Source organism: Squalius cephalus (assembly GCF_949319135.1).
Source record: "Squalius cephalus genome assembly, chromosome: 7".
Taxonomy (NCBI): domain Eukaryota; kingdom Metazoa; phylum Chordata; class Actinopteri; order Cypriniformes; family Leuciscidae; genus Squalius; species Squalius cephalus.
The window spans coordinates 26,296,174-26,569,481 of record NC_137128.1 but is presented as its reverse complement, the minus strand read 5'-3'; the positions used below and the strand labels follow the sequence as shown (position 1 = coordinate 26,569,481).

The 273,308-nt window shown below is 37.9% G+C and overlaps 18 protein-coding genes across 43 annotated transcripts; 11 read left to right on the top strand and 7 right to left on the bottom strand.

Moving 5' to 3' along the window:
- The first annotated feature begins 824 nt into the window (after positions 1–824).
- Positions 825–6,360, top strand: cnn2 (calponin 2). The gene is made up of 7 exons (XM_079875894.1): positions 825–1,033; positions 1,727–1,848; positions 1,955–2,021; positions 2,826–2,963; positions 3,055–3,171; positions 3,325–3,471; positions 4,841–6,360. Exons 1-7 carry the CDS (start codon positions 974–976, stop codon positions 5,114–5,116), a joined length of 927 nt encoding a protein of 308 aa, XP_079732020.1. The 5' UTR covers positions 825–973; the 3' UTR covers positions 5,117–6,360.
- Positions 6,361–8,385: 2,025 nt separating this feature from the next.
- angptl4 (angiopoietin-like 4) lies at positions 8,386–14,277 on the bottom strand. The gene is made up of 7 exons (XM_079875973.1): positions 13,680–14,277; positions 12,969–13,079; positions 12,770–12,860; positions 10,710–10,823; positions 10,475–10,570; positions 9,909–10,187; positions 8,386–9,820 (listed from the first exon to the last, which is right to left on the bottom strand). The coding sequence occupies exons 1-7, from the start codon at positions 14,187–14,189 to the stop codon at positions 9,636–9,638; spliced, it is 1,386 nt and encodes a 461-aa protein (XP_079732099.1). The 5' UTR covers positions 14,190–14,277; the 3' UTR covers positions 8,386–9,635.
- Positions 14,278–31,396: 17,119 nt separating this feature from the next.
- Positions 31,397–33,002, bottom strand: rps28 (ribosomal protein S28). Of its 2 annotated transcripts, none has more exons than XM_079877151.1 (4): positions 32,756–33,002; positions 32,434–32,481; positions 31,908–32,030; positions 31,397–31,517 (listed from the first exon to the last, which is right to left on the bottom strand). In XM_079877151.1, exons 1-3 carry the CDS (start codon positions 32,792–32,794, stop codon positions 31,908–31,910), a joined length of 210 nt encoding a protein of 69 aa, XP_079733277.1. In that variant the 5' UTR covers positions 32,795–33,002; the 3' UTR covers positions 31,397–31,517. The 2 variants fall into 2 exon arrangements, with proteins under 2 accessions (XP_079733277.1, XP_079733278.1); XM_079877152.1 differs by having other exon boundaries at positions 31,397–31,520; positions 32,756–32,861.
- Positions 33,003–34,015: 1,013 nt separating this feature from the next.
- Positions 34,016–38,910, top strand: LOC307162259 (potassium voltage-gated channel subfamily V member 2). The gene is made up of 2 exons (XM_079877471.1): positions 34,016–35,605; positions 36,994–38,910. The coding sequence occupies exons 1-2, from the start codon at positions 34,286–34,288 to the stop codon at positions 37,291–37,293; spliced, it is 1,620 nt and encodes a 539-aa protein (XP_079733597.1). The 5' UTR covers positions 34,016–34,285; the 3' UTR covers positions 37,294–38,910.
- A 952-nt stretch (positions 38,911–39,862) lies between these two features.
- Positions 39,863–40,402, top strand: insl3 (insulin-like 3 (Leydig cell); the record flags this gene model as incomplete). The annotated part of the gene is made up of 2 exons (XM_079877602.1): positions 39,863–40,049; positions 40,143–40,402. 2 exons carry the CDS (start codon positions 39,863–39,865, stop codon positions 40,400–40,402), a joined length of 447 nt encoding a protein of 148 aa, XP_079733728.1.
- A 13,066-nt stretch (positions 40,403–53,468) lies between these two features.
- Positions 53,469–79,913, top strand: kcnn1a (potassium intermediate/small conductance calcium-activated channel, subfamily N, member 1a). Of its 3 annotated transcripts, none has more exons than XM_079876167.1 (9): positions 53,469–54,625; positions 62,242–62,691; positions 64,647–64,742; positions 66,897–67,315; positions 73,606–73,747; positions 73,891–74,001; positions 74,165–74,292; positions 76,091–76,160; positions 76,674–79,913. In XM_079876167.1, the coding sequence occupies exons 1-9, from the start codon at positions 53,654–53,656 to the stop codon at positions 76,956–76,958; spliced, it is 2,673 nt and encodes an 890-aa protein (XP_079732293.1). In that variant the 5' UTR covers positions 53,469–53,653; the 3' UTR covers positions 76,959–79,913. The 3 variants fall into 3 exon arrangements, 2 of the variants coding, with proteins under 2 accessions (XP_079732293.1, XP_079732292.1); XR_013821731.1 differs by having other exon boundaries at positions 53,568–54,625; positions 75,921–76,160; positions 76,674–76,739; XM_079876166.1 differs by lacking the exons at positions 76,091–76,160; positions 76,674–79,913 and adding an exon at positions 74,861–75,679 and having other exon boundaries at positions 53,568–54,625.
- A 1,291-nt stretch (positions 79,914–81,204) lies between these two features.
- On the top strand, positions 81,205–84,766 carry LOC307161188 (MARVEL domain-containing protein 2-like). Of its 3 annotated transcripts, none has more exons than XM_079875779.1 (6): positions 81,205–81,568; positions 81,998–83,072; positions 83,475–83,686; positions 83,997–84,168; positions 84,246–84,296; positions 84,397–84,766. In XM_079875779.1, exons 2-6 carry the CDS (start codon positions 82,008–82,010, stop codon positions 84,514–84,516), a joined length of 1,620 nt encoding a protein of 539 aa, XP_079731905.1. In that variant the 5' UTR covers positions 81,205–81,568; positions 81,998–82,007; the 3' UTR covers positions 84,517–84,766. The 3 variants fall into 3 exon arrangements, with proteins under 3 accessions (XP_079731905.1, XP_079731906.1, XP_079731904.1); XM_079875780.1 differs by having other exon boundaries at positions 81,979–83,072; XM_079875778.1 differs by having other exon boundaries at positions 81,945–83,072.
- A 140-nt stretch (positions 84,767–84,906) lies between these two features.
- LOC307161189 (occludin) lies at positions 84,907–92,332 on the top strand. Of its 3 annotated transcripts, XM_079875782.1 has the most exons (9): positions 84,924–84,952; positions 85,658–85,750; positions 86,780–87,538; positions 88,405–88,569; positions 89,698–89,831; positions 90,961–91,167; positions 91,303–91,474; positions 91,604–91,645; positions 91,879–92,163. In XM_079875782.1, the coding sequence occupies exons 3-9, from the start codon at positions 86,792–86,794 to the stop codon at positions 92,023–92,025; spliced, it is 1,614 nt and encodes a 537-aa protein (XP_079731908.1). In that variant the 5' UTR covers positions 84,924–84,952; positions 85,658–85,750; positions 86,780–86,791; the 3' UTR covers positions 92,026–92,163. The 3 variants fall into 3 exon arrangements, with proteins under 3 accessions (XP_079731909.1, XP_079731908.1, XP_079731907.1); XM_079875783.1 differs by lacking the exon at positions 85,658–85,750 and having other exon boundaries at positions 84,907–84,952; XM_079875781.1 differs by lacking the exons at positions 84,924–84,952; positions 85,658–85,750 and adding an exon at positions 85,000–85,068 and having other exon boundaries at positions 91,879–92,332.
- On the bottom strand, positions 92,247–100,607 carry nr2f6a (nuclear receptor subfamily 2, group F, member 6a). Of its 5 annotated transcripts, XM_079875787.1 has the most exons (6): positions 100,483–100,594; positions 98,919–99,517; positions 98,725–98,819; positions 97,123–97,686; positions 94,426–94,741; positions 92,247–92,800 (listed from the first exon to the last, which is right to left on the bottom strand). In XM_079875787.1, exons 2-5 carry the CDS (start codon positions 99,188–99,190, stop codon positions 94,467–94,469), a joined length of 1,206 nt encoding a protein of 401 aa, XP_079731913.1. In that variant the 5' UTR covers positions 99,191–99,517; positions 100,483–100,594; the 3' UTR covers positions 92,247–92,800; positions 94,426–94,466. The 5 variants fall into 5 exon arrangements, with proteins under 5 accessions (XP_079731913.1, XP_079731912.1, XP_079731915.1 ...); XM_079875786.1 differs by having other exon boundaries at positions 92,247–94,741; positions 100,487–100,607; XM_079875789.1 differs by having other exon boundaries at positions 92,247–94,741; positions 97,123–97,683; positions 100,487–100,607.
- Positions 100,608–104,348: 3,741 nt separating this feature from the next.
- Positions 104,349–107,733, top strand: plvapa (plasmalemma vesicle associated protein a). Its single transcript, XM_079875459.1, has 5 exons — positions 104,349–104,978; positions 105,331–105,403; positions 105,607–106,319; positions 106,497–107,001; positions 107,134–107,733. Exons 1-5 carry the CDS (start codon positions 104,592–104,594, stop codon positions 107,184–107,186), a joined length of 1,731 nt encoding a protein of 576 aa, XP_079731585.1. The 5' UTR covers positions 104,349–104,591; the 3' UTR covers positions 107,187–107,733.
- A 20,258-nt stretch (positions 107,734–127,991) lies between these two features.
- On the top strand, positions 127,992–136,265 carry ano8a (anoctamin 8a). The gene is made up of 17 exons (XM_079875455.1): positions 127,992–128,358; positions 129,741–129,851; positions 130,092–130,224; positions 130,354–130,492; positions 130,617–130,713; positions 130,806–130,922; positions 131,404–131,531; positions 131,660–131,821; positions 132,102–132,254; positions 132,385–132,511; positions 132,712–132,767; positions 132,854–132,928; positions 133,025–133,666; positions 133,826–134,017; positions 134,134–134,265; positions 134,813–134,923; positions 135,109–136,265. Exons 1-17 carry the CDS (start codon positions 128,340–128,342, stop codon positions 135,724–135,726), a joined length of 3,012 nt encoding a protein of 1,003 aa, XP_079731581.1. The 5' UTR covers positions 127,992–128,339; the 3' UTR covers positions 135,727–136,265.
- A 1,786-nt stretch (positions 136,266–138,051) lies between these two features.
- On the bottom strand, positions 138,052–139,100 carry mrpl34 (mitochondrial ribosomal protein L34). Its single transcript, XM_079875458.1, has 2 exons — positions 138,971–139,100; positions 138,052–138,500 (listed from the first exon to the last, which is right to left on the bottom strand). Exons 1-2 carry the CDS (start codon positions 139,027–139,029, stop codon positions 138,182–138,184), a joined length of 378 nt encoding a protein of 125 aa, XP_079731584.1. The 5' UTR covers positions 139,030–139,100; the 3' UTR covers positions 138,052–138,181.
- Positions 139,101–139,349: 249 nt separating this feature from the next.
- Positions 139,350–147,209, top strand: trnau1apb (tRNA selenocysteine 1 associated protein 1b). Its single transcript, XM_079875456.1, has 9 exons — positions 139,350–139,525; positions 140,078–140,175; positions 141,374–141,473; positions 141,900–141,952; positions 144,877–145,008; positions 145,433–145,552; positions 145,915–146,152; positions 146,257–146,299; positions 146,393–147,209. The coding sequence occupies exons 1-9, from the start codon at positions 139,490–139,492 to the stop codon at positions 146,533–146,535; spliced, it is 963 nt and encodes a 320-aa protein (XP_079731582.1). The 5' UTR covers positions 139,350–139,489; the 3' UTR covers positions 146,536–147,209.
- Positions 147,210–147,339: 130 nt separating this feature from the next.
- On the bottom strand, positions 147,340–154,376 carry fitm1l (fat storage inducing transmembrane protein 1, like). The gene is made up of 3 exons (XM_079875457.1): positions 154,253–154,376; positions 149,055–149,687; positions 147,340–148,364 (listed from the first exon to the last, which is right to left on the bottom strand). The coding sequence occupies exons 2-3, from the start codon at positions 149,231–149,233 to the stop codon at positions 147,665–147,667; spliced, it is 879 nt and encodes a 292-aa protein (XP_079731583.1). The 5' UTR covers positions 149,234–149,687; positions 154,253–154,376; the 3' UTR covers positions 147,340–147,664.
- A 1,286-nt stretch (positions 154,377–155,662) lies between these two features.
- On the top strand, positions 155,663–168,939 carry LOC307161467 (myosin-7-like). Its single transcript, XM_079876189.1, has 39 exons — positions 155,663–156,077; positions 156,179–156,231; positions 156,341–156,548; positions 157,030–157,173; positions 157,270–157,426; positions 157,537–157,564; positions 157,864–157,969; positions 158,064–158,156; positions 158,246–158,309; positions 158,506–158,604; positions 158,710–158,813; positions 158,905–159,043; positions 159,149–159,267; positions 159,346–159,495; positions 159,607–159,777; positions 159,875–160,184; positions 160,384–160,454; positions 160,533–160,738; positions 160,833–160,956; positions 161,045–161,181; positions 161,294–161,549; positions 161,640–161,882; positions 161,968–162,144; positions 162,263–162,408; positions 162,499–162,589; positions 162,680–163,069; positions 163,244–163,370; positions 163,456–163,574; positions 163,677–163,873; positions 164,163–164,346; positions 164,745–164,910; positions 165,027–165,151; positions 165,228–165,536; positions 165,618–165,821; positions 165,905–166,201; positions 166,297–166,401; positions 166,501–166,596; positions 166,697–166,831; positions 167,135–168,939. Exons 3-39 carry the CDS (start codon positions 156,348–156,350, stop codon positions 167,153–167,155), a joined length of 5,811 nt encoding a protein of 1,936 aa, XP_079732315.1. The 5' UTR covers positions 155,663–156,077; positions 156,179–156,231; positions 156,341–156,347; the 3' UTR covers positions 167,156–168,939.
- A 1,359-nt stretch (positions 168,940–170,298) lies between these two features.
- LOC307161466 (myosin-7-like) lies at positions 170,299–183,747 on the top strand. Of its 2 annotated transcripts, XM_079876188.1 has the most exons (39): positions 170,299–170,324; positions 170,553–170,587; positions 170,759–170,970; positions 171,265–171,408; positions 171,492–171,648; positions 171,840–171,867; positions 171,955–172,060; positions 172,163–172,255; positions 172,686–172,749; positions 172,850–172,948; positions 173,040–173,143; positions 173,225–173,363; positions 173,472–173,590; positions 173,667–173,816; positions 173,921–174,091; positions 174,199–174,508; positions 174,615–174,691; positions 174,848–175,053; positions 175,140–175,263; positions 175,386–175,522; positions 175,618–175,873; positions 175,968–176,210; positions 176,302–176,478; positions 176,588–176,733; positions 176,817–176,907; positions 176,996–177,385; positions 177,469–177,595; positions 177,679–177,797; positions 177,890–178,086; positions 178,327–178,510; positions 178,595–178,760; positions 178,987–179,111; positions 179,267–179,575; positions 179,688–179,891; positions 180,334–180,630; positions 180,715–180,819; positions 180,934–181,029; positions 181,121–181,255; positions 183,567–183,747. In XM_079876188.1, the coding sequence occupies exons 3-39, from the start codon at positions 170,770–170,772 to the stop codon at positions 183,585–183,587; spliced, it is 5,817 nt and encodes a 1,938-aa protein (XP_079732314.1). In that variant the 5' UTR covers positions 170,299–170,324; positions 170,553–170,587; positions 170,759–170,769; the 3' UTR covers positions 183,588–183,747. The 2 variants fall into 2 exon arrangements, with proteins under 2 accessions (XP_079732314.1, XP_079732313.1); XM_079876187.1 differs by having other exon boundaries at positions 170,311–170,324; positions 171,955–172,255.
- Positions 183,748–189,799: 6,052 nt separating this feature from the next.
- map4l (microtubule associated protein 4 like) lies at positions 189,800–225,926 on the bottom strand. 14 transcript variants are annotated; one of them, XM_079876667.1, is made up of 17 exons: positions 225,831–225,926; positions 218,495–218,679; positions 213,305–213,415; positions 213,122–213,211; positions 212,813–213,007; positions 209,146–210,234; positions 201,596–202,029; positions 201,178–201,369; positions 199,700–199,814; positions 198,467–198,511; positions 197,162–197,418; positions 195,897–195,950; positions 193,991–194,083; positions 193,705–193,786; positions 193,495–193,601; positions 191,457–191,637; positions 189,800–190,783 (listed from the first exon to the last, which is right to left on the bottom strand). In XM_079876667.1, exons 2-17 carry the CDS (start codon positions 218,673–218,675, stop codon positions 190,779–190,781), a joined length of 3,231 nt encoding a protein of 1,076 aa, XP_079732793.1. In that variant the 5' UTR covers positions 218,676–218,679; positions 225,831–225,926; the 3' UTR covers positions 189,800–190,778. The 14 variants fall into 14 exon arrangements, with proteins under 14 accessions (XP_079732793.1, XP_079732798.1, XP_079732800.1 ...); XM_079876672.1 differs by having other exon boundaries at positions 193,501–193,601; positions 225,831–225,919; XM_079876674.1 differs by having other exon boundaries at positions 193,528–193,601; positions 225,831–225,919.
- A 1,054-nt stretch (positions 225,927–226,980) lies between these two features.
- Positions 226,981–271,988, bottom strand: kcnh2a (potassium voltage-gated channel, subfamily H (eag-related), member 2a). Its single transcript, XM_079875831.1, has 15 exons — positions 271,751–271,988; positions 270,977–271,207; positions 256,242–256,409; positions 254,962–255,396; positions 254,556–254,764; positions 233,794–234,216; positions 233,153–233,549; positions 232,481–232,680; positions 232,095–232,347; positions 231,225–231,418; positions 231,007–231,127; positions 230,666–230,920; positions 228,760–228,955; positions 228,473–228,665; positions 226,981–228,371 (listed from the first exon to the last, which is right to left on the bottom strand). Exons 1-15 carry the CDS (start codon positions 271,824–271,826, stop codon positions 227,970–227,972), a joined length of 3,753 nt encoding a protein of 1,250 aa, XP_079731957.1. The 5' UTR covers positions 271,827–271,988; the 3' UTR covers positions 226,981–227,969.
- Positions 271,989–273,308: the final 1,320 nt, after the last annotated feature.

Here is a 273,308-nt window from a genome sequence, read left to right as displayed (position 1 = left end):
TGGACACCAAAATAATTATTGGTATAGTTACCGTTATAGTTGTAATTCTTAGTGTAAACAGGCCTTTAGTCACCCGAGAACATAGAAACAACATTAAGTAAATAATGGAATATTCATTTTTGCCTGAGCCATCCTTTTAATAAGCTGTCTACTCTATAAAGTCACATTTATCATGATCACTATCTCTCTTTCTTAGAAAATTGTGCCTACATATTTCATTATTTTTACTCAGCGGAAATTAGTACATTTATGGCCGGTTTCACAGACAAGGTTTAAGCTAGTCCCAGACTAAAATGCATGTTTGAGCTGTTTTAAATAAAAGCAACTTGCACTGGCATATCTTAAAACATGTCACTGCCATTATTTTGTCTCAAGATGCACACCAGTAATGTTTTTTTTCTGAGGGATGTTTAAAAAAGCTACTGAAATGTCCTATTTTAACTAAGGCCTAATCCTGGCTTAATCTAAACCTTGTCTGTGAAACCAGGCCTTAATGTTTTCCACTGGATTGCTTTAAAGTGAATCAGTACCTGTTCAAAATCATGTGACTGATTACATTAATGACTTATTAGCATGACATCCTATCTTGCCTTGCTTCCTCAGCATTACAAAGATATTTCATGAGTGTTAGTGACATCATTCAGTAGCCTGCCGTATTCCCAGAGGTGACTCAATCCTCAGCTACCGCGAGTCTGGAATACCAGGATGGACACGGATACTCCCATTATAAAGGAATTTGGTACTTTAGTGCCATATATGGAGTTTTTGATATCAATCACGGCCAAGAAGGGGGAAAAGGGGCGTGGCCCGCATTGAGCGCCTGTTCTCATTGGTTGCGAGGTAAACAAGGGGAAGTTCTGGATATGCATACGCTAAAATAGGAAAAGAAGACAAAACTACCAAACTTTACCGAAGTCTTTCTTTCAGTTCTCGACAATCTGTTTTGAAACTTATTCTACTCTTGTTGCTGACAATGTCTTCGCAGTTCAACAGAGGCCCAGCATACGGGTTTTCAGCGGAAGTGAAGAGCAAGGTAACTTACGTGGAATAATTTATTAACTATTTCAAAACCTTCGTTAAAACACAGACATATTTTGTTTGGCATATTGTATCTTATATGTAACGGAAGTCTCATTCTGATGAATCCAAAGTGTTTCAACAAATGTTTCGCAAACTTCCTGGTGTGTTAACATGTAACACGTGTAACGATACAAAGTTAGATAACAATTGTGCTCCATGTAATGCATATTGAATTATATTATTTACTGGCAAGTAGCTGTAAAGTGAAAGTAAGTAAAACGCAAAAGAAGTTACGGAAACGGTAAAGAAAGTTCTCAAGAAACTCTTGGGGCGTTGCCTCCAGTCCTCAAATATGTCATTGTGATCTGGCCTGAAAGAAAACGCACAGTTTGTGCTACAAAAAAAAAACAAACAAACAAAAAAACACCTACAAACCCTGCCGTAAGTTCACATTCCTCCTCCTCAAAGGTGTTGATGTGTTTGTAGAACACTTAGTGTCGGTTAGCAGCCCTGACATTACCCTGACAGCCAGATTTATGGTGATTGAAAGGTCTTTAATTTCCTATATGCCATTAACTGACTCACCTACATGTTTATTTATCCAATGTAGGGCATTGGGTGATCATGTAGAGCTTATTGAAATAATGAGCATGTAGCCTGATTATAGTATGATTATTGACCAGTGTCACATTAATCTTTCCTCTAGATTGCACAGAAGTATGACCCCCAAAAAGAAGAAGAATTACGAATTTGGATTGAGGGCATCACTGGGCGGTCAATTGGAGATGACTTCCAGAAAGGGTTGAAAAATGGTGTAATACTCTGCGAGTAAGTTTGCATTTATGAATGTTTATGTAACTCCCATTAATTATTTTCAAAGACTATTTTACAATATAACTTTGCATAACCGTGCGGTCTTGATCTTTCCTTAAAGGCTTGTAAACAAACTTCAGCCAGGGTCTGTGAAGAAGATTAACCAATCGTCCCAAAACTGGCATCAGGTGAGCTGACGTTTTACGCTCCTCTAAAATGTTTATTCCCAAATGTTTTTTGGAAAGCTGGAGATAAAATGTTCTGACATTGAACTTTTCTTTCTTTTTTTTCTTTCTGAGAACATAGTTGTCTAATGTGTTCACTTAAAGGTTTAGGTCACCCAAAAATGAAAATTCTGTCAGGAATTACTCACCCTCATGTTGTTCCAACCCCGTAAGATTTTCGGTCATCTTCGGAAAACAAATTAAGATATTTTTATGAAATCTGAGAGCTGGCTCACTCCTCCATAGGCTGCAAGGTAATTGATATCTGCTGTTCCAGAAAAGTCCAAGTGACTCAGTGGCTCAACCTTAAGTTTATCAAGTGACGAGAATACTTTTTGTGCGCAAAAACAAAACAAAAATAACGACTTTATTCAACTATTCATTTTCTTCTGTGTGGGCCTGAATGAATTCACAGAGTGTAACAGCGCAGCGCTTCTGGGTTGTACGTCAGAACGTAGGCTCACTATTGACCGACGCTGGTCATGCTGGCCAATAGTGAGCCTACGTTCTGACGTACAACCCAGAAGTGCTGAAGAAGTGAGCCAGCTCTCAGATTTCATCAAAAATATGTTAATTTGTGTTCCGAAGATGAACGAAAGTCTTACGGGGTTGGAACAACATGAGGGTGAGTAATTACTGACAGAATTTATTTTTGGGTGAACTAACCCTTTAAATTCCGGATAAGATTATCTTTTGTAGTTGAAATGAACGTCCAGCATGAAGGTTATGTTTCGTCTGTTCTCATTCAGCTATTTCATTTTGTTGCAGCTAGAGAATCTGACCAACTTCATTAAAGCAATCACCACCTATGGACTCAAACCTCACGATACTTTTGAGGCCAATGATCTGTTTGAGAATGGAAACATGACACAGGTTCAGACCACACTTCTGGCTCTTGCTGGCATGGTAGGCCCCGTTTAATGACATAATTCCACAGGAGAACAGCCTAACTGATTTTATTTCAGTCTGTAATTATAGATTCTCTCTCTGTTTACAGGCTAAAACCAAGGGCATCCACTCAAGTGTAGACATTGGAGTGAAGTATGCAGAGAGACAGGAGAGGGCTTTCGATGAAGAGAAAATGAAAGCTGGGCAATGTGTCATTGGACTACAGGTATGGCTGAACTTTGTACAAGTTTCTGTCATTCTCTTAAACTATCTGAATATAATTTATTCACAATCTTTAATCCAAAACTAATATGGCTTTATCTGGAAAGTGCCATGAAAATAGCTCATGTATGTAGCTTGTGTGCGTGTCTCTTTATAGATGGGAACAAATAAATGTGCAAGTCAAGCTGGAATGAATGCCTACGGTACCAGAAGACACCTGTATGATCCCAAGTCACATATTCTACCACCAATGGACCATTCAACCATCAGTCTTCAGATGGGCACTAACAAGGGTGCTAGCCAAGTGAGTACCACCTCCCATGATATTGCTCATTTTCTCATATTACTATCTCATTCTGATCAGTGTTATTATTGTTAACTAAAACTGTTAAAAGTTTTTGGCTACTTGAAATAACGCTTAAAAAAAATAATATAATAATAATAATGTGTGTGTGTATATATATATATATATATGTGTATATGTGTGTACACAACCATATTTACAAAAATGAAAATGTTTTGACAAAATAACTGAATGTTTTTACTTAGTTTGAAGGACTAAAATGACTTAAACTAAAATGAAAATAAAGCTAAATAGAAATTAAACTAAAACTAATAAAAATGGCAAAAACATAAAATTACTAATACTTAGTGCCCCTATTGTGCTTTTTTGTTTTTTTAATATTACATTTCATGCAGTGTGTAATACAGCTGTTTGTGATTGTAAAAGGTCTGCAAAGTTTTAAAGATCAAAGTGCACCACAAATACAGTTATTGTCTCCTAAAATGGGGTTCTTGCAGGACATTAAAAAGTATTAAGTCTGAAATTATTATCTCCTGATTCTAAGTCCATTTAAAAATATTGGTATTTTTTTTCTGCTAGGCATTCAATTTTAAGACAAGGTCTTACATCTGATTGAAAAATATATGCTTTTAGACTGTGTAGCGCCAGTTGCATAAACTTAGCCACTGTGTTAAGACCACAGTCTTAACACAGTGGCCAACTAGAAATTAGTCAAGTGGTAATCAGTCTTACTTTCTGATTCAAATTAGACCGATCTACCTCAGTTACATCTGACTTTAAAAAGTTAGCACTAACTTAAGACTGGTCTAAGCAGTTTATGCAACCGGCCCCAGGTCTTTGGAAGTTACCTACCCATTTTGCAACTTCGTGTTACATATGTCTTTTTACGTAGTGCGTCAGTGCACACTTCACCAGAGATGAGTCAGTGAGGGTGAGTCGCTTGGAAGAAGAGAGCGGGAAAATTCGAGCATAATAAATGCAAATTTAACTCTCAATAGCTCGAAGATTACCGGTTTTGGAGATGGTTGGCAACAACTAATGACAGCAATGAAGCCAACCAATTTATGCCTCAAGCAGGCTAGGCTCACGGAAAGGAGGGGTTTGGTTTTCAGACTCTTTGAAAAATTAGGTGATGTCCCATGTACAGTATGAGAAAATTAGGTGATGTCCCATTTACAGTATGAGAAAATTAAAGTTTTATTTCCATATTTTACCTTTGATGCATATAAACCTATTGTAGGAGACCTCCAAAACAAAATGAGAAACCTTTAAAATGGCATAATAGGGGCACTTTAAACTAAAGTTAAAATGAAAACTGAAAATAAAAATATAATAAAATGTGGTTCTGAATCTGATCTGTTCCTTGTAGTCTGGTATGACAGCTCCAGGGACCCGCCGTGCCATCTACGACCAGAAAAGTGGCACCGACAAATGCGACAACTCCACAATGTCTCTACAAATGGGCTACACTCAAGGCGCCAACCAGAGCGGGCAAAATTTTGGGCTTGGCCGTCAGATCTACGATGCCAAATACTGCCCCAAAAGTGCACCCGATGCGACTGGAGAAGGAGCTGATGCTGTTGGCTACACGGATTACCAAGACGAGGGCTACCAGGGTTATCAGGATGACGGTCAAGATTACTGAATTGACCAATCGCAGGCTATGAGTCTGAATAAGAAGCTAAAGGGAAGTTGATACTTCCTTGTAAACAAAAGACCCAAAACATGAAAGTGACCCATATGAAACATATCACTTATTTTTTAACTATATCAATGTTCTTTTTTATAAACAGTATGTTTGGTTCATTTGAAACGAGAGCCCAACAAAATATGTTAAGTGTTATGCGTGTTGATATTTCTTGTATTTTATATGGTTCATTTGACAGTCATTTAATTGAACAACCTCTATGATAATATTTAGTATTTGCTTAATTGTAGGTTTAGTTTATTGTACATTTTATTTGATTTTTTTTTATTTGTTCAAAACGCTGATCTTAAATGCAAGTGTGACTGGGGTTATTGTAAAGTTACATTTACATAATCCCAAATAATGATTTTTCTTCTTTTCTAATCAAGCCTTCTTGTGAGGAAATTTGATATTAAGTATGGACGAGAAAGAGCATTACGTGAGTCTGATTCATTTATTGAATATAGAACATGCTCCGGGGTTTAAAACCACTCTGCAAAATGCTTTTTCTTGTCAGTTGAGCATGTGAAGGAGAATTTTTGCTGTTACAGTTGAAAGATGCAAAGTTAAAACAGTGAGGGTTTCAATATGGTGAACCTTTACTGCAGTTATGTGGTCCATTTTGTTAATTTAAGAGCTTATTTTCCCAGTAATATTTTTGTTATTGTGTTTTTAGGCTGGAAATTTAGAGCACATTCTTGACATGCACAAAAAGGAAGGGGTTATCTATCATTTCAGCAACATTTTTGAGTCATTTCTGCTTTTGACATTCTAAACATTCGACTTCCTCAGTTGATGCGAGGAGATGAATGTGCTCTTATAATACACTTAACTGTCTCACATACAATCTGTAATGTGTTTTAAATAGTTCATCTTTGTATTAGTGTTTCATTTTCTCATCAAATATTTTACTGTTTGTAGAGCCAGACCAACTGGAGCATGTCTTGTTTTCTTTGGATTATAGTATTGTAAATGGAAATTGAAGTATAACATTGTGAGCCTTGAACATTCCAAATTAGGAACTGGATTCACTACTTTTATTCCACAGTATTTGTTCTCATTCCAAATGGCTAAACCTTTTGTACTAGACATTGGAACATTTTAGGTCTGCTTTTTTAAACCTTTCTCGTGGAATATCATGGTTAAATGAATGTAGTAAATACTGGGTTTATAATAAAAGATGATGAACAAGAGGTACTGTTGTCAGGATTCACTTAATTTGATAGCCTTTTGCTCTCTGAAACAATTAGTATATAACAAAGCTAGTATTTAATTTTCAGTCCTATACAAGAGGAAGATAACATTTGAAATCACTTGCTTAGGCCTACTTCCTAATGGAAATCCTGGATCCATTAATCAATGATCCGATAAGAAAAATGATCAAGCAAGCAGTGTTGAGTCAGATAATGAAGCTGATGTACTACATCCTCAGACACTGGAGCAGGGCCCACTAATATCCTTAATGGACTGGTGCATAATAAATCTGAAGAGGGGACTTGCCTTCAGAAATTGTTAAATTACTCAACACTGCCATCATCTGGCATTGAGTGAAAAGGACAGCATGGTATTATTAGCTACACATTAAGAATAGTCTAAATTATAAAGCTCCTAACGAAAAGAAATGCTATTTAATTTTTAACAAAGGGTAAGTGAAAGGATGTACTTAACGCTGTGAAAATGCTGATTGTAAAACTGGAGGTCAAACTAAATATTTTATTATTTAGTTCATATTTTCAAGTTGACCCTGATTTATGTAATTTGGTAATTGTTAGTTAATGCATTAAACGATGCTAACTAATGGAACGTTTTAGTGTTACCAATACATTCAATAAAGATATTTTTACTGCAAGTCTCAATCGAAATTACGTTTTTGTCGCTTGCACCAGGTGGCGCTGCTTAACAAGGTCTCACCAGTTTCTCCGGTTCTCGCCAGTTTTTGCTGCCTGAGGTTGAGATTTTTTTACAACTTCACTTTGTCGACACATGTGCAGATTTTTGCTTTTAAGGCCTTACTTGTGCCTCTTCTCAAACAGCCCTGCTGTAAGCTTGTCAAAAAGGCTCTCTTCTTGTTAATGAAATGCCACATTCCATGTTGACACGCCGCTCACCTCCCCACGCTTCAGACTGATTTACCTTCATGACTCCTGTTGAAGCAGGTAACCTGTCACACAGACGGCATTGTGCAAACATTATATTACACAGGTAATCTATGCATTTTTCTCGGGAGAGCTCACCCGAAAATGGAAATTCTGTCAACAATAATCCCCTCATGTCGTTCCATTTTTTTAAACGGCAAAAATATCTCACATTAAAATTAGTTTTAACCATTCAAACAAATCTGCTTTTCTTATTAGTTAAAAATTAATAAATGTATTTGCACTGTATTAGTTTTTGCCTTCAGGTTGGGGGTTGCAAAAAGTATTTTAGTGAAATCCAAAACAGATAAGATAGGCTAAAATGAAATACAGTTATAAAACAACTAAAAGGGGATACTGAGGGGTCCTCATCATGATTAATGACAATCAAATGTTATATAACGGAATAATATTTGTTCTTTGGTACTGTTCTGCTTCAGTGGCTCTAAACAAAGTAACAATACATTAGGCAGGATGACTGTTGAATGAAGCTTTAAAAATCATAATGGCTAAACATAATGGCTGTTATATGACGAAACATGTCTTTATGTTTGTGCAATGGCCTCATTTTCTGCTGGTTCTGTAATGCTCTTAATAACTCCATGTAGGCCTATACTGTACTTATAACTATGTGCAGTGTCCTTTTCTTATATCACTCAGTTCCACTTGACCCCTGGCAATTCATAAGCTTTTGTCAATATGAAGTGCATAATCTTGTTGCCTTTAAACCTGCATCTTATTTATTGTAAACCAGGATTTCAAATGTAGCACATTACAATGTTTCTATTTATCACAGCTAAAAAGATAACTTTATTTCAAAGGTGATAAGACAGTTGTTCTTTTTCTAAACCGTAAAGCACTTGAGTGTTAAATACAGTAAACTCATCTAGAAGTAACTGAAAGCACATTAGTGACGACTTCTTTCAGGTGTGAAACATTGAGTGTGACACTCAGAAGCCAACACAACTTAGTTACTTATAGGTAAGTCAGAAGAATAAGCTGATTTCCGCTAAGTAAGGTTCACGTGTGTTTAAGACCATATGGCAGCACTCCTTGGAACATTCAAGGACATAGTATTTTTTACTTTTTTTTCTATGATAAAAGTTTATTTTTGGTTTAACAGAAATCACAGCATTTCAACTGTACGGATTTCTTACAGGTATATTTGCAGCCATCTGCTCAATTATATTTGTTGCCATGTTTCTTGTCTCTGGGGCACTGTGCAAGCTCGAGCACCACCAGGACATTCCAGCATCACCTGCCGTGTAGATAAACGTAACCCTCGGGTCTGATGAGAGCTGCGTACATCTGCTTAGCACTTCATCCTTTATACTGTTTGTGTGTAGTGCAAGAACTTCAATGACACGGAGTTTGTTTGTTTTTTAAATAAAATCAATTTTTATTGGTCTCTTCAAGACCAAACATTTTTTCATAAAAACAGTAACAAAAAGTAACATAAATTATAAGCAAAAAGATAAAGAAATACATAATGATTTTTTGTACAACACTTAAATATTATGGAAATCAGAGCATGACCGTTTTGAAGTTGGCAAGAATACAGCTGTAATGCTATGAAGAAAATGTACATTTCTCTTATTTACAGAGAAGTGACAGCTCTAGACATTTAAAGGCAGTCAATGTGACTGAGAAAATAAATCTCCACAGGAACTCCTCATTTGATTTCAAAACAGGAAAATACACAAGTAGTCTCAGGTCATTTAAGCTTTTGAAAGACAGCGTGTGTACCAGAAAATAACTTCCACGTTTGGATACTTGAAATGACTTGACGGGCAACAAATCTTTCAATGTTCTGCAGATCTACTAATGCATGTCTTTGTCTGTGGATAATGCCTTAAGATAAATAGTGCCTTTACAATAAGCGTTCTCAAAAGTACTGGCTCAAGCTTATGTAGCTTATTTGGTCCGTATTTTAGTGGTAAGGTTATTTAATTTCTTCCCCAAGCCTTTTAGTTATGGGAAGCACTCGCAATGGTGCCTAACCATCAGGTCTTTTGACGTCACTCTGCCAGATTTGTCTAAACATGTAGCAGATCCTTACAGTGGCCTGCACCATATAACACATGCTGCTGCTTGCAGAGTTCCAGGCACATTTAGTTCTTTCCATTCTGATTAAATAAAAGAGCCTATTTTTGCACAGACTGGGATTTGAGTGTCCACCACATACATGATTCAGACATTGTCTGTTATAACAAACACTCCTAAAAGTGCTTTAGACCTTTTCAGCACCAGTATGTTATTTTGGCAGGTTACGAATGGTGGTTTCTCCTCCCACGTCATTGGTTAAGGTCTTGTGTGTGATTGATTTAGACAGCGGACATCCTCTAGGACTTGTTCTCGATCTCGGCGGGCGCAATCATCATGGTGGTGGTTTTCAGCGGGTAGTAGCGGCCACGCCAGGTTTTCCAGAACACTCCTTGTTTTCTCTGGTGCCTTTGCTTTGGCGCAGGAGTAACGAAATACCTGCCGTTTAGGTTAGAGCGACCACAGTTGCTAAACCACCAACCACCTGGAAAGCCAAAAAGGAAACCTATTAAAATGACAACATAACCCACATAGAAAGATTAAATTTATGGGCAACGGCATCATGATGTTACCTGATAGCTGTTTGGCACAGTTGAGGTCATTTTTCTGGTCATTGTCTTTGTCGCGGGTGGAGAAGGGCACTCCGGATGCTTCGGTGGACAGAGAGCTCTCCAGGTTCCCAGCGCGCCTCTCCAGAATGCGAAGGGAATAGTTGTTCTCCTCACCGTTCAGATGGAAAGGGTAGTTGATGCTCTGAATCTCATCCCGCCAATCAGAGAACTGCACTTTGAGGATGTAGTTGCCGCCTTTGGACACAGAATGAATCTTCTCCAGGCCGAGCCAGAACTCACCTGAAAGCAACATTTAAGAAGGATATTTAAGAGACTGGTCTAGGAATAGGCCAGGAGATTTAGTCACTCTGCAGTTAAATCATTTAAAGGCATTAGGGATACAGGATTTGACAATGTTTCCTCTCCAGCCAGGATTGATCTGATCCTCTATCCTTAATCTGCCACTCTACATCCATTATTAGTAGGTAATCACTTTGCCTTAATCAAAGTCTACTGACAGAAGTGGCTGTTTGCTCAGAGCCTGTTGCTCACATGAAAAACAGAGTTGGTTCACATTGGATTCTTACCATTCAGGCTCCCAAAGCCAGCTTGATATGCCTGCCATAGTTGATCGAAGTCTACAGATCCATCCTGTCGTCTCTGGATGACTGTCCATCCTCCTTCTGTGGATTCAAGCACAAAACAAAAGGATTAAAAGCTGTTCTCCTGAGTGATATTTTTTGGGGGTGGGGAAGCAATATGCAATATGCTTTACCAACAAAGAAGCCTTAGAGGCTCAAAACACATAAAAGTACCACCTACCGGGTGTCATTTCGCAGAAGACCTCAAAAGGCTGGGAGTCAGTGGGTTGGATGGTGTACAGCCCGCTTGAGGTCTCACCCCTCAGGAACAGCACATGACAGTCAGAAGCCATAGCTGAAAGACACAAAAACACCACAAATATAATTCACATGTCTACAAATGACCTTTATCCAAGCCTGTATCCAAACAGGGATTTTAAAGTTGGCACACGATGGATATTGCTCACACGTACAGGATAAGTGTTTATCACATTGTTTAATGGTGAACTAAACCCTTATCTCAAACACTGAACCTTGAACGTGTCAACCCAAGCACACAGAAGACAACATGGAGTTTGTTTTGAACTCCAGGGCAATAGTCCAAAAATGTCGTATTGGTACAAAAGAGCGTTCAATGCTATACGCATTGGCATATATTTCTCAGACACTGACGCTTAAAAGGTGCACTATGTGGCTCACTTTACAAACATCTGCCAAACAAAGGCAGTTTCACAAGAGAATTCTGACCTGGCTGGAACAATTGAGGGTGTAAACATGACCTTTCCCCCAGTTCCCAAGCAGAGACTTCCCTCAGTTGCCTCAGACCTCTACAAGCATTCCCTATTCCCTGCCCCCCTTTAGTCCAGCCCTTCATGCGTTCTTCACGTGCACAGCACCCCTCCTCTGACATCACAATGCATGGACAGCGAGTGATCCGGGAATGCCGAGGCTGCTGCTGCTATTTGAGAAGCAACTGCAAAGGCCCTCAAGGCGCTATACGTGAGAGGAGTCAGATACCCCCCCCAAAAAAGGGGGTATCTTGGTGCTGTCTATCCTGAAAAAATTGGATGCTGTACTTTAAATGACTATATATATATATATATATATATATATATATATATATATATGTACACAACTATATATAATATAACGTAATATAAGTCATATAGTCATATATATGCGTAGTTTTCTAAAACACAGTGTAATAAATATATATATATATAAATATATATGTATGTATGTAAGGCTCGGCTCAAAGCATATGGCATTAAGTGAAGTGGTCTTCTCTAGTCCGGCACACTTCTCATTCACTACAATAAAAGGGGTTGTCTGTATGGAGGCAGGGGGGTCTGAGGGGGATAGTCTGGCTCTGACAGATCTAGGGTAAAGGTTACATGTTTTCTGAGAGAAATGACGTGGTTTTGGAGTGCTGCACACAACAGGGAAAGTCTGTACAAAGTTCACGGTCCAAAAATATGCACTCTGTATTTTATAGTTTTCACTGGATTAAAGCCAGGAAATCTAATCTAAGGTACAGGATATAATCTGAAAAAAAATAAGCACTCCCTTTGGTCTTTGGCCCCTTGGCCAGATTTGTAACAAATCTCTGCGTGCTTGTGACCCTGATTTAACACAGTCCGAGACTGATGAACTTGCACACAATTGGAAGGAGTCCAGGGAAACTGTTTCTTTTAAAGCATTCTTTGGATCCCACTGATGTCAGAACTCGCCATTAAAGGCTTTATTGTGTTGGTTTGGATGACTGTTCTGGCCCATGTGTTTCTGCTAGGTTCACCTTTCACCTACTTAGAGGCAGCCATTGCTCTGAAATGGAGTTTCTTATAAATGTACCATTTCCTACCATCACACACCTACAGAATTAAAAACATAATTATAATATTCAAGGTTAAATGTTTGAGATATTGCCTAATTTCCATGCGGAATTTTCTAAATGTTTTCAAGATAATTATCCTATTTGGACATGTTAATCAACATTATGCAGTTCATTACATCACTATCTATGTGCAAAACAAGTCCCAGCCTGCCGTTGGCAAGGGCAAAACTTCATGTTTTACTTCAGTATTGATGCAATTATAATATAGGGTGTTAGAGACTGTTTTGGCAGAGATGGTCCACTTAAATGTGAATGGGAGAATTTGTAACGACTTCTATAAGCAAGCATTTACATTTAGAGCACTCTTACTAACTTATAATGTATTTTTTTGTGTGTGTGTTTACTGAAACACTGTTTTTTTTTAAACACAATTATATGTAAAAAAAAAAAAAAAAAAAAAAACTTACCATCAGGTGAATCTCGCTGTTCAGAGCTCGCGTTCAGATGAACTTCATCCTCCTTCCGTTTGAGAGAAGATCGTTCGTTTTTCATTTGAATCTAGTGCACATCACATGAATATTTTGAATAAGTTTGTAGTCTTAGATTTCATATTAATAACCACACTATTTTGTACGTATATTTTGTATCATAGTATTTTTTTATTACCTGGTTTTGGAGAGTTCGAATTCGAATATTTTGTTTATCCATTTTTTCTTGCTGTTGCTTGATGCGCTCGACTAGGTCATCAATGCGTTTATTTTGCGCCTCCAGCATCCACTGAAATAAGAAATGGTTTGAGATCAGTCTTTAATCAAACTCAAAACGGGGGCTTTTCCAAACCTCAGCAGACTGAAACGATAGTTACAGTGTTGACAATTAAATTCCTGAATAACCGGTCCTGTATAATCTTTTCAAACGACACAGCTTTTCTTCTGCATCGTAATGAAGTTCGCGCAGACAATGAAGATCTAAACAGCTTGTTTATTGCTGAAACATGAATCAAGGGGCGAAGGTAAACTTTCCAGGAGGTCAGTGCCTCGGACATTTTTCTTTGTCCGGACATTGATAACTGCTACCTTGCACGTACAGCACGGCATTGAGTTCATGCCATGAAGCGGTGTTCACGCCCACAAACTTTTCTGTTATGCGCTTGTGTGCGGGTCAGTAGTATAATGGAAATGCAGGCTTTTCAAATCACTTAAACCAATCCAATTAATTCTTGTTTATTTAATTTAAGTTAACAAATATATGCAAATACACATCAAAGCAAACATTACAATGCATGTCAGGCAGAAATGTGGTTAGCCTTTGACTAAAACAAAGACAAAATGCTTCACTTTCTTTTAGCCCTGAAATAAGGTTTTTCACATAGCCTACCTGAATGATCCGCGCATCACTGTAGTTGCCGTTGGCAGCTTCCGAACCCTCTCCTTGCATCAAGCCATCTACTTTTTCTTCCATCTTATTCATTCTCTCATGGTCCTTCTGCCTGTCTTTGAGCAGCTCCTTAGTCTTCTCCCGCAGATCCGTGGACACGTTTAGGACCAGCCTCTCACTTTCTTCCAAACTCTGGGCTTTTGCTTTCAGCGCCATGCTGTCTTCTTGAAGCCGTTGAGTCAGCTTGCCAAGCTCGGATACGGTGACGTTGAACACCTTCATCTTTATGGTGATGTCTCTCACCTGGCCTTTGGTCTTGTCCACATGTTCTTTAAGACCCTGACCTAGCTGCAGCAACCCATGTGCAAGCACATTAACATCATCCCATGCTGCATACTGAACTCTCTTCTCTTTTCCAGCAGCAGCAGCTCCTCTCCTCTCCAGCGGGAAGCTTGACCCGGAGGTTGCCAAGACTGTGATGCATAGCAGATTTGCCAGTGGTACCTTCATCTTGCTTGTTTTGTCTTTGGTTGTCTGGTTATTCTAACTTGTAGTAGAGACCGGTTAGCTGTCGCAGTATTCTGAAGAGCACAAGCTCATGCTGTTGAAGGGCTAACTTGTTTTTATACCCGTCTAGCATGATCTGATTGGCTGGCTATGTGGAGGGAGTGTGTCTGCTCAGGTTTCAGCCTCCTCCCCCTTAAATGTATTTGCTTCTAATGTGGACCATGATGTAAGAATGGACACGGTTGCAACCAGAAAGCCTATCGATTTCTCATTATTTTTAAGATTTTGAAAATTGAGTGTAGGCGTACAACAATAATGAATATTGAGCAATTTATGTGATTCATATGTTTGTATGTGTAATCAGTTTGACTTTTGGTCAGCGGTTTCATTGATTATATTATGTTTAATTTAAGTGTTTCTTTTTTTGCACATTGTTTCACACAAACAATCCTATACTGAGACAGTGAAGTACAATCATACAAACCAGTATTGATTTCAGTTGGGTACATCCTACCCACTGTTAATTTTCAATTAGCTGACATTGATAAAAAATACATTATATAGAAAACTACATAGTTTAGAGAGAAAATATTTCGTTTCTTTGGTCTGAATGGAAATCAGGGTTTTCCCAGTGTGAAGTCATTATTGTGGCAGAGGCTTTGTGTGGAGCGACGAGGTGAACGTGCCGTAGTTGAGCGCTGTGGTCTGTTCCTCTGTGAGCACAGAGCAGTGTGAGAATTAGGGGAAAGTTCATGCTCACAGAAAGCCAGCATTCACTAGAGCCTTCTGAAGACTACACTCGGTTACCTCTTCAAGTGATGCCTTAGATTTTGCCACACCCATAGAAAAGCAATACTCCTATTTAGTTATTATTGTTGTTGTTGTTGTTATTTTGTCTTGTGATACAAAGGATTAGGTGTGTATTCCAGTTAGGTGATATAAGAATACAAGTGTTACAGGGTTTATCCTTTAGTATTCGAAAGCTTTTCAGGTTTTCAGAGAAAGATTTCCTTGTTTTTACAGTGTACTTCGCTGACATGGTCAAAACAGGATTTGAAGTTCTGGTAAGTGGAGCAGAAGCCAGGACTTGACTGTTGATGAAATTGAACTCGGTCACGACTGGAATTATATCTCTAATATAAATATAGGTCTTTTATGAATGACACTATTGCTCAAAAGTTTAGGGTCATATATATATATATATATATATATATATATATATATTTTAAAGAAAGTAATACTTTTAATTATTTTGATCAAAAGTGACAGTAAATAATTGCAAATTGTTATAAAAATATATTTCAAATAAATACTGTTCTTTTGACCTTTCTAACATCAAAGATTTCTGTGGGGAAAATAATCACTATTTACAGAAAAATACTTTCAACATTTATAATAGTAAGAAATGTTTTCTGAGAAGCAAATCAGCATATTAGAAGGATTTCTGAAGTATCATGTGACTAAAGATTGGAGTAAAGATGCCATTACAGGAACAAATTATATTTTAAAATATATTACAACTGTCTTTTTGTATTATAATAATATTTCACAGTATTACCTTTTTTTATCAAATGATTAGGATTAGAGACTTCTTTCAAAAACTTTATACCGACCCCAAACTTTTGAAAGGCACTGTATGACTCGGGCATTAATCAAATGCAGAAAACCATGCCTTTAAATGCCTGTGTAATCTTTAATTTGATGCATCTAGGTAAATATTTCACTTGAATTTCAAGCCTGAAGGGTGCTTCATGGTTAATGCTGGATTGACAAAGCATTTTCTACTTGTTCCAGTGCTTGTAAACCAACTCTCAGGGTGTGTTTGCTTCTCAATGCCAATGACGTGAAGCAAGCAATAAAACAAACACTTATTGAGTTGTTTCATATGCACGCCTTTTGGTGGATCACTCTAATTGAATCACATAACATGCCATTGTTTTAACACTCTTTAACACTGTTTTGTTTGGTACTTGGATAGCTACAAGACGGGTGACATCTTAAATCAGCTGACCTACCGCTCTTTATAATGACGGGTCAGAAAATTTGGTATGGGATTTTAATGTACGCATCATCTGCGAAGCACAGTGTGTATCCATCTCTTCTAGCCAAAGTCTTTTCAGATGCTGAGTAGCCCTGAAGTCAACAATTAGCATATGAATGACAGGGATATTCAGTATCTGCCCTGTCTACGAGTTTCCCAGAAACACTGATGACAGCAGTTAGTCATCTGCCCGAATCACATGCCGGAACAAAGAAACAGCTGCATTTTTGACTCTAATATGCTCCCGGCAAGACAACCTTTTACCCACATTCTAAATACGTAACATCTGCATCACACTAGATAGAACATCAAGATTTATGTGAAAGAGGCACTATAGGTGAATAAGCAATGGATGTCCAAGGAAATGATAACAGAATCATTGTCGAAAAAAAATCATAGTTTAAACAAACTTAAGAAGTCTTGAAGAAGTTTTGTTAATACAATTATGTTTTGGTAACCAGTTATTAACAAAAGCATTACAGAGGTCACGTGACAACACATAAATCATGCCCTTGTTAGCTGTCACATGATTAGCATAGGACTCTATTGCATTTATTCTCTTTGATATCCCCTGTTAAAAGATATTTGCCTTCATTTTCATTCAATCATACATCAGAAACATTTTGATTTGCCATATGTGATGCTGAACTGTATTGACAGTACAGTATATTTACAGTAAGAGATCTTAAGAAGATGTGATTGTATTTTGGGTGATTGCATAATAACAGTTACCTCCCGTCCATATACTACACGTATGACTCAGTTTTAACACTACCTGTTTTTAATTGTTTTATTAAGAGCAATGTAAAACAAGAAATTCCTCTGTATATTATTCACATGTCATATCCAGAGTGAGATGAACACTGGCATATGAGCACGTCTCTTATATGCTCACCAAAGCTGTGTTTAAATTTTTTTTTAAATAAAAATACAGTAATATTGTGAAATATTATTAAATTATTTAAAATAACTGTTTTCTATTTTATTTAAAAAATCATTCATTCCTGTGATGACATAGCTGAATTTCCAGCATGATTACAGTCTTCAGTGTCACATGATCCTTCAGAAATCATTCTAATATGCTGATTATCAGTTGAAAACAATTGTGTTGCTTAATATATTATTTTTTCAGGATTCCTTGATGAATATAAAGTGAAGGTAGAAGGTAGTGTATACTGGAACCATGCTGAGGTATGATTAAATGTGAATTTAAATGTCCTGAGCATGACTTCAGTCATAAGATTTGTGTCATAGTATGGTTGTCCTCTTCTGGATGTAGGGATTGTAGTATTTCTGTGATTGTGATGTTGAGGACTGTGTAAAACCATGTCCGACGTGTAACTACACCTGTTGGAAGGCAATCTTTTGAGACATCTTTCAGACTTTTCCAGAACAAGGGCCAATTTGTTGTGGTCTATCAAACATAGATCACTACATGTTGCAAGCTTGATAATAATGAAATGAAAGATTAAGAAACAATGAAAAGATAACTGTTGCTGAAACTTCTTTGCTCAGACTCAGAGCAGAACTCAACTTCTCCAGAACAGTTTGTTCTGAGTGTACACTAAACCACATCTGGGCATGCATTCAACCGCATACGTGCTTGAAAGGAGTGCATTTTGGGACCGTCCAGAGAAAGTTCTTCTGCCTCCTTGTGGTCAAATATAGTGGTTATCTCCCCTCTGCCCACAGATCAGCTCATGGCCTTCATCACCACCTCAAGGTCTGTTACTAAAGCACTGGAAATAACACATTTCCTCACTAGAACACATACAGGGTGAAAATGGCCTGCTGTGCTTTCTGTATATGAAGAGTTCAGATGCAAAAGCCTCCAAGTGCCATTTGAAATTTTCTTCTAGAATGATCATTTTTATCAAGCTCGTATATTTAAGTTCAGTAATTTCACTTAAATGGCAGTGAAACTTACCTATTAATTGTCATTTAAGTGAAATTACTGAACTTAAATATACGAGCTTGATAAAAATGACCATTGTAGAAGTAAATTTCAGATGGCACTTAGAGGCTTTTGCATCTGAACTCTTCATATGGACAAAAATGATTGTATTTATAGAACAATTGTGTTGTTTCCTCCTCATTGTGTCTATATACATTCTTTTTCTTTTTTTTTTTTTTTACTTTTTACTGTTTTTTTCTAGTGTGACTGTGCGACTTCTTTTCGACCCAATCCTAGGCCCATAATTAATATTTAGCTTCAGGTTTTTCAGTCCTAAAATTTGTAGCTTACATCTTAATGTTATGATTTATTTTTCACAAAACAACCTTGCAAAATATAGTCACTCAGAGCATGACAATAAAGTAATTTATTGCTCAAGATTCCATAAAGCATATAATAAAAAGAAATCATAATAAATGTGGGTTTACATGATCAGTTCACATAAAAAAAAAAAAATTCAGTTATGATCATAACTTTGGAATTCCCGTTTTGTAGAGGATCATCAAAACTTTTAAACAGGATAATTTGGATATTTGAGATTATTTTATTTTGTGGTATATGTCAAATTGCTTCTTTAGGGTAGCACTAAATAAAGAAATCGGAGTGACTGTGCAAAGCTTTATCTCAATCAACAGTTAAAGACTGAATAATCAGCAGAGGACAGCAGCTTGTCACCATCAGGTTCATTTAATATGACACTCTGATATGACAATACAGCAGCTGTTGCTTATTTACATTCTGAACTCTTGCAGGCATCTGATATTCTCTGTGTTTTTAGTGGTGCATGCATGGCACTAATTTGGTTGAGCATTCATTCAGATCCTGCAAAGATGAAAGACAAACTGACTTAAAATTCAGTCTTATGAGCATTCAGGCTGAAATATGCACAGTGCATAGCTGAATCTGTTAGTGTGTAACTCATGAGACTGGGAAAGGACAGGATACATACTTTGCAGATGCATAAATGTCTAAACAGCTGCAGCTATGTTCAGTCATACTGAAGACAAGTTTAAACACCGGACTTTCAAACAAAAAAAAACTTATTTTTTTTAACAACAAAGAAAATATTGGCAGTATTGGGGGGGAAAAAAATCATATACTCATCATAATATCATAATTTACACATTTGATGCATTTAGCTCATTATTTATTTTCTCATTCGGATGCTGGTGGCACAATTGGGTTTGATTGATGTTGATGTTCATTCATTCGCCCCAGACAAGCTTCACTTCTCTTTTCTTTTAAAATAAACCATTTTCCTTTGTAATTTCCTGAGACACTTAAATGATTACTTTTAAGGAGTTTCGTGTTCAAAGAACCAGTTTTAACTAGCCATTTCTACAGAAAGGACTTGTGCAACACATAATACTTCTGCGTAAAGGGAAACGTATATTGTGTTAACTATAAATCGTTTGCTTTTTAGATGTAATGAGCCAAAGTTTAATAGTCCCATTCATTTAGCCATAGAATATATGCTTTGAGTATCTGTAAACAATATTATTTTTCTTGCATATTCACCTCCAGATGCCCTGTAAGTTCTAGAATCAGGTTGCATCCCGTCATGTAACATTTCTGTCAGTTAAGTTTGGTCGGATTCCAACATGTTATAAAACACGTTTCTAGTTGGGACCTATTTAACTTTCAGAACATCTGCTATAGGCAACCCCCTGTGACTTTAAAAATAAACAACATTAGGGAACTGTTAACCTTTCATCCCCTAAGACAGCAAAACAACTGGAGAACTGGGAGCGTGCAGGCAGTGCATTTTTCCATGATCTGCAAAGATGATATGCCACATGTCTATACATATTCCAGAAGCGGAAAGATATTTAACTCTGGGAGTTAACTCTGGGAGTGGGAACTGTTTCTAAGAGAATAATGACATGGGATATACAAAAAAATGTAGTCTACATCAGCCTATATCCTCACACATTAGCGCCTTTTTTAGACAACTATAAGATTTAGCCCAGCGTGACATTATCTCTCTCTTTTTGTTTAGTGCTATAACGTTCACTACATTTAGATGCTATGTTTATATATCTATATTTCTTTATACCCTACACTGTGTACTTTCAAATTTTGTTCTGCAAACCATAAATGTTCCAAACAAATCCAAAGCAGAATCAACCATCACGCCTCTGAGCAATGCACATTAGTAGAGTTTCGTTCCTGAATGAATCAGTAAATCAACTGATTCAATGACTCACTGACATAAGCCGTCACAGTAGAGGTATTGTTTGATTCCGAAATGAATCAGCGTTTTGAATTAAACTTGTTGCCACCTACTGGCGTAACAATGTAACCTGCAGAAAGAGTCACTGAAAAATCTCCACTGCTAATGACTTTCTGAAACCTGCAAACATAGACAAGGGGAATAATACACACAGTACACTTTTAAACATTCTTTATTTCCATCTATGGCTCCATGAAGAACCTTTAACATTAATGGAACCTTTTCAATGCACATAATGTTTTTTGTAGTGAAAAAAGGCTCTTCTGATTATTAAAATGTTATTCACACTAAGAAGAAATGGTTCTTCTTATAACTGTCCACTGAAAGTTTTTTGGGTAACCAAAAATGTCTATTCTATTGCAACGCTGCAAACAAAACCTTTTTGGAACCTTTATTTCTAAGAGTGTATCGGAAATAACTGCTGAATAAAACGTGATAAAATACGATAAAGTACACAAAAAAGTGCAAATTTCATACTTTAAGCATTAACTTGTACAGTCAAAATCATTGATGTCACTTTCAAGAAACACCACAATGAAAAATAAGAAAAAAGGGGAAGCAACAATTGATTCATGCATGAGTTCATGCTGTCTGCTTTGTCTGACATGACAGACAGTTATTGAAATACTGTGGTTTTTGTTTCCAGTCATATGTTCCTTTTTGTGCCTACTGCCTAGTAACCTGTACTTGAAATCAAAACAAAGAGCGCCAGCAAGCTAATGTGTCAAATAATAAAAGAGCTTGTGATTGTCGTAGAGATTTATGACATTATATTATGTGCAGACACTGTTAAATAACTAAATTACAGCAACACTTTATTATTAAACTCACACATTATTATTATCATTATCATTCATTCCTTTATAACACACATAGCAGAGTTGTGCCTGAAGTTATAAACTGTGATCTAAAGCAATAACAGTAAAGTCTAGATAACAGACTTGTTTTCCAGAGATAAAACATGCATTGTCGATTATACTTTTTCTTTTTTGTAAGGCCATGTATTGTCTAATCGGGCTTGTTTTGTACTTCTCAACATTAGAATGTTCACCATAACACCAGAAGTGGCCTTGAACCTTGCCTTGTTTCAATTCTATGGCTTAGCTTGGTGAAAAACATTTTGTTGTCATTTTAAGAAAAAACAAGAACTTCAAATCAGTGCATTTGGTTTCTCATTACAGTGAAAACAATACAATTCTAAGATTAAATAAATATTTTGCTGAAGTAACATGTTAATGTCCACTACTGCTCAAAAGTTTGGGTTTTTTTATATGTTTTTGAAATAAATCTCTTATGCTCACCAAGGCTGCATTCATTTGATCACAAATACAGTAAAAACAGTAATATTGTAAAATATTAGTACAATTTAAAATTGTTTTCTATTTTAATATATTTTAAAATGAAATTTAGGACAATTTCTGTGATGGCAAAGCTGAATTTTCAGCATAATTACTCCAATCTCCAGTGTCACATGATCCTGATTTGTTGTTCAATGATTTTTTGATAAATAGAAACTTCAAAAGAACAGCATTTCTTTGAAATAGAATTTCTTTGTAACAGTGTAAAAATCTGCGGTTGTCAGGTGCTGCATGTCATGTAAATCCTAACGATGATGCGAGACGCAGATTAAATTATGATAATAGACTTTAACACAAAGAACACTACACAAGAACTATAAACATTAACATAAACCTGAACCAAGACAAGAGTTCAAATTGAAGAGGGAGGGAGGGGGCTTTTGGAGGAGGATGAAGAACAGGCAGAAAGAGTCATTAAGAAGAAGATGACCGGAGGAACCAGGGAGGAGCCAGAACGGAGATGGGAGAAACCAGAGGATGACCCAGAGCCATGACAAGATGAAGGCTCACGGTGGAGCCATGGTGGAGCCTTGGTGGAGAGGCCGAGTGGAACCAGGGAGATGATAGACTGAGAAGGAACCCATGGAGGTTGAGACCTAGGCAGAGCCGAACAGCCGACGACCCAGCGTAACACTGACGGCCTGGAGGCCCACGGTGGAGCTGAAGGCAGGCATGGCCAAGGTGGAGGCATTGGCTTGCCAGACCAGGGCGGACAAGTGAGGACAATGATGGAACCAGAGGGAAGGAGAAGCCCGGCAGAGCCAGAGGGGTAGAGGGTCGAGGTGCAGCTGCTGGCTCGGAAGTCCAACGTGGAGCCAGAGCGACGATAGACCAAGGTGGAGCCAGAGGGACGAGGTAGCCTGGTGGAGCCTGAGGGATGGCAATCCAAGTTTGGAGGGCCAAGGTGGAGTCCGGGGATTGGAAGCTTGTGGAGGAGTTAAGGGATCCACAGGCCAAGACAGAGCTGATGACTGGGAAGCTGACCCAGGTGGACTTGTGCAGCAGAGTGGAACGACTGGAGGAACCCAGGGGCTGAAAGGAGACAGCAGAGGCAGAGGAACTGGATGGCTTTGGCAGCAGAGATGGGAGAGGGAGTTGGGCGGGACCATCCGCAACAAAGGAGACATAGGGCAGGACAAGGACGAATTGGTGCTGGATGATGAAGACTTGTTGCTGGGCTGAACCATCGGAGACCAAAATGACTTGGAACTTGGCATGTCCAGCGATGACTGAGACTACTTGGAACTGGGCTTGCAATGTCCTGCAGGCAGATGGTAAATGGTGAGTCATTTCGCACCAGCACCCACTCCACATAGTCAGCGAAGCTCCCTCGAGGACCATCCATGTGCAGGCCATCCCTTGTGTGATCCTTGAGGGAGCGATCCACCTGCTTCAGCTAGAGGAAGTTAACTGCTGGAATATCCATAGCAAAAAGCACAGTATTAATCTTGTCTTTTGGGTTCTGCGTTGTTTTAGGGGGTGCGTGTAGTTTAAATCCCAAGGATGATGGGAGGATGATGACACAGAATTAACAATGATAATAGACATTAATTGACACAAAGAGCAAAAAACACTACACAAGGACCATAAATGTTAACGCAGAACACTGAACAGAAGAAACAGAGGGCTTAAATCCACAGGGCTAGATGATTAACGGAACAGGGGACAGTTGTGAACTAATCAGAAACCATGACAACTAATGATAAACTCGAACACAGGGAAAACAAAGACAAAGAAAACCATGACTAGAAACTGAACAAGAAAAAACAATGAAACTAAACATGGCATGACTGTGACAAATGTCACTTTTTATCAATTCTTTCCAAAAAATTGTACTGTGCCCAAACTTTTACGGTAGTGTACTTGGAAAGATCAGGGCCCAATAGACATATTATTATATTATATTTTTTTTTGCAAAAAGTTTTATTAAGGTTGCTCCACATGTCCTACAGTAACCTCGGTCCTCTGTGAAAATGATTAAAACTGTCCTTGGGGCCTTCGCTACTCAAAATGAACATCATAAACATGGGTCAGTCACAGAACCAGCAGCAGTAAATCAGGGTCAACTGTCTCCTCTCTGACCCAAGTGAAACTCAATGCTCCAGTGACACAGTGTTGTTATTCAACGGATGTGGAGGCACAGCTGCTCTACTTATATTGAACAAAGGTTATGCGTCTATGATGCAACAGGTCAGGGTCGATTCTCACATTAACAATGTAAGTTTGTTTAAAAGAAAGCACAGTAATGCAAAAAATAAATTAAAACTTCACATTTTCTTCATCATTGGAAAAAATATATATTACATGAGCCTATTTAATAATCAGGAATAACAGTGCAAAATATTTTAATCTGTAAATATAATATAAGCACTAAATAATACAACATCAATTGCTTCCTGGACTTATTCATTATACACCATGAGGGTGTTTATTGCAAATGACAAACAGGGGTTTGTCCGACAGTCACCCCTGTTTTTTCCACCTGAGAGAAAGATGAGACCTCAGGGACATCAAGGCGGGGGGATTTGTATCCGGGTAAACATGTATGCTATGCCATGCACGTGTCTGCTGTGAAGACACTCTTTATATGTCAGTTTGTAAAATATAAAATGTGAATGTCAGCAAACATTGCTGTGCCAAACAAATCCTATAGTGTCTTCTTAAAGTCCCCGTGAACCGGAAGTTGCAAACGACTTTTCTCCAGTGTTGTGACGTATTTCCCAGTGAAAAGGAATATTGAACAGAGGTCAGGGTTTTACTCTAGCACTCCTCCTTTCCATCTCTGCTTATAACAGACTAACGGTTTGAGGGGAGTGGTTAGGCGTTTCCCAACCCAAGCCGTCAAACCTACATCATCAGAGAAGGAACGCCATTTCAGACCGGAAGTAACTTTTCAGACTTTGATTAAAGATTACGACGGCAAACAATTTTTTTTCTGTGTATTAACTTGCACGGATTAATTTTTCACCACAAGACTAGTAATATGCGCTAACAAAGTAAATAGGGTCAATTTTGATTTCAGTTGGACTTTAAATCTGCAAATTAGGGTGAAATTACCTACTTTGGTCTAGTTAAACCACTATTGCCTTTGTGTAAATATTAGCAAAGACTTGTATTTGATTTACCCTTGTATGTCATGAATTAACCCAATATTTGCAATTCAAAGAAAGAAAGAAAAATTGAAAGAAAGAAAGAAAGAATGCTGTTGATGAGTAAAGTGCAAACCTTCTTTTGGTGTTAAAAAACTACTGTCAGGATTTACTAAAGACATGCAGTGAAAAATTATGCTGATAAGGCGTGTGCACAGTTATTTTTGCGGCTGACCTTATTGCATTAGTTGGAGTTTCCCTTTCAGATGCAAAATTTATAGGAGGTGAGTATTTAAATGAATAAGGCAAGGTGATTTACTAAGGTTTGCGCTAGTCAATTTACTGGTATTTGTGCCATTATTTACCTCCCCAAAAAACATTTCTTAAACCAGACACTAATTTGCGTTGCTCTTGGTAGATTGCGTTGGTCATTATGGAAATGATCCAGCTGTGTCTGTGTTCTTTAATTTGTGCGTCATCAGTAGATCACGTGCAAACTTTCCACTCCCATCGGTGCTTTTTTGGAAATGCGCTCTCACGCGCCCTGTTTCGTAAATCTGACCCAAAGTGTTCTAACACAGTTGTTAAAAAAAATCAAAGATGACAGACAAAAGATCAAGAGACCAAGGTAAAAAAACAAACAAATAATTTCCTTCACTACATTTCCTTCACGGCCGACCGTCGGCTTGGTGTGTCCCGGGCTTAAGGCAGTCATTCAAGACCCCAAAGAAGATCTACGCTCCCAAATTGACGTAAGCCATAGGATCGGGTGGAGAGAGGATGGCAAATCTCGACCTGTGATAACAAGATTAATATCCAGATCAACCAAAGAAATGGTATGGAAATGTGGCAAGAATTTGTAATTCCTCAAAACAAAGAAGTTAAAGTTTGATGAAGACTCAGTGAAGAACTACAAAAGATAAAAAGACACGCACCAAATTGTGGCCATAGATTGAAGAGGCACGAAAGCAAGGGAAAAAATCTTTCTTCGTCAGAACCAAAGCCACTATTGAGGGTAAAGAAATAAAAATGTAATGAAAGCCCTGACGTAACATTAAAGGGAGGTATGCATTCTAAAATCAATCTAAAGTCAATTTACTCTAGCTATGTTATACATCTTAAAAGTTCAGAGATTTATAAACCCATGTTTGTTTGTTCTACATAAAACTTTTTGAAGCATTTTGAGGTTTTTTGAGTCAACTTCTTGTTCTACTTTTCACTTTGTCTTTGTCATTTTATTCACTTAATGTGAGGGGTATATGAGAACAGATTAAGAGGAAAGCTGTATTTTTATTTTGTAAAACCTTCAAGGCATATTTTTATTTTTTACAAGAAACACATTGTGGCAAGCAGGTCGGGGTCGAGAGCCGTGGGAACAGAGCGAATGCTGATTCTGGGAGCCCCAAACACCTCTGATCCTTCAGAAAAGAAAACATTGATGTCATTGTCCAGCTCAGTTCAGTTCAGTTAACATTTAATGCTGTCAATGCAGGCAGATCAATAATATTGTTGTATATTAAGTGTCCCCAACTAAGCAAGCCAAAGGCGACAAAGGCAACAGTGGCAAGGAACCAAAACTCCATCAGGTGACAGAATGGAGAAAAAAAAACTTGGGACCACACTTAGCACCACAGCTAGGTGTAGTGCTTCAGCAATCTGAAAAGAGCAGTTTTATTCTAAAAGAGCAAAACGTTGGTGAAGAGCTTCTTTTTAAAGATGCCTTTCCACCTGTGTATTTCTGGTTGCAGTCGATACCTGTCCACCTTGGACGGCCACGATCGCTGTCTGGGTCATTCAAACACTGAGAAAGCTTTTGTGGATGGCTCATGTTCTCACTGTGAGAACATGACCATAGCGACGTTGCGATCGTGACTCTCCTTTCTGATTTGAGAGGGAGTCACCTCAGCTGCTCCCCGCGCTGATCCTTCTGGAATCCACAAGGCTGCGATGGCTAGCGCTGAGGTCAATATGAGGTCAACAACGAGAGTTTTTCGGCCTGGTCAATCCCCACGGGCCTTCCGTTTCTTGCCACACACTTTGCGCTTCCAGATGAGTTTGACGTTGCGTCACATGATGCACCTGATTTCTCATTTGGGGCTCTGGATGAGGAGGAGCTGTTGACAGCAGCTTCGGAGGGCGGGCCAGTGCCTTCCGACACGGAGGACTCGACTGGGCTCCCACCCTAAGGTGCAGTGGCCCTGAGTATGGCCTGAGTGGTCTGAGTAGGACGCAGAGTTGGCAGCCATGCTTGCCCTGGCTGACTGAGAGCATTGGGCTGGAATGGAATCCTCCTCCCTTTCCCAAGTGCTCTCCATTGGATGATTGTTATCTGGGGCTCGGAGCATGACTTACAGCTGCACCTGCACCAGTGCCCTTCTTACTGGAAGTGCATGAGGAGCTCACAAAGTTGTAAAAGGCAACTTTTAGTTCCAGATCACGCTTCCCAGGCTCTTCCACCCTCACTACTCTCAGCGTTGGGGTGGCCAGGGGGTATATGAAGGTTCCTCAGATGGACCTTGCAGTTGTGGTGCATTTATGCCTGCAAAACGCCACCACCTTGTAGAATTGTCCTAGGCTCCCATCCAGGACCTGTAAGTTCACTTTGTCTCTGACGGCAAAGGCTTACAGTGCCGCTGGACACCTCCGCCCTGCATGCCATGGCTGTTCAGCAGGTCCATCAGGCCAAAACACTCATAGAACTGCATGAGGGTAGTTCTGAGCCGGGATTGATACAGGAACTGTTCGGCGACTGACGTCACGGCGCGGGCTCTTGGCCAGACGATGTCCACACTAGTGGTCCAGGAACACCATCTCTGGCTGAACCTTGCTAAAATTAGGGATGTTGACAAAGTGAACTTTCTTGTCAACCTCATCTCGCAAGGTGGCCTTTTCGGCAACACTGCCGAAGACTTAGCCCAGCAGTTCTCGGCAGTAAATAAGCAGACCGAGGCGATTAAACACATCTTGGCTGCCACCCGAACCCACAGCCAGGCTGCAGTGTCGAGCTGCCCACTGGAAAGTGGCGCAGCCCGCTCGTCAGGCGACCACTAAGAACCCAAAGAAGGTGTGAAGTGCCCCTGAGACCGGTGAACCAGGGATGACAAGAGCTGCTCTTATCTATGAGATGGTGAGCACACTGCTCCTTCCCCTGGTGGAGGGCCGGGTGGAGAGTTTCCTTTTTTTTTTGTCCTGCCGCTCACTCAAGTGGCAGCAGTACCCAAATTTTCAAAGAAAGAGCAGATTTCGCACTTTCTGGGTCACACTGCCTGTGGCCCTGGCATGATGGACTCGAGCCCCTCGCTTCATCATGTCTGGCCGCAGCACACAATAAAACAAAACCCCTCACAGGTCAGTGGCCAGTTTCAAGTGGGGTTCACGTAGCGAGGTAGGTGTTCCTTTACAGCCACAGGGTCAGCACACACAACTTCCAGACATGGCGGCCAATGATCGCTACACGCGCCCCATTGCAGGTATGTCAAAAATCGCTGTTCCTCTGGCACTCATGCGGAGTTTGGAAGCCTGGTTGGCACTTCCTAACCCATTGCACTGGCTTATCAGGACAATCAGACCTAGCAATGTGATTCAGTTCGCTAGGCGCCTGCCCAGGTTCAATGCCATCCTCTTTACCTCTGTGGCAGGGATTCAATGCCAGTCCTGCACAAAGACTCATGAGCAGAAAAACTAAAACATTACTGCCAAAGCATGATAGCCTCCTGCTGTCAGGTGTTGCAAACACAGAACATGCAGTAAAAGGCAACCAACACAAAAAGGCCTACTAATACAATAGAGGAGCAAAAGATCTTCTTCAGAGACTTCTTCAGGAAGGAGAACAAGTAGCACAGAACATACTGGACACCAGCAAATGTTTTAAGAATGCCCAGTAACAGATCATACACTGTCAAGCTGGAAAATGGAACTGTTGTAAGGAGAAATCGGAAACTGTGCCTGAGAGCAGACACACAAAAGACGAGACTGAACAGACTAATCAAAAGTTTCATCTGAATGAGGGACATTCAAAGACAGTACGAGAGACATGCACAACACACACATACACAATGCACACAACATTCAGATAACAGCAACAGTGTTGTGACAACCAGATGTGGCAGAATAGTCAAGAGACCAACACACATGAAAGTTTTTGTTTAAATCTGTTTATGGTTGAATTGAGAGTTCTATGTGTGACGTCATTGAGTTGCGCAAGCACGTGAAGTAAAGTGGAAGCACTGAGAAGCATGCGGTTGTGAGATTCACTTACTGTCAGAAAAAAAAAGGATAGACAGAGTGAACCAAGCATATAATATCCTGCATGCGGAAATGTGGTGGCGAAGGACGCAATAGAGCCTGTCCCTCCAGCCAGGTTTCTACAGTCCTTACTTAATCGTGCCAAAGAAAGCCAGTGGGTTATGACCAATCCTAGATCTGCGAGTTCTTGAATCGGTCCCTGCAGAACCTGTAAACATCAGTCAGATAGAGTACAATGAACCAATTCCCAACCCCTTAGTTGAAGATGAAAATAAAATTTGATATGGATCATGAGGGATTTATCTCTCAAAGGTAGGATTCTTTTGTCAAAAACCGAGGGACTATCTTATTTAGTCTATCCTGCGAAAGTTCCGCTGGAATTGATTGGATTGTTGTGGTTTGCTGTAGCTGTGATCTCATGAGTGACAAGTTGTCCCGACCTGAAACACATCATCAGTTATTTTAATGGATGATTACGAGGGCACGTGATTTTAATAAAATAATGATGTGCACACATAAACCATTTATAATAAATACTGCAATATTCCATGAAAAATAAGAATTTTCCATTTTGATTTTACTTTGCAGCATTCAAAGTAAAAGGCGACAACCGTGAGTGCAGATGCTTTTCTTTTGCAAGAGAACCAGGGGGTGGCCAAAAACTGTAATCAAAATAAACCAGGAGCCTCTGACCTAAACATCTGCAAATGTGTTCAGTGCTTATAGCAGGATCACACAGTTCGACAGCTGGTTTCTACCCACCAACAGCTCAAGATTACACTGGCAAATCTCTGGAACAGGGCATACTTAGGAGGAGGACCGATAGTGCCCTCTAGTGGACATCCAACGAACAGTGACTCAAACACTTCATGTTGAATGAACAGAAAATGTACTAAAACGAAATTATAGTTGTTTAATAAGGACATCAGTAAAATAAGGCAGTTAGCCAAGTTTTCATTTACCGCTTATATTGCTTTGGAAAACAAGTATCATGTCCTCGCTTGAATGTTAAGTGTTACATGTTAAAATGTTAAGTTACACCTATACCCATAACAGCACATAGTGACAACTTAGAACCAAGAAACATATACCCTTTAATACACAAGATATCCCAGCAATCTCACATTTTTTTAGACTGTTTTCACGGTATTATTTGAGTCATGTTGAATTTTAGTGTTGTTTCTAAGCTTATACATTAGAAATATAGGCCTATAATGTATTCAGATACATAATAATGCTTACATGTGTCAGGCAAGATGTTTTTTGTTTTTTTTATGACAATCTAAAATGTCTTGCCAGAACTGACCGAACCTCACAATAAACTGCGGAAACTTGCCACTAGTTCTCTAGAGTTGGGGTATTCAATTAAAGTTCCAAGAGGTCCGGTCTCTATATTACCTTCCCAGCGGAGGTCCGGACAATACTTTAAACAATTGAACAGCCGTAGTACTTTGTAAAAGAAAAAAAATCTAAACACTCAAAATAGTCATCAAAGATGAGAATATTGGGCCAAAGCAGTGATGTCCAAGAATTATTTACCAAAAAACGGTATATATTTCTCTCAACTGGATATTAATATAAAAAGGTTAGATCAGATGTGTTATTTTTTTATTTATTTTTTAGACTTGACACCTGCATGAATGGCACATATTCAAGGCCTTGGGACTGAGAAAACATACTGGGAGTGCAGTTTATTTCTTAAGCAAAGTACGGGCCATTTTTATGGTACTCTAATGAACTACTAAAAGCAAACAACGTACATAATTTATAATTAAAACTCTAATTGAGCACAGAAAGTTTTGGTCTTTCTTTCCCATCTCTAAATAATTTGTACAAATTATAACATTTATGAAATGCTCTTAATATGCTTAATAATGAAAAATGTATAGGGTGGGAAAAACTAAAGGTGCCACACTTGACACAAACCTGGTTTAGTTGAATGGTCAGTTATCTGTACGACAGCTAATAATAATAGTATTTGCTGCGTTCTCGTTTTCTGCAGTTTTAGCAAAAGTATCTTATTTTGCTGCTGACTGTTGTCTAAGTAACCATATCACCTGCAGCTCTTAATGTGGCGCCTTATACAGAGAGAGAGAGAGAGAGAGAGAGACTTGTGGCATGTACCACTCTGTTTTGATGCACGGCTCACTTTTACCTGTAAAATGGCGCAATTATGTCCCACGGTCCAGATGAAACCAAGTCCACCATTTGAATTCTACTGCTTTAGAGTAATTGTAAAACTCAAGGTAACACCTTAAACAATCATTAGGATGAAATGGAGGAGATCAACTTATTCACAAAGGCATTTTATTTCAAACTGCGCACAAATGATATTGTACTGCCAACTGTAGAGCCGGTGTTGATGTGCTCCACAAGTACTGGTTTGGCCATGGCAGGTCTTCACACGTGCACTGCTGGGGGAAACAGACAAATGGTTAGAACTTACATCAAGCAGCAACTGACTGGAAATCTGTGATAAGTCTGCTGCATTTTAATATGGATGATACTGCCTTAATTTACATATGATGTGAGGAATAGGAGTCATCTAGCACACAAAAGACAGTAAAGAAAATATTTAAAATAATTTAAACACTTAGAAAAAACTAAGATTAATGCATTTAAATATTGAGAGACTTTTCAGTCAGATAAGTTAAATATTATAACTTGACATTGTCTTCCCACATAAAACCTGTGCACACAATCTTTTTTTTGCTGAAAATGTTTGTCTTTCCTTCTAAAATAATACAAGAAATAAATCTGAGGTGATCAATGCATTTACAGCAGTGAATGATGTATACTACCTAGCGAAGCCTCCTGGCCTCTCTTTCAGACTCCAGAAGTGTCAGAACATCTCCTTCTCTTACTGGGCCCTTCACGTTCCTGATAATGGATCTGTTGCTGTCATCCATGAACTCAACGCGCACCTATGGAAGCACAATATTTTAAGTCTTATGAGTGTGGATCAAAACTTGTACTTTAAAAATAACTCAATTACATACAGTTTTTGACAGCCACAATTAGTTTTTTATCCAACTACAATATACATTATCTAGATCTTATAAGAAATGACCAACAACGAGATTTTTTTTCGCACAATTAAAAGGCATTTTCGCATAACGTGTCATACTGATTACAACGGTTTCAATATTTACTAAATTGATCACGCACAAGAGCTGTGGCTACAAGCAGTGATATTTGCCTCCAGCAAAGAATACAAGGCATCTCAACTCAGTTCATGCACATCACAAATATAAATGTTTTTCTAATGAAGTCGCTAATCATATTCCACATGTACGATAACGGAGCAGGAGTTAATTCTGAACTCACCTGGGTACACTGTCCCTGGGAGCCGGTTCTTCCCAGCACTTTTGTAACCTGTAATGAAGATACACAATTAAAGGTAACTATAACTGACATTATTAAACAGCACATGTGGTGGAAACGACAATCGATATCCAAGCTGCTGGATTGCAGGATGCTAATGCTAACTAAAGGCCTAACGACAAACACCGCTAGTGTTGTGAGAGGATTATAAGATTATTAAAGGCTACCGTTTCCCAAAAAGAATTGAAATTGTATACTTTTAATCTTACAAGTATTAAATTGCATAATTCAAAGGGAAATATTCAATAAAATATTTTTTTCTTACTCTAGCGAGCTTGATGGGCTGCACGCGGCTGGCATCCATGATTTCAGCTTCGTTCGGAAAGGAAGTCACGTGGTCTCGACGGCTTTTATGTACCCACAATAAAATGCATATTTTCAATTTATCAGGTTTTATTACATTTTACATTTTGATATTATTGTTAAAAATGGAAACAGACCAAAAAATTTGACTTTATATTAATAAAAGATGGTTTTGCAGTTATAACAACTCTATTTCCGGTTCCGGGATCATAAGGGGGAACTTTTATACTGCAGATCCAGGACCAGCTGTATGTAGGCTACAATTGCAGAAATCACATTTAATAAGAAGACTTCTGAAGCTGTGGTCTTTGATTATGCCAGTACAATTATTTTTAAACGTTAATTCGACCCTAAAATAAAAAAATAGATATTGGTCTATAAGATTTTTTTAAAGTAAGGGGATAATCTGTTTTATAAACTAATGATAAACTGACCAAAGGTGTCATGCAAAAAATAAATACAAAATATGAATAAGTAAAATATTGTGTGGAAGTGTTTTTATTTTTATCATTAAAATCTCTTTCCTTTTTAAATACATTTCTTTGAATCGTTCATCTGTGGTTAGTAGATAAAAAGTAGTATACTATAGGCTAAATAAAGTTAAAATAATATCTAGTTTGAAATGACAACAATTCAGCACACACCCTAAAACCAGAATAGACATATGACCTTTTTTTAAACATTTATATTACATTTACTCTAGTTGCACAAAAATAGTAATTTTCCATAAATTGAATTCAAAAAGAAATGCAAAAAATTCTTAAACCGTTTTCTTTCCTGAAAGTTATTTGCATGCCTAATATGACTATAGATCTAGCTTTTGTTTATGTTATGTTATGTTATATTTTAAGGTTTGTCTGATCACATTGGTGGTAAAATGTGCATAAGAGTGGAGAGGATATGAAAGTAGAGAAAAGGATACTGAACAAAATAAGGAAATGATGGGATTAAAGGATTTTCTCATTGGATTTGCACTGAATTGTTTAAATATCAGACTGAGCACAATATTGTTGATTAAAAGCAACATAAATTGAACTTTTCTATGAGCATTTAATAACCTTAGTATCCTTGCAACTGCTATTTATCCTTTGCCATTCCTCCTCCTAGCTCAATCCTTAAATCACTACACTAATCCTCATGACTGTATTTTTAACTCTGTTGAGGACAGAAAGAACAGCAATGGGATTATGGCATCAGTGAGGTGGGGCAAATCCCAACTCTTGATCTTCAGTTGAGCCGAAACAAATACAGGTGCTTTTTCTTTCTGTCTTTTTAGCTATATTGCAAACTCTAAAAAGCTAGAAGCAGTGGAATATGTTTTCTCCGTCTGTCTGAACATTTATTCGAAGCTTCAAACCAATGCGCATTTTAAAGGAAAGTGGGACGTGTTGGAATGTAGAATCTGCCTTTTTCTGTTTTTATTTCTAACGAGAAGTTAGTTTTTTTTGTTGTTACATTTTCCACATTCGTCATCATTTAAGTTACCGTAAAAATGGATCAACCAAGAAGACATCTTAAAATTTTGAAAAAGAGACGTTCAAGTCTATTTGCAAGTGTCAAACTTAATGCCAGCTTTTCGCAGAGTATAGAGGAAGAAGACATTGCCTTTCCTTTTTCACAAGACAGCTCTGTGAAACCTTGGACGTCGATGGACAACCTTGATACACCATCACCTCAGGCAAGTGACAAAAGAGATCAAGAAAAGAGGAAAAGCAGTGAGACAGAAGCAGCAAAGATGCCACACCGCCATTCAAATGTGATCAATGTAAATATAGGTGGGAAAGTCTTTACCATTCCCAAGCACCTGGCTATCAAATACCCTAAAACCAGAATAGGCCGCTTAGCCCTGTGCAAAGATCCCGTCAAGCAGCTAACACTCTGCGATGACTATTGTGTGCTCACTAACGAGTTTTTCTTTGACCGAGATCCTACTTTCTTCCACTACATCTTCCACTTTTATTGTAGCAATGTGTTATGGGTAATGGAGAGTCTTTGCCCTGTCAATTTTGAGGAGGAAATGCATTTTTGGGGCCTGCACTTGAGGGACAGTCCCCGCTGTTGCCGCATTCTCTACGAGGAGAAAATAGACGAGATAAGAGACCAGCTGAAAGTGAACAGGGAGCTCATGGCGGAAATTGAGCCTCAGCACAATGAGGAGGGTTTCAAGTCAATGTTTTTGGGTGGTGTTCGTAAGATTCTATGGGACCTAATGGAGAACCCATACTCCTCGATGACTGCTAAGGCTTTTGCTGTGTTCTCCAGCCTCTTTGTGCTCATCTCCATAGTAGCGATGACTCTGAATACTGTAAGCGAACTGAAAGATTATAAAATCTATGGAAGAACCTATATGGAGTGTGTGGAGATCACCTCAATTCTCTTCTTCACCTTTGAGTACTTCCTTCGCCTGCTGACAACTTGTGACGTCAAGCATTTTTTGAAGAGTGCACTTAATTTTGTAGACTTAGTGGCTGTCATGCCTTACTTTATCCAGCTGGTATTTGAGGCTTTCGCTAACCAGGAAGATATCAACGTTCAAGATGACCTGAAAACCATGGCGAGGGTTAGCAAAATTAGCAAAGTGCTTAAAGTTGTCAAACTCATGCGCATCTTTCGCATTCTGAAACTGGCGAGGCACTCGACAGGGATGCGGGCATTTGGCTTCACTCTTCGCCAGTGTTTTGAACAGGTCTGCTGTCTGTTTCTGTTCATTATCATGGGGATCTTCACCTTCTCCGCCCTAATGCACTCAGTGGAGCAGGATGCTGTAGGAACACCTTTTAGCAGTATACCAGATGCCTGGTGGTGGGCAGCGGTGAGTATATCTCAAAACATTCACCACAATTAGCACAACTACAGTATGATTCATATATTAATACAAATGGCCAAAAGTATGTGGACATCCAAACAATCACCCTGAATCGACCCATGTATTAACTAAGCAAATAGTCTTAAAACCATGGCTATTATTAGGATGTTGCTGCTATATTAGCTTCATCTGTTCTGGGAATGCTTTCAACTCAATGTTAGAACATGGATGTGGGGATTTACTCTCATCCAGAGACAAGAGCATCAGTGAGGTCAGACACTGATGTGGGAAGATGGAGTGGGCTCACAGGGGACCAATGGTGATTAGGTTTGGGCTTTGTACTGGTCAGTCTTCCACACCAGACCAGTGTTGTTATTGTTATCTAAAACTACAACAATAAACAATAGTTCTTGGTAATTTAAATAAAGTTAAAATACTATATAAATGTTAGATGAAAAACGAAAATTAGAAATGTTGCCTTGCCAACAAATTGAAATAAGTTTAAGTACTAGTTAGTAAGTAATGTTAAGAAAACAAAAAAAAATGGCAACAGCACATAACAAAATAACTAAAATTAAACTAAAAATAAAATGACAACAGAAAATGTAAAAAATAAAATAAAAGCTAATTCAAAATATTAATAAATAGGCCTAATAATGCTAAATCAACACTGCACTAGACTCAATAAACAGTTTCATTCGTTTCCGAAGTTCTTTGTTATGCCCCATTTTACAAAAATAAATACATAATTCTCTTAGGAGACTGTATGGCTGTATTCTTGATTTACTGTATATCCAAATATCCAAACCTAATTTTATTTGGTTGTCCACGTTTAGATTCAAAATGTTCACTTTGGTTGTCCACGTTTAGATTCAAAATGTTCACAGCTTACATAGACTACTTACATAACTTTGATGCTCAAATATTAAACCAATGGGCATCATTGTGTGTGTTTTTAGTAGTATCACTTGCGTGTGAATGTTTTTTTTTTTTAAATGTGATTGTTATCATTATCATCAGTTGCTGTGGCTGCCTGTTGTATCCCTCTATCCTCTTTAAATTGTTAGTCTTTATCCTCTGGCAGCTGTGTTTAATCTTATATAATACCTTGTAATGCCGCTCAATTGGAGGCATCCATGCTGATTGGAAAAGTTAGATTAGTTTAGAACTTCCTGGAGGCTTACTAAGTATTATACTAAGTTATACAAGACTTGCATGCACAATTCTGACTTTAATCACCAAACTGATAAACTGACATGGAAACATACAGGTAACTCTCTTTTGCTTCTTTCCTTTTCATTTAGAAAAAGCTGGTCTTTGTTGTGTATTTTGCAGTGTTCTGGTCCTCATTTGCAATATATAAATAAACATTTTTTTTTTTAATGCTGTTACAGGTGAGCATCTCTACGGTGGGCTATGGAGATGTGGTGCCCATATCGTACTCTGGTCGAGTGGTGGCCTTCGGGTGCATATCTTTCGGCATTATTTTGAATGGAATGCCAATTTCCATCCTATTTAACAAATTTTCTGACTATTACGCCAAGCTGAAGGCCCAGGAGTGCACTAACACAAAAATACAGCGTGGATTGAACATCAAGAAAAGATTTCAAAAGAAATTTGAGAACTGCTTTGAGCCTCTAGCTGAGGAGACTGATGAGGACAATAGACATCACACTGGCCAGTGTCATCACTGAATGTCCTTGTCATCCACCCTGCCTTCACTGCCCTTGAACAGACAGCTCAGGTTCCCAGCCTGCCTTGAATTAAATAGGGATTTAAAAGATGGGTGAACGCCAGGTTAAAGAAAATTAAGCCATTAGCTTTAAGATGGCTTACAAATGGCATGTCGCTGAGGATCTTTGGTGAACTACTTTGTGCTAGTTTTTTAGCAGTATCTATTCAGTTGTCAAATAATTTCAGGCATCAAGTGGATTCAAATAAAATGTTATTACAGACTGCAAACTATTATTTGTATCAACACAATCTGTGTTAAAACGATTTAAAGAAATAGTTCACTTCAGAATGAAAACCTCAAGTTGTTTCAAACCTGTATGAATTTCTGTCTTCTGCTGAACACAAAGGAAGATATTTTGAAGGATGTCGGTAACCAGACAGTTGATGGACCCCATTGACTTCCATAGTGTTTTTTTTGTTTTTTTCCTACTATGGAAGTTGTACTGTCTGGTTAACGACATCCTTCAAAATATCTTCCTTTGTGTTCAGCAGAAAAAAGAAAGGAAGTGGAAAGCACTGTACATATAAACACAGACAAGAATCCTGAGATTCTACAGATTTTTCTTCCTCAATTAAAACATAAAGGATTTCAGAGGATCAAGTGAGACTTATGTGGCCTTCAGACACCTTTGGTATATTTAGAGTGTTGCTTTCACAATGTTTCTGTATAGGTGAAGTGCATTTGGATACCATGACATTTCTCAACTAAATTAATTTATGAACATTGTATTTGTATATACTCCAGTAAGCACTTTATCACCCTTTCAGATTAGCCCAACTCACATTTTAACTGTTTTTGGAAGGTATGAAGGGTGATTTCCTCTTTTGTTTCATTATTTGTAATGATTGGTTCACCTTTGCTCTGCATTACATAACATACTCCTGCAACTTGCATATATTAAAAAATGAATAATGCGTATGAAAACGGTTTCTTTAAGAGAGAACTAGTTCACTGTATGTATGTCGCTACATAAATAATTTAATACAATCATTAATAAAAAGCTTTAGGCTCTCTGATGCAAAAGAGACCAATAGGCCTAACATCTTTTGTATTTAGCCCATGCACAATGCAAATATCAGAGGAGTTGCTTTCCTTTGGCTTATTATAAAAGGCTTTGTTTGTATTGTTTTCAGAGTTTTCCCATGAACATCTTCTTTTTTTTTTGTCATCTCTGAAAACAATGTAAGTGCTAAGCAAGCACGTACTATACCGTTGGTGAGAAGTCAGGTCATCTGACTTCATGTCTAACAGGATTTTAGGATCAAGAGGACTCATGATGCCGGTGTTTTGAGAGAAATGTTCAACTTCAATTAAGGGAATGTAAAGACAAGAGCCCTTGACAGCTGCATGTTTGTGGCTTTTGTTGTACGGGAAAGATCAGCCTTTGCCACGTACAGCAGGGATTTACTGCATAACGGTCAATTATGGGATCATCTACAGTGAATTCAGACTGGAATAACTAATGTATTTGTTTGTTATTTATGTTCAACCCAACTGAGCTTATCCCACCTGCAACATTTAAAACAAAGAAATGATCAGTGGCTAAATATCACTCAATAAACTGACTTGTAACCATATTTATTTGCAAAATGTTTACTTTTTGAAGTTGTTGATGCGTAACAGTGCAGATGAGGGAAGATGCCCACAGTGGCAATTTCCTGTTGAAACATTTAAAGATACAATTCCCTTTGTAGACATCCTCCCTCTAATTCACAACATTATAAAATGATTAAATCTTGTCATTTTTTTCTCTCTAATATAAACCATTGTCCCATAGTGAATATGTTTGGAAATGTGTGTCTAATTCACGAAATTATTAAATAATAACTACATTCATTTTAATAATTATTAAAAAAAACAAGAAGAAGAAACACATGCAACAACATTCCACTAGGGGGCTTCTGTCCCATTCACGTTTCACTTCAAAATACAAACAACATACTTTTTTTACCCTAGCAATCTAAATGAATAAATGTGTCCACAAATCCTCTATTAACAAATATAGAAATTCATAAACGACTATCATCCAAGAACAGACAATTAGATTAGAACTTCTCAGATGGAATAAATCTCACAAATGTTAGTGTTAAGATAAATAGTCAAGATTAATAAGAGCATTAAATAAATGTGTTTAGATGACATTTAGTGATATTCATGGCGGAGGCATCTTACCCATTTTCCCCTAATATAAAATAGTACATGTTCATTGACGTATTTCTGTAAACTCATAAAAGAGATATTATAAGAAAATACGAAAAATATGACCAGCTATCACAATTTTCCTTGACCTCAGGCAATACCATATATCACAGCTGACATGTTTTATCTGAAATACGTTCTAGCTTTGAAGGCCTCAAAGATCAGAACATGATTTTCTTCATTCAAGGCCAGATAGATTCTTGTAAAACCATGCATGACAAAGGTCTGATAGGAAGTATAAAAACCCCCAAATGTGGTTTTGGTAGGTAGCCTGAACCTGAACACACTTGAATATTGTGTATTCTAATTTGATCACCCCAAGAAACACCATGAACATTAAGTGGTTTGCTTCTTTAGCTTTATTAATCCTCCTCGAGACTTCCAAGACTGAGAGTCAAGATGCACGAGTGAAACTCTGTGGTCGTGAGTTCATTCGGATGGTGGTCACATCATGTGGGAGCTCCCGACTCAAACGGAATGTGCTTGATTCAGACCTTCACTTTGCAAACCGCCATAGTAGGTTTGCCTTCTTCAGACATTGGTGTTATCCATTCATTTACGTATATTAATGCATCCTCTCATTTTGATGCACCATCTGCCATTTTTCAGTGAACCTACAAAACTGGCTGGACAGAGATCTCTTTGCACACCAGAAAGGGACCCTGACTGCTGAGGACGAGCAGTCCCCTGAGAGCGTGACAGAGCATCCAGCCCCCCACCAGCACACAAGCCCACCTGCAGAGCTTCCGGAACACTCCACCACTGCGCAGGATCTCAGCATGTCCTCCAGGACCCGTCGCGATGTCGGGCCAGCGGGCGTCTGCTGTACTTCTGGATGTACCATGAGTGAACTGATTCAGTACTGCTAAGCTCACACCAGATCTCCTAGGACAGATATAAATATAGATACATGATTAACACTTTACAAGTTAGAACAAGGGTCCATTTTGTTAAATTGAATTAGTTAACATGAACTCAGCTAACAATAAAAAATTCTTCTAAAGCATTTATTAGTTATTGTTAATTTCAATATTACTAGAGCGGGGCACAACCTGAATTTCTCAGTTTTTGTAAACCTACTCAGGGTTCAGAGTATTTATTTTTTCTCGCATTAGTTTCACATGTCTAGTACAATTATGTGGTTTTGTTTCATTAATACAGTGTATACTTTTTCTTGAAATAATGGAAGTGAAATGTGACAACATGCCCCATGTGAGGGGCACATTGTAACATGACCATTTGACAACTTAAAATGTTATCTGATCTAATACAAAAAATGATCCAAGAAAAAACTAAAATATGTTCTCAATAAAATACAGTTATTAACTTTTTCATATAAAATAATGGCATTTTTTAATAATTAAAAATAAACTCATTTCAACGAACACACCCGAAAACACAGCTATACAATATAGTACAAAACATAATAATAATTAATAATATCTGAACATTGATTCTCAGTCTTTATTCACCTCTTCCTCAACACACTTCATAAAAGTTATACGTGTGAATTATATTGCTAAAAATCAAAGAATAGCATGGTTCTACATTGTAAGGCAGTGTTACAACGTGCCCCACCTGCACAACTAAAACCCGGCTAGTGTCTTCTAGTTAGTTAAGCATTAAAGAACTATCTCAACTGTTAAATAACAGATTGGAGATTAAAATAATATCAGATATGTCAAATTTTAAATAAACACAAAAAACAGAGATGAAAAAATAGCATAAGAAATTTACCTTTGCAATGGTTAAACAAATGTTCAATGATATCTTTCAAAGATTTCGCTCACCCCTAATATTAAAATCAAAAGTGTATACGTTATTTATTGTTATTATGTTATTTAATAGAATTGAGCTAACATGAACTATGAACAGTTATATTTTTTATAACTAACGTTAACAAAGATGAATAGCCTAAATATTGTAACAAATTTATTTCTCATTGGTGGTTAATGTATTTCCTAATTTTAACTAATGGGAACTTTTTGTAAAGCATTACCATGTTGGTGTAGGATGTATGACACTGACTGAAAAGAGTGTTATTTTGTATTTTATAGTGTAAGCTTTTGATTATAGTTGATCAGTTGCGATATATGCTCAATTAAATATTTTAGATGGCTCATATAGCCTTTACAGAAATCATAGACAGGTTATTTGATTGATCAGAGGGAACTTTGTGCAATGAATCCAAATAATCAAAGACAATATCTTAGGAAAATTTACTTTTTTTAGATAATTGAACTTGCAGGATGCATATTTGATCAATGTCACTAAATCAAAAAATCAGAATTCAGAATAAAAATGTAGTTAATGGTCCACTACATTTTAACATTTTATGATTTAATTTGATCACTGTGAATTACAATTTTTCTTTCGAGTTCAACATGCTATATTACACATTTACCGCTAGAGGGAGAACCACTAGTAGCAAAAGCTAGGCCTGTCTGTTATTACTTAAAAATAACTTTCTACATCAAACCTTATAAAAAATACAACAACAAAACGTGTTATTGCTTACAGTGATCTAAATCAGTACCGAACACATTTTCATACCTTTAGATCAAAGTGATTTGCTTGAAATGATCAGGAAACGTCATTTCAGTATACTGCAGCCTATAACAAAATGCATTGATGCTGTTTGACACAGGGCACAACAACTCAAATATGCTAGGCTACTGTTTCAAACATAATCAATGCTAACACGTATGCAAACACACACGCAGTCACCTTCTAATAGCACCTTAGATGAGTAGATGTGTATTCATGCTACACAGACACTGTCAGACCAGCTGCTGTGCCACAGCTGCTCTTGATTGCACGTCTTCATTTTGCTCCTCTAGGCATCGGTCTATTACTGTCACTTATTCAACAGTCCAGGACAAATGAAGATAGGGGACTAATGGTGTGCATGTGGCCTAATAGAGGGATCTGTAAATGAATAGATTGGATGCATAAATATCCGATGCTGAGAATTATTGTTTTCTAACATCATCAGGTAAGTTTTACCATGATAAGTGAATATCAAAGAATTTGGTAATCTCCAAAATATCCAATTACACTGCAAAACACAAAAGTGTCACCATGCGCCTTGTTCCAGGTATGCCGCGTTCCAGGCAACCTGTAACCCGTGTTTTTCCAACTCGTAACTGGGAGTAGGCTACATCGATTTAGTACGAGTTCACGGGTGGGAAGTCACGGGTTTGATTGCCGTTCCAGTACACGTTCACGGGTATAAGGTTGGAAAAACACGGGTTACAGGTTGCCTGGAACGCGGCATTATATTCAAGGTAACAGAATGACTGAATCCGAACACAGGAACAGCACAAAAGGTGTTTTTTCAATGAAATAGTAAAACATTATACTACTATAGAAGATATCAATGTATGTAAACATCACAACAATCTCTGTGACAGCTTTTTGTTTAGCCAATCAGAAGGGTTTTGAGGCGTTTTCTATCTGTATTATACGTGTTCACAGCGCATAGTCCGGGAAACCGGAAAATAAAGAGCGCGAAGTTTGAACGTGAAGCGGTTTTCTATAGGGTGCGAAATGTGTACGATTTTTTACCCGTCAACAACGGTTTACGCAGCAAAACGTCCTTAAAGAAGTATAAATACAGAGGTTTATAAAGAGACAAAAAAGCAACAGGACCAAAAAGAAAGCAAGACGAGAAGCTTAATCGCTGGGGAGAGATAGCCTCAAAGTGCTTGTGAAAACATACACCGCGGGGTTGACAGGTAAAACCACCATGGTTACGTAATGTGGTGAAAATTGAGTGATGTTTTACAGCACTTTTTCTTGTGTTAAAGGGTAACTCTTGCCAAAATTGAACCTAGGCTCTTTTTGTTAATCTACCCGAGTCAAACTTTCGTGTAAAGGCATAATTAGAATGGAAACTCCACTTTTAAGTTGGACCGTATTTCGTTGTAGGTCAAAATGCCTTTTGAATGGGAGTGCTTGGGGCACTTCTATGATGGCATCAAAATCGCTATTCTTAAAACACTAAGAAGGCTCGACAAAACATAAAACTGTGCTCGAAGTATCACCAGGGGCTCTACACATGAACTTGAGCATTGACTACATTGTTTGTGTACACAAAGTTTTCTAAAAGAAAGGTTTTACGACTCACTTTATCAGTTATGTTTCCGGCCGCCGACATTTTGTCAGTCAAAAATAGTAGATCTCCGAATGCAAAGTAGGCTAATCAGGAGGAGAGTAAAGATGGAAAGCTTCTAAAGCTTAGTTCCATATAAATTCACGGATAATTTGTTGTTTTGTCGTTAGTGAAAATCAATATTGACCTTGTATTTGAAAAAAGGATCCTTATATAATAATGAAATGATTCAGTGATACAGATCGACTGTTTTTTGACTGACAAAATGCCGGTGGCCAGGAAGAACAACAGCTACAGTGAGTTGTTCAAAACCTTTTTTTTTAGTAAACTTTGTGTACACAGTGTAGTCAATGCTCAAGTTCATGTGCCCCTGGTGACACTTCGAGCACAGTTTTATGTTTTGTCGAGCCTTCTTAGTGTTTTAAAAATAGTGTTTTTAAAAAGTGCCCCAAGCACTCCCATTCAAAAGGCATTTTGACCTAAAACGAAAATACGGTAAATCTTAAAAGTGGCGTTTCCATTGTAATTATGCTTTTACACAAAAGTTTGATGCGGGTAGATTAACAAAAAGAGCCTAGGTTAAATTTTGGAGAGAGTTACCCTTTAAACCAGCGTTTGCCAGTGTATTTTTTTCTTTTCCTTATAAAGGAACTGAATGCGTATTGAAATCAATAATGTTCTTTAGGTAATTTACATAGAATTATTATAATCAAATTTGATCAATCAAATTCTTTAAAGAAAGAAGACATCGTGTAAAAACTTGATTTGAGCTTCAGCAATGCTTTTTCAAATCCTACATCCCATCAGCAGCAGTGCAAACAGACTTCACCCACTCCCACTCCACACTCCTCTTATCTGCTTTCCTGCCCCTGCACTTCCCTTGTGAGTGAGTGGGTGTTCTCACTACAGCTGCCATGCATAATTAAGGATGCAGTGGAGGTGTACTGCAGTGGTGCTGAGCTGCAACACCATTACAGGCCGCTGCAACGCTTGTGCCTCACAAGTGACCGTGTTAAACACCAGAGCACCGGAGATCCCTGTTTCACGCATGTATTCCCTCAGTGGCTGCTCAGAGAACAAGCAGGATGCTTAACTGTGCTGAGCCCAGTTTAGATTGCTGCTATTTAATGCAGACAATTCAGATCATTGAATTCAACGAAGATTTTTGATTGTATACACAAACTGGCTCACTGCCTGACACCCTGACAAGCACTACTTGCAATTATATAGTGCACACACTGTGAGGGATGTCCTCGCAGGAGATCTCTTAATAGGCTCTGCTTCACCACTGAGACTTGATCACAACGTGTGGTCCCTCTCAGCAATCAAGAGAACACAATCCATTAATATTAATTGGATGCTGTCTTGCATGCATATGTTATAGATTAGTGCAGTAAGCTACTGCGGTACAGTGCTGAATATTTTTTCATCAGCTATGACCTGATGACTCTTCCAATTGCTGCCAGGGATGAATGCTTTTTTCTGTAATAAAAAAACAAACAAACATGATGCAACTGCTGTTCTGGAAGAAATCTATTATTATACAACTATTATTAGACCAATAAATGTTCCATGGCTTTTCAAAATCTGCTAAATGTAAAATTTCTGACAAGCCACACATGCCAGTCTCTGATTAACATGTAAACAAAATAAACTTCATTCCGTAAAACAAGTATTAAGAACTACCCAAAAATCAGCGGTCTGTCTGTTAGAATATTAGAACTAAAAACACTGACTTACACTCATGGGCCTCAGTCACTTCACCGAATACTCGCCGACTAAGAAATAAATAATTATTACCTTACAATATCTGTTTTCAAATCCACATCATTTGAATATCACAACATTGATGTCTGTGAAAACATAACGTGCACGCACAATACATTTTAGTATTTACAAGAAGTAGAGGTCCAGGTAGTGCACGCATTTTATGCAAAATCTACACTACCTAATTATGCCTTTAATGCGTCATCGCTTTCCAAGAAGAGGGAGAAAATAGCGGCCTGAGCGGCTTTAACATGTTGTCTGTCAGAGACAATAACGTGCATAATACATAAAGCATGTGAGTTAAATTTGTTCTTCACTTTCTGAAATTGAATCTGAATGATCAGGGAACTGAGTGAAATACTTCACTCTGCATGCTAAAGAGAAAGCCAATCCAATTGAAAAACATCGTTCAACGTGTTGGTTTTGACGAACATTTTTTATGCACTGTTAGGGGTTTTTACAGTTAAAGACCAAGGACCATATGATTAATTAAGACCAGGAGTTAGAAGTTGTAGTCAATTAAGACAAGAGTCAGAATTATAATAAATTAAAGAAAAGTTTTACTGAAGATACGTTTGCAGTTTCATCAGGCAGAAGTCAGCTTCAAGACTCACTAGGAGTTCGTATACATTTTTTATATATATAATAATTTTTATAAACTGTAGTTTGATCACTATATTCTCAGTTGTCTAAAATATTGAGCCAATTATCAACGTTTGATAAAATGTTTAATTTTCCAACAAAAGATGATAAATATTTACACGATTTGTTAGATTTTATTACCCCTAGCAGATTTTGTCTGATTACCGAATATGTATTAGAAAGTACATAAAGTTATTGTATAGAGATTAGAGGATTTGTATTTATACATCAGGTGTCAATCCTTGTAATTAAGAGATTTATACAAAATGTTAAACAATATACAATATGTAGAAGTCCCCAAAATGAACAAAGACAATTCTGAGATTTAAATACAGCCCAATGCATGGTTTCAGAGCCTCCTTGCATCAGATAAATTTACATTCACAGACATTTTGCTTGATTTTTAAATTCTCAATCATTTTTTTTCAATGCCAATTTATTGCATTGATTTCAGTGAATTTATAGGCCCCCGAAAACTCAATATATTACAATTTCTTGAATTTTACAGGTTTTACAAGTATCTACCCCTCAAATGCTTCATTTTAAAGGGATAGTTCACCTGAAAAGGAAAATTCTGTCATCATTTACTCACCCTCATGTTGTTCCAAAGCTGTATAACTTTCTTTCCTCTGAAAAAGTGTTTTAGTCCGTACAGTGAAAGCCAATGGAGTCCATTGACTTCAAGAATGTTGTTTTGGACTTTGTTGACTCATTTTATGAACAAAAACAGTTCTTCGAAATATCCTTTATGTTCCACAGAAAAAAAACGTCCACCTATAGCTGACGTGTGATGAGCGCACTGGCGCCGTTGTACTGTGGCTGCCGTCGCATCATCCAAAGCTGCACACTGGTGGTGATTGAGGAGAGACTCCTGATATGATTGTAATAATAGTACAATAAAGCTCTATATAAATGCTTTCTTTCATTCATGAGGGTGAGTAAATGATGACAGAAGTTTAATTTTTTGGGTGATTTTTTGTTGTTGTTACTGCTTGGAGGTCTAGTAAAATAGGATGTCTGTCCATAATGAAAATACATTGAATGACATCAGGTGACATTTTGAATGCCTTCCACTCCAGTGAAGTGAATTTTAAGATGACTCTGACTCACTCTCCTTCAGGTGTGCTCAGGGCTTAATTAGGACATCATGAATTCATGTTGAGTACAGTCACTTAATTTTGTGTGAAAGCAGATTTCACTCCAAACATGAGAGTATGTTACTGATGCTGAGGCTTAATGTAAGGGTAAATTCCACACAAGAAAAGAACACCAACACTGAAAAGTACCTGCCTAACTTTGTGCAAAAGTCATGCATAAAGTCTTAGTCTCACTGCATTGTAGGTATTCAAGGTTAAACATATCCTAAATATAGGTCAGTGTGTCCCTATATGGAATGTCTTCAGTGAAAGGAGATTGGAATTGTGGGAAGGTGAAATCAGATGGATTTTAATCAGATATGGCATTAAAAAACTCAACATTTGGCTCACTCACTTTCGCTCCTGATGTAAACAGCTGACTTTGGATTTTTATTCCCAGCCTCGTCAGACAGTGGGAACCTGCTGTTTCCCCTTCAAAATATTTGCACCCTCTTTGGTAATAAAGTCACTCTGAGGTTGCTTAACACAAACAAAGGAATCCCATTCAATTCTGTTTTAAGTGACGGGCTTCTCATGTCAAATAATGGCCCCTAAGCAAACATGGTGCATAAACGCTCCTAATCCTCTTAAAGATAATTGAAAAAGGAGTTGTGCTTTATTCTTGACTCTGATGCACCTTGCATAGGCTACAATTGTGTTGAGTAGGCTAATATTGTGCTGAAATGCATTCTTTTTCTTGCATGACTAAACCTACAGCAAATTCATTAATAGTGACAATCAAGAGATGATTGAAATAAGCAGAAATGATTGACAGCAGTACTCTGATTACACCGTAGATAGAATATTTTCACGACTGAGCCTGGATCTGTAAAATTTTCCAGTAAATTGGTTCACATGCCACTGAGCTGATGTCCCAAACTAAAGTTGCCTCCAGATTAAAAAGAAATACTCTGCCAGGCTGTATACAAATGCAAGATTTCCATCCTTGTGAGATGAGAGCTGGTTTCCAAACACTCATCTACTGCACTGCCCATATTCGGCTGTATGCGCAATATAGAGTCCACAGCAGCAGTGTGTAAACCTTTATGGTTGTAATGTATCAGCACAGATTCATGTTACAATGACTCCTAATGATACTCAAAAATCCAACATTGTAATCATAATACAATTAACATAATATCCCAGGATTAAATTCTAACATCTTTGCTTTGTTAACATTTATTTGCTTTCATCAAACATGATATCGCTACAACATTTCTGTCCTCGTGCTACTAAAATGTATTTGCTATTTAATTATCACCTTGCATTTATAAAGACCACGATGTAAAAGCAACAATAGTCAATTTAAGAGAACGGCAAAATGGTGTCTCCAGTGATGCGTCCACATGCAAGAATCCCTTTATTCCGAATGCTGCATATGAGCATCATTTTAAGATCAATTTTGCTGTGGTTTATGCGTGCACGGGAACCCCCGAGCCCCCACCCTATTCATCCACCCCCGCTAGTCTCTCAACAACCAAGATCTAAAAATAGAACAGGGATCCCCCCATCAATTTACAACACGTCACAAGGTCATATAACCCTCCTCTCACGATCTTCGATCAATACTACGGCGTGACGGTCCAGTAGATGTTGCAACTAATAGTGTGCTGTACGTGAAACACACTTTCGCGTGGATTTTTGCTTCCCCCCTCAATTAAATACGACGTGTAGCTTAATTAACTGCGGTGGACGTGCTTTATATTATATTCCGTTTAGAGATGCCTTTTAAGAGGTAAACGTTCAGCATCTGGAGATGAAAGTGAAGGGGAAACACAGAGAGTTCTCGCGCCATCGGTCGCATGCATATTCACGCGCTGGAGGGCATGCCCGTCACTAGACCGTCACAACGAGGAATTGTGTTTGTGTGGACTTGCTTTTTTTAGTCGTGGAAATTACGTGCGCTTCTTATTTATATTTGTATTATTATTATTATTGTTGTGCTGATGTCATTGTCAAGAGCCTTCAAAGGGATCCGAATGAAGATGTGTGAAGTGTAAGGTAAGAGAGTGGAGATTCTGTAACTTGCTGGACATTTAAGTTTTAATGCCACAACTCACTGCCTCACGTTTGGTATTTCATGTGGTTCCCTCTGTTAGTATTAGACTTAAAATGGCAGACCAGATGTGATGAAAGAAGGTTTCTCAAGGCCTTTGAAGCATATCTTTGTGATGATTTATTCTGACCTATCTTCATGTTGCCCTTTCATTTATAGCCTACTGACAACCTTTGTCAGGGAAGATGAAAAATATGTGACACCCTCCACCCCTCCATAAATCCAGGGGCCATTTACTACATGTTTGTTTTATAATCAAATTTGGCAGGGTTTTCTTTTTCTTTCTTATATGCTGTTTAGGCTAAAATTTTTTGTTGGTTGTTTTTTCAACCAGAAACAATCAGGTCTTATTTTGTTTTGTGACTATGGCATTGATAGCTAAATCTATTTTACATAGAGTAGCAAGCTGATCAGTATGAACATATTCTCTCCTCATTGTTCGTGACAACGGCAACATTAATAAAGGAGCAAAAAGCAAATACTAAATTGTAAATTAATTCTAAAAAATCAAAACCAGTGTGAGTGATAGATCTAGGCTGAAAGGGTCCTAAATGATTCAAGCTACAATGCAAATACTACATTAAGGCTGTCTATTTTTAACAAACAAATCTTTCAACTCTAGATTTCATTTTTTTTTTTAGTGGCATAAAATGTACAATTTGAATATGTGCTTGAGCAAATTCAATGTAATTTCTGTTTTAAAAAGCAAGCATGTCTGGTGCATTAAGTCTGGTTCTCGTCCTCTCCCACTAGGCATTTATAATAATCTTTGTGGATCACGACTCTTGTCGGCTCAGTTTAGGTCCTTCATTTCCCCTCAAAATATCCTTGTATGTGAATGAGCTGATTTGTTGTATCATTCTCATTACATTCCATAGATTGTATTGCTCTGTGATGAGTGTTTCAGAGGTAATGTCTCTCAGTCAATCAGACGTTATAGGGACTGTATGCTGCATATTGAATTGCGCATACTGTCCATTTGCAAACTGACAGCAATGTCTGCCTGATTCTTTTTCAAATTAGAGGCATTTGCATCATTAGACGTGTGTGTGTGTGTGTGTGTGTGTGTGTGTGTGTGAGAGAGAGAGAGATTCAGGTTTTTCGTGCAAGCAGGCTGTCGCCCTTCATTTTAGGATGCTCTATAAATTGACTCTCACTGATAAATTGTTCTCCTATTCATATTTTACGAAACACTATATTTGATATGTGATATTTTTGATAACAGTGTGTATAACACAATAATATTTATAATTAATAATAATACAATAATGGTGCATGAGAATATTGTACAAAAAATACAGATATGGATTGCAAAATGCCTGGACATTTACTGTGCATATCTTTTGCTATCTGACAACGTGAGTAAAACTGGTTATAAATAATGGGATTTGGAAAGTTTTGTTTTTACTAAAAAGCTATATTCAAAACATTGGGGTATATGATGTATCAAGATATTACAACAGTTACATTTTTACACAATTTCTCATTTTATAGTTTGCTGATATCAATATTGATATTTTCATTGCATTGCAAGGAATGAGTTTCTGTAAATGCTCTGTCATCTTTCATTCAGCCATCAGTTCATTCACAGTAATTTGGCCCAAATTCTCAGGGTTTCTTTGGTAAAGGCAGATGCCATGTTTGTTTGTTTTTGGCTTTCCATGACAGAAGATTTTCTTTTAAATCTGTTCCACAAACCTAACCCTCAACACATGATAAATGGCTTAATATACAACAATATATTAAATAACTTTACACGTTTTAAAGTTATTTAATATATTGTTGTATATTAAGCCATTTATCATGTGGTGACAGTTTTTTCTGTTATTGTAGGTGATTTCAGGGGACATTTGGTCCTCACAATGTAAACCCATCTTTATGCTCACTCTTTCCAACACTCATCTCCATTCTCATCATCCAGCATAATGGGATGTCCTCAGTAAACTATCATTGATATTATTGAGGAAAGTCATACCTGGCCATTCACAAATGCTTGAAGTCTTTTATCTCTAACATGCGAAATGTAGACTTTTATCACACAGAAATTGGATGATGAAGTGGCATTCAGTGATTGAGGATTGAAAATTAAACTGAGACCTCTTATTGCACAAGCTACGAGTGCGTGTAGGTGGAAAATGTATTCAAAGATACAAAATTACAAATTACAAACAAAAAATTATATTTAACAACTGTTTGTCTGCACTTTTTGAAATATTAAACAATCATATTTACACGTGCATAAACAATTCTGACTATTAAAAAAATGCATGACAGCAGTGAATCTGCAAAAAAATTGTCATTTTTCCAGTGTCCATCTCTTTGATATGCCATAATGTATTTTTGGTATTGGAATACACATCTTATGCTTTTATGCAAAACTATCAGCTTGACAACAGTATATTAAAATTTATTCAAGAATAAACCACTGAACTGTTTCTGATAAGTGTGTGTGTCAGTCAAGGAGCATAAATATCGGAGCGACAAACGGAAGACCCATTCTTTATCAGTCATTTATTTATTTTCTTAAAGCTACAATATGTAATTTTTCTCACTGCTAGGGGTCGCTAACCTCTTACAATAACAAAGGCGTAGATTGATGACGCAGTGAATAAGCGGAATCATGGAACTTGACGTCATTCCGATAGATCTAATAATGTTTATGGGAAATAATGTTTATGGATGAGTGAATACATTGATGTTTTTAACATGACTGTGGTATGAAGCGACCTGTGATTGCTGATGACAGACAGATATCAGCGCCACATGCGAGTCCCACGGATATAAAGGAATGAGGACATTTCGTTCTACTGACCGAACTACCTGCAAGTGCTGAATTAATACTTAAACTGGTCAGTTGTGAGGTAACGCAGCGCTGATTTACTTGATCTACACTATCATACTAACCTGCATTTGAGTGTGTTGAAAGTTATAATGTTATATGTGTTAGTTTGTTGGCTGTATGAGACTAGCAGTAAGCTAGATCAACATTAGAATAACACTGATTCTAACATTTCATCATGTTGAGCTATTTAACATTGATTAGTTTTATGTACATTTGCTCAATAAACCTGTCTAAAAAAAGTACATGCAAGAGTGTCAAGTCGAAGTTTGTCGCGGACGCGGAGCTCTCGGCATCTCAAAAACGCCACGCCGATATTGATCCTCGTTTTATTTCTCCTTTTGTCCCAAAGTCTTGCCATGGTCCATAATGTTTGAACGAAACAACAGCAGAGTGCTGCTAGACATTATGCAGTTGTCCACGTCTGTCGCCATGGTTACTATGGCAGTACAAGCGGAAACCAGGGATAACGCGGATATTACGTCATTGACAGGCGACAAGTGACAGGGGACTTGTGACAATTTAAAATTGTGAATTTCTCTGAATTGACAAATTCTTGGAAACATTTAGGATAATGTAAGTACACAATTGAAAGAAATATATAACACTGTGCAAGTGGTTTTTGGATATTTTCATACAAAATTCTTACATATTGTACCTTTAAGTATTATTTATTCCACATTATGCAACAGTCAGTCAGAGTGAACAGAGGTTGTTGGAGAGAAGGAAGTCAAAGTACAAGTGTTTTTTTGGAGCAGAATTTCTTCAAAGATCTTTTTCTTAAAACATAGGTTAGGCTCATTATTTGTTTACAGAACCTATGTGTTATATAAAACAGGGTTTACAGAAAACCTGGAAATGAATACAATCTTACAAATAATATTCCATGGAATTATCTATAGTGAATTTACTAATTGTATGCTTTTCAATGGTTAGCCTATATTTGTAGGCTAACTCTTGCTGGTCTTTGTGAGCAACATTTTCTTTTGGGTATGTTCTCTAAATTGATTCACTGATAAACAGATCAGTTTATTTGTCCATTAAAACTTCTTGATAATTTTAATTAAAAGCCATATCAGACTCGCAATCGTCCTGACTGAATATGCCCGTCAGATATTGCCTCACTATTGTCTTGCAAGTTGCACTCAACCCTCCGTTATCATTATGCACGCGGAGGTTTGGACACAGGCTTTATGTCGTAACATTAACCAGTTTATAACAGCGGTGCACCTGTCATGTGAAGTGATGCTCGTTATTTTTTAATATTGCCATGCAATGGCAAAGGCTTGAAAAGGAAAATCCCGCCAAGACATTCAGCTTTCGCCGCGTGCATGACCTTGCTAATACCCAATTCACATTTCAGGTTTAATCTTATCAACTGTAAACATAAAGCGGTTTTCACACGAGGGCGGTGTTCATCTCGGTGATGACGTCACGAGGCAGGTCTTGCTCAAGCCCACCAATGAGACAAGTCAGATTGGTTCTTTTGGGGTACGTCGCAATGAATGGGTGTCGGTGCTTTGCAAGGCAAAGGAGCAACCACAACAAGACGCGGATATTGAGGGGATGCGGCATCGGCACGCGGGAGCTGTCCACCAGCAGCACACCAACGACGCGGACGCTCGTGACAGTCAGAAGGAAGGATCTAGTCCAGTCGCCCCGCTCTTTAGTCTGCCGCCCCCACCGCCATCGATAAAGGAGCGATCCACCTCCTCACATCATAGCCGACATGTACTGTCTTGTCCGGACCGCGGCACCAGGAACGGCGAGTGCCTGCCTTTGACCGGCCGCTGCATCCTCGCACAGGGAGCGCACAGTGACCGTCAGTCTTACGACAAGCAGCCGCATCCGTTTCCAGGGGCCTCATCTGGCTATCAGTGTCATTCTGAGGGGCTCTCACAGAGCAGCCATTCTCCTCAGCAGAAATCTTCCGTTTCCCCGCAGCCCTCCCCATCTGATCTGCTGCCGCCGCCTCTGCCTTCGCACATTTCTTATACGCGGGATACGCGCCAAAAGAGTGCTAATTACAAACAAGAGATTGTACAACGTGGCGTCGGGGAGGGGGGGCGTCGAGACCAAAACCAGTTGCTGCAGCAACCTTGTTATAATCAACAAAGGGACCCCTCCTTTGAGCTACTCTTGCCAAACTCTGGTCAAGGACAGATAAATGCACGCGAGGAAGCCGAGAAGGAGAGGCAATTAATTGAGCCTCAGGCTCAGTTACTGTTGGGCAGCAGCTTGCCCATCAACTACTGCATCAGCAGATCGGAGCAAGTGTGCAGAAACCAGCAGGAGCTGCTGCTGTTGCAGCATCAGCATCAGGAACACAGCCTCCAGCGGCAGCAGAGTGAGCGAGACGGCAGGTACCAGGAGGGGGGAATCGCACTCTGTCAGCCGTATCAATGCGAGCGCGCGCTAGAGAGAAACTCGTCGGTGTCTAGTGGTGAAAACAGCAGCCCCCCGTACGGCTCCAGCAGTCAACTGTGGCCAGAGCCCCACGACAAGGAGGAGAGGAAAAATCGAGCAGGCAAACACAAGGTAGTTTTAAAAAAATAAATATATATATATATATGTATGAACACCAGCACAGCTTTCAGTATGCCACTCATATAGAATACGCTGCGTTATATGCGACCACGCCTGTTGTTGTTTTTATTATGTTGCGAATAATCGTGAGGTTAAGCTTTTGAGTAGGCTAATTTGATTTGCTAAAACGTGTATTCGTAAGCAGCCTATCAACATGATGACATCAAGCACACTGCATCTTCTCATGCATACACTCACGCGGACATAAAAACCCACTGTGCCTTTCACATCTCTCTCTCTCTCTCTCTCTCTCTCTCTCTCTGTTTCACACAGACACACACACACACACACACACACACACACACACACACACACACAGACGTTTGTTAAATTTGACAGCATATCAAAACTTGAAATTTCTCTTCGTTTAAAGGGTCTTATTGCAGTGCCCAAATCTGTATTAATAAATTAATACAATTATAGTTAAATATGATCATTCAAATTAGGGAAAAAAAAACTATGAAAAGTCAAGTCAAGTTTATTTATATTAACCTTTTATATAAAGGTTGGACAATCATGGCATTTGAAAATTCAGAAAATTAATTTAAGTCTTCAATTAAGCTCTTAATATACAGTTTCAACTAATCCTTACAGCCATACAAAGGCATAACGACATAGTAAGTAATCCAGCGCTGAAACTTTGATTGAATTTCGATGGATTTGATATCAATTTTCACTCTTCGTTTCCTCTTGAGTCTGAGCACCCGTCTGCCACAGGACAGAACATCGGAAATGAGATCCTATTTCGCTCATAACTCAATTATGATTTACCCAGTTACTTAATTTTTTCTTTTGAATCTTCAATCTTTCTTTACATGTTCAGAATTAAAACGAATTAAAACCACTGCAGAAATCTGTGTTATATGAATCTGTGCCACTTTTACAGCGTGCCGAAATGATGCCCTCATTATTTGCCGTGCCAGTGCCTTCATCTGCAGATCATTCAAAAGACTCGAACAGCTCCCAGGGCTCCATTTATTTTTCTGACCCTGTTATCTGATGCCACTCACCGAGGCTCCATTCATGTCTCCATTCTGCTTCATGCTCTCTCTCAGGTCCTGAAATACCTTTTAATTGGTCAATCACAGTGGCTTATCTGCTTGGGTGGTAGTAGCCAAGGCTCATAAAGTAAGGGCTTATACACACAGAATATATGGACAAATAATGTGGTGATTAAAATGTGGATTAGATCAAAATCAGCACAAATCCATTTCCTGCAGTATACTTTGGCTTATCATTGTTCTTCATCGAGAAGCATAATTGTCCATTCGGTAAAACACCCCATATCGCAGGTATCTCTAATGCAAAGGATACATTTTTGTGCACATTTGTTTAGATTCTCTTCTTTCTGTGTCGTGGTTAATAATTCACTTTTAACCGTGTAATTTCTGCACTACACTGTAAAAAAAGTTGCTGCCTTAATCAACTTGGATGTTTAAGTCAATTCAACTTAAATTACATTAAACTGACTTTAAAAAATGAGTTGAATCTTGTATAACTTATAAAAAAAAAAGTTGAAAATTGCTTAACTTATTTTGGTGAGTTAAAGCAATGTAAAAAATATGTTGTCATAACTTATTGATCATATAATATTTTACAGTGCACTAGTCTCACCAAATGGATTTGTAAAAATAATCTAGAAAACTAAATCTCTAAAAAAATAAAAAGAATTTTCAAATGTGTTTCCCGAACAAGTTACACTCAGCACCTTTAGCTAAAATGTTGTACTACGGTTCACCAATCATCCCAAATACAGACCTTTTCTTTTTAGCTGTTTTCAGAGTTTCAAGGCTGTATTGAACCCGAGCGCAGCACCGGTACTACAGGAAGAAAGCTAACAAAGGAAGAAAAATAAACTGACCTTTTAAAAGAAAAAAAACTCTTGATATCTGATGCTAGATAGTTGAAAGAAGGATACTAATGAGAGTATACAGTCGAAGGAAATTCATGTAGGCAGAGAGTCTTATCAGTTGGGCAGAACCTAGCGGGCAGGGTGGAGTCAGAGACCTTTAGCACTTCTGAATACTGTGCTCTATTGTGTACAAGCGTTGTTAATGAAAGACATGTTGCTCCAGTAACGCAAACAAAAGGACTTTTGGAATACATAAACCTTACATTATTTTTCATCTGAAGAACTGCAACAAATAACCTTCGATATCTGTCCCACACGTCCATTTATTGATGCTCCATTTAATTTAATTGTATCATTAAATTAAGCTTTGATCCTCAGATCACGATTGCCTCACTCAGGACGTGTCTAGCTGTACCCTGCAGACACAATGGCAGTTTTCCCAACAGAAAAATGAGGGAAGACGTGTAGTTTTTTTTTTTTTTTTTTCGGACAATTAAACTGAATTTGATATTGGTTTTTGTGAGATATTGTTTAATAAATAACTTTGAATCAACATGCATAACATTTTTCTGGTGCTCTTTATAAAAATAACTGTTTACTTGTGTTGGCTGATATACTTACCGGTGTATTTGTAACATTTTGTTCAACCACACTGTTCTGGCTAATTGCTTAAACAAAAACTATTTTGGCTTAGAGGGACCAATCAAGTATATACAGTTACAATATCCTGTGACACAAACTGAAACCTAATAGTAGTTTGCTATTGTGTTCCACAGTTCCACAAGCACAGACATTGTGCTCTGAAAGGCTTAACATATATAAAACTGCGGTTTACTTGTAAATGCTTTCTTATTCTTCCTTCTTGTCAGTGTTTAGTTCCCTTTTGACTGGCCCCTCTTTGCTTGCTCAGTGATCCCTGCTCTGGTGTTGGAGTAATGTCATGTGAAACATCTGATAAACCTCTCTAATATAATTAATTAATAGATTATATGATGAAAAATTAAAGACTTCGTGAATGAAAACAATCATCAGTTTAGTGTCATATCAGTCCTATCTCCATATTAACACAATATCACTGTTATCAAACTGTCTATGGGCAGTGTTTGATATAATTAAGCACCAATATCTAAATGTATTACTGCCATGGCTTCTCTTTATCTATAATGAAAACAGGCCTGGTGTTAATTCTCTGCATTATTTGTGTCATCTTTAACATATGAAAAAGAGAGACAGAGAGCTATCAGAAAGCGATAAAGTCTAATTTATCGTTTTAATGAATAAACTCATTATAGCAGCATGTGTCACTGATGTTCTTCTGTTTATAAAGGGGGTTTACCACCTCAGGGTTTAATGCTGTTCTTCCAAAAGCCACGAAAGTCTGCTTCGGAAAAACAGTTGTAAGAAAAAGGACAAGGAAAGGGCTGTCTTTAAACATTTAAAGTCTCCTTCTAATAAAGTCTTTCATTCTTCCTTTATCTTCCTAGCCACCTCATTTCCTCTATATGACTAAAAGGTCCATTTAAATGGGATCAGTTTACGCTAAAGGTTTTAAGGAGGGCATTCAACCACAACAGCCCATCATACAGAAAAGAATCACAGAGGCATTCAGTGTCTTTGGGAAGTACGCACATTCTCTGCGTTTTGTTTCTTTGTGCGTTTAATAATGTCAGGAAGTGCGTAGTTTAATCTCAGTTGACCCCCACAGAGGCTATTGCATGATGTTGGTGAAAATGGAATTATTACTTTTCATTCACTAGTGATACCTAATTGTCAAAATGCCACTGTTATAACAGAAAATGTGTAAAATAGGGTGTTGCTTAAAGTGAGAATATGAGAAAACATTTCACCTCAGCTGGTATTCGAAAGTTGTTTTTTTAAATATGCAAATATCAAGATATGGAAATGTCTTGGTAAGAACATCTAAATAGAAATCATTAAACCTGAAATCAAAATGTTAAAGGGAAGAAATTATTTTAGTCTCTAAACCTCTAGCTAGATTATTAGCATGCAAACATTATCATTATCATTTTTGTATTCCACACTAGTTTGTACACTGGGGTTATGGTTTTATATTGTTTATATATATATATATATATATATATATATATATATATATATATATATATATATATATATATATATATATATATATTTACAATGAATTCTTTTTGAATGTGACCTTTTCAAGTCAGTCCTAGTTGCGTTAGATTGAAACACTGAAAGGTTGCGTAACGCATGTAAGCAAAGCAAACAGTGTGAATTTGTATAATGCACTGCAAGTACCCTCTCTTGGTCCTCCAGTACAAAATGTGTCCTTTTTGAAAACATGCCTACTAGTGATGTGGTTTTGCATTATAGCTTTCATGCAAAGGTAGATGATTCTGTTGGCATATTCTCCCGTCACTAACGCAGTGATTTTTTTTAATACCATCACTTTCAAAGTGGCCTCTTCTGTGTTCAGAGCCTCCTATTAATAGTACTGACATTAAAAATTTGACACACTCAAACTTGCATTAGCTGATGGGGTGTTTGGAAATGGTGTTGTATTAAGTTCAGAATAGCTAGGAAAGAAGTGATATGATATGGCAGTTGCATGTAAAGCCAAGTTGTTAGACTTGAAAAGTCACTGTGACGGGCCTGTGTAAGTGTGTGTCCATCATAGATATACATAGATGCCTCAGAGTCTGCTTCTGTTAGGCCGCTATACGTAAGCTAAACCGTCCGCAATATTAGAACGGTCAAAGCCGGTCTGTGAATACTCGAGAGCAAGTTGACTATGTATGCAACTGTAGTACTATGCATGTATGAATATCTACATCTGCAATAGTCTTCAGCAGAAAAATCTGTAATAACCAGTTAATACATATAAAAACACAAACCAACATGTCACCTGTGAACATGTAATGCCATTTTTGGGGGGAAATTAAGGCCTTGTCCACACGGAGATGCATTCAGTTCTATACGTAAACATTTTGTATCGTATTGGCGTTTCGTCCAGACGGATCTGGCTTTTCGGGAGCCTGAAAACGCTATTTTTTTAAACCAGGTCCCAGAGTGGATAAATCTGAAAATGACAACCTTGTGTTTTCGTGCGTATAGCCAATTAGTATATTTTGTGAAACGATTATGTCATCACCCCATGTCTCGACCTAGCCTGGTAATACCAAACTCTGCTACTTCGCTTTGCTTCGTAGACAGAGTCTGGCATGGCATAATTGAAAAGCGTTTTCTTTCTCGCGGGGGGGGCGCTTGTCTGAAGTTTAAAATCATTGGTTACCCGTAAGCCAATCACATAACGTTTGGTTATGGCGTGTGTTATGCGCATGCTCAGCCGCATCTAACTTCCACTGTAAACACATGTATGATGCGAAAACAAAACCATCGAGCGAAATACCGGAGTGAACATGGCTGTGAACGACTTTTGCAGATTATGTGAAGTAAATCTACGCATCCACGGTACAATCAGTGTCTACGTCACGGCTCTCAGCCCGCCCTCTGTTCGTTGATTGGCCGGCTGTTTTCAGGCCGGAGGAAAACGGAAAGCTATTACGCTGTCTCAGACTGAGTACAGAAGCGAAATGAAATTGAGCGGAAGTAAGAAGTCTGACGTAGTCAGGCTAGTCTCGACCCTAGTCAGACACCGATACGTCACGTAACAGCAACAACACACTGCGGACTACATGCTTGTGTACTCATACTTTTATTTCTTTATTTATTATTTACTTGAATGCATTTTAATTTTTTTATTTATTTAATTTATTTATTTATATTTTCTTTCATATGCCTTGATCAAGATATTTCATATTTTGTACCAGGCCATTTATTGTTGTTTATATTGTTCAATAAAGTTCTTGTTAAAAAAAAAGAAGAGGAAGAAGAAGCTACTGAGCCTTATATGTGTTCTATACAGCGTGCAAGGTTTATGCGCATGCTCCAAGTCTTCTCCGTTTTTAGTGTATCTCTAGTGTATACTGGTCTGGCATGTATACTACTTGTTCTTCGTTTTGAGTCGGTTTGTTCACAGAATTTTTTTTTAGAATGAGGAAAAAAAAGATTGGATAGGGAAAGCTCTGGCTTTGTGTGGATGTGGCCTAAATCTCAACGGTTTTTAGAGGGTGCACAATATTGTGGCATCTTGGAAAACGTATTGATTTTTACTGTGAGTGATGACAGCATAGGCGTGTTGACTGTTCCAAGATGGCGGATGCGTCAACGTGTCTGGAGTGGTCAAATGTGTACATATCTTTAGTGGCTGATGTCTGGATGATATTTTACATTCCTCAACAGTCGAATTGTTTGTAATCAGAGTATCTATTCCATATTCATTTGATTAGAATTACATAAACAATGTTTTCAGTTTGGATTGAGTCTTGAATTTGCATTGTTTCCTCAATAGCCATTTGAACCGCTTGAAAATGAGCGCTAATGAATAGGTTCTTTGGAAATATATTGGGTTTTGATTATCCAGTGCAAATGTGAGGTGACAGCTAACACACATTTGTCGTCAACATCATTAATTTGTGAAGAAGTTTCTGCTAAAGCAAGATTTTGCCATTTTGTTTCTCTTCTGTTCAAGAATCTAGAGAGCAGGTCCAAAACAATGCTACAGAAAAGACCAGAATATTCTGTTCTGTTGTAATCTCTGTGATGATTTCTTGTGGCACTGATGTTCAGTACATGAGCATGAAGACATTTTTTAAATGATCAATATTATTATTTATCAGTATTGACCAATACTGAATATTTAGTATTTCCTCGATTTTTAATTTTAGATTTTTCATCATCCAACAAATAAAACGTATCTTTATAAACACTAAGTATATAAGTTAATTAATAGTCGCAATTATTTGAGATGGCTGGATAACTGTGATAATTTTACAGTTAAATTTCAGTCACACTTTGTCATTCAAATAAATGAAAGTAAATTTAAGTGTGTAAAGAAATGCCAGCATACGAGAAATGCCAGCAAGAAGAAATATGTAAATATTTTACCTTAAAAATGTTATTATATAATTCCAAGACGCCGAAAATATACAAATATAATAAATTAGGCTTACATGAACAAAACAGATAAAACGTTAATCACAACTATTAATCGTCAGCACAAAATTCATGATCTTAACGGGCCTAATTGCGAGTATTCCAATTTTAGCTCCACTTTATTTTCCACTGCTTGCTCACCTGTGAGAGAAACATGGATCCAGGAGTGTGAGAGAACACCAGTACCACAGCTTTCACAAAGCCCACTCCTCACTCCAGGCTAATAGTGAAACATCCAAACGTCATTATACCTCTCCATATTGGGATGTTTAGCCGCGAACCATCACGATTGCTGCACATCTGTTCTGTGTGTGTAATTTCTGCCATTGTATTCCTTCAGAGGGCTGAACTAAAAAGAAATACTATCTTTTTTTATTTGTTTTATCCATATTGTCAGAGCAGTAGACAGTTTATCAGACCTCACAGTTTGCTCATTATAAAATTAGATCATTCACACACAACTATATTAAAGTGTATCGATTTATACTTGTTTACTGTCCAAATTACATTTAGTCATTGTGATACACTGAGGTGTGAAGATGCTATAGTAGGTTTCTGATGAAATGAACCTTGGGACACTCCGGTCATGGAGCAGGGCCAATAGAGTAGATTAATGCTGGGTTTCAGTGTATATGCTGCTGACACCTATTTGTCTGTATTTGATTTTTGCTGACAGGCACATGCTGAGCGAACAAAGCTGAGCCATGCTGGATCCAAGCCCTCCCTCTCTGAGAGCAGTCACTCACTCCCTCAGATAGCCATGAACAGCTGCAAGTACAATGGAGGAGTGGTAAGACCACTGGGCAGCCTGGCGGCGTCACGACGCAACCTAGCAGAGCATGACTCTGAGACCCAGCCGCTCCAGACTCTTCACAGCTCCGGCCTGGAAGTGGTCGTCTCCAAGGGAGGTGGCGAGGACCCCAGCAAGGCGTCCAATGAGAGCCTGGTCCGAGAGAGTGGCAACGCACCACAGAAAAAAAATAAAGATATTGGCTACAAGTTGGGCCACAGGAGGGCACTTTTTGAGAAGCGCAAGCGGCTAAGTGACTATGCCCTGATATTCGGTATGTTTGGGATCGTTGTCATGGTAACTGAGACTGAACTATCCTGGGGGGTTTACACTAAGGTAGGTGCTTCCTCTTTTCATGTCCCCCCATAAATACGCAAAATATGCACATGATAAGCAGTGGGATCCAAATGGTTGAGACCACAGTGAAATTCTGGGATTAAAAATCTCAACCTAAAAATAAACAGAAATTATATGATCTAGATAAATCTAAAATAATTTTCTGCACTATGTATAGGTCACTAATACATTTGTACATGAAAAAAATGAATACGCTGTCAACTTGAGCGCTGCTGTCAATACAGCAAAAAGGATAAACAAAAAGACATTCTGGAATTCATGATTCAATTTTCAATTAAAATTTTCAAGCAAATGATTACGCTGATAATATCATTTTTAATAAAGAAATCTTAATATTAAAATGTAAAATAGTGAAATTTTCACTTGTGGTCCCAGTCCTTTGGAGCCCACTATTCCTCATGTCATCCCTCATAACCTTTGGCATAAATAGCCACCATTGCAGTACATACAGATATCATATTAATATTTGTCCTCTAAACCGCATCAATCTACTTTGGGATGTAGCTCTTCTCATCTCCTTACTGTTTTGTAGTCTTTTTCACAAGCAGTACTGGAGGGCTGAAATGCTATAAACTTTGAGGTAGGCCTATTACAGAAAACTCCCAAAGCGATTCTTAATGCGGGGTCCACAAAATGAGGTGTTTGGTACTGTGACCACTCAGTTCCCTTGAGATGTGGATTTTGTAATGGTTGTGCTATTTCTAGCCCTGTGGGAGAGAACTGCTACACTGCTACTGTCACATTCAGCTGGATTAACCGAATTATCACATGGCTTGATCTTGCACGAAAAGAAAAGAAAAGAAAAGCGAGGAACAATGGCATGTGAATGTCAGCAGGAAAGAAAGTCACTCAAGATGTGTTTGTTAGGAATCTGACCTTTGAAAAAAAAAACCTTCCAGTGACCAACAGGTGCAATAATTAGTTTACTGTGTAATTTGTCACACGGGAAATTTATAACAATTTCAGACCTAATTTTTTCTTGGAGGGACCATTGGGACCTGGGGTTAAATTAGAAGGGGTAAGGGAGAAGGGAGTCTAATTTCACTGTTAAAATTGAATCTTTTAATTGCTTTTCTGTGGTTACATAAATTATGCACACTTTCCTCACTCCCTCATTCTGACAGAACATAAAATTTTGATTTGTGAATCTTTGCATACAGCTAGTTTCTTTAAAAAAAGTCAATCATTTTTTTGTATATTTAGAATAGAATTATTTTGACATGACAGGTGTTTAACAGAGGAATAGCCGGTTTTGTACCTACCATAACATCAAAGTAAGCTAAAAAACTAATTTAACTAACAAAAAATGACTAGCTTTTAAGTGTAACATAAAAAAAATACAGGTTTACTGTATTTCAATATTGACTGATATGCTTGGATGGGCTAAAAGGGTATTTTATGTACTGAACTACATTATACCTTTCCGTTTATTATCAGTCTCTGAAACATGCTGATCTGTAATCCTCATTCTGTTGTACAACACTAACATTTCAACTAACAAGTCCCTCACTCCCACCAACACATTTAAGCTGAGATGACAGGACAGTGCCGAAAAACATGTTCAAGTATTCACATCAAATACACCCACGTGCATAGCGTGATTGTCCATGTACTGTATGTCATAGGGAGTTTATGCCGAAAGTAAACCTAATATCAAACCTAATCAATCAGATGGTTTGGTTCCCAAATGCATGAGGTTCATTTGTTGCCATGGGGAATATTATGGAAAGTGATTTTTTTTCCTGACACAGTGGGGATTAACTCCTCCATGGTGAAGCAATGCAGTGTATTGTGTGACGCAGATGGTTTAGACAGCATCTATTCATCCAAAAATGTTTCATTTAGTAAGCATGATTTCATAACTTAAGCATAAGCTGAAAGACTGTGGTTATGTATGGCCATACTGATGGTGTGTTTTGTTTCTCTTGCTGCAGGAATCTTCATATTCATTTGCACTGAAATGCCTTATCAGCCTTTCCACTGTTATTTTGCTTGGTCTTATAATAATGTACCACGCTCGGGAAATACAGGTTAGTTCTCGATTATAAAGAATAAAAACTTGATTGTCTTGTATTTGAATGATCTGTTAATGATAATTCTAAGGTGAAATGTGTACATTTTTGTGCCACTAACATCAACAAACAGAATTCAAAAACATTTTCAAGCAGGCTTCTAAAACACTCCCCCTATCTGCCATTGGCTGGCCATAATGATAGTCCCGCCCCCAAAGTAATGACACTGAATTGTGCTGGACATTTCAGCATGGCTACACTTTATTGTTACTGTTATAGTATTATTGTTTTGCTGTTTATGCTGATTTTTATCCTGTTATTGTTGATTTAGTCATTATACACAGTTGAGATTTATGTGTAAAATGCTGATAAAGAAAACTTACACATTTATCGTTGTAACAAAAATGTTATTAATTAAATTTTTGATGAACCTGAAATCCATAGTTTTTATTTTAGAATCATTGAGATGCTATTATAGGATTTATTAATATTAAGTTGTATTATTTTTAGGCTATATTTTCCATTTTCAATTTAATTTTAGTTAAAGTTTTAGTAATTGTGTTATGTGTTGTGTCATTTTTATTAGCTTTACTTTTAGTTGTTTTAGTAAAATGAGAAATGTTGCCTTGGTAACTAGCTGAAATAAAATGTTTAAGGTTTTTTATGCTTTATTTTATTTCAGTTAATGCACAGTACTGTGCAAAAGTCTTGGGTGCGTTATTATTTTCACCAAAAAAATGGTTTTAAGCCAGTTACTTGTATCTTTTGCTGTAGTTTTACTGTAGAAGGAAATATTAGTTTACATTTCCAAACATTCCTTTTGCTATTAATTGTAGTAATCTAGTGAGATTTTTGTATGCACAAGGAGTCTGACAGCAGCCGGTATGATCCACACAGAGATCTGATCTCACCATCATCGAGTCGGTCTGTGATTTACATGAAGAAGCAGAAAAACTGAGACAGACTAAATCCAGAAGAACTGCGGCAACTTCTCCAAGGCGCTTGAAGAAACCTTCCTGCAATTCTACCTGAAAAACTATGTGCAATTGTGCCTAAAAAAAAGCTGTTTCAAACGCAAAGGGTGGTCAGACCAAATATTGATTTGATTTAGTTAATATAAGTTAATTGATGAATAAAATCTATTCCTGACATTATTTTTGAAAGCATCCTCACTTTACAGCATTTTTACAGAAGTACCTAAAACTTTTCATAGTACTGTCGCTTTGCAGGTAGGTTTCTTCAAGCGTTTCCGCAGTTCTTCTGGATTTAGTCTCAGTTTTTTCTGTTTCTTCATGTCAGCCCGGATGGACTCGATGATGGTGAGATCAGATCTCCGTGTGGAGCAGACCGGCTGTTGTCAGACTCCTTGACACTACAGCAAAAGATAGAAATAACTGTCTTAAAACCATTTTTTGGGGGGTAAAAATACTTTTGCACTACTGTATATTTTATCTGAAGTAACAGATTCTAAATGGTTTTAGATTTAGTGAACTATAATAACCCTGGCTTTGACAAGAGTTTATGGGCTGAACAAGATTTTTGTATTTAGATAAATTAAAATTTAATTAATGAAGTGGTCTGACACAACTCTTAATCCATCATGTTGCCTTTATTATAGGGCTGTGAAAAGATTAATCGCGATTAATCGCATCCAAAATAAAAGTTTGTGTTTACATAATATATGTGTGTGTATGTGTATAATTATTTTGTATATATAAATACATACACATGCATGTATATATTTAAGAAATATTTGCATCTATATACTGTATATATTTATATATAATTTATATTATATATTATAAATGTAAATATTTTATATATAAATAACACATTTTTCTTAAATATATACATGCATGTGTGTGTATTTATATATACAAAATAACTATACACATACACACACATATATTATGTAAACACAAACTTTTATTTTGGATGCGATTAATCGCGATTAATCTTATAGAGTGTTTACACTTTTTGAGGGAATCAGCACGGTTTTATAATTGTCTCTTCGTACTAAGCTGGAATAAGTTTTTTACCATTGAAAAAATGGCACACTTCACCTTTGTCATCACCTGACATTACATCCACTTATATGTGTTTTCCAGAGGAACAGAGAGTTCCTCTCGACTTCTCTGCTAATACACCCCGTTCTTCTCCTGTTCCCTGCAGCTGTTCATGGTGGACAATGGGGCGGATGACTGGAGGATAGCCATGACATATGAGCGCATCTTCTTTATTGTCCTAGAGCTGCTGGTGTGTGCCATTCACCCGATCCCGGGCCAGTATGTGTTCACATGGACGGCCCGGCTGGCTTTCACCTACGTGCCCTCTGTGGCCGATGCCGACGTAGACATCATTCTTTCCATCCCGATGTTCCTCCGCCTCTACCTGATTGGCCGGGTCATGCTCCTTCATAGCAAGCTCTTCACCGACGCATCCTCGCGAAGTATAGGTGCCCTCAACAAGATCAACTTCAACACACGCTTCGTCATGAAGACCCTCATGACCATCTGCCCGGGCACCGTGCTGCTGGTCTTCAGCATCTCCTCCTGGATCATCGCGGCCTGGACCGTTCGGGTTTGTGAGAGGTATGGCACCACAGCGACTGTGATCCCAAGCTACACAGCTACACCCCTCCCCTTCACTCGTTCTCGCTCTATTTTTCTGTCTTTCGCTCTTCTTCTCTCTGCATCTCCCACTCACTCATTCCCTCCAGGAGCATCTCCAACAGCCTCACTCTGCCTGTATGAAGAGCTTTTCTCCCATCAGCTCTGCGATTGCACCACAAATCCCAGTCCATGTTTTGTAAGCTGTATTAGCAATTGTTAAATAATTCATGACTGCTTAATTGTTTGTTTGCGGAATGGTTTGTTTTGGTAATTTTGAGGAGCCTCGAGGATACCCACTTCAAAAAACTGCATCATCATGATCTCATCCCATGAGGCAGTGTAGATTTCGACATATTAATGCACATTAGGAAATGGACATACACAGCCTTGTTGGGCTAAAGCAGCACTGTGATGATGAATGGGTTAGATTCAAAAGACAATGATCATTAACTGTTTTATCTGTACTGTGTCTTTGCCATTCCTGCCTGCGTTACCTGCTTCTCCTCACCTTTACCTCTCCAACACATGCCTTGTACCAGAATTAATTTAACCAGAATTAATCTTTCAAACATATCTGAATAAATAGGGCTGTGCAGAAACTTCTTTAAGCCTCATTCACACCGCCAGCAACTCACAACGACAAACCAACCGTAAGTTATTGGTTTTCAGTGAGAACTGCAAATCTCCAGCGATATGACAAACTTAAGTAATGTTTATTCTATGCAAACGAAATGAGGTGATGCAATGCGGTGACAACCAATAGGAGTACAGCGGAGATGCACTTGATTCATCTCCTGTGAGATGCTGTAGTCGACTATAGCCAAGACGTTAATATTACTGTGAGTGATTTCACTGATCTATATGATCTGCATTTGCCCACGTGCAGCAATACAATAAAAAATCATGCGAGGAAAACCGATCCAGAACTTGACGTCATTCTACACATTAGTTTGATTCATAGATTCATGATCTTAATCTTTCGTCTTGTTCATGATATGACGCATTTATGTATTGCTGCAAATGATATACAAACGTTTTCCCCTGCAGCAAGAAAACTGACATTTTTAACGGCTATGCATTTAATTTGTAGTCAGATTTTCAAAAGCTGGTACAAAAAGCTGTCAGTGTGAATGAGGCACTAGAAATTAATTATGCTTATATAATAGGGCTGGGTAAAAAGTATTTATTTTCAGATTAATTGCGATCTTCGTTTGAACAATCATGATATTGGTTCTTAAAAACCATTGATAGGTCTTTTACTCTAAGTCCCACCAAAGAAAGTTATATTTTACCAGTTTGCAGTGAATGTAATGTGTTAAAAAGGCTGTGTACCGTGAGTTGGACTGCAATAATATCCAGTATAGTTAAATTCACAAACAAATGACTCTTTTAAATCAATTATTTTGAGTGAATCAAAAACATGCAGTGAATTTTTTCATGTATTAGCGCAAATGGAAATTATAATTGATATATCCCCAAATGAATCGCGATCAAATGAAAAAGAATCAAAATTGTTATCAAACTGAATTGCATTGTGAATCAAAATTGATCTGAACTGAGAAATATGCATTGACACCCAGCCCTAATAGCCCTAATAAAAACAGTTGTTCCATCTAAGCCAAAGAAATGCCTTGCAAAAGAAAAGAGATGACAAGAAGAGGTGTCAGTAACTCTCATCTCTGTGGCAGAAAGATGGTTCACTCTGAAAGGTGGTTCACAAAAGGATCAGTCTCTGGCTATATTTCACTTTGGTGGGTTTACAAGAGACTGAACAGGCAACAATGAAGAGTTTGGAGTGGTAAACGAGGTGAAGGTTTTGATGTTACACCATACCACTACCCAGCACTCTGCACCCCAGTCTCATCGGCTGCAATGCACGACACGATGCTGCCCACACTCTGGTTTTTTCTTGCGTGAGTAATTTGCGTTGCGTGTGCGTGTCTGTATGAGCGAATGGGAGGTTTCGAGTGTGTGTGTGTGACTATAATTCACTGTTGTACTTTCTATTTCCCCTCTATGCTGCTCCATAGGGATGCCATGTGAGTCCTCGTTCTCTAGCCGTGGAAAACCTATCATTGTTCATTGAGCTGGTGCCACTGCTGCTCTAAGAGGGGGGAGGGGGTGGGATTCAGCAGCTCTGACCGAAAAATAAAAGCTCGATTAGATTAATTTATTGGTAAAAACGAAGGGAAAAAAACATGTGTGAATGTGGCACCATCCGCAAAGGAGAAGTTTGTTGATAGCAAATGCACTAATGGTTTTAAAAGCTATGATTTGCGCAGCACTGTGAATCAAGCGTCTCTTTCTAAAGTGCTCAGGAGTAGGAGGGAGGGAGGAGGAGGGAGTTTGTGTTAAAATGGAGCAGCTCCTTCAAATCACCTTTACAAACAGGCCTGAGGGCAACTCCCCCCCCCCCGATTATTCCTTCAGCAGCTGTTATTGAACTGTAATACGCCCCAGCAAAACCTGTGAAACAAACCTTTGAATTTTACCTGATACATGTGCTTTTCTTTGCATCTTTGTAGTGTTCAAATGTAGGTTGCTATAACAGGTCAGGTCAAATGTTTGATCGCACATTTGTTTAGCTTAAATCTAAACGATTACCACACGGAAAATGTGTGCAAGCAGTTGAACAACACTGGGCCGATTATTGATGACAAATTGAGCACATAAAGGTGAAATGTTGCTGTCCATTCTAGCACAGTCTCCTCAGAGACAAGAGATAGCAAGGTTTTGGAATGCTAGACTACTGGGTACCCACTTCTGGTAAACTATGAAACAGCATGGTAGTCTTCATGTTTACTGCTCTGTTGTCATTCAAAAGAGGCGCTTGTTTCTCCAAAGTGCTGCTAAATTGGACCTTTTACTGCACTTTTTTCTTTTCTCTAAGCACACTGGCCAGCCCAAAGGGCAGAACGGTGTGAGACTGGACGAGCACGGAGTCCGTCTGGAATGGGAGGGATGGGAAAATGAAGGAAGGGCTGGGACATTGGAGGAACATTGCTGCTATTTGCAACGTTGGCTTATCATTCATTCACACTTGAATTCATGCACCCCCTGTTCATCGCTTCACATCTCTTGGTCCTGTTTCCGCCCCCTCCCTGCCCACTTTTCCCTGAATATTTTGCATGAGTCAGGCAGTTTCCTTCTCTTAGGCCCTTTCCCCAAATGTACGTACAATTCCATGCATCATTCCATCTTTATCTTCTTCTCAAAAGATACCGTTTTCGTGTAGCTGAAAGTACAATAGCAGAAAAGCATGATATTCTTGGATAGGAAATAGAGCATATGAGAAGGTGCATTATAGTACAATACCTTCCATTTTATCAAGATGCTCCACAATATCTCCATGAATGCTGTCTTTAGTGCACACAGTTACTGGAGTGTTGTGTTAAGGATGGATATTCAGAAGATGAATAAACACCAGCTCACTGACAGCATATGTTTAGTTAGTGCTAGAAGGACTGTTTCTACAAAACGTGTCCTGATGACTGTTTAATTTGTGCGCAAAGCATCTTACCTTCCTCCAGAGAACTGTAATATTGTGTCGGAGCCTTGTCTGGTTTTAATGTCACACTGAGGCCTGTAACTTGCAGTGTGAGCGGACAATGAAGTGAACTACTATGTAAGGGAATGGGGGACTAAACTATGGTATTATATTTGTTGGGCGTTGCCTCTGTGTGAGACTAAATTAACATTAGGGATGCACAATCGGTACAATATCGGTTGTCAACCGATGTTAGTGCTTTTTTTTCCCATTTATTTGTATCTGTCTATATTGAATATGTATTTATGCATACTTATTTTACCCTATTGTTTAATTTTTAGATTTTGAACAATATATCGGTACCATCAATTGATGTTGATACTTTTTTATTTTTTTATGTATTTGTATCAGGTTATATTGAATATTTAATTGTGCATACTTATTTCCCCTATTTTTATTTTTAGATTTTGCACAATATATTGGTATTGAATTGGTTATCAACTGATGTTAGTGTTTTTTTATTATTATTATTGAATCAAGATATATTGAATATTTCATTGTGCATAATCATTTCCCTTAGATGTCCATCATCTAATGCTCGCTTAAATTTTCTGTAAAAACAATAATAATTACTAATTTAATTACACTGTTAAATGTAATCTTTAGCAAATTTTATATTGAATATCCATTTTTCATGCTGTGCATTTTAATGATGTGATGCCTAAATTCACTTGAGGCATTTAAAACGTCTTACAGAATTTTATTATTGACCATTTATTAATTATTGGCCATAACACAAAAATCAGTATTCGTGCATTTTGATAGGTAAATACATTTAAGTGGCTTTATATTTGCTCCATCATTACATCCTTTAACCATGCTGTCAGGGTACGAGTCATTAAAGGTATGGGATTGCTGGGTTCTGTGAATTTTTCTACAAAACAACTGTATGGGTTTTTATGTGAAATTGGGATATGACTGGGGTATTTGGGGAAACATCTTTTTTCAGATAGAGTTCTTGATCTAAGTTGAAGGTGGTGCCAGCTCTTCTCCATTTTATGCCAGTATTGCATACAGTATATTGAGAGCTTTAGAAGGCCAGTATGTAGCTTTTTGCTTTCTATTACCAGCATTGAGGGAAATGTTAATCCACTTCTTCACTGTCAAAACAAAGGCAAGCTAATGATGAAGACAGTGTGCATAGTCATGATCAGATTTGCATTGCATATTCATGTTCATGTGTGCAAACAGACCTCACAGGACACGACCTCTTTCCAAAATTGTGCCATGTGAATTATTAGCATCTAATAGATTTCTAGGAGCAAGCATATTGTTAAGATAATTGTAGAATGCAAGTCTGATGTAAAAGAGGGTCTTTACCAGAGCTCTTCGAGAGTAAAATCTGGTATGCCAAGGACTTGTTCACCTCTGAGATCTGACACCAGCTTCAAAAAAGATCATTGAAAATGACTAAACCTATGAGAATGGTTTGTGCCAGCACTGTGCGTTGTTTTACAATAGTTATGTAGCACATGGGCAAACATCCTAATTGCTGTGAATAATCCCTCACTAGAACAAATTTTTAACAACTTGCATATACTGTGATCAACTTGCATAATACTGTTTTACTATAGGGTTCGCATTTTTGCTCTCAATATACTGGCTTATTCAGCATGCAGGATGTGGATTTCTTCTTTAAAATGCCTGCATGGTAACTATGCTTTTCGCATGTGATAACGGGACTCTCCCATTACATTGAACAATAAAAAACAATTACAACGCTCCTGCTCTTAGAGCATGACTACAGAGATGAATTGTGCTGTAGACAGGTGCAACTGATGGTGGCATGTCATCTCTTGTGTTTTGAGTATTCAGTCTTAGAGGGGATATTGAGGAACATTTAACTTTTTTTTTTTTATGTAATAAATGTGTTTGATTAGATACTAAATTAACATTGTGGGTCACTTTCGTTCAGTCCGGCTACTCAAAATGACCGTTGAAGAGCCTGGGCCTTGTTTTGTTATTCCTCATCAGATAAATGTCTTCTGACCTGTGCTTAGCTCCTCTTTGACAGGCTGCTGAAAAGGTCAACCTCCTGCAGATATGTGGATGAGCTGCTAGCAATAGTTTAGTCTGGGACCAATAAGTTAGGTCATTTGAATTTGTCTCTGAGTATTTTTAAACATTTCTATAGCTGATCTGGATCATCCTTCCACTGACTTGTGGACTGCATTTCACAGTCAAGCATTGCTGATATGCAAAGTGAAAAGTAACAGAGGATTTATTGGACCATTTGTGCTGGTTTTTTAATTTCCTATTGAAAATACAAAATAATTTGTGTTTTAAAGTAATTATTAATTTTCATAAATGTTTAAACACTTTAAATTTTATTATTTCTTTCTTTATTCATTCATTCTTTCATTTATTATTGCTTTCACTTTATAGATATTCCAGTAGAACACTGAGCATTTTGTTTTGAGTCTGGGAAGGTACAGAATGTTGTATGGTCAAAAACATTACCATGTAAATATTTAAAATAATATTTGATGTTGTCCGGTATTTACTGCTTTTGGTCATTTTTCTATTAGTTTGTGGGTTTTTTTTCCATTATTGTCTTTATTGGGGAAAAAAGCATCAAAGACCTGATGTTGAGATTTAATTTGACCCAATTCTATTTCTACATATGTTTTGTCAGATGGGCAAAATGTTCATAATTAAACCTTTAGCCTTTTTTCCACAGCCTGATTTAGATTCTCTGCCTGTTCTGTTCTTACTATTCTAGGTATCATGACAAACAGGAAGTCACTAGTAACTTTCTTGGCGCTATGTGGCTAATTTCCATAACTTTCCTATCAATTGGATATGGAGATATGGTCCCTCATACATACTGTGGGAAAGGGGTCTGTCTTCTTACAGGAATCATGGTATGTCTTTAAAAAAGGAATTATATTTAAATGTAGTATTTCAAATAAAATTTAGTTTGCATTTGTGAAATGAACTTTTTGTCCCATTTTGAGTGGTAATATTTATGTTGAAAACAGTTACTATTCATTATCTCTTCCTGTAGGGAGCTGGTTGCACTGCACTTGTAGTCGCGGTGGTGGCCAGAAAGTTAGAATTGACAAAAGCTGAGAAACACGTCCACAATTTCATGATGGACACCCAACTTTGTAAACGAGTAAGTGATAAGAGTATTTATTAAAAAAATTATATGTATTTTAACCAATCCTGATGTTTTATTTGTTTTTTGTTTTTTTACTTTCCCAGTTTCTCTGGAAAATGCATAATGGTCATGTATTGCAATTCTGTAGTAATGTTGAATTTTCATCTTTTTCTTCCAGGTAAAGAACACAGCTGCCAATGTACTCAGGGAAACATGGCTCATCTACAAACACACAAAATTAGTGAAGAAGATAGATCATGCCAAAGTGCGCAAACATCAGCGCAAGTTCTTGCAGGCCATTCACCAGTAAGCAAAATGTTGATACAATTCAAACTTTTTGCAGGCTATTTATTAATGATAAACTACAGTTATGATTAATTGTCCCTTGAACGATCAGTATGATTAAAAGTTAAAATGTGGTAATTTTGGATATACATTTATAATGGATGTTTTGGATATAAACTGTATGCTTTGTTTGTCTTCACTAATTTGAGAAACTACTCTTTCATGTTTTGAACGTTTTGGTTTTGTGTCCTTTTTTTAAGGAACTGTTGTATATTATATATAAGTCATGTTAAATAAGAAGCGGAAGGTATTTGGTAATCCAGTTACCAAAATCATTGATGCCCATATTGCATCATAAGTTCTTGTCAATCAAGTGTCAAAGACATTAGGGTTGATTTCTGAACCTTCTCAGGAGAATCAGTCAGCATGTTATTCTTTGTAATGTGATGATTGTCCTTCTCCCCTCTCCTTCCCCAAACCCTTACGTTGTGGTTATGGTTAGTGCAGTGTAATGGCTCACATGTTGTGTATATGTTGTGGTTTCTAAACTTAAACTGTGTTTTGTCTTCGTTCTGCTCTATCACTGCAGAGCTCAGAAGTAAGTTTTGTCCTCTGTGTTTTTCTCCCCACATCCTCCCTGTCTTTGTTTCATATGCATGGAGTCGGAAGCTGAATGCCGATTTTGGTTACCTATATTGCTTCTCTCCATTCTAAGTCTAGAATGAAAAAGATGCAACATTACTTAATGCTGTATGGTTTTATGTAACCTTCTGAAGGAGAAGCATCTTTGGAACTGTTGATTTTGTTCATTTGCACCAAATCCATTATTCAAAAGCGTAAATCTCTGTATTAACTTGCATTGATAGCCCCACCTCATGTGTCCAGAGGAAAACTAAGCACAGTATGTGGGACAGGATGTTCAGGACATTCAGAAACAGCACCTTTAAAGATTGACTTTCATTGAATAGTCTTGCAATTAAGCTCTATAGACTTTGTCTATTGATAAAGCATGTATTCGGTTGATGTCGTGTTCCCTTCCACCTCAGGCACTAACTTAAGCTAAAGACATTTAGGGTCATCCAGGGCTTTGATGCAAGATGATATGGAGTTTTTGCATTAGAAAGAATGCTGACCATGTCCTGCATCTCCAGATTTTTCTTTTTGGATACTCCAAAATAAATCCTTAAGCTTGAAAAGACAAAAAAAAAAAAAAGGCTAACATTTTTCAAAGCTTGTCATTTAGCTAATGAATGACAAATCGGAGCGGAAGACTCGCATTGTTTTAATTACGACACTTAACGGGCAGGATATTAAGGCAGCCTTTCTTACAATGTCTCCTCATGGTCAGAGTCATCCCTGTACTCTTTCATAGTTGCTATGGCACAAATAAAAAAAACTTCATTAACACATTCTTTTAAAATTTTGTTCAGAAGCAAGCCCACAGCAAGCAATGCCATTCTCACAAGCATTTTCAGCGGTGTCACATATACCTCTACCTCAGCTGTTTGCCACTTCCTTTGACCTCATCCACAAACGAGGCTCTCGGATGGCTTTTTTTGTGAATGGTTGACGCGTGCCTGCAGGGGCAAAAGGAGATGTGTCATGTTTGAACGTTAAGTTAAGAGTTTTCTCTTCTTTACATTTCATAGATTGGGTTTGCATGACTGGTATGGCAAACAGGACTGTGAATGCTTGCATGCAGGCCACTCTCTCTCTATCCTTCATCCTTATCAAGTCTTCCTGACAGGAATCTGTTACTCTTCCCTAACGTCCCCCTCCTCCCAACCCCCCATCCCCCCATAACCCTGCCTCCTCCCAGGCTCCGCAGTGTGAAAATGGAGCAGAGGAAACTCAATGACCAGGCCAACACTCTGGTGGACTTGGCGAAGGTACGTTAAAGGCTTCATAATGTGAAAATCAAATGAAATGTGAAAGAAAGAAAGTAAATGAAAACTTTTGATGGTCTGGGAAACTTACGAGTTTCTTCTAAAGGGTAGTACTAAAGTAAATAAATAAATAAAATGTTAACACTTTATTTCGATGGTCCCTTTTGAACATTCTGTTGACTAAGTAACGTTGCACCTATGTGTCAACTATCTTTCATTGGAGTATTAGTAGAGTGTCTGCTTAATATCTGCTAACTTTATTTTGTTGGTCCCCCAGACATTCTACTGACTATAAGTAACTTTACAACTATGTCAACTTACTCTTACCCTACCAGTCTACTAATACTCGACTAACATTCTAATGAGAGTTAGTAGACATGTAGGTGCAACGCTAATTATAGTCAACAGAATGTTCAAAATGGACATGAACTAAATAAGATGTAGGAATAAATGGACGGATGGGTTGATATTGATTGATTTCATTCGATCTCACTCTTTCTCTGTGCTCTCTTTTAGACACAGAATGTGATGTACGACCTGGTGTCAGAGCTGCAGGAACGCAGTGAGGAGCTGGACAAGCGTATTGGCACGCTGGAGGACAAACTGGACGCAGTCACCGGCAGCCTGCAGGCTCTGCCCTGTCTGATCTCCCAAGCCATAACTCAGCAGCAGCAGGACCTCCTGGATGGCTTCATGCACCGCTTCCGCCCCGCTTCACTGGGCTCAGAACGCTCCTGGACCCCCTCCAGACGACGTCGCTCCCCTTCCACTGCCCCGCACACTTCCTCTGACAGTGGCTAACGCCGACCTGGACCCCCTCGCCGCTTCCAAAGGTCTCAGACTTAATCACGTAAGATGATCAAGCCGAGATTGAGGACTCGTATTAATAAGTAGAGAAGAATTCAAAAATAGTAGATATATGGTTTATGTTTAGCCATTGTATGGCTGTTCAAGTTAGCTTTTTTGTAAAGCCCTCATATATTTACAAGACTGAGTTCAGGAAGCTAGAGTGAGTCCAGGAAACTGGTCCTTCAAACTGCGACATCATGGGGTCCACAGGAAGGTAAACCAACGTAGACCACAAAGGAGCGACGCACCCACATAGAAGAGATTCACTGGTCCTATAAGACATCTGTGCCAGGATGAGCACCGAGAGCGCTTCTGGGTGCTTTGCGATCACTTCAGCGTTCAGCTGGAGACGGAGGAGCACATGACCTTACTACTGAGTAGAATAATGCAGGAATGCCAACCTTAAGGATTCAGTTCCCTTGCTCCTTTAAGGGAAATTGGGTGCAACTAACCTTTTTTAGTTACAAATTGGCATGTTATTTTTTTCAGTGCCTGAATGTATAGATTGTGGAGGGTTGTCCATTTACAAATTTTGGAGCGAGTTTTTGTACAATGTTAACACAAGCATTGCATTCCTTTTTCAGATACATTCCTCTTGAAGACATTTAACTCGTCTGTCTTAACAAATACCATTAACTCTGTCGCAGTCTTCTCTTATTTTCCAAAGCCTTTCAATACTTCCATCAGTTAGAAAAGCAAGGAAAGACAGAAAGGAAGGGTGGAGGAAAAGAGGAATTGAAGAAAGGAAGGAAGGAAGGATACAAATGAAAGAAATATAGGATAGAAGGAATACAAAAAGTAATTGTTTCTACTCAAGCTGGTAACACTTTCTTCATTTTAATGAAATCTGAGCTTCCAGAAGTCTTCACATTACCGAAAGGCTGCATTTTTGATTTTGAAATGACAGCACTGAGTGCTAAATGCTGTGGTAGGCACAAATGTATGACAGGACTGAGATTTAAACCTTGCATGTTTCAGTGCAAATGTGACGAATGGATTATGGATGGTTTTTCAAACGTGTGTTTGTGTGTGTGTGTGTGTGTGTTCTTTTCGTTTTATTTCATTTATTTTTTACACAGAGATTCCTTTTTAACGTTGGATAGTATTTTTAGAGTTGCAAATATAGCGGTGCAGTAATGTGGTTATGTTTGTTAAATGCATTCCTTGTTCTACCTAAATGAATTTCTCGACCAAGTGATTGAAGAATCAGTAAAAAATAGGATTAACACTAAACGAATCTTTCTATAATCATGAGAAGATCTTCTCTGAGAGAATACATCTGATAGAGCAGAAAGAGATGCTTATGGAAGACATTATTGTGGCTCACATTTGCACTTTTCAAAATATACCGTTAAGGCAGCTTAGATTAAAAATCTGTCTCTCCTGTTCACATGTATTTTACTGACACCTATGGTTTTAAATAATCGCATAACCTTAAAGCAACTGACAATGTTATGTGTTTGACGATGTAATTGTCACCGATTAGAACCAATGGTAAATGACTGCAAACCATCTCATTGCAACTTGCTTTAGAAAAGCTTTATTTTTTATTATTTTAGTTAGTTTGTTAAATGAATTTAACATTGTTTTCCAACATCTGAGACATTATTTTAGCTATTTAATTCTAATTGTTTTTGGAGAAACCTATATAAGATCAGGCAAAAATGGGGTGCTTGATTTAATATTTATAAATCATTAGATTTTTATTAGACTTTTATTCTGCAAGACATTCTATTCCTAACCAAAGTCTAAATACCCCTAGTTAAAAAACGTACATGTTTTTATACAGCCTGATCACATGGAAATTTATTTACACACTTAAAGACAGACTTTGTGCACATTTCTTGTGAGATTGAAGCCAAATTCTTGCCAAAATACTTCAAATAATGCATGTTTGATTTTTTTCTGATTTGCTTGTAAAACATTTGTTAAAAAATTATTAAATGAGAAAAAGATTTACATAATTTACCATTTCATCACAACTCCTATCCAGCTTGTTTCAGTCTTGTCAATACTGCGTTTAGGTCTTGTGTATTTCTAGTCCTCTGTTCTTGTGTACAAACGATGCCTAAAATTAGCAATTTTGCCAAACAAAAATGACTACATTTAAACTTAAACCTTGGATGATGGGGGGAAAAAAGGATGGAGAATTCTCACAGCTTTCATTGTTGAAATATACTTGACACTTCTAGCACATTTTGATAAAACAAAGATTAAAGAAGAACTGAGAAAGCCAGTCATAACATTCAATTCATAATGTAGACAAAAATAGAGGAACAGACTGCTTTAATATTTAAGCTGCTGTTGATGACCAAAATCAAGTGCAATTTAGATCCTTTTTAAAATCAAAAATAATTTGATGATTGCATGGTTTTTTAACAACATGACCATGACCCTTGTTCATGCCTTTCTCTCTCTTTCACTGTCAACACAGTCTAAATGTTGTAATGTGCCAATTATGAAGTAAGACTCAGATGCCTTCTGATGTCAAACTGCATACACGAGTAGATGGGACACCAAATCACTAGAACGTATTTTATTGGATTACATGATTTCATTTTCTTTCTTGTTTTTTTTCTTCCTAATTGCCTTTCTTTGTGAAATACCTGTGAATGATTAAATACGGAGAGAAGACTTGCATTTTGTATCCTCCCAGGTTGACTGTACATAAAGGCATGGGTTATCTTGGTCTCGTATGTTGAGATCCTCTTATTTTGTTTACATATAGCCCAAGAAGCTACAGTGTGGACAAAATCTGCCCATGTTTCAGATAATAAACATCAAATTCTTGAGAAATACACTGTGGCACTGTGATATTGGATGAACATGTTCAAATGATGATGAAAACATGAAGGAGCCTACCAGAGCCGCCTTCTGTGGATAAGTGATATTAAAGTACCATACTTCCAGCACAATTATTTTTAAATAACGTGTGAATGTCTTGTCTTAGCAATTAAGTCAATATGCAATGCATCATCCCTCATAAAAATAAATATATATTCTTGATGTGTTTGATGTGCTGAAGGAGGCAGACCTAGATTCTGAAGTGTGAGAATGGTGCACAGGGACATTCGAGGCAATCCCAAAAGAGAGAAGAAAATGGGCCACATCAAGTTGGTAATGACAGCATGTGAGAGCAAGACATATGCCCATTAACAGTGGAGCGGACCTCATAAACATTTAATTGAAGAGGAATGAAGATAAACCACAGGCAACTGTCTTGGGACAAAAACGGCCCTTAGGCCATTTTCCAAGGTGAATTCAGACACATATCATTGACAGAACATAGAATGATTGACGACCATTGAAATTTATTACAGATTTATGTAATTATAGCTGAATACCATTTAAAGTGTTCTGGTAATTTGTGGTTCCTCAGATTGCCACACTTGCAAAACCCTCTGGAGAACCTCTAGGCCCCCTTTTAAAAAGGGCAGGTGTCCATAAGTTTCTACAAGAAGTTGAAAGACTCCTCCAGTAACCTAATTAAAGACTATGAGAGACAATATGTACTGGAGTTCATTAAGCACATAATAGGACATTTAAGGGACCCTAAAGTTTTAGGTTCTCCGCAGGATTTCACCAGTCTGGAAATCTGAGGAGCCCAAATGGAGTATTTAAATTTTTGAATGGACTTCTGAACTATTGTTCAATGACTTGCCATTTTCTCCCATATTCATTTGGAATTACCAATATTTTACCAATTCAAACATGCAAGATGTCATGATGTTTGTTTATTAGTCTAATGAGTATTTCTCAATTATTAGGCCTTCTAAAGTTTTTGAGGTTAAAATAAGAAACGTGAAATCAGTAGCCTACAGGAGTATTGAAATATAATTCACAGGCCTCATGATCTATTTTGCTAAAGGACAAATTACTGATAAAGCACTCCTTCTCCACAGTGATAAGAGTGTTTGTACAGCCCTTTAAAATTAATGTAGTCAGTTACCAAATGCAAAGCAACATCAACAGTAAATAGACTGACTGCTTCTGTGTTCTCATGAAAAATCTGTATCTGGACATGTGCAACATATTTCCTCTTTTTCCTGCTGACTATCATTGAGACAGCTTATGCATTTGATTTCTTCATATGGGAGTAGTGAAATTATTTTACAGACAACACAAATAACAACACACATCCATTAAATGTAGCTTGCCGTAGTACATTCATGAGGAGCTATGCTGGTCAATACTCATATACTGCCCTCTAGTGATTAGGTGCTGAGTAACAGAAAAAGACGCGATGGCTAAACACGACACGATTAATACATTTTAAAGTAGTTACATGATTCCGGTGAAATAATATCAGTCGTTTTGGATCATTTCCTTCGATGGTTTCAGGAATGTTATCAAGTCCAGTTTTTGTGGGGAAACATTCATTGGCAGCAGCAGTTAGTTGAATGCCAGCCTGTGTCTGTCACCAGACTTGGCCTCTGCAGGTTTAATGTTTAATCTCCTCTCCGGCTTCCTGCCACAGTGCTTCTGACTCACTTTTTACTTTCTGAAGCCATTTTAACACAGCCATACTCACTAACAGCAAATCAGTCTGTACTGACAACAAGGTGAGCATTCTTCTTGTTGTTTGTCTGATGTTTCTGATGTTTTACAGAACAAATGCTTAAGAGAGCAAAGTTCAGCTTACAGTTGATAATCGGAAACTGTTGTGTATAGGCTATACGAGTATGTTTATGACTGTACTCGATGCACTTTGATTGCAAACACTACTTTTAACCGGACCTGCTGAAAAGACCATCAGCAAAGTCTAGTTGGTGAAGCTGTTGGACTGGATTACTAAAGTGCTTACACCAGCTTCTCAAACACAACATAGGCATAGGCATAAGTTATGATATGTTATTATTCATAATTCATACAATTTTGAATATTTTTGTGAATGATAACTTGTGAAGTGAGATTACAATAAAAAGGTCTTGTTCTTAGTTTGATAGAGTTCTCTAAGATGACTGTGTACTAGACCCTGATTTCCTCACCAGCTACAACAAAATGACCGACCTCAATAGATTATATTCAGATGACGTCTCATCCTCTCAAAGTGAAGATTTCAACAGAGCACATGCGGAGGAGGATCCTACAAAAATTCATGATGATGACAATGAGGACTCAAGCTTCTCTTCTCATGATAAGGGCAGTTCAGCCAAGCAGAAGGAAAACATGGAAGCTGAGAAGACTAAAAAAAGCATCTTTCTGAAACCATGGACTGGTGTGTTGAAGAAATGGAAGAGGGCAGATTCTGAATCACTTTCAACATCTTCAGGGGGATTTAAAATACTACCTAATGGCACAAGATGTAGTCCACCTGTTTCTCCATCGCTGGACAGAAAACAATGGGATGCGCTTTCTGGTGACCTCAAGCCAAACTTCCCCCCAGGTTCAGTGGGGTACACATATGACACCCTTGAATCCGAACTGACCAGTATCCATCCGGCGGAGTACTACGCTGAGAAGTTAGAAGTATACCAGTTAAAATACTCCTACCTGAAGTCTTGGCCTGGCCTCTTAAGGCTGCTCGCTGGCCTTCAACTTGTATTCGGTGGGATGGTTTTTGCCTGTGTATGTGCATATATTCAGAGAGACAGTGAGTGGTCCAACTATTACAGGCCAAATTATGGATTCACTGATGTGAAAGGATACCGTTACACTGGACCAATGACAACCTTTGTGTTGGTCATTGTTGGACTCTCATGGATGCTGACTGTTATCCTGATGGTTTTGGGATTAACAATGTATTACCGAACGATCCTTCTGGATTCCAAATGGTGGCCTCTCACTGAGGCTGCTATGAATCTAGTCCTTTCGTTGTTGTACATGGCAGCGGGTATCGTCTACGTGAATGATTTGAATCGTGGTGGGCTCTGCTTCATGACGGTTGGCGTCAACCCGGTCCTGTCTAATCTGTGTCGTGTTGAGGGGGGTCAGATGGCTGGGACTTCGTTTATATTTATTAACATGCTCATGTACTTGATAAGCTTCCTGGCATGCCTTAAAATGTGGAAGCATGAAGCCACACGCCGTCAGAGGAAGGTCATGACCAGCCAGCTGAACAGACAGGTAAATGCACATTTTAAATTACTAACCTGTAAGAACAACTAAATAAACTAAATTGATCAAAATACATTTATAAAGTTACAAAAGATTTATTTTGAACGTTATTTTTTTTTTTATCAAAGAATCCCTAAAAAAAGTAATGCAGTTCCCACAAAAATATTAAGCAGCACAATTGTTTTCACCATTGATAAAAATTGGAAATGTTTTTACTATTTTAAAAAATAAATAAATGCCTGGGGGAGCATAAGAGGCATTTGAATGGTTCTTAACCTCATAAAAACGCTATAATAGTGATCACAGGTTTTTTGCTTCACTTTTAATTAACACAAATGAAATTTCCAGTTTCCACAAAATTCTCACTATTCTTATCAAGTTGAACTAATTGCAATGGCTGTTATCTTTCAGTTACAGCAGCAGACTCTGAAATCCACATCCAATATGGGCAGCTCCTCGACCAGATCCAAGAAAATTTCATTCAAAGATGAAATGGATCAAAGCTTTGCGAATGAGAGCAGACTGGCTTATGTCTCAGAGAGAGTTGAAGAGCGAAAGATTTTAACTGGAGCTATTCCAATTGGACACATTCCTAAACCCAGAGTCGTCGCTGATTTTATAATGTTAGTATTCTTCATTGTGTATTTCTGGTCTAAAAAAAAAATAAATTATATATTTAGGACAAACAAACTTAACAGGTGTTGGGTATATTAGGTGTTATAAATGGTTTAAAACCAATTGTTATGTAGACAACCTTAGAAAGGGCTTTTAACAGCTTTATGGATATTGTGTAATGTGGTGTTGTTTGATTCATGCTGCCGTTCCTGGGTATTTACTTTGAAATGCACCATGTGTAGGCAAAACCCCTTATCTCAATCCTGGCATTGGATTCTATGATTTTTTTATTGTATTTTTACATTTCTTTTTAAACAGAAAATATCCTGAAATTCATTCAATAGAAGACAGAGAGCAATACAAAGCAGTCTTTAATGACCAATACCAGGAGTACAAGGAACTGCACAGAGAGATCACAGCCACATTAATGAAGTTTCAGGAATTAGACACCATGATGAGCCGACTCATCAATAACAAGAGAAACCCTGAGGTGAGACGTCATATTAGAGTCGTTTAGATTGTCTCTGTATTACAGTTGTTTCAATTGTTTGTGGTTGTTTTACTTAGGAGAGAATGAGAATCAATGGCTTACTGAAAACATATGAACAAAAAAAGAACGTAAGTCAACTCTTGACTTTAAAATGCTTCAAAAACTAAGTGAGAAATAAGAGATGTAGCCTAATGCTGTTAATTTTAACTTCTTATGTGCTTCCCCAAGGATCCCTACTTTCTGGAGAAGAAGGAACGGTGTGAATATCTAAAAGCAAAACTAAGCCACATCAAGATGAGGATTCGTGATTTTGATCAAAATTCCACTGCGAAGGACAGCAATTACTAAAGATTTTACTAAAATACTAAGTTACTAAAGTATTATTTATTGTGTATAATTAAGATTCCTATATTGTATTATTATGTTTACAAATTACACAAAAAAGAAATTAGGCCATTTGGCTTAAACTAATCTACAAACTTTACTTTCACAGATCATGTTTTTTATTTTATTTTTTACTGCAACTGTTTTTATGGCTCTTAAAATTGTAATTACAATTTGTAAATAAATCCTATTTTATAGAAAACAAAATGGCCTGAAATCAGACTTGGACTGTTGCTTTAAAGCACTTTAGAAGATTAACAATCATTAACTCAGGTTCTCTATCCACCTTAACTTTCGACCCACTGAGGAGCCAATAAGACTGATTGTGTCAGTAACAACGGGTTTAGAGTTTCAGGCCCAGGTCTTCCACACAAGTCACCATGAGCAGCAGCTGTCACAGGTATTCACATCAAACGGATAAGCTCAAACACTAAACAATACTTGACAAAAAACTGTCAAGCTTTGAAAAGCTGGACTAAGGAAAACAAGGAAAAGATCAGTGGCTGTTGTGTTACGGTAAGTTACATAATGTTTTATGCAACATTTATTTACTGCAAAATGATAGACTTTTTTTAGAATGGATTGTAGTCAGTACAAAAACACTGACATCTAGTACTTCGTGAATCTTCAGATGTCACCGATGAGATGTTGTGACGGCTATATGATCGGAACAATCTACAATAATAGCTGTTTATTTTCAGGAGGAAAGTTGTACAATTATATTCAATGTTGCAAAAAAAAAAAAAGCTTTCTCCTGCTTGTTTTTTTTATTTTATTTTTTTATTCTAGAATAGCTGCCCATTCAACATGCACCTGTGAGGCTCTATGAAGCTGGCTAGGTTGAGTTTCAGCTCTTGAATTATTTATTCACTCTTTTCAAGTTACCACAGGTGTGCAGCTCAGCCTCTCTCCAAAGCATAATTAACTAAGAGGGTATGGTATTAGAAATATTCCGGTTAGCGGTACAACTCCTCACCTCTTTTATTCACATATAATGACTGTAAATAGCTCTTGGGGGATGCAAAAGAAATTTGAAGAAGAAGAAAACTTACAGCATGGAAACCCCCAATGACTGCATCTGTTCATGTTTCTCTGAATTATTCAGAGCATCTCGCCTGAATTGCAGTAGCCTGATGAAGGGAGTGTTGTTTTAAGATGGACTCTACCAGAGTGAGAACGTTGTTAGTGCTATAAAGAGGTGTGTTCCATCTTAAATGTTCCTGGAGCTTTATGAGTAAAGCTGTGCGCTAACTATTGTACATTTGTAATCATAGGGAACAAATTTAGTGATAAAATGGATACTTTTAGCTGTTTGTATCACATTTGTATCATTTTAGATGTTTTGTTTTGTCTTTGTTTGCGTGTTCTAGATTGTCGGTCTGTATATTAGTGATAGAGATTTTTCATTGACTCTTTCTGCAGGTTACATTGAACAAGTGACTGTCTTTGTGAGTGAGTCATTGAATCGTTCATTCAAATGATTCCTTCAAGCGCAATGATTCATTCAGAAACATAACAAGTGAATGTTTTTATGAGTTAGTCACTGAATCATTCATTAAACCAATTCTTTAAAAAACACTTACCGATTCTGTAAGGCTGTGAATAGCTCTGGAGACAGACAGGTTAATGCTTTGTCTCATTGTGAAATAGTTTAGCAAAATAGACAAAGACACTAGCAATATTGTGTCTGTATGTTGAGCACAGTATTGACCAATTACAAACGGAACTATTACTTTTATAAAGGGATTCAATTATTATCAGATGTATAATTGAGAATATGTGGGTGTTAACTGAGGGCAGCAGATGAGTGTCGAGTGGAAATGTGGTCTCAGTGTTATTTGACTATTTATATTTTAATATCTGTGTGCTTATTTCTATATTTTTATTTCAATTTTAGTTTTAAACATTTTCATCCACTTAAACTTATTTCAGTTAGTTGCCAAGGCAACATTTCTAATTCAAAGTTTAAGTTGAACTTTTTCATTTTTATTTTTCATTTGATTTTAGCTTTATTTCAATTTTAATATTTTTAGTTAACAATAACAATAATTCCTCTTCTTATACCACTATAAGAGTGCTATTAGTCCATATAGTTTTAGGAGATTAAAATGTAAAACAATAAATGACAGCAGCTCTTTGTCTGAAAAAGAGTAATTTTGGCTTCAGAAAGCTGCACTGTACCCAGATGATCTTATGATCTAAATTTTATCTCATTTTCTCTTTTCAGATTCTCTCATGAATGATGTATGAAACACAGCAGTATGACAGCCCACCTCAGTACAGTCCACACTACATTGCCCCATCAAATATGTACACATCCCGAAGTTTCTACTCTCAAAGGAGCGAGTATGGCTTGTTCTCTTCAGTGCCTGATGCTCCTCAAACGGAGGGAAACCCTCAGCACTTCTACAGATGGTTCTCACCACCTGGCATCGTGAAAACTATGGAGGGACTGACTGCTCTGCTCTGTTTTGTTATTTTTGCCTGTGTTGCTTCCACTCTAGTTTGGGATATGCATGGCTACGAGGGCAGTATCGGGGCCTATGTTGCTGGATCTGGGGGCTATGGCATGGGATCTGGGTATTATGGAGGAACCTATGGCTATCAAAGCTCTTACATGACACCCTACTCAGCAAAGTCAGCCATGATCTCAATGGCAGCCCTTAATTTTGTAGTATCTTTGGCCATCTTAGTGGTTAGTTTCTCAAAGTTATGGTGTGTGCGCGGAAAAACGTTTTACCTGACGGTTTTTGTGGTGGACGTGGTTCTGGCGATTCTTCAGTGTATTATAGACATCATATTCGTCATTGGGGTGAACCCCATGGCCCAGAGTTCACAAAGCATCTTGTACAACCCGATCCTGATGATGTGTCAGACCTCATTAGGGAATCCCAGCATCAGCGCTGGAGTCGGCACAGGCTTCCCGGGTGCATATCCATCCTTTAATCGATATCTCTATCACTACTGCTTCATGGATCCTGAGGAGGTCAGTTTGACAAGACACAATTCTCACTGTACAATGGAAAGAAATATCTTTTCTAAACAAAGTTAATATACAATTACTTGAGAAGTCTTGTTTTCTGAAAAAAAAGAAGAAGTGACTTTGTGCTTAAAACAATAACAAATATCTACCAATGGGGTAAGAAAAATAAAACTTATTCGCTTTCAATTATGTTTTTCTTACCCGAATGCCAGATAATTTTTCTTGTTTTAAGTATAAACTCACTTAAGTTTGATAATTCATTTCAGAAAACAAGGCTTAAAGGGATAGTTCACCCAAAAATGAATATTCTGTCAGTAATTACTCACCCTGATGTCGTTCCAAACCTGTAAGACATTTGTTCATCTTCGGAACACAAATGAAGATCTTTTTAATGAAATCGGAGAACTTTTTGTCCCTCCATTGACAGCTATGCAACTACGACATTCAAGCCCCAGAAAGGTAGTAAAGACATAAAAGTAATCCATGTGACTCCAGTGGTTTAACCTTAATTTTATGAAGCGACGCCAGTGCTTTGTTGGCACAAAAAAAAAACAACAACAACATAATTTAACACTTTTACTATATTAATCTTAAATAGAGATTAATATTTTGTAAATAAAGTGGTAAATTATGTTTTTGCACCCAGCAATGACATGAGGGTTAGTAATTAATGACAGAATCTTCATTTTTGGGGAACTATCCCGTTAATACTTGTCAAATAAATGTATCTTTAATTTAAGAATGTTTAGATTTTTACTCTGAAACAAGTCAAAAATATGGAGTAAGAAAATATTTTTTTTTTTGCAGTCTAGTGTCACATGAATGCTACATGAATCTTTTAATAAACAAGTGTTTCTGTTGAATTTTAGGCTGTGGCTCTGGTTTGTGGGCTGTTTGTCATGATTGCTCTGGCTGTTGCAGCCTATTTTGCCTACAAGACTCGAAGCAAAATATGGCATCATGGCAAAACTAATATCTACTGGGAGGAACCACCTATTCTCAGAACAGACAGGAGCCAGAATTCACAAGACTGGGTGAGTAAATTTCACAAGAAGATCACAAGACGCACTCAGTGACTGCGGTAATGTATTATGAACGTTTTTTTGCGAAACATTCTGTGTAGGACTGTATTTGCATGGATCATCTGTTCACAATTTAAAGTTGAACATAAACTTGGTTATTATTTAATTGTTTTATGCCTTATGTTAGCTAAATATCTGTGATATAAGAAATTGCCACAAAAAAAAAAAAAAAAACACCTGTCAACAAGGCAGCATTTATTTGATTAAAAATATTGATTTAAAATGACTTTTTTATTGTAATGTATTTTAAATGTAGTTTATTTCTCTGATGGCAAAGCTGAATTTTCAGCATCATTACGCCAGTCTTCAGTGTCACATGATCCTTCAAATATCATTCTAATATACTGATTTGCTGCTGACAGATAAAACAGTTGTGCAGTTTAATATTTTTTGTGGAAACCATGTTTTTTTCAGAATTTAAAAACAGAGAGAGAGAGAACAAATAGACAGAGATTTAATGGATTTTTATAGATTTTATGGATACAGCATGACCATTAAGTGATATTTTCATCTAAATGTAGGCCTAAACTTGCATTCTGGTGTAATTATGAGAAATAAATACATATAGTATACGTAACACATTTTTCACTAAAACACACTCACAGTTTATTTTATTTGGTTCACTGTGAGGTGAGCTTCCAAACTTGGTTATTCCAAATTCTTGGAATATGCAGTGACTTTCCTAGAAATGACCTCAGATGTTGTTTGTCAGCCACATGATGTTAAGACAATACGCAGGTATTTTTGAACAGGCAGTTCCATGTACAGCGCTCATCAAGTGTTTCCTGAAAGCTATAACAATCACGCTTCATTAGAGGAAGTCATGCATGTGAACGAGGGTGGGATAATTGTGTTGTGATGGATTTACAGTGTCTTGGTGTATTGTGTGATGTACAACTTCTCAAGTGGTCTCTTGAGATACAATATTGTTCAGAGACATCTGCAATGTTATCTCTGATCGTCCTCCAGTCTGGTCTCGTTTCCCATCAGTAGGCGCCTGTTGCTTGGGTCATTTTGTCTGAGACTCAAATTGATTTAATTCTCTGGCTCCATTAACACTTTATACATGGTATGTTCCAGCGAAACACTCAATACACCCCGACTGTGGTTTTATCAGAGAAGGCTTCCCCTCACCTGAAAGCAGACAACAGCTTCACCTCCTACACTGAGGGAACAGTGAGCGTCTACAGCGAGGCTGCGTACAAAGGCAACGCGTGAGTGCGGCCTCCTTTCCTTTTTATCAGAAGTAGAAATTCTTACAAAGTACAAATGCACACTAGTTTTATTTTCGTTGCATTTTGTTTTAAAGGGGTCATATAATGCCATTTTTGTACAAGCTAATATGATTCTTTAGGGTCTAAATTAAAAGTTTGTAATATACTTTAATTAAAAATTCTCATTAGTATTGTAAGAAAACACTCATTTTACCTGGTCAAAAACAGCTCTGTTTTCAGCACGCCGTTTAAGTGCATGGGTCTTTAAATGATAATGAGCTTTGCTCACCCCGCCCCTCTGTTCTGTGCGTACACCGTTTGTAACACAATAACCATAACACGTTGTTCATTATAAACGTGGGATTATGAATTATATTGAGAACGTCGTACATAGAAAACATGCCGCAATGTACCCTGAGTGTAAACAGCCGCATTCATCGTGAAGCGTGCAGCAAGCGATTTGCAAAGATTAATATAAATATTAATATAAAGGTTAATAAAACGTAACTTACACTCACTTCAGTTATTCTGGAGGTGCAGCAGGAACACGAATAGTTGGTACCGATCCTTTTTTCAGGAGCAGCTTCTTAGCAAAACCAGCTTTATAATGTTACTGACCCTCGTTTGTAAAGCAGTCTGGTGTGAAATGATTCGCGCAAACATGAGAGCATTGACGTTGATCTTGGGGAATATTCCCTTCGAAAACAAAACTCAGCCACTGCGTCTTCAGCGATTCGGATTTAGGAACATCAAAATGACTGCTGTGTTCCTTATTACACCCAAGAACAGAACACCACAATCGCTTAGATGCCATTCTGCTCATAGACAGTGCTCCAGCGTATCAACAATGACCGCGCGGACTATGATTGACAGCTCGCTCACGAGCGAGGGCGGGTCTGTGTTGAAACGCTGCTGTCAATCAACAATCGTGGGAGGGGCGTCCGAACGTGTGACGTCACAAGATCGAACGGCTTGATTTGAGATGGGGGAAAACATATAAGAAGATTTAAAAAAAAACACTGGATGGATTTTTATCATTTTATGATGGTTGTGTACAGGCACTGCCAACACACATTTCAGTACAATCAACTTGTAAAAGTGCATGTACCATTATATGACCCCTTTAAAGGTATTCTGAGAACGTGAACAGCTGCTCCCCGGAGCCGTTGTACCAGAATCGGTGGATGAGCTCCAGCCCTGTGGAGGAGGTTGAGGTGCAAAGCAGCTCAGTGCAAGAGAAACCGGAAACGTACGAGGTTGAGGATGTTCTCTGTGAGACAGGCTACACCACTGGTGGAGATTCAGCCACTGAATTATACACATCTGAGATGGAGGAGTGAGTTTCCATCAGGAATACTTCTTAATTATCCTTCATGTTGTGCTGCTCTAAAAGCCTGATTACTTTAAGAGCAGACTGCTTTGCAAGATAGCTTGTTACTTGTTGATTTATTTTTTATTTTTTATGCTACAGCTCTTATTCAGAAATTTCAACAGATGAACAGCGCAGACAGTACAAGAAACAGTTTGATGTCACCCTCGCCGTTTACAAGAACCTTTGTGCAGAAATGGATGATATCAGTGATCAAATGAATAAACTGAGCCGAGAGCTAGACACCCTCCATGAGGAGTCCACCAAGTTCCAGGTAGGCAACACAAAACATTAATAAAGAAAAAATAAATTCAACCAAAAATGGTTATTCTATGGCATTGCTGTGTGAAGTCCTTATGATATAAACTCAATACAACCCATATCTTTTGTCTTTGTATCACAGGCTGTAGCTGATGAATATAATCGACTAAAGGATCTGAAGCGGGTAAAGAAAAATATTTCTCAATACAGATCAGTTTTTACACATCATTATTAGGCACTAATGATTTTAAGGCCTGTTCACACCAAGAACAATAACTATAACTATATTAGCGTCCACACTAGTGAAAGATTTTTAGAACTATATCTTTATTGTTATAGTTATCGTCTTTGGTGTGAACAGGCCTTTAGTCACTGTGTTTGTCTGTAGATCCCTAATGCCCATATCCTTTCTCATAGTCTCCAGAATACCAGGCCAAGAAGCTCCGGTGTAAGAAGCTAAGGCAGGAACTGTGTCATATCAAGCAACTAGTGAAAAATTATGACAGAGGCTTTACAAGGAGAGAGAAGACTAATGTCTCTGATCCTCAGGATTTCTTTGTTTGAGACTGTACACATGTATGCACGTCCAATGTATACATCACTGTCGGTATAGGCTTTTATAAGCCGAGTAAGTTGTGTCTGTAAAGTTGCAAGAGGTATTGTAAATATTTAATGTTCCTGTAGAATTCAATGATCGTTGCAATTTGAATATAAAAACTCCAATAGGAAACATTTCCTTTTTAATTTGATAGGTAACAGGCAAAAAAGTCTCATAAGCACACAACTCAATGTATGATACTTTTGTTTAATCAAGCTGTCATACACAAGTATTTAAAAAGACAAAGATATTAAAATGAAAACTGTACATGTTGCCGTTTTGATGCGTTTATGTATTTTAGACCGCCTGATATGTTTCAAGGCCTAAATATGAGGTAATATTAGTCATTCAGATGTATGATAAGGCTAGAAAACTTACATCTCACAACTAGAGCCAAAACAACATGCTGTCACTGGTGAAACGCCACACCAGAGCACAAAAGACAAAACAGGAAGTGCCAGTTTCTTGCCAAAAACAGCCTTCGTAACACACATAACAGACAGATAGATCCAATCACTCCTCTTTAGTGTAAAGTGAGCAGCTCAAGTGTGTAGATATATTTGAAATAAACTGACACAGCTGTGAACGACAGAGTCCGTTTGAGTCTCAACAGGCTGTAGAGGTATTTCTTTTGGTCGACAATACATAATGTGACTATTACCAGTTTAGCATATAAGAAGACAGTGTCTTATGCATGTAGATGAACACCACTTCCATGAAGAAATGTTAACTGGTTTCTATCTGGGGGAGAAAAAATAAACCATGACTACTTCATCTGTCATTTATCTCAAATGTGCGTTATAGAAATAGGAATAATTCTTGAAGATATAAGTTTGTATCTTAACGCAACGTACAAATACAGTCTGCAAGTGTTCTGTCAAATGGAAATTTCACAAAACATAATCCAATCTTTGCACTAGCTTTTGCAAATTTCAGTCTCTCCTCAAAGAAATTAGGGTAAAAGAGCTAAACAATACATGCCAAGTAGTTATCACTGGCAAAACAAATGCTTAAGTCCCAATTCTGACCGTTTCAGTTTGGGTTTTTGGATGTCATCTTGTCTACTTCCTCCTCCTTCAGGCTTTCTGGTTCACAAGGACAGGGCAGAACAGAGAATGAGAGGGACTTGATTTCCTGGTGCCTCCAGGGACAGTCCAAAGTAACTTATGTTCACACCCAACTGACAGAGCTTGTTGTTTTGGGTTTTAACCACTGATCTATATAGAATGACTGGATAGCTCATGACGTCACAAACAGTGAAGCCACCGCGCAGCCATATTGGTATTCCCTAGTGAGCTCACGCGTTATATTGAATCAATAGGAAATTTTATGATTTGACTGAGAAAACACTGCCTAATGAGACACCGTTTTTAAATCTTAAGTATCCCTGTACATTCTTACAACGCAAACACCCTAAGCATTTAAATGGGTATTTGTTTAAAGTCGGAAACTTTTCCTGCTTATTAAAAATTGCTTTGATACTGGGGAGAGGAGCTTGGAGAGTGTCTGTCTAGGCTAACAGCAGGTGTCAGTAATGAAGAAGTGTTTTATTTTGTGATCTGCCCTTTGAATGAGGAAGCAGCAGCTTATCTCCCCGTTAAAATACACTTTTAAAATATAATATTTAATTTTTAAGTGTCCAGTGTTCGTTATTCACAGGACTTCCGTGTAGCTTAAGATCAGTGGTATAGCTAGTTAAAACCCCAAAACTAAAACGGCAATTTCTTTGCAAAAGGAATACAAAGCTGTACAAGAACACTAGTCGGCCTTCACTGAAGAGCTATCTTCACGGGTAAGAAAAACAGTTTGATACTATTAATTAAATAGTGAATGCTAAAGACCTATATTTTTGTGAATTGGTGAATATTCAGGTGAATATTGTTTCGTGGCTACAAATTAATATCTCAGCACATTTACTCATTTGTTCCCTCATTTTAATATATTGTGGCCACATTGTAATTCGTTAAATCAAAATGAGGGAGGGAATTAGTTCAACGTGTCCACGATTTATTTAAACAAGGGAACAATAAGTCGTCGTAACAACGAATTATTTAGATCAGTGGATAGAGCGCATATAAGAACGAGCATTATATAGATCAGTGGTCTTCACCAATTTCCACGCAATAACTAATAACTGGTGATTAAACTGTACCTAACATCTTACCTTTGGCTGGCAGATAACCAGTATTTCTCAAGTAATTTTAAAGAACGCTTCTGGGCATCATAAAACAGTTCACAGAACATAAATCACGCCATCTGCAATGTACTACTGAATTCACCCTACTACTGTTGACCCTGTTGCATTAGGTAATACAGTCAATATCAGATGTGAATGTGTGGTTTTTAAAAAAAATTATAATTCAGACCGAGACTTCCAGACTGGTTCTGTGGTCACATCTGATCATGATTATTGTCCTGGAGCATACGGCCAACTGATGGAGCTGCCAGACAGCTGCATGTCACGGATGAGCGTCTCAATGGGCGTTTTCCCCACAAGGCGCATGAAGAAGAGCTGAGAAATGAGGCTGGCGGGCACCGCCCTCAGAGCGGGCAGTCGCAGAAGGAGCCGTCCAAAGCGCTGGGGCTGTCCGGGGTACTGCATGCGCTCGTACTCGGTCAGGGCCACCTGAGCTTTTTCCTGCAGGCTTTCCACATGAGCTGGGTCTGTCAGCCCACACGCATCTAAAGATAAACATGAGCAACAGCAGATATTAGTTACAGGTTTCAAACTAGATTTTGTGTAACTCAACTTGTAAAGTATGATGCAGGGCTCAACAATAAAGATTAGTACAGGCGTATGTGGAATTTTTTTATTAGATTAGATATCTGTAAAATGGACTGTTATGAATAATTAAGTCTGTAATTCAGGGCCTGAATTTCATTTTGGAAAATGGGGGGGAAATCCCCCCATAGGTGATTCTTATGGGGGGGAATTTTTAATTTGAGGGGGGAGTTTAGACTTTTTTTTTTATTACATTTATCTCGCCTAAATGTATGCTTACTCATTGCATTTTTACAATGGAGTAATTTTGTTCTTAAGAATTTACACAACTCAAGGAAGCTTGATTTCAATCTTTGAATTATATTGAAAAAAGTAGCACAAATAAATACAATAGAATAAAGATACCAATAAAGAAAAATAAAGAGAAAAGTTTTTGCTTAGGTCTAAAACTAGTATTCAGAAATACTACAGAGACTGAATAAAGTAATCAAATGTAAAATAACACTGGGTAGTATTTTAGTCCTGACTAAATTAAATACATAGGCTATTAATCCTGATTCCTTAAAATGAAAGCTATGTTTTGTTGTTTTGACAAACAAATTAATGACAGACATATGGCTGCTGTCCCTTTAAGAGCTAGTGCACGGATCCTGTTTTCATTATACGGTCACGTGCGATTTATGCTTATTTAAGACATAACCGACTGTGTTTAGAGGATATCACCAAGACCGAAATGTACATAATTTTCTTATGTTTTTGACTGTTAAAGCGATATAATCCACGAAAAATAACTTTTGTTACCCGCGAGCTGTTTGTGAGGCAAGCCGCCTCACAAACAGCTCGCGGGTAACAAAAGTTATTTTTGTTATAAAAATAAGTACCGTTGTACTCTATGTAGCCTATGTGTGCAGAGAAAAAAAAACACTTCTCAGACAGCGCGCAAGTACCGAAGAGTTTAAAATCGCGTGAATGTTTAAACTGGTGAGACTTAAAAAGTCGTGCAAATGGTAAACTTTAGTTACTCGTGATGCAATGCTGGCCCGATTATGCAAGTGACAATTCCGTCTATCCCGACTAACGAAATGCGAGAGTGTATTATCGCCACCTGCAGCGCGCTTAACGATTGCCTTGTGCAACCCATTTAGAGAGACGAGAGATAGAAGACGCAGCACCGCTGAATCACTCACGCTGTTTGTGAAATTGCGTCTCGCAGACAGTTTTAAAATGACTGATTTGATTTTATAATCTGTGTGGATTAATTTACTAATACAACCTACATTCTAAAGTGAATCAATGTTTGCGGGAATTTCCCGCATTATAAATGGGAGACCTGCGGGAATGATAAAAAATATGCGCAATACCCGCGCCGAAATTCAAGCCCTGTAATTACTACATAGCCTAATTACAAACATTGACTGATTATTCTTAGTTAATAGGGTGAGAATAAGATGCGAGAAACTGCTGTTTCATGACCAATCATATGCAAATGTTGGATAGTGGAAGGGTGACCAGACTTTGTGGCCAGGTGATGACCAGTCATTTCTTACATTTGTTATTATGCTTTAATAACAAACATTTGGTTGCACAGTCTGCCGAAACTTAAAGGAACACCAAGGAAATATTATCTAGCTGGCTAGCAAGTTTTGGAGAAATTGCAAGAATGCTTTACAAATAAAAACAATAAATAGTAATGCTTTGCATGCCATAATTTTACAGAAGAGGTTTTTATGAATTTATGGCCATCTTGGAATTATATTACAACTGTATAATCTCCAGTAATTACTTTGTATTCCAGCTAATATTCTTTGTAAAATAAACTTTGATCTGAGGAAAAAAACATTTTAAATATATGTGTGAAATTCTGCAAATGTATTTAAATATATGATTTGACGCATATAAAACATACATATTTGATTATCATTAGCCCTGCATAGGTTCTTTTCCAAGGGCACATACATTCTCCAAATGTTTGAAGCATATAAATCAAAAACTCAAAATAAAAACATGATAGTACAGGGGAAAAAAAGAATATACAAGTTCTAAATAATGAATTTATTTACTCTATAAATTTGCCTTATTCCTAACAATATGTTGGGTATAAAGATGCTTCAAAATGCATATAAGAAACATTAAGGAAAGCAGAGATTTTCTCTTATCCAGTAGAGGGTGCCAGTAGTTTTAAGTAGCAAGAAACTTGACTGCCATTATTATTCTCATTATTCATTATTCTATTTATTATTATTCTCTACCATTTTGGATGTAACATAGATGTATTACATCTTCTTTGATCCAATTGTGTTCGGTTAAATGCAGTTTAATCAGAGTAATGTGTCTGACGCACCTGGTGAGAAGAGCGCTATGGCCTTTAGACAGCTGTACTCTGCTGTATCCACCTGCAGGCGGGTCAGCTTCTCCACTTGGTCCTGGAAGATGCGCACCTGGTCCATGAAGGACACCACCCTCTCGGCAGACATGGGAGAGGAGTGAAAGCCCGCGGCGGCGAGCAGCGGGGCCATGTGCAGGGGCAGGGCAGATTGGGCTGCGTTAAGGATAAACAGTTCACTCCAGCTGAGCCGCAGAAGGGCCACCTGATCAGATACAGGCAGCTCAGGGAAATAAGGAATGTTTCGGGCCCATTCGATGGTGCTAAACAGGAGTCTCGCAGCTAGCTCACAGATGCTGTCGATGCCCATGGTCGATCCTCCGCCCCCCTGCATCTGCTGGCTGTACTGATGGCTGTAGCGGCTGTTGGGGTAGGGCTCTGCCCGCAAGAGCTGGGAGATGAGCTCGGACACCGGCTGCCCGTTGTAGAACTCGCTCACGCCGCTCCCGGCATTACCGCCCACTGGAGTCGTGGATGGACTGAGGCTCGAATGCGAAGGTGGGATGCGTCCACGCTGAACTGCTAAAGGGGGAGAGGGAAGAGAAGGGGAGAGTCGTGATGGAGTTGAAATGCTTGATAGACGACTTTTCTAACAACCCCTTTCTTTTGCTATCATGCAACATCTGGCAGAGTCTGAAGGGATTAGAAACATCTAATTCCTGATTACACAAGCACTCAAAAAATGAAAAAGGAAACACTGTTAAAGTCAAACCCCCCGAGACTTTATAAATGAGCAATGAAAATGTTCAATATAGCTAAAGATCACTTCGTTTTAAAAGCAAAACCTAAAATATATAGGTCATCAATGCAAGTTTCATTACATGCACTGGCAACTGTGGTAAATAAACACCATCAGGGTCAGCTTAAAATAAAGTACAGCTCTCTCTTCCCTTTAACTATTAAATATAAACAGTGTTTCCTGTAGCATTTTGCTTAACCAACCCATTACCTTAGTAAGACTGATTCAAACCAGTAACTTGTGAGTCTAATTAAAAGAACCTGTTCCTAAGTGTCATGTTTGTAAACTGGACTACACTAATTGTGCGGCATGCTTGTTTTTGCATGTAGTCTGTAAAAACAATGCAGTAAAAAGACTGATTATTGTCTTTGCATAAATTCGTGGCACCCAGTCATATTCAGTAGTTCAGACTGCAAACTCACAATTTGTGTATATAATTTACGCTAGACTCTGTAGCATTAAAGCACCTGTGCTCCAGGAAATACTCTTCTAAAGTTTTGGGTCAGTACAATTTTTTTTAAAGAAATTACAAAAGATGCATTCATTTTTTATCAAAGTGACAGCAGACATGTATAATGTCTAATATTAAGAAACACAACTTTAATAGTATTTACTTGAGGACCAAATCAGCATATTAGAATGATTTCTGAAGGATCATGTGACACTGAAGACTGGGGTAATGATGCAAAAAAAAAAAAAAATCAGCGTTGCCATAACAGGAGTAAATTACATTTTAAAATATATTTCAATAGAAAAAAGCTTTTTAAAATTGTAATATTCACAAACCGACTGGTTTCATGACGAGCGGGATAGACAGTTACCTTCTTTGCGCATTCCCACTCGGAAACACTTTTTTAAACGGCAGTATTGACACTGGTTGCGGTGATGTTGGTCAATCTGACAGTCTCGGTTCGATCTGAAAAGAACCAGAAAAGCTTAATGTTGAGACGGAAGTTAACATGCTGAAAACATCAACTAGCACGTACATAAACAGCGCTGAAGTTCCCTCCATTACCTGCAGGTGTAGTTGAGGTTTCGCCGGACGCTCCGTTTGAAGAAGCTCTTGCAACCCTCGCAGGTAAACACACCGTAGTGTTTCCCACTGGACTTGTCACCACAGACCACACAGTCCACCACACAACTTTTATCATCGTCCCCGGCCTCCATGTCGCTGCCGCCTCCTTGTGGTGACCCGTCGTCCTCATCTCCCCTCAGGTAACCCTTGTCACCACCAAGTCCATTAGTCTCCCCATTGGGATCTCCCCACCCCCCTCTCACCATGGCCATCGCTTAGTTCTCAGCACAACCAAGGAGGAAAAATACTCCCAAACGTGCTGTTGGCACAGACAGTTTCAGATGACCCCTTTTTTTGACAGCTGTGTGTTCTAAAATGAGAAGCTACGAAGGCCGTTAGATCTGCTAATTGTCCACAGCTTCGTCTGACACATTTAGGCTCAGACAGTCATCGTCTGAGTCAGTCAACTTTGTTCTTCATGCAGAAGGCTGTGCATGTTGTTTTGCCTCCTTGACTGACCATATTCACCTTTTGCTCCCGCTTCTTTAGTCACACCTCGGAAAACGTGTCATTTGGAAGCTAGTTTCCAATTCAAAGACCTGTGAAGAAAAAAAAAGAAGTTACTCAAAACCATGGAATTGTTCTTCACTTGTTATTATCAAGCAGTTCAGAGTTTCCACACTTTCAGACCACTGAATTTCTCTGTCTTTCTATTGTTATTACTGAAATTTTTTAATCTAAATTCCACTTCAAAAAAGTAATTACTAGCCTAGAAAGCACTTAATAAGTAATGGCAAATTAACAAAAAACATTTGTGTCACCTACAGACATTTCCATGACTTTTCTTGCCCTGAATATTTCACCCTGACAGTTAACTAGTTTTGCTCTATATACTGTGGCCTTTACTAAATGTATAGATAATACAGATTACACACACACACACACATACATATATATATATATATATATATACACACACATTATTTTTTTGATCATTTCACTTGTAGCCAGAGTAGATTAGCAATGAATTTTACAAAAATGTCTAACCTTTTGATATTCCTTGCCAGACCAAGTAATGAAGAGCAGAATACTTATATAACAAAAGATAAACCTCTTAAGTATACAAAAAAATCACATACTAATAAAATCATCTCGGTAAAGAGCAGCACGATACTGATTGTTCAAGGAAGTGGTCTCTGCGCTTGTTTGTTGTGAAATGAGGACAGACTTTTGGAGTCCCTCTAACAGTTACCGTGGCGCTGAACGAGTAAATCAAAAACGAAACGGGTGAAACCCTAACGTAAGCCCGTGTTAACGGTTTCGCCGTGATCCGGAGCTAAATGACCTGTTTCTTGTTTTTATTTTTTATGAGAGCTAGTAATAGGCATGCGGCCTAACCTCCAGCGATCATCAAGCAGGGGGAGGGGTGGAGCCATAGCTTAGCGACATACCTCACTCCTGACTTCGGCGAACACTGTTTTTATTTCCGCTCACCTTTGACGCTTCGAATGTTAAGATAGCGTGTCGTTAACGGCGGCGAAACCCCGGGAATATTTCAATATACCTACCTGCTTTTGGGAGTGCAAAAGTCGCGCGGGCTTGAGAAGGACAAGAGAGAGCGCGAGCCAGTGTCCAGTAGAGTGCGCGCGCCGCGTGCCTGTGAGGGAGTGTGTGTGTGTGTGTGTGTGTGAGGGGCGGGGGGGTTCGGAGGGATTTGACACAGCTATTCAAGCCCACGGTTGCCATGGCATCTCCTGCCTTATATGGGCAAAGAAGTCAAAGAGCAGCACTGCTGGGCCCACAATAAAGAATGTGGTGTTTTGCTCCTGAGAGATCAGTGACCTCGGGCGTGCTTCAAAGAACTGCAAATATGCAATACAGGACGCCAAACCTGTAAATAGCGTGAGAGAACATGTAGTCGGTTAATAATAGCGTTAATGATTTTAAATCAAACAAAACATTTATGTTTGTAGGAAGTATTTAAACTAGTATGATTGTTGTTACTGCAATGGTGACTTTTTGTTTTTACAAGTAAGAACAAATTAGATGATACTAGTAGGCCTACCTATTCCAGTGTGTACTAGTATCTATTCCAGCTTTATATATTAGAAAGTGTCTCTGTATAAGACAATAGTATCTATTCTAAATTCCCAATAGTTACTAGTAACAGTGTTGAGTTAAAAAAGTAAACTACTAGCTAATTATATTTTCAACAGTGTAATTAGATTACTGTACTAATACTCTCTCTAAAAAAATATTGCATTACTTGCAATTATTAATTACTTTCTAAATCCCATATCAACCTCAACTATTTGAACAATTCACGGATAGATATGAAACTGCTCTCGTAAATTCTTTCAAATAAATAATATAAAATTGCATAAATTATTTTTGAACCGACCAAAGTATTTAAAGGGAGAAGGTTTTATATACAATTGTTCTATAGTCTATACAGTATTTAATGCAATTACATCAGAAGTAACTGATTAAATTACAGAAAAATTAAGAGTAATCCCTTTACTTTTTCAAGGGAAACGTAATTAATTACTTAGTAATCCATTACACACAACTCTGCTAGTAACATTAGTTACAATTGCATTATAATTTAAAATGTTTTAAGTTACTTTATAGCCTACTTCAATTAAAATTAGTAAGATTATAAATGTTACAAGTGGAATACAACTACACTGGGGACAAAATGGTAACATCTAAGTTCATTGGTTATTTATTCAAGTCAAAAATATTATTTAATATTGCTGAATCTACCTAAGCCTACATTAACTTATATCAATAAAATGAAATATTATGGATCAGGAAGAAATAGCTCTTTAAAGTAACAATTGCCGGTCACCACTTTTTACAGTGTAATGTCTAATGATTGCTACTAACATGTAGTAAATACGTTAAGTAAGATTAGAAATTAGTAGTAGGCCTACCTAATGAATATAGACGGTAGTAAAACTAGAAATTGACAGGAACAATGGGAATACTGGTAAGAATTTGACATACATGCTAGTTGGAAGAGAAGGAACTACAGATCCCAAATGGAATTCCAAATATGTGTTGCTATACTTTTCACTGAGTACTAGTATGTCCTGAAGTACTAGTGAAATTGACAAGGAGTCACTACTGGATAGTAGAAATTAAAAATAAAAAACCTAATTACACTAGTTTTATGGAACACATTTTTAAACGCCTTGAGATTCTTTACACTCAAAGTGATTTAAAAAGAACAAATATGTTAATAGCAGTTACTAGGTAACCCGGGAGCCTATAGGTGGTAAGGCTTGAATTCAATCATCATTTCTGCAGCAAGAGGTCAGAGGGTAGGAAAGGCATCATTTTGTATAGGCTAATAATAATAATAATGTCTTATGCAATTATCAAAAAAAGCTGGTGAGCTTTACAAGGTCATAGGTTCAGCCACAAATTTAGTTTCAGCTCTGTTTCCTGTATAAAAAGGAAAGTACAATTTCTTTACGTTACATTTTTTATTACTTTCGAACAATGAGAAAGCCATCCAGGCTGTATATCTTCTTGTTGATCCAGGAGACAGCTGTCTTTTGTTTTGAGATTTAGATCTTGGCCACCAGTTCGTATAATTATTCAGGGGTCACACTCAAGAGAAAAACATTTCATTTGCTGCCCTCACTCAACCTCTGCTTCCTTCTCAACTCTTTTTGGGAAATCATATTCTTAGCTAACAGAAACAAAACCCTGCTTGCTCAACGAAACCAGCAGCAAGCTGATTTGGCATCATTCATGTATATCAACTCTTTTTTTAAGGATTTGGTCCTTATTACTTCTTATTTATTTATTTGCAGCATGTAAAATGGTTTACCCCCCACAAATATTGTTTTTATGTGAGCATGTGTGTGAGAGAGAGAGTGCACAAAAGAAAAAGGGAGCACAGCTCTGAGAGTGCTTTCTTGTGTTATGTGCATTGCACAAACTGGGTGTTTATTTGACCTTTGACCCCAGGGTTCAGGAATGTGATTGATCTCTATTAGGATGTGGGGTAGAGTTGCAGCTGTTACTTACTGACTTCACTGATCCCTGAAAGCGTGTTGGAACATCAAGGAAGTTTAATAAAATGTTTATTTTCTTTTGCAATAAAATAATATATATTAAAATAAAAAAATAAAAAATGTTTTATTTTAGGGAATTTTGCAATTAAATAATTATTTTTCATTTAATTTTAGTTTAGTCTGTTAAATGACAAAATGCTATAGCAGTGTTGTTCAGTGATATATGGAAATACCCCCCTCTAGTGGTGAGATTCAGATGCTACGTTCAAAGGTCTTAAAGTTGATGTAAATCTATTGTGTTAAAATACTTGTTTTCAAGATTACTAGCAGACTAAGTCATTATTTCTCTGATTTATCTGAAAAGTTGAAATGCTGACACTGTGGCTAAAAACATAACTCTGTTTTTTGATTATTCAAATGAAGTATACCTGAAGAGAACTATAATGGCATTCTCAATGGCAGTTTAGTTTAGGTATAGCTAACCATCAAACCATGAATCAAACAACCTGAATCACACTTTTAAATTGTGTTTAAATTTATTTCAAGTTTCTTTTTTGCTGTTATGTAAAGTCTTGTCAGTGTAGTAACATAATACAAGCACAAATGTTTTAAGGTTAATGAGGTAATGTGTTCTTTGGCAAGCTTATGCGATTTGGAAACATTTGAAACAACAGCGTGTGAGGGAATCTTGTTAGATGATGATAATTTTAACGTCAGGCGTATTTTAGAAACAGATAAACAGGACGATTAATTCTTGATAATGTCAGCAGATGTGCATGCATCTGTGTTTATTGCTGATTTCCTTCATTTGTTCAGTAGTTTACCTAAGAAGTGACAGTGCCTTCTGAGTTTGTCACTCTGAGACACAGCTATGAATTACTCCTTCCTCTTGGAACCGGGGTGGCACATCAACAATTCCTGGCAGGAAAGCCACATGCTTTCATAATATTCTTATTTTTATGGCTCTTTAGATATAAGACATCAGAAAAAATAACTACAATGTTTAGAAACATGGCTCAGCAACTAGAATAATATATAAAAGCACAGTTATGGTGAGTAACTCCAAATTACATTATGTTTCAAACTAAAACTGGAATGCTTTGGTCAATGTTTTAGTAAGGCACAATATACAAACCACATCCTCATACGTCAGGAAGAATCTTAGACAGCATGTAGGAATGTGGTGTATCAGAATATGAGTCAATCAGAATTCTTTAGAGCATCTTTTACATAATAATTTGAGAATTCTTTCTGGAATAAAAAGAATCGCATAATGTCGTAAACATTAACCTAGATCTAAATCCATCTCTGAATGACTGTTCAAAACAGCACGTAGTCAAACCGTCAACCACGTGCTTTCTCAAGTGCCAGCATGCTGTCAAACAAAAGGATCTGTTTTGGCAGGACATACATATTAGAACAATGTAGAGTTTAGGTTCGGGCCAGCCCTTCAGCAGTGCGTGATGTTGTTCTAACCTCCGGAATCATGACCATAGGGTGGACCAGGGACGCGTCATGAAATGGGAGGTGCAGGGAAATAATATAAGCTGGCAGCGTTAATATATTTCACTTCTTATTTTGCCTTTGATGTTTTAGGAGAACACTTTTGCACAGTGAATGAACCTGGGGCTTCATTTAAGCAGTGATGTACAACGGTGGTTATTCTCAGGCTAACTTTGGCTTGGCTGCCAAGAAGATGCACAGGTCGAAAGGCAAGAGCTGTGGTTACTACATGAAGATTGTCTTCTTTTTCTCCTCACTCATCCAGTCTTTGATCATTGCGAGTCTGGTGCTCTTTCTGGTGTACGGACAACCCGAGCATACGGTGGAGGAAAAAAGACTGCAAGAGTTGGACCAAAGTGTCAGCAAACTCACGATGGAAAACTTCGTTCTCCGTGGGAAGGAAAAGAACCTCACCAAAGTTCTGAACGTCACTCTCACTGCGAAGCTGAGCAATGACAAAGCTCTGTCTGAATTACGCAGACTGGCAAACACCTCATCTACGACAATACAGAGCATCAGCAAAATGATGGTGAGATTTGGGACAAAGTTAAAATGTATTCAACAAATTGATTGGTTGCAGATAGGTTTCATACAAAAGAGAATGCCCTAGTGAGAAGGTAGATGCTAAAAAAAGGCGCATTTAATAATTGCATGATGGGTGGTGTTCTTATAATGTTTTCTTAACGTTTACAGTAGGCTATGAAACAGTAATTTCCGAAATTTCTGTCAACTTTGTTTTAAGAATGTTTTTCCTTGGTTATATGAACATTCTGGAAAATGTTAAACTTTTATACTTACATGAGTTTTAGAGCAGACAGATATTTAGAGAATCAAAATGCATCAGTAAAAAAAAGTTTTTTCTTTTTGCATTGTTTTTACAGTCTCGATGTGAGATGGATAGAAGAATGGCTGCACCTCGCTCATGCCCTCCTATGTTCTGTCCAGATCCAAATGGTGAGATTGTTGTTCAGATTTTTTTTTACATTGAATATTTACTTTACTTTTACTTTTAGGTAGATCAGTACAAAAATTCAGAATTTTGTTCATTTAACACATTGCCTGTAACCCCATAAAACTAAATATGAAAATGAGTTTTCGGTCAGTAAATGTAGAAATCTTGGGTTCAATAAACATATAGATCAAATTTGCTTTTCCAGACAACAACAGACGTTTGCAAAGTATGCTCCAGCAGTCAGAGGAAATGCTCAAGCTGATCAAAGCGAACTTTACTCAGACGGCGGCCATTATGAGAACTGAGTTAGACAACTCCAACAGAGACAAGGATAGGTATCACTTAGACACAATTGAACTGAGGCGAGACAAGGCTTTCCTTGAGGAAGAACTCAACTTGTATAAAAAGAAATGCAAAGAGGATTTTGTTGATTCTTTACGAGGAATTCCCAACATCTCCAAAGAATTCCTCAAAAGGATCGATGACCTCTTCTCAAAACACATTTCTTTCCAGCTAACGTGCGACAAACAGAAAAATCAGCTTGAAGACATTAGGGAAAACTGTAGCAGTCTTTCAAGAGAAGTTGAGAACAAGCTCCAGTCGTATCTGGACATAGTGGGGGACCGGTTCACAAAAATTAATGGAGAAAATGCCAAATATGAGACAGAGAACAAACGCCTGAAAGAGGACGCTGAGTGGTGCAATCAGAATCGCAGTGCCATGATTCGCGAGAATCGGAAGAATCTTGAGCAATTTCAGCTCAAGACTGACCAAGTCAGTGAAAAACTTCTGCTGGAGAACAGAAAACTAAAAGATGACAACGGCCTGAAAGATAAGCTTATTTCTGTGAAAGAAAAAGAAATAAAAATGCTCTCACACACCATTGAGACTCTCAATACCTCACTTGCCAGCTGTAAGGTGAGGTTATGGTCTTTCAACTTTTAAATAAACTAAGTTTTACTCTCTTTTTAAATAAATTATTGTATTTTATTGTAATGTTATAAACAATTATGTTTGCAGTTGTAAATTATTATATTTATAATGAACTTTAATTGTATATATTTTTTTTAATTCTTTAAATTCTCTCCTTTTCAGCCACTAATGCGATCTAACCCATTCATGACAAATTCCTTCGCTTCACCAAACATGCCAAATGCTGGTGGAACTGGTCTGAGTTCAACAGGACTGAGCAAACCAAACGTGCCATGGCCAGGGACAGGCTCCGCCGGGCCAGCATTTCCCAATTTTAACGGTGCAGGTGCAGGATCAAATACAAGATGGGGCAGCATAGGAACAGGTGCGACAGGATCATTAGCTCCAGGCGGGACAGGGACCCTTTCAAGTGGACTGGGCAGCACAGGATTAGGTGGGTCAGGTCTAAGTAGAACAGGTCTAGCTCAGACAGGGACAAGCAGTTTGGGTGGAGTAAATCCAGGGTCAACAGCATTCAACAGTCCAGGATCAGTTGGAGTAGGGATGGGAAAACCAGCTGTAGGAGGTGCAGGTTTTGACTCAGTCGGGTCTAATGCACCTGGATATGGAGCGACTCTTGGAGCAAGAACAACAGCGGGTGGGAGTGATGGTCAAACAATAAGCCAAGGTAAAAACCAAGCAGAAGTGGTATGATTCTGCACGTTTTAAACTAATAGATTCTCTTTTATTTTGTTTTTTTTATTTTATATTGTTTTCGGCTTATTTTCACAATGCATAACCTTTTGTGTTCAATTTACAGCCCAAATAAATGTCCATCTGAAGGAGCTGCATCGTTATTCAATCCCAAATTGAGGGAATGAACAAAGTCCTGCTAAAATCAGGATAAGCCAGGAGTGTTGATATATAGACTGATTTAACTGTTTGAAAATAGAAAACCTAAATGTACTGACCCTCCAAGTTTGTAATGTGAATACTAATTATGAATATTAATATACATTTTATTTTTTGTGGGGTGAAGTTGATCATGTATTTTGTGCATTTATGCTTGTATATATCGTATATAAATATATATCTTGTATATAAAAAATGTATCTATCACTATAGTTGTCTTTCATAGTAATATTTTTGTTGTTGTTGTTGTTGTTGTCTTGGTGGAATAAAAAAGTAAATTCATGTCAACATGTTTTATTCATGTTATTCTTTTTCTTTTAGTCCGTTAAATAATTGCTCAAATAATTCAAACAGAAATCATGTCGCACTAGTAAAGACTAATTTGCTTATAAACAGGTAAATGTGGCTTGGATGTAATATTAATATAATGTTGCAGTTAATTATATTAAATTGCAATATACTAATAAGTGTATATGCCTTACTAATAATTACAGAACCTGATATAAGTAAATGCCTAAAATGTTTTGCATTCTTTCAGCCACCAAACAAGCTGTAAACAAACTAAACAAATGTGTTTACAGAAAAATACAATGACTCCAGGCCACAGGTGTATGACACCAATGCAGTAAAATGAACATGCGTACAAGAAGAACTATCAATGAAATTTTCAATAGGTCCACTTCGCATTAAGCTTAAAATAGCTCTGGCTAACCATCAGGCTATTGTCATTGTTTTGCGTCAATGGGAAGCACTATTTAAAACAGAGCCGCTCTCCAACCAAAGCAAATCCTTTTAAGTGTCATACCGAGTCATCACTCAACCAACGTGCAGGAAAGCTAAACTCAGTAAAGTGATCGCATTAATGCATTCTGACGATAAATATGTTGTGAAATAATTAACCTTAAATATGATTAATATTAAATATGCTGCCAGTGTGTATTGTGAATAAAGAAAGAAATGGATCTAAAATGCAGAGTAGGTACTGGCAACCTGCACCATGTGAACATAATGTAAAACAATTAAAATAATGTCCCATGTCAACAAGCATCCTGTCACCAAGTGACAGGATGCTTGTTGAAGCGCCAAAAAGGTGGATCAGACAAAAGCAAAGAAACAGGGCGCCAATTAATATATAGAGGCGTCACAGAAGGAGCCTGCTATCCAGGTTAAAGGATATCCTTTGTTTGACATTAGTGATTTTCCACTTAAGGCAGTAAGATCTCCTGTTCTCAAAGAGAGTAGACAGGTTTTTGGTGGCTCTGACTGTTGGAGAATTTTCCTTGATTCATGTCTAAGTATGATGCAATGAAAATGACAAGCATGAAAAAATAGGTCTGAAAAGGATGAGAGAATGGAAAAGTACCCAGTATGCATAAGACATGCAAAGTGTCAAACTACTGTATGAAACAAAGCACCATTATGTGAGGTTTGACCAATAGAGAAGACATGTCTAACTGTGTCAAGGTCACCAGGCGTGACAGAGGGGAAGAGATAGATTTGAGGGTGCCCGTTGGGCACCTAGCGATAAGAAAAAAGTATAAGACATGAACACTGGCCAATGTAACCTTAGATGTCCGGATGGCCAGCCGGCTTCTCACTTTGTTGCTTGTCAATAAAGTTAATTCTTCTGACCTGGAACCTCGACTCTGAGAAACTTCTTTGAGACCTGAACCAAAAAGAACTATGAATTTGCCACAACATAATTGGCAAGCCGAGCCAGGAGGGACAAGGGGTCGAGGAGGGACAATGGGTCGAGGAGTGACCACGGTGGGCGTGCTGGCAGAGGCCTCACAAAACAAAGGCGCGCCATAAATATAAGGTAAGCAAATTTTGCTTATATTTGTTTTGTGCTGCCCCTGGTAAGCTAGCGCCCGGTTGGTGACTGCCTTAAACAAAAGACTCCACCAAAAAGAACCTAAAAGTGATAAAAGAAGGGAGGAAACAGGAGGGTAGGTTCCAGGTTTTGAGAAAAAAAAAAAAAAAGTGCATGCAGTATCTGTTTGTCTGTCCATACGCAGAAGTGCATATTCCATTCGCATGAAGGTGCATTGTACATGTGTGCGTCACAGTATTTTATGCGAAAAGTGCGTTTGCAAGATTATATGTTGTATTGTCCCTAAACGCAGAAGGTGCGTTATAACGTGAGAGGCACGTTATTTGTGTACGCGAGAGGCGCGTGCCCACGCGAGAAGCGCGTGTCCCCAACGCAGAAGACGCGTTGCACGTGAGAAGCACGTTATCTGTTTGTCCTGTCTTATATGTTGTAAGTATGCGTGCAACGCCCTACGTGAAAAGTGTGTTTGAAATGATAAGCACGTTATCTGTTTGTCCTGTCTTATATGTTGTAAGTATGCGTGCAACGCCCTACGTGAAAAATGTGTTTGAAATGATAAGCACGTGATCTGTTTGTCCTGTCTTATATGTTGTAAGTATGCGTGCAACGCCCTACGTGAAAAGTGTGTTTGAAATGATAAGCATTGATCTGTTAGTCTGTTCTGTTTTATGTGAGGAGAAAAGTGTTTTTTGTTTGTATAAATTATTTTTCATCTTAAGTAGAAGGAGAGAAATCGTTTCTGTTTTATGTGAGGAGAAAAGTGTTTTTTGTTTGTATGTCTAAATGATTTTTCATCTTAAGTAGAAGGAGAGAAATCGTTTTGGAGAAAATTAGCATTGATAACAATAATGATAGGCCTACCTTTATAATATAATAAAATATAATTTGTTTTTCTAAAAACCAAGAGTGCTAGAAATTAAAAGTTAGAAAATTATATAGCCATGTTTGAGCAGAATTGATAGAAAGGACGGAGACGCAGAGAAAGTGCTTGTTAACTGAGCTCTGTGCTCTGCATAAAAGAAAGATTACAGTTGAGCCACTGTCCCAAAAATTGTTACAATTGTATTCAAGTGACCTTGTGCACAGCTCAGTGAGAAAATTAGGCTGAGAAAGCTGAGACAAAGGCACGTAAAATAAAACTCTTACAAGAAATGATTTTTTGAATCAGTGTTATTAAAAGTTTAATGGAAGATAAAACAAAAATTGATGAGAGGAAAATAAAAAATCAAGGTATCAAGGAACAAAGAAATTGGCTTTGTCGGCTGTTTGGCCATTCTCCGAACTGTAATCGATGTGATCCGGATGGGGAAACACAGCCCATATTGTCAAAAGTTTGATTGATTGACTTTGTCTTTTCATTTGAAAAATAGGGAAATAATAAGTGTGTGAGAGCGGCTCTGCGTGAGTGTGGGAGAGCGACTTTGTGTGTGTGTGTGTGTGTGGCTTTGAAGTGGGTGTGAGAGCGGTTTTGCGTGTGAGAGCAGCTCTGTGTGTGTGTGTGTGTGTGTTTGTGTGTGACTGAGTGTGTGTGCTTCAGAGCGACTCTGCGTGGGTGTGAGTGACTCTATGCACGGCTGTGTGACAGTGTGTATGAAATCCCGGTTGTAGTATACGTGTGTCAGAGTGGCACTGCGTGTGTGTGAGTGGCTCTGTGCGCGGCTGTATGAGTGTAGGCCTACATTATAGCAGACTGAAAGTGTTTGTATTGAAATAAAGAAATAAGGAGAGAGATAAGTGACAGAGTTTTTTCACCTTTTGACACCTGAAGAAAAGTACACATGTGGTCTAGAGTGAGAGATAATTACGAGGCTAGATTGCGGAAAGAAGAATGATTTTCAAGAGGCATTAAAACTATCCAAAGGTATTAAGTATCACTTCTGGTTAGAATAGATAATAAAGGGCAGAGACAGGAGTTAACAGACCAAGGGAAGGATGAGCTTTTGAAAAAATTGACAAGAATAACAAACTTGAACCAGGTTGAACGAGAGTGGCTCTTAGGGGATTGACATGATGTGATAAAAAACAGATAACTCTTGAAGCTCAGAGACCAAACTTGAACAGATTTGACCTTCCCAAAACTACCCTTTTGGATTCCTTGCTGACAAAATCAGAAATAAAGCTAAATCCATTGTACATCCCATACCTGAAAAGAAATGCCTGGTACACTTGGCCTCGGGGTTTCGGAGGAGCCATGATTTTGAGGAACATGTATATGGTAGTGAGCTCAAGGCCAGAAAAGTGGGAATGTGACACAATCGTTAAAGTCGGACAGGGAGGAGAAATCAGCACAGGTAGATAATTGGACACTGGAAAAACTGGTGGTAGTGGTAGTTTTGAGGAGCAACCCCAACCATACCAGTCATATGTTGGTAGAAATTCATGAAAAAGACAGAAGTGCAGTCAGTTGTCAAAAAAAGAGTCAGTAACAACTGAGAATGTTGCAACGATGGACAAATAGGAGGGGCAGGAGAGGAAACGGGGAGACAAATCTTAAACAAAACATTTTTTTAATTAGAAATAATTTGGCTTTGACTCTTCATTGTTACAAGAAAAAATAAAGTAAAAATGTGTGTGTGCACGTAAAATGCACAGATTAGGACTGTTTGAAAAAGAACGATATTCATTTATAAAGAGAAACTAGAATTATGAAAGAACACTTGTTTGTCTCTCACATAGCAGAAGTAAATGGTGACTGTGACATGAGAAAGAGAGGCAGAAAGGAGGGGCTGCCTCTGACAGAGAGAGGAGGGGCTGCAAGAAGAAAGTGAGACTGCGTGTGTGTATGTGTGTGTGTGAGGAAGGAAAGGAGGGAGACAGAGAGAAAGAGTTCACCTTTCCTAGTTCTGACTAGCTTATAAACCAGAGAGTGAGCAACCATTTCCAACATACACTTTGAACAACACTTTGAGAGATTTTATTTGTAACTGTCATCCCCACCAGTGGACCTGTAATAGAGGAACTGCATTTTTAAAATACCTGAGAAAGACTAATCAGATATTTTAATAAATGTCTGACCATCTCGCTGAAAACTAGTTAAGAATAGATGCAAGCTGGGGTTAGTAAGGTATACTAAAAAGGAGTGAAACACTGATAATAATTAAGATTATAATGGCATCAACACCTGTAGAGATACTAAGTTCAAAATATTAATTTTGCAGAGATACTATAGGACAACCCTCCAAAAATGGAGAAAGAAGCAAAACAAAATGACCAGCTAAGGGAACATTAGATGTGGCTATGTGCAGAGACACTGAAACATTCATAAAAAATAAATAAATAAAAAGGTATTCAAAACAGTTTACTAAGAGATCAAGTAAGATTGGTGAAATCTGCTAATCCAGTCAGAATTAAATGTAGACTAATTTCACAAATACCAGGAAAACACCAATAAAAATAATTGATAAGAAATTAACCTGAAAGAAAATATGAAAATTGCTTAAATGTTAGTTGACCGGTCTATGGGGGAATTAAATTAATAAGCAGGCCTAACAGGGATTGATATGGAGGATTGCACAAACTGGTGGCCATCAAAAACACTGGAGTTTTCTCTTTAGTATAAGTGGTTTGTGTAGTTCGCAGAGGAAAATCAAATAATTGATAAAAAGGGTTATAGAAATATCTGACATTTAGAGATAAAATATGTATATATAGAGAGACATGCTAGCTGTGGGTATGACTGAGCTGTTATATAAAGACGTAGCCTGTGATGTTTGCATCTTGTTGTCCCTGGGAGACAGTTTTAAATTTGAGCCATTGCAGAAATTGAGATCTTTGGATTGCGTTACTTAAAATAGCTTGTGCATTGTGTTGAATGAGCAGGATTGGGTGACCAAGCTAAACAGACATTTTTAACAGCCATACACATTTCACAGTAATGAGACTCATTGATTTAATCCTAAAATGCTTGAGAGAGTAGGGATCGATATAACGAGTGATAAAAAATACTAGGCCTATATATGTGACTGAAAATAAGGCAACTCAGACAGACTGAAAGGCTGCTATTTTCTGCATTCTGCAAAGAAGAACTTGCTTTATTAAAATTGCATGGGGAAACTGCTGTTATCAACCAGATGATACTTCTGAAATTCAGGGACAATTGAAAGAGATGGTTGTAGAATTTATAAAGGATGAATTTGATTCATGCGGATCTCTGAGTGTTCAATTTCCAGATGACACCAGACAGCTTTTGGGAGGGCTGCCTCAACATAAACAACAGCAACTGGACTGTGCAACAAGTGAGAGCAAGAAACATAAGGACACGGCTGCAGAGAAAAGAAGAGGCGTTTGGTTGGTGGACCTTCATCCCCCCTGAAAGAGGAAGCTGAAACTTCTGAGGGGCTGGTATGGACAAAGACTGTGTTGATGCAGAAACAACCAAGAAAAACATCCTGCCATCATGCAAAATCGCCTCCTCCGTGGCTTGGCCAAAAGCCAGACTGAGGTGAGGCAAAGAGACAACAGCATCCAGAGTCAAACCACTATGTCCAAACATGACACCAGACCCTTGAATGCCAACAAAGACTGACAGATCAAATGCATCGGATGAGGAGGGAAACACTCAGACAGCAGCCCAACCAGTTCAACTGATCGCTGGTCCAAGCAGAAGGACTTCATCCTTTACTAAGCGGGCACAGGTGATGCGTTTTCAATGATCACTACAAGAGACTGCTTCAAATTTTATTGATTGGCCATATTAATTGTATTTTGATTATTCACTGGTCCAACAGCAGGGGCCCGTTCTTCGTACGTTGCTTATTACATCCGAGATCAAATGACACATCCAAGATGATATCATCGTGCGAATCATGATCTGGCTAACTCGGTTCTTTGAACACACTTTCCGGATATGATTAGTATAGCTGGATTGAGTTATCTGAGATAATTGCGCATTCATGCGCTGGTTAAAAGGGGATATGTATCGATAGTAGAAACATTGATCAGCAACGCTGCTATTGGCTGCTCAGCGTGGCCAAAGAGCGCGCTCAGTTTTTCTCCTCAGCAGAGCAAGAAGTTTATTCGGAATTTTAATGTTTAATCAAAACGCCAGGGAACACCTCAAAGTCTGCAAAAGCCAGGAGAGAGGGCTGGCAAAAAGTAGCAGACAATTTAAATCCGTTAGAAGTGGCCATGTTAGATGTTTTTATCACTTATTAGCCTATATTTTTGTATTTTAATAATTGCATAATTACTTTGTGCATTGTAATGTCAGTCACCATACTAGAACATGGGAACAAATAAAAGTGAAGTACAAAAATATTCTACATAATGGTAATTTTTAGTTATATTATCGTCTCTTTTATAAAAGGCACTGTTAAATAAATGGTTGTCTGTTTATAAAAGCAACCAAGAAAAAGGCTGAGAAAAAAAGAAAAGAAAAGATCTTAGAAGCCTACACTGTAAAATACTTTTTGCTGCATTAAATTAAGGCCGTATAGTCATTTCAACTGTTAAATCTTGAGTAATGATGAATTGCTTTGACTTGTGAAAGTGAAAACTGATAAACTTATGTTAATGTAAAAATATTTTGCCATGAGTTATTGATCACATTTTTCCCCAGTGTAGTTCATTGTAATGACATTGTGTTTTTCTCTTTTGTGCACTTTTACATAATACACCAACACTTGTATCTGTTCCCAAGAAAGTGGTGGCTGAAATATGTGCAGTAAGTGGACATTTTCTAACTTTCCAAAGGAAAGAAAGTATAAGACTTTGCAATGTCTATTTGTTTCCATTGCACTGGACAGTGAATAAACCCTCTCAGATAACTGTCATATGGAGGAACTAGCCTACCTGCAGGTGCATAAATAACTTTACTTCATTTATACTTGTATGCTTTATGGCTGCAATATAAGTTGCAGGATTCCACATCTACAGAAAGGCCTACAGAAGAGTCTGCACAGACAGAGGAGACATAGGCCTACAGGTGGGCAGCGTATAGCCAACTTTTCCTTTTTATTTGTTGCATGAGGCATGTGTCTAATATCTCTTGTTGCAGGCACTTGACCACTGGCTTTTCTTTACAAATAACAATTGAAATAAAACTCAAGGAACTAAGCATATTTGTCTTTTATTAAACAATTAATGAAAAGTGTTTTTTTTTTTTTTTTTTTTTTTTTTGGCAATGTTGTGTAATATGGCACATGCAACAATGTCACAGGCCCTGTCAGGTGTGCAACCCTCAGACTTTTCAGACACTGAAATCTTCCCTTTTAGCCAAAGTTCATTTCATTGAGTGCCCTTGTCCTGGCTAGAGCTGCACTGTAACTGGTTTGGGTCAGGGAATGGGGTCATAAAACACCTGCTGCAGGCAGGAACATGTCATAATCACCTATGAAAAAATGCAGTTCTGTTAGGATCAGCATAAGTGTATGTAATACAGTGAGCTTGATATTTAATTGTGGAACTTTCCTTACCACTTTCAAATAATGTGCATAAATGTGAATCTCTGAAAATGCTTAAGTCATGCACATATCCTGGCCATTTTGCTTTCACATTTGTGATATGGAAGATTTTAGTCAACTGCCTTTTTTTATTTGATATACTATTAATAATCTGGAATATTAAGAATCACAATAGTAACTGGGCTGCACATTTACATTGTGAATCCCCTTTCTGTTCACATAATCCCCTTCATTGAGGCCTTGATGGCAGTCTATGGTAGCCTATACTCTATGGTACCAATCACGTTAGTGAAGCCTGAGTGACATATCTGTAATCGGCATGGTCATGATTGTATGATCTTCATAAAAAATTATGATAGCCTAAAAAAAACTAAAAAAAAAACTGCTTTACAACATTGGGTCTTAAGTGGCTTGGAAATGCCACAAAAAAAACCCTAAAACTGTTTTTTAAACATAAAAGCGACAAAAAACGACAATCTCACGAATCACGAGAAAAAATATATATCTCAGAAAGTGCACTATCGCGCTGCGCTGGACTTCCCGTATCAGCTCCGTTTATGAAGCCGGGATCTAATCCTGTTAACATGAAATAAGCCTGCTCCCGAGCAGGTTTAAGTTTGCGCACATGTTGCTATGACAGCAAGTCCAGGATGAGCGTTGAAGAACCAAACAATCCAAGATCATGCCAAATCGCCAACAATCAAATCCAGCTAAGTGAGTTAGCGACGTACGAAGAACGGACCCCTGTTCTCTATATTCTGTGAAGCTGACACTCTCTATTTGCTTTCTTTCAATATACATTAGTCCAGCTGTAAGCATTAAAAATGGGAGGGGAAGTGTTTGAATGACTCAATAATTAACTACAACTGACGCTGGACTTAGCATAGTGAGGGACTACTGCATTAACCAACTAGGGGTAAATGCATAATTGGATAATTGATGATGTTGTCCATTGAACAGAGAGCTTTTGGGCTCTGCTTTCAAGACAGAGCTGAAATAAGCTTGAGTGATACTGAGCTCTCTATCAGGAAAAAGAGGACATAATATGTTCAACAACAAAAAATATGGATGATAAAGCTATGGTGCTGGTCACTCCATCTTGGTCAATAGTTAATTTTTTTTAGGTTTAGAAATAAAGATAGTGACTACACAAATTACAAACACGTGATATCACAAATGCTGTCATTACCAGGGATTGCACGATGTTAATATTGTTGGTCATGAATTCGAGATTATGCTGAGATCTCCAGTCATTTAAAAGAGCATTTCATAAGCAACAGAAGAAAATATTTTGAAGAGAAATTAAATTAACAGATGAATGACAAATCAGATAAGAGAAATTGATAATGGTTCTTTCAAACGACAGCATGCCCAGACCTACCAGAAATTTTTATCTATTAGATATTGAAAAATTTGGGTTTTATGACAGCAGTGTTTAAAGGGGGGGTGAAATGCTATTTCATGCATACTGAGTTTTTTACACTGGTAAAGAGTTGGATTCCCATGCTAAACATGGACAAAGTTTCAAAAACTAAGTTGTACGTTTGAAGGAGTATTTTTGTTCCAAAAATACTCCTTCCGGTTTGTCACAAGTTTCGGAAAGTTTTTTTCGAGTATGGCTCTGTCTTATGTAAGATAGGGCGGAATTTCCTTATATGGGTCCTAAGGGCATTTCTCCGGTAAGATCGCGGCCGCGCGCGCACTCGTAGACCAGAGCAAGAGAGTGAAAGCAGTTCGCCATCAAAGCACCCTGCCCGGCTTTTGGGAAGTCAATGTCACCAAAGAAGTGTGTTTTTGGTTGCCAGGGCAAGACAACCCTGCACAGATTCCCAAAGAACCCAGCGTTAAGGAACCCGTGGCAGTTTGTTTTCCTGAGCATAAACGGAGTTGTGTAAGACTTTTGTTCCCTGCATTTCGACGATGATTGTTTTATAAACAAAGCCCAGATCTACGGATTTGCAGATCGTCTAATGCTTAAGGATCGAGCAGTCACAATGATAAAGTTTTGCGGTCGTGCGTTGGAACCGGACGGTGAGTAAAACTGTTTGTTGAACAAATGTCTCTGTGTGTTGTCACTAGCTTGGCGCGTTAGCACAGCTAAGCTTCGCCCACACGGCCCGCCCCCAGCCGCTCGGTTTTTTCCGGAAAGACTCGGTACAGTCTATCTTTCTGTTAAAAATTTAATAAAACAAAATACTTTTTGGAGATATGAAGGATGCAATATTACTCTATAGGTACTCAAGATTAACAGGAGATTGAGTGAAAATGAGCATTTCACCCCCCCTTTAACACAATCAAATGGCAACTGATATCGACCAGCTGTGTTATTCAAAACATTTAGACACTGTCACATAGGGAATGCCACATTGCCTACATTCAGTAGCTTTTGTCATCAGAGTTGTGTTACCAATTTACAATGCGCACCTTGAAATTTAGAATAGATAATTGAATATAAAATGAAGTCTATATCATTAGTCAAGAAGGCATAAGCAAAACCCTCAACTTCAGACTATTGGACAAATGAGGTATTAAAAGACAAATAATTACACTAGCAACCCTTTTTACTATTTTAATTTCAGATGCGCATGGTTTTGACCATTGCACAAGGGGGGAGATTATTAGAAAAATAAAATTAGAAAAATAAAAAAAGACAAAGATTCACAAAATAATGTCAGAAAAGGAACAGCAACTCCAAAAGGCTCTATCCCAGTTTCAGAAGGACCCTTCAAACATCTAGTGATGGATTATGTGGACATGATAAAATCAGTAAGAGAAAAAAGATACAGATACAGTTTTCATAGATTTAGCATATGGGTCGAAGCAGAACCCTCATCAGACCAAGGAGCAGAAACTGATAAAAAATTTAACCAAAGAAGTCATCCCAAGATTTGGCATACCATCTCAGATTAGCTCTGACAATCAACAGAACAATTAAGACTAAGATCAAGCAATGGATGCCTTAGGCCATTAGCTAAAATACACCAGCAAAGATGACATGGCAAAACAGACAAGCTCTGAATTGGCTACTCGCAGAAAAAGGAGGGGTATGTGTGATGTTTGGAATTGACTGTTGTACCTTTATTCCGAATAACACAGCCTCTGATGGAGCTTTTACTAGGGCCATGAAGAAGCTGAAGGATCTGAGACAAGAAGTTGCTGAAAATGCGGGGAGATACAGAGACGTTGGATACTGGTTTGACTCTATATTTGGGTCCTGGAAAGTATGGTTCAATAAGGTGGGAAGTAATAATATCTGTGGCTGTTGTCATTTTTCTTTTGTTGTTCTGCTGTGTTGTGCCTTTTCTCAGATCCATACTAGCCAACGTGGCCGCCAAACAGATGATTAATGTGTCAGTCAAACCATCTGGAGTTGACATCGGGTGCACAAACACAAGAGTGCACCAAATTGGGCCAGGACTGGACGAGCTAGATGACTTCCTGTAAGGAGTTCTGGTGAAGGAGTAAGGAATGGGGTGCCTTCCCAGACAGCATGGTAACATTGATTCAATATTGAGTTTTGATCCAAACCATCATTTTGGTTGACATCAAAATTTCAATGTTTAAAGTGTGTTGGATCAGCATTGAAATGTTGATGAAAGGGAACAGCACACATGGTTGAAGACAGTGACATTGAACTAACAGTGAGTCTTAGTTTATGAGCACAAGATCTTGCAGGCATGTATCTGTGCAAAACACTACTGGGTGTTTCCCAATCAGTGGGGCGTTTCAGTTAATTATGAGCACTTTCAATGGTGTTACCTCATTTGTTCTAATACACTGGGGGTTTGGTTTAGGGGTGGGCCCTCATGATTTTAGCAAGTCTTTTGAAAAACCAATTGTAGTTTGCACTAAAAGTTGGCACTAATTGGTATACGCCCATTTTGGTTTTGCATGTGGGCTTCTCAGTAGTTAATTGATGCTTCCTTATTAGAGAGAAAACACAAGGTGCATCCTATACGGAAGTCTTGTGTGTTTGACATGCATGAACTCTCCGAGTTTCAAACAATGGTGCATATAATGTATTTCTGTTTTTAGCATGCTTTTTACTTGCATTTTATTTATTGTTACTAAATCTACTAACATACATTAATTTTCCAAGTAAGTAAAGTGTTGAAATAAATCGCACAGATAGCATGGGAACATTAATACAATGTTGAGTTTTGATCCAAACCATAATTTTGGTTGAGATTGACATTGCAGTGTAAGTGTGTTGGATCAGCATTGAAATTTTGATGAAAGCCAACAGCACACATGGGTGGAGACAGTGACATTGAACTAACAGTGATTTGTAGTTGATGAGCACAAGATCATACAGGCAGGTATCTCTGCAGAACACTAGTGGGTGTTTGTCTATCAGTGGGGCGTTTTCAAACCACAATGGGCATTTTCAACCGCTTTACCTGATTTGCTCTAATCCAGTGGGGGCTTGGTTTAGGGGTGGGGTGGTTTAGCAAGTCTGTTGAAAAATGGTTGAAAAACATTTATTGTAGTTTGAAATTGGCCACTGATTGGTAAACGCCCATTTTGGTTTTGCATGTGCACTTCTCATGTGCACTTCTCAGTAGTGTAATGCTTCCTCATTAGAGAGAAAACATAGGTGCATCCTATACAGACGTCTGGTTTGTTGAAGCACCTGACATACTTACATGACTTCTCTAGCACAGTTTCAAACAATGGTGCATCTACATACTTAAAAAATGCACATTACTTTAGTAAAGTTTATTACGAATTTCCTGAATAAAGTTCTAATGTCATTTAACACATTTCTTGAAGTGCAGAAGACATGAACATGAGCAAGAAAGTTACACTGCAAACATAGCCCATGTCTTGCATCCATCAGTGCTTGCATGCAGAGCACATTGCTCCTTTAGTAGGAATGAAGGCCGACGAAGATGGACAATAAATAAATAGAAAGCACCCCCCTCCTGATAATGCTGACATTAATTATACACCGAGTTGTTGTCGACAGCATAATCACCTGACCTGGGACTTGATGATATCCTGTGCCTTATCACTGCTTAATCAGGTAATCATTAGGGGTGTAACGATACATCGATATGGATCGATGCATCGATATAACGTCTAACGATACGATGCATCGATTCCACACTTAAAATATCGATATACACCTTTATTTTGACACTCTCCACACTCTCACTTAACATCCTTCCGCCAAAGCGCACATTTTCGTTTACTCACCAACCGCCTGCCGGTGTGTAACGTTAATCTCCTCATCTGAAAAAGACGCCTGACAAGACTGACTAAACCCTAAACAAGTTTTTTTCACAAAAGTCGGTATTGTCCGCTGTCAAGGCATCGCGAGTTCATGTTTTACAGCAGAAACAGACAAGCACTCGCACCCTTGTTGGTGAACACAACACGATAAGTCCGTTTTAGCGACTCAGCGCGCAGTATTCAGGTCAGATGTCACTTTGAAAAGACGCGCTGGCTAAGAGGAGTTTCGTCAAAGCTGACTAAAAGTGATCGAGGATGGATAATTTCAATGAACTCGTGATAATTTCTTCAGGGCGTAAAAGGAAAATAAAACCTGAAACATTTTCACGGAACCCACTAAAGCAGCTCGTTTAGTGGTGAGGGAAAAGCTCTCTGTACTGCGTGTACGTTATCACAACAACAAAGTTTGTTAGGCGTCTGTCTATGTCAGCTGAGGAGATTAACGTTATGAAGATTAACCGAGTGTTGTATTATTTATCATAGCAATTACTTGGTTTTGTTTGACTCAGAAAGATGAAATGTGAATGTATCTGCTCTGCAAAAAAACAACAACTTTTAACATATTAAAGCATACTTTCAATTAACTTTAATTTTGTAATTTACCTGTATTTTTTAAGTTATAATTATTATTAATCAAAACAACCCAGCTGCAGTTTGATTGATATTACTTGGATGCACAATAATAATAAAAAACATGATTTATGAAAATGAACAAGAACGGAGTACTTGCAAATGACCACTTCTGTTATAAATGTCCCAATTGGGAGAGGGTGTGCAATTTTCAAAGAGTTTAATTAAACGTTCATGTTATATATTTTGATTGCATTTGTGAGTTAATAAAAACGTAACTGGTTGTGTGAACATAATATCTAAATATCGATTAATCGATCGATATAGCCCTGAATCGAATCGAATCGAATCGTATCGTGGAATTTTTTGAAGTATCGGAAAATATCGTATCGCTGGCTGAGAGAATCGATATCGTATCGTATCGTGATGAACTGTCCGATTTACACCCCTAGTAATCATTCATATTCCTGAATCTGTATTAAATTTGAGAAATTTCCACTGAAACACAATAACAAAAAACATCTTGTGTTTATTAAGAAAGTGACTGACATGGCTATTTTATTTTGTGATATTTGAAGAGATTAAGTTCTACATAAGGTGAATCTGCAGCTTCAAAGGGATAGTTCATCCCGAAATGAAAATTCTGTCATTATTTACTCATCCTCAAGTTGTTCCAATCCTGTATGAATTTCTTTCTTCTGCTGCACACAAAAGAAGAGAGTGAAGAATGTTGGTAACCAGACAGTTGAGGGTAGCCATTGACTTCCATGGTATTTATTTTCTACTATGGAAATCAATGGCCATCGTCAACTTTCTGGTTACCAACATTCTTTAAAATATCTTCTTTTGTGTTCAACAGAAGACAGAAACTCATACAGGTTTGGAACAACTTGAGGGTGAGTAAATGATGACAGAATTTTCATTTTGGGCTGAACCATCCCTTTAAAGAAATTTTCATTGTTAAAACCAAAGTTATTTTATTCTACAAGATAAACGTGTTACTTGAATGCTATGTAGTTTCACAGAAATTAAACTGAGATGTTGTTAATGGCTATAGCCCATAGGTGTTTGTTCCTCTTCATGAAGTCATGAGTTTAGCTCCAACACGTGCCTGGAAGTTTCCATTGATCCCAATGACCTTGATTAGCTTGATTAGCTGCTTCAGGTGTGTTTAATTAGGGCTGGAGATAAAATCGGACACCCCTGCCGTAGTGATTTTTTTTATATTGAAGCATTAATAGATTTAAAAAAAAAAAAAGAAATAATCAGAATTTAACGATACTTTAATCATAGTTAGAATATTTTGTGTTCAGCAACTTTTTTTAAAAAGCGAATCGTATTGTGTTTAGTATATTAACATTCTTGAATGTGGCAACTGAATTGACTTGTTCTCGAGTAACATCATGCTTTCTTTTTCAGATTTCAGAGAACCCAGAGGAAAAGAGGCAGTAGTCTGATGTATGACAGATTTTTAAAAACCTGAACCGTTGGACCACCTGTAGTTATGACCTCAGACTTCTGAAGCCAATTTTATTTTTAAAGGTTGAAATGCTTTTGTCCTATTTCTCCCCCTTTCTTTTTTAAAGAATGATCTTTTAATATATTTTTGTCATTGATTGATTGAATAAAATAAATTAACTCAACTGCTGGAAATGTGTCATTTATATTTTAAAAGGTTTTTGCCAAATTTTTGGTCAGGAATTTGTTGACGCATCATTGAAGTGTAGTTGAAATATTAATGTTGTTTCAACATTAACTTAGTACATCAGATGGCAACATTGGTTGACATTCCTTTTCAGTTGTATTTTCAGTGTTTCAACAAAATGTATTTAGAATCAACATCACATTGTAACATTGATCAAACCATATTACCAAAGATTATTTCTGTTAATTTCAGTGTTGATTCAACAGCAGTGATGTAGATTCAACATCATAGTGTAACGTTGATTCAACAATATTACCATCGATTTATTTTAGTTAATTTCAGTGTTGATTCAATAGCAGTGATGTAGATTCAACATCTTAGTGTAACGTTGATTCAATATTACCATTGATTATTTGTGTTAATTTCAGTATTGCATCAGCATTGGTGATGTAGAATCAATCATAGTGTAATGTTGATTCAACATTAACTGAGGGTGCAAAAGTGATGTTGATAAAAAATCACTTTTTAATGTTGAATCAATACTATTACCGTTGATTTTTGGTTGAAATCTCAACATTGCTTCAGCATTAACTGAGGGTGCAAAAGTGACATTGAAACAACATCACTTTGTAATGTTGAAGCAATATTAACACCATTGATTTGTGATTGAAATCTGAACATTATTTCAATATTAACGAAGGGTGCAAAAGTTATGTTGAAACAACATCACTTTTTAATGTTGAAGCAATATTAACACTATTGATTTGTGGTTGAAATCTGAACATTATTTCAATATTAACTGAGGGTGCAAGAGTGATGGTAAAACAACATCACTTTCTAACGTTATTTCAATGTAATCAGCGTTGACGCATCAACACTGACTCAACATTGTTTCAATGGTTACATGCTATCTGGATTACTTTTGATTTCTGACAGTTTGATTCTGTTTTTGATAGAGAGGGAGGTAGTAACATTGTGTATTTTAGTTTTGGGGTAAAATTAGACAGATCATTAGAACATGAGTAGAGCAGGGAGTTAGTTAGAGGGGTTTTAATTGTTTCTTTGATTTTTGTAAAGGACCCCTTCCTGAGTGTTTTCTTTTTTACACTTATAATCCTACTGAGAATATTTTTACATATAATCACACTAACTGTCACAAATATGAATATGTGAATGAGAGGGGACGATACAAGGTTTGAAGCAGGTCATTGCCCGTGGTACGAGGTAATGCAACCAGATATAAAAGAAAAAGATAAGAATGTTTTTACTATTTTTTATCACTTACTAATCATTTTACTCTTATAACAGAGTTCTTTTAATATTTTAAAGTTTTTTATGAATCAAAAGTGAAGTACATGCATTAGACTACTGGTAGATGTTTCCACGGGGTAAAAAGAGAAATTAATTACAAGCGCGGTCGCCAATTGCCGGACCAGCAAGGGCAGACTCAACTGGTGGTTTAAAAACCCACTGTCTGCTCCAACACCAGATAGTGCCCAGGGCACCTCTGGCAACGATGGAGCAACCCAGATAGCACTCCAGGCCACCGGAAGCGCCTGTGCAGTTCCTCTGGCAACGTGGGACAATCCTAACTTCAAGTCTGTACACTGAGATATGTTGATTATGCTGAAACAATCTTAATTTTAAGTCTATACACTGAAATATGTTGATTATGCTGAAAAATCAAATGTTTGAAGTGATCTATCCCTTCAAGACTGATAATAGAAAAGGAAGGTGGGATCTTTTACTAAGTGGGGGCGGAGATGTTTGGTCTCACTATTCCTCCAGGGTGTACCTTCGTGAGTGGGCTTATTGATAAGAGAGATGGATGGTCTATACTGGCCATGATTGATAGATAACAGAGAGAGGCTTATTCATGTAGATACATTCTGGGACAGAAATGAAGGTGGGACTAGGATTAGTCCCAAAGGGGGGATATGTTGGAGAATTTTCCTTGATTCATGTCTAAGTATGATGCAATGAAAATGACAAGCATGAAAAAATAGGTCTGAAAAGGATGAGAGAATGGAAAAGTACCCAGTATGCATAAGAAATGCAAAGTGTCAAAATACTGTATGAAACAAAGCACCATTATGTGAGGTTTGACCAATAGAGAAGACATGTCTACTGTGTCATGGTCACCAGGCGTGACAGAGGGGAAGAGATAGATTTGAGGGTGCCCGTTGGGCACCTAGCGATAAGAAAAAGTATAAGACATGAACACTGGCCAATGTAACCTTAGATGTCCGGATGGCCAGCCGGCTTCTCACTTTGTTGCTTGTCAATAAAGTTAATTCTTCTGACCTGGAACCTCGACTCTGAGAAACTTCTTTGAGACCTGAAACCAAAAAGAACTATGAATTTGCCACAACATGACGTCTTGTAAACTTCTTTGAAAGATCTTTGTAAAGACACAGAGACATCTATTGTAGAGAATGCAACTATTGTTTTGCGGGTGTGGAATGTTAAGTGCCAGTGTCTCTGAACTCAGATGTTACTTAGCCTTTTTATTTCCAGCATGCCCCATTGTAACAGCACTAAGACTTATTACGTTTTTCTTTGGCGTATTAAGAAAATAATCATGGCGTTCCCACTCCGCATCTCGAGGTAAATATCCCGTCTCCACCCTCCACCAGGAAACGCATTAGTGCTTATTATTATTATATCCTTCCTACCTAGGTCATAGAACTCATCACCTTTTGTCTCTAAAAGCTCAGATTCTTTGTTCCCCCAAAGCACTAATTGCATTTCCTATTTGCTTGGCCCTTCTGTGCCCACCATTCTGGTAAAGACATTAAAGGCCAAAACACTTCTGTTGTTGACCTCTACACATGGTCTCTTGAGGGTCTAGATTATGCAATTTTTCAAAATGATGAAAACAGCAAGTGCTATTTAAAATTTGTTGTTTAAGATGTACTAAAAATATTCATTTACACCACTACATGGAACTTTTCACTGACAATGTCAGGTAAAATGCAACAGTCTGGTTTATGAAATGTATATGCTTTACAGCTGTGAGAAAATAAATTCCCTTTAAAATACATTTTAATCATTTTGTTTTTACAAAGTGTTTTATTCATCTGATAAAAAATTTTATGTGGATCTGCAGAACTTACTCCATACGCTTCATTCTGATATAATAGACATTAAAATTATAGACACATACAAAATGTTAATAGAAAAAGTAAAAAATAATATTTGTGTGTTTGTCTAAGATATCAGTGCAGCCTTAAATTTGGTCAGTCGTCATGACAGGACATAATAATTATACATAATTAAATATATATTGGGGTGAATTTAGGTTGATTTGGACACTTTTTCACAGTCAACTCAATGGCAAAAAGTGTCCCAATCAACCTGAATTATGTTTCCATATTAGGGGTAACAGTAAAGCATCTAAACATACCATGTGATTATTATAATTATAGGCCTAAATACTTGTCAAGCTGAACAGCCATCCTTAAACCAAAATATATACAAATATATATACAAATACAAATATTATCATTTTAATAATAAGATGTTTAGTGACCAAAATCATGGTAATAAGGTTGACGATTTAAGATAGCCCCTTACTGACAAAAATAGCAAAATATGAAATAAAGTGACATTTGTCCTTGATGTTGTTTTAAAGCTGCAGTCCATAGTTTTTCCTCTTTGTCGCCATCTCTGTTCGAAATCTGTAATTGCAGTTATTCGCGGAACTATCAACTTTACGTGGGTTGTGCCTCGGCACGGCACAGCGCGGATGAATCCAATGTTTTGAGGAGAATGTGCGGCTGTCAGTCACCGCGCCGGTGTGGATACTGTCATTCGCAATCACAGATTCTACTTTTTGGAAGTATGACCAACATCAACATAAGACTTTTCACCGCAAAATGTCATCTGAACAAGTAAGTAACATCCACTTTTGTTCTGACCAACTAAGAAAAGAAAAAAAAGCATTGCAGTAAATCGCGCTGATTAAATCTAACGATCACTTATCATATCACATCAAACCATGCAAATTATACTTTGTTCTCAAGTTGTTAGTGTTAATAACATCAGCACTGCGTGACTACATTTAATGCCCTTCCGATATTTATCCTTGTTTTCGCATGGGCCCGGATGCATATCTCTTTTTTTCCTGTAGCCACTCCGAAGTCTGAAGTCTTTTGCATTTTACAACGGGTGAATCTAGTTGTCACTGCTTTTGATTGTCGTTTGAACCTTTCTGGATCCGATATCAAATTGATGAGTTTAATTATATCAAGTGCTGTGAGAAAAGGCTATAATTCTCCACCTCCAACATCCTCAAACGCAATATAGCCTACTAGCCGAGACTCCTTCTTTATGTGTACAGATGTGACATAATGACGCAAAGACATGCTCGAATTTCCTGCAGAAATCAGTACCACTGGAATTAAAAATATTATTACAAGCTTACGTTACCGTTTTGAATCGAGATAGTTTTGAACACTCCTACTTGAGCACTCAAAAATTTATTTTGGATAATTTTTAACCCAAAAAAGTTACAGACTGCAGCTTTAAATTTATTTTTCTTTTTTTCTTTTTTTATTATGTAATACACTTTAATAAAGGGGAGTTATGATGGTAACTGGGATGGTAACACAACGTAAATGTTATGCACTAAAATCTAATAAAATGTAGTGAAAAAAAATTTAAAAAAATTATTAAAATGTGAATATTTTCTAGTACTAGGGAATTCGGTAATGAGGTAAACAAGGCATCCTCGTGAAAAATAAAAAGTATAAAATACTAGGACTTACTGGATTTGTATTGATGTGTTGGGAAGAAATTCCTGTCAGCTTTTTATTGTTAGTCATTAAACAAGTTCATATGGGACATACAACATTAAGTGATCAACATTGTCTGAAATTGCTCAATCATAAAACCCTCAGCAAGACTCGGCCTGTATGTTCAGTATATGTTCAGATCGCTATGAATTCATGAGAAGTCTTTTGTCATATGTAGCCTACTGAATTTCCACCTCTTTGTACGCCGAACGCTTTGCGCAGTCAATGTGATTGGTTCGTTTCAGAACATCTATGAATTATGCACCTCACGTTGCGTAATTTTCCAGTCAAGAGGAGACAGATGGCGCATACAACTTACTGACAAGTTACTGGAAAACAAACACAGCGAAACAGAGCTACGCGGCCAAATAAATGGTAGCCGAAACAGCTCTTGTCAAATGATGAGGAAATCCGCTGAGTGTTGACAGCGCCATGGATGATCAATGTCAACATGTGATTGGCGATTTATGTTGCGGTCAATGGACTTTCTGCACCTGTTTGCATCAGAAAAAAGGCTCTCGCCGCTGGGGAAGCCTCGCTGGTTCCGGCCGAGCAGTTTCAGCACCAGCGCCGACGACGGCATCAGCACAGCTGACGTATTCATAAAGCAGAGCAAAGCGAAGATCTCACGCGATGTCCTCGGCGGTATTAGGTGAGTGACACTCACATACCAGACGCTTGCGTGTGGTTATCCAGCTGTCCTAGGTTAGTTCAAATCTAAAATATTCTTGTTTCAGTATCGCTGTGTTTTCTTTCTTGTGTATGACATGATTGATAGCTATTGGGGCAGGATACAAAACTAAAGGTTGATATCTGAAGCTCTGATATTTGTCCAGTAGACATCATTTGCCTGTTCGTTATCTACTGTTGATATTGTTTGTAAGTGTGTTAAATGGTATAGACGCTTCACCTGTATGTGGTTGGCACATAAACACCTAATACACATAAATATTTCCTACGTATTTATGAAATAACTGTGCTCATTCAAGTTGTTACCATTATGTCATCTTAACATTTGACCCTATATATATTTCTCATGATATGTCCATTGATTCCTGCATGTTATGCTTGACAACATCATTATGTTTGAATGCAGTCACTTGAATCTATAATTGTGCTTTAAAAGCTACTAGAGCTATAGCAAGTGAAATGCATATTTGTAATGTCACACTGTTAAATGCTACATCGTTTTGTCTAGTTCTTTTCTGTCCTCCTTATCTAGCTCTTGCAATTCGGTAATATCACAGAATGGCACCATAGTGTGTTATTTATTTATTTATTCTTCAACAAATTCAGGCATGAAATGTAATTTTAGCCCTTATAGGCTGCCAAAGTGAATAATGTTAAAAATTGAACTGTCATTTTCTTCACACTTCATGTAACTGTCACTAAAAAAAAAGCACAGTTTGTGACACAGTGGTAACAAAATTGATGACATCTTTCACACAAGGACTCTGTTTCCTCCAAAGAACTGCTTAAACTTAGAACAAGGGCTTCCACATGAAGAAAGCTGCATTTAACGTATTGGCTCTGGTAAATAAAAGAACAACTTGATACAATTTGGCACATTAGCAATAATCCTCTTATTGGATTGAAAGGAACAGTTTCCATACAAAAGCATACTGCCAGCAACTTCTCATTTAACCATATTTCTGGGCATAATGCTGAGCTTTAAAGCTTTAAGGATTTATAAGTGTAAAGTGAGGTTTGGTAGACAACGACTCTGTAGAATTGTCAGTTTGGTTTGACCTCAATAGGTTGATAGCTCAAATGTAAAGCTGAAGTGGTTTGTGACCGCGTGTGCAGAGTGCAGACGTTTCAGGTGTCATATTTTGTCTACTAACTATATAACTATTATTTAAAAAAAAATGGGTTCATCTTTTTGGGTCAAAACACAATACTGGATTTGGCTTGTTGGTAACATTGAACTAACCAAATGAACAAGCCAAAACCAGTCATGTGTTTTGACCTATATATATATATATATATATATATAGGATACCACAACAATAAATTCTTTCCTCTTGCAAACAGAGAAATTGCTCAGAGGCCGTCTCTTTCATGCCAGGCAGTACCTCATGGGGCATAAATCTTCCATCGCAATGGCACCCACGGAAAACTGTGATATTCTTATGACATTCCCAGGTGCTGAGTTTATATCTTTCAGTTTTGCACTAATGCAGTTTTTTGTGTTTTCTCAGCTTTACATCTTAAATAGTATGTAATATTTGCTACCTTATAATATGAATGTAAATGTGCATTTTGTATAACATCTATTTTACATTATAGAAAAAAATAAAGAGTGATAATAAAATGTGAATTTTAACATAATTATTTTTATTAGATCTACTGATAAACATATTCAGCTTGTTATCTTTTCCACAGACACCACAGATGACCATACGCTGTTATGGTTACTGAACCAAATCCGGTTGGGAATTCCACAAATCAGAATCCAGATCCGACAGCATAAATACACGCACACCTATGCATTCTTCATTGCCTCAACCTTTGAGAAGTAAGACACTGTAGACAACCTACTTATTGTATTGTATTTTTCCATATTAAAAGTCTGAAACGTTTGACGGATGGTCACTCGGTCCTAAATAAATACAGCAGCAGAATCATCTTTGATTTTTGTCTGAAGCTTGTTGCGTGGAGCTGAACAGATGGGGATGCAAAAAGAAGTGAAGCCACGCTATGGAGGCGGCACTCGCAGGTTTTCGTGTGAGGAGGATGACATCTATGAAAACATTGAGAGTGAGCTGTGTTTCTTCACATCACAGGTCTGTTTTAATCTCTCATTTCCTGCCTTACGCAATTTCCTCATGTGAAATCATGAATGTCTGATGTCATAAAGGTTTAATATTTATTTAAAAAGGATAATTTTTCTCTTGTTATTTTTTTTAGGAGCGTCAGAGTATTATCAAATATTGGTTGCATAATCTGCGGGCCAAACAGGGCGATGCCCTTCATAATATTCACTTCCTGGCGGGTCAACCAATAAGTAGATATTTTAGCAATTCTTTACTTCTAAAATGTTTTGTTTTTAGTTTAAGAATTCATGTTTTTTTCCTGAATTCACTGTGTCCTTGACAGTACCAGAGCTTATAGCCAGGGGCGTGATTCTTCAGATGTTTCCCCTTCATGAGCAGAGAATCCTGAACCAGTTGATGACGTCCTGGGTTCAGGCAGTCTGTGAGAGGCAACCTCTAGGTGAGAACTCCTATATTTTCACCAACATGCACAAGAGGCGACTAACTTTTAGTTGTTCTGAGATGGCTAGTGCTTTTCAGTGTTTGTGTAATGAGATTCCTCCAGGCCACGGCTCTTCCTTTAGCAAACAAACTCATGTGTATCTACCTACTTTCTACAGTGCTGACTGATTTGCTCTAAGCAAATATGAAGTGCTACAGTATGAACTACCAGTCACTACATGTCTTGTTATGTGTAATTAGAGCTCTAAAAAGGAGCCAGTCTTCATTGTGAAGATATGTTAGTCTAGGCATATTTGACTGTATTGCAGTTCAGACGTTTTGTATTTTACCCCAGTCCCAATCTAACAGTCTGTCTTACCATATCAAACTTTACCATGTTTTGGAGAAAAATACATTTTCCCTATAAACTTTCATTCTAATTGCATATTGTAAAATGGCTTATTCAAATGCTGATCTTTTGGTTGTCCTATTCTTGACAGATGATGTGTGTGATTATTTTGGTGTGAAGATTGGCATGTACTTTGCGTGGTTGGGCTTTTACACCAACTCTATGCTGTATCCAGCAGTGATTGGCTTTCTGCTCTGGATCTTTGCTGAGTCTGATCAGGCAGGTTATTTTCCTTAATATAAGAGTCCTATACTTTTAGAATGGAAGTATAAAAAGTATACAAGAGTTTTTCATTTGGTAATGAGGCCTGGTTTTTATAACCAACTCTTTTTTTTTTTCATATGTAGACAAGTCAGGATATCTGCTGTGTGGTATTCGCCCTTTTCAATGTGGTGTGGGCAACACTGTTCCTGGAGAGATGGAAGCGAAGGGAAGCAGAACTGGCATACAGGTGGGGAACGCTGGACACCCCCACAGAGTCACTAGAGGAACCTCGTCCACAGTTTCGGGTATGCTGACAACATTTTTACATGACCTTATATTTAACACAAAATTAATGATAACAGCAGGTGAAAGTTATTGATGGTCATCTCTGCCCAAAGATGAATTTTATTCAAGTATGCTGATTTGATTTTTTATTGCTTAATATTTTTGTGGAAACAGTGATAGAATGTGTTTCAGGATTGTAAGTTTAGAATTTGATCATTATATATTGGTTTCCCACCAGTGTTTAAATCAACCCCTGGACTGAACTGTAATTTTTGACTCCTTTTGCAACATGAATATCAGGGAATTAAACGTTGCAGTCCAGTGACAGGCTGTGAGGAGTTTTTCTACCCACCCTGGAAGAGGAGAATGTTCCGCTGGTTGGTCAGCTTTCCCATCTGCATCCTCTGTCTCTGCTTCGTCTGCTTGGCCATGTTTATGTGCCTGGAACTTCAAGTAAGGACTCTAAACTTTGCTACAAATCTTACTACAACAGGTTATTTAAAATATCTTCTGCAACTAAGTTTCGAATATATTAGTTATGCAATTGTCCCAAGATATTTAGGACTCATGATGTCTTTTACAGGAATTTGTCATGGAAACGAAAGAGTTGCCAAGCATATGTAGATTTATTCCAAAAATTCTACTGGCTATAACTGTTACTGTATGCGATGAAGTGTACAAGAAAATAGCTCTCTGGCTCAATGATATGGGTAAGTCTTATATCAGCTTACAACATAATAGCATTTACAAAAAAATTTGGATTTTCGTTTTACAATATGTGTGCATCTGAATCATAAATTGGGTCATTAAATTAGCAGCAAACTTGCATTCTTGGTTATTTCACTGCTTGTTTGTTCATTATTGGTTTTTATTTAGTGACGCCTGTTTATTAATCTTTCCATTTTAACAGAAAATTACAGACTTCAAAGTACTTATGACAATAATCTCATCCTCAAAACTGTTTTAGTAAGTTTAACTCTTTATTTCATATATTTTGATAAATGTATGAAGTGTGTCTGTAATGGTTAAATATTGTGTTCTGCATTTTAAAGTTTCAGTTCATAAATTCTTACCTCAGCCTTTTCTACATCGGATTTTATCTCAAAGACATGGAGCGGTTAAAAGAGGTAACATAGACGACAGAATAATATTAAAGCAACAATGTGTCATGAATGAATCATTCTGCTCCCCATACAAAAAAAATGACTCTCTTTAATTTACAGATGCTGGCTACGTTATTGATCTTCCGCCAAATTCTACAAAATATTAAAGAAGTGTTACAGCCATATCTCTATGAGCACCATAAATTAGGTGCTCTGAGGACGTTATGGGACTTAATTCAAACCATGCTCCTGAACTATAGCCATTTGATAGTGCAAAGAATACGACTGACTTGCCAAGCCAGTCTGGACATGAAAAAAAGTGGCACACCTCCTGAGCAATCAGAGAAGAGAGAGAGGAGGAGTTTAATCGGCAGCTACAGAGTTCCCAAATCAGAAGAAGGGGATGATGATGCTGGTCTGAAGCAAAGGAAGGTCAGCTTCACAGAGAAGGTGGAATACAAAGACAAGGTTGTAGAAGCGCCAACACAGGCCAGCTTACAGGACGATGGCAGTCCTACCCTTGTGGAGGAAGGAATGGATCCATCCTTAGTATTTGATATACGTGATGATGACGATGATGATGATGACAGAGAAATGGATGATTCTGTGAGTAAACCCCTAGGACCCCAGAGAAGAAAGACAAAATCTGCTCCGGACAACAACAGTACGGAAAAGAAAATGTCCTGGATGGACCCTCCAGAGGAGACTGAATCTACTGTTTTGACCCAACCGGAAATTGAAAGTTGCATGCTAATTTATGAGGTCTGTGCACGTCCACCTTGATCATCAGTTAGCTGATGCCATTGCTAATAATACAAGTTTATAAATACTATTTTGACACGCATGTGCTACTTTCTGAACCCAATCATGGCATTTTTACAAATTATATAAAAAACAAGACTATTTTCTTTTGACTTGCAGGATACTCTCCAAGATTACCAGGAGATGTTCATACAGTTTGGCTATGTCGTGCTTTTCTCTTCTGCATTTCCTCTGGCAGCCATGTGTGCCCTCATAAACAACATTGTAGAGATCCGAAGTGATGCCTTAAAACTTTGCACAGGCCTCCAGAGACCCTTTGGGCAAAGGGTTGAAAACATTGGACAATGGCAGGTCAGGAGATCTATTCAGATTAATTGCTTAATAAATAGTTCATAGCAGATTGTATTTCTTATTGGTTAAACTTGTTTGTGTTCTCTCACTTTTGTTTGTTATTAAAATTTAAACAGACCGCAATGGAGGCAATGGGTCTGATTGCTATAATTGTGAACTGTTACCTTATTGGTCAGTGTGGACAGCTGCAACGACTCTTCCCCTGGATGAGCCCTGAGGCGGCCATCGTCTCTGTTGTAGTATTGGAGGTAAAGGACAAGTAATATATTTAAATAGTAAAGAACTGATTGCAAAAAATTAATAATCTTTTTTTAGAATTATTTTGAAAGAATTTTCTAACCAAAGCTGCATTTATCTGATAAAAAATACAGTCAAAACAGTAATGTGAAATATTATTGCAATTTAAAATAACTAGCTAACTTCTTTTTAAATATATTTTGAATTGTAATTTATTTCTGCGATGGCAAATCTGAATTTTCAGCATCATTACTTTGGTGCTCAGAAAGCATGTCTTATTATCAATGCTGAAAACAGTTGAGCACCTAAATATTTGTCTGAAAACTGTGATACACACACTGTATATATATATATATATATATATATATATATATATATATATATATATATAATTTTTTTTTTTTTTCAGGAAAGTTCAAAAGAACAGCATTTATTTGAAATAGAAATCTTTGACAGTATTGCAAATGTCTTTACTGCCAGTTCTGATAAATGTTAGAATATGAGAGTTAAGAGTATTAAGTGTTGTAAATGGAATGTAACTCTTTATTTGGTTTTCAGCACTTTGCCATTCTGCTCAAATATGTAATTCATGTTGCAATTCCTGATATTCCAAATTGGGTGGCAGATGAGATGGCCAAACTTGAATACCAGCGGAGAGAAGCTCTCAAGGTATACAGCACATGATGAGCATAAACAATAACCAAATATTTTTAATGTATAGATATACATTTTTTAGCTGATACTGATAAGTCATTAATTATTATCATGTTATGGCTAATAAATGTCATTTCTCGGTTTGGTGAGTTGAAAGGGCTTGGTGATTGTCTTTTTACAATGTGTTGTTTGTGCATCAGAAACATGAACGCCTCGCTCAGCAACACCAACAGCAGCAACGGAGGAAGTCTGAAGAAGAAGAGGAACATCAAAAACTGGCAGAGGAATTGGCACGACAAGACAGTGAGCAAGACAAGTCTGATCTCAGAGGGGGTGAGGACCATCACCATGAAAAAAGCCCAGGGGCCAAGTTCAGCTCTGGAGGAGATAAACTCAAGAGACCCAGCTCCCTTTTAGGCAACAATAACGTAATGAAACTCAAACAGATAATCCCACTCCAGGGTAAATTCACCTCTACCACTTCTCCCACAAGTGGTGAGGCCAAACTTCCAGGTTTTCTGAAGTTCCTCAAGACTCAAGAGATAAAAAAGGAAGCCGCTGCAGCAGTTGCGCCAGCAGCTACACATGGCAGCCACGAGAAATCACAGTCTCCCAGCAAGTCCTTCAACCCAGGAAAACTCTTCAACTTTGGAAAAGAAAATCCATGTTCTGAACAGCAAGCGAAACCAGAAGATGCCTCAAGGGCCACTAATGCACAACACACAAATGACCAAAATCCCTCATCAGAAGAGCTTTCATCTGAGGTTGAAAAGAGTGAGAGCTCAGACTCTGGTAATAATCTTTCAAAAAAACAGTGAATGAAATGGTTATACAACTCAGTTAATATATAGCACTGACTGTGATGCTTAACATTTGCTTAAATATCATAAAGCAACCATGTAGTGATTGGAACTGCATGTCAAAGATCATTTTAATACAATATATTAATCTGAGTTCTCCATATTGTTTACTCACTGAAGGCGGCATGCTAAAACACATGCATGATCAAATCTGTTTAGGCATGGGCAAGCAAGAAAGGACGTTTGAATGAGCACTGTAATCATAAAAATTGTAAAAAGATTTTCTATTTTTCTACGCATTATTTTTTTTTTGTATGAAACAGTAAATATGACAATCTAAAAATATTGTATTATCCTTGCTTATTTTGATCTTATGAATGTGAACCCCTAACGCAATAAAATGGAATTACTGTGAAAATATATTTAAACAGTATATCAGACACAATATACACCGTTACTTCAGAGCCCTGTTTTTTTAAAACGTTTGTACTATCATCGTATCAAAGTAAATACACATCAAATGCTTAAATAAAATATGATACCATACATACATCATGACAAATGTAGTTTTTATTTCAATATGATTATTGTGATTTTAAACTTGTCCTAACTTGAATACTTCAACGTGAGCTGATATCATTTGTGAAACAAACAGTAATTGATCTGTTCTGGGGCCGTATTCACAAAGAATTTTAAGGCTAAAAGTAGCTCCTAACTGGCGAATTTAGGAGCAACTCCTAAAAATAATGGGCGTGTCACTCGTAACATTAGGACTCCTAATTTTTTTGACTAAGAGTAATTCCCGAAGCATTTTAGCCCTAAAAGTAGCACCTACGCCTGGGACAGCTTAAAAGAAGTCGAGAGGACTCCTAACTCACTAAGACCTTCACAAACCGCTTTTTGTGGCATTTCACGTTGCGATGTTTTGAAATGCGTATGCGGCGGCTACAGGAGCTTCCAATCGCGAGGGAACTATTTTGCATTGTAGGCATAACTAGGGATGCAATAACGCCACCAACAACAACCAAAACAAGGCTACTCATTGCATGTAAACTAATTGTAACGTTTCATTGTGAATCAAATTAAAATGTTCTTCTCTTTGCAAACGTAGGCAGAGGCATATAGTGACAGATTAATTCAATAATGGTGCAAAGATATTGCATGAATCCATATGTTTCATTAGGCTACTAGGCTATTTGTTTTGCCTTACTCTTTATTCATGTAGGCTATTTATTCAGTTATTCATCATCTTCCGTCCTTCGCACTACTTGTGTAGCGCACGCATTCTCAGACCTGTCACCTGTCACTCATCATCGTAGGGGAGGTGTTTGGAATCATTCCCGCGTTACAATCATCAGCCAATCAAGGTGGTCACTTCAGTCAAGCTCGTGCATGAGTAATGACGTCATCCATAGCAACGAAGACTCACTCTTAGTTTAGGAGTTGTCATTTTTCTTTAGAAAAAGAGTAGGTCTGAAAGGCGTTGTGAATAACTTTTAAGAGAAAACTCCTAGCTAAAATCTTTTAGTGCGATTTAGGAGTACTCCTAGTGGTAAGATAAAATGCTTTGTGAATACGGCCCCTGACCAGGGGGGCAGGGTTTCATATTTTCTTGAAGCTTCCCCGGGCGCCGCCATTGGCTAGCAGACCCCCACCTGCTGTTAGCATCCCATTGACTCCCATTCATTTTGGCGTCACTTTGACAGCGAATAACTTTACATCTGAGGCGTTTAAAGACTCCATTTGTCCATTATTTATTTCTAAAGAAACACGAAAATGTATAAAAGGCTCCATTACCTTGTAGCTTACGTTATGGCCCTGTAGAAGCAGTTTTTGTAAAACTAGGCTAACGATTGCGTCATAACACGCGACTCTCTGCCGCACAGTAGAGAAATTACCGTATGGACAGGAGGAGAAGCTCGCGGGCAATCGGGGGGACGTGGAGGCAAAATTACAAAATAATTAATCAGAATACTTAGCAAAAGTTGCTCCTGCTCCTAGCTCATGGACACCTCCTACTCACACTCTCCGTCTCTGCAAGTTTCGGAAGGGAATGATTCAGATTTCTCTTGGCACAGCTACTAGAAGACAGACGGGTTGCTCACGTGACATCTACGTCGTCAAGCTCAGTTTGAGTCTGCGCAGTACGCTCGACCCCCAGGAAGTGAGTGCTTCTAATTGACTTCACTTGTCTCCGTTGAAACATATGGGGTCGCTGTGTCCAGTTTATACACTGTCTATGCCCCTGACCAACACTGCATACAGAGGATCCTTTAACATGAAAAGAAATACTAAACTGGAAGTGCGAATAAGGATGAGATCCATTAAATAAAATCAAAAAAATGATGCTACTGTGCATTAATTTATTTAATTTGACAACTATTTTATAGAACCCCAAATGCTCTACTGCACAGCTGACATTCAACTGAGATTCACTACAAAGGTGTATCAAAGCAACTGTCCGGTCAGAGTCTCAATGTGTGAGGGATTTTCGTCCTTTGAGCATTCGGCGCAGGATTACTTCGATTCCACCTGGAGCGCTAATTCTTTTGATCCAGCCATGGGTCCTCTTTCGTTTGATGTTCTTTGGTTGATATTCTGTCCCACGCTTGACTGTGCGGACTTGTTGATGGTGGCAGAGTGGTTGCTGGAAAACACTGGCTCCCTCTGCTTTGATGTCCAGGTTTCCTTGCAGGAAAGTTTTCTGCTCGCCCCCTGCCCTTGACAGAACCAAGGAACCGATAGAGCGTAGTTGACTGCAGCTGAATATGGTAGGGTGACTGCCATTACTCCTGTAATATAATTAGAACATAATGTAATGTAAAATGTTTACAGATGCATGCATGCACTGTAGAGGAGCCCTGAAGACTGTAACCCAGTGTGCCTCAAAACTGAATGGCAGAATGACAATGTACAGATGACTTTGTACATTGGTCTGACTTGAATGACTAATGAAAAATGAAAGATAATATGAATCTAAACATATTGTCGCTCTTAAAAAGAAAGAGATCAGCATTTATTGCACTGCATTTCATACTGCATATATGCACAATAACAATATAATTTCACTCTTTTAATGTTTTTGTGCAATTTATATTTAATCTAGTTTTGCAATATATTCTAATTAGATTAATAACATTGGCGCATGTGTGGCAAAGTGAGGTTATCACCACAGCTGGTGGTTAAACTCACAATTAGCGGAACGTTCAGCAAACTAATTTACCACAACTTGTTTTTTAAAGAAATGAGTGGTGCCACATACCAAAGCAAACTGTGTGCCCCCGAAAAGCGCAAAAAAGCTGTTCGTAACGTCGTGTTCATTTCGGCAACAGCTTCCTTCCATCAATATCATACCAAAGTCATCACGTGCTTTGCATCTCTTCCTCTGCTGGAAGACTGGATGGAGTTTTCAAAACTCACTACTGCCCCTTGAAGTCAAACTCCGAATAACATATGCGCAGCTGCACACTAGTAATATTTACTTAATTTTATTATAAAAAACAGTAGCTTTTGGAAGGGAAACCATGCATGAATTCTATCCAGAGATAGTTCAGCTCAGTGTGCTGAACCATGAGTAAACCAAATAGACAGACTTGAGACTTCCAGTTCCAGGAGGGACTGGGAGTGAACTCACTGGATCTGAGAGCTGCGCGGCCGGAAGCGGAAGTGTGTCTGAGTAAACGACGTTCTGCTAGCTTCACGAATCACAACAGGCAAAATCGGCAGCCAACAGTCGATTAATTTCACAAACCTGTGAGGTGCAACACTTTTAGCCGCCAAGATGTTTAACAGAATGACAAGCTTATGGATGGGTGATGTAAGTATTCTGGTTTTGCTTACTTTTCTTCGATAATTCAGCGAGTATGTATGTAGCAACGTTTGGTTAGAAACCAGCAGCATGTGGTTTTAGCTCGATGTTACGCAAGCACGACCAACAGGCCAGAACAAGTAAACACTAAACAGAACAAGTCACTACAGAAATAAATACTTGATGTACATCGAATTAAAATACTGTTATATCGTAATATGTAAACATAGTTCTGATTAATAGTTTGTTTCCTCGTGTTTATTCTCGAGAAGCCCCTCATACTTGCACAAGTGCTTTTGTGTCGTAGTTTTAAATATTGAGACAAACTGCATTTCCGGTTTATGAACTTACCAACTAAACAAGTGTAGTAACAGTTACACTAAAACGTAAGTTAAGTCAACTTGAAAGTTAAAGTTTTATATCGCTGGTGATTGCGCTGTAAACGGACACGTGACGCTGACGTTTGCTTTTCCTGTAAATTATTAACGTTTTTTGTATATAAAATATGCTGACATGGATCTGCTTGAACTTAGGCCATTAATTGTATTATTTGTTTTTCAGTTAGACCCATACATGGATGAAAACTTCATTAAGCAAGCTTTCAGCACAATGGGAGAGACTGCCTACGGTGTCAAAATTATTACACATCGAGTTACTGGGTAAGATTACATCTCTTTTCTAAATAGTGCAACAGTCTGTTCCGGAAGTAAAAAAAAAACATTCATTTTCTCCAAAGGGATTTTTTAATGGTAATTTACATGGGTTAGACAATGAAACTGAAATTTTAGACCACAATCATTTATTAGTATGGTGTAGGGCCTCCTTTTGCGGCCAAACAGCATCAATTCATCTTGGTAATGACAGATACAAGTCCTTCACAGTGACCAGAGGGATTTTGAGCCAATCCTCTTGAACAGAACATTGGCCAGGTCACTATGTGATGCTGGTGGAGGAAAATGTTTGATGATCTGGTGGCAGTTTGATGGTCAAAGATGATCTGGTGACAGTGCAGTTCATGGGAGATGTTCGACTTCACTTTCATGTTCATCAAACCGTTCTGTCACAACAAGTCTTGCTGTGTGATACATAATGTGCATTATATGCTGATACATCCCCTTCAGGGTACAATTTTTTAATCATTAGGTGAACATGGTCCTCCAGAATGGTTGGGTAGTCCTTTGGCAGTGCCCATCAAACACAGTAGGGAATGCCATGATACTGATGCCCAAACCATCACAGATCCACCCTGTGCTTCGCTCTGGACAGCAACGGTCCAGGTGTTAGGCCTCTTCGGGGCTTCTCCACATGTGGGACAGTGGAGGTGGACTCATTTGAGAACAATATATGTTACACATTGTCCACAGCCTAAGATTTAAAGTTTTGCATTGTTGGCACCAATGAAACTGACATTTGGCAACCCAAATCCAAGCCTACTGATAGACCTACTATGAGCTACGAGGTTGAAGCCATCGAGCCTGCATCATTTCAATTTAATTTTTTAAATAATTTGTTTAACAGTGGAATTCCTGGTGAAAAATCTCATTACCCATGATTACCCAGAAAAATCTCCACCAATCAGAATCATGGCAAGCAAATCACACCAATTTTTAGCACCGCTCACTATCATGAAGCAATGGAAATGACAGTCAGTTTCCCTACATATCAAGCTAAATATACATAGTTTAAAAAAAAAGTGTAAAATGTTGTTAGTCTATATAATAAACATCTATATATCACTATTTTTATATTTCTGTTCATTATTTTGTATTTTGCCATGCTTGGGATTGTAGTTCTTTAAGGGTACACAGTCTTATACCTTTTGTCCAATTTTCAAATTACTGTTCTGTGTTTCCTCAGAGGCTCGGCTGGATACTGTTTTGTGGAGATGGCAGATGAGGCCAGCGTTGATCGTTGTGTGCAGAGGCTTAATGGGAAGCTGGTTCCAGGATCAAATCCGGTGAGACGCCAAACTTGCATCTATTAAATTGTATAGTTCATCTATACAATTTAATCTATTTGAATTCAATACATTCATATATTTAGATTATTATAGGAAGGCATATCCAGCATGGCCCCCACCTCATATTAGACATTTCAGTTATTACTCTATACATTACTAGTGATGAGCAAGTTACAGAGCTCAATTTCTTCCCTAAGGAAGGTGGTTGAGGCTGTTTATAAAATGACTTTGTTTGAAGCTGGTGAATAAACTCTGTTAGGAACTAGCTGACGAATGGGATAAAGCCAGTACTGATTGGTGGAGGTATGTGGAAATAATAGCTTCCTTACTCAAATAATAAGACACTTTGTTAGCGAATTATGTCCATACTACAGGCAAAGTGTTATTCCATTTGCTCAATGGTTGTATTTCTTTTCTTTTCAGCCCAGGAAGTTCAAGCTAAACTATGCAACATATGGGAAACGGCCAGAGCCTGGGTAAGCACACAATGTCCATAATAACATTTTGGTTTCTGATCTCTTTTTGAGAAACCAAACAGAAAGCAGTTGGTTCATTCTGTGACAACTCAACCAGAGGTGCCCGGCTCAATTTAAATTTTGTTAATATTTGGAATATTATCTGGAACGAATAGGAATGAAAGCCAAAATATAAAATGCCATGGATAAATATTTACTGAGTAATCCATTATTTTGTAGAGGGGGGGGTAAAAGTGACTATTTACCAATATACATATCTTTTTTCCTTTGTTTGGAAACAACACCACGTCTCTTGTGTGCAGGAATTATAATTCATTATTTTTCATTTCAGTTAGTATTGAGCAAAAACTGTATTTTTCCATTCCGGTTTCAGAGTTCTGAGGTTTCCTTAGCAAAAGGTTACTTGTTAGAACCAAATAAATGCTAAGAACGTTTTTATTACATTTTATAATACAAAAACATTGAAAAGTTTGAAAATAATAGTCAATCACTGCTGTTTTATTTTCAGACAAATACAGTTGTAACCTAAACATTTTATTTGTGTATTTAACATTTGTCGATGAAACTTAGGTCTGTTAACTCTTGGTAGCTCCAGACAAGTTAAAGAACCAGAATCTATAAGGATAGTGATATATCTATAATAATACAAAAGAAAAAGGCAGGCAAACTTTGGATATTTGGAAATAATATTTCTGTGCCAGTGGTTTTCAACCTGTAGGCTGCGGCCCCCCAGTGGGTTGCGACGATATTGCAGGAGGGGGCCGCAAATTAGCCTACTGTTACTAAAAATTATAATTTTGTTAATGTATGTAAAAATGTCTAATTTAATATAATGATTAAATATATAATGAAATAAAAAATAAATATTAAACTGTTACTGTGTATTCACTATTTAAGCTTGCTGTTATGTTAAGAATAAGCCACCAATTTATCTACCATACTTTTGCTGTATACCGTAACTGTGGGCTACAACAGATTTAAACATGGATAAATGGTTATCAACAGGGTCGCTGAAAAGGATAAATGCAGATCTTTCTTCATCTACAAGTAAGGATAAATGTTTAGCAATGCCTGACATCAAAAAGACAAAAATAAAGCTAAACGAAGAAAAAACAGTAAAAACGTATCAAGCCAAGGCACTCGAGAATTTAACTAAATATATAAAAAGCCTTTATTTAGTCATGGTTTAGGCAATTAATCAGTTTACAAATAACCGCACCCCTGAATCTGATGGAGGCTCATTAGCCGTAACTGTCGGTGTGCAGTTATTTGTAAACTGATTTAGGGACCATAGCAACGGGCAGGACAGAAGTCTTATATGTATTACGGCTAGAGAACCCGATTTCATTCTGGAATGGGGCCTGGGCCCGGTAACCCATTATCTGCATTTTTTGTTCATTGCCAGTTTATTCCATAAAGTCTGTTATCAATCTCCGTTTCTAAGTCCCCATTAACCCACGAGACACAAATAGTCAGGTCTGTTAAAATTCAACCAAAAACTTCCGTGTTTGGTTCTGTGGGCCGCGAGTTGGAAAAGGTTGGGAACCACTGTTCTATGCAGTTGTTTTGATAGAAGGAAACGAGATGCATTTGTAGTTTCAACCTAATTTGTTCTTCAGTTCCTCTTTAAAAGAAAAAAGCATACATTTTATGCAAAGTGACCCATATTTGGTTTTTGACCACTGAAAATGTGTACAATTTACTCATGGAGCCACACTGAAATCTCTATATCTCTGGGATTGAACCATATAGGGCCTTACTGTCAGTGTCCTGGTAGCGGGACGCTTGGTGCTTATTTATTGTCTTTGTTTACCATCACATATTTTTATTAATCATCAAATTAGGTATCTTTCAAAAGCTTACACCCTCAGTATTCTCTGAAATCCATTTTAAAATCAGACCTTGTGTTACTATGAAAACAGTACTTTAATTCCTTTTAGCGGACTCCTCCCCCCTATTGTGCAGTGTCATGTTTCATATTACAAAATTTACTGCACTATTTTATAATCTCAACCTTTTCTAATCTTGGGAAAATGCATATCGTTGTAAAGGTCTGAAACTCAAGATTCCATATTTGGTGACTGTTTTGTGATATTGTGACAGAAATGTATTAATTTGTGACACGATAATGCATTAAAAAATGCTTTACAGTAAATTTAAACTTAACTTTTTTACTTTAAGTTTTTTGCTTGCACTTCAGCAATAATCCGCTTTGTGTCTTCTTTAAAAAGAGACCATCCGTAGGTCTGTATTCCACGACTTTCATGAATTACAGCCATTTAAGTTTGGATAGTGCATTTTCACATACCGTATTGTTCCGAAGATAAGATGAGAAAAAATTGTGTCGTCTTATATTCAGGGTCTAGACTTTCACATGTCAATAATACACCCTCAACAATAGGGAGCGCCAAATACGTGCAAAATGTGTGTTCCCCCCAGGACTGATAAACGCAGTGGAGTCATCAAACAACTCTCATTAGTCAGCCAAGAAATCCGGTGTGTAACAGTGCATGTCAGTTAATTCCTATGGAAGTTGAGCTTCACGCGTGAGAGTGAAGCTCAACTTCCATAGGAATGAACTGAAAACTAAGTTCATTTTCGCCTCCACGTGTATTTAGGCTTCAAATCTCAGGTGAAAATGGTCATTTTGACCCCCCTTTGCAAAACAGTGGGTTATTCAGTAAATATTCATCCATGACATTTAATAGTTTGGCTTTTATCACTATTGTTTACCTTTCTTCAGAAAAATATTAACAAAATAAAAAAATGTAGCTGGGGAAGTGTCCAAAATTTGGTTTATTTAACACTGAATGACCCAGCTGCTTTTTTGTGCTTAAATATACAATTTTTACAATAAATAAATACATTTAAATTGTGGAGGTTTTTTTTTTTCTTCACTTTATATGGTTTACTTTCTTTCTCAGCCCAGAATTCTCTGTCTTTGTTGGAGATCTCACATCAGAAGTGGATGACTACCAGCTTCATCAGTTTTTTCTGAAAAAATTCCCTTCATGCAAAGGAGCCAAAGTTGTCACTGATCCCTATGGGAACTCCAGGTATGAAATGTTTTAGCCATCACATGTACTGCATAACCTTACTTGGCTTTTTCTGACAGTTCGACCTACTGATCTTCACCACAGAATGAGGTCTCCTTTATATTTTATTTTATATTTTTTAAAAGCTTATTTTCAGTCGATACTCTTTACCCTCCCTCTCCTAAAAAGGGCCAGACAATACATGGATGTGATTTGCCGTTGTTACAAATCTGCTAAAACTATTGTTTTCCCCATATAGGGTAAGCAAGAGCAACTCACAATTGAAGTGATGCTACTTCATGTTAAAAGTAAAAGTGAAGTTTCAGTTCTACCATCAAATAAATATTTTTACTTTCTGAATACATATTGAAATATGCATTTACTGCATGATGAGGCGCATGAAGAGTGAGAGAACGGGTGCTGATGATCTAGTTCTTTCAAACAGGGGTTATGGCTTTGTGAAGTTTAGTGATGAGAATGAACAGAAGAAAGCCCTTGAGGAGTTTCAGAACGCATCAGGCCTGGGAGGAAAATCCATCAGGATAAGCATCGCCGTCAACAAAGGGTATATTTCATACAATTTTTGATTAATGTTTAACTCATGGGTTTAAGAAATAAATTAAATGTTAAATATAAAAAAAAAGGATCATTTTTGCATATATGTAGTTAAGTAATATTATTTTATTTTGATGTATTATAGTCAACATTTGAAGTGGATCAAAACCTTTCATCAGTTATACATGAATTTTGAACAATACCCGTTCTTGTCTTAGGACAACTTTGATGAACTTTTTTGATCCATTTCAAATGTTTATTACTGTATGTTCATTGTGATTAAGTTTTGTGTGGTCAGTGAGACTTGATGTTTGAACTTTCACCTGACAAATCCACATGAAATCTTGTTATATTCTCTCTTTTACATTTCAGCAACAAATCAAGCAGTTACCACAACCAGAATAACAGCTACAACAGCAACTATCAACAGCAGTACTATCAACAGCCCTATAACAATTACTATCCACAGTGGGGCTATGATCAGTACAGCGGTTACAACTACGGATATAACCCGTATGCTACCCCCCCACCAGTTCCACATGGGATGATGGGAGTACCCCCACCTATGGGGGTGCCCCCCAACCCCGCTGACATGCAGGGATCCACAGAGGTATCTTAGCAGCCGCAAACACAAGATCAATGAAAAGCATTTTTGTTGTTAATAAAAACCGTTTCTGTTCTAAAATTGACCATTTTTTTATTTTGCTTTTGCAGTCCCATGATGGCACTGAGGATGTTGAGGAGGACCCCGCTGAAGGTAATATTTAGTTCCACTGATTAGTTGACCAAATTTTTGATTATAGCAAGAATGAATGTCAGTGAGTTACTCACCATCTTTCTTCTCCCTCAGACCCAAACCTGCAGGTGGATGTGGATGCATTAAATAAGCAATACATGGAGCGTAGTGAGGAGCTCTATGATTCACTCATGGATTGCCACTGGCAGCCATTGGACAGTGTCACCTCTGAAATTCCTATGATGAATGGTTCTTGACTGACTGTACCAACCACTGTCCAGGATTATTATACTTTGTGAAGGAACATGCCTTTTTATAATGCTCTGAGCAAGGTTTCAGAGAATGTTTTTCTCCTTTTCAGCTTTTTATTTGGAGCTTCCTCCCAGCAGACAAGACGTTTTTCTATGTGCGTGTCCATCACCTTTTTTCTTCTTCTCTGAGTTATGTAGTTAAAGTTTTGTTGAGCAGATTTTTTTTAAGATAGATGGAAAGAATCTACTTCATTACCATTGTCATTTTAACCGGGAGCCATTCTTGCTCTTGCCTTATTAAACTTTTCCATTATATAAATTTGAAGCATGCTTTGTGTGTACTAAAACTAAAATTGTGTGGTCTACATTGGCATTTATATCTCTTTGAATATATCCCTTATTGTCTTGTTATGAGACCACTGAAGGTTTTTGAAAGCTTTGTTCAAGAGATGGGTCATTTTTAGCAATGTTTGCAAAGCGAGACAACTGTGTAAAAATGATTGCCACACTGACCCAAAATTAATCTGTCTGTCCTTAAATTACATACGAGTTTGAGCATAATTGAATCACAAGTTTTTTATTTAAAGCTGAGATTTTCAGAAATTCTGGAGTATTTTTGTAATAAAAAAAACAAATTGAGATGGTCAAGGATGAGCCTAATAAATTAATGTGGTGTCTCATTTGTTTCTTCATTTGTGTGGAATAATTTTCTCTGTGAAGTTAGTACTGTATTAGGTTCCAAATGTGTTTGAAAGGTTTTTTCTTTGAATGCAAAAGATATTTTGTTGGCCACAGAGGTTCAAACAGTCAATAACAGACAATTTGGAAGTCAAACCAAAAAAACAAAACAAATTCATACAGGTTTGGAACTCGGAGTAAATGATTACTTTTTATTTTGGACTGAACTACCCCTGTACCTTCTCGAACCCCACCTGTGATTCCATTTTTTCATTGTCAGGGCCTGAGTGAGAATATAATCAGCATGAATGAATTATATAAATACCAGCAATTTGATCAAATATACATTAATTTTGCATTGACAGATTTGGGTGAATACTCTTTAGGTTTCACTGGTGTAATAAAGCATTATATAATTAGTTCAAATTCAGCCAAGCTTTAATTCCTCAAGCCTTCTCTAGTTGATGTCTTTATCATTAGTTTCACACAGTGTCTCAGTTGTCTCATCCTGTTTGCTCTGTATTGACAAAAGTCCAACCCCTGGCCTCCCGGGGCAGTACCAACTAGGTCCAAGTCGGTACCAGCCCTGATACAATGCTCTCCAGCTCAAACAACCCAGAGCGCCTCCCAGAAGCTGAGTAGGAAACTCTGGGAAATAAGCCAGCAGACAGAGCAGCAGGAACACCCAGAGACTCAACAGAAGGACACAGAACAGGAAGAGGATGCGCAGCGGGGCTTCAGAGGGTCCACCCAGGCAAAGGTATGGCCCAAATACTGCAGTCTCTTCAGCTAGAAGCAGGCAGCACAAACACAGCAGGAGGGCATCTTCAGATACTTCATAGCCACGCCACAACATGCCAGAGCGGACACAGGCCTCCTTTGTTTCACCTTCCCGTAAAAGCAATAAAGGTTGGCCATCTCCATTGGTCCCTGAAGCCAGATCACGACTGGAGCTGAGGGGTTCATAACAGCTCCCGGTGGCATTCTCCAATAGACAAAGCAGTTTGCGGAAGCCCAGCCACAATCCACCTGCCACAGCTAGCCGAGAAAGGTGTCGCAGGGAAAGTGTGAGTGAGCGACGAACTGAGAAAGAGAGGACAAAGACAAAAGAGCCAACAAAGATGCAGGTCCAGCCCCAGCCTGAGCGCAGGAAAACCCTACAAATGAATGGTGAATGACATATTACTCTATTAATATTGAGCACAGTCTTGCATTCTATATTTAGTTTTCACTCATTTAAAAATGCAATTTTCAGTGATATTCTTTATTGCATGTGCAGCTTGTGAACGACTTCAGGAAAAGACCATATATATATATATATATACATACACTGTATTTCCATAACAATATCGAAAAAGAGCCTCAAATTATAGGTACACTTTTTTTAATGGAGGCCTGTGGCTCTAGTTAGAAATGTCCCTGATTCATACTATACAGAACACTTTTTAAAGGTTGCGAAGTCACTAGTAAAATAAGTATCTACTCATACTGTTTTCGCCTACTGAACAGTAGGGAAACATGCATATACGGCTTTAGCTGTCTTTATGAGTGAGTCATTGAATCAATTTTTGTTTAATTTTTCTTTTGATTCTTTTGGAAGTATTTTCATGTGCAGTGCAAAAATATACAAAAAGAATAGGCAAATAGGTTCAAAAATGTAAGTTACTCAATATTAACTTCTTGTTTATTGAACTGTTGTGTTGAAGCAATGTCACACGCGCAATCATGCTGTTGTGATTGGCACGAGGCCGCAGAACACCAGCGTGCTTGCTAGTGTGGTATTGCTTAATTGAATTATTGAATTTTAAAGACATTCATTTGCACATATCTGTGTTTGTGCTGCTTACCTGTAGAGAAAGTGAGTCCTCTTTGCAAACACACTATAATGGGAAACCCATAGACTCAGGAGGGGCCCAAACAAAAGCAATGCTGAAAGCAACAAATGAAAATGACGTCGAAAAGATGTGTTGCCGAGAAGTCCAGCTGCCAGGTCAGTAATGACCACAAGGATAGAGTTTAGAAACATTTGTATTTTTCCTTAACCACACCAGCAAATTGCAGTTAATATGGATTGGTTGTTGTTAGAGTCCAGTTTCTCTCAGAATCCTACAAAAACTTCCTCAGTGACAGCTGCATTGTGTCAGAGTTGTAAAATACACAATGAATTTATGTACGTTATGAAACAGTAAGCATGTCTAATGATACATTCGAATGTCTTTTCCAATTGACTGTTTGCAATAGGATGTTCTCATTCACTGGAATCACTTTTCTAGCAATATATGTTTTAGTCACATATATTGATGCATTTAAACCCGGTATAAAAATGGCATGTGCTACTTTAGTAGTTTCCTCTTCTTATACTTGGTGTCCTCTAACCTTCAGGTGATTTTCATGGCCTGTCTCTCTTCTGATCTTTATCTTTCTGGAAGCACTCCCCCTTCATGTTCTTGCAGCCAACAACTTCCGTTTACGCCTTGCATCTAAGAGAAAGAAAATCCAGTTCATTCCTGATTTCCGAGTTCTTTGAATCCGTTGGCCTCTTTCATTTCTCTAGCAGCACAACTGCTCTAAGAGGGTCTCTTGCACCTTTCACATGGCCCACTCACTCCCCACCCCCTCAGAACAGAAAAAGAAATGTTGTCGCCTTCTACACGTTCGTGTTGGCGGGTGTCATGTTGCAATTAGACGGTTCTGTGTGAGAATGCTCTGTAACTGTATTGTCGTTAGTGGACTAAATGATTGTTGCTCAAAAAACTTGACAAAAATGACAAATGTGAATAAGTGTTCACAACAGCAAATGTGAATCTAAACCTTAAACATCTCGGTAACACATTTTAGTGCTCTTTTTCGGTGGATGAGTTTAAAGCAGTGCTCTTAAAATGTCAGTGGTTCACTGCTGTATAAATGTCAGTAAATGCTGTGTACAGTTACTGGGGTGCTTTTCAATTCAGCCATATTTAGCTCTAACCTTTGTACTGTTTCTTCATCCCTCTCTGCTGCTTTCTCCATTCTTAGATTCAGCTGTTGGTGCTGCCTGTCTCTGTCAATCACTGAGTCCCTTTATGGCCTCCACTGTCTGCACCAGCTGCATTATCTTCTCTGCCTCTTTCAAACACCCGTCTGCTCTCTCTCTCTGCTTTCTTGAAGTAGCTCCATATTAAGAAAAATGTAGTGTGTTTTGTATGTGTTTAAGAGCATGCAGTGTGTACACACTGGTGAAGTATTCCTATAAATAAATGTATTCCTCTCCTACTGTTCTTCTTATGAAATTGAAGACACGTCCATATTTCCACAATATAAAGGATTTTATATGCTATGTAGTAGTTTAGCTCATGTTTAGATGAAGATTGTGAATGGAACCTTCTATTAGAAGGAAAGCAAGTTATAGACCTTATGGGTAGATGTCATATTGAATTTTACACAAATGAAAACAAGGCTGTGAGGGATAGGTCCTAGATCACATGTAAATTTGACCAAATCACAACATTTAACAAAACACAACAAAACTGTTTAATGGAGTTTCTGTGTACTGATTTTTTTTCATCAGCTGAACAATGGGCATGCTGTTAAATAACAATCCATTTAACAAACTGTTCATCTGTCATAGCCTCATTTTCATTCCTGTCAAAAATTAAATATGTGCTACTTGAGTCTATATTCAAGCCAGGAATGTTTCATCTCATCTCATCACATCACACACACACACACACACACACACACACACACACACACACACACACACACACACACACACACACACACACACACACACACACACACACACACACACACACACACACACACACACACACACACACACACACACACACACACACACACACACACACACAGACAGACAGACAGACAGGATTTCCATGTCTTATGGGGACTTTCCATACATGATGTCAAACTGTAAACACAACCCTCACAGAAAACTTTCTGCATTTTTTACATTTTCAAAAACAAAAATAAATTTAGTGTGTGTGTGTATGTATGTATAGTATAGCCATATATATATATGGCTATATATATATATATATAATATATATATATATAATTTTAGATTTTTTTATATACATGTGTATGTTTTTGTATAACTATTTGCTACTAGTTTTCAGCTTGTGCTCATTGGATAGAACTGTTTACCAGAAGGAGGCGCTTTAAAGGAGTTTAAAAACCCTCTCTCTTCTTCAACCGATGAGCTTACTCGATTACGGTATCTTATGCAATGACGCCCCCTGGTCCTTGAATTGAGGTTTCACAGGATTCAAGTCAAATTTGAAGTTGCGCTGTATAAAGTCAGAATATCTTTTAAATTAAGAGTTATTATTATTATTATTATTATTATTATTATTATTATTAATGCCTGAATGATGGGCCAGAGGGCAACAAATGACAAATGTTTTCTTGTCAATATAGGATACTGAATTATTTAGATAATATTTAAAATTTATGGTTGGTAAGTAAACATAAAATCATAAGATTATGCCTATTTTTATTTTTTACCTTTTCCACAGCAATGTCTTACAATTCCTTAGCACAGTATAAGTCTACCTAGTTGGTGGGTGGGTGGGTGGGGGAATGGGTTACATTTTAATATGTTGTATATTTTATCTTATATTGAACTGACTGCTCAATAAAAACAATTGTTCACACACACACACACACACACACACACACACACACACACACACACACACACACACACACACACACACACACACTCACACACAAAAGATTATGCCTATTAATACTGAATACAATGCATTAATATTAAAGATTTACACTCAACAGCTTGTGTATTGTCAAGCTGCTAATGTCAGACCATTATTAATGGAGTTTATAAATCTATGAATCCTGTATTTATTTAGATGGTCTACATGGCCTTTTGAGATACTCTCTCAAATAAATTGTTCTTGATTTATATGTTCTTCATCTCATCTAAAGTAATCCTTACAGGTACAAGCCTTATGCACCTTATGCACATACAGATGCTCATCCCTGTGTTTTTTTATACAGTAAGAATGTGCTAGTATACTTCATTTAATCATTCAAATTAATGTATCATATTTAACTGCATGTAATGTTCTTTTGGGTTACACCAGAATACATAAAAGTGAGCCATATAATGAATCTTAACAATAATCGCTATTTCATTGTGTAAACTGAAAATACAGATCAGGATTTGCTAAAAAATACAATACACGAATATTACTTACTGATGTCCCAGGCGTTCACCGACTCTTAAAATATGACACATTTAAAATGGGCTCTTGAGAATGGCTGGAGTCACTCTGTCATTCTCATAGAATGAACAGCATGTCTGCGGTTTATCAGCTGCCCTTATGCTTTAAATAGCCACACAATAGGTTCTTTAAAACATCCTGCAGTTACACAGTATATGAAACAGTATATGAAACCCATCACACATTCTAATGCTCATAAAATACCATTTACAAACACATTAAAAATGTATTTCACCTTTATTCTTGTATCATATTCTTGGCCTGTAAACCTTTTTTTATAATCAGTGCATGCAAATTTGCATAAGCATGGTAATAGATCTACTATTCCTGGCCTGTTTTCATAGTAAATTATCCACTGTAACTGTTGATCACTTTTACTGTTGCTTTTTATGTTTAAAGGCTTAAATTATTAACGGGACTATTGGTGACCATTTTGCTTCATTACTACATTTAACCTTTTAATAGGTTCTTATGATACCCAGATAAAGTATGCTGTCTGTTCTCTTGACTGAAGAGCACAGTCATCCTTGGCTCTTCCCATTAATCCTCTGCTAAAGCTTTGATTGGCATCCAGGGCAGCTGCATGTCTGGGTGTGCTTCGTCCCGCCGCTGGGCTGGAATAACTGCTAAATCCATACAGTTCATACAGACGGACTGACACGCATGACGCCCAGCATCATACAATCAGTCACGAGACACTTAAAGGCATTGTCTCAAATACTGAACATTCAAGATGAGAGAATGCCATTAAACATGAATATTTTCATTTGCTTTATTGAAAATAGTATTGGCAATCCTGAATCAAAGTTGAATGAATTTGGGGTTGTGCTAAGGTCATTTCTATTAGTATATCTGTCTATACTGTATTTTAGTATTTATTTAATATTGTTACGTTGTAAAGATACATGCTAAAATCTCTTGATCTCATATGCCACGTTTTATTAAAAGAACTTGATGTAGATCTTTATTAAGAATTCAACAGACAAAGTGCTAATAAAAGACATTCACACTATTCAAGCGCTGCTCTCTGTGCTTTCAGACATCCTGTTTATTAAATGGAGGGTCGACATTGTTATGACAACCTGTTATCCTGTTACTTTTTGTTTGGAACATTAGGACTGTTTAACAGCCATAAGTTGTCTATTGTGAATGTGTGCTGTTCAGGGAATGGTGTGACTGTGAGACCTCTCAGGAATGATCCTATGGCTAATAGCCACTAGATGTATGGTTACATCTAGCACCTAGTTATCCTCTGCTTAATGCTGTCAGAAACCTTTCAATAACTGCTTTTATCTCTTGTTGAAGCTGGAATGATGAGGGTGCCTATGTTGTGATTCCTTTTAATAAAACACAGGTACAGGCCTGATGCAAGTTCATTTTTTTTCCATCTCGGTTTGGTAAAACCTAAGGTAGTATAGATTAACATGAAGTAATAATACACATTACTTTTAAAGCATTAATACGTTTTATAGTTTCTTATTAAATATCATACATAATTATAATAATTATTGTTTAATGTTAATTACCACATATAGGCCTACTAATAAATGTATAACATTTAAAGTTGTATATGTTGTATGCACAGTAACAATAATTGATAGTGCATTTATAAAATTACTTATAAATTATAAAACATTATAATTTGTGATTTAGAAAAGTATTTTCATAGATTAATTTTAACCGAGATCCATAAATGCTACAACAAAATTATCATTGTTAGTTCTTTATACCGCCTTAACCTTATTGAAAAGTGTTAGCCATTTTTTTTTATCATTTAAAGATGAATACTAAAACAGTACCTGCTTAAGAGTCAGTTCAGATGGATGTCCAGTATTGGCACAATAACTGTGTGTAAAATAAATCCCTCAAGTGACAGATCCAACCCACAGTGTGTTAATATGAGTTTAGCCATAATAAATGTCTTTACCACTGTTCTGCAGTGACAGGAACATGACATGGTGTTGAAAGGTCTCTCTGATGAACACTTCGAGTTGGCTGGGAATCTGCTGCATTAGTGACGTCCCCTGATAATCTCCCCTAACAAGAACCATCAGCACCCCTGCCCGCCACCATATCACAGGACACCATATACTATGGCCTCTTATGAAGCTTTTCTATTTCTAAATTCACATCTTTGTCAGTTTCAATACAAAACAATGCAAGGGCAACATTTAGGATGCTGGATTTTGTAATGTTGAAGTCTTTTGCAGACTTTCTTAAAGAAAATTATTAAAAAGTTTGGGGTAATTGTTTTTTATGCTTTAAAGTCCCCAGTGCCTCATTTATTTAATAATATAACTTATAAAAATACAGTAAAACATGAATATTGTGAAATATTATTACAATAAAAAAACTAAATGTTTTATATATTTACAGTAGGAAATTTTCAAAAATATCTTCATGGAACATAATCTTTAGTTAATATCCTAATGATTTTTGGCATAAAAGAAAAATAATATAATTATAAAAAATATTATAAAATATAATATAAGATAATTTTGACCCATGCAATGTATTGTTAGCTATTGCCACAAATATACCCGTGCGACTTGTGACTGGTTTTGTGATCCATGGTCACATATTTTAAAGTGTAATTTATTCCTGTGATGGCAAAGCTGAATTTTTAGCATTATTACTCCAGTCTTAAGTGTCACATGATCCTTCAGAAATCATTCAAATATGCTGATTTGCTGCTCAAGAAACATTTCTTATGATTATACATGCTGAAAACAGCTTAACATGATTGTGAGGGTGAGTAAATGACGACAGAATTATATGTTTTTGGTGGACTATCCCTTTAACTTCAGTATGGAAGAACATCTAATTTCCCAGAATGTATTACCTGTGTTGAATTTCTTTAAATTCTTTGAATTTAGTAAGTTCCTGTCATTCTAATTTAACTTCCTGTGTGTAAGATGTAAGACAAAAGGGAGCCAGTTCTTAGATTCAGAATTTTGCCCAAGACTGCAGTGTAGTACCATAAAAAGAGAAGTAATTTGGCAAATTATGGCTTTAGCCACAGTAAACTGTATATCGAGCAGTAAATGTGATCATGTATAGTTTGGCGTGTGCTGGGAGCAACAGTCCATATGACCTTGTGTTCTCTAAAGCCGATGCTGGGCCTGTTCAGCTCAGCTGACAGGGTGGGGCACAAGAGGGGAGGGATGGAAACTGCACTTGGCTTGATTTAACCACAGTATCAGCATAGTGGACGCTGCCCTGAGGAAAGGCCAGACGCCCACACCTTTGAAACACAGTGTCCTGGACCGTAACAAAACTACAGATAAGAGAGGGGCCTAGATAAAATCAATGTGTGAGTGATAGGTGAAGGGCCAAAGAATCAGAGATGGAGAATATGTATTCCTGTGACTCACACAAAAGATATTCAGCATTCCTGGCCATCAGCCTGAACGCTTACAATGGAGCACCTCTAAGTGCCAGGGCACCAAAAGATTGGCTTGTTTTAGTGTGTTTGATGTGCTTACGTCAGGAGGGGGGCTCACAGGTCAGATGTCCTTGGCCTTATAGGGTTAGTGCAATCGAGGTTATAAATCCCATCTCTGCTATTGTGCTGAATCTCAGCATACTGTCCACCGGACCGGGACCCTGTGTGGTTTTTCGTGTGTACGTTCTTTATGACTGTGTGTTGTGCTATTGCTGTACTGCTTTTGTGTTATATTTATCACTACATATACTTCATGTGTATATTTTTCTCTGTATTTTAGGAAGAACACCTGGAGCCTCCATCTGCATCTGCTGTCGGTCATTAACCTAATAGGTAAATTTATGCTACGATGCAAGCACTGGACAATTGCACTGAAAATCACTTAAACTGCATTAGTTCTTCTTTCTAGTTCACAAGTCCTTCGTTTTTTTTATAATTTAAGGTTAACTATGGGTGATGCTGAAATGTCAGTTTTTGGGCCTGCTGCCTCTTTCCTGCGGAAGTCTGACAGGGAGCGTCTAGAGGCGCAAACAAAACTATTCGACTTAAAGAAGGAATGCTTTGTGCCGGATCCAGTGGAGGAGTTTGTTAAAGCCACCATCACGAGTCGAGAGGGTGGCAAAGTCACTGTGGAGACACAGGGAGGGAAGGTCAGTGCAAAAAGAACATGATTTCCATCTTTTATGACCTTTTATGAGGCTTTTGTGAATATTTGATCAGCCACTATGTGATTTTGATATTTTAGTATCATCCAAACTTATTACTGGGATGAACTTCTTTTACACACACATACATTCTAAAACATATAACATATGGTGGCATTTTTTAAGGAGGCTTCATTTCTCAAAGTCTCATAGGCTACATAATGAACAATGCATTGAACAGATGAACAGTATACTCAAATAATTTATGCTGAACATTGTAACATTTTTGACAAGCATTGTTGTTAGCTGAACCCTCTAAGGGTTCATGTTTTAATTTTATAAAAAATTGTGTTTTAAAAATTAAACATTTTTATTCAATTTAATTTGGCATTGATGTTTCCAGTTGTCCTCCTGTTGTCCTCCTACAGTTCCCCTGGGCTTTTCGGTTGGAGAACCCTGCTCTAAACTTTATCCTTTATTTGTACAGACTGTCACTGTCAAAGAGAGTGACATTATGCAACAGAATCCCCCCAAATTTGATAAAATTGAAGACATGGCAATGCTGACTTTTCTCCATGAGCCTGCCGTGCTGTTTAACCTCAAAGAGCGCTATGCAGCATGGATGATTTATGTGAGTATACAGGAGTCTCAGCTGCTTCTCTGAAACCAAACATTTATACTTTTTTAAGTATACATTTATTTCTACATTTATACTTCTGTTCTACAGACCTACTCAGGGCTGTTCTGTGTCACTGTCAACCCTTACAAGTGGCTGCCAGTGTACAATCAGGAGGTGGTTACAGCCTATAGAGGGAAGAAGAGGAGTGAAGCTCCTCCCCACATCTATTCCATCTCTGATAATGCCTACCAGTACATGCTGTCAGGTAATACTCACAAAAATAACCAACAAAACAAAAAATGTACAGATAATGAAATCAGCACCAACAAATAAAACAAAACAAAAATGGATATTTGTTATTCTGTCCTTGAACAGACCGAGAAAACCAGTCCATTCTTATCACGTAAGTGACAAAGCACACCGCATGTCACTATATTGCCACTTAACTTCTGTTACAGTACAGAGAAGTCTTCTGTATTTCTGCTAACTTAGCTACAGTAATCTTCTGGCAATGCATTAAATGGATAGTTCACCCAAAAATTTTAATTCTGTCATTTACACATCTACATGTTGATGAAAGTCAAATGACTTCTTCCACAAAGATATCTTGTAGAACATCCATGCAGCTCTTGTCCATACAATTCTATACTCTAAAACTATTACATAAGTAATATATCTAACTTTGTTTATTTATGATCCTAGTGGAGAGTCCGGTGCTGGGAAAACTGTGAACACTAAAAGAGTAATTCAGTACTTTGCCAGCATTGCAGCAAGTGGAGGGAAGAAGGACTTGGCTGCTCAGAACAAGGTGCTATTTTAAGAACGGGACAAATATAGATTTTGATGCCTAATGTTTTAAATATGTTTTTACCTTCTTCTGGGTTTTTGATCTCCTTATTTAGGGAACCCTGGAGGATCAAATTATCCAGGCTAACCCTGCATTGGAGGCCTTTGGTAATGCTAAGACCATCAGAAATGACAACTCCTCAAGATTTGTAAGTGAACGTGTACTAAATAAAAATTGCAGAGCATATTCAATTTTATGCAACATGGTGTAAGGAGGCTGTTCAACATTTTTCTGTAGGGAAAATTTATTCGAATTCACTTTGATACAAGGGGGAAACTGGCATCTGCTGACATTGAAACATGTATGTCATTGCTTTCTTTTTGCAAACATTTCATTCATTTTACATTTCATTTCATTCTAGTGTAAGTTTACCTGATAATGATATACTAAAATGGAAAATTCCTTTGCTTTTTTTGTGTACAGATGACAATTTTGTCAAAATGATCCCTGTAGTGGACTACTTGTACATTATAAAACTGTTCTTTCTATTTGTCTAGATCTCCTGGAGAAGTCTCGTGTGGTCTTTCAGTTAAAGGCTGAGAGAGACTATCACATCTTCTATCAAATCTTATCCAACAAAAAACCTGAGCTCCTTGGTGAGCAAATAAAGTAACTTCAGATACTCAATAAATAATACAAAACCTAGATAAACTTGAATATAATCTTGTGCTCTCTCTCTTCTATTTAAACTGTATAAACAGAGATGATGCTAGTGACAGCAAACCCATATGACTACGCATTCATCTCTCAGGGAGAGACCACAGTTGCTTCTATTGATGATGCTGAGGAGTTAATGGCCACCGATGTAAGTTTCTTGCCATTAAAGCTGGATAAAAACCATAATGATCTTTGGCCACATAACATTCAACTTACATCCAAGCATTCTACTTTCACAGAGTGCCTTTGATGTATTGGGCTTCACACAAGAAGAAAAGAACTCTGTGTACAAGCTGACTGGAGCCATTATGCACTTCGGCAACATGAAGTTCAAGCAAAAGCAGCGAGAGGAACAAGCAGAATCAGATGGAACTGAAGGCAAGGAATCAAACCTGACATCAAAATGCAGCAAATTCAAATGTCATCACCTCTGTGAATTTCTTTATTTCAGTCATGCTTTATGTAATGAATCTTGATTTCCAGATGCAGATAAAGCAGCATATCTAATGGGTCTAAATTCTGCTGACCTTATTAAGGGTCTATGCCACCCAAGGGTCAAAGTTGGAAATGAGTGGGTCACCAAGGGACAAAGTGTCCAGCAAGTAAGTAGTCTTAATCCAAGCTGACAACAATGAGAGAACGAAAAGTAAAACAAAACTTTTATGCGCTGGTTATTTCAGGTGAACTCTGCTATTGGTGCCTTATCAAAATCAGTGTATGAGAAAATGTTCCTCTGGATGGTGGTGAGAATCAACCAGTCTCTGGAGACAAAGCAGCCTCGCCAGTACTTCATTGGAGTGTTGGATATTGCTGGCTTTGAAATCTTTGATGTGAGTACTGAATGCTTAACACACAAATTACACCTCAGCATTTCAAATTTCTATATTTTTTCCATATAAAACCCTTACTGCAACTATATGCTATTACAAATGCATGTACAGTTCAACACCTTTGAGCAACTCTGCATCAACTTTACCAATGAGAAACTGCAACAGTTCTTCAACCACCACATGTTTGTGCTGGAACAAGAGGAGTACAAGAAAGAAGGGATTGAATGGGAGTTCATTGACTTCGGCATGGACTTACAGGCCTGCATCGATCTCATTGAGAAAGTGAGTCGCCAATAATTACTACAACAAGTTTTAATTACAGCAAGAATATATGTGTTTCTTTGACATTAGCATTTCTCCATATTCCTGATTCCTTCAGCCTATGGGCATCATGTCGATCCTTGAAGAGGAATGCATGTTTCCCAAAGCCAGTGATACAACCTTTAAAGCAAAGCTTTATGACAACCACCTTGGGAAATCAAATAACTTCCAGAAACCCAGGCTTATGAAGGGCAAGCCAGAGTCTCACTTTGCCCTGGTTCACTATGCTGGTACAGTGGATTACAACATCAACAACTGGCTGGTAAAGAATAAGGACCCCCTCAATGAAACCGTGGTTGGGTTGTACCAGAAATCTTCACTGAAGTTGTTGGCTTTATTGTTTGCCAACTATGCAAGTGTAGATTCAGGTGAGCTTGTAATGTATTTAAAAAAAATGACATTATCAATTTGAAGAACCGTCTACTTTAAGTAAAATCAAGCTATAAATCAATAGTGTCCACACTGTATAAAGGAAATTGCATGGTATTTTAGCTCCATCATTAAACATTTATGAATAACTCATAAATTACAAAAACTCAAACTTTTGAATTATATTTTTTCGAGCAGAAAGTGCAAGTGGTAAAAAAGAAAAGAAGAAGAAAGGGTCATCATTCCAGACAGTGTCTGCACTTCACAGGGTATGCCAATGCCTGTCAATACCAAAAAACTATTTGTTCTATCCTATTCAAAATTGGCTAACAAGTGATTCCTAACAGGAGAATCTTAACAAGCTAATGACAAACCTGAGATCAACACATCCTCATTTTGTACGGTGCATCATCCCCAATGAGACAAAGACTCCTGGTGCGATGGAGAACCCTTTGGTCATGCACCAGCTACGCTGTAACGGTGTACTAGAAGGCATTAGGATTTGCAGGAAGGGCTTCCCCAACAGAATCCTCTATGGGGACTTTAAACAGAGGTACCATGAGTTCAGGGAAGGAAAAATATTACTAGAATTAACTGCAACACCTGCTTGTTTGAATTTTTAAATACTTTCTTCTGTGATTCTGCAGATATCGCATCTTAAACCCTGCATCTATCCCTGAGGGACAGTTCATAGACAGCAAGAAAGGAGCAGAGAAACTGTTGAGTTCTCTGGATATCGACCACCAGCAGTACAGGTTTGGGCACACTAAGGTAAGTCATGTAACACTACCTACTAGGAATATGTGAAATGCTGTAAAAGGAAAAGATTGTGATAACTTAATGTCTGCTATTACATCAGGTATTTTTTAAGGCTGGTCTTCTTGGCCAACTGGAGGAGATGAGAGATGAGCGTCTATCAAAAATAATCACTGGGATTCAAGCAAGGTCTCGTGGTCTTCTCTCAAGGGCTGAGTACCAAAAGATGGTAGAACGCAGGTAATGCTTATCTCATAGATTATATTAAACTAGCGATGTGTGTTTATATTTGCAGTTGAATTTTAAATGGTGTTTGAATGTATTTTTTATGCATTCTCTGCCAAAAAAAAAGGGATGCCCTGCTTGTGATTCAGTGGAACGTACGTGCATTCATGTGTGTCAAGAATTGGCCCTGGATGAAACTCTTCTTTAAAATTAAACCATTGCTGAGATCTGCTGAAGCAGAGAAGGAAATGGCCAATATGAAAGAGGAGTTCTTGAAGCTCAAGGAAGCTTATGCAAAGTCTGAGGCTCGTAAAAAAGAACTTGAGGAAAAAATGGTGACTCTTCTTCAAGAAAAGAATGACCTTCAACTTCAAGTTCAGGCGGTAAGTTCGTCAAATTTCATAAATAAAAGACTGGAATAAACAGTATGTAATTTTATGCATGAATCTTTGTAATATTTTCAATGCAAACAGGAACAAGATAATCTCTGTGATGCTGAAGAGAGGTGTGAAGGTCTGATCAAAAACAAGATTCAGATGGAGGCTAAAACCAAAGAGCTCACAGAGCGGCTTGAGGATGAGGAGGAGATGAACGCAGAGCTGACAGCTAAGAAGAGAAAGCTGGAGGATGAGTGCTCTGAGCTGAAGAAAGATATTGATGACCTGGAGCTGACTCTGGCTAAAGTGGAGAAAGAAAAGCATGCTACTGAGAACAAGGTTGCATACAAACTGTAATTAACTGTAAAAAGGAAATGTCCATCTCTAATAAAGTGTTTAATTAATATTAGCTTTATACACACAGGTGAAGAACCTGACAGAAGAAATGGCAGCTTTAGATGATATTATTGCCAAGCTGACAAAAGAGAAAAAAGCCCTGATGGAAGCTCATCAGCAGACACTGGATGACTTGCAAAGTGAGGAGGACAAAGTCAACACCCTCACTAAGGCAAAAGCAAAGCTGGAGCAGCAGGTGGATGATGTAAGTAAGCCAAGCTCCTTGTACGTGATGTGTAGATACTTTGTTGTTGTTGTTGTTTTGTGAAGAAACAAGAATGTTGGTGCAGCACATTAAGAATTTAATTTGTTAAATCCGTTAGCTTGAAGGATCTCTAGAGCAAGAAAAGAAAATCCGAATGGATCTAGAAAGAGCTAAGAGGAAACTTGAAGGAGATTTGAAGTTAACCCAGGAAAGTTTAATGGACCTGGAGAATGACAAGCAGCAAATGGAAGAAAGACTGAAGAAGTAAGACAAACTATTTTATTATTAGTGTATTATTGTTGTTTTGAATGTTTGAACATCATAATAAAATAAATTCCATAATTTCATTTTCAGAAAAGACTTTGAAATCAGTCAGCTCAACAGTAAAATTGATGATGAACAAAATATAATTATCCAACTACAAAAGAAACTCAAGGAGCTGCAGGTACTTTATAATACATTACTTAATGATCGGTTCTGTAGATCATTGTAATATGCATTTTGAAGGGAAAAACTCTACTTCTCTTTATACTAGGCTCGAGTTGAGGAGCTGGAGGAAGAGCTTGAGGCAGAAAGAGCTGCCAGAGCCAAGGTGGAGAAACAGAGAGCAGATTTAGCCAGAGAGCTGGAAGAGATCAGTGAGAGACTGGAGGAGGCTGGAGGAGCTACATCTGCTCAGATTGAGATGAATAAGAAACGAGAGGCAGAGTTTCAGAAACTTCGCAGAGACCTTGAAGAGGCTACTCTGCAGCACGAGGCCACTGCCGCCACACTGAGAAAGAAACAGGCTGACAGTGTGGCTGAACTTGGAGAGCAGATCGACAATTTGCAGAGAGTCAAGCAGAAACTGGAAAAGGAGAAAAGTGAACTCAGGCTGGAGCTGGATGATGTGGCCTCCAGCATGGAGCATATTGTCAAGTCCAAGGTGAATTGGCTGATTTTTTTCCTTTTTTTTTGGGAAGATGGAATGATTATATTTATTCATAAATATTCATAAATATTCCAAATTTGACCTTAGAATAAAGATATTTAATTATCTGTTTGTTTTGTTTTTACTTCTGGAGAATGTCTATGTTAATACAATATTTACTCAAAATAGACTAATATGGAGAAACTGAACCGAACTCTGGAAGATCAACTGAATGAATTCCGTAACAGGTATGAAGACACTCAAAGGGCCCTAAATGACTTTACAACTCAGAAGGCAAAGCTTCAGGCAGAAAATGGTAAATCAGCAGTCTTGTCTTGACTATAAAATGGTGATGATTTTATAAGACAACAACAGTTTATTTGCCGTTTCTTTCAAAACAGATGAATTTGCTAGACAGTTAGAAGAAAAGGAATCATTAATCTCTCAGCTGACAAGGGGTAAGAACTCCTTTAGTCAACAAATGGAGGACCTGAAAAGGCAGTTAGATGAAGAAATGAAGGTAACATACACTTGTCCACTTCCCTTATATTTCCACTACCGCTTGTACTTCAAGTAATTTGTAATCTTCTATAACAAAGTGATCAAACAAATATTTTTCTAGGCGAAGAATGCTCTCGCCCATGCTGTACAGTCCTCCCGTCATGACACAGATCTGCTCAGAGAGCAGTATGAGGAGGAGCAGGAAGCCAAAGCAGAGCTACAGCGAAGCATGTCTAAAGCTAATTCTGAGGTGGCTCAGTGGAGAACCAAGTATGAAACTGATGCCATTCAGAGGACTGAGGAGCTGGAAGAAGCCAAGTAAGATATGAAACCTTTATAACTCAAAGTACATAAATGTACATGATATTGGGAAACATTCAAAAGGACCCAGCAATGACTGCTTGTGTTTCTTGTATTGATCTCTAAAACATTTAGATTTGACATGACATTTTCTCTGTTCTGCCAGGTTTTTGTGAGTTCCACTTTTCAAAACCCTGCTGAAAAATCCAGCATGAAAAAACTACCTTATGCTGGTAACCAGCGATGCTGGATGGTTCAGCAGGGAAGACTGTTCTTTTAATTACTAATTACTTTTAATTCCATGCAGGAAGAAACTGGCACAGCGTTTGCAGGAGGCCGAGGAGGCAGTGGAGGCAGTTAATGCTAAATGCTCTTCCCTTGAAAAGACTAAACACAGACTCCAGAATGAAATCGAAGATTTGATGGTGGATGTGGAGAGATCCAACACTGCTGCTGCAGCTTTAGACAAGAAACAAAGAAACTTTGATAAGGTAGTATTTAAACGAGAGACTAAAACATTTAGACAACATTTATAATTGTATGAATTCACCTTTATATAGAGAGAAAGAGAAAAAGAGATTTCAGAAACTCAAAACTCAGTCAAAAGTTTGGACACACCTATACTCATTCTTTATTATTCCTATTTTCCACTCTTTAGATTAATGATAAAATCATCAGAATTCTGAAATAAAACCAATGGAAGTATGGAACTTGCATGGCCAAAAAATGTTAAGCAAATAAAACTGTTTTAGATTGCAAATTTTCTCTTGTAAATCCACCCTTTGCCACCGTCTCCATTCCAATTTATTATTCAATTAATTTTATTACATTTTTATTAGATCAACATTCATTATCAAAAATCGACTTAATCAATTTTTTTTCCTTTCAGGTCTTATCTGAATGGAAACAGAAGTATGAGGAGTCTCAGTGTGAACTGGAGAGCTCTCAGAAGGAGGCAAGATCTTTGAGCACAGAACTGTTCAAGCTGAAGAACTCCTATGAGGAATCTTTGGATCACCTGGAGACCTTGAAGAGAGAGAACAAGATCCTGCAAGGTTCTTGCTATACGAAATTCTGCTGCTTTGTACATGTTTGCATAAAATTACATGTATTTGTTTTTGTATTTAAGTCTCTATGGATAATCCAAATGATAATGTAATTTTTCCTTTAGAGGAGATCTCTGATCTGTCCGAACAGCTTGGCGAGAGCGGGAAGACAATCCATGAGTTGGAGAAGGTCCGTAAGCAGCTGGAACAAGAAAAAGCAGAGATACAATCTGCTCTGGAAGAGGCTGAGGTAGGAGCTTGGCCACAAAAAAACGAATTGAAAGAAGTGCAATGATGACATGAGTAAGCTTATTCTGTTTTTACAGGGTTCTCTGGAACATGAGGAGGGTAAAATTCTGAGGGCCCAGCTAGAATTTAACCAAATAAAAGCTGACATTGAGCGCAAGCTGACTGAGAAAGATGAGGAAATGGAGCAGTCAAAGAGAAACCAACAGAGGACCATAGACACCTTACAAAGTGCTTTGGAGTCTGAAACTCGTAGCAGGAATGAGGCTCTCAGGATAAAGAAGAAGATGGAAGGAGATTTAAATGAAATGGAGATCCAGCTGAGCCAGGCTAACAGACAGGCAGCTGAGGCTCAAAAACAACTCAAGTCTGTCCAGGCCCATCTGAAGGTAAAAAGTGTTACCATTTCATAATTCACTTTCTTTATCTACAAAAGTAACCTTGGCTTTCCTTAATGGAAAATCTTGTAGGACTCCCAGCTTCAGCTTGATGACTCTCTTCGAGCCAATGATGATCTGAAGGAGAACAGTGCACTTGTAGAGAGACGCAATACTTTGCTTCAGGCCGAACTGGAGGAGCTTAGGGCTGTTCTGGAACAAACAGAGCGTGGACGCAAACTTTCTGAGCAAGAGCTGCTCGATGTCACTGAGAGAGTACAGCTTTTGCATTCTCAGGTAAACCATGAATAGTCTTTTTGTATTTTTGTCTAAATGGTTCCATTTCAAACGATCACTGTATCAGAAACTTTCTCATACAGAACACCAGCCTCATAAACCAGAGGAAGAAGCTGGAGGCTGACGCATCCCAGCTTCAGAGTGAGGTGGAAGAGGCAGTGCAAGAATGCAGGAATGCTGAAGAAAAAGCCAAGAAGGCCATCACTGATGCTGCCATGATGGCTGAGGAACTGAAGAAGGAGCAGGATACAAGTTCTCACCTGGAGCGTATGAAGAAGAACATGGAGCAGACCATTAAAGACCTGCAGCACCGTCTGGATGAAGCAGAACAAATTGCTATGAAGGGAGGCAAGAAACAAGTTCAGAAACTGGAGGCTAGGGTAATTACAGTCATCTGCTGTTCTTGTGGCTCTTGTTCATTTAAGAAGACATGAATAAAGTAATGTCTAATGTAAGTCTACTGCATCACTCCTAGGTAAGAGAGCTGGAATGTGAAGTTGAAGCTGAACAGAAGAGAAGCAGTGAATCTGTGAAGGGAATCCGTAAATATGAACGCCGCATCAAGGAGCTTACATATCAGGTGGGATTAAAATATGTAGATTTCATGGGAAAGTGAATAAGTTTGATAATGATTAAAATAAATCATTTACACAGAATTAATCTTTAATTATGAATCTAGACTGAAGAGGACCGTAAAAACATAGCCCGTCTTCAGGATTTGGTTGACAAGCTGCAACTAAAAGTCAAAGCTTACAAAAGAGCTGCAGAGGAAGCTGTAAGTGCTCTTGAAATTCATAGACAGAACTAGTCGCTTGTGGATGGTGTTGTGTAAAGTATACTGATGTCTTAAGTGTTGTGTTTGCCTCCTGTAATAGGAAGAACAGGCAAACACTCACCTCGGCAAATTCCGTAAACTGCAGCATGAACTAGATGAAGCAGTCGAAAGGGCTGATATTGCTGAATCTCAAGTGAACAAACTACGTGCCAAAAGTCGTGATGTGGGGCCAAAGGTACAGTGGACACAATTAAATAATCATTAATTGAAATGTTAAAGAGCTCATGAAATTGTATAACTTCAGTTTGGATCCCACTCTTTTAATAGCCAACATGTCAGTCAGGCAGTCAGATTTGCTACTTGCTAGCCAGGTGTTTATAATTGGGAGTGACTATCTCATTCTAGAGAGCATCTGATTGGACAGAAATCTTTAAGGACAGGTTAAGTCATCAATGTTTTTGGCTGTTAATATTTTACAACATCTTTCCTTAATAACTAATGAAGTCTTTTTTCCCTCATCAACATTCTTCTCTCACAGAAAGGATTTGATGAAGAGTGAAGTCCTGGAAATCTTCTGAAATCATCTTTATTTGCTTGCCTTTCTCTCTGTACACTATTGTACACTGTTCACTATTTCCTCACTTACATGAAATAAAGTCACTCTGCATCTAATTTGTTCTCTTATATGTTTATGGATACTGTGCTGTTTTTATTTGGCCCAAGTTATATCACATTGTACAATTACTCTAAAATTAAATTCTCAGAAGAGCATTTAGTTTAAAATATAAATTAAGTAACATCTACATCTTTTATCATATTATTAATTTGACATTTTACAATAAAGCAAATAAACATTTGTATCCCCTCAGAATGTTTATCAAAGATACACAGTAATCCTTCAGTGTATATAACAGCTTATCTTTTGTAGTTTTTAGCTTTGCCTCAAACATACGCTCTCTTGAATTTCCCCCCATAAGTGTATTCCCCCCATACCCCCCATAAGCTTTCTTGAATTTCCCTAGTGGATGAATAAAGTATTTATCTATCTATCTATACAGAACTATCTAATGCTGAACATGTCCTGTGGCAAGTGAAACTAACTTGGGAGTATAAATAATAAATCACAACTGAGTTTAAATGTGCTTTTCAAACTGCCTGAACAATGATTTTAAATGAATTTAAGGTAACCAATGAGCATCAGTGTACTGAGTAGAACTTCAGGAATCAGGTTTTAAGCATCAGTAATGGAAGTGCTGATGTCTAAAATGGAAAAGGAAATAACAAAGCCTTTGGTTCTTGAAATAGATTGGATAAAAGGGATAAAGGCTCATGCTCAATGAGCTACTCTGAAGTACTTAACATGTCAATTATCTCAGACAACAGCACTGATACTTCAATGTGCCAGATCATCTTTGTACTTATATGCATTTCATGTACAGATATTACAAAAATGTACACAGGAAAAATCCCGTATAGGAACTTTCAAGGGAGATTATGCTGTACAACAAGAACACAACATCTATAATGCTACAAATATATTATGAAAATTATACTTCTTTACAGTTCTATTAGTCGCAGTTCATTAGCAAATCCAGTCATTTTTAAATAATTAGTCATTTATTTTGTCCAGTGGGTCCTTTAAATGCTGTCTAGATGTAACTCACCGCAGAGCAGGTTTCTCACAGGTATTAATGAGTAGGTGAGACACACACCACAGAGAGAGGTGAGAGAGCAGCAAAACAAATATTCGGCTCTATCACGGTTGTATTAGGCACACTTGCAATAAATCTTTAGGGATGTGTAAATGTAAAATGCGCAACATTTTAAATGCACAAATTGCATATGTATTTGTAAATCTTGATAACATGGCTAATTATGTAACATTACGCATTAAAACACGTAAATAGGTAGGCATACACATTTATAAATGGCCGTGATCTAATTGTATGACCAGTGGGAACAAAAAGCATGTTACCTGTGTGTCGGAGTGATGTTCATTATGGTAACTGCTTATCTGACTAAAAAGGTCATCATTATCTTTACTGAGACTTTAGCAATGGCTTGGCATTTCTCACATCCTTTTGCACTTTGACGCCAGTCATCGTTTAAAAGATTTGGCTGGGTGTCAGAATAGAACAGTATTATCACTTGTCATGGGCACTTAACTCCTTGTTTATCTGTTGACCCTTCCCGTGTGGTAATTGTCAAGGGTACTCACCTTTCAGTTATGTGTATGTATTGAATCCTAAAAAAAATCTTATTCAAACAATCTTAAAATGGACAAACATCTATAGAAACACAAAAAACAGGAATTATTTCAAAAATTCTGAGTTTATTGTAAGTAAAAAAAAAAAAAAAAAAAAAAATCTTTTTATACTTACCTTTAATGTTTCTGTCTGCATATATTTGTACTATAAGAAGAATATGTCTACCCATGAGGCCAATGGATTAGAGTCCCTTTCATCACTCACAGTTGCAACACATTCCAAGGACACTGACACCAACATGTGAACCCTCAAAAAAGATTTAATATGAGTACAGGACTCTATACAATTACAAGAATTTCAGAATACCATAAAATATTCATGGGTCTCTGTGTATACCTGTCACTTGGTTTTATTTATGAGGAAAACCACCTATAATGGCCAGTTGACAGACTATAGTTGATCCCAGGCAGAGACATAAAGTAAGGTCCGGCTCACAGTATGATGTGGTTTCACTCCTCAATCAGTGAGATCCACTCAGCAGGAATTTCACAGGGTTATCTTTGTCCTCAAAGAAACAATGGGTTGTCAACAACATGTCTTGTGGGGGGAGACACTTGCTGGCTGGTAGATGATAATGAAGGATGGTACGGCAATAACCAACATTGTTCCCCACCCAGGAGATAACTCCAGTTCTCTCTTCTTTACATTTTTATTGTATTATCATTATCTAATTTTACTGAATCTGAGGTATGACCCCTCATATGAGTGCTGTTCGACACTTGCCGCCTGGTAAATCCCGCAGACTAAGATGCTTAATATAGATGCAGACTCAGAGGGCATCTGATATTGTTGTTTGCGTCCCTGCCAAGTCTGGGCTATGATGACAAAAAACACAATGTCGCATATTAACCCCCCATAAGCTCTCTGGGTAATTGAGAGCCCATATGGCATGCAGTTCAACCAAATCTCTTTACAGAAATCTGATACCTTCTCTTGAGTATTCTAAACAATGCTGGATGACAAATATAGAATTCCATCTAAAGTTTGTTAAGACAGAATTCAAATCCCTTTGTTGCATGTTAAACCCTCATGGTGCGCTAAAGTGCCACAAGAACACGAAAATAGAATTTCCCATAAATATCTTGCTCCTTTGCCTTAAGTTTTGGAGTAATATTCATATCAGATGCATATTCTTCAATGTACACTGTACACTGTCTGGTTTTAATCATTCACATTTAATTTAAGTGAAAACCACTTAACTCGCTAGACTAAATTAGCACTCAGCTATCAGCGAGAGCCTAATATGGAGCACTAACCAGTCTTAACAAAGATAAGACTTAACTCAACTAGCAGGTTCTTGCTTCTCCCTAATACCCATAAGTACCCTTGTTGAACCCTAGTGATCAGGCACAATAGCATTCCTGCCTTGTAAGGATGCCTTCCCCAAATTTGGGAGGGTGAGTTCCTTTATAAAGAGTTCTCATGGTTGGTGTCCAGACAAGTCAGACGTTTTATCTGAGGGTAAGTTTTGAGCCAAAACTGCATAGTGAAGTTACATTTAATATTAGAGAATTGAGATTTCTACTACAACTTCATTCAAGATAAATCCTTTTGACTTCTCATTATGTTGCGTTCTTCTGATTACATCTTTTAAGTATTGGATTGTTTAGTGACGTGACAAAGACTAAAAAGTGTTAATTCACATCTGAGTCTTAAGGAGTAACAATAAAATTATATTTACATTAACAGGTTCTTCTTCAGCTGCTGCACCTTGTGCACATCAGGTAAGAGCCATGCTTATTTTCTATGAGAATTTTTGTATTCATATGTCAAAGCTGGTTTTATATGATCATGTAGTATTTAGAAATCTGTATGGGAATGTTAATCATAGCATGTCTGATATTGCCAATTCTTAAAACTTCACATTAACATGGACTTAACCATGCCATCTCCAGACAAGGCAATCATGGGGGACGCTCATATGGCACAGTTTGGAGCAGCGGCTTCTTACCTGCGAAAGTCAGATCGAGAGCGTCTGGAAGCACAAACTCGTCCCTTTGATATGAAAAAGGAGTGTTTTGTGCCTGATCCAGATGAAGAGTATGTGAAAGCTTCAATTATCAGCCGTGAAGGTGACAAAGTCACTGTACAGACTGAGAAAAACAAGGTAGGCTCAACTAATAAGGAGCATTTTGAGAAGATGCTTTTTCAAAGGCGGGACAGTTTCAATGACAGAGCTATTTCAATGGTACATTTTCAATGTGGTGGTCGCTGATACATTATGATAATTGTTAATTAGAAACCACTGAGCATTAGTGAGGTCTTCATTATTTAAATGTTAGCTTCAATATGATTTGCCTTTGGAACAGTGCTATAATACAATCTGGACAAAACAGCAAATTTGATGCCACTTTACACAAGAGTATTACTATAATGCTTAAATTCTTTCTGCTTCTAACAGACTGTCACTGTAAAGGAAGCTGACATTCATCCCCAGAACCCACCAAAGTTTGATAAAATTGAAGACATGGCAATGTTCACCTTTCTCCATGAGCCTGCTGTGCTGTTTAACCTCAAAGAGCGCTATGCAGCATGGATGATCTATGTAAGACCAGACCAGTTCAATATCACTCGAGAATACAACCTAATTAGCTTCAATTACTGAACTTTATTTGTCCTTTCCCACAGACCTATTCAGGGCTGTTCTGTGTCACTGTCAACCCTTACAAGTGGCTGCCAGTGTACAATCAGGAGGTGGTTATAGCCTATAGAGGGAAGAAGAGGAGTGAAGCTCCTCCCCACATCTTTTCCATCTCTGATAATGCCTACCAGTACATGCTAACAGGTATGGACAAAATCTGTTCTGCTCTGAAGATCTGAGAGTACTCGCTAGCTGAAAGCATTATCAAAATTGGGCAAAACGTTTCATAAACAAACATGCAAAGTGTGAGGAACCTTTTTTGTATTTTGCACAAATCTCTGGATGAGCCTTATCTTCTTAAAGATCGGTAACTGAAGAATTCTTCTCCGTTTCAGACAGGGAAAACCAGTCAATTCTGATCACGTAAGTATTATTTTTCTTTTAATATAATTCCTTAGTTAATTCAGTACTTCATGCCACTTTTAATAATCAGATTGTTGTTCTCTGTAGTGGAGAATCTGGTGCAGGAAAGACTGTAAACACAAAGAGAGTCATTCAATATTTTGCAAGTATTGCAGCTGGGGGCTCAGCAAAGAAAGATGGGTCTGAAAAGAAGGTAAGTGTCATTTTCATATGTGTCATCTGTTTCTGCATTAACTACAAAAAAAGACATTTAACTCAATTACACCATGCCAAAGCATTTACCTTTTCATTAAAGGGAACCCTGGAGGACCAAATCATCCAGGCTAACCCTGCTTTGGAAGCTTTTGGCAATGCAAAGACCATCAGAAATGACAACTCCTCAAGATTTGTAAGCTTCAGCATTGAACATTTATGTAAAACTTTTAGTGAAGCTAATGTAAGAGCATTCATGTCACAACTATCACAAATATAGTGTGAGAACACCCTCTGCTGGATAAATCAAACTGATATAAAGAGAACATAAGGTTAACAGATGGCAGCATAAATATGATAGTGTATTTAGTATTTATATAATTATGGTACAAATTATGGTACAAAACATTGAAATCAGAAAAAAAGGCCTTAATCAGAAGTTATGTTATGTTAGAAGTTGTAAGAGGTTAATGCAGTTAAATTAATCTGAATCAAGTACCTCTTAACACAGGCATTAGGTATTTATAAGCCATACTGATTGATTTTCAGTAGTTTATACAATTATTATTGCATTCATTGTGCTTAACTTCTTAATATGATCATTGTTTTTTATTTGAATTCTATAGGGAAAATTTATCCGAATTCATTTTGGTGCCAGTGGAAAGTTGGCCTCTGCTGACATTGAGACATGTAAGAATTAATTTCACTTTGATATCTGGACTCTATCTGTGGATTCATAAAACACTGAATGTCAAAGACTAAACATTTTTTTTTTTTTTTAATATATCAGATCTTCTGGAGAAGTCAAGGGTGTCTTTTCAACTTAAGGCTGAAAGGGACTATCACATTTTCTATCAAATCCTCTCTCAGCGGAAACCTGAGCTCCTGGGTAAGATGCAGTATATATTCTGTAATCAAAGGCCTTTTACAGTAGTGTCGGATCGTCACAAACTGACAGTTCTTTCTTTCTCCTGAAATAGAGATGCTGCTCATCACCAATAACCCATATGACTACGCTTACATCTCCCAAGGCGAAACAACCGTAGCCTCAATTAATGATGGAGACGAACTACTTGCTACTGATGTAAGAATGAAACGTATTATATTTTATTTTTTCTGTCACTGTAAAGTTCTCAAATGACATCTATAATTATGTAAACTTTAGGAAGCATTTGATGTACTAGGCTTCACTCAGGAGGAAAAAAATGGCATCTATAAACTGACTGGAGCCATTATGCACTATGGCAATATGAAGTTCAAACAAAAGCAGAGGGAGGAGCAAGCAGAAGCTGATGGGACTGAAGGTGTGTAGAGTATAATTCCTGAAGCAGAAAACTAAATGCAACACTCTCTTATCTCTTATGCATAGCAGTGTTTTCCTTGAAAATAGAGAAATCTTATTTATTTTACAGATGCAGACAAAGTTGCATATCTGATGGGCCTAAACTCTGCTGACTTAATCAAGGGTCTATGCCATCCAAGAGTGAAAGTAGGAAATGAGTGGGTCACCAAAGGGCAAAATGTCCAGCAGGTGAGTTGGCGTGGTATTAATTAAATGGTGTCCATTTAGACAAGTAATGGCAAACTAAATGCTTCTTTGTGCTCAGGTGTACTATGCAATTGGTGCACTGGCCAAGGCAGTGTATGAAAAGATGTTTCTTTGGATGGTTGTAAGAATCAATCAGTCTCTGGACACCAGACAACCTCGCCAGTACTTCATTGGAGTGCTGGACATTGCTGGTTTTGAGATCTTTGATGTAAGTCTTTGTGGAAAGATCCTCATGTTGTCATGTTTAAAATGCATATTACTATGCAACTTACAAAAACTTAAAATTTCATTCATTCTGATTTAAAACAACAGTTCAACACCTTTGAGCAACTCTGTATCAACTTTACCAATGAGAAACTGCAACAGTTTTTCAACCACCACATGTTTGTGCTGGAACAAGAGGAGTACAAGAAAGAAGGGATCGAATGGCAGTTCATTGACTTTGGCATGGACTTACAGGCCTGCATTGATCTCATTGAGAAAGTAAGTAGTGCTGACGATAAAGCTTTCATACATGAATAGTGCTTTAACTATTTATCAAAGCAATTTTCTACAGTCAGTAACTCAATCCTATCAACTTCTTTATTTAGCCTATGGGCATCATGTCAATACTTGAAGAGGAATGCATGTTTCCCAAAGCCAGTGATGCAACATTTAAAGCAAAGCTTTATGACAACCACCTTGGGAAATCAAATAACTTCCAGAAACCAAGAGTAATAAAAGGAAAGCCGGAGTCTCATTTTTCTCTAGTTCACTATGCTGGTACAGTTGACTATAATATTAACAACTGGCTGGTGAAGAACAAAGACCCACTGAATGAGACTGTTGTTGGCCTCTTTCAAAAGTCTACACTCAAGCTCCTGTCAATGCTATTTGCTAATTATGCTGGGTCAGAGTCTGGTATGTATGAGAAAAATTATGTATGCACAATTAGAATCTCAAATGCACTTATGAGTGGTTTGAGTACTACCAGTTATAAGTAATTATTGTGCCTTGTTTTGACCAGATGGTGGTAAGGGAGGTAAAGGAGGCGGAAGTAAGAAGAAGGGCTCCTCCTTCCAAACTGTGTCTGCGCTTCACAGGGTAATTGAGTTTCAGACTCAAATGATCATACACAATGAAAATAAAATAAAAAAGAATAGATAATGTGTACTAATGATATCAAGCTTGTCTCCAGTGAACATTGTCAATATTTTTTAAAAGCAATCCTTTGAATCCTCTGTGAATTTATCCCAACAGGAAAACTTGAATAAGTTAATGACAAACCTGAGATCAACACATCCTCATTTTGTACGGTGCATCATTCCTAATGAGACAAAGACTCCTGGTGCGATGGAGAACCCTTTGGTCATGCACCAGCTACGTTGTAACGGTGTACTAGAGGGCATTAGGATTTGCAGGAAGGGCTTCCCCAACAGAATTCTCTATGGGGATTTTAAACAGAGGTAATTATTATTGGTTCTTTGATACTTAAACTCTAAATTTAAAACAACACTTTCCATTATTACAGACATTCTGTACTTATTTACAGGTACCGAATCCTAAATCCTGCAGCCATACCTGAAGGTCAGTTCATAGATAGCAGGAAAGGAGCTGAGAAACTGTTGGGATCACTGGATATTGATCACAATCAATATAAATTTGGACACACAAAGGTGAAAACTTAGATTAAACTGAAGAATAATTTTATATCCATAATTTAATATAGAAGCAAATATGAAAGTGGTCATGTTGTTCTGTAAGTAAAGTGCATGTTTCTAAAATGAATTCTGCCTAGGTGTTCTTTAAGGCTGGTTTACTGGGTCAGCTGGAAGAAATGAGAGATGACAGACTCTCTCTAATTATTTCCGGAATTCAAGCTAGATCCAGAGGACTCCTGGCAAGGATTGAGTTCCAAAAGATAGTTGAAAGAAGGCAAGAATTCCATATATTACAATTTGTACACTGTACTATGTTTTAAAAACACTATTTTGTGATATTTGCTGACAAAAAATGTAATATCCTCACAGGGATGCCCTACTGGTTATCCAGTGGAATGTCCGTGCCTTCATGGGGGTGAAGAATTGGCCCTGGATGAAGCTCTTCTTCAAAATCAAACCTCTACTCAAGTCAGCAGAAGCAGAAAAAGAGATGGCAAATATGAAAGATGAATTTGCCAAGCTTAAAGAGGCTTATGCTAAATCTGAAGCACGAAGGAAAGAACTAGAAGAAAAAATGGTTTCTCTTCTCCAAGAGAAGAATGACCTACAGCTTCAAGTCCAAGCGGTCAGTTAATAATTTTGTGCCTATAAAACGTGACAAGTAAATGTGTTTTCCACAGCACAGAAATCACTGTAATTTTTTAACCTTTTAACAACAGGAGCAAGACAATCTATGTGATGCAGAGGAGCGATGCGATCAGCTCATCAAAAACAAGATCCAGCTTGAGGCAAAAGCCAAAGAGCTCACAGAGCGGCTTGAGGATGAGGAGGAGATGAACGCAGAGATGACAGCTAAGAAGAGAAAGCTGGAGGATGAGTGCTCTGAGCTGAAGAAAGATATTGATGACCTGGAGCTGACTCTGGCTAAAGTGGAGAAAGAAAAGCATGCTACTGAGAACAAGGTCTGGGATGTCTTTCTACACAAACACACACAAACACACACACACACACTGTATAAACACTTAGAACTTAATGATTCATGGTCTTTCACAGGTGAAGAATCTGACAGAGGAAATGGCAGCTTTGGACGACATCATCGCAAAGCTAACCAAGGAGAAAAAGGCCTTGCAGGAAGCTCATCAGCAGGCACTGGATGACCTGCAGAGTGAGGAGGACAAAGTCAACACCCTCACTAAGGCAAAAGCAAAGCTGGAGCAGCAGGTGGATGATGTGAGTGTTAAAATTTACATCTACCTTTAGGATTCTTGATGCAAGCAAATGCTATGCAGCCAATATTGACATGCTCAATAAATCAAACATGTTTAATTATTTAAACCAGTTGGAAGGATCTCTTGAGCAAGAAAAGAAGATCCGTATGGATCTAGAAAGAGCTAAAAGGAAACTAGAAGGAGACTTGAAGTTAACCCAGGAAAATTTAATGGACCTGGAGAATGACAAGCAGCAAATGGAAGAACGACTGAAGAAGTAAGGCAATTTCTCCCATTCTTTCATAGTCCAATTTGTTTGTTCAAGACAAAGGACTGTAAATATCTCTCTTGTAAATATAGGAAAGACTTTGAGATTAGTCAGCTCAATGGGAAAATCGAGGATGAACAAACTATTTGCATTCAGCTACAGAAAAAACTGAAGGAACTTCAGGTATCAAAAAATAAATAAATAGAGCATATTGCCACTGACTTTTTTTAAAAATGAGACAATGACAACCATGACATATGTTCAATTCTAGGCGCGTATTGAGGAGCTGGAGGAAGAGCTTGAGGCAGAAAGAGCTGCCAGAGCCAAGGTGGAGAAACAGAGAGCAGATTTAGCCAGAGAGCTGGAAGAGATCAGTGAGAGACTGGAGGAGGCTGGAGGAGCTACATCTGCTCAGATTGAGATGAATAAGAAACGAGAGGCAGAGTTTCAGAAACTTCGCAGAGACCTTGAAGAGGCTACTCTGCAGCACGAGGCCACTGCCGCCACACTGAGAAAGAAACAGGCTGACAGTGTGGCTGATCTTGGAGAGCAAATAGACAATTTGCAGAGAGTCAAGCAAAAACTGGAAAAGGAGAAAAGTGAACTCAGGCTGGAGCTGGATGATGTGGTCTCAAACATGGAACATGTTGTTAAGACAAAGGTATTATTAATACAAATATTTTTTTTATATTTGTCGTCTTTGATGGGAAGTAATTTTCTAGCCAAATTATGTACGTTGTACAGGCAAATCTTGAAAAGACCTGCAGGTCTTTGGAAGATCAAATGAATGAATACAGAACAAAATTTGAGGAGGGCCAGCGTTGTATCAATGACTTCACAATGCAAAAATCTAAGCTACAATCTGAAAATGGTAAGGCTGCCAATAACTGTCTTGTTTAATTCTTATGACTGACAGAACACCGACAATAATAAAATACTTGATGACACATGTAGGTGAACTTTCAAGACAGCTGGAGGAGAAAGACTCTCTTGTCACCCAGCTAACCAGAAGCAAGATGTCTTACACTCAGCAAATTGAAGACCTTAAAAGGCAATTCGAGGAGGAAACTAAGGTGTGAACTGAATATGAACATTGCCTGATTAATATTTCAAAAATGAATTGCATTAATTTTGTTGATCTGCTAAATAACAATGTGTCCTCCAGGCAAAGAATGCCCTCGCCCATGCTGTACAGTCCTCCCGTCATGACACAGATCTGCTCAGAGAGCAGTATGAAGAGGAGCAGGAAGCCAAAGCAGAGCTACAGCGAAGCATGTCTAAAGCTAATTCTGAGGTGGCTCAGTGGAGAACCAAGTATGAAACTGATGCCATTCAGAGGACTGAGGAGCTGGAAGAAGCCAAGTAAGATATGTTTCTATTTCGAATTTCATAGAAATTTTGACTTTTCCATGTGACTTCTCTACTGACAGATAAGCTTTTTGTTTGTGTTATGTTTCTTTTCAAATGTAAGACGAACAAAAAGTTTTTCTGTTAGTTGGCCAAGCTTCACCAAACAGAGGGTAAAATATAATCAATGTCTATCCACTAGAGTGTGCACTCACACAATTACATTCCTCAATATTGTTACGTTTCCTAAAACAGGAAGAAACTGGCTCAACGTTTGCAGGAGGCTGAAGAAGCTGTTGAAGCAGTTAATGCGAAATGTTCTTCGCTTGAAAAGACCAAACACAGACTCCAGAATGAGATTGAAGATCTTATGGTGGACCTGGAGAGGTCTAATGCAGCTGCAGCAGCATTGGACAAGAAGCAAAGAAACTTTGATAAGGTAACCAAACTTGATTTGGTATTAAGCTCAAAAATTCTTTCTGAATACCTGTAATCCCACTTAAATGAGAAATGATGCTTTTAGGTCCTGGCTGAGTGGAAGCAGAAGTACGAAGAGTCACAGGCTGAGCTAGAGAGCTCTCAGAAGGAAGCCAGATGTCTGAGTACTGAACTTTTTAAGCTGAAGAACTCCTATGAAGAATCTTTGGATCACCTGGAGACCATGAAGAGAGAAAATAAAAATCTCCAAGGTAAATAAACCAAAATTTACCAAAATAACTTTTTATTGGAAAATAATCTTAATAGATAAATGGAGATACTGGAAAGACAATAAAAGTAGTACAGTAGGACTTTATGGTGTATTTGGAGTGGGGTGGTGGAAGAAGAATTTATAGTATTGTAGAGACATTTATATTTATATCACTGGGGAAAATATGTCAATATGTTAAATTGTTTTTTTGGGGGGTTTTCATCTAGAGGAAATTTCTGATCTCACTGAGCAACTTGGTGAAGGAGGAAAGAGCATTCATGAGCTGGAGAAAATGAGAAAACAGCTGGAGCAAGAAAAAAGTGAGATTCAGTCTGCTCTGGAAGAGGCAGAGGTAAGTTTTCAGATGAAGCTCGATTTCTTGACTTTGAAGAAAAATAAAAAATATAAAAACAACAGCTGATTAAATTGTATTATTAAAATTAATCATATTTTTTTTATATCGTACTGCAAACCAAGTTATAGATCACAAAATGTTATGTTTAAAAGGCCTCATTGGAGCACGAGGAGGGTAAGATTCTGCGAGCTCAGCTAGAATTTGGCCAAATTAAGGCTGATATTGAGCGCAAACTAGCTGAGAAGGATGAAGAGATGGAGCAGAGCAAACGGAATTTGCAGAGGACCATTGACACTCTGCAAAGCTCCTTGGAGTCAGAAACACGAAGCAGGAATGAGGCCCTCAGAATAAAAAAGAAGATGGAAGGAGATCTGAATGAGATGGAGATCCAGCTTAGTCAGGCAAACCGACAAGCAGCAGAGGCTCAAAAACAACTCAAGAGTGTCCAAGCACATCTGAAAGTAAGAGACACTCAGAATCAATACTGTGAATCAGTTAGGCAAAGAATAAAAGCTTTTGAAAGGGTAGAGCTGTTGAAGGGTTTGTCTTAATTAGTTTGCACTCATCTTTCAGGATGCTCAGCTTCAGCTGGATGACTCTCTGAGAACAAATGATGATCTCAAGGAGAACATTGCGATTTTAGAGAGACGCAACAACCTTCTGCAAGCTGAACTGGAGGAGCTGAGAGCCGCTCTTGAGCAAAATGAGAGAGGCCGTAAGCTTGCTGAGCAAGAACTGCTGGATACCAGTGAAAGAGTGCAGCTACTGCACTCCCAGGTAAAGCGAATGGATGCTTATTCTTAAGGTTGGGAATGGAAAATCAATTCCAATTCTGGAATCGGATACTTGTTATAAAATTTAAATTGATCGATCCGCTTATTGATTCCTGTGTGCGCATTGTAATGTGGTTTTCGCCATTTGCACGCTGTTTTCTGTGCTGGGCACATCCAGACTATCTTTTGTTCATGGTATTGAGCTGCAACAGAATGTTACAAAAGAACAAAACGTCACAGAATAAATAGGATTGATATCTAAATGTTCTAAATGTTTTAAATTTTTTCCCCCATATTGGAAACGAAACTGGGAATCAATAAGCAGAACCAATATTGGAATCTGAATCACTAAAATTCAAGTGATACTCAACCTGACTTAATCTTCATTTTGAACAGATCCATTCTTATTCAGTTTCTAATTTAATGCAAATACCTAATTTGTCCAGAATACAAGCCTATTGAATCAGAAGAAGAAGCTGGAGGCTGACGCATCCCAGCTTCAGAGTGAGGTGGAAGAGGCAGTGCAAGAATGCAGGAATGCTGAAGAAAAAGCCAAGAAGGCCATCACTGATGCTGCCATGATGGCTGAGGAACTGAAGAAGGAGCAGGATACAAGTTCTCACCTGGAGCGTATGAAGAAGAACATGGAGCAGACCATTAAAGATCTGCAGCACCGTCTGGATGAAGCAGAACAAATTGCTATGAAAGGAGGCAAGAAACAAATCCAGAAACTAGAAGCTCGGGTGAGTGACCTACCTTAAATCCCAACAATGTTTTCTGACTGTTGAAAGTGGTATGCTGTAAAAACATTCATACTATGCCAACAGGTGAGGGAGCTGGAGAACGAAGTAGAATCAGAACAGAAGAAGAGCAGCGAGGCAGTGAAAGGAATTCGGAAATATGAGAGACGTATTAAAGAACTGACCTACCAGGTACAACAACAACAAAAAACATCTAATTTTATTACTGAATACACCAATAGAAAATGTTACGACAACACTTTCAAACATCAAAATATATATTTTTGTTATTATTTGTCTTAAAAGACTGAGGAGGACCGCAAGAATATGGCTCGTCTGCAAGATCTAGTTGACAAGCTTCAGCTAAAGGTCAAAGCTTACAAGAGGGCTGCAGAGGAAGCTGTAAGTATTGGACTAACTATCACACTTTTGATGATAAATCATACTATTCAGTTAAAGCTCTAATCTCAGAACTGCTAATCCTGCTTCATAGGAGGAACAAGCAAACACAAATCTTAGCAAGTTCCGGAAAATCCAACATGAACTTGATGAAGCAGAAGAAAGAGCTGACATTGCAGAGTCACAAGTCAATAAACTGCGTGCCAAAAGTCGTGATGTTGGTTCTAAGGTCAGTGCTTAAGAAGACTGATATTTCTTTGTGATCCATTCTGATTCAAACCAATTAAGTCACATGTAGTTTTAATTTACCCAAGTATAGGCCTACTGTAGAAACAAAAGGTTATATATGCACTGTTAACCCTTGCTGTAAAAAAAGGCCAAATTCTGACAATATCATACCATTTTCCATTAAAACAGTAATATACCGTAGAAAATAAAACTAGCCTACAGGAATATACTGTAAATTAACAGTGCTCAAAGTCGACACTCAGAGGCTGTTTTCCCAATCACACCCTATACCCTCATTCACTATTCCCTACATTAGTTCACCAATATAGTCCACTTGAATGAAAAGAAGTGAGTGAATTGAGAAACTGATGAACACCTGATAAGCAGAATCACTGAACGACAGAGAATCAAGAACAGAAAAAAGAGAAACACAGAAACTACAACTGACTTCCAGCTACACTGAGTGTGAAACCAGTTTACAAACCAGTTTATGATTATTTCTTTCATACATGTACAAAAGTTCTTGTTGAGAATTAACAGAGATTGAGTTAATAATAAAGTTTGTTGTCACCATGATGGAGATCAGTATTTGCTTTAGTTGGGCTCTTGTCCCTGGACTGCTTACCATTCATCTCTCTCTGACTGCTGTAACAGTGAGTTTATAAAGCACATCTGTTATGGCAAGAAAGAGCCAAGAGAAAGATGATTAGTTGTTTTTGGCTCTTGTGATGATTTAACATTCATTCTGGACATGTCTGATTTTCAGATTTTTCCTGTATATATTCTTTGAATTTATGGGTATTTCATATTTATCTGTGAATCTACAACATGAAATCAATATCTCTGTAATCATGTCTTCTGAATATATATAAATATTGTAATCATAGAGAGCATTAAAACATTTTTAACTTCTGCTTGATACAGACACCAACAATCAGCATATGAATCTCAACAATGGTGACAATCAAAAGTTTCATGTCGCAATGCATGCTGGGTTCCAGGATAATATAAAACTCCCAGCATGCACTGCTGCATGAATAATAAAAAAATATTGCCACCATCTCTGTGTTTCTAAAAGACACTGTAGCTCTGTTTTTTTTTTTGTTTACGCATGATGTGTTAAAAAAAAAAGGTCATTGTAATGTATTGCTGTGGTTTCACAGTGGTGCTAATGTAACACTTTTGATTGAGGATTAAACTCTGAATGAGTAGGAATGAATTCCTTAGTGAATGAACAGGCTATATGATGATTTTATCACCATAACCACAATCATTCATAAACTGTGTGTGTGCACAAGTGTGATTTACAAAAACACAGCTCAAGCGGCAAAAGACACACTAATGTTTTAGCATCAGCAGCCCAACTAAAGCAAGCGCTGATCTCTATAATGGTAACTTCAAACCAAACATTTTCAATTAAACATCTCAACAACAACTTCTGTAGATGTATGACAGAAATAAAGTCATACTGGTTAATAATAAGTGTAATAATGTGTAATGTCTGGAAGTCAGTTGTAGTTCATGTGTTTCTCTATTTTCTGTTCTAACAGCAGGTGTTCATCACTAATGCTCAACAATCACTTACATATTCACTTAATTATCTCACTGCAACACTGCGTCAATGTTACTTTTGACTCTTTGTAGTGTGGATTTCCCTGTGGGGTTGAAAGGGTTAACAGTGTAAGATAAAAAGACACACCCACAACATGTATTTTAACAGTAATAAACTGTAAGTTATAAAACAGGTATATACTGGCAACACTGTTGCCAGTAGTTTACTGTAAAATCTTATTTTTTGGGTCACCATTGTGCAGAAGTGTAGAGCCTGTGCTTCAGTCCAGGAGAAGATCTACAAACATTGATGATATGCTGCATGTTGCTTTATTTAAAAGGCAGTGACTGTGTAGTTGCTGGTCCAGTGGAAATCTCTTTATGTACCAAAAATTTTTTGTGGTTTCAAATGAAAGAAGTTCACAGTAATCCTTTGCTCACTTTATTAATGCATTATAAATTTTAGTTAATACTTTTAAATGACAGGTGGTCAATTTAAGACAGTCGGTTTCTGCAAATGAAATTAGTTAACTCGAGTTTTAGTGCATTTTTACAGTAACATACTGTACAATTAACAGTAAATTGCTGGCAACAGTGTTGCCAGTATTTTACTGTAAAAAACCCCGGTAAGGTCTAACAGTGTGGATATATGGTCTAAATATATAGTCACATTGATATATAATTAATTTTTAGAGACATACTTATGCAATTGAATCATTTACCACAACTGATAATCTCTTCCTCTTATCTTTTTCATACAGAAGGGACATGATGAAGAGTAAACCTCAAATGGACCTTCTGCATGTCTCCCATATGTTGAATTAGTTATCCATCCACTCTTTTTCAGTCACACAGTAGAATAAAGTTGAATTGCATTATATCTGTGTTGTGATTGAGTTGTGCATTGAAATTATATATTAAAGTGCCCCTATTATGCTATTTTAAAGTTTCCTAATGTTGTTTTGGAGTCTCCTACAACAGGTTTTCATGCATCAAAGGTAAAAAAAAAAAAACAGTTAAATTTTCTCATAATATACATTTGCACATCACCACATTTTCAATGATTCTCAAACGACTCGTCAGATGAATCAATCTCTCTAAATCCCTCCTTTCCGCGAGCTGCTCTGCTCTGATTGGCCAGACGGCTCAGTCTGTTGTGATTGGTCTACTGTGTGAAGCGCATGTGTCGAAAACTAAACCACCCATTGCCATAACAACGTCAGCTCTGCTTGTCCTGAGGCTTCCTACACCGCAAACTAAACACAGTAGGCTTGTTTGAGATGAGCAAAATTTGCGCAAAACCGATCACCGGTGATCACCGCGAGATGCATGCCGGTTAGAAATGTGTCCGATGCGGTTCGCCTTGTTCTGATGTCATGCTGACGTGTGTCAAAAAACCCTTGCAAGCGCAAGGCGGACTTGTCGGATTCTGCAATCGCGCGCAGTTGCTCTCAAGGGGGTAATCCAGCACTCGGAAAGCGTACCTTCCCTGGGGGCTGCCATTGGTTAGCAAGCCATCACCTTCTGTTAGAATTCCATTGACTCCCATTCATTTTGGCGTCACTTTGACAGCGAATAACTTTACATCTGAGGCGTTTAAAGACTCTATTTATCCATTGTTTATTTCTAAAGAAACACGACAATGTATAAAAGGTTCCATTACCTTGTATCTTACGTTATGGTCCCGTAGAAGCAGTTTTTTGTAAAAATAGGCTAACGATGGCATCATAACCACGCGACTCTCTGTCGCACAGTAGAGAAATTACCGTATAGACAGGAGGAGAAGCTCGCAGTCAATCGGGGGGACGTGGAGGCATAAAGTCCGATAAAGTCAAGGGAGAAGCCCATAGAGAGTCATTAAGTTGCTCCTGTTCCTAGCTCATGGACAGCTCCTACTCACGCTCTCCGTCTCTGCAAGATTCGGAAGGGAATGATTCAGATTTCTCTTGGCACAGCAACTAGAAGACTTACAACTGTCAGATAGGTTGCTCATGTCACATTTACGTCATCAAGCTCAGTTTGAGGCTGCGCAGTACGCTCAGCCATCAGGAAGTGAGTGCTTCTAATTTACTTCACTTTTCTCCGTTGAAGTCTATGTGGTCGCTGTGTCCATTTTTTATACTGTCTATGATTGCTCTCCACCGACCATACTGCACTGATAGCACGATGGGAAACGATTTGCTGACGACACAGCTTAATGCTCATTGCTCATAAATTGCTCAAAACGTTTGAAAAACGAGTCATTTTTGGGGGTGGTGGTGGGGGGGGGGGGGGTGTCGACTCAGACAGACCTGTCGGTGTATGACATCAAAGTACCGCGAGAGCGATTAGAGAGCATATGGCTTCGTATGCTCATTATCGCTCTCGCGGTACTTTGAAGTCATACACCGATCGAGTTTTTATAAATTTGTAGTTTTAATTTTAGTTTTAGTCTCTTATTGGCCTCACTAACCAAGCATTCCATAAAACAAGCCCTACAATTTAATAAAATAACATATAGGCTATGTGACCCAGATTTTCAAATAGTTGTATCTCGGTCAAATATGATGTATAATGATGTAGGCTATAAATCTTAATTTAAAAAAAAATTTGACCTATGTGACTGGTTTTGTGGTCCAGGCTCACATATTAGATGATTTGTTTATTTCATTTAATAGATTACACTTTAAATAACACATTTGCAATTGGTTTGCAAAATGAGTTTTTGTTGCATTCCCTTTGACCGTGTTGAATGCTTCGAAACAGAGAATCATTTTGCGATGCAATTGGTTCAATTGCAGGGCCGTAGCTAAAGGATTCGGGGCCCCCTGAAAAAATATCGATGTGGGCCCCCACCCAGGGGTGCCGCCAGAAATTCTGGGCCCTATGGAAACCAAAATTTCTGGGCCCCCTACATTTTTTACAGATAAAATTTAACCCAATAAACATGCCCTGTATACTTTAAAAAAGATACTTAGTACATTGCGTAGTTAAAATATCTAAAGATGAGTACAAAGCCGACAAAAACAAGAATTTTTTTTTTTTATTTATACAAATTTGACTTATAAGTCAAACACACACGTAATAACCATATTATTTCTATTGGCCTATTTAGTTTTCATAATATAAAATATTAAAATATCTATTTTGTAAACTCCTTATAGCCAATGGTTACAGACACATGTTTTATTGGGTTTTTTATATTTTTTTTTTTCTGGGGCATTTTATTCATATTAAGAACGTCAAGTTTGACATAATCGATCGTAGCACTGTCACTTCACAGAACACACGCGGCAAACTAATTTTGTGATTTTTGAAGCAGATTACTTTTTGTTTTGTAAAGTTATCATCATGTGGCGAACACAGTAGATAAGACGTGTTGAGAGGCTTCAATCTTAGTGAAGTTTCGCGCTCAGAGCAGGCTCACCTTGTTCGGCTGAAGGTCCATGCACACTGAATCCAAAATTTTCGCGTGCGTTTTTTCGTATCCGTCATTCTGTGGCTCTAAACTGTCAAAACACCATTCCAACCCTTGTTACGGATGCGAAAAATTCAGAAAATCGAACCCGATCCGATTTTTTTTTTTTTTTTTTGACGGACGAAAGTTTCGGAGGCAGTGTGCAAGTGTGATTGACATAACGTGAGGTTGTATTTATTTTTTAACGTGCTAAAATATCGGACGCGAATTTCGCACGGGGGGAGGAGGAGGACGTGGGTGTGCAGCAGCCGCTGAATCTGTGTAGCTATTTTCTACAGTCTATGGTGTAGAGACATGATAACCCAGAGATGTTATTATTGTTGGATGTAAATCATAATTCAGTAATTATTTGACTAAGCTAGCTAGATAAAAGCAGGTCATGTAGCAACAAAAGTAACTCTGAAAGTTTTGGAATACAGGAATAGGGCAAGATACCTTTCTTTTTGAAAAACTGTGTGACATAGGCTACTGTCGACTTCGGCGTTCTCTGTCTTCTCTTTCCTTTCCTTTTTTGATGCCCTTATTTTTTAATGTGACATGCCTGCGTGTGTCACTGTCTGCGCTGCATCATAGCAAGTGCAATAAGCAAGAGACGTTACACTAGCGATCGTAGCTCGGACAGCGCAGGTGGAATGAACCATTGTAAGGGGGAGGGGTGTGACTGAAACAGTAAATACATTATTTGTTTTTTAAATATTAAATCTATGGTCAAAACGGACAAAATACACATTTAGTGCATGAGGGGCCCTAGCACATTTAATGTATGTATAAAAAAGAGAAAAGAAATAAGAAATGAAAAAGGGGGTCTGCTCTTCTGGGCCCTAAATCAGCCTGGGCCCTTAGAATCGTCCTAACCTTCCACCCCTTTACGGCGCCCTTGCCCCCACCACCCACCACCCTCCACCAATATCATATACTGTACACTAGATGAGTATGGAGGCCCACATATAACAGAAGATGGTGATGTTGTTGTAAAACCTTTATTTTAAAAGTTAAATGTTTATATAAAAATTACAACTAATAAAAACTAACTACAAGCAAGAAATTGTTAAATAATAATAAAAAAAATAAAAAAAAAATAACAACAGCAAAATAATGTCCCCCCCCCCATCAGTCTGTTATAATTCATAAATCAAAAAGTGAACATTTAGAAATTGACAAGAATGCAGTCAAATTTAAAAAATAAAATCATGTATTTTTTAATAAAGATAATATGGAACTGGTAATATTATTAAATAAAGATGTAATAAATACATCATCAGCCAGCAGGTCAGGTGCATAATGCAATGCGTTGTGACTCGTGTCAATTTTTTGAAAATTGACAAAAAAGGGGCCCATATAATTGTCACCACCTTTCACCCCCAGTGGCGATGGCCCTGTTCAATTGATTCAGTTTCGAAAAGCTCAGTTTCTCCCATCACTGTATGCCTCACTGCAAACAACATGCCGTCAATAACAACAATAAATAAATAAATACACACCCATGTTGCTTGACTTTTTATTTATTCATGATTAAATATCCACATCACTAGTTAACAATTAATCACAATTATTTCTTTCATACAAAAAAAAAAAAAAAAAAAAAAAACATCTTAAATAAGAGGGGAGACAGTAAATCAAATTTAGGACCATGTCTGTAGTCCTTGTTGTAAGCATGCTCTTTTGTTGTGTTCAGTGGGTAGTACACACACATTGTGAGTCCTAACAGACAAACTAGGGGGCTCTTTGCTGCCTAACTTTAGAGTGCTCTATCTACTTTTTAACATGCCAATTAGCCTACCAGTGACAGCTAGTCTCATACAGATGTGCAGCATGGATATCCAAACAACATTCAAGGTCTATGTGCCAGGTGTAGTTTTGTGGGCGGAATCATTGTTCCTGTGGTTACTGATTAGCTCTAACCTTTCACTCCACTTTTTGCATCCTGTCTCAGGCTACTCAAGTCATTACCAGAATTCTATGCCTTATCTATAGCCTACAGAAGGACTTCCTCAGAGTCCATTCAGTTTTTCGGTCCTCAGTCAAAAACACACTCCTCCCCCTTCTATTGATTACACTGTATTTAGTATGTGACCTGTGATGACAAAGAGAAAAAGTTACACACATAATACATAATCTTTGCTTCCTGAATACATAACATTTTAAAAACATTCTTGTTTGCCAGCCCTTTTTTAAAGAAAAAAAAGGCAGTCTCACTTAACAATAAAATACTATCTGGAGAAATATTCATAGATGCAAAATCTTCACTTTGCTTCTCTATACAACCCAATCAAGAAGTGTTTTCCCTCTGTGGGGTATAAAGTGTGAAACGTGTATTTACAAAACTGCTTTGAGCGGACTGGTGCGGGGGACGTGAGAAGTGTACTAACACAGTGAGAGTGTTCATTCATTATGGAAAGGACAAAATCGAGCTGTCTGAAGGCATGAAAGGTTATGATCACTGTATCAAGAGTACAACACTGAAGTTTACTGGCACAGCCCCTGAACAGTACACACTAATCACAAAAGGAACTACAGACAGGACCGTTTGGCCAAGCGCAACTGCTCTACGCTAAGCACACTGGCTCACACTTGTACAAACTGTATTTACAGAATGCTATATGAGACACAGGTACATGTTTTGCATTTCTGAGTAACTAGGGCTCTTTTTCATGGGACACAATTTAGGAAGATGTGCTCAGTCAATCATTTCGCTCTCTTCGTTGTATAAAACATCCATCATAAAGTGCATTTAAAATGCTCGTCAGCTAATTATTTAATAAGATATTTGCATAATTTAATACTTCCTGGTCTCTTGTTCAGTTTTAAATGGGATTTTCTTTGATGTTACAACATTACTACCATAAATGATCTGCCATAACATCACAGTAAAATACCAGGAAAAAATGTCACAACATGTAGGGAATCAAACCCTGTATACAAACATAACCTTTAAACCAACAACAGCAACTTTTTTATTTTCTCTGCAGGCATTGTGGAGCCAAAGATATCTAGAGTAATATTACTACCAATAAAGTGCCCACAAATTCACTGTTAACAGTGTCACTAGTCATGAGCTTCAAAAACAGCAGCCCTACAATAGTAGGTTTAGAGAGTTTAAAACTATGATATTCAACTACTTTGTGAATAATACATCACTTGGTAAAAAAACAAAAACAAATTGCATTTCCTACTATGTTCGATTAAATAGTAATTTCTAAACAACAATTTATCAATTGCCATTGAATAAATAATAGGGAAATGCACTGCATTGCAATGCTCAGTTAGGATACATTTACTGTTAATGTAATGGGCCCTCCCACATGCCAGTTTATATGTTCAGTGCAAAAGTCTTCTACTTTTTGAACTTGGAAGAACGATACTTAATTCAAGGTGAGGGATGATTTTGGACCTTTGAGCAAATAATCATGACCTGTGTACAGAGTGTAAACATATCCATTCTAACTTTCTATATTCCTTTCCATCCTGTTTGTTTAGCTTGCGTGCCACTGCCTTTTGCTCTTCCTGTATCATGCTGTAGTTTATGTGTGTCATGTGTCCTACTAGTTCACAAGACGCTTTGAGGGAAATGGAAAGTGGAAGATGTAATCAGATGGTTAGACATCATAAGGATACAGCTCATCGTTACAGTAATTTACGATTAACACAAGACAGCAAACTCATTGAAGATGTAAATATGCTATTGTTTGAACAGCCTATATGTTTCAAATGATTAAGTGCTCATTTAAATACTAGGGGAGACCAGGGTTTATAATTTGTGTGAGGTGGACAAGGTCAGAGGAGCAAAGGAAGCAGATGGATGGATGGCGGCTGGTTCGTCCCTTTTGACTGGGATTTAAGACAGCCCCACATACTAACAATACAGGGAGCTTAACTGCCATAATACGATGTAATAAGCTACATCTCGAGTGAGTTCTGGGGTTCCCATTGGAGAACGTATACTGCCAAACAGATACAGACAGAAAAGAGGGTATTGCATCTAAATGTAGGTCTGTCTAAGGGACAACACAGGCTTGTAGGAAAGAAACTCGGCGTTGACGGGCTAAATGCTGTGGTTTTAACAAAGATGACACAAGAGCTATGCGGCTGGACAACCATCCAACCATCTCCAAACATCTGGAGACTTCATCTCAAATCTAGCCTCAAACCAATCCCTGCGTTCGAACAGCAGCACTGTAAATTAAGTCATTCTCAAAGCATGATTTTTTAGGTGCTTTCCCAGCTAGGAATAAACAAAGAAAATTGAAAGCAAGAGAAGAAGCTAATGAGAAGATGGGGTTAAAAGGGACAAGCTGTGTTGAAATGCCCTTCTCCTGCTGGTCTGCACACATCTCATGGCTGAGTGAATGGGATAAGCTGGGTTGAGTGTGAGGACATGGCGGACCCCAGAGAAACACTGAGAGAGGTGCTGCGATGTGGGTGGGGGTGGCTGCCACTCAGGAGGGACCAGGAGATGATTTTAGCGTCGTGGTCCGTGCGAGCTCGTGCGTTCTCGCGGAAGTTCAGCTTGTAGGGCTCAGTCTGGAGGCAAAGAAATGGAAAAGCTATATTAAAAAACTAAAAACTAAATTTTATAGATATTGGCAAGGATAAATCCCCACAAATAGCTGGGCACAGTTTCGTACGTCGCAATACATTTGTCAACTTCAAAATCTTTTCAAAAGATTTTCCTCCCTAACCTAATCTGTTCCCAGTATAAACAAGGCTTGTGCAGTACTCAGAATTGAACTGGGAATGTCTTTTAAATTTCAGTTTAGTTCTTGAATTTGAATTGGGGTAAGAAAACAGGATTGCTAATCGAAATGAAATCCTTGTTTGAATTTAAAAAAAAAAATATTATAAAAAGTCTTTTTATTTTATAGCCCTTATAGTCAGTGTAAATGACAGAAAATCAACTAGATATATTTTGAAATTTGTGCAAAAAATGTACACCAGGGTTTTCGAACTCTTTATTTGAATATATGAATGCATTACCTGTGAAGTTCTTGAATTGTAATTCAGTAAATTCTTCATTCTGTCAGTCCAAATAAAATTTCAGTTCAAATTGTGGTGTGGCCAATTCAATTCAAATTCCAACTCAAGAATTGAAAGGGAGACAATTCTTGAATTCTTATATCCACAATATATTATGTCTTTCCATGTTTGTCTACATAAGGTATCATATAAGGGCTGAATCTGCCAATTTTACACATACTTGTCCCCGGGATGCGCTTGTCCAGGCCCTGGGAGTCCCGGGGCCCTTCTCCCAAAGAAGGTACGGGAGTAGGAGAGTTCTCTTTCAGCCCATTTTCTTTTGCCCCATTGCCTGCCTGCAAGGGTGGAGAGACGACAGGGGGAGATGGACTTCCTTCAGATTTCTGCTGAACCCCATCAGCCTGGAAACACATTGCAAATGCAAGGTCAAAAAATAGAAAGGAGACAAAGATGCATTTATCGGTCTGTGTGCAAGAATGTAAGGAGCATATATGATATGAAACACAAATGCATATGTGAAACATAAAAACCATTGTGTTAACCCTTAACAGCTGTGTTAAGAGTGAATAAATTTGACAATACTTTATATAATTTTTGCGCTGAACAAGAACACAAGATACAGCCGTTCAAACGTTTCGGGTAGGTATGATTTTTTCCCCATGTTTTTGAAAAAGGTCTCATGCATTTATTTGATCAAAAATACAGTAAACAGTAATATTCTCTGCTGAAAAATCCAGCATAAACCAGCATGAATTCCATGCTGGTCGAGGCTGGTTTATGTGGGTTTGTGCTGGTTTAGAGCTGGTTAATGCTGGTTTAGCTGGTGGACCAGCATAGTCATTCAACATTTCAAAGGATTAAGGGTTTTGTCTCCTGTTTCAAAGGATCTGTACACAAATCAGTTAAAAAGAGCTTGTGTACATTGCAGAACAAAAACTTTTAGAGATATGAAAACAAAGAAAAGTGCCAATTAACGGCATAATAATAAGCAGTTTGCTCAATAACATGGGCTTTGAGAAGAGTTCTTTCAATGGAACAGTTAATAGCAACTTGACAATGAAAGTTCAAAAATAAAATTGGCTGTTTTTAAAGACTTTCTTGCTTATTTGGAAACTCAAGTGTCACAATCCAGCTGTTAAGTCACTGGTTCCAAAAAGTGTACATAGTACAAGGTATGTCATTGCAGACAGGAGCATGAAATATTGTAGACAATAGTGATAGCATGCACTTTCATCAACTGCTAAAAGATCATTAATTCGACCAAAGTCAAGGGCCAAGTGCCCAACTAAAGGGTGTCGTTATCATCACTTGTAGAGTGAATCTATTTTATTTCACTAACTGCTACACTGCTTCAGTGTTCCTTTGTAATAGTTTAACACTGATGACTTTGCTCTGTCAATAAACATGTAACCTACATCATGTGTTTTTCTTTATTAAATAATTTATTAAAGTTAATTGGATAATGCCTTTGTCTTTATTTAACTATGAACACATATTAAGAAACATGATATGCAACACATACACAAGTTATGTTGTGGTTTTGCTGGGATTATACCAGCACCCAGAAGATATCATATGCTGGTCCATCAGCACACCCGCTTCCCATGATGGGAACCAGCAAATCATCAACCAGCATCCCATGCTGGGAACCAGCAAACAGCATCCCATGCTGGTCCCAGCATGCAAAACACACCTTATGCTGGTCCCAGCACTGCTGGATTTTTCAACATAAGCCAAAACATTATGACCAGTCACAGGTGAAGTGAATATCATTGATCTCCTAACAAGGCCACATATTAAGGTCATTAAAACAGTAATTCACTAGGAAATATCAAATAACTTGCACACAGACTAAATGAGTGGTACTCAGCCATGTGAGGTGCCATAACCCTGACCACACTTCTATATGCTGAGGGGGTTGAACCTGCTTACAAACTGCCTGGCTTATATTCTCTTTTCCATGTGGATAAGGAATTATATTATACATTGGTTGTTATGCTCGCCCTTTAGTGGGCATATTTAATATGGTCTGTAAAGTATTATATTACCCTGCATGTGTTTGGGGTGCATATTGGACCACATCACGTGTCTATGGCATTGGTGTGCAGTACATTAAATAAATTCTCTGGTATTACTAATTATTAATTGAAGGTAGGTACTTTACTTGCTTTTGAAAGAACCCCATGAAAATGTAATATCAATAATGAAAGAGGGATGCACATTCCTAATATGTAATATCCTCTATTATTTATGACCACCTTTACATTGTTACTTCCTGGTTCATGGCCTACATTGTCCAGTGATCCCACTTTGGCCTTGGCATTGACATTCACCTTATGGGATTCAATCTTCACATCACCACCACCTGAGAGAGATCAATCATCATTCACATGGCTATTTATTGCATGTACTCACAATGAGATTGCATTCACAGTAATAGGCAACATTAAAATCGATCCATCCCATACCTGGCTTGTGCTTCATGTTGTCCTTGGATCCACATTTTGCGGTCACTTTGCTCAAGTCAACCTTTTTATTTAAAATCTGAACCTGGAGACCATGAGTAAAGAGTTGCTAGATTGAAGTGTCATTTGATTCTTATAATGGATGTCTTTAGAGGAAAGTAAATCTAACTCATTGTAAACTGATCTGGTTATATGTGGCTCATCACATACTTGTACTTCTATGAGCAACACATTGTTATGAAATTAATTGACACAGTTTTATAAAAGAGAGGTGACACTGTACACTTACATTTCCTCCACCAGGTACATGCTTGATATTGTCCTTGGAGCCGCATCGGGAGGTCACATGGCTGAAGTCCAGCTTTTTGTGGACTATCTGAACCTGAACATAGCACAATAGCAAAGAGGACACATGGTCATAGGTTATTCTACTGTAACGCATGCAAAACAGATCGACACAGAAGCTATGAAGGCTGTGAGTGTGTTAAACAATATTGTACTTTTGTAAATCAAAAGTAAAAAGTAGCACGACGACACTGAAAATACAAAATCATCATGTTCATGTCAAGTAGTTGAATTTTAATGATCAAGCCACTAATTTATTTGCACAAAACATTTATTTTCTCTTTCTTGTATTTGAGGATGTAAGCTAATTCCTGAACGTTTTATGGACGCCCTCTGGTAGACTCAAATAAATGTTCATTGTCTACTGTGCTGTTTGGTGCAGTATTTGTTTGTGTGACTCATATATTTGTTTGGACAGAGTAATAGCAGGCCAGGAACACTTTGTCTGACTCAGAGTGTGTTTTTCACAGCCTAAAGCTCACTTTATTGCGTTAATCTCAGGTATTGCTTAAAAACTCGAGGGACTTGCTGTCTAAATATATTTCATTTGACCTCTTGTAACAGACCACTCCAAGCAAATGTGATTTGGAGTTAACTGCATAGCTCACAGGCTGTGCCGAAAACTGATGCATTTGCTGAAAACAAAAAACATGACCATGATGATTCTTTGAGCAGCAAAGAAACACCAGTAGCACTAAAGCTTATTTAGTAATTAACATGCAAAATGCTGCTAAAGGTCCTTAGTAAGGATAAAGAGTTATAAAGTTATAAAGAGGCACAATTTCTCAAAACACACATCTGGCATTGTGAAACAACAGGAGGCTGTAGGTGATCTTGGGAGCTAAAAACACATTTTGTAATACACAGTATTTTTGAATGCAAGGAAACGTTTTTTTGAACCCCTTAACCGTTACCCCCCATTTTTTTCGCATAGACATGAAAATGCACTATGCAAACTTAAATAGTTCTATCTCAAGAATGCTTTGGAATGTAGACATTTAATAACCAGTCAATAATATAACATAGCCCTAATATTAAGCAATATAATGTAAAACATATAATATAATATAATATAATATAATATAATATAATATAATATAATATAATATAATATAATATAATATAATATTTTTTGAGACATTTTTGTTCTATTTTATGAAAATTTATGGAAATGAATCGTCCCATTTTTCATTTCATACGTTCTCCAAGAATAGCCACAGCCTCCTTTGTGAAAAGTTGTAAGAAAGGTGAGATAAATAGCACATATTATATGTGCTGTGTCAACACATTTCCCCCCCTTAAAAGCAAAAGCAAGAGCGCAAATAATCCAAAGTAGGGTAAGAAATTAATGGCACAACAGTGTTAATACAATTGCTGAGTCTGTACAACATGCAGTTATGCTTTTTATGGACGTGGTTACTGCAAAGCTTAAGAACAAAAACATTTAACTGGTAACAATGGTAAAGCAGACTCTACAAATATTCCACAAAGAGTGGCACAATGTTCATTGGTGAACTAATGAGAGACAGAATGGTATGGTGTTAAATCCACAGAAGACATACAGGGACAAAGCTGCATTGCTCTAATGATATTTTTCTAACAAGTGTATGTGGACAAGTTTATCTACAACAACTGTGATCGCATGTTCATTCAGAAAACCATTTTACCCTAATTTCAGTTCACAAATTTTAAGTGTCTTTAAGTGTTTAGTGTTTCTGTGTACACTCATAAAAATGTGGGTTTGTTAAACCAGTTTCTAGAGGATCTTTGGAAAGACAGCGAGAGCAAGAGCAGGAGACAGAGTGATACTGAGGCAGCGAGTCAGGGAGATGTCATTGGGAGGGACTCACTTTGCCCTGGCTGGTCTTTGGCAGAGCATCGGTCTTGCCCTGGGCTGCAGAGACCTGAGGAGACAAGCACCCCTTTAGTCAGTGCAGTGCAGGGAGGAGGTACAGAAAGCCCAGGGTCGCAGGGTCGGAGGAATAGGATGTATCACAATGAGTGAGTCAGTATGCTAAGGTTACTTTTGAATCTGGAAGAATCACCTGACAGTCTGTGTCTAATGAATTGCGCAGGAGATAGTGTATTTAACTGTGTGTCTGTTCAACTAACTACAAAGCAGATCTATGGCATCATTGAAACTTAAAGGGATAGTTCACCCAAAAAAGTATTTTTTTTCATTTACTCACCCTCACTTTGTTCCAAACCTGTACGACTTTTTACAATGGAACAAGAAAAGATGATATTTTGTGTTGTCTGGTGTCCATACAATGAAAGTCAATGGGGCACAATGCTGTTTTAGACTGGCAAAAACATTATTCAAAATATCTTCTTTTGTGCTGCACAGAAGACAGAAAGTCGTACACGTTTAGAACGACAAGAGGGTGAATAAATGACAACATTTTTTGAGGTGAACTATGCATTTAAATATTAATGGAAGCATAAATCCAAAGAGCAAACATAATTAATGGAAGGTTTTATAAAAAGACATTTTAATTTAAATGATGTATTGTGGCCTTTAGTTGACAGTCACCGTCTGAAATCCAAATGCATTGTCTTTACCAGATCCTTGCCGATAAGAGAAAACCCTTTATGGAATCCAGTTATATGGTCTTTTTTATTTCAAAGAGATGGGGTAAGATAATTGCCAAGGAGATGGCTATAGAAAACAGACAAATTCATTCTACATACATTTTGTAAGAAAATCTCAGTGTACAATGAAAAATTGAAGGCTTTGTTTTCCATGGTGGACGTCAATCACAAAAAATTGTTGGATCCATGGATCCATGAGCTCAGGCAAACCTGTCTGTATCTTAAAGTTAAGGATCAATCAGATGAATAATGGAATTTACATTGAGCAGCAGCGATATGAGACATACGAATGAGAAACAACTATTACAGAATTTGAGATTTCTTAATGCGTTTAATGGCAGCAATAGTGCAGCACAAGAGCTTATGATCATGTGTTGCCAAATAATGCATCAAATTGATTCTAAATCTGTAAAGAAAACAATGAGGTCAAGAGCAGTATCTATGTGTGTCTCTAAAGCCTAGATTATTTCATTCCTTGCACACATGCAAATTCTCCTGGTTCTGTCCTGACCAATCAACTCACCTTGCCTCCTCCAGGCTGGTACTTCATGTTATCGGTGGAACCGATCTTAGAGCGCACGTTTTTTAGATCCGGCAGCGGTGCGTTGGTGGTCCGGACGCTTCGGGGGGCTCGAGGCACAGGAGGCTTCCTCTCAAGGGGAGTCTGCTTGGGCACGGGGGGTTTGGTGATGCGGGACGGTCGAGGGGTCGGGGTTCCATTGGTGGCTGCTGTGCTGGTGGCAGAGGTTGGTGTGCGAGTTGTCCTTGGAGTTGTTTTAACTGTGAAAACATGAAGCAAATAAAGTAAAATAACAATTAAGTACTGCAGCAGAAAACAGCACACCGCAGTAGGTTTAATACAGTATGCATGAGAGGTCACAGACAGATAATTCCTGTTGTCATTGACCTCATGAATGTTTCTTCTTCCTAAGCCACTACAAAAGTGACAAGGTTTTCTGCTGTTGTGTACAAAGAGATGAAGAGAGGAGTTGAAGGCTCTATCAGTGTGATGATTTGAGACAAGCCTCTGTGAGTAAGTCTATCCCTGACTATGTCAGCATCTTCAGATTTGATGACTAACAAACTGCACTAGTCAGTGTGTATTAGCTCAGAACTGCTGTGTTTTCAGGAAACGGTAGAGGTAAAGTTCTCACCCTGCTCTTTAAGCCTCCATCAAAGCAGAATTTAGTAACAGCTACAGACAGGTAAGCACCTTTATTTGCACATAAGCACCTGACCACTGTAAAGATGATCTCTCCACTTTTGAATCTCTTTTTTTTTTGGATTGTCTCTGTTTACTTGCCCAGGATATATTTTCTCTACATTATTATATTTCATTGGTTGACTTGTTATTCAAGTCAAGTTGTTATAGTCTCTGCTATTTGAAATGTTTGCCTTAATATCTTGATGGCTTGATTGTTCTATATTGGGAGAACAAACATGTTAATCACACTTTATATTACATCCAGTCTCAAAGCTTAAGATGGTTTAACGATTTATATTGCACCTAAAAATGGTAAGACCGTTCGGAAATCACAAGTTCCAATCTTCCTGGCTGCCCTAAAGCAACTTCTGGGAGTTAAAATGCACAAGAGTTAGAATTTATTAGCTCGCTGGAAATTTTGTTTACAAGGTACAACACTGCAACAATAAGCAGAGAAATAACTACTCATTGAAATCTGACACAATCGTATTACTGTATGTAGTAAATATCATTGCCAGGTCTTTTAACATTTCATGTAGTTGAATTTCACTAATGTCTATCACTATTGTACCAAAATATTTCTCGATAAGAATAAGATAGGTAAGAAAACTGCATCATTCTCACCTGGTGCCTTTTTCACCTCTCCTGCTTGGTTTTCAGTCTTTGTAGCTATAAAAACATGCAATTAAATTACATTATGTAAATTTAAAAGTCATTACATCATTATGCCTCACTTAAACTTAACCCGAGATCCTATATACTGCACCTTAGTCATGGTAGTGCCATAATTTATTTAATATTTTAAATATGTATTGTCCTTTTCTAGTTTTCTAACCACAGAACAAGACATGCTTACACCTTTCACATATACATATTCAATTTACACTTCTTAAAGGAAGAAATGCATATAAAAACCAATAAAGATAAATAAATAATAATAAATAAGTAAATAATAATGAATTTGTTGCAGACAGTGTTTACAAAGTCTTTTCCTGTAAGGTCTACATTCCCAGTTTACATGATATTTATGTATGGCTCCCACAGCTGATCAAAGTTTTTCCTCTTGCACTTAGCAATATAAGTTAGCCTTTCCAGTCCGATACAGTTTGATACCTTTATCCACATTTTCATGGATGGAGCATCCATATTCTTCCATCATAATGCAATAGCTCTTCTGGCTTGAAGCAGACCAAAGTCTACAAGTTCAATCGGTCTTGATGTTTGTATAAAGTCCATTGGATATATTCCAAGAATACAAAGTTTTACATTCAGAGGAATTTTAATGTTAAACATGTCTGACATACATTTTATAACCTCCTTCCAGAAGTTTTGTATTTTTGGGCATTCCCAGAGGCAATGATATAATGTACCTTAATCATCCAAGCATTTAGAGCACATATCTGGAATATTACCAGACATTTGATGACGTTTGACAGGTGTTATATAAGCTCTCATTAACCATTTATATTGAAGTAATTTAAACCTTGTATTTATTGTCTGTGTTTGTGCTTTAAGACATGCATCTTTCCAGTCTGCCTCATCTATATCTTCCTGTATATCCATTTTCCAGGCATTTAATTTGTCCAATGTTGATTCAGTAGGTAGTGCCATATAATTTTTTTTTGACAGGAATCAAAATGAGGCTGTGAGGGACAGGAGTACAGTATATTCAATTGGTTGTACTGTTGTATAACAGCATGCCAATTGTTTGGCTGACGAAACACTTTTACAAAGTCTTTTAGTAGACAAAAACAGTTTTGACCTTCATACTATGAATGCCATTGTGACTCACAGCCTCATTTTCATCCATGTAAATTTCAATCTGCTGTCTAAATTCTATACGACGGAACAACTCACCGGAGGAGCGTCGGGCAGAGGTGGTGCTTGTGCCGTTTTTAGAGTTGGTAGCAGATGCAGCTTTAGCCTTTGGCACTGGAGGGCGACGCTGGGTTGGTGTGCCAGTCTCAGAAGACTGATGGAAACAATACGATTTCAGAAAGCCGAATGACCAGGGATGAGTTGACGTCAAGACAAGAGGTTGATTAGATGAGTTACATACACAGTGGCTTACGGGTGGCTCAATGCTTGAGGGTGATTGTCCAATTAAGGCAGAGTTTGACTTGAAATCTTGATAAAAGATGTTTCATCACATGACCCTGATGAAAGATCAGATCATGACCTTGATCAACCTACAAGTAAATTTTGGTATAGTGGGTGTTGGTGTGGATTTTTGATGCTGTATGTGATGGTAATGACTTTGTAGTTTGCTACCACTCAGTTAAAGGGATACTTCACCCAAAACTTAAAATTCTGTCATAATTTACTCACTCTCAAGTTGTTCCAAACCTGTTTGAATTTCTTTCTTCTGCTGAATAATATTGGTAAACAAACAGTTGATGGGGAAAAATACTATGGAAGTCAATGGGGCCCATCAGCTGTTTGGTTACAAAATATCTTATTTTGTGTTCAGCAGAGGAAAGAAATTCATACAGGTTTGGAACAACTCGAGGGTGAGTAAATTATGACAGAATTTTAAGTTTTTGGTGAAGTATCCCTTTAACTTAAATGTATAAATTGTTTCCATATTAAGATTTAAAGCATATAATCTCTTTACAAAACAATTTGTTGAAATACTAATAATAATAAAAAAATCCCCTAACTGAAAAATCACCCATAAAGACAAGCAGAGAAGAGATGACACTCAATAAAAAGGTGATAATGAATAATAGATTAAAGGCAGAGTAGGCAAATTAATCTGTAGCAGTCAGGTGGTATAGGTCAGTGCTCTGTACGTTGTTTACATTCATTATTATTGTAATGTTATGTGCTTTGTGACATGAGGTAGTTTAACGCCGTCTCTCGTGACGCTTTGCAGAATCTGCGGTGTGCATTCATGTGTTTTGAAGAAGGCGTGGCTTTGCAGAGCACTCTGAGCTTTTAAAGCTAGCTTGCTATTGCTAGCTGCTCCAAAAATTGCCTACCCTACCTTTAATTATATTCCACAAGCTCCGTGCATGAATGTTTCAGAAAAAGCAGTTTAGAACCTAATCACAATAGAGAAGCACATAATTAGTCCTTATCTGATATCTGTCTGTCATTGGGAAATTTAATTGAAGGAACATAACTGGACCTCATATTTTATCAGTGGCCTAAAAATATGCCTCTTTCTTGTGATTTTGCTGGTGATTGAAATTTTGAGTTGACAATGACACAGACGGCAAGCCATGAGTTGATTTTAATAGAAGAGATGGGCACCGAAGAAAGTCACAAAAGTCTCCCCTATGGATCGTTGGCTGGGTGCCAAACCACAGATGGGGGAAATGGTGTTAACTCACCTTGGCCTTAGTCTCAAGAGTAGATGTGGTGGTGGGGGTTTTCTTGGTAGCAGTAGTGGGGGTTGTTGCCTTGGGTATAGGGCTTTTTTTACTGGCAGAGTTGGGAGAGGTGCGTTTGGTGGCACCAGCACTGTCTCCAGTGGACAGCGAGTTTGGTCTTGCTGAGCTTTGTTTGGTTGACCCAACTGAAGGCTATATGCATGTATTTGCAAAAAGCACAAAAGAAAAACTAGATGCAAACGTGGGAGCATGATAAAATCAAAGTAGCAGCAATGGTTGTACAACCAACCATTATAAATTATTAATCCTTATAAAGATGGAAAAATGAGAGCAAACCCCTCTTCTCAAATGTGGCAGTTTAAATCAAAGTCAGAGTAGCATATCTGATGAATGAAATCCCTCTGTTTTTCAGACTTACCTTGGTCTTACTGTCCAGGCTGGTCACCTCCTTGTTCCCATTTGCTGTTGGAGACTTAGCAGGTCCTTTAGCAGCCGTCATGTTCTTCTCAGCTTTGGCTGTCTTGTCTACTTTTTCCCTGTTGTCTTTCTTCTCCTCTGCCTCCTTGTTCGTCTTCTCAGGTTTGTCTACTTTCTCAACTTTCTCCTTTTTCTCAGCTTTATTATCCTGTTTCTCCTCTTTCTCGACTTTCTTCTCATCTTTGATGATCTGCTCACTCTTCTGAGTCTTATCCACACTGTCTGTTTTCTTTGTAATCTCATCTTTCTTGTTCAGGTGATCGATCTTCTCCATCTTCTCAGGCTTGTCTTGCTTCTCAATTATGTTGATGCTTTCCATCTTTGAAGCAGTTTGCACATTCTCCATTTTCTCCTTGGCTGTCTTATCTTCTTTTACTTTAAAAAAAGACACATTTTAAATATCCATATTTAATCAAGCAAATGTGTATTTGCAATTATTATCATTATGAGCATTACAATGTTTGTTCACACAGGGCTTTTGGTTGTAGCTTGTTTTAATATATTTATGGGGACATAAATTGACAGTAAGCTGCACTTGATGCCTCAGTCTCAGTACATTCTGACAATAAGAATGAGAGTAGATGAGCATGAGAGGTCATGGAAAAGGGCACAGAAAGTGCCTTGAGCGGACAGACAGAAAAGCACATTGTCAGCCTGGATGCCTTATGTAACCTGGCACCATTCTCTCCACAAAGTGAAAAATCAATGGCCAATGGATGACCAAAACAAAACAATAAAAAAAGAGAGAGAGGAAAAGAAATAAAGAAAGAAATAAAGAAAGTGCTTTGCTCCTTAGACAGGATGACAAACACTTATTGAATACTCATACTCGTTTCACAGACATACAGTTTATTATATATATACAGTATATTAAAAATTATGTTAAATTCTAACAATATTTATGTAAAATATACTTTTATACTGTGACTTTATTGTATGTTACATTGATACACAAACAACATATGTCTGTTTCCTTTTTAATTAGATGAAATGGAATTTTATAGGTCTCTTTTGTCTTTTGCACCAGACGATTTTGTCCTCTATAGCGGCTGATTTTCAAACTAATATCAGCTAGATTTTCTCTGCAACATTTTTAATACTGTTCTTGAAGAATATAATGCTGATAATTCTTAAGAGATCATTAATTAGAAAATTAGAAATTTGAGAATAGCTAATAATAGTTAATAATTGAAAAGTTATGAACATTTGGAACAGATGCCTATAGGGTACCTTTAGAGATGCCTAGATGAAAACCCCACAAGTCAACAAAATATATAACATTGTTCTAGTGGTTTTTGGATGTTTTAATCCCAATATCTTATATCACAATAACATTTTGTGCCTGTCTTAAAATGTACATGACAAGCTGAAAACTGTTCGACTTAACTGAGATCAGAATTGTGCAAAATAAAACAATTAAATCCACATTGAAGAGTTAGCTAAATAACATAACCTTAACCCTCTCTTTTTATTTCACTTTCAGTTGTGCTTAATATAAATTTTCAATGACAACCATCTATAACAGACCATTGAGAGCATGTTTGCAAAAAACAAAATACTGGATTTAGTAAGAGTTTTTTAAAAATGTATTTCATTCAGCAAGGACACATTAAATGTATCAAAAGAATTAGTAAAGACTATCACTTTTACATTGTTACAAAAGATTTCTATTCAAAGAATAAGAAATGTTTCTTGAGCAGCAAATCAGTATCAGAATGATTTCTGCAGGATCATGTGACACTGAAACCTGGAGTAATGATGCTGAAAATTCAGCTTTGCCAAAGAAATAAACTACATTGTAAATTATATTAAAATACAAAATAGTTATTTTTAATTGCCATCTACCCAAAACTTTTGAATTGCAGTGTATGTTCAGCTCTGTCACAGATACTATGTAAAGACAGAAAATCTGATTATGATACATCTGTAGGACTAGTTAGGATCTAGAGATCACAAACCTACACTGGATTGTTGACCACTGCAGACCTTGAAACCGGCACCATTGAGATTAGAGCAGCTGATCTCACCTACCATTACAAACACCTTTAGGCTGAATTTCACGGGATGAAACAGCATTCCCACTTTCCGACAGCTGTTGCGGTAACTGTATCCTGGCAGAACTCTGTGACACACCAGCAGGCTGTTCTTTCTTTGTTGTAGGGTCTGATGGGATACTCGCCGTGGATGGTAGAACGCTCTGTTTGTCCTCTACAGTGAAGTATTTGACGGTGGTCTGTGGTGGCGGCACATCCTTGCCTGGGTATTTATCAGGTAGCGGGAGGCTAGCGGGCACTGTCAGGTGGGTACTGTCTGACATTGTGCGCTGGACCACGCGGTTCTGTTGCATGGGGGGTGATATGGGTGGGCATGTCTCCGTTTTGCCCTCAACCGTGCCCTCCATGTAGCTGTCATTCACCACGCCGATCACGCAATAATTCGGCATGGGGCCTGTTTTCGAGATGCCTCGGGGCGGATCCCAATCACTGTCTGAAGATGTCAAGATGGCACTCGGCGGTGAAGGTCTAGATGTCACCCCGTTGGTGGAAAGGGCTTTCCCTGGAGACAGAGGTGACGGAGAGGAAGAGAGACTTGTGGGGCTTTCTGCTGTACTGCCCAAATTCTTCCCGTCCCTGCCACATGGGTGACTGGTTGCCCATTGGTCCGCCTTCTGGCTGAGTGCTGTCGATTTGGAAAGGTCCTGCTTGTCGTCCTCTAACATTCTGGAGGATTGCAGACTGCCTGGCTGCCCCTGCTGCCAGTTCCAGCCCTGGGCAGCTGTTGACGATGCCAAGCTTGGCATGGAGGGTGGCACTGAGCACAGATCTCTGCACTCTGAGCGCTGGGATGACATCCTTACCTCTCTAGATATATTTGTCCTGTATCAAGGTGTCTATCCGTCAGTAAATGGCATTGACTGAGATGAGTTAGTCTATAGCGCCGGTCTCTAAACCTCCCTCAACGCCGAGGCTGAGATGACTCTGCGTCTCTCTCCCAAATCCCCCTCCTCTCTCTGATTCTCTCTCTCACCCTAATTCTGTCCGCACATTCCTTCCAAGTCTTCGATCACGTGATTGCGTGAGCTGCGTCCTTATTGGCCGCCCTGCACTGAAAACCCTTGCTTTTAGCATCCAGCGTGTTTATAAATACCCCTTTCTCTCTCTCGCACTCACACATTGTCTCGTTTGGCACTCAGAATGTTCTAGCAGACACAAGCGTTCACCTTTACCCTTAGTGGTGGTGATGGAGGATGTCATCATTGCCTGGTCCTCAGGTGCTGTGTCCCTTACTGAACACGATAACGTTGGTATCAATCACATTTAATCGTATATCAGCTTATTGGAGATCTGAACCATTATATTTCTGTCTCTCACATATGAGAGGCTTATGGAAGTGTGACTTCTGTTGTTTATTGTGCCTTTCACTCTCTAGAGATACTATGGGCCCGATTTACTAAACAGGGCAAATTAGCGTGAGAGCGCAATTCCCAAAAAAGCGCAGATGGGAGTGGAAAGTTATGTGCGTGATTTACTGACGACACGCAAATTAAAGAACACAGACGCAGCCGGATCATCCATAATGACCAACACAATCTACCAAGAGCAGCGCAAATTAGCTTTTTGGGGCGGCAAATAATGGTGCAAATACCAGTAAATTGACTAGCGCAAACAGTAGTAATTCCCCTTCATTTAAATACTCTCCTCCCATAAATTTTGCGTCTGAAAGGGAAACTCCTACAAATGCATTTGCATTAAGGTCAGCTGCAAAAATAACCCTGTACATGCCTTTTCAGCGCTAATTTTTTTCATTGCGTGTCTTTAGAAAATCCTGACAGTAGTTTTTTAATGCCAAAAGAGGGTTTATGCTGGCGCTAACTGTTAGTAAATATGGCCCCATGTTCCTTATGAGAGTGTATTAAAGGGATTGTTCACCAAAAAATGAAAAGTCTGTCATCATTTACTCACTCTCTTTCTATCTCCTGTGCAAAACAAAAGAATCCACTCTAAAGAATGTATTTGCCAATACAATGAAAGACAATGGGGTTCAAAAGTTCTGTGTCCAATCAAACTCTAAAGTATTTACTGCTCAAGCCAGTCAAATCAATGCCAACATAGACAGGTAGCAGCAGACATCTCCTCATCCTTAAACACCATGAACAACACAAGGTAAAAGAAAATGTGACCCAGCCAGTATAGACATATATTACTTGCAATGGATAAACTTGTTTTGTGCATTCAGATCACAATGTGTTTGTGGCTTGTTGAGGGCAAGGCGGCATCAAAAACTATCTTTCTTAAACTCAACAGATAAATCAGATTTCAGACACTAGCCCTTCAAAAAAAACAACAACAACAAAAAAACAGTTCAGTCATGTCCTCTCACTGTCTTCTGTCTCTGAGAAATGATGCTTTTTATAATGACAAACACCTGGTGATTATCTCAAGCATGACAATTATTCATGAAAAAAGAAAAAAAATCATTAAACTGAGCTACATAAATCACTTGCAAAATCAGTCACAACAGAAAAGTTTTGCATTATTCAGAACTTTACAGTGTGTATCTGCACAGAAATAGCACTAACAGTTAAACCTCTATATTAGGTAACCTATTCGACCAGTTAATTACATGGTAGTCCTAGCATGAAAAATGTGAGCAGTAAAAACTGTGGTTTTCAAAATTATATCAGAGACACCACAAAACCGCAAAATCCACTGCATCCGCCCTTCCAGATTTGAGTAGAAGAGTGTGATGTCGTAATACGCATGTGATCTGATTGGCTAAGGCACCTTAATTAGAGTGAGCTTTCCACACACAAACTACAAGGCATCTTCTGCAGAGCCATTCCAGGCCATTGCCAGATATAAAAGGAATCTTTTCTCTCTGCCTGTCTCATTTCTATAATGGGCCAGACTCTTGTGAATGGATTTTGTTGCATAAGGACATGTCAGATATATTTTATTGTTTACATTCCCTTGAGAACTGCACCACATCATATGGTTCAATATACAGAGGATATTAAAACTTTCTGTCACTGTTGCATTTGTTTATGCATTTTTAGTCTTCAATTGTGGTACATTCTCTCGGGAATTGTTGTCCTTTTTTAACTGTTACAAACCAATTTTGTCTATATAATCCTTTTTGTTGTCACTATTTGACATTTAGACAATAAATTAATGAATTTAACATGGGCACAGCAATGACCATTTCTGAATACAAAAAGTTATTATATTATATTATATTATATTATATTATATTATATTATATTATATTATATTATATTATATTATATTATATTATATTATATATTCAGAAGAGTTTCATGATGACTATAAATAGAGCTTTTGGACAAATGGATCAATTTTATGCTAGTGCCAACCTCTATCACAATGTTCTTTTCAGTAATGAAAACACAGCATTAGAAATGCATTTAACACATTCAGCGTGGGGTAGAACATGTATGCTCATTGAGTAATCGGGATGTCACAGAGTTTCTATTTCTGGAACATATCCTACAGTTACACCCTAGCTTGTTCTTTGGCAGGTCCTATTCGCTGCATCACCAAGGAAACCACCTCCCATATCCATAGCAACAGTCTCCCCGTCAATGCAGCTGCTGATATTTAGGGTCCTGTGTGGTCGGAACCACCCGAGGGGAGGGAGAGGAAGTAAGTGAGCAAGGGCAAGAAAGGACGAGATGGCTGATGCGAGTGAAGGGAGGGAATAAAGGGCCAAGAGGGGCATCTCCTATTTTTTGCATTTTGAAGACTGAAATCCAGAGAAGACCAAGTGCTGTGTCAAAAAAATCAACAGGCCAATGTCTAGCTGAAAAGTGACCAAATTATATTTGAATGCATTTGCAAATATTAATTATGCATAACTCATAAAGAAGACGAGCAGAAAAATATCACATTTGCTCACAACAGGCAGGAAATAAACCAATACATTTCTCCAAAGCAGGAAGTGGTATTACATGCAAAAGCATTTCATCAAGTTTTGCTTTTGCTCTTGTGACTTTAGCTTGGTGAACAAACCCGAACAGATAAAAAACAAAGAATTTCCAGACTCATTACGTCATTAAAGACGCCATCAGGGATCTTCTGTGTTAGCATTTAATCTAAAGCTACCGCCCAGTACTCAATATCTCTCAATATCCCTGCCGGAGCACAGCACCTCTCAAACGCCTCTGAACACACCCTAATCGCTTGCTATAAAAAGAACAACTCTGTAAGTCTTATATAATGGCGAACGGCAGAGCCATCAATTTTACATGAGCTGTTGCAAGAGGATGGGAGAGAGAGAAGGATATGTGTGTGTGAGAGAGATGAAAGACAGAGAAAGCCACAAAAATACTATAGGGAGTATGAATTCAGCCTATAAATACCACCAACTAAAAATAACTGTTCTTAAATATTATGTGCTTGAATCAACTGTTTATTTGAACAATTTACTTAAACAATTTAGATAATGGAACATTTCTTTTCACATTAAGTTAAAAGCTTCTTTCATTCAAACTAAACTAAATCAATCCAACGTTTCATATTCAATGTCAGGGATTACTGAGAATGCTGGATACCACCCATATAAAGGTTTTAATAAGAAAACTGAAATTTCTTTCATATTAATGGATATACCACTGATAGGGGCTGTACCCACACTTCATTGATAATGATAATGAGATTTTCTTACCTGGTTGATGTACAGAGTTGTTCAAACAATGATGAACATGAAAAGAAGAATAAAAGAACATCATTAACACATACTTGCAACTGCTAGAAATGAAAGGTTATGGGTATGGAAGAGCTAAATCTAAAGATTTCAAAATCTATGTGTAGCAGGTGAATTGGCAGACAGACATCTTAATCTCATAAACATTGGATTGACAGTTTTGAACAAGAACAAAAAAGCAGAATAAAGAGTCATGTAGCATAAGATGACAAGGAGTGACATACAGAAAGCTTTCACCCACAGAACGATTAGCAAATGTAAAATCCCACATAGACAGTTGACTAGTTGACACACATCTACAAGACATGTGTATTTTGAGGGATGCTGTGACCAAGAGAAATCGTATTGAAATCCAGATGATTGTAAACTAAAGAGTAACAGTTAGTTGGCTGCCAGTCGCGATGCATAGCGATCAGTGTGTTATGACTGCATTGAAATGTTTATTTAATGTTTATCATCTTTATTATAAGAATGGATTACATGCAGCAGAGGTCCAAGCTATAGAGGACTGACACAAAGAAGGACAGAAAGAAAGAAGGACAGAAAGAAGGACAGAAAGAAAGAAAGAAAGAAAGAAAGAAAGAAAGAAAGAAAGAAAGAAAGAAAGAAAGAAAGAAAGAAAGAAAGAAAGAAAGAAAGAAAAGCATGGAGCACTTAGTGACCTGCTACAGTATTTTTTGCTACAGATATAGCTAAGCAGAGGAGGGCCCACTTCATTGAGCCATGCATTACGTAAATCATCTTCATACAGTCTTCATTATCACCAACCTTCCAGTAGGGGGGGCTGTGCCAGCGGGGGCTCCTGCTGCTCTGTGATTGATGGGATGAAAGGCATAGCTTCTGAGTTTAAGCTCACTGCAGTGCTGTGGGGAATTGTCGGGGTGCAGTGACTAACAGCTGGTGCACTCTGAGAGGCAGTGAAGTCTGTGCCGACGGACAGTGGGCCAGAGGTCACATTGGGGGCAGTGGTGTGAGGGATGGGGCTTTTCACAGGGGTGCTCTGGGATGGGGGGCTTGCATCTGGGGTCTGTGCCTGCAGCACAGAGTCAAGGAACATAACAGTCTGAGTTGGACTGAGGGCAAGGGTTGACTTCTGGTTGGGATCAGTTGGGTGAGTAGGGTCAGTCTTTGAGTCCATGGTTAACTGATCTGAACGGTGAATACCAGGCAACTCTAGGTTAGTCTTATTAATATCATCTTTAGATTTATCCTTATCAAGCATATCCCTGTCAATCTTGAATGTTGAGTCATCTATGGTATTGGCAGTGGAGCTGGGGTAATTTGAGAATATAGAGGTGTTTGCCTGCCCGGTCGGTTGTGGTCTGCATGCTTGGGTGTCCGTCAGGTGCAGAGGTTCAGGAGTGAGTGAGGGTGGTGTACTTCCCTGATCTATGCTAGCAGTGGATGGGGGCTTAAAATTACCCAAATTAGGGCCGCTAAAGTCCATGTCCATTACGGTTGAGGGAGCACTCCATTCTTCTGGAAGCTTCTTCCTGCTCTTGCTCTTCCTGGCCATGATGCGTCCTCCCCCTCTCTCCTGGATCTCGCTTTCCCAAATCTCTTCATCCTTACTGGGAGGTGAGGGGCAGTCGTGGTTGGAGCTTTCAGAAGGAGTCTCTTCTGAGTCTGGGGAACCAAGACTGTCCAGAAAATCATACATTTCTTCCCTGTTCTTGCGTTTCTTTTTTTTTCGCTTCTGTTGCTTCTCGGTTCCTTCATCAATGGACTTTTCCTCACCAGACGCTGCATCTTGACTCTGGGAACCCAAGGCATCAGTGCGCCTCTGTTCTGCCTTGTTGGAAGCATGGGACTGCTCCGTTGAGAGCATTTCCTCACCTGTCCAAGGGCTCCCACAAACTTGTTTGTGTACAGAGAGGAAGAGGAAGTGTCACTGACTACCATACAAATGATCGGACAACAAAGTTTGTGCATCTCCAACTCATAAAAGCTTTGAATAAGTGTTCAAAGAGACATTAGGTCAGCTACCTATATGAACCACTGATCACTTGCATCATATGGTGCGTTACACTAGGAGGTGATATGAGGACAGACAAAATTCACTATTCACAAATTCACAATGAATAGAATCATTGAATATGTAGTCCTTAACTCAGAAGATAATTAGCATTAGCCATGGGTTCCCTTAGGAATTTCCAGTGGGTTTTTAGAATAGTTATTTTTATGATTGAAAGGTCTGCGGGTAACATTACTTGAGGAGACTTTCACATTTTGTTTTACAAGCTAAATATACATGCTCCCCATCGTGTGGAAACTGCTGATGCTCATATGGTCCAGCTTGCATTGTGTGAAATATTATGAGTGGAGACTAGCACATTCTAGCTTCGGATCCCAAAATTCTGTTAATGAAGCATATGCAGTCCTCACCTGAATCAATAAATGCTAAAATTGGTGCAAAAATGTATGTGAAAAATGTGTTGTCCCTCAGAACTTCCAAGGTTGTACAGATGTGTCATGGACCATGAGCCTTCTGTATGATTATCAGATAGACTGTTGAGCAGGGGTTTTCAGCTGTGGCCCTCGAGGTCCACTTTACTGCAGAGCCTCAACCCTAATCAAACACACCTGAACAAGCTAATCAAGCTCTTTAGAATTACTAGACGGTTATAGGCAGATAAGTTTGATCAAGGTTGGAGATAAACTCTGCAGAAAAAGTGGACATCGAGGGCCAGAGCTGAGAACCCCTGCTTTAAGGTGTGCAAGGACTTGTGACCTCCTGACTGCCCGAACTCGTACTGTGTACACCTGTCCTAAGTTGCTAGCAAGTTACTAACAGAGACTACAACAACAACAAGAGTGTTTATGCTTGACATTATATTTGGACAGTTGTTGTCCAGTTGTTGTTATCTAGCAACTTATTATCAACTTCAGATTTCAAGTTTGATGTTTGACAGTTTGTAATTTAAGTTGCAGAACAAATGAAACCCAGTGGAAATTCCCCAGTAGTGAATTAACCTTCAAAGTTGGCAGATAAACTAAACAGCTCTAGGAAACAAAATGACTTTTCAATTCTTGTATGTCTGTTTGTTACATCCTGATAAAGGCCTATCACTACTGTTTCCTAAATAGGTTCTTATTGTAAGATAACATATCTGAGGGTATCATGCTCATACTTACAGCACCGAGCAGTTAAATGGGTGTAATAGTTTCAACAGTGGCTGAGAGAGAATGTGCTGAGACTATGATGTGCTCACCTGAGAGCACATCAAGTGAAGTGCAAATGGGCAAATTAACTCATGGAGAAATAACAGGCAGGGATAACAACAGAGGCAAGTCACAGAGAGACTGACTCAAAGAAAAGCAACAGAGAAGAGTTACATGACATGGAATACCCAATACAAATCCCAGCACTGAGGACAATAAATGTCACTGAAATGAACTAAAATCAACAAGACACTGAACACACAATGGTTGACAACATCAAAACATATTACATTGAAAAGGAATCAAAATCTATTATTAACTAAATTTGGATTATGTTTATCTAGACTGCATGCTGCCTTCGCGTGCTATTGGAATTATCGTAAATACTAGTTTCCAAGTTAAAAAAATGGACATGAACACCCTCTCAAGTAAAAATGTGAATGCGATGAGCTCGTATTCACGATTTCAGAAGTGGAAAGTAGGAAATTTCCAATAGCACGTGAAGGTAGCATTAGTCCAGCCATCAAGGCATATCAAGATGAAGAAATAAATTAATTTCTAGACACAATTTTTATCACTAACCCATGCCTGTCCTCTTCACTGATCAAATGGTTATTAACAGTCACTTTGAGTGGCAGTAACATCTATATTTCAGATATGTTGTCTAAAATGTGAAATGGCTTTCTAAACTGGCTCTGAGCCAGAAGACACATTTCTCTCTTAGTTTCATGGCCATCACGCTCAATGAGTAATATTACAGAGAGGCTGAGGATAAATCTTTAAAATGCCTTCCACCATAAATGCACACTTGAAGATTAAGACGGGCAGATCTGACGGGTATCGAAAGGACCAATTTTGAATAATGATCATTGGCTGTTATGATCCGTAATTTTATGATTTGGATTTTATCTGGACATCACAGTGTGCAAGATATTTAGTCAAGTCACTAACTAAAAAACATGTCTGTTTTTCAAGGTAGGCTATATATACTCATGGCATTTAATATCACAGCTGACATCCTCACTATTGCTGATCAGATCAGTAAAATCGGTCTCATATCTGAGGTAACTGACCATGAAAAGTATGAAGTAATTGTGTTATGAAAAAGTATTGATGAGGCATCCATGCCTTGACCAGTGGAATGACATGAGAGCTGAGATCATAGAGACATTCTGTGACATAATAATCATTCAGTACCTTAATATCTGGGTTTAAAGTCTGTCTTACCTGTTCTAGCTTGCATTGAGGTGCCTTAAGTGGTGATAGACTTTACCTGCAGAATTTTCCTGGCTGTTACGAGGGCTTGTTTCACTTGGATTAGCAGTTATCTGGGATGGTTTGGGTGGTTCATTAGCAAACAAGGGTGAGGTCTTCTGAGGTTCAACCATGCTGGGGGGTTTGGAGCTCTGGAAAGGGGCCATGCCAACATTCATATTCATACCAATATTCATCCCAGGCTGAGAGAACCCTGAAGCATAGAGCAGCAGAGCGGTATCGCATTAAAACTTAACAGAGCCTGAGGAAATTAACTGAATCGAACCCACGGTCTGAAGTCAACAAGATCAAACACTGCAGTGTTTACCCAGAAAGGAGTCCATGCTATTATCCTTCACCGTAGAACCCATCTGCTGGTTTCCCAATTGGCCAGGCATTCCAATCATTGATGTTGGACCTGGAATTAGAAAGACTAATATCTAGTACATGATTGGATTTTTGTTGAATTGCTTCATTCAGTTCTCAAGCCCGACATATGCAATGATCATACCTGATTGAAAGTCATGCTTATGGACATATTGTCCAGGAGGGCTGGGACGGATCTCTCCCTGAGGGTCCTGACGTTGGCCTCCAATCTGGCCTGCAGACATAAACCCAGATCCTGAGAAAAGAGAAAACAGAAACATTTACTCTGAATTAGTGTATAATTTTAAAACTAAAGATCAAGAGATTTGTGCAGGAAATGCTATAGGCTTTTTAAAAGCTATGTAATTCATTAAAGAATACAATCAAAGAGTAAGAAAAGGGCTAAAGACCTTTGATCTACATTTAATGGTACTACATTTGCAGCATTTGTAATTTCACCATCAATCTTTCATAAATTTCAAGGTGTGATGTTTTTTTTTTAAATGACAGATGGCAACACCAAAGACATTAGCATATAAAAATGACAATTTCTTCAATAACTACAAACACTAGCTACTGTATTTTACTGTATGTTAGCTAAGAGCTTGTGGAAATATGAAATATTCATGTACTTTGACTATTTGTCATGAAAAATAAATAAAAATGTGACAGGTAGTTTTCTGAATTTTAGACAAAAAATGAGGTATAATCAGACCTACTAAATGCTTTAAAGATTCCTACCAATTTATAAAACCTCTTCAAACATAAAATAGTAAGAGCTCCTTCTGACTATTTTTTAAAACATGATCTGTTGAGTAAAAGCTGAATCTTCAGAGACTGAAAATTTAATAGAACTGTAATGCATTTTACTAATTATTAATAACCAAGTGGCATTAATAACCACATTTTTTGGTCCCAAAAGATCTGTGAATTTAAATGAATGCAGTGAAATTGTCAAAAATACCCCATAAGTTATTTTTCATGATCATAAATGGTTTAATAATGATTTTAAATTGTAATTTTGAAATGCCAAATTGCTTGGACATAGTTCACAACACTCACCTTCGAATGAACCATCTGTGGAAAAGAGTGTGATGAACACACACTCTTCATTGGTAACTAAGTGATTTAGTGACATTAATTAGGTCCTGTAACAAGTAACTTTCATGAAATCTGACTGTCTAGATTAATATGTCCACTGTCAAAGGCAGTGGGGAGGGGTATCCATGAAAATAGGCCTGCTCCCATCCAGTCTGATATTTAGACATTATGAGAAGGGCAAGCGGAGATAAGTGATGCTGAGACGATGGGACAGGCTGGGACTGCAGGCCTGTTACCGTAGTTACACAACCAGCTGAGGCTGCTCTACGTTCCCTAGGCAAAGCACTCTGTCAGCATCAAGACTGACTGACAAGAGGAGCCAGCACTGAACCAGCCTTAGCTCAGATACCAGTCCTGGATTAATGATCATCATGCTCCCACAGGGCTGGGCTGCACCAGCTCCATGCAATTATCCTCTTTGTGGAACAGGACTGGTATATATGTCACTGTGAGTCATGCTGTTATATTACCAAGGATGCAATAGGAATGGTTCAGCCAGGCCTTTGTGTTTCATGTTGATAAAGTAGATGGGAATCGACCCCAATGGGTCTTCAAGGTTATTTGTATGTTTTTGCCTCAGGTAGCACATTTTCTATCTTCTTTATGTTTTGAAATGCTGATGATGTACTAAACTAAACCTGAGCAGGAGCAATAGCCTCACAAAGAGAAGCATATGAACCTGAGAACATGCTACAGTTAAAAGCCAGAAAAATGGAAGAGGAACTAAAAATAGCCACTTTTGTCCCAGACACGAGGCACTTGAGGTACAGACTGCCAAGTCATGCTGTGGTAGAGAGCCTCCTTTTGCAGTTAAAAAGGGGGGAGCAGACATCCCATTCAGCACAGAATCGCTTACATAATGTCATAAACCAGCGCTGTACTGAGAGTACCAGAAGCACAGACAAAGAACCAGAGAGTCTCTGACATGCAATATGGTTACAAAAGCACACAAACATGAAAGATGTACTATACAATTTTCTGCATTTCTTAATTTTTTTATCGATATTATATTATATATTATATGTTTTGTGTTAAAATGAGTACAGTGTGACAACTTTACAGAAATAGTGTTAAAACAAATCAACTAATTAAAGAAGAAATCAACAAAAGATATTTTGACAAACACTTAGAACCAAACATCACTGACGTCCATTAAATGAATTTTTATTTTATATATATATATATATGTACAGTATATATATATATACTCCATTTACTAAGTCATGTTTATATGCCAACTATTCAGTTGACAAAAGCTTTTTGTTTCTGTATTTGCTTGATCAGTATTTCGATCACACTTTATATTCGGGTGTCTTTAACTACTATGTGCTTACATCAAAAAATAAGTACAATATACAGTACTTATTGTGTTCATATTCTATTGCAAACTACTTTTGCTGCTTTTGCGGTGAGATACAGGTAAGGTTGGGACAGGTTTGGTGGTATGGGAAGGTTTAAGGGTGGATTAAGGTGTAAGGGAAGGGTCAACAGTGTAATTATAGATGTAATTACACAAATTAATTACAGGTGTAATTACATGCATGTATTTAAAAATATATATATAAGTACAAAGTAACATGTATGTACACAATAAGTGCATTGTATCAAATGATTAATTTAAATATAAATACATCGTAGTTAAAGACACCTAAGAACTAGAGAGGGTCTTATTTCTACAAAAACTAAGATATTAAAGGGATAGTTCACCCAAAAATTATAATTCTGTCATCATTTACTCAGCCTCAAGTTGTTCCAAAACTGTATGAATTATTTCTTCTACTGAACACAAAAGAAGATTTTTTTGAAGAATGTCAGTAACCAAACAGTTGATGACCAAAGTCAATGGGGCCCATCATTTTTGGGTGAACTATCCCTTTAACTACAAATTATTTTTGGGCATTTTGTTGAAAATGTACAGTATTCCATTTAAAAATAAAACCAAGACTAGTGACAAGTCTTCATACAGTATATCAACGTTCCCACATATCTCAAACCTAAAATCCTTTTAGAAATGGACATTGGACACTGTTTGTAGCATATATATTTAGCAAAAATTTTGAATGGTAACCCAAGTAAAATTTATTATAGCAGATATTAAACTGACAATTGTATGTTATACAGCACAATGACAGTTAAAATATATGAAAAATATATATATTCCTAACACACATTAGAATGCAGATGCCCTTGATGTCTTCAGCATATATCCATTGAAAAAGAAAGGTCATATCATAGTAGAGGAGGACAAGAGCCTTGCAAACAAATAATCAAATTATTTCTTCAGTTTATAGATGCAAGATGAAAGTACATGATAATGGACTGCACGTGTAATATTATTATCTTTCCAAGAAGTTTCACAGCCTGTAATAGCATCATGGTTATTGATTAATCATCCTTACATGTACTTTGTTCTTTGGAAATGAGCCTCTAAGCGCTTGTCAACAGACAACTTACAATTTCAATAAATCTTTATTACTTTGTCAATAAAAAAAGCTTTATTATCTCACACAACCTTTTCAGTGGAAAAAGCGTGGCAGGAAAATATACTGCCTGCTAGCTGGCCGTAATGTATTTGTCAGAACTGACAACTTGCTTAGTAATTTCTATTTTTTCCAGCAAGTCATACAATGATCTGATGAGAAACCACCATAGAAACACACACTTTTGTTATATACTAACTGTGATATGCAACAGCCTTGCCATAACGAGAGTGCTAATCTTTACAGTAACATCAAATAAATGGCATTTCTCTCTCTTAATGGAGGCAGTAATTGAATTTCATATCTTTGCACTGAACTGAAGCTATTAAAAGTATCTGTCACATCTGCTGTGGACAGATTTGCTGATACCAGCATCTATATACAGCTCAGTGCTGCACACATATACATATACCTTGCTCTTGTTGAGAGTGCATCCTGCTGTACTGATGTCTAAGCATTCTGTCAAGCACAAGCTCAATATTATAAAGGACATTTCTGCATATTCTTCTACAAGTAGAAAACATAACAAACAATACTTTCATATGACTAATGTAGGATAAAGTTAAACAGAATGGGATGGTGGCAGGTAGTCCTACAGTACAGTATGCAAAAAAAAAAAACGAAAAAAACATTCCCCAGAACTAATGGCCCAAACCCAGAAGCTGAAAGTCCATAAAGCTTTGATAGTTAATCTATAGCCATTTCGTGTAACCTTTACTAAAATAGTTTTTTTTAGATGATTTATGAATGATTAACTTCACAAAAAGCACCAGTTAAACAACAACAACATATTTTAACGTATTTATTCAGACACTATTAGTGCCCTCATGCATACCAGGTGATTAAACTGTGAAAATGTGCCCCAATAAATAACAAACACATTTGAGAATAAATATGGGGATGGTTGTAACCCAAGAGGAAGGCTGTCCGCCTAACTGAACCTAGAGTTCACTCGGAATGGTTCTTGGCAGAAGACAGCACGGTTTGAGGCGGAAAAAAATTCTTAGATCAGAGATGTTGCCAACCATGATCAGGCGTTTGTCCTAGACAAACAAACACAAAAGCAACCCGAAAATACCTCAGAATATCAATGTGTTTTTCCTCATAAAACCAACTTGAACAGGATGTGAAACCAAAGTAAAGGAATAAAATGTGCTTCTTCCACTCACCATTATATGTTGTGGCAGATAGAGATAAGAAATACACAAATAAATACTTCAGATTAAATACATCAGATCACAATCCAATGCAGAAGGAAGACAGTAAAATAAAAGCCTGTTCCTGATGTTGCATTGCACAACTACACAATATACCCAACATATCTAAATAAATAAAAAAATAAAGCAGCAAATAACTGTGCAAAATGTTTTTAAAAAATTTGATTGTATAAATGTTCAAAAGCTTGGGTTGGCAAGATGTTTTTATGTCTTTGAAAAAAATCCCTGATGCTCACCAAAGTTGCCTTTATTTGGTCAAAAATACAGTAAAAATTATGAAATATTATTATAATTTAAAAGAACTGTTTTCTAATGTAATGTAAAATAAAATGTATTCCTGAGATAGCAACGCTGAGTTATCAGCATCATTACTCCTGTCTTTAGTGTCACATGATCCTTCGGAAATCCTTCTAATATGCTGATTTGGTGTTCAAAAGAACAGGATTTATTTTAAATAGATTTATTTTTTAACATTATAAATGTCACAAGTAATATAGATTACTTTTATGGAAGACTGTCTAGTTCTGAGGGACATACCTTCCCTTTTCCCATCCATCCCATCCAGAAGGGGGCGGTAGTCTGTCTTCCCAACAGTCTCGCCCACTTTATCATCAAAGGTCTGTGCCTCCAACCCGGCCACAAAATCCCTCTTCAGTAGGCTGTCCTGGGTTGCCTTAGATGCTCCGTCTGTGAAGGCATCACGTAAACTGAAGTCCATCCTCCTGTAGAAAAAAAAAAGAGGGGCAATCAGTCCAAAAAAAGCAGGCCTGGACCTTCTCAATTAAAAAGTAATGCAGCTAAAAGTGCATGTACAGTATATACTCTCTGTAAATACTCTTGCCCTAAAAAAATGTGAGGCCTATGTTTGATCCCAACATCTAGTTAACAGATAACAATTCATATCTTCAAATCAGTGCCCAATTTATGCTACACTCAGAAAGGTCATGCACTCAAAGAGCTCTCGTATGGAGGCTTTCAACATGTAAATGTGGCCAGATGTTCAGACCTAGACAAATCTGATCATGTGCCTGCCCTGTGCACTACATATTAAGATCAACTGCCATTTTAAAGAATGTGGCTGCATGCCAAATGAACAGCTGTCATATAAGTTGCACTTTAACTATATCCTAAGGTTACTTAAAACAATGATTTCCTTCTTCTATAAAGGCAAAACGTGAGAGTATGTGACACAATTGTGTACTGCGAGCATGTGAACCTGTGGGACATCAGGTGTCATGTAACATAAAAACTAAAATTCAAGTTCTTGATTTGCTCAGATCTGTCCCTTTACACACAGTAAACTATGTATTGTGCATATAAACAGTGTCAGTGAGAGAAATGAAGGAGGAAACGTTAGAAAGGGATAGTGAGAGAAGGGTTTGAGAGAGAGAGCTTCATTGTGAGAGCTTCAGAGCTTCAGTTTGTTTGCCATCGCATGAGTTTAACTGTGTCTCATTGTTTCTCTAGCTGCCACACTATCCACATTCAGAGAACTCAGATTAACACAATTACACACTGTCCTGTTCAACAAATGTCCAAAAAAGCTGCAACACTGTTGCGTGACAAACACTCAAACCATCACAAACCAAATCAAATCATCATGCATTTTGACAGCAGGGGGCAAATGAGTTAAGAGCTGAACAAATCTCTACAGTGGTTTTGATCTATTCAGTTTAGACATTAATATGATTATGCAAGTCTGTTCAAGGCTAAACATGGGATTAAAATGCTGCTGCCCCAAAACCCACCCAGAATCCATCTCCTCCCCCTGAATCTTCCTCCCTCTCACTCTCTCTATTTCAGTGGTTGGTCTTTCCTATTCACGTTTATTACTTATCCACAGCTTTGTCTTTGCATTTCCTCCCTCCTCTCCTTGTCTTTCCCATCCCCCTGCATGTATATGGATGTAAAGTGTAATTCTGATGATATCCTGATGAATGGTAAAAGGCCCAGCTGGTCCAAAAAATGAAGAGATTACAGGCAGTGTGATTCCCCCTCGTATTTGTCCCTGCTGACGTCACATAATCAGCCTGAAACACTTGCTGTACTCAGCTGTTACTGTACAGCAGCACACAGTGATGTACAGTATGACATTAGACAGTAAGAGCATAAAAAAAGCCTTGAAATGACAGGAATGATTGTGCAATATCCCATTCAGTTTTGTTGATAAGTCATATTTGTGGGCATATTTTCCTCAGAAACAAAGAATGATCTGATTTACTATTTCAGTATTATTTATTTACTTGTATAGTATTCATAACAATTTTGAAGTAGCTTTTATTTTTATAATTTCAGTTTTCATTTTAGTTTGTTTAAGTGATTTGCCTGTAATTGTGATTTTCTTTTATTTATATTAATTTAGTTTTAGATTTAGTCATTTAAATTCTTCTTAATGCTATTCATTTCAATTAGCTGCCAAGGCAACATTCCTAATGTTCGTTTTTATTTTTTTTAACGTTTTTTTATAGTTTTAGTTTACAGTAACATCACTGTTGCTTATTCATAGTATTTATTCAAAAAAGGGAAAAAAGACCAAACGTTAGTTTTTCAGAGAGAATAAAACATGTCATATGGCAGGTCATATGGTGCAGTCTCCTAAGGCTTATTCATCAGACCATGGCAAATGAGACACAGGTACATCCCTGCACTTTTACCGCTCTGACTCTGACACGGCCCTGTGTCCTGCTGTGATTCAGCAGTTTTTCTTTGCGCCTTGGATGATGTCATCAGCCCTGGCACAGAGTGGCATCTCACAGAGTGCCATCACTTTCTGTTTAGGAGGGACACTCTTGTTCACTTATTCATTCATTTGAGTCAATAGGCCTGAACACTGTGAGTGGGTATAAATGTGTATGTATGTTAAGTACAGTTGGGTCCAAAGGTCTGAGACTATTGAACATCTGTGATGCAATAATTTAAAAGTAAATAAATGTTAATACATTTAATAAATTAAAATGAAGAAGAAATATGAAAGATTCTGCACTATTTTAGGTCACTGATCATGTATTTAAGTGGCACTGATCATGTTACTCTTTGTATAGACAGTCACATTCTCTTCTTCCACTGAAGTTCAAGTATCATGTTTGGAGAACACAATCATCAGGTTTGACACAAATCAACACAAACTCTGAATCAACATGCACCAATGCTCCATTTTTCTAAATGCCATAATCATTTGTTAACAAACAAGTATTCATTACTTCAATGAGCTCATTGTTTCTGCCTTGAATTATTACATTGTTTAAAATTAATACATTTTTAGCTAACTGTGATTTTGTATATGTCCATTTCTGAAATACATAACTAAGACAGTTACCTCTAATAACAGATCACTCTAAGTTATAATGTGGACTCATGCATTTTCAGTAAAGCTGCTTTAAAACAATGTGTATTGTGAAAAGCGCTATACAAATAAATGTGAACTGAACTGAACTGAACAAACGGAAAAGTTCATGGAGCTCGACTGCTGCTGTCTTAAAACCCAGCAAGCAATTTTGCATTTAAAAGACGTCTAATAACCATCCAAACACAGCCCTGACGTCTAGGCTAAAACAAGACAAAATTTGGGCTGTCAGTGAAGATTTAGTAGACGTCTAACCATAGCCCAAGAATAGACGCACAGGCTACGCATAGAACATGTCAAAGAAATGAAACCAAACAACTTGTAATCACTGTTTACTTTGCTTAAATGATGGAATATCATACTAGCAAGTTATTTTGGCAAAACGACATGTAACCAAATTCAAGGTTATTTTGGTTAGAAGTGGGTTACTCATAGCCAGACTATATCGGGTGGGGTATATAGTTAAGCGAGACGGTGAAATGACGGCTATTGCTTGCTGGGAAGAAATAAGGCTACTGCACCCAAAAATGAAAATGCTGTCATAATTTTTTCACCTTCATGTCATTCCAGACCTGTATGACTTTCTTTCTTCTGTGGAACATAAAGAATATATTTGGAGAAATTTCTCTGGTTTTGTCCATAGAATAAGAGGGTCAATGGGTTTCAATTGTCTTTGGTTCACAACGTTCTTCAAAATTTCTTAGTTTGTTCTCAACAGAAGAAAGAAATGCATACCATTTTGGAACAACATGAGGGAGAGTATACAGTAATGACAGATTTTTTTGGTGAAGCATAAAAAGAGAGAGAGAAACCAAATATTGAGACATCCTGAATTCATGTGGATTTTTAAATTTAAATTGTTTGAGCAAAAATTCAACAATGAACCAGATACATCTCTTCAAATGTCGCTCAAAACAAATGGTCCAAAATCGAAACAGATTCTGACAGAAGCACACGCTGTCCTCGTGCGGTTTAAAGGAGAATGGCGAGCTCACAAGAGTTTTTGAGCAGAGACCGGGCTGGTATTTGGCAACCATTTGTGTTGCTGTGTAAACTCTGTATTCCAAACATTCCTGTATGAATGCACACAGAACGTGGGATGAGGGTCTGGCTCAATGTGTTCCATTGTGTGCCAAAGCCACTGAGCATGCGGCTACTTGCTGCCACTCATTGTGACTGGGTTTATGTATATGCAGCACTACCAATCTCTGTCTATCTCTTATTCTGAGTAAAAATGAGGCATCCGAAAATAAAGCACCTTCAACTGTCAAACTGATGTCAGTCAGACTGGAGTATCAGGTAACCTTAGCCTACTGGAGCCATCAACAATAATGATATATTCATATTCATTTTACTGAATGGTAAAGACAAAGTATGATCTTGTATATTTCTCACCCCAATACTGTAATCAGCTTACATCATCATCCTAAAATGGGGAGAGTGCTATTGGCCTGCCCATGGTCACAGCATAACAACGGAGGGGGGTTGTCTGTGCGGATTAGAGTCAGAGGCCATCAGTGAGGGGAATGGGGATTGTGTATGACGGGACGCAGGGCATCACAACAGGCCAGCAATCCCTGACTTGGCACCCCAGAATCACGGCAGTCCAGAAACCGCATGCCATCTTACTGAGCTTCCCTTTCCCAGCGACATATGATGACAATGTGGGTTCACCCCAGTTCATTTACATTTTTTCATTTTACTGAATGGTAAAGGTTTTATATGTTTTATTTTATATTTTATTTCATTCTCTTCTCAGTCGAATGAGAAAATATTTCTGAGGAATTTAGACAAGGTCAAACACATTGTACTGTATGTAAAAACAATGCAAAAGTGGGACATTTTTTGTTACATTCACGATGGATCACAGAATTAAGCTTTGTATACTCTTTTTTTTTGCGATGACTGAGTGTAAATGTATCATGTATCAAAGAAGTTATATGAGATGATGATACACTTTTGAACAAGGTTGGCCACTGCATTTCACTGTTAAACAGCCAAACATATTTTTACTGCACTGTGGAAATAGTTTAAAAAAAGCTTTATTGAAATGTTCATCTATAAATAGTGACAATTCTGTCAAACTAGGTCTGTATCCCTGCTGTAAAATTGCATCACATCTGTTTATGGTGCCCAAGCTGTTCTTTTTTTTTTTGGACATGGTAGCTGGTTTGTTACCAGTTTAACGTGGTCTACAAGCTCGAACCAGTTTTATCAAGGTCTATCAGCTTAATCCTAACCTAGCTACAACTAAGCTATCATTCATTAAATATTATCCAGATTTTAAATTTTGCAGTTAAGGTATGATGATTAATGATCAAAATCCATTCAATATGGATTACAATATTGCAATGCACAATAGTTTAGAGTAAGTGATTTTATATTATTTGTAGAGGCTTATGTTGAAAGGGTTAGTTCACCCAAAATTCTGTCAGTAATTACTCACCCTCATGTTGTTCCAACCCCGTAAGCGTTCGTTCATCTTCGGAACACAAATTAAGATATTTTTTATGAAATCTGAGAGCTGGCTCGCTCCTTCATAGGCTGCAAGGTAATTGATATCTGCCATCCCAGAAAAGTTAGTAAAGACATGGTTAAAATAGTCCAAGTGACTACAGTGGCTCAACCTTAAGTTTATAATATCAAGCGATAAGAATATTTTTTGTGCGCAAAAACCTCCCAAAAATAACGACTTTATTCAGCTACTCATTTTCTTCTGTGTGGGCCTCTGAGTGAGTTCACGTAGTGTAACAGTGCAGCGCTTCTGGGTTGTACGTCAGAACGTAGGCTCACTATTGGCCAGAATCACACGCATCACACACATGACCAGCATTGGCCAATAGTGAGCCTACGTTCTGACGTACAACCCAGAAGCGTTGCGCTGTTACACTACGTCAACAGCTTAGGAGAATGACATGGAAGAGAAGAGATGGTTGAATAGAGTCGTTATTTTTGTTTGTTTTTTTGCGCACAAAAAGTATTCTCGTCGCTCGATAAACTTAAGGTTGAGCCACTGTAATCACTTGGACTATTTTAACGATGTCTTTACTAACTTTTCTGGGCTGGCAGATATCAATTACCTTGCAGCCTACGAAGAAGTGAGCCAGCTCTCAGATTTCATCAAAAATATGTTAATTTGTGTTCCGAAGATGAACGAATGTCTTAAAGGGTTGGAACAACATGAGGGTGCGTAATTACTGACAGAATATTCATTTTGGGGTTAACTAACCCTTTAAGAACAACATTCTCATTTACCAGTGGATTTTTCATGTGCTTCCTGGGATTATTTACATGATGAAGCATGATCACACCCACTATGAAAACATTTGCTGAATGACAACGACCGTTGCTGCGTTAATCACCATTACATTTGATCATCTCCTGATATTTAAAAGCTAATTAATCTTTAAACATATCCGTCTCAGCTTACCTGTCACCACACTTTTACCGGCCTCACCCATACAAAAATATTTAAATACAACAGACAAGAATACAAACCCAAGAGGGACACCTCCTTGTCCTTCACACTTGGTTTAACTGAATAAACACTACAGTGACATTTGTTCATGACCTGTATGCAAAGCAAACAAAGCCAGTCACAGTGCAAAGAAGGAGAAATATATGCATTAACTGAATAAGGAATTATTAAGATTCAAGGGGGGTGTGGTCAAAGTGTACCTCTGTCCCTCTATAATGCAACCATTCGGAATATCAAATGAGGAAACGTGCACATGAAAGCGTTATGTCTCATTACACAAATTAACCTGTCCCACAATGCCAGGTATCCATACATGACCCTCAATGCGTCAGTTTCGGATCGTGTGTTTAATCTCAATTGAATTTTACAGTATGACGCATGTCCATGAAGCATGTTGAAGAGATGCACTGCAGAGAGCCGAGCACGCGATGCACAGGCACTGAACGCGCTACATTGCCAGTACGGATGAGAACAATGCGATGAGACGCGACGAACTAGAACGCGCCCATTATCAAAGCCAGCTTCATTTATTAGAACTGACTCGTTCTGTTTTTTTTCGCGTCGTTCGTTTGCAGTTTATATGGGGTGTAAAGCTTAAATCGTCCTTTATAAGGAACCTTTCACGATTTCATCATTCCAAAATGTTCACATTGTTAAAACAATATGTGGCACTGCTGAAGTTATGTAACTGTAGTAGCTTTTTATAGAGGTTTGCTGCGGAGGGCACCTGTCCAGAGCATCCTAACTGCGGCAGTGCCTAAACAAAGAAATCTCGGCAGATCGACATATTTTGAACGTTTGAAAACGAGAGAGCGATGAGTCATAGCCACTCTGTTTTTGCATCGCATCATTATCTCGCGTGTGTATAACAATAACTAACGCCTGTCATCCAGGGACTGCGACTGTATCAAAATCTAAGCGTGCACGACAATTCGTTGTCAATTTTTGTCTCCATTACGGTAAGCCTTTCTTAATGCACATATGCCTTGATTGTATTCCTATAGTGAAGCGATAAAATGTGAGCACTAATCACAATGTCAAAGTGCACTTACCCGTTGTTGTTGTTGTTTTTAAAATTCAGTACTCTGTAGTGTTGGCCGATGTGCACAGTCAGATCCGCCCTCTCATACAGTGCGCCTCTGTGATCGCAGGCGACGCCCCGCCCCTTATTCTCCTTGACCAATCACAATTCAGGAAAATAGTACTCTATAGTCTAGCCAAAGCACCACTATGCTGCTCTTGCATCCTGAGCATCCTCTCGTTTCTTACATGCGTAGTTTCCATGCAGGCCTTTATGGGAAGATTCATTTGAAAATCCCCTGAATGTAACTTCATACATGACACCCTTATAAAAATAGGCTGCGAAAAGAGCATAAAGTGTTGTGGAAGTAGGGAATTCCTCTGTTGTGCTCTTTATCCGGTTCTGGAACACGATTAAGGAGCGCAGTTGAAGCGTTAATATAAAAAATATATAACAATGATAGGCTTAGAGCAGGCCCCTTTTTTAAGAGGGTGTTTCTCATTCGGCTGGTTTCCCGTTACACTGAACCCGTGTTTCCTTTCAGGAGCTACACTTGAATAAACAGTTCAATGAATTGTCCTTTCTACTCTATCTAATAGAGTACAGGTCTTAAAGAAACATTGACAGGTTGAACTGTGTTTTTTGCATTATTGAATTAATGTATTTCTATAGGCTATTTGCAGCTTTACAGGTTTAGGTGGGTGTTTTCCTGTGGGAAGCGGGATGGGTTTGTCTACGTTTTGGCTGAAGTATATCCTATTTACACAAAGTTATTTGTGTTTGCTTATACTCAGTGTTATTTGATGCTGAAAAGATATTTCAAAGGATGGTTACACTTTTGGTTGAGAGCAAAACAACAAGTTTGAGCAGAACAATTCACTTCATTTTTAGACACTCATCAACCTTCTGTTTTAATTAAGCAGTACAATGGAAATTGGGCAGAGCCTGAGCATGACATGGACTTTCAATTTGCCCTCTAGCTCTATAGATTGAATCCACTGACATAAATATCAGAGCCTTGAAAATGGATTTCACTAGCTTTTGCTGGCAGCAGCATTGCAGAGGTGGTGACATTTGAAAAAAGAAAAATGTCCCTTTTGACACCAGAGAAACAAGGAAAAGGATTATGTTTTTCTTTCAATCAGCCAGATATGTTCTTTAATAAACTTTTATAGACTTGTGGATTTTATGAATTAATTTATTCAATGTGAATATGATTACAAGTTCATAGGAGGTAAAATGTGCACAATAATCAATTTATAGTAAGCTAACAATAAATATTCCTACTTAAGATTGCAATAAATTACATGTTATATTACATTTGAACATTCCAAGCTACACATACCACATTCCCTATAAATATCTTTCTAGCACATTTATATATGTCTTACTACTGGATGTGCTTGGCATAAACCAGCGGCAACTGATTATATATGTATTATATATGTGTATTACTAATTCTATTAGTGATATGGATTATATTCTAAATGGATTTTTCATTATAATCTGTCTAAATCACATTTTGACCCTTTGGCCAAACTGATGATTATATATTTAGAGTGATAAAATACTGTCATGGGAAAATCTGTGCTGTGGATATTTGAAAGAAATAAACACATGCTTTCATGTAAATTACTGGCATGTTATTCAGCAGGATTCACCAGTGTTCCCTGGATTAACTCACTCAGAGGTATTTGAGCTACTAGAGATTAGCTTGGGGTTCTTCCACCTGAGATACATTTTCTAAATCATACTCTGATGGGCCTTTCCAGTGTATTGCTACAGTATGTCCAAGACCTTTTCTCCAAATAAACAAACAAACAAACAATCATCAATTCAACACAAAACCGCACACTTAAAAAAAAAAAAAAAACTGATATGCAAATCATAATGCATATCATTACATTTACACCTCAAAATAACAAGTGAACACTTTCTTAAAAGACAACGTTTTCACTGAGAGGCTGGTAAAAACAATGAGTGTCGTTAGACCAGCTAACACAAATGTACCAAACTACAGGGACATTAATGATGCCTCTACAATAGACTTTCTGAGGTAATCAATATGAACCTGAAGTAGAAGATCTTCAAAACATCCTGCCATCAGTGTGGTGGTCCGTCAGGTTGTATGAATTGTTTTCCACTGAGATGGTGCAAAAAAGTTTCACTCTTAACACCTAGGATCAGAGCCATGTCTTTTTTGGATTGAGGAATCATCCTCTACCTGATGTTGCGCTGGCAATGACAGGCGTCTTGAACACTCGGAGGACTCCAAATCTGACCTTGGACCAGCCTGTGGATGGTGAACAGTTCCAATAGGCTCTGCATCAATAAAACGATAACCACCTTGATCAGCCATGACTGTTTGTTGGCGATCGGTTTGTGCTGTGAGATCACCAGATGCGTTCCCTGCATTGTGGCTCATGGTACGTGGCCATCTCCCTGTATAAGCCCTAGAATGAGTCTCAAAGGAGGGCTGTAAGGAACAGTCCAGGAGCTGGAGCTCCACTGCACCTGACAGACTTTCACTGGACTTTATGGGACTGCCAACAAAGTCGTGGGGATCAAGTATCTGGGAAAATCAAAGAGGATGAATTAATGATTGGAGTTTGTAGTGCCTATCATTAGATTCAATACAAATTGATGACTGTAATGTGAAAGTTCGTGAAATACCTCAGAGAGAATGGCTGGCGTTTCTGTCTCTAAAGGGTTGACAGGCTGGACCAGTTTCTGACCTGGTTTGTGTGGATTTGGAGATGCTTCTATAGGGGACGTCACAGAGCTATATGTTGGTGGAACCAGCACCATCTGCCTCTGAAGCAACTGCATTATGGCCCCAATGTCTGTTGACATACGCTTCTCCAATCTTTGAAAAAAACAAGACAACAAACACAGCTCAAAGCATACCTATAATGACTAAAGGACTCCAAGATAACAACAATCCTGTAATTTGATCTCACCGCTGGAGTTGTCTATGCATCATTTCCAGTCTGTTCTCTACCTCAGTGCAATGACGATGGGTGACATTGTGCAGGACGGTATTGGAGGGAACCGAAGATGAGGGGAAAGACATGCTGTGGCTGGGTACTTCCTGGTACTGATGGCCATGACTGTCCCCCCAAAAGCTGAAGGCGTTAGAAACCCCCGAAAGAGCTCCTAATTTAAATTAAGGGTAATGTCAAAATGATGCATTCACTGCAAGGGAAGATTTCACCCAAAAGTGAAAATTCAAACATTATTTATGTTGCTCCATTAAAAATGAAAAACTTAAATAATACCATTGCATAAATATTCATACCCTTAACTCACTACTTAGCTGAAGCACCTTTGGCAAAGATTACAGCCTCAAGTCTTTTTTGGGTATGATGCACCAAGCTTTGCACATCTGCATTTGGGGATTTTCTACCATTCTCCTCCTCAGATCCTCTAAAGCTCTGTCAGGTTGGATGGGAACCATCATCAGTGGACAGAAATTTTCAGGTTTCTCCAGAGATGTTCGATTGGGTTCAAGCCCAGGCTCTGGCTGGGCCACTCAAGGACATTCAGAGTTGTCCATGAGACACTCTTGCATTGTCTTAGCTGTGTGTTTAAGGTCATTGTCCTGTTGGGAGGTGAACCTTCTGCCCAGTCCAAAGTTCTGAATGCTCCAGGCTAGGTTTTCATTAAGGCAAACTCTACATGTATATTTTGCTGTGTTGAGCTTTCCTTCTACTCTGACGAGTCCCCCAGTGACTGCAGCTGAAAAACATCGTCACAGCATGATGTTTGCTACCACCACACTTATCGGTTGGGATGGTATTGTGCAGGTGATGAGCAGTGCCTGGTTTCCTCCATACATGATGCTTGGAACTGAGGTTCATCAGACAAGAGAATATTGTTTCTCAGTCGAGTCCTTTAGGTGCTTTTTCGCAAATTCCTCCATTGATTGCTCATTTTGGCCAGGATTCCAGCTCTAGGAAGAGGCCTGGTTGTTTCAAACTTCTTCCATTAAGGGTTATGGAGGCTGCATGCTTCTGTGAACCTTCAATGAAGCAGAATATTTTTGTAGTTCTCCCCAGATCTGTGTCTTGACACAAGCCTGTCTCTGAGCTCTACAGGCAGTTCTCATGGCTTGGTTTTTGCTCTGATATGCATTTTTAGCTGTTAGACCTTTTATTGAGAGGTTTCATTTGTCTTTCCAAATCATACCCATTCAATTGTATTTGCCATTTGGTTAACCCCACTTTAAGTGTAGTGACATCTACAAGTGAAATAGGAATGCTCCTGAGCTAACTTTCAAGTGTCCCAGAAAAGGTTATGAATACTTATGCAATGCAATTATTTCAGTTTTTTTATATTTAATACATTTACAAAGTTATCACAAATCTGTTTTTTTTAGTGTAGATTGATGTGGAAAAAACATAAAATGCAGAAAAAATTAAGAGAAATTAATACTACAGCTAGGCACTGTACAGTTTATGGATTAAACCGCTTGATTCTTATGAATTTCTTTTGCAATCTCTATGAATTTTTTGAACCATAGAATTTTATTTTTTACATAGACTTTCATTGGACTTTCATTACTCAGGGTTCATTAAAAACATCTTTATTTCTGTTTCGAAGATGAAGGAAAGTCTAATGGGTTCGGAAAAAAATGTAGGTTAAGTAAATGATGACAGAATTTTCATTTTTTGTCTGAACTAACCCTTTAAGTGAAAATTATTCCAATTATATTCAAATGAACATAAATGTTAGGATCTTTGTTATTTTACGTCTTTTTATGTCCACTTTTCTCAGCTAGGCAAGCTAATACTTATATAATACACATTATGTAAATTTAACAGAAAGCCAGTAATAACAGGAAAGATATTATCAGAATCCTCCTACCTGACAGCACGTTGAAAGAGTTACTGGTGTTGAGGTTCTTGTCCCTTTTAGCATTGCTTATGCTAGTGATATGGCTCTGAGAGCAGTCCACTATCGTAGTGGGCCGTCGAGTCTCTTCCTCTTCATCACTGCTGGACTGGGAAGCAAAGATATCCGGCTCCCGATGAGCGGCTTGTCTGTCCTCGTGCTGTTTGCTTGGATGCTGTGTTTGGAGAGTCATCCTACTGTGTTTGTCTTCTGTCCACTCTGTATCTGCTACTAAGAGAAATTGCAGTAGTTATTGTAATCCAAGAATCTGGAAGAATCTATAAACTACTGTATCACACAGTGTTAGCTCTTACCTTGTGCGCTGGAGTTTCTTATGGGACGAAACAACAGCTTTGCTCTTCGTGTGTGATGGTCAAGACAGCCATGGTCAGAATCATCAGGGTCACTGCTCGTTGACCCGGCTTTAGTGTTAGTCTGTTGAGGAGATAACAAATGTTTAAAAGCACACTTATTCTGGCATGTACTATAATGTAAACCTATTATCAAGTTACAGAGACATGTGTGAGATTACGTCTCTCAAATTGAAAGTGATCTCCAGGTTGCTCCAGAAGTAATCTGAGAACTCTGGATACATGTCCAAGACTTCCAGTACATCATCTCTGTGGATTTTGTGCAGGTCACAGTACGTCAGTGCTCTCACATCAGAACTTGACTTTCCAGGACGTGCAAATAAGTTAATGGGCTCTCCGAATATATCATTCTTGCCTGAGGATAAGCAAAGGGAAGCCATATTGACCATAAGCTTTAAAAGAACGCTCAAAATGTGACTCATAATGAATCTTCCCTCAGTTAACAAACACTAAACACTTTGAATTCATAAAAGCATACTGCCACACAATTCTCACTATTTTTCCCATATGAACAGTAAGAGTAATATGCTGTATGCTATTTCAAATTCAGCCTTAGAAAACAGAAACAAATATTTTGCATCAACAACAGATGGCGCTGCATGGCATTAAAAGAAACATAACAGAAAAAATAGAAACGTCCACACGGTGGAGCTACACAACAACAGTTTTCTCCTTTGAATTCTCAGGATGAGTACTTGGACTTTGTCTCTGAGTTAAAAAAAAAAAAAAAATTTCATACAATAAAAGAAAACACTTTCACATTTGTATACATCTAAAAGTACTCTAAAGGTGGATATAAAGGTGTCTATGTAATATAAAGTATATATTTTCCATTATATTTTCCATTATATTTTCCATACATTTATAATATTTTTATTAAATGGGTCTTTAAGGTTGAAAATACATATCTGTCTTTATGTTTTAGGAAAGGGTTTCCCTGTCAAAAGTTTTTTTGGGGTGGTCCATGGAATAAAAAATTTGGAATATGCATCACAATGTCAGTTTTTGTGACCCAAAATCTCTTCCTTTACCTAAAATGGCCACTACCACATCTCCCTTTAAGATCTCAATGGAGCCACGGGAAATGAAGTATAGCGCTGGAATCACATCGCCAGCATGGACTAAGGTGTCTCCTGGTGGGGCATGTGTGGTCTTGAACTTCATAGCCAAAGCACGTAAGCAGCCTTTAGTGGAACCCTTGAAAGCTTTACAGTTCTGCAGCAATGTACGATTTAGATGCAAACAGATGTCTGCCTGTAAGCACTCTGGGAACCCCTTCAGCACCTGCAATGAGATAAAACAGGCTAATGTGATAAATGATACAGCACCTGTCATGTGTGTATGCAAGAATAAAGAGAGTGGGGAAAAAATAGAGTATGCTCAGGTGTTCACAAGGCATTCTGTATCTGTGACTCACAGCATTCATGTCAATGCCGTTCGTGTAGGACCAAGCATGCTGAAAGTACTCCTCCAGTTTTTGCCTGAGTGGGTTGGGGATCTGGTGGAAACGGATAAATTCCCGAACCCGCAGCATCTGAGTGTGGTAACGTGCGGTGCCAGAGTACAGCCTCTGGATGATGGCTGACACATTTCCAAATATACTAGCATACATCAGCGCTGTAAATAAAACAACAAAAAACATTTTATTTTAGAGCAAAGCATTTTATTCCCCTCAGATTAACCAAAGATAAATATTTATCCACTTAATCTTCAAAATTCCACCAAATTTCACAAGTAAGTCACTAAAGTATAATTAGTTGGGAAGATTAATACAATCATTGGTTCTTTATCAGTAGGGCCATCAAAATATTAACAAACATTTTTTACATTGATAAGTATATATTATATTATATTATATTATATTATATTATATTATATTATATTATATTATATTATATTATATTATATTATATTATATTAGAATGATTTCTGAAAACTGGAAAAATTCAACTTTGCTATCACAGGAACAAACTATATTTTAAAAATTAAAATAGAAAACATTTTGTTTTTGAGTTCTCTCAAAATAAATAATCCAGTCATAGCGGGTTAAAGCTGTAAATCATACTAACATTCAATAATAAAGACTAACCTCCAATAAGCATGACACAGATAGAAAAGATCTTCTCAGAATTGGTGTTTGGGGAGACGTTTCCAAAGCCCACGCTGGTGAGGCTACTGAAGGTGAAGTAGAGGGCAGTGACATATTTATCTTTAATCGAGGGTCCTGAGCCAGGTATTGACATATTATACGGCTTCCCCAGCTGATCACCCAAAGACTCAAGCCAACCGATCCGAGAATGACTGTTCCTCTCCACGTTCCCAATAGCATACCAGATGCAGGCCAGCCAGTGGGCGATAAGCGCAAAGGTGCACATGAGGAGAAAAAGCACCGCAGCTCCATACTCAGAGTAGCGATCGAGTTTACGTGCCACACGCACCAATCGCAGCAGTCGAGCAGTCTTCAGTAGGCCAATCAGAGTCGTCGTCTGCCAATACATGAAAACGATCAAAAGGTAATGAGATGGTTGTTAGCATCTATGACAGAATATTAAAGTCACCATAGTAAAATATCAAGTATCAAGTATAATATCAAGTCCCACCCAACATTTTTTCTTGTTCGAGAAGTTTCACCGTTGATATACAGCACGTCACAATAGGGAAGTAAAAGACTATCTCAATTTTCGATTCATGCCAACTTTTAAAATCAGAATTACCCATAAGCTCACTCACCTCTTCTCCTGAACGATAAATGAGCAAGTCGAAGGGAATGGCAGCCACCATGTCAATGAGGAACCAGCCTTTAAAATAGTAGATGGCTATCCGTCCGGGTTGACTAACCACTTCGTCGTTGCTGTTCACGTAGGTTGTGCGAAAGTTAATCACAATGTCTACTACGAACATGATATCCACAATGAGGTCCACCACGTTGAGTGGACTGCAGGAGTAACCGCAGCGCTGCATGGCAGCCTCTTCTTCGTCGCTGAGCAGAAACGAAGCCGAATAAGGTGTGAAGATTGCTGTATAGATGACAAGCAGCAAGATGACCCAGTCCCAGACTGCCTTGAAGGGGCTGTAGTGTAAGATGGTCCATTTGTGGATACGGGGAGCCTGCAGCTTATACTCAGGAAGGACATCTGCACCCAGAGACAGCACCTGAGGAGGAATATACTTCACAATTAGAAGTCTTTTCACTCACACTGCATCAGAAACACTTATCTAATCATGGCAATCCTATTGGCCTGCGACAGCCTATGATATCATCACTAGTGCGACCCGGAAGTATATAAGGGGAGCCTGGTGAACATGTCAACATCTTTTCGTCTTCAGGGACTGTTTTGTTTCTATGCTTAAACCTGAAACTTCAAAAAGGTAATCATGGCTTGTGAAAAACGCTTCAGGAAGAGTGTGCATCCATATCTAAGATATTGATACTTGATGACACACAACTTGTGTGTTTATTGTTTGGGCTCAGAGCATGCACGATCAGTTCCTGAGGGATCTGCTTATGCCACTGAGTTTTTTTCCCTTGAGAAAACTCCACTCTCGTCTGCTTTCTTCTCGGGGGGGACAGACATCTGTACCAGGCGATTCAGGTCCCGCTCACGCTGAGGCAGAGCAGAGACTGGAATCGTGGGGTTTTTCAGGGGGAGCTTGCTGAGGAGGTTGAGAGAGTTGTTAATCTCTCACGCCCTTCAGAGACTCGCAAGAGTGAGCTGCAGGATGAGTGATCCAGCAGTGAGTGCTCTGCTGTGTATAAAAACAACCAGCCCAAGAGAGCACGAGATGGCTGATGAGGGTGAAGAGGATTTACACCCCAAACCCTCACAGCTACCCTGCACCGCGTATGTTAAGCTGTTGAGTGTTATGGAACGCACTTCAACAAGGCTTCTGCTGTCGTTGGACCGCGTGAGGGAAGAGACCACTCGTGACAGATTCACGAATGGTTTCTTTCCAGCCATAAAGCTCCAGCTTTCGTGAGCCTTCCATTCCTGCCGGATCTACACAATGAGATCGGAAAGGCATGGAAGAACCCGTATTCAGCGCGCATTCATCGCCATCAGCGAACTATGCTGATGTTGAGGGGATCCGCGAACACGGGTATGTGTCGATGCCCCAATTGACAAAATGTTCGCGAAATATCTCACGGCTGAAAAGGCATTGACACCAAGTGCTCCGGCCCTGCCTCTTAAGCCACTAAAATGTGACAGCACGTTTAAATGGCAGGGCATACACGGTGGCGGGTCTGGCTGGTGATGACTTGCACACAATGACGGTTTTGCAAGCATACCAGGCTGATCTGCTGACAGATTTTAAGCATTTAAATCTCTCACCCAAAGCGCTTCTTACATCAGCCTGAGGCTGGACCTATTATGAGTTATTCCTTCAATTTGGAACCCTCCTGTAGGTCTGGAGTTGGGTTTGGTAGTAAGTGCGCTCTTTCGTGCTCTTATGGTGATAGGCCTCCATTTTGTGAATGTCGTTCAGGCCATCGCTCCATGGGCAGCAGGTTGAGCTCTGTAGGTCTTCTCTGTTTATGTGAGTTTTTAGTAAGGATGAATGATAGGCCACGGTTCCCTGTTAGGAAGTATTAAGGGGGTGTTAAATATGGTTTTCATAGGATGGTGAAATTAGGGCCCTGAAGTTTTACTTTATATTTGTGTATATACTATGTGTCTCGATTTTTGGCTTAGGCTTAGTAACTAGGAAATTGGTGGCGGTTTGCTAAGCATTCTCACCTCGAACCTCTCAGTATCTGATTGTAGGCTCCTTAGAGCTAGAGCCCATCAGGATAATTTCCTCCTGTAAATCTAGTTGTTCCTAGTACTGGCCTCTTCTTACTACAAGAGTGGTCTAGCCAAGGCCCGCCTTTTGCTCTTTGCTCTTTGCTCAGGCCTCCGCCCTTTAGAGCTGAGTATTGTAGCTAGTTTATCCAGCTAGGCCTTAAAATTGAAAAAAAAATTCCGCTGAGCCCCTTGAATAAAAAAATCCAAGTAATAAGGTTGAATGTCGTTGGCCGCTTATTGTGGCTTCCATTTCCTTGGGTTTAGTAGAGAATGTAAAATCTGTCTTGTAAAAATACAATAGGCCTCGACCCTGATACATTCCTCAGTGTCATGCTGATAGTAGTCCCCTTGTTAGGGTCTTTATTTAGAGTACTTTGCTACCCATAGCTCGTATGATATCACCCTTCACCACCCAGGCTCAGGTACAGACAGATTAGTTACTCCCTCCCACTCGGGTTGGAGTATGCTCCCTTAGAGCCGAAGCACTGCCTGGACTGACGCCCGTGACATCGGAGCTGTAGGCCTTACAATAGGCCTCCCCGATAGTCCAGTAGCGTAAGATTGTGCTCCCTTTGCTTTAAAGGGTCGAAAGCACTTCTGCTGCTTTAAAGGGTCGAAAGCACTTCTGCTGAGTACACTGCCTGTTGGCAATGTAAACCTTAGAGCTGGAGGCGCTCCCCTTATTAGGTTCCCTTTCAGAGTGCCCAGCCTCCACAGTCACTCCCCTCGTTTGCAAGGGTTAGAAAGCGCTATGCTGAGTCCTACTCTTCAGGATGCCCGTCTCTATGATCCAGTCTGTGAGTTATTACAGCCACTACCTGCAGTCCTCACTATCGGATGCCTCCACAAGTAAGGCAAGTAATACTAGACTCTGTTCAAAAAGCACTGCCCGGGCTGACGTCCGTGAAAGTCGAAGCTGTAGGCCTTACAGTAGGCCTCCTCGATAATACGGTAGCGCAAGATTGTACTCCCCTTGCTTTAAAGGGTCGATAGCACTTTTGCTGAGTACCCCACTTAGACCAGGTCAGCCTCCCTGGTGGCATGTCGGGTTGACTTCATGTCCCCCTCAGAAAGTGACTAGACGGGACTCCTTTGGACCCCCTGCCTATATTCCCTTAACACTAGAAGTGACAGAATTCCATAACTACTAGAACTGCTGCAAGCGGTCATTTTGACCGCTAGATTCCAAACTCTATATCTTTAATGATAAATACCCAATTGAGAGATTAATGCATTTATTGTATTAGGATATCTTTTAAAAACAAAACAACACCAAACTATATATTTAAACAAGTTTATTTATACATCTATAAATAATAATATCCGTAGATGCCCTGAACAAAATGACGGAGTAGCCTGTTTTCATGTTTACACTGTTCGATCGCGCCCGCGCCTTACACACACACACACACACACACACACACACACACACACACACACACACACACGCACGCACACACACACACACATACCATATTCCAGCATTGCAATCTTGACATCGCAGCCTGTTCATTATAGCCATAATAAAATATAATAATAAAATAGTCAAACTAACATATAAAAATTCCACTGCTCTGTTTATATAGTCAGTAGTAGCCTACAATTCGTAGGGGAAGAGGATGATTTTTTTCCGTCGATATTGGAACGTGAGTGAAGTACAAAGCCTATAATAAAGAATAGTTTACCATCCAAATGCATCGCAAATGTTGAAACATTTTGATTCTAATTAGAGAGTTACGTGAGCCCAACGCCGCTTACTTTCACTTTCGCTTGAAAGTAGCCTATTTCATTTTGGCTTGTTTAGTTATTTTTTCATTCTTGTTCTGTTCTGAATATCATTACATTTAAATGATTTGTTGTGGAATATGTTTTGTATATTTTTTACCACATTTTATTGTTGTGTATATTGGTATATGTATAATAATACCGCGAAATTCAGTGCGGTCAATCTGACCGTCTATGGCCGAAATAGGTAAATATGTTCATTTGTTTTTTTGCCTTATGTGTAATTTACATGAAAAACATTTTAAATGAAAATACAGACACTTTTAGGAAAAGTCAGGTACCAGCAGGATTTTATTTATTTTTTCACCAAAGTTATAAAATTCAAAACGGTCAAAATGACCACCATGGCAGTTCTAGTGTTAAAGGAACCCCTTCCACGGGAGTTGTTGGTTCCAAAGCCTTTGAGCAGCCTTGGTAGGCCTTCACTGTATCGGAGGCCTCTTTGAGGCTTATAGCTTGGGCAGTGGCCGTAGGGAATACTGTCACTGACAGCTAAGTATGTGACCTGAAGGGGGAGTGTTTTGGGCATTTCAGTGGAACTGCCGGGTTTTTTTTACGTTTTTGTCAGCCATAATTTGGCATGCACTCCCCTCAGCATGGCAGCGTGGGTAGATCGTTCCCCATAGCGTTCTGACACAGTGCGAGTTCCCTTTCGAAAGGGAACGTCTCAGGTTACAACTGTAACCTATGTTCCCTGAGAACAGGGAACGAGACACTGCGTCAGAACGCTATGGGAACGCTTCCGCGTGAACCGGTGTCTGAAACGCTTATCTAATCACGGCAATTGATTATAACATGAATTATGACTGAAGTCTCTGTCGAAGTGCTTTTCTCATGACATATTTCAGATTATTACATGGCTTGGTTGAATTCTAATGTAGAATGCGGTCTGTTATTTCTTGATAACAGGCCGCTGCTAAGTATAACACACCATTGCCATGAAAAACAGAGCGTTGCTATGGACGCAGGATTCTAACCGTAGAGACGGAACAGACTATTTTCTTTAGCGGAAGCAATACAATCGTATTGCTTCCGCTAAAGTATTGCTTCCCCCCCCCCCCCTCTTATCCCTTACTTAAAGCACCTGCTGCTGCACATCTGCAGCAAAACCACTTTTACACAGTCACATTATCAACATGATTTTAATGGTGTCCTGCTCCTAAGAATGAAATAAAATTGTAAAAGTTTTTTTTTTTTTTTAAACAAGAATTTTATTCAGCAAGGCGGAATTCAATTGACAATAAAGATTTACATTGTTACAAAATATTCTATTTTATAAAGGCTGTTCTTTCTAACTTTATATTCATCAGAGAATCCTGAACAACTGTTCTCAAATCAGCATATTATAATGATTTCTGAAGGATCATGTGACACTGAAGACTGGAGTAATGATGCTGCTGATAATTCAGCTTTGACATCACAGCAATCAAATATATTTTATAATATATTAAAATGGAAAACAGTTATTTTAAATTATAAAATATTTTACTGTCATGTAAATTAAACCATTTTGGTTTATAAACGCAAGGGCGGTTGTATAAATCGGAAATGAAGATAATGGCAAAAAGGCAATATTTAATGAATCCACAGAATAATCCACAAGAACAGAGTAACATACAACACATCCATAAACTGACAACACCGGACAACTAAACTCAAACAGAACTGAACATAATACACGTGATAATGAGTAGATTAATGAGTGAACATTGTTTTTATTGTACTTTGGTCAAATAAATAGTTTTTGATCAAATTGGTGAGTATAAGAGACTTTCAAAAACATTAAAAAAATCATTCTGACCGAAACTTTTAAATGGTAATGTACAATTATATGAATAATTATTAATTTGATTTAGATATAATAAAATTATAAATCACAAATAATTGGTTGGTTCCAATTTACCCTTCACTAAGATTTTAAAATGTTTCTGATAAATCCTACCTTAAAGGCTGTTGCCATCAGCCATTTTCAAGTTTTTGCTGTCTCCACAGTTTTTATATTTCAATGCTGCATAATTGTAAAAAATAAAAATACAAAAAAATACAAAAAATATTCAAAGAAAAACAGCATATAAATATTTATTTTATGAGCACATATTCCAAGATGTTCTGTAAAGCTTCTCTGAGTTATCAACAACCTCAATTGTACGTTTCATAGACCAGCCAGTTAAACCAAAACATGTTCAGTCCATTCTCCTCATTTAATTGTAGAAACCTTTTACAAAGCTCGCTGTAAGGCAGAAATATTATCATATGTTCCTGACAGGAACTGAGTGGGCTGTAACTCAGTGTGGGTGAAGTAATGAAGCCATGTTTAGTCTCTGAGATATCCACTGAGTACACATCACTGCAGGGAGAACATTAATGCTTCACACTTGTAAACACCCTCTAGGCAGCAAACTTCATCTCATTATTTTTTCCCTAAAGATGTGACCAATGTTTAGTCATTTGCTCAAAGCTCCGGTGAGTTTTTATTACTCTTACTAGTGTTTATTAGAATAATTAAGGCATTAGATTACAAGAACACACAAATATTATTCACAGCATAACTATATAAACCATTCTTTATAGCTCAGGTATAAATATTTTTGCATATGTACATTATGATTTCTTAAATATAAATACAGGATCAAACAATTTCTTGGTTTAAGACAGCCTTGAACTTATTCTACCAAAGGCCAGTGATGCAGAATGATAATTAATTTATGTTAATCTTTCTCTTGCTCATTATGTACCATTAGAATGAAGAAACATATCCACAGAAGACTTAAAAGCAAGCGGCAGGGAAAAAAACATCTTCTAGATTTCATCTGTTTATGGAAATTAAAGTCAGGCAATTTTCATAATCAAAAAACCTCATTACACTGACACTTGTCCTCACAAATAACGCCTGCATTAAACAGCTAATAAAATCAAAATCTAAGTTAGCTTCCAGATAAATTATGTTTAATTCATGCATCTATTTTTATAACTAGGTTAAAAATCTATGAAAAGGCTGATGTAGTTTCAATACATGACTTGCCTTAGCACTCATTCATTTGTGTGGAACAGCAAAACATAGTCAGACAATAACAAGTGACCTTCTAAACTACAATAATTCCACATAAAAAGTAAAAAATATGCATAATACATAAAGTGGTTCTAGAATCAATTGTCCAAATATATATATATATATAAAAAAAGAAACCTTCTCAACCTTAAAGTCTCTGGCCGCTCTTACCTCTCTGCTCTCTTGGCCAAGAATGGGACTTGTCTTGTCACAAAAGTGGAGGCTCAGGGAGCCTTGTTTGCAAGGCATGTGTATCTGAAATGAAGGCTGAGGCTGAACAGGAGAACAGCACTGGAAGACTGGAAGAGCTTGTTCAGTGGCTTCAGCACCAAGGTCAGAATCATGATCCAATAATCTTCTGACTGCCACTGCTCATGGCTCAAGTGGCAGAATCCATGACTCCTCTACATGTCTGCATGGGGAATGGTGAGCTCAGAAGCTGCAGGATCCAGGACCTGTTTATTTTCTACTGTCTTCTGGATTTGTCCATTTAGTATTAGTTCTCTGGGTTCTTGCAGTCCATCTACTCCTATGCTTTGTACTACTGCCCTACAACATTTAGCAAGAAAGTTTAAAAGTTCTGAGGTAAAGCCATTTTTAAAACTGAAAGACCTGTTTGTGCTATTGCTCTGATTCAGATGCAAAATAGCTGCCAGTCACTTAAACATACATACAGAATATGAGTGAGAGAGAGAGAGAGAGAGAGAGAGAGAGAGAGAGAGAGAGAGAGAGAGAGAGAGAGAGAGAGAGAGAGAGAGAGAGAGAGAGAGAGAGAGAGAGAGAGAGAGAGAGAGAGAGAGACCGACCACAGGAAGAGGGCACACCAAAATCTTGTGATTAAACCGATACTGGGACACACATTTTCCCAGAATTCATCACATCCCAGTGACATTTCTTTTAGTACAATAGTTCTCAATCTTTTCAATTGAACTGAATAGTTAAACACTATTTTGTGATTTTATAAGATTTTAATTCTTGGGGGGGTTTTTTTCCCCCAATAAAAATAATAGCTATTGAGGAGGGAAATATTTCAGTTTACATTTTTTTTTAGCATTTAAATGAAGTCATTTAATATAATGTTTTTAATATAATCAAATAATTTTTGAGTCATATTTGGTTGAGAACCACTAATTTAGAAGTATTTTTACATATATTTATACAGATCTTGGCAGATTTGTTACATAATATAAATGATTTGTGTTGAATGGCAATAGTGCAATGTTATAAGAAAAGTGTTTATTTTATGCAAAAAGGAAATACAAATTGTGGTTTCTTCTCTTTGAAAATCACTTTTTATATTTTTCTTCAAAGATCCTAATTGTATTTCATCTTTAGTAAAAGGCTTCTAAATTTTCTACCTTGATTTATTAATATCCAGAGTGAAGGAGGAGTAACTCTGAGACCTTTTCTGTCACTTCAGATAATAAATGACATCAAAATCCTTCTGTGTTCCTCACACAGATTGATTCACCCTCAGTGCTGATTAAGCAGCATCAACTCACATGAAATTACAAGGCTGCTGCTGGCTCTATATGCATTCATAAATGAGCGAACATAAGATTTCAAATCATGTTTATTCACCCATGTCTCCCAAAATTGGTGATAAACATGTTTGGGTCCTGTGGCATGGTTACACTGTCCTTGTGAATTAGCTGTGTGTGAGCTTGTTGGGGTGAAGGGGTGGGTGGGGACATGTCAGTCCAAGGCCAGTACCACAGCAGGGGTAGGAAAGAGAGAGGACATAGGGGTGAAGGAACCGGCCTTGGGACTGAAAATAGCCTTCTGGGATGGAACTGCATTGAAGCTCCAACAAACCATAAAACACTGTTACCCTGACTGGCTCCTTGTTCTCTGACTCACCAGACAATTTACAGATTTGATCTACAGCCAAGACATCTAGTACCTTACAGAGCTCTGTGCAGTAAAATCTATTTAAACATACTTTTAATTTATCAGATTAGAAGAGCCATGTTGGCAGGGAATCTGCGATCAATAAATAAATACAAAATTGTGGTTCTCAATCTTTCTGACTTCTTACATTGTTCACAAAAATATTCGAAGGCCTCCAAAAACTTTTTTTTCTTTTAATTTGATTTACTGGATAAGTATTAAGTATAGGGATTTAATAAAATATAATGCACATGGCACTTTAGGAATTTTAAAATGTATGACTTTTGCAGGTCTAGAAATCATACTACCTCTTATGTCCAGGTTTTCCAAGTGTGAGTCCTGCCCTATATACTTACAAAATGTATTTTTTTTTTTTTTTTTTTTTTTGTAGGGTGCTTTTTCAAAGAAAAGAAAAGCAGCTGCTGGAATAATTTAAAATAAGAAATATTTTGATTGTAAGCTTTTTTAGCTTATTTGAATAACTATTTTAAAACTTTTTGAGGCCCCCGGTGCCCTGGTTGAGTACCAGTGATAGAAAGCATAGATTCCTGTAAATTCTGAACATGCAGCTTAAAGAAAACAAAAAAAATATGATTATTTTGACATGCGGGACAACCTTTCACTTGCAAGAGATCACAACAACAGCAAACCACAACGATCCCAACAATTTTTCGTTTAAGAAGCAGTGTCACTTGGATATTCGTTACAATATGGAAAAAAGACATTCCATTTCATGCCGACTTCAAATTGTGAATGCATTCCATACATTTTGTATAAATAATAATAAAAATGTGTATTTAGGATTGGAGAAATCAAATCAACCACCCTTTAAAAAAAAATCTATATTGGTCAACAAATAATTTGTTCCACTAATGTAAAGTACTGTATTGATCCTCATATTTAAAAAAACAAAAAAGCAAAAACTTGATCTTATCTCTATCCTTCGCTCTGGTTGACAGAACATTCACCTATGCTATGTCCATCCCTTGTGTGCTGTTTCAGGCTTATACTGTACATGCTTCAAGGCAAAAACTTTCCTGATGTCCTACCTCGCACCAGCTGTCCACCAATGTCATGACATGGAGTCCTCACACAAAAGACCCCTCCATTAAAAGACTATTAACGAATCTCCCTCGAATGAATTAACAATGTTTCTCAACTGCCTTCACAGAGCAACCAGCCAACATCCAGCCCCAGGGTGTCCTTATCTGCTTGTGAAGAAATGAATTCAGGTAGAGAGTTCAGATGTATCGAGCTTAAGAAGGCTGTGAGAAATCTGTCAGTTGAAACATGGAAGTTAATCTCATGGGGAAGCAGTCAGAGAGGGCAGCCATGGATCAAGGAAGCACTACAGCCCATAGGGCACTGCCATTTGCAGCGAGTGATTGTCTCAGTGCCTCACAGACGGTGGTGCGGCAGTCAAGGGCATCCTTGTGTTGAGATGAATGTAGGGTGCTTGACCTGACTGCTGTGACTGTGGTGAGCAGGGCCCAGTTCTGACAACACAACACCAATCTTACATGCCGCCAACGAGAGGCTCTGGGCAGAGACAAATGACAGTATTTCCATCCTGTGCCAGTGTTCATGTCCTGTGGCATCACTTTCATCACATTACATACAAGAACAGGCGCATTCTACTGTAATAATTTAAAGGGATAGTTCACCCAAAATTACTATTTTCATTTCTAGGTGGTCTCTTAAAATTGCACAATTTGAGAAAGCAAAAATACAATCCGGATTTTTCTTTCAATTAATTTTCTGCAGCGAATATAAAAAGTTTTAAATTTGTAACAACCATAATTATGGGAAAACCCTGCTCTCATGTGCACTGTCCCAGAACAACACCTGAAGTAAATCCTGAAATAATGCTAACACTGATAATACATTTATATGTAATGCATCATAATTACTCCAGTCTTCAGTGTTACATGATTCCTTCAGAAATCATTCTAATATGCTTATTTGCTGCTCAAGAAACATTTCTTACAATTATCAGTTGTGCAGCTTAATATTTTTTGTGGAAATCGTGATACTTTGTTCTCCAGGATTCTTTAATGAATAGAAATTTCAAAAGAACAGCATGTTTTTGAAAAAGAAATCTTTTGTAACATTATAAATGTCTTTACTTTCACTACTAATTCATTCTTAAAATAAAAATTCTTACAGACCCCAAACTTTTGAACAGTACTGCTCAAAAGTATCAAATGCTAAAAACAAAGCATATAGGGAACTCACCTCCTGTGCGACAATACTAGAGATGCGAACAGCCCTCTTGACCCGTGAGTTTCTCCGCTCATTGCTCCCTTGCGCCCCCTCCTGAGGAATGCTGCCTCTGGCACTAAAGGACATGTTTCTACTCCATATAGATAGCTGCCTAGACTATCACTGTTCACCACTGTTCATCTCACCTCACCTACTGCTCACAGGAACAACCAACACTGTCATCCTCTTGAGGAGGATCACTTCCGTCAGTGTGAAGGCTTCTCTTTCAGATGTATCTCTTCAGTGGCTTCCAATAAAAGCCTGATTGGTCTTTAAATTTCAGAGCAGTTCGCTCACTTTTTCCACGCTTCAAAGTTGTCCAGTCCAATTTCTGCTCAGCAATAAACACAACAATATGAGTAAACTGCTGATCTTAACATTGGTTTCTCACACAAAAATCCGAAAACGGAAAACGATTCTGAACAGGAGCAGCACGGATCCATCGTCACGCTGTCAGTGCAGCTGTTCCACTTTTTCCACGCTTTGCCTTTTAAAGAGAGTAAACTGCCTGTGGTATCCCAATCCATCCCTCCCTCTCTCGCTTTCAGAAACACTGTGTTTGTGTATGTTCCCCCTCTCTCTCTCTCTCTCTCTCTCTCTCTCTCTCTCTCTCTCTCTCTCTCTCTCTCTCTCTCTCTCTCTCTCTCTCTCTCTCTTCTCTCTTCTGTGGAAGTCCCACTCGAGAAGAGATGTAATTGCAGCTGGCTGACTGATCCACCTCCTCACTCTCAGTAGCCCAGCAGGGCTTGATGGATATCCTCCATTCCCCTGATAGATACAAACATGCTAAAAAAATGCTGTTTTTTTTCCTCTCTGTGCCCAGCTCCCAGGCGTTTTACAGACCCTCACCTCTCACTCGCTTCTCTTATGATCATTTCACCCACATTAGTTTTAACCATACTTAAATTACATGCATAAAATGAAAGCCAAGCCAGTGTATGCGGTGAATAACCACTTTCACTTTTTTTCAAAGTGGTTGAAGGTTGAGACACGAGCTCATTGGCTGCTGATATAGCAGGAACCAATCAGTTGTGCCCTATAGAGAATGTGATTGCAAGCAGATTGAGTTAACGACCTATCAGCGTCATAGTTATAGAGTCCCAGCATTACAGAGTTTCATGACAGAACTTTGTATTTATAATTTTGACAAGTTTTCTATTTCATTATATTTTAAAATGAAATACATTCCTGTGATGGAATAAACATTTTTTATTACTATTAATTTTGAAAACAGGTGTGATGCTTAATGTTTTTTTTTGTAAAAAATAAAATAAAAAATGTCAGGATTCTTTGATGAAAAGAAAGTTAAAAAGAACAGCATTTATTTGAAAATAAAAAAGTTTTTCTTTTTTACATTAGTCAATTTAATGTGTCCTTGAATAAAAAATATACTGACCCAAAGGTTTTGAAAGTTATTGTATACAAAAAATTACATTAACCTACCTTAATGAATGCAGTAAAAGTAGTGTTCCTTGTTAGTTCATGATACCAAATGCATTAACTAATTGAATCCTAAGTGTTACCAAAATATATTGCTAAAAACTCACTGCCAAAGACCAATGAAAAACAAACATCTACACCCTGGTAAATACATCTCTGACAATTAATTTATATTTTTTGGGATGTGTTGGTTGGCATTCACTTTGAAAACAACTGATCTATAAGTCATGCATACACTTGACAGTATAATTACTCACCCATGACTGACTTCATGAATGAGAAGTCATTTTTCTCATGCGTCAACAAAGGTCACACTTCTTGTTTACAAGATATTTACTAGATAATGATACAAGGACATCAAAAGAAAAGGCCGATATTATTCCAAGACACAATGTACTGTAAGTCTCTGCTTTCTAGGTGACGATAACTAATCTGTTTCATTAAAGTGAGTCAAAAAGCATTGGAAAAGATAATAAGACCTCTCTGAATATGCAATACCACATTAACCTGTTTTTAATGTGACTCATTATGTTTTTACTCTGAAGGCCTTCAGTAAAGTGTAACAGACATGATTACTGCCACTACACTGAGCCAATAGTAAAGATAATAATGGAGTTCAGTCATAGCCTTTTTTAAATGGTTTGGAATAAAATTTATCCTTAAGTATTTCTTTATGTCATGGTCCAAGTTGAATTTACCATCCACTTTGGTGAATTTACCATCCACTTTTAATATATAATTTTGATTCACATCATTCTTTTTTACATTTTTTAAATGTCAGACGTTTGTGTCAATGGCTACTCTCATATTGCCAAATTGCATGTATCATGTAAACTATTAAAATAATAAAAACTCTCAGCTGTATGTTGGGAGATGTCCATAATTTAAAAATGAACAACATGTCTAAAGGCACTGAGTAGCCGTTGTTCTAAAACTGCTCAGTTTCCCATTAGACAGAAATTTGAAATGACCTTGCTTGAGATACTCTTAGCTAAAGGCACATTTCATGGTGAATAATGAAAAACCTTGCCGATCCTTCGTGATGTATTATGGAATGGGGCACTATTGAGATCATTTTGGTGAAAAAATTCCATAATTGCTTCTACAAGGAAATTTATCATCCTTTCCTGCTAAATTCTTAGAAACCTGCAAAGATTAACACTACTTTGCGGAGTTTCAGCAGTTTGCGCTGATTTATACATTAAGTAATAATTAGAAGCATAATGCATTAATGCATTTATACAAAATGACCATTCAGAAACACATTAGTGGTGAAAATAGGATAGCACTGCTAATAAAACAACTTATGTCTCTAAAGTACAAGTACAGACACAATTACATCTGAAAATCTCTTTGTTTTAAATACACTTTAGAGTCGAGACAAAGAAGGATATTAGATCCTCCATGCTTTCTCATTAACTTACAACTCCAAATGGGCCGACTCCACAAAGAGCAAGTAAAAAAAAAACGTACCCTCATTATAGAAAAGATTTATGGATGGCACGCATAAATAAATGTGAATATACTGGCCACTATGAGGCCTGTGTCCAGAAGAGAAAGCATCATTACTAAAGAGATATTTTCGTCTCATGCTTGAAAAGCAAATAAACCAAATCAAAATTTCCGTTACAAACACAAACTTTGTTTCTCTAGTTTCTATAAAATTATTTAAACATCTAAATAATGAATCTATTAATTAAGAACCAGAGTTCAGAATCATACAAAAAAAGTTGCTTCAATTTTTGCTTTATTTATATTTGGGCTGTTAAGTGGAGACACGGCAGGCAAAAACATTTTGAGATTTTGGCCTATTTGCCTTCAATAACATGTCTTCTTTCAGACTTGTGGTGAAAAAAGTCCAAAATACACATTTAGGTATTTATTTTATTACACTTTGTCTATTTGCGTCTGTAGATTTCTCCTAAATTCAACAAAAGTTGGCGTTCTAAATCAACATGCTGCTCCGCGATCACTGTCTGCACCCTGTCATCACATATACCGTTGGAAAGTTCTCTTTCTCCTGTACAAAGTTGTCGGATGCAAATATGGTCACTTCCTTATGTCAATTTTAAAGGCCATTTTCTCAAAATGTGTTTTTTCTCATACTCTGAGCCAGAAATCTCCACTCCTGGAGCACTTACATAACGGTACACCAAACTTTCCAGTTGTATTCCTATCTATATTCTTAAGGTTTTTACAGAGGGGTTTGTTCATATATCATTCAGATTCTGATTTATACCGCATTTTATACTTAAAAACGGGGCGAAAATGGATTTTGTATGGCTGTTGACAGTTTTTTTCTGATTAATGGAGTGATAAAAAGAGATATCCAAAAGATCGATAAAGATAGAGATATCCCCTCAGTAAAAACCTTTGACTCTAATATGTCAACAAAAGAAACAAGAATTTTTAATCTGGCTTTAACCAATGTTCAGATTTCTCTTCTGGAAATATATGCAAATTAGCGCATATTTATTGAGATACTACCTAAATTGCATATTTAAACATAAATATACTAAAAACTTGTAATACAAAAGATATTTGTCTTAATGTCAGTAATCAACTGGGGAAGTTTCATGCTGATATCTATTAGTAAATTTTTTCCCCCCTATTCACCTGGGGTGTCTCCCCTTAATTTTACATATTAATCTACTACAATTTATTTAAAAAAACTATGTGATACTTTTTTTTTTTTATTAATTATGCTTTCTGAGCTGAGCTCAACATAATTCCTATAAATGCAAATGAGCTGCTGCTCCCCAGCCCCATTCCAGAAGAGAGTGGAGTCTTTACAGCTCATGCCTTGGATACTCTGGCAACAACAAAACTGGAGAATGTCACGCAACCAAAAAGTCAGAAATGGTCATTATCGTTGTTCAGCCTTATATGTTTGAACCGGAGTCGGACACTGATGGAGAGACTCAGGAAGCGAATGCAACTGGACGTTTCTAAATGGTTAGTGGATACATTTATGTAGTTGTTGTGGAGTTAAGTTGACTCAACTCATCAACTAGCATGTACCGTCATGTTAATCTAAAAATCTTTCAGAAACAACTTTTGTGCTAATCCAGCGTTTAACTGAACCTCTTTTGTGAAGCAGTCGGGTGTAAAATTATCTGCGAAAAAATATATAACACTTTAACAAATTTCTGCGGTACATTTCCTTCATAAATGAAATTCAAGGGTGTTCTCAGTGGCTCAGATGCCGGGAGTCTATGGAGACTCTTATGTTCATTGGAACATCCAATAACAGAACATTTGTAATGTTTTTTGTATATCTCCAGCTGCTACACTGAGGAAACAGAAATAGCGGACTGTTGCGGCCCACTCAGTGTGGTATCTATGCTAATAGGGCAGATTGTCATGGGCGGGGCTTCCCCCTACTCTTGCGTAATCTGGAACCGCTCATTTGGAGAGAAGGTTTCACTGTTTTTTCATTCACTGTTTTTTTCAGCATCTCCCTTCATGAGCACTGCAATAAGGCACTGTGTCAAGTTAAAAGTGGTTCAGAATCAGAATCATTTTGCTTCCTCTAGTTGTTTTAAATGCAAAAACGCATCCTGCGAAAAGCTCATAATGGGGAGCCATTTCAGTCACAACTTCACCTGAGGTGGCTCAGTGGCTTCATTAGCTATTCTCCATTTGCATGATCTCTGAATGAATCTCAATCAGCATCATTCAGGATTACCCATATGGTTAGTGGAGGCTAAGGAGACTGTAATGTCATCAGCACATTTTCAGTGAGTAGAAGGGATGAGAAATGTGTGCATGCGAAAGTGCACGCAAAGGACTGCAGGGCAATCTCTCATGCTTTTTGTCTACGATCAAATACAGCTCGATCGGCACAGTAGCATTTCCATACTGCATAATTCATTAACTAAATAAACAGTTTTTGTCGTTCTACCCAACAATTCCACCCACCCACCCAAACATACAAAAACTGAGAAGTTTCTGATGGAAAGAGAAAAGGCGTGGTGGTTCCAGCAGTTCAGGTGAGAGCTCAGGCCTCCTATGAGTGTGCCATTGTGATTAATGAGCTAATGACACTTTAATTGGGTTGGGGCTCTGGAGAGAAGCACCAGAGGGATGCCACTTCTACGATAGGACAGACAGAGGAAGAGGAAGAGGAAGGGGATGAGGTATCCCCTCTATTTCCCTAAAGCATTACATTAACCAAAATAACACATCATTTCCTGTTAAGGATAGTCAGAAGTTCCCCTGGCAAAGATATCAGCAAATTCACAACTAGCAGCTGCGAGTCACCTGTGCAAAACACAACTCTGTGAAAACACCTCCCTTACAAAAAAACAAAAACACTGTGTCTGCACTGAAAAAAGCTAAATGAATCGGTTTTATTTAAGTAAAAAAATTTAAATAATTAAATATAAATACACCGCAGTTCAAAAGTTTGGTTTTGGTAAGATTTAATGTTTTTTTAAATGCTCCCCAATGTTGTATTTATTTGTCAAAAATACAGTAAAAAGCAGTAATATTGTAAAATATTATTACAATATACAATAACTGTTTTCTATTTGAATGTATTTTACAATATTATTTATTCCTGTGATGGTGAAACTGAATTTTCAGCATTATTACGCCAGTGTTCAGTGTCACATGATCCTTCAGAACTCATTCTAATATGCTGATTTGTTGCTCAAGAAGCAGTTGTTATTATTATCAATGTTGAAAACAGTTGTCCTGTTTAACATTTTTGTGGAAATGTACCCTTTTATAGGATTCTTTGATGAATACAAAGTTCAAAAGAACAGCATTTATTTGAAATTGAAATCTTTTGCAACATTATAATGAAAAACTTTACTATCCCTTTTGATTAATTTAATGCATCCTTGCTGAATAAAAGTATTACTTTAAAAAGAAAAAAATCTGATATGCAAGACTTATTTATTAGAATATACAAACGAAAAAGCTTGTGATAAAAATGTGATTGAAAAAAATAAAATACTAATATGAAAAACACTTTTTAAAATAATATTTAGATAATTATTATCATTTTTATTATCATTTTATAATGGGTGAATGAACTTCAATTAAATTAAATCTACTCCTAAATAGTGATAATACCGATTATGTCAACAGGGCACTGGTCGAAACAGAGACAAATGACTAAGCATCTCTGAACACACACTCACATGAGTGCTAATGGCTGCTCAGTTGAGGAGATATAGATCTTTCTGTCATGGGGCATCCAGATAACTCAGCTGAAAATGGAAGGACACCTCGCGGCATGTGCCATGTGACCCTTGGCATGACCTCATTCTCCCTCTGTGCTCTGTTGTAATGCCCTTCAAATGGGAATGCAGGGCAAGTGTCTGTTCAGCCAGCCGTGTGCAGCGGTCTATATGACTGACAAGGATGCTACATTAATCCCAGGTATGAGATATTCCAGTGGAACAATTATAAAAGACTGCACGAGTGAACTGCATGCATTATGTACTTTTTTTTTTTTTTTTTTTTTTTACATTGCTTTGGAGAATTCCCTGAGACCACAGTTTAAATTCTCGGTAACACTTTGCCTGAAGCATTTATATATTAAAATGCATTAATTATGCCTTGTAATGCACCTTATAGTGGTCTCATGAATAATTGTAACCACAGTTATAATACATTGTAATACTACCTCATAACATACCTTATGACAGTATAATGCATTAAATCACATGGCAAACGGACAATTTCAGATGTCTAGGATTATTACAAGGAATCTGCAAATATTATAATACATTTTAACGTTGGCTACAATTATTTATGAAAAGATATAATGCATTATATTATGAATACCATTATAATGCATTATACAGAAAGGCTTTAAGTGTTACCAAAATCCTAAATATTCACTGCTACATGCACATGTATTCCATAAAGCTGTTTCTACTGCCACCAACTGGATAGAAAAAAAAACTGGTGATAGGCCTATATATATATCAGTCAGACCAATTTATATCTGAATGGGATAATCTGGGTTTGTTTCTGTGTTGGGTGGGTTTGTCACATGTTTTAGTTCTGTGTCCGAAATCGTCCCCTATACTCATTCACTATTCCCTATATTAGTCCACTAATATAGTTCACTTGAGGGAGTGAATGAAAACGAGTGAGTTAATTCGGACACTGAGTGCGCTAGAAGTTTGTGCTTGCTGTTTAATAATTATTTGAAACTTATCAAACTGGCAGCTCCAGTAATAAGATAAATAGATTTATCTTGAACTCTGTCACAGTGCATTATGGGTATTCTCTCTAGCCGTTGAGCATACATCGGTTGTACATTCGCTATTGCAGTTCATTGTGGGATTGAATGATAACATCCACTATGGTTTCGGACACCACTACAAACGGCTGTTCCCTCAAATAATGCCCTATTTAAGGGTATAAGGGGTGATTTCGGACACAGCCCTAGTTTTCAGTTCGTTTCCATGGTTTTTCATGCTTTGAATAATGCGTACCTGTTATTCATTTGGTTGATTGGTTTGTCTGTGTATTTAAGCTCTAGATTTCTTTCTGTCTCGTTGCGCTTTAACTTAATCGATTGTTCTGATTCCTAGTTTAGAGGGTTTTGTTTAATAAATCTATATCCGCTGCATTTAGATCCGTTTCCTCCTCATTTGCAACCGAAAGTAGCAGTGCTGCTTAATATATTATTGCTGCATAATAATACTTCACAATATTATGGTTTTACTGTATTTTTGATTATATGAAATGCAGTCTTTCTGAGCATAAGGATTTTCTTTCAAACATATTGTAGAATCGAACCGACCCCAAACTTTTAAACGGTAGTGTAGACAACAGCCATTGAAAGCCCCAAAATATCTGGCAAAATATGTTATTTAAGCCAGCGCAAATACCTTTGTTTACATCCTGTTTTTCGGTTGAAGTCCAAAGTAGTCGATTGCCGAGTTCACACGCATAGGTTTAATACCTATGATCACGCGCGTGAACTCGGCAATCGACTACTTTGGACTTCAACCGAAAAACAGGATGTAAACAAAGGTATTTGCGCTGGCTTAAATAACATCATTTTTATACATTTCTTTCACATCTACTGCAGTCAGACTCACTCGTGTTCACTCAGAAGGAATCACTCACATTTTCTGTGCACTTGTAATGACACATCAAGGATGTTAAGAGGCTAAAAGCAGGTTTAAAACTTGCCCCATTGAAGTCAACAGGGTGCAAATTTTAAAAATAGAATAACACGGTGTAGGCAACACCGATTTTTGTCGTTGTTCTCTGTATTGACAGCACTCCAAATGTACAAAAAAATTAGCTCAATGTTAAAATTGACCGGAGTTCTCCTTTAACATGCGATCACCGTGATCCGATCAAGCAGATCGGATCATGAGCCAATCAGGACATGGTGCTTTTACACCTGTCCACATCAAGTGGCTTCTGTATCTGGATAATAGATTGGATCTCGTATTCCCGCAAAAAAAAAAAAAAAAGGATGGCTGCAGTGCAAAATCGACCTGAAGTGGTGGGTTTTCTTTTAAAAACAGTTTTCAGTCGGGAGACATTTTACAAATCTCACAAAATGAGGAGGATGAAGAGGCTGCAAGTACTAATAATGTGGATAGATGCCATAATAGAAACGGTACAGAGAAAAGTATGGGTCCGAGAACGTTGCCAGCTGTGCTGGGAAAAATGTGTGTTCTTTACAGAAAATTAATGATTCTGCAACTTTCGGGTGCGAAGCCAAACATTTCAGTATATTTGCGATGTACTTCGCAGTTCGCACTCGACTGTATCGCAAAACCACACAGCTACGTGCAGCAATTCCTGGAGAGAAGAGGGGGAATAATGACAGTGGCGGGGTTTTGTGTGACGTCCACCTGTGAATGCAGACACAATGGCTGGACTGCGTTTATATTACACTGAGATCCGATCACAATGCGTCCTCGACTACCTCCGAACCTGGACACGCTGATCGGATAACATTCCGATCAGAAGTGTATTTACACTTGTCTTTTCAATGCGTAGTGGACAACATCCGGATAAGGGTCACATGTTAATGCCAAGCGTAAACACAGCCTCAGTAAAACAATACTCAGAACGGAAGTTCATACCACAGAGAACTTTTGTGCTCTACATCTGATATTTTCAGGATTAAAGATCATTATTTAACATTCTTGCAAATTCCCTATTTTGTCATTGAGCAGTTTTAAAACATCACATTCTCAATTATTCTTAATAAAACACATTCTTAATAAGTCACAATGCTTTTTGCTCACAATAGACTTCCACCCTGCAACCATATGAGTGAAAAACCTCACCTGAGTGACCTTCTCTGTCACATTATGGGTCCGGTCTATTAGTTTGCAGGGGGCGATGATGTCAATCTCACTAGGCGGAACAGCAATTAAGGGGTCCGGCTTCATATCTAAGTTGTGTGATATCTGAGGACCCCGAACTGAGGTCCGGAGCCGAATGAGATCTGAGTCAGAAGTAGCATTCTGTAAGCTGGCTTTGCGGTGCATGGCGCCTAGAAGGAAAAAATTAACAAAGGTCTAATTAATCTCATCAACTAATGTTGCATGTATTTGTTTTCAATTATTACATGGCTCTCTGGAATACTAGTATAATGACTGTTGTACTGTTTATTGGACTGTACATGGCAACATGTCGGTGCTGCTATCTTATATCACTCCATGATCTTTGGCTAATTGGTTCTATCATCACCTGTGCTACTAGGTCTGACGGGCAGCTTCCTGTCCCAGTTGAAGTCAGTGGTGGAGGGTGAGGGGCGCATGCCGCACAAGCTCTCACAGGAGCGGCTGTGGGCCATACTGCAGCTGGACGGACAGGCCTCTGAGGTGAGGTTGTGCAGACGCGGGGAGGACTGGGAGAAGCCCTGAGGCAGGGGAGGGGACACTTCTGATGGCCGTGGATCACTTTCAGGCTCATTTTGAGACTTATCTTCCCACAACAACAGCTGAGATCCCCCGAGTGCAGAGCGTTCAGGCAGGGAGAGCAGTTTGTCCAGGGCTACAGACTCATGGCCCATATGGGGCATCGGCTGCATGTAGCCTTTTTCAGAATCTTCATGCAGAGACTGTTTACTGCCACCCAGGGAGCGCAGCAGGGGCAAAGGCAGCCTGAGTCTGTGTCTTCTTGCTGAGGACATAGGAAGTTAAGTATTTTATCAGATCATCATTACATTGCATAATTCAAACACAATAATGGTAGCTCATGAATTGGGGTCCCATACATGCTGTCTAAATACATCTTCATTGATGGCCATTTAAAAATAGGTGTGTTTTGTGACACCATAAAATGTTTTGCAAGCAGCATATACATATGCCATTATATTAGATATAGATGTTTTGCAAGCAAAAACATTAAATAATAATTCAAATGGATTATGACAATAGTCTAACAAGTCTACCAATAAATACCACCATTTGGTGGGTTTCTAAAGAAAAGCAGGAAACAACGGTGTTCACAGGACAAGTAACTTATTGTTTACATAAATTACTCAACATTTTCAGTAAAAGACAGATAGGCAGACTATGGAAGCTTGTTTCTGCCATAAGAATAAAAAATAACAAAGGTAATTGTGACTTTTTATCAATTTATTGCAGTTTACATCTCGCAATTCTGACTTTATAACATGCAATTGCGAGTTTATATCTCGCAATTCTGAGAAAAAAGTGAGATAAAATGTCGCAATTATCTTATAAAATGTTTTATTCAATGGCGGAAACAAGCTTCCATAACGTAGATAGATAGATCAGATTTCATTGATCATTAAAAAAAATTTGGATCTTCTCGAATTTAAACTTACAATCCTTTAAGTTACAAGGAACTACTACTAAAGTGCATCACTTAATTGTACAATACAAAATATTCCTGAACATAATTGTCACACATTCTTTACAAACGTGAGGAAGCAACACCAAATCTGAAATTCAAATACAATATAATGTAATGAATTAAATCTGTCAGTCCGATCTGAGTACCTTTAGAGAGCCAGGGGATGGTGTGTTTGTGGTTGATGTCTCTGCCCGGTGAGCTGTCGATGGGTCTGTCCGGCTGACCTGCCAGCTCAAAGTTCAGGATGAACATGATGACTAAACCATCCTCATTCTTAACTGGAACCACATCCACAAGGCACGGCAAACACACACCTGCGTTGAGAGGGGGGAAATCTGAACATTTGCAATAATGGCCACACCAATAAGCTGGTCACTTAAAAATTCTGGGGTCACTTGACATCAGTACAGAAAAAGCTCTTCATATGTTTGTCACCACTAGAGGACAGCATACAACAATATATTCCAAACACAGTTGATTCAAACAGATGACAAGTATTTAAGTGGATTTATTATTTTTCACAACACGTTTACCACAAAAGCTATCACAATCTATGAGTGCGTAGAAGGTCTGTGTTAAGGTCTGTGATGACCAGCTTGGCAGAAGTCCTGAGCCCTGACTGTTCACTGTGGCAACTGATAGCCGTCCCACATTGGCACTGTGGTTCCTGCTCTCTCACACTGCCAAACCAATCAGCCCCTCTCTGTGCCAGTCTGATGGGCCAGCATTGATAGCCAGGAGTGGTTCACAACAGAGATGAACTCAAGGGCAGGCAGGACGACAATGGAACCGGGAACATGGTGCCATCTCTCAGGGATTAAAAAGTGAAACACTTCTCTATTCCTCTGTAAATCATTTCATTCATACCAGCAGCATCTGCTACTGTAAAACACAGTCACAGAGAGCATAACCATCTGCTGCTTAACACAAGCATCTTCTGCGTCATAATCTTCACAGTGTATAAGATACCAGACCAATACAGGTAAGAACAAATGCTGATGTGTTATTATACAGGTTAAGTGCTCCATAAATACATTTTATATTGAAATGTCACAAGATACAACATTGCAAGTGAAACACAAAAGGGTGTGACCAGGTCAGTGTGCCTAATTTGCAAGTTCAAGCCTTTTAAGAGATGCTCACACACATTCTCAAGATTAACTCGTGCTTTAATTTGCAAATGTCAAGATATGTCTGTTTACATCCATGAAAAAAAAGACAAGCTTTCATTTGCTAACCTTACAAACTAAATCAGATTTGGACTTTTTCAGTACCAAGGACAGAGGCGGCTATTAGGACAAGGGAGGTTAATGCCACCAGAGGAAATTGTATTGTTTTCATAAGAACATAAGCACCATAGAAAACTGAAATTAATAATGGGATTTAGTGGCCCTAAAGCCTGACACACGCCCTCATCTTTCTCCTCCTCTCCACCACATCCTCTTGTCTGTCATGAGGATTCAGTTTTAGATGCACTGTATCATTTTCATCCTGTGCTTTCAGCTAGATATTCCATAAAATCAACCATTACAATTAGAAAACCACAAGGCCTTTTGGAAGTGGTGGTTATAGAGAGAAAAGAATAATTGATCAGTTCAAAATGCTTTTTGTGACCTTGATCTACCACTAAGGTTAATCATTTGCAGATTAACAATGCATTTAATGTCCTGGTAATGTTGAAATGTTGTTTTTTGTTTGTTGTTTTCAGTGTTGTACATTCCATGTAGAGGCCTACATAGAATCTGTCACAGTCTTTAGTGAACCAACATATGACTCACTTACTGAACTGCAGGTTTCATGTCAATGAATCATTACTTTGTTTTCCATTAGGCCACTTTTACTTGCTGTGTCACCAAGAAAGCAAAAATATATTCCATCTTTACCTGTATACAATACATACAATACTCACATCTATGCAAGAACTATAAAATTAGCTAGGAAACTTAATAATCAAATACACATTGGCCAAGGGATTTATGCAACTTCATGAACAAGTTGCATATAAATTCTGCAGAAATTTGCAGAACTCTACAGTCGTAGATCTCATGCAACTTTTCTACTTGCATGTTGGACAAGAATTTATTATTTTGAATACCTGCTGCAATAACAAAGAAAGCGAGATGTAGCAGGCAGCTCTGTATAGCCAGTATGTGTCCTTGTGCTTCCTTATCCTCTCGATTTACTCGTAGGATTTGAATATCATAATAAAACAAATTGCATGTAAATTTAGATAATAGCCTGAGGTTTGAGTTAAACTGCTGCCATATACATGATTCCTTTCAGAAAAACAGCAACTACAAGCCTGCCAAAGTTCATGTTACACTGGTAGCTCTGAAAATACCCCGGAATTTGACATGTGAAACAAATTTTGAACCGTTGGCACATCAAAGCAAACACAACGTAATCAATAAATCAAAGTGCCAAACAAAAGCTTTAAATACAATGCTCTACAATAAAATAATAATAATAATAATACTAAAAATATTTTATATATATTATATACAGTGCAATGCATAAGTGAATACACCCATGCTAAAGTTGACTAAAAAGAGGAATAAAAAATCATATTTTGGAAATTGAACAATGCCTTAATTTAAAAAATTAGGAAAAATCCTACCTTTAAGGACACCAATTTTCTTTGTGAATGAATAATGTATCGTAAATAAATAAATGTTCTTCCTTAAAATACATGGTGCATAAGTTAGTACACCCCTATGTTAAATTCCCATAGAGGCAGGCAGATTTTTATTTTTAAGTATTTAAAAAAAAAAATTTTTAGGATACTATGCATCCTGATAAAGTTCCCTTGGCCTTTGGAATTAAAATAGCCCCACATCATCACATAGCCTTCACCATACCTAGAGATTGGCATGGGGTACTTTCCATAAGATCATCTCTCAATGCAAATCAAACTAGCTTTTAGGCTAACTGAAATAAAACCATGCCAATCTCTAGGTATGGTGAATGCTATGTGATGATGTGGGGCTATTTTAATTCCAAAGGCCAAGGGAACTTTATCATGATGCATAGTATCCTAAAAAAAATTACAAAAAAATACTTAAAAATAAAAATCTGCCTGCCTCTATGGGAATTTAACATAGGGGTGTAGTAACTTATGCACCATGTATTTTAAGGAAGAACATTTATTTATTTACGATACATTATTCATTCACAAAGAAAATTGGTGTCCTTAAAGGTTGGATTTTTCCTAATTTTTTTAATTAAGGCATTACGTTCAATTTCCAAAATATGATTTTTTATTCCTCTTTTTAGTCAACTTTAGCATGGGTGTATTCACTTATGCATAGCACTGTATATATATATATATATATATATATATATATATATATATATAACGATATAACTAAACTGTAGATAAAAACAGAATTAGACTACAGGATGATATTTCAACATATACAATGTATAATATTTGATCATTTTCACTTATAAGGCATTCAGAAAGTTTGACTCTAACTTTGATCCTATATGGTTATATCAACGGCAAGATCAGGTTAGCAACATGCAAACAAAAAAAGTCAATAAAGTCTATCAGCATCTTTTAAGTAAGAAACTCCAAACTCAGCTGAATGCTGAAGAGGGCTTTCTGATAGACTCTCCTATGAGAGTTCAGGGATGAAGAACGGACATTTAAATAATTAACTCCTAGAGATGGTTTCAGTCATTACTCTGTCTAATTATAGCAGAGGAGGCCATTACCAGAATATGAAGACTGATGAGCAGGGTCATCCTCTGTCTTATGCATTGAACGGAGGTTTTCCATTAGACCTCTCCTTGTTACACTCATAAATGGGTCATGTTTTAGAATGTTTGATTATTCAGCAGTTCTGCATTATTATAATGAATGTGGTTGTTACTGCTCATGTTATAATATTTAGATTATTTGATCTTTTATAAAGCAATGTTTCACATTTCATGCCTCCACACTAGGGTTTAACACATTTGCACATTTGGCTTAAACCTTGTCTAATGCACAACATACAACATTAGGCTTAAATTAAGATAAATAAAGTTTGGTACTACAACAGCAACACAACTATCTATAATGCTTAAGACTTTAAACTCATCATCGATTTCCATTTTCTCTGCAATTCCTTGCCACAGACACACTGGTCAGAAAAAAAAAACACTTTAACCACGCCATGATTGACCACGCCCAGTGTGAATAGCTACATAGGGATCTATTGTTTCGATTCAAGAGCGCCACTGCGTTGCACATTCACATTGCTTAATCAGGCTAAATGTGAACAGCCTTTAACTTAAGTTCAATGAAAGTGAATGGGGACCAGAGACTTCGTTCAGACTGCCAGTCCAAATCTGATCACATTTAGCAAGTTTGAAAGACAACAACAAAAACAACAACAACAAAAAAATGACATGAAATGTCTACCAATTCATTTTGAGCTGCATTCATATGTGGTTTGAAGTTCTACTCAAATCTCAGATCTGTCTAATCAGATTTCGTTTGGTTTATGTCACTTTCTCACGCCACGTAAAACATAAACATGTCAGACGCTGTTATAGGAAACATGCTGAAAGTCACTGCAGAAACAAGGTTGTGTTGTTGCAGAGGACGAGCAGAAAATTACAATAATGGAGACACATTGAATTTTGAGACCGGCGAATGCGACAGCAAGGAATAAAGCCACGCATATCAGCCTCCTGCGTTTCTGACGCTGCCTCATAAGACAGCAGCCATATCAACCTGTAGCCCAAGACTGGTTGCCCACTGAAGCTAAGCAGGGTTGAGGCTGGTCAGTGCCTGGATGGGAGACCACCTGAGAAAACCAGGTTGCTGCTGGAAGAGGTGTTAGTGGGGCCAGCAGGGGGTCTCACCCTGTGGTCTGTGTGGGTCCTAACGCCCCAGTAAAGTGATGGGGAAACTATCCTGTCAAAGAGCACCATCCTTCGGATGAGACGTTAAACTGAGGTCCTGACTCTCTGTGGTCACAAAAAATCCCAAGATGTATTTCGAAACGAGTAGGGATGTAACCCCGGCATCCTGGCCAAATTTGCCCAGTGGTCTCTGTCCATCATGGCCTCCTAATCATCCCCATATATACATATATATATATATATATATATATATATATATATACTAATTGGCTTCATCACTCTGTCTCCTCTCCACCAATAAGCTGGTGTGTGGTGGGCGTTCTGGCGCAATATGGCTGCCGTCGCTTCATCCAGGTGGATGCTGCACATTGGTGGTGGTTGAGGAGATTCCCCCTTCCATATGTATTCTCGCTTTAAGTGGCGAGAAAAGCGCTATATAAATGTAATTTATTATTATTATTATTAAGATGCGGTAGTCCAGCGCATCGGCTACACATTGTCATGTTGTAAATAAGGCAACATCTGTGTTGCAAACCCCTCCACGTTTCTGTTGTTGTTGTTGTTTTTGGCGTATGCCTACGAACGCAACGTTATTGCCATAGAAACCAATGCAGATATTCTGGAAAACGTGTACCACAGGACACAGAAATCTGATCTGGAACAGTTGCGATACAGTGTGAACAGTGTGTGTGTGTGTGTGTGTGTGTGTGTGTGTGTGTGTGTGTGTGTGTGTGTGTGTGTGTGTGTGTGTGTGTGTGTGTGAAGAACAGATGAAAATTTTGCCCTTGCTTGACATACGTGCTTACCATTAGGTTTGATTAAGAAAAAGCAGCTTGGTTATTCTACTATAAATAACTCATCACGAAGGCATGCAACAAATAAATGACAGAATTTTAATTTTGGTGAAGTATTCCTTAATACCATTTTTTTTTAATCAAATATAAAAGAAAGAAATTTAAGCAAAGTTTGAAATGGGGAGTTCTTATTAAAAGTCATCCCCAGATCATTTACTGCAAGAGCACAAACTGCCCCAAGGGTCATTATTAAGGGATAATCTGCTATGCTTTGTACAGTTCACAGTCATTTTCTTCACAGTTAAACCTCATAGGGCCAACACACTTTAAAAAGGGATGGGCATTCACTAATTGAGTCGACTTTGGAATTGCTCTTTTGTGTTGAAGGATTACTTGTGCAACCACCATTAGTTCCACACTCATGCTTTTAACGTCCTTCCCAAGAACTGTCTTCAGAGGCAAGGATCTTTGTGGCAACAATAATGCCTTTACGGGAAAAAGGACCTTTGTGCACTGGGTAACAAAACTGTTATTTATGCTGATTAAACTAGTTTTATCCTTAGAAGGTTTTGAATATTTTCCCATGGCCTTTCTGTGTATTGCAGCTTTTCGCTGAAGCATCATTATCCTTCAAAGTTCCCTCGGAGGAGCTTTTTGTGTGTCCTTCCAGCAGGTAATTTGTGTAGAAACTTACAGTAGTCCTCTCCAGACTGTAGGACGTTATTACTGACCATGACACCTTCATTACCTCGCATTAGTTTTCAGTAATAAATGATCCTCTGGACTATAGCCATCTACACATTTATAACACGTCCACATCTTCTTGTATTTATGCTTTAGAGTAACTAAAAAATGTGTGTGTGTGTGTGTGTGTGTGTGTGTATTTTATATATGTTTTATGATTTTTTGTTAATATATCATCATTACCTAAAGATATTATTATACAAAATTCAAGTCAAAACACAGAACATCTAATAGTCTAGATGGGAAGTGCCCAAAAAGTGAAAGTGAGGAGCATTTATGGGTACAAGTCGGGAACCGGCCTACCTTACATATTTCAAGGGTGCTGAGTCCAAAAAAACTGGTTCCCAAGCAACATTTTGAGTTTTTGACCTTCTAATTTGCATATCAAAATGGCCGCCAAATTGCCTATCTTGCTCAGTCGTTGGACCATTTTCCCCTATTTTTTTTGTAAGTAGGCAATCAAGATGAGGAAATTAAGTTTCTAGATCGATAGTCAAGGGTCAGAGCAAAGATATAATGGAGGCTCATTGCCTTTTTTATGTATATATTTATGCAAAATACCAACTTTTAAGGTGAAATTAAGCATTATTTGTGTCATTTTTTAAGGCCGACATACATATTCAATCAATATCACTCTTAAATGTTCCCAGTGTATATATGATATGTGATGTATTCCATATTACATAATAACTAAGAAAAACACCATTGCAAGTTGTCTGAGATTTCATTTTTTATGCAAATTAAGGCGAGACACTACAGGTGAATAGGGTAACATTTTTAACTAGCAGATATCACCATGAAACTTTCACAGTTGAATACCTACATTAAGATGAGAAAAAAATGTATTACAAGTTTTCTGTAATTTAATGTTTAAATATGCAAATTAGGCTATATCTAATCAAATGTGCACTAATTTGCATATATTTAAAACAACGAAATCTGAGTATTGGATAAAGCCAGGTTAAAAATGATTTTTTCATTGTGTTCACATATTAGATGGGAAAAAAAATACAGAGGGATTTATGGATATCTACTTTTGTTATCCTGTAAATCAGAAAATACTGTCAATAGCCTTAAAAAAATGATTTTCGCCATGTTTTTTGGAATAAAATGTTATATAAATCAGGCTAGGAATAATATATTTACAAATCCCTCTGTAAATGTCTTCATAATATAACTAGGTACAAGACTGGAAAGTTTGGTGTATAGGTGCTACTGAAGTGGAGCGTCATCCATGTGGTTTCCTTAGTCTGCTTCCGAAGCCTTCACCGGCCCCAAGCAGGAGGACGGCACCACCCGTCTCCGCCCCTTAGCCGGCCAAAACGCCAGGCTAAGCAGCACTCCTGAGATGGGCAGCTTGGAGTTAGGGCTCAGTTCTTCTCAGGAGCTGGTAGCAGGACCACTCCTTCCCCCGGTGGAGGGCCGGGGGAGAATCTTTTTTCTAAGAACTGATGCCCCTTCCTCCGAGCCCCAAGAGGCCATGGATGGCAGTGTGCGACGCTCTGCCTCGCCACTCTTGTCCCCCTCTGTCGCCAGACCTCTGTCAGAGCAGGCCCCCCATGGAACACTGGTCCTTCCCTGGCCTCCTCTGTCAGGATGCGGCAATGACCGTGCCCCCACACCGGGTCGCTACGCCGCCCACGTCCGGACCGTTCATTCCACTTCGCTGCCCTACCGAGGGTACGTCTGTGGTTCCCATGACCCCGCTGGTTCAGTTCTTGGGAGCCTGGCTAGAGTTTCCCAACCTGTCCCGCTGGGTTGAGAGAACCACCAGGCTCGGCTATGCGATTCAGTTCGCACAATCTCCTCCCCGCCTCCGGGGAGTCCGTTACACTATGGTGGGTGGCAATGCCCCTGTTACTGGCGAAAGGTGCAGTCGAGATTGTCCCTCCAGCCGAAATGAAGTCCGGGTTCTACAGCCCTTACTTCATTGTACCAAAGAAAACCGGTGGGTTACGGCCAATCCTGGACCTGCACGTCTTCAACCGATCCCTTCACAGGCTTCCGTTCAAGATGCTCACGTGCTTTCGTGGCTTCAGCCTCTCCCTGGAGAATGGAGACTCCATCCAAAGACAGTTCAGCTGATTTGGGATCAGTTCGGGGACGCACAGGTAGACCTGTTTGCCTCCCACGACTCGTCCCATTGCGGCACGGACACACTGGTGCACAGCTGGCCGCGGGGCCTTTGCAAGTATGCATTTTCCCCAGTGAGCCTTCTTGCACAGACCCTGTGCAAGCTCAGGGAGGACAGGAAGAAGGTAATTTTGGTTGCCCCTCATTGACACAACCGGACCTGGTTCTCCAAACTAGTCCTCCTCGCGACAGCACCTCCTTGGCCAATCCCTCTGAGGAACGACCTGCTTTATCAGGGACGGTGCACCCTATGGTACCCTCATCCCGATCTTTGGAACCTTCACGTGTGGCTCCTGGATGGGACGAGGCAGGTTTGAGTACCCAACCACCAGCGGTAGTGGCTACCATCACTTCCGCTAGAGCATCGTCCACGAGACATGCCTACGCGTTGAAGTGGAACCTCTTCGTCACCTGGTGCTCTTCTCGCAGAGAAGACCCCAGAAAATGCCCGATCAGTGTCGTGCTTTCCTTCCTGCAAGAAGGGTTGGACCGAAGGCAGTCTCCCTCCACCCTGAAAGTGTACGTTGCCGCTCCTCGGCGAAGAAACATATCTGCATGGTGCCAGCATACTTCCTTATATGAGGTAAGGCGGAGTTACGCAATGCAAATTCCGCAGACCCATGGCATTTCTTTGCCAATGGCTCGTTTTATTTCTCGAAGATGAGAGGCTTTCTAAGCGAAACCCCATTCGTCGTCATGATGTAACGTCTCCGTTCCCTACTCAGGGAACGAGGGTTACATATGTAACCGAGACGTTTTACACCCCCCTCTCAGAAGCCTTGGACATTTGGGACAATGTTTCAAAAAATATTTTCTCTAACCTCAAACCCTTTCTCCCATATTGTATGTAGTAGCAGCAACCATGTGTGGCCCACTATAGTCTTCTATCAAATAGTAGTTTTCATTGGTTCCATGAGAGTGGGGCCAGCCCATAAAAATATCTTAAATTTTAACGTCTAGTCGGTCCACAGTCTAATTCTGCTCTTTTTGGTTTTCAGCTATTGTTTTTGTCTGACTTATATTATGAAGTTTTGTCTGTGGGTCATAATTTGTCATTTTCTTTGCAGTTTCGTCTGAGATGCATCTGAAATCGGTCACAAGTTCACTTGTTCATTATAGTGAATGGCACATGTACTTTATGGAGAAAAGAGAAATGAAATTGAGTGAGCAGCTTAAGATGACGGAATTTGTGTGTGCCAGAAATAACTATTTTACACCTTAAAAAATAATGACGATAATAACTTTATATGGTATAATGAAAATAAATAACTTGTTCACTTGTTCTCATATTCATGTCATATTTAATAGATAGTTCATTCATTTTAATAGAATAATAATACAAAAACTACAAAAAAGAATTAACACAATGATATAATTTTATTATTTTTACTTATAAATTTGTCATAAAAAGCAATAAATAGAGCACATAATACATGAAAGCTGTATTCCTTTCAGGGTTATCTGGTTTTGTTTATTTTTAGTTTTCTCCACATGGACTCTGTTTGTGTTTTCACCTTGGTTAGCTTATCTTCATGGTTGTTAATTTGATTCATTACTCAGTTCAGGTGTGTGTTGTGTTCAGGTGTTCATGTCTCATTATCCTCTAACTACTTAAGTTCAGATCAGTTTGTGTTTCGTGTTGAGTCTCGTCTATGTGTAGTTGTGTTTGGATGTACCTCTTTGGAGTACTCTGTTGGAGCATTAAAGCCTAACTTTCGTCGTCGATTCTTTGGTGTTTTTGTTTTCCGTCTTGTTTGTGTTTTGCTTGGGGCTGGTGAATGCTTCGGAAGCAGACTAAGGAAACCACATGGATGACGCTCCACTTCAGTAGCACCTATATACCAAACTTTTGTACTTGTACCTAGTTATAGTTATATTATGTTATATTATGAAGACATTTACAGAGGGATTTGTAAATATATTATTCCTAGCCTGATTTATATAACATTTTATTCCAAAAAACATGGCGAAAATATTGCTATTGACAGTATTTTCTGATTTACAGGATAACAAAAGTAGATATCCATAAATCCCTCTGTATTTTTTTTTCCCATCTAACATGTGAACACAATGAAACATTTTTTTTAACCTGGCTTTATCCAATACTCAGATTTTGTTGTTTTAAATCTATGCAAATTAGTGCATATTTGATTAGATATGGCCTAATTTGCATATTTAAACATTAAATTACAGAAAACTTGTAATACATTTTGTTTCTCATCTTAATGTAGGTATTCAACTGTGAAAGTTTCATGGTGATATCTGCTAGTTAAAAATGTTACCCTATTCACCTGTAGTGTCTCGCCTTAATTTGCATAAAAAAACTTGCAATGGTGTTTTTATTAGTTATTATGTAATATGGAATACATCACATATCATATATACACTGGGAACATTTAAGAGTAATATTGATTGAATATGTATGTCGGCCTTAAAAAAATTACACAAATAATGCTTAATTTCACCTTAAAAGTTGGTATTTTGCATAAATATATACATAAAAAAGGCAGTGAGCCTCCATTATATCTTTGCTCTGACCCTTGACTATCGATCTAGAAACTTAATTTCCTCATCCTGATTGCCTACTTACAAAAAAACTAGGGGAAAATGGCCCAAAGACTGAGCAAGATAGGCAATTTAGCGGCCATTTTGTTATGCAAATTAGAAGGTAAAAAACTCAAAATTTCGCTTGGGAACCAGTTTTTTTGGACTCAGCACCCTTGAAATATGTAAGGTAGGCCGGTTCCCGACTTGTACCCATAAATGCTCCTCACTTCTTATAGAAGGCCATTTTTCAAAAATCCGTCTAGACTATAACAGAACATAAGTTGTTTAATTTTTACAACATTATGTGCTTGTTTTTTTAATTAACGAAATGTCAATCTTCATCTTTATAACAGAAGATACAATACAACAATCTTCAAGATACAACAAATCTTCAAATGTGTAACAGATTGTCACCTTAAAAACAGTCATTTGCGTGGTGGAATAAGCAAGAAACATAATAAGAACATCTTAATTTTAATCTTTGTTTTATTATTTAATTAGTTCATTAACTAATTGTTAACTCAACTAATTTAATGTAAAGAGCTGGATACTTATTACTAATTAAATAATGTAAACTATAGTAAATGTATTGATTAGAGTTGCCATAGACTAAAGATTTTTCTAGTGACTAGTAGTCATTCATTTAAGCAATTAGTCGACTAATCGCACTTTTAAATTAATTTCTGCTTAAATACTGGGTGCATGGAGGAATATAGCCTATTCTGCGCTCAAACGCATGCATAAATCTGGCTGCAAAAGCAGGCTAATGATAATAAACATGTCTTAAAAAAAATAACGAAGCATTTTAATTGTTTAACAATAAACTAGTGTTTTCTAACTCCATACATCTCCGCTGTAAAGTAGATGCGCCTTTAGAAAGTCATACGGATTACATAATCAGATGGTATTTGCTTTCGATACAAATTTTTTCGTTTAAAAGTGGACATTTCAAGCTTTATATAGATATATTTCTCATGTACGTGAGGCTAATATACGCTGTGTTTCGGTTTATTTTTGAGACCATGAAAGCGCGCCCTGATTGTTTTATTTTATTTTACAAAAGCACAACGTTTTCTTGTTATTGTGAGTTTACACAAATAAAAGTAGTTGCGACTGATGCATTATTCTTTTCTGTATGGCCAGAAATGATGGAGTATTTTAAGTTGTTTCCACTGTTTATAGGAAAATACAAGTAATCGCGCCTGCGCCTCCATGTCATGCAGTGAGCGCTCCACACTCCGCACAAACACTTGGATATGCGCCTAATAATAGCGAATATTTATCTATGTTAACGTTAGAGCGAGTGGCCATGCCAGGCGGATAAGTCCTTTTCATGTTTAACAAATCAAATCATGCATTTTCTACATACTGCGAGTAAGAGCTGCTCCAGTTTGAAAAAGGCTGCTGAGGCAAGGCGGTAAAAGCATAACCAGCGTAACGAGAGATGGGCCCCACTATGGGGGAATGCGGAGACGTTGCTGCGTCTTTATATTAACATTCCTGATTGTTTGAATGATCAGCCCTCGGGGGCCCCCTTAAAATGTGGGGCCCCAGGCAATTGCCTGGCTTGCCTGCCCTATTGCAACGCCTCTGGGACATGACGTCCAATCTTGGTAGGTGCAGGGTGATGGATTTGACATACAGGTTTATATACTGTTACAGTACCACAGATCCCATAAAAGTCTGAACATTAGCATGATTGCACACATATATATCCTAAAGTTTACTGTTACCAATGACATACTGTAATGAGATTTAGACGACAATGTAAGAAAGTCAGAAAACAGAGAGGTCTCATATTTCAGAACGACTAAATGTAGCCTGAGCACACCTGAGAAATGTAGAGTGGTTAGGTTGCAGGGTCACATTGGGAAGTATTTCTAACATCCAGATCAGTGGAAAAATACCCTGTGCTAAACCTTAGGATGGATTATGAATATGTTTATCAGCTCTCAGTGGCGGCTGGTGCTAAAAAAATTTGGGGGGGGGGCGCAAACAAACTGAATTATTAATGCAGGACTGAATGTAGGCTAATTGTTAAATAACCATTTAACAGTGATAATAATAGCCTACTGCTTAGCTAAAAATGGAAAATTCAGCATTTAATGCATGCCATAAGGTATAGAGTTGGGCAATAGCCAATTGCCAAAGAAATCTGAATTTTTTTTTTCTATTTGAATTTTTTAAAAACTGTATTTAATTAAAAATATATATATTTCAAATCCTGATCAATATTGTCCTACAAACAATGTTCATATTGAAGGCTATATGAAAACAAACACAGTAAATGTAACCTTGCAGTCTGTCTACCTTACAGTCTATCCAAAAAAAGGGGTCACATTACATTCTAACATTGCAACATTACAATCTAAAAACAAAATAACACTTTTTAAAGAAGTAGTTAAATTTACTAAACTTAAAATGAAAATAAATAAAAACAAAACTGATATCATAATAATACAGTTGGTTTGAAATTCTTTAGCACCAACAACAACAACAAATATTTTAGCAAAATATATTTATTTTAGTGTCAATGTATATTTTAATCAGAATTATTGCGCTCCTATTCTATTGCCCTCCATCTGTCGCAGCGGCGCTTCTTCACGGAAGATTAGCTACGAGTTTAGCTCGTCCACTCATGACAGCAAAATGGAAATATTTGCTTGGCTTTCTAACATTAACAGATAACGAATATGTCCGTGAAATGTAAGTTATGCACTGAGGAAATTATTGGATGTCACTTCAGCTTAAAGATTATTAATAGAGGTATATTTGTTTCCACCAATCGCTGCACAAGTGAAGTTTCCATATGATGATGAAAGCACGTTAGTGCGAGCCCTCCCGGAAACCCATAGAGAGTGCATTGCAGTCCCTGCAGTTCGGAAAAAAAATGGAAGTCTACGGGAACACTCTGGGCAATTCTCGGCGATTTGAAATCGCCCAAAAAGAGGTGGTACTCCACAGAACGTGACTTGATGCTGATTGGACTATATCCAGAGGCAGAACAACAGTGACTGCTAGCGTAACTCTGTGGTTGAATGCGAATGTGATTGAAAAAGTCCCATTCACACTTTGGTGGTGCGAAACTCAATCGCCCTAAGAAACCGCCCCTGTCAGCTCTGTTAACATTTTAGCATATTCACTAAATAAATAGTCATATAGGAGCATTTCTATATAGAAGCTCATGGATGTTGTAATGTTGCTAACTTCTAAATCCCCACTGCATTGCCCTCTGTCCTGAGCACCACTAGAGGACACAATGTTGTGATGCCCTTATGCAACCATTTGGATAGCACTGGGAATTGATCTGGATAGTGAGAAATTGTCCTTTGCAATTATGTCTTCTATGTCTATTGTTCCTATTCTCAAACTCCCAGCTGTCCTGGAAATCAATACATCATCCAGAAATGATGTCTTTAAATAGGAGAGGACAGAAATAGAAATAATTAGAATAGCACTTTCAGTAAGTTGAGCATCTATAATAAAGGATGCTATACTCAAAGATCAATTTTCATGGGACACATCAAATGTCACATAGAAGGATTCAGCTAAATTAAATAATGTAATGTTCAGGGAATGAATAGTAGTGGGTCCAACGAAACACTCTGAATGCAGGTTGCAATTCATAGACAAAACTATGAAACTAAATGAATGCAAGTGAATAAATTTTCTTTCTTATCAACTTGTGGTCAAAGGAACTTGTTATTGCCTGTTGCCATAGCATAAAAGGCCTATGACAATTTTTAAGTGTTCTACAAAATGAATGTTTAAATATGCAAATTAAAGAAACACCCCCCACATAAACGTACCATCTTTTCTGTATAGGCAGATCTCCACTTTCCTTTCTTCAGAGCCCAGTAAGGCTTTGGCCATCTGGGCCATCGCTGGTCGTCCAGTATGTGGCCCATACAGAAAACTGCATGTACACGGCTTTTGCATGACCTCTGCTCGTGTGTAGCCGCACATGCTGCAAAAGCCATCATTGCAGAAGATAATGGCACAGTTTTCAACTCGAGCATTGGCGATGATGAATTTGCGATCTGTTGAGGGACATTAAAAATAAGATATTCATTAATCACATCCATATAGAACCAAAAAAAAAAACAAAAAAAAAAAAGCCGCCATTCTCGATGAAAGGATGTCTGTTTTAACTTGACTTGCTGAAAGAGTGATATACTATATGACATTTTGTTGTGGTTTAACTTACAGTAAATGAACCAAATAAAAAAAAACTCAAATATTTGAGACAAGAATGCTCAAGAGTTGATATATATATAGGGCCTCTATATATATATATATATATATATATACACACACACACGCACACACACACATACACATATATATATATATATATATAGAGAGAGAGAGAGAGAGAGAGAGAGAGAGAGAGAGAGAGAGAGAGAGAGAGAATCCTAAAAAGTGAACGTTTCAAAATGTTAAACCTTTAACAATACAGCTATACTTTTAAAAAATCGGAATAATCTACAAATCCTAATAACAATCATTTAAAAATCATCGTCGTCAATCATCATCATTCAGTGCACTTTTGACAATAAATAAATAAACATGTTTTCACTTACTCTGCCCCTCGAATTTGCGAATGATGGTGTCCAGAAAGGTGTTCTGAGGCGCAACGTGTCCCCGTCGAACAGGCATTATGTCCTATTTCGGTGGGGCCAAAAAGTTCTGCAAGTTCTTCCTCAGCTTGTGCTTATCTATATAAGCGCGATATATCGACTCTACCGCCAGGTCTCATACATGCACACAAGCTTTTCATGTACACCTCATCGACGTAAAAGCAACACGAGCGCGCGCCTCTTTGAAAGTCTCACAGTAATTACGCATTGAATCTGTCAGTGCGCGAGTCCTCGCGCTCAGTAAATCATCTGTCTGTCCAATTACCTCACGTCACCTGCTTCCTTTTTTGCAAATTGATGCAAATCAACTTTCTGTCCCAGTTTCCCAATCACTTGCTCCTACGCGCTGTGAAACAGTTCCTCTGTTTGGGAGCGCTTACAAATAAAATTGACTAGTAGTAGACTGATAGTGAATATGGAGGCTGGAGAGGCAAGTGAGATGATGGATGGGGAGGGGGAAGGAGTCAAGGGTGTGGAGGACCGCATGATTCATTCATCCTGATGTTACCTTGCAGTGTACCGATGTTCAGCGAGCACAAATCCGATTTAGAGTGTCATTCCGCGATTGTAAGTTAGACCAGGTTGAGAGCAAACTATAATACTCACAGTGGTAGCAGAATAGCTAAGAAAATGTTTTAGTACTGTGTTTGGCTAACATGGACAGTGACCTCTAGTCTAGATGATTTTCATGTATTTGCAAATTACCTTTAAAGTATGTATAAATTCAACATAAAGATGATATAATATGCTTGATATAGGCTTATGCTATAATATCTGTTTGTTTGGAACCAGTGTTTTAACTCGGGGTCCACAGACCCCTGGGGATCCAAGGAGGAACTGTAGATTTAAAAAAGTTTTCTAAATGTGCAAATTTATATGGAAATAGAAAATGTGAATTTTAAAAGACAATAGGCAGCTTGTATTGTCAATATTCTTGCGGACTGCTTAAATTACATTGATTTTGACATTATTGTCTTCACTTGTAAATTAAATGAACACTTTTTTTTAGCATATTAACAATACTAGTATGAATATTCAAATATCTGTATTATCTATTAGCATATTAACAACAAAAATTAACCATCATTATTTGCTTTTGTTATTATTAAGAATTATTAGATAGGCTAGTGTAAAATATATCATTTTAATAGGTTGACAATCTGGAAAAAGATGCGTTTTCAAGCGAAAACATATTAGTGTGGACAAGGCCTTATAGGGTTTGTTCACACTTGGCATGTTGGTTTCAGGCTACGTTTACACATGGCCGGCTATTTTCAGAAACGGATATTTCATCCTCTCCGTTTTCAAAAATAACATTGTGCACACCTGTCAGTTTTCAGAAAAGTGTTCGTTTACACGAACCCGTGTATATATGCCGTCAAGAGCATGCCAAACCTGTAGATGGCAGTGTAACGAGAAGCTCAAGCCCACGTTAGCCAATCAGAATCCCAAAAATAGCAACAACAGCAACAAATCACTTCCTCTTTCTCTTTTGAACAAA

What these genes read in the sequence shown, in the direction of transcription:
- cnn2 (XM_079875894.1), top strand. Translation starts at nt 974, where the DNA reads ATGTCTTCGCAGTTCAACAGAGGCCCAGCATACGGGTTTTCAGCGGAA. An exon ending in CAGCGGAAGTGAAGAGCAAG is followed by an intron (nt 1,034 to 1,726) that starts GTAACTTACGTG and finishes TCTTTCCTCTAG; the next exon opens with ATTGCACAGAAGTATGACCC. An exon ending in TTCTGGCTCTTGCTGGCATG is followed by an intron (nt 2,964 to 3,054) that starts GTAGGCCCCGTT and finishes CTCTGTTTACAG; the next exon opens with GCTAAAACCAAGGGCATCCA.
- angptl4 (XM_079875973.1), bottom strand. Translation starts at nt 14,189, where the DNA reads ATGAAGGTACCACTGGCAAATCTGCTATGCATCACAGTCTTGGCAACC. An exon ending in GTGATGCGCGGATCATTCAG is followed by an intron (nt 13,080 to 13,679) that starts GTAGGCTATGTG and finishes TTCTTATTTCAG; the next exon opens with TGGATGCTGGAGGCGCAAAA. An exon ending in TGGCTTTGGGAGCCTGAATG is followed by an intron (nt 10,188 to 10,474) that starts GTAAGAATCCAA and finishes TGTTGCTTTCAG; the next exon opens with GTGAGTTCTGGCTCGGCCTG.
- rps28 (XM_079877151.1), bottom strand. Translation starts at nt 32,794, where the DNA reads ATGGATGCCAGCCGCGTGCAGCCCATCAAGCTCGCTAGA. An exon ending in AGCCCATCAAGCTCGCTAGA is followed by an intron (nt 32,482 to 32,755) that starts GTAAGAAAAAAA and finishes TCTTCATTACAG; the next exon opens with GTTACAAAAGTGCTGGGAAG. An exon ending in CCCAGGGACAGTGTACCCAG is followed by an intron (nt 32,031 to 32,433) that starts GTGAGTTCAGAA and finishes GTGCTTCCATAG; the next exon opens with GTGCGCGTTGAGTTCATGGA.
- LOC307162259 (XM_079877471.1), top strand. Translation starts at nt 34,286, where the DNA reads ATGGATCAACCAAGAAGACATCTTAAAATTTTGAAAAAGAGACGTTCA. An exon ending in ATGCCTGGTGGTGGGCAGCG is followed by an intron (nt 35,606 to 36,993) that starts GTGAGTATATCT and finishes ATGCTGTTACAG; the next exon opens with GTGAGCATCTCTACGGTGGG.
- kcnn1a (XM_079876167.1), top strand. Translation starts at nt 53,654, where the DNA reads ATGCGGCATCGGCACGCGGGAGCTGTCCACCAGCAGCACACCAACGAC. An exon ending in CCTGGGGGGTTTACACTAAG is followed by an intron (nt 62,692 to 64,646) that starts GTAGGTGCTTCC and finishes CTCTTGCTGCAG; the next exon opens with GAATCTTCATATTCATTTGC. An exon ending in GTCTTCTTACAGGAATCATG is followed by an intron (nt 73,748 to 73,890) that starts GTATGTCTTTAA and finishes CTCTTCCTGTAG; the next exon opens with GGAGCTGGTTGCACTGCACT.
- LOC307161188 (XM_079875779.1), top strand. Translation starts at nt 82,008, where the DNA reads ATGACCGACCTCAATAGATTATATTCAGATGACGTCTCATCCTCTCAA. An exon ending in ATAACAAGAGAAACCCTGAG is followed by an intron (nt 84,169 to 84,245) that starts GTGAGACGTCAT and finishes TGTTTTACTTAG; the next exon opens with GAGAGAATGAGAATCAATGG. An exon ending in CATATGAACAAAAAAAGAAC is followed by an intron (nt 84,297 to 84,396) that starts GTAAGTCAACTC and finishes TGCTTCCCCAAG; the next exon opens with GATCCCTACTTTCTGGAGAA.
- LOC307161189 (XM_079875781.1), top strand. Translation starts at nt 86,792, where the DNA reads ATGATGTATGAAACACAGCAGTATGACAGCCCACCTCAGTACAGTCCA. An exon ending in GCTGCGTACAAAGGCAACGC is followed by an intron (nt 89,832 to 90,960) that starts GTGAGTGCGGCC and finishes ACCCCTTTAAAG; the next exon opens with GTATTCTGAGAACGTGAACA. An exon ending in AGGAGTCCACCAAGTTCCAG is followed by an intron (nt 91,475 to 91,603) that starts GTAGGCAACACA and finishes TTTGTATCACAG; the next exon opens with GCTGTAGCTGATGAATATAA.
- nr2f6a (XM_079875786.1), bottom strand. Translation starts at nt 99,190, where the DNA reads ATGGCCATGGTGAGAGGGGGGTGGGGAGATCCCAATGGGGAGACTAAT. An exon ending in AACCTCAACTACACCTGCAG is followed by an intron (nt 98,820 to 98,918) that starts GTAATGGAGGGA and finishes GGTTCTTTTCAG; the next exon opens with ATCGAACCGAGACTGTCAGA. An exon ending in AGTGGGAATGCGCAAAGAAG is followed by an intron (nt 97,687 to 98,724) that starts GTAACTGTCTAT and finishes CTCCCCCTTTAG; the next exon opens with CAGTTCAGCGTGGACGCATC.
- plvapa (XM_079875459.1), top strand. Translation starts at nt 104,592, where the DNA reads ATGTACAACGGTGGTTATTCTCAGGCTAACTTTGGCTTGGCTGCCAAG. An exon ending in CCTCACTTGCCAGCTGTAAG is followed by an intron (nt 106,320 to 106,496) that starts GTGAGGTTATGG and finishes TCTCCTTTTCAG; the next exon opens with CCACTAATGCGATCTAACCC. An exon ending in TGGTCAAACAATAAGCCAAG is followed by an intron (nt 107,002 to 107,133) that starts GTAAAAACCAAG and finishes TTCAATTTACAG; the next exon opens with CCCAAATAAATGTCCATCTG.
- ano8a (XM_079875455.1), top strand. An exon ending in TCTTTGCTGAGTCTGATCAG is followed by an intron (nt 131,532 to 131,659) that starts GCAGGTTATTTT and finishes TTTCATATGTAG; the next exon opens with ACAAGTCAGGATATCTGCTG. An exon ending in AAAACATTGGACAATGGCAG is followed by an intron (nt 134,018 to 134,133) that starts GTCAGGAGATCT and finishes AAATTTAAACAG; the next exon opens with ACCGCAATGGAGGCAATGGG.
- mrpl34 (XM_079875458.1), bottom strand. Translation starts at nt 139,029, where the DNA reads ATGAACACGACGTTACGAACAGCTTTTTTGCGCTTTTCGGGGGCACAC. An exon ending in GGGGCACACAGTTTGCTTTG is followed by an intron (nt 138,501 to 138,970) that starts GTATGTGGCACC and finishes ATTATATTACAG; the next exon opens with GAGTAATGGCAGTCACCCTA.
- trnau1apb (XM_079875456.1), top strand. Translation starts at nt 139,490, where the DNA reads ATGTTTAACAGAATGACAAGCTTATGGATGGGTGAT. An exon ending in TGGTTCCAGGATCAAATCCG is followed by an intron (nt 141,474 to 141,899) that starts GTGAGACGCCAA and finishes TTTTCTTTTCAG; the next exon opens with CCCAGGAAGTTCAAGCTAAA. An exon ending in GATCCCTATGGGAACTCCAG is followed by an intron (nt 145,009 to 145,432) that starts GTATGAAATGTT and finishes TCTTTCAAACAG; the next exon opens with GGGTTATGGCTTTGTGAAGT.
- fitm1l (XM_079875457.1), bottom strand. Translation starts at nt 149,233, where the DNA reads ATGTTTCTAAACTCTATCCTTGTGGTCATTACTGACCTGGCAGCTGGA. An exon ending in AGGACTCACTTTCTCTACAG is followed by an intron (nt 148,365 to 149,054) that starts GTAAGCAGCACA and finishes ATTCATTTGTAG; the next exon opens with GGTTTTCCTGCGCTCAGGCT.
- LOC307161467 (XM_079876189.1), top strand. Translation starts at nt 156,348, where the DNA reads ATGGGTGATGCTGAAATGTCAGTTTTTGGGCCTGCTGCCTCTTTCCTG. An exon ending in CTACCAGTACATGCTGTCAG is followed by an intron (nt 157,427 to 157,536) that starts GTAATACTCACA and finishes GTCCTTGAACAG; the next exon opens with ACCGAGAAAACCAGTCCATT. An exon ending in AAAGCTTCAGGCAGAAAATG is followed by an intron (nt 163,371 to 163,455) that starts GTAAATCAGCAG and finishes CTTTCAAAACAG; the next exon opens with ATGAATTTGCTAGACAGTTA.
- LOC307161466 (XM_079876187.1), top strand. Translation starts at nt 170,770, where the DNA reads ATGGGGGACGCTCATATGGCACAGTTTGGAGCAGCGGCTTCTTACCTG. An exon ending in AAGGGCAAAATGTCCAGCAG is followed by an intron (nt 173,591 to 173,666) that starts GTGAGTTGGCGT and finishes CTTTGTGCTCAG; the next exon opens with GTGTACTATGCAATTGGTGC. An exon ending in ATGGAAGAACGACTGAAGAA is followed by an intron (nt 176,734 to 176,816) that starts GTAAGGCAATTT and finishes TTGTAAATATAG; the next exon opens with GAAAGACTTTGAGATTAGTC.
- map4l (XM_079876667.1), bottom strand. Translation starts at nt 218,675, where the DNA reads ATGGACTTCAGTTTACGTGATGCCTTCACAGACGGAGCATCTAAGGCA. An exon ending in TAAGCATGACTTTCAATCAG is followed by an intron (nt 213,212 to 213,304) that starts GTATGATCATTG and finishes TTCTAATTCCAG; the next exon opens with GTCCAACATCAATGATTGGA. An exon ending in AGAGGTGAAAAAGGCACCAG is followed by an intron (nt 197,419 to 198,466) that starts GTGAGAATGATG and finishes ATGTTTTCACAG; the next exon opens with TTAAAACAACTCCAAGGACA.
- kcnh2a (XM_079875831.1), bottom strand. Translation starts at nt 271,826, where the DNA reads ATGCCTGTTCGACGGGGACACGTTGCGCCTCAGAACACCTTTCTGGAC. An exon ending in CTCTTTCAACGTGCTGTCAG is followed by an intron (nt 228,956 to 230,665) that starts GTAGGAGGATTC and finishes AATTTAAATTAG; the next exon opens with GAGCTCTTTCGGGGGTTTCT. An exon ending in CGCCAGCCATTCTCTCTGAG is followed by an intron (nt 228,372 to 228,472) that starts GTATTTCACGAA and finishes TGATTTTCCCAG; the next exon opens with ATACTTGATCCCCACGACTT.